This window comes from Canis lupus, chromosome 10 (genome assembly GCF_003254725.2).
Source record: "Canis lupus dingo isolate Sandy chromosome 10, ASM325472v2, whole genome shotgun sequence".
Taxonomy (NCBI): domain Eukaryota; kingdom Metazoa; phylum Chordata; class Mammalia; order Carnivora; family Canidae; genus Canis; species Canis lupus.
This window is the reverse complement of record NC_064252.1, coordinates 20,976,478-21,205,535: the sequence shown is the minus strand read 5'-3', so window position 1 is coordinate 21,205,535 and position 229,058 is coordinate 20,976,478. Positions and strand designations below refer to the sequence as shown.

The 229,058-nt window shown below is 44.3% G+C and overlaps 2 protein-coding genes and 1 long non-coding RNA gene across 7 annotated transcripts; all 3 read left to right on the top strand.

Moving 5' to 3' along the window:
- The first annotated feature begins 38,481 nt into the window (after positions 1-38,481).
- LOC112674783 (basic proline-rich protein-like) lies at positions 38,482-56,623 on the top strand. Its single transcript, XM_049115062.1, has 3 exons — positions 38,482-38,688; positions 54,579-56,342; positions 56,444-56,623. The coding sequence occupies exons 1-3, from the start codon at positions 38,482-38,484 to the stop codon at positions 56,621-56,623; spliced, it is 2,151 nt and encodes a 716-aa protein (XP_048971019.1).
- A 47-nt stretch (positions 56,624-56,670) lies between these two features.
- ATXN10 (ataxin 10) lies at positions 56,671-219,929 on the top strand. Of its 5 annotated transcripts, none has more exons than XR_004803215.2 (12): positions 56,671-56,844; positions 77,661-77,852; positions 83,851-83,933; positions 96,819-96,915; positions 98,498-98,656; positions 112,872-112,952; positions 121,554-121,719; positions 130,856-130,964; positions 133,027-133,196; positions 166,314-166,401; positions 168,442-168,582; positions 169,223-172,822. XR_004803215.2 is itself a non-coding variant. In XM_025456515.3 (12 exons), exons 1-12 carry the CDS (start codon positions 56,729-56,731, stop codon positions 219,608-219,610), a joined length of 1,428 nt encoding a protein of 475 aa, XP_025312300.1. In that variant the 5' UTR covers positions 56,679-56,728; the 3' UTR covers positions 219,611-219,929. The 5 variants fall into 5 exon arrangements, 3 of the variants coding, with proteins under 3 accessions (XP_035552155.1, XP_025312314.1, XP_025312300.1); XM_025456515.3 differs by lacking the exons at positions 166,314-166,401; positions 168,442-168,582; positions 169,223-172,822 and adding exons at positions 193,707-193,770; positions 218,972-219,159; positions 219,608-219,929 and having other exon boundaries at positions 56,679-56,844; XR_007413417.1 differs by having other exon boundaries at positions 166,314-168,582.
- LOC118350069 (uncharacterized) lies at positions 193,779-211,365 on the top strand. Its single transcript, XR_004803216.2, has 2 exons — positions 193,779-209,115; positions 209,406-211,365. It is a non-coding gene; the product is annotated as an uncharacterized LOC118350069 (long non-coding RNA).
- Positions 219,930-229,058: the final 9,129 nt, after the last annotated feature.

The following is a 229,058-nucleotide window of genomic DNA, read 5'->3' as shown; positions in this document are numbered from 1 at the left end:
TTAGGGACAAGGGAGTCAAATTCAGTTTATCTGACGTCAAACTCCGTTCCTCTGTGAAACCCTGCGTCAGAAGAGACACGGACAGGCTGGGTTTGTAGGGTGTCCCGACACCCTCAGCATTGGTGGTGGAGCCAGGAGCTCCCTGTGCTCGGAAACACACTGGCATCCACGAGGATTCAGCCCCAGGGCCCCTCACTTCCTTCCACACATGCCTCTCCTCCGGATCCTCCCAGGGTTTATCCCATCTTCTTAGGCATGAGCCCCACTTGTGGCTCAGAGCCCGTCTCCTCCCATGCTCCAGCTCATCTCCACTGCCTGGACCCTGGCAACAGCTGAGATCTCAGCCCCACACGGGATTTCACCCTTATTGGGATGTCAACATGGCTGGTGTTTGGATCATTCAAATGAGCACTACTCCAACTCTGCGGGATGTGGACTCTGGCCACCTACGGGAGCTCCCTGCGTGTCTGAGGTCACTCATTTGGGACACTGGTCTGTCAAAGCCACCCCTGGGCCAGCCAGGCACAAGACCTACTGGGGCCTGGGCACCTTGAAGTGGTGGGAAGGGGGAGAACAGGTATGGATGGGACTGGACAACCCAGGGAGCCATCTGAGCAGTTCTGGATGCCAGTGAATGGGGTTCTTGGTGGGGAAGAGGAGACCTGGGGTCTCATCACAGGGATGGAAGCCTCAGGATGATGGGCAGGAAGTGAGAAGGCTACTTGGGGTTCTGGTTTCCTGCTTGCAATTTGGGGACATGTGTGCGGGAGCCAGGCCATTGCGGGGCCCTGGCAGAGGGAGGTGTCTGGGCTCCCCAAGGCCTGCCTGGGGCAGGGCGGGAGGACAAAGCAAGGACCCCTGGAAGAGGCCTTCTCACTCTCTTTATGGGTGGAGGGCAAGCGCAGAGGGCAGGGAGCTGCTGGGTGGGGACGGAGGGGGAGAGAGCGAGCTGGGCCCTGCCCTGCCTGACTTGGGAAGCCAGAGAGGCTGGGGGCGGGGGGGGAATGTCACCTAGGCCGCAGCGCGGGTCCCTGCTGTCGCCCAGCCTCGCTTTCTGCACCTGCCAGGTGGAGGCCACGATCTCAGCCCACCTGCTGGGCCCTTGAGGGCAGTGCTGGAGGCCGGAGCACGTGAGGGTGCGGCACCTGTCAGGTGCCAGGTACCTGCGCACGACCGTAATTCACTCACTGTTCAAAGGCATGATGATGATGATGATGATGATGATGGCGATGATGGTGGTGGTGGTGGTGGTGGTAGCGATGCCGCTGTCAACCAGGCCATACAGGTGCTCTTGACCATGCATGAAAGATTCGGGAGACAGTTGTGTAGATTACACACCAGCCCAGTTTTCCAAATTCAATGTCACGCTCCGGCTTGGGCACCTGATGGACCCATAAGTATCCAACCCATTATTCCTGCAAAGTAATTACTGCCAGGGCCCAGCTTCCCCCGCATTAAGGGACCAGCTAATGGGGACCGGCAGTGCCTCTGGGCCCCAGGCTGCAACAATCCCTTTTTAATTGCGGCCTCAGAACAAAATAATTGAGGGGAATCACTAAAAGAAAAGCAAATTTATAAGCAGGGTGAGAAGGCAAACGCTCACAGACACCAGACCAAATCATTTTTGCTGATTTGGTAGTAGAAGAAAGTTGGAGGGAAGATTCCAGAAGGTCTGTGCTGTGACTCTTCTACCGAGAAGCTGTGTCTGTTTTGAATGAAGGATACCTACACCCATGTTCAGAAGAGCACTGCAGCCTTGTGGCAGGACTGCCTGGGTCACTGGGCATCCCGGAGGGACCAGGGTTAGGAATGGCCGGGCCCAAGGAAGTAAGCCAGCTTTCCTAGGTCCTAGCAAGGTTCTCCAGTTTGTTCAGGTGTGAAAAACGCGTGCATGCACACACATTTCATCCTCAGTCCCTCTGCCAGGCCAGCTCAGGGCCATCTTCTCCCAAGAAGACACCGGTCTCATCCCCTGGGATGATCCTCCACTCACCTCACATCACTCCGGAATTCACAGTGTGACTGCCTGTCCTGAGCTCGATATACCAGCCTGTAGCCACAACGCCAGTAGCCCCAACATACTGGATCTGTGACTTGACTTTCTAAAAATTTGCTATTGTAGAATTTTTAAAAATGCATTAAAGTACAGCGAAGAGGGAATCCCTGGGTGGCTCAGCGGTTTAGCACCTGCCTTCGGCCCAGGGTGTGATCCTAGAGTCCTGGGATTGAGTCCTGCATTGGGCCCCCTGCATGGAGCCTGCTTCTCCCTCTGCCTGGGTCTCTGCCTCTCTCTCTCTCTCTCTCCCTCATTAATAAATAAATAAAATCTTTAGAAGAAAAAGAAGTATAGCGAAGAGTCTACAAAACCTCTCGTACCCATCACCCCGCTTCAGCAATTACCAACTTTGCGCCTCTTTCATTTCTCCCCTCTTTTGCCTCCTTTTGTTTAACAGGAGTAATTTTTTTCAACAAAATTTATTTTTTAAAAGTTTTAGATTCATAGAAAAGTTGTGAAGATAGTACAGAGTTCGCATATAGCTCGGCCCCCAGTTTCTCCAATGTGTAGTCTACGTTAGTCTGGTGCACTTGTCATAATTAATGAACCCATACTGACACATCGTTGTTGACTAAAACATATACTTTGTCCTGGTTCCCTTGGTTTGTGCCCAACGTCCTCTTGTTGTTCCAGGACCCCATCTGGGATCCCACATTGTATTCAGTCATCATGTCTCCTTAGCTCGTCTGGGCTGTGGCAATTGCTCAGACTTTCCCTGTTTTTTGATGACCTTGGCGGTTTTGAGGAGTACTGGGCAGATATTTTGTAGGTTGTTCCTGACCTGGGATTTGTCTGATGGTTTTCTCACGGTTAGACTGGGTTATGGGTTTGGGATGACCACAGAGGGGAGGTGCCCTTCCCAGCCCAACCTATCCAGTCCTGTGCCATCAACATGCCCAATCATTGTCAATGTTGACCTTCATCATCAGGGGAGGTGTGTTTGTCAGACTTCTTCACTGTAAAGTCACTTTGTCCCCGTCTATGCTGTCCTCTCTGGGACGAAGTCGCTATGCGCAGCCCACCCTTGAGGGATGAGGGATTATTCTCCAACACCTTGAGGGCAAAGTGCAGCAGTATTTTAAAGCAAGTCCCAGACATCGCGTCACTTCACATTTAAATACTTTCTTACTATACTCTTCCAATGATAAGGGCTTTTAAAAATATGACTACCATACCTGTTACACCAAACCATCATAACGATGATTCCTTAATTATTTTTAATAAGTGGCTTATGGTATTTTTAATTCAACTCAACAAGCACTTAGCAAGATGTACAGAATAACCCTGCTGGGGCTGGGGAGCGAGGCAGAAGTGGAGAGGATACAAAGATAAAAAAGACCTGATCCCTGTGATGGGAAGATGGGGAGCAAAATAACAGGCAACTGTTTTCCGTAACAAAAGGAACTTTTCATTTACCAAAGATTCACCTTGGGCCTATTCTACAAAACCAGCCTCCCCCTTGTATTTCACAAAAAAATGGGCTTGCCCCAATTTATTCTCCAAACCTCAGCCCAGACATGTCTCCAGGACCTGAGGCTCCTCCTGGGTCCCCACCACCCGGAGCACAGACTTCCCTTCACACAACATGTGTTTCATGTATCCCCAAGAGCCCCAGGACTGCCTCACCTGGAGTCCCAGACGTCGTCGTCACAAGCTTCCAGGCAGGGCTCTGGCCACTGAGAGTTCAGTGACAGAAAAAACAAGCATCCAGAGTGACAGCAAGTGGCGCAGAAGATGAAGCAGGGCTGCATTCCATTTGGGGCACTCAGCTATGGTTCACGGTGCCACTATAAGTTCCATTTAATTATTAAACATCATGGGGCACTTGCAGGTTTTGGCAAATGACAACAAGTGGTCCATTTTAAACACAGCCGGTTTGGGATCCCTGGGTGGCGCAGCAGTTTAGCGCCTGCCTTTGGCCCGGGGCGCGATCCTGGAGACCCGGGATCGAATCCCACATCAGGCTCCTGGTGCATGGAGCCTGCTTCTCCCTCTGCCTGTGTCTCTGCCTCTCTCCATGTGTCTCTCGCAAATAAATAAATACAATCTTTAAAGAAAGTAAAATAAAATGAAGTGTGGGAAAGTGTCAACAGTAGAAGTCAAAGTGAAGTCATTATTTTGGATCATTAAAACCTCCTGCTATTGGTCTCCCTGCAGATAAATGTCACCTTGGCTTGTTCCCGTTGATTTTCTGCAGGGACTTGGGGTCCAGTGCTACTGCTCTCTGAGCAGTCTTCCGGATGGTGTATTTGTCACTCCATGCAATAAGTGCAGGTCTCTTGCTCGCTGGAACCAGTCGGTGAGCCATCCCCGACACTCGTACTCCGAATGCCTGACCTCCAGGTCCTTCTGCTCCCTGCTAACTTGCTCCTTTAGAGCAGAGCACACTGGATCCCAGGGCCTCTGCTTTGTTTGCAAGAGCCTGAGCTGCCTGGCCCCTTTCCTTCATCTATTCTGTTTAGTTCATTCATTCATTCTTTCTTTCATTCATTCATTCATTCGGTGAATCACCTCACTTCCCCCCCTCCCATTGGTGAGTCATTTCACTTGAGTCTCCCAGGGCCTCCCCACAGCTGTCGGGCTATTCTTCCAAAACCCAGATCGAATGGAGCTCCTTCAGGGGCTCCCACACCGACCCCATGGTGGGGCTACGGGACCCTCCACACTGGCCTCCTCTTACTCCCCACGGTTCCCCTCACCTACTCTATGCCGGGCCCAGACACAGAGCTTGTTCACATACAGATCCCTCCACTGAAATAATATCCTTTCCACCTTCCCTGCCTGGTGAACTTCTCCTGACCTTTACAAGACTCAGCATAAAGTGCCAACCATTTTAGGTCTATATCCAGAAGGACTGAACGCAGAGACTGGAGCAGATATTTGTACATACATGTTCGAAGCAGCATTGTTCACAACAACCAAAGATGGAGACAGCCCAAGAGTCTATCAACAGATGAGCGCATAAACAAAACGTGGTCTATCCATACAATGGAATATGATTCATCCATAAAAAAGAAGGAAATAAGCCAGACACAGAAGGACAACTACTGCATGGTTCTGCGTCTATGAGGTAGGTATCTAGAGAAGGCAAATTACATAAACACAAAAAGTCAAACAGAGGTTTCCAGGGGCTGAAGGGATGTTTTAAGGAGTCAGTCTTCAATGGGGAGGTGAAAAACTTTGAGGTGTAGAAGGTATAGTGATGCCATTGTGAATGTGTTGGGTATGTATTGAATGACGAAGATGATAACTGCTGCGCTATGTGTATGTTACCATACATTTTTTAAAGATTTTATATTTATTTGAGAAAGAGAGAGAGAGAGCACAGAGGGAGAAGGAGAAGCAGACTCCCCATTGAGCATTGAGCCCAATGCAGGGCTTGATCCCAGGACCCCGAGATCATGACCTGAGCTGAAGGCATATGCTTAACCAACTGAGCCACTCAGGTGCCCCTTACCATAATTTTCAAAAGATTTTTTAAAGCAATCTCTATATTCAAAGTGGGGCTCGAACTCAACCCCAAGAGCAAGAGTTGGATGCTCTTCCAACTGAGTCAGCTTGGTGCCCCTAATTTTTTTAAAACTCTAAAAAAGAAATGCCAGTTACTCTGAGACCCCTCCCTTCATTTCCCAGATGTGATCGGTTCTTTCCTTCTCTGTGCTTTTGGAATCTTCCCGTAGGATTTGCTCCCTGACCTGTTCTTTAAATGTCCATTCCTGGGCCAGGCCCTGGCTGGAGAACGAGCACTCGGAGTGAGGAGCTCATCTTTGTGCTGGGTTTCCCCTGGCACAGTGTCGGGCACAGAATGGGCTCTCAGTACAGGTTTGTTGGATGGGAAATTTAAAACCATGCGCTGTGGATTGAATTGGTCCTACCCACCCCCCAAATTCTTATGTTAAACCTTAACCTCCAGGGTGACTCTTTGAAGATTGGGCCTTGATGGGAGTGATTTGGGGTAATCAGGGTGAGGCCCTGCCCTGATAGGGTCACCGTCCTCATAGGAAGAAGAAGAGACACCAGAGATCTCATATGGACATCACGTGCTTGTTTGCAAGCCAGAAGCGAGCCTCCCCAGGAACCGAGTTTCTCAGCACCTTGCGAGGTCTTGAACTTCCAGCCTCCAGAACTGCGAGGAATGAACGAATGTTAAAGCCTCTGTCTGCAGTATTTGTTATGGCAGCCACACCATGACACGCCCCAAACACGCAAGAACGGCGGTGATGCTCACACACACAGGCCCCTCAAGGCGTCTGATGACCCGTGACAGCGCCACGGCGTGGGAGTTATAGAAGGGGCCATCTCTGGGGGGCTTCCTGGTGTCTCAAGAATCGAGATGTTCTAGAGTCTCACGGCTAGAGTTCTTTCTGATATCCAACCTAAATCAGCCCCTTCTCACCCTCCTCTTTGCCCCCATACCGTAACCTCAGCCTTGCCAGAAAAGAGTCCATTCGTTGGAAAGGCCAACACCCACGAGTGCAAGAACCAGCCTCCTCCCATCTGCCCCACACCAGGCCTGAGGCACTGGTCTTGCCACCAGCATCCTTTGAGCACTCTATCGATGGTCCTCCCTGTAGTGAAGCCTGTGTCGGCAGGTGGGGGTCGGCGAAGGCCAGGTCTCAAGGCAGCTTCCTCCACCTGCCCCGCCCCCCAGCCTCCTACCTCCAGCCTCGACGAGGACCGCCTTGTCCCTGTCCAATTCCACATTTGCCAGATAGTGTCAACACTGCCAACTTTGGCGGGGAAAGTAGTGATAATGATTTTTTTTAAAGCACTAGGTACCTCTGTAACTACAGTTTAGGTTTTTAAAATGATAAATACATGGCTAGCCGGGGCTGACCCCAAAGTAGTCGATGTTACTTTAACTGCGGCCGGCCATATGGGATTTAGAAATTAGAAAGGAATGTTTTCCACTCTGCAGAGTGGAAACACTCTCATCCCACGGCCTATCTTGACAACTTGATGGTAGCTCTTCTCGACCCAGCCTAGATAATTGCATAATTAATTGTGTGCAGGTAACTCACCCAGAGAAGGTGGTTATTAGGAGCAAGGAGCCCGACACCCACTCCCCTGGAAAGTCGCCAGGCTCGCCTCTGCGCCAGATCCTCGGTGTGAAGGAGCCACCCGTCGGTGTGCAGGGTCTCCTGCCGCACGTTGATCACAGGACAGCTGGACCTGGAGCCCAGTGGCCCTCGCCGCTGCCTGTTGGTTCTGTTGGGTCAAGTCTGAGGCCGTGCTCTGGAATCAAGGCTCTGCTAGGGTAGTTGCAGTGAAGCTAAAAGGAGTCAAAAGCTTCCCTTGGGGCTTTGGCCATTCTCCCGTTAGGTTCCTGAGATACTTCTGGAAAGCCAGCCTCTACTCCTCCCACCACCACCCCCATCGCCCACATAGATCAGGGTCTGATGCACCTGCACCTGGGCTGGTTCCCTGAGTCCTGGCCATAGTCGTGATGCTGGGGAAGGGCTGCAGCCCTACCCCTGGGGTCCCCTGGCCTTCAGGGAGCCAGGCCACGGTTCAGGGGGCTGTCACAGGAGCAGGTGTGCCCCGACGGGGGCCCTGGCACCGCTGGATCAAATGTTTTGGCTCCTGGAGGCAAAGAACTGGCCCCTAAACCAGCCTCGGTTCTTTAAGTGAACCCCATCGCCACCACCGCCGCCACCGTTCCTGGCCTCTGGTGCCTCATCTGCCAGGCACACATTTCCAAGGGCCTCTCCCCACTTTCCTGTTCCACCGACAGAGCAGATGCAGCCGCTGGTGCTGGAGCCCCGGGAGTGGCGGGGGAAGGGGGCGGCCCAGGGCTGGCGTCCAGGCGGTGGTGGAATAATTCTGTTGTGCCGTCACCCTGCAGACCTCCACCTGCCTCCCTTCACAGGGAACTCAGGACTAAGTACGTGGTGTCCGTATACGGTCAGCTGGACCACTTGCCTGTGAGCCTGGGATAAGCTTAGCATAGATGACAGGAGCACGCTGTGGGGAAGCCCGAAGCCCCCCTCCATGCCTCTCTCTCCCCCACACGGCTTCAGGGACCTAGAACCTGCCCAGGAGCCCTGGCTTTGGACAAGGCTGTTAGGAAGGACAGGGGTGGGAGGGGAGGAGAGACAGGAGACAGGCACGCAGAGCTCTGGGCGTTGAATTAGGGCCAAGGAAGAGGGGGTCACCTGGAGGGTGGGACCCAGAAACTATGGAAATGTCACAGGGCAAAAGTGGCCGTCTAACGGCCTGCGAACAGACCTCTCGGGAGGTCCAAGGGCCAAGGTCCTAAATGGGACATTGAAGCAGTTATCAGAGCTTAACTCTAATGGTGACATCGGCCAACAACTTTGACCCTGACATTGTTTTATTGCATGAAATCCTCTGTCTCGGCGCTGAGTCCCACCCCTGGCCACCCTGCCCCAGGTCACCAGTATCAGGGATCATTCCCAAGAGGTGAAAGCCTACCGTGCCTTACCTGTGGGCAAAGGCAGATAGATTCCAGAAGACACTCTCCTGAACATGCTTTCCTCTCTGACTAGTACACTGCTGTGCACACAGCAGGTGCTTCATTCTTGCCCTAGAGAGCAGAGCCTGCTTGCCCCCCGCGAGAAGAGTTTGCATTTATACAAAAAAAAAAATGATTTCCAGGTACCTGGTGGCTCAGTGGCTGAGCGTCTGCCTTCAGCTCAGGGCACGATCCCGGGGTTGGGGATCGAGTCCTGCATCGGGCTCCCCACAGGGAGCCTGCTTCTCCCTCTGCCTGTGTCTCTGCCTCTCTCTGTGTCTCTCAGGAATAAATAAATAAAATCTTAAAAAAAAAAAAAAGAAGAAGAAGAAGACAGATGCAGCTGGAGGTGAGGCCTGGCGAGGTAGTTCATGCGCCCCGGGGCCCGGCTCCCTGGGGTGGTCAGGGGGAGGCAGGGTGCTGGTGGCAGGAGACCCCCATGCAGAGCTCTGGGATGGAAGCCACCTGGTGTTCACAGAGTCTGTTTCCAACAGATCCTGGAAAATAAAAGGCACTTCCGAGTGGACCAGGATGGCTTTCTTTAGAGAAATACCACCAGCTTGGCACCTGCCACCTCCAGGCAGCACCAGTATTACCACCTGGTAATGGAGGGCCTAGCTGAGCCTGAGAAGTTCAGTCCCCCCCACCCCCCAGATCATAGCACTTCCTTCCCAGGGGCCCTCCTCTGCTCCTGCCACTGCGGACAGACACCCAGGGGACACCACCTTCCATCTCAGCTCTGATGAACTTTGTGACGACGATCTTCCCTCCTTACCAACTACATTCAGTTCCGTTGAATAAAAATCCATTGAGTGTTTACTGTGTTCCAATTCCCTAAGATAAAAACAATAGCACAATAACGACCGAGCCAAAGGCATGGACACAGGCCCCAGGACAGGCTCCTTCCCGCAGGGGCGGCTCCTGTGCTAAATGGGCTGGAAGAGGGTCCTTTCCTCTCTTGTCCCTGGGGGGCCACGCCCGGCGTCTAGCACTCTTCTCCAGCTCAGGTCAAGAGCCTCCTCCTTTCTTCATGTGCGTCAACGTTTTCATCTGAATGGCGGGTCCCATCATTGCTGCTTTGCGAGGCTTGGGGGAGAAGGAAGCAACACGGTCAGTGCAAACCACGGCGCCCGGCGCCCAGCCAGGCAGAGGAGCTCAGAGAAGACCTGTTGGTTCTTCTCTGTCCCTGAACACTCATTTTTATGGGCTCTCGGTAAATGTCACTTCTGCACCATAATTTTTTTTAATGTTAAGCAGATCTTTTTTTTTTTCTAATTTTTTTTTTATTTATTTATGATAGCCACACACACAGAGAGAGAGAGAGAGAGGCAGAGACACAGGCAGAGGGAGAAGCAGGCTCCATGCACCGGGAGCCCGATGTGGGATTCGATCCCGGGTCTCCAGGATCGCGCCCTGGGCCAAAGGCAGGCGCCAAACCACTGCGCCACCCAGGGATCCCTGTTAAGCAGATCTTGACGGCATGTCTTCACTAATACAGATGCGGAGCCAAGCCCAGCGGCAGAGGGAACTAGTGACAGTGGCCCACAGGAGATGGTGTGGGGGTCTTTTGGACTCAGAAGAAGCCAGTTTCTGTAATTGTCCGTTGCAACTTACTGGACTAAGTTTCATTTTCATCACTTTTATTGTGTCAGTTTCCTTCTATGTGCCAGGGTGTTTCAGAAGAAACTCATTTCAATTTTACAAATATTTAGAGAAATAAATTCTCAAAGAAATCGCCAATGAATCGGACATAATTTAACTCCACTGACTTTACTAATAAAAGCACTGTTTGCTTTCAGAATCCTGAGAATCAATACATTCCTTTCTGCTTTGGCCAAAGCAGCTCAAAGGGAAGCTCAAGTCTAAATTCAATATCCAATTGAATAATATCTTCTCTGACATTTATTTTATTTTTATTTTTTTAAGATTTTATTTATTTATTCTTGAGAGACAGAGAGAGAGAGGAGCAGAGACACAGGCAGAGAGAGAAGCAGGCTCCATGCAGGGAGCCCGATGCAGGACTCGATCCCAGGACTCCAGGACCACGCCCTGGGCCAAAGGCAGGCACTAAACCGCCGAGCCATCCAGGGATCCCCTCTGACATTTAAAATTTAATTTAGGGGATTCCTGGATGGCTCTGCGGTTTGGCGCCTGCCTTTTTTGCCCAGGGTGCGATCCTGGGGTCCTGGGATCAAGTCCCACGTCGGGCTCCCGGCATGGAGCCTGCTTCTCCCTCTGCCTGTGTCTCTGCCTCTCTCTTTCTCTCTCTATATCTATCATGAATAAATAAATAAATAAATAAATCTTTAAAAAAATAAAATAAAATTTAATTTAACCTCTTGCCTTGTTTCTGATTTCCATTATCTTACTCTATACTGTTCTAAAGCATGTTTTTTTAAAGGAAATAATCTCATATCCTTTTTCATTTATTTTAGAGGCGGGGAGTGAGCAGGGGGCAAGGCAGAGGCAGAGGGAGACGGAGAACCTCAAGCAGACTCCCCACTGAGCACGGAGCCCGACTCAGGGCTCAACTCCAGGACCCTGAGACCATACCCTGAGCCATAACCAAGAGCCAAACACTTAACCAACTGAGCCACCCAGGCACTTCTCATATCCATTTTTAAGAAGAGGCACAAATTATTATTTTGTAAAAGGTGAAGAGAATATTAGGATAGAAATCACCTGATACCAGAGCCAAACGATAGAAGCAACCTGCATGTCCATCAGTGGCTGAACAGATAAAAACCATAGGGTCCATCCACACAATGGAATATCATTCGGCCTAAAAAAGAAGGCGATCCCGACTCCTGCTACAACGTGGCTGCACCTTGAAGACACTTGGCTCCGTGCAGCCAGCCAGCCACAAGAGGACACGGACTGTGTGATTCCCCTTACCCGGAGGACCTGGAGAAGCCATGTTCGTAGAAATAGGCAGTACAGTGGGGGGTCCCAGGGGATGAGGAAGGGCTTAATGGGAGCATTTTCCATTTGGAAGGAGGAAAAAGTTCTGGAGGTGGATGACGGTGATGGTTGTGCACAGTGTGAATGTCCTTAGCGCCCCCGAACCACGTGCACATAACAATGGCTCAAGTGGTAAATTTTATTTTATTTTATTTTTTATTTATTTTTTACTTTTTAAAAGATTTTATTTATTTATTCATGAGAGACAGAGAGAGAGAGAGAGGCAGAGACACGGGCAGAGGGAGAAGCAGGCTCCATGCAGGGAGCCCAACGCAGGACTCCATCTCGGGGCTCCAGGATCACGCCCTGGGCTGAAGGCAGGTGCTCAACCGCTCAACCGCTGAGCCACCCAGGCTGCCCTCAAGTGGTAAATTTTAAATTATGTAGATGTTCCGACTATTAAAAAAAAAAAGTTAGCAACAACACAAAAGAAATAACCTGAAAATGAACACTGTAAAATTTTTGTCTTCTAGAAAACGCCCTTGGCCAATCTCTGTCGTTTTATTCTCAGCAGAGGGATGATGTAGTAGCCTCTTCCCTTTGATGCACATGCCCTCACACCAGAGTTAATTGTGTTCTAGGGCTTCCCCACGGGTGTCAAGGTAGCACAGACACTGACGTGTGGCCACCATGGCACGGAAGACACCATCTCACTGGAGTGAGCTGAGCGAGATGAGATATACCAGGAGACCCTGTCCACCCCAACCTGGGTGACCAGGTACCTGCCCTGAGCAGACCCGCCTTGGCTGAGCAGTGGCACAGACGTGGTGGCCGGGCCCCAACGGTGGCACCACGGAGGTGGTGTCTCAGCCCCAGCACTCACTGCCAGCACGGTGTATCTTCCCTCCAGCCTCCAGGCGTGCACCCTGCTTCCCCATCATCCGTCCTATTGTATCATCAGCCAGGGTCGTGCTTGTCATCCCTCCGATTGGGGGAGGGAGGAGTCATCAGAATACGGGGCACCCAGAAGGAAGGGAGGAAGGGAGGAAGATGGGGTGGGGAGACCTAGTGCAGCTTTGCTGCTTTACCTGTGGCTGGGGACACACGGGGCCCAGAGAAACCCCTGGCCTACCTGGGACCCGCGGCACTGGCTGTCGACGTCGGGGCCCTCAAGCCAGTTGCTGAAGGTTGGCTGGTACCCTCGGGCCTGGTGGTGCCTCTGCCCGATTCGGTGGGTCTGATGGGCTGTCGCCTGAGCTGGAGGTGATGGTGGCCAATCTGAGAGAGGGACACAGTTTCCCTGGCAGGTGGCTCTAACCACAGCGATGAGAGCTCAGACGCCAACGGCAGATGGCCTGGGTCTGAGTCCTGGCTCCACGGTCGCCGCTGCCGAGCTGTGTGATGTGGGCGGGCGCGTTGCTAAACCTCTCTGAGGTTCACACAGGGACCACGACACAGGGCCTGCGACATGGGGCCCACGACTCCACCAGTGAAAGCTCCTAGCCTGGCACCTGACATGTAGCCTCCGCCCCAGCCCCTTCCCCACCCACAACCACTGAAAAGCACAGTCCTCTGTGGGTCCCAGGTCACACGCCTCCAGACCCCTCCTGCACCCTCCTCGTCTCCGAACTTCCCTCTGTCCATGAAGGGCAGCCTCTAAGGGACATTGATCACCGTCCCCTTCTCATAACTGCTTTGGGGGCGGCTCGCGGACCAGCAGGGCTGATTCCTTGGGGCTTGACTCAGGGCTTCTGGCCACCGCGTCTCTGCTGGACGGCAGGCCGCAGCCCAGGAAACAGGCAGAGATGATCACGAAGCCAACAAAGTATTAGGTAAACAGAGAGCGTCATTGGGTCCGAGACGGCTCAAGGCAAATCTGTAACTGAGCTACGCGCGCAGCACCCGGCGCGGCGTTGGGCACGCAGCTTGCAGAAATGCCAGCTCTCCTTCTAGCCCCTTCTTTCCTCCCAGAACACAAACGATCTGCTTTCCTTATGTAAGAATTGGCAACCCCGAGGCCAGGCGAGGCCAAGGCCCGACGGAAGCAGCAGGGAAGAACCACGAGCCTTATTGGATTTGCACAGTTTGTGACTTACGTCGACAGCGAGAGAAGACCAAGGGCCAGGTGACAACTCCAATGATAGGATGCCCTGGTGCGGGGAGCTGACTCTGCTCCAAGTGGTTTCCTAACCTGCAGCTGCATCCTGGGGCAGGGGAGTCTCCTTCCTCATCAGAGCTCGGGAGGGGCTGAGAAACTGGGTATCCCATTGCTTTACCAACGGTCTCATGACAGCCTCCCTGGTGGACAGGGAAGAGTGACAAAGGGCCCGGTGGCAGCTCCACCCCACAAGCCTTCCACACTCCTATGGTCCAGGAGGACCACAAGACCAAGACTCAGACCACCTCATTCATGTGCGTGCGTGTACTCTCTCTCAAAAAAAAAGAATAGGGGCACCTGGGTGCCTCAGTTAAGTGTCTGCCTTCAGCTCAGGTCATGATCCCAGGGTCCTGGGATTGAGCCCCACATCGGGCTCCCTGCTCAGTGGGGAGTCTGCTTCTCCTTTTGCCCCTGCCCCTCCCCACCATGCTCTCTCTTGCTCAAGCTCTCAAATAAATAAATAAAATATTTTTTTAAAAAAGAATGTTTATATTTGCATTCATACATCCATGCAATCACATCCCCCCCAAATATAGAACATTTCCAGTATCCAGAAAGCTCCCATGGCCCAGCACCGAGGTGACCACCGCCCTGACTCCTGCCGCAATTCAGCTGAGTCTTGGACTTCCATCTATATGGAATGATGTAAGATGTACTCTTCTGCATCCCAATTTTTTTTAATTCAATATATGCCTCGGACATTCATGTCGATCACAGTGTCGTATTCCACTATGTGAATAAACTATGATTTATTTATCACAGGGTTGCCATGTGCTTCCTCGTCCACGTCTATTAGTGGACACAGGCACCCATTTCTGATGGGTCTATGTTTAGGAGTGGAATTGCTGGTTCATAGTGTAGGCCAAGTTGGTGTACAAGTCACAGTACCGTATGAGAGGTTTGCTCATTCCACAGCCTCACCAACGCTAGAATCATCAGGCACCTTCATTTTAGCCGTTCTCAATGGCTGCATGCCTTCGAGTACTTTCTTAACCAATTCATATCTCTTTGTGGATTTAACTTGAATTTGTTTTTGTGATGGCTAATGAGGCTGAGCTTCTTTCATCGTGTTTCTGGTCACTTGAATATCCTCCTTAGTGAGAGACCTCCTTAAGTCTTCTCCCCAATTTTGATCAAGTTGCTGATCTGTTTTTTTAAGGATACCTAAAGGTTCCTTGTATATTCTAGATATGTCTTTTTCTGAACACATCTCCTAGCCTACAGCTTGTGTTCTCACTCACTTACTCTCAATGAACAGATGTTCTTCATTTTGATGAGGCCCAATCTATCATCAGCTGTTTTATGATTAATAGTTTTTATCTAAAAAAATAAAAAAAATAGTTTTTATCTCCCATTGAAGAAATCTGTGCTTATCTGAAAGCCAAGACGATATTCCCCTATGTTTTCTTCTGGAAGCTTTACTGTTTTATCTTTCTCATTAGGACTATAGTCCATCTTGAATTTATGTTTGTGCATGCGAGGAGGTAGGGGTCAAGATCTGCTTCTCAGCATCATTTATCGATAAGAATAACCTTTCCTCCATTGTGTTGCTTAAGTACCTTATTGGGACATATTTGTGTGAGTCTGTTTCTAAACTCTAAATCTGATCCCATGGGTCTATGTCTATTCTAATCACAATATCCTACTGTTTAATTACCATCACTTAATTCTGATTGCTTTATAGTAGATCTCGTTGTCTACGAGGGCACGTCTTCCACCTTTGTTCTTCCTCTTTAACATTGTCCCGCTTATTCAAGGTTTTTTTGCAATTCCATATAAATCAGTTTGTCAATATCCATTACAAAAACACTGATGGTGCTTTGATTGAGATTACACTGAATCTATAGGTCAATTTGGGAGACTGGACATCATAACGATACTGAACTTCCTGATCCATGAATGTGGTATATCTCACCATTTACTTAGGTCCTTCCTTAATCTCTCTTTAGAAATGTTTTGTAGTTTTCAGTGTGAACCTTGTGCATCCTTCAAAAGATTCATTCCTAAGTATTCTATATTTTCATGCTACTGTAAATTGCTTTTAGCTTCATTGTCTAGTCATTTGGTAGTATGCAGAAATAAACTAAATTTCCTATATTGACATTTTATTCAATGATCCTGCTAAATTCATTTATTGATTCTAACACTTTATAGATTCTTTTGGATTTTCCAGAACATAATTATGCCTTCTGGAAATAAAACCAGTTTTACTTTCTTCCTTTCTAATCCTGTATCTTTTTCCTTTTTTTTTTTTTTTTTTTTTTTGCCTTATTGGACTTCCATTACCATGTTGACCAGAAATGGTGATAGTGGGCAAGAGAAAAGTGCTTAGTAGTTTCATTTACATTAACCATAGAGATTTTTTTAAATGTTCTTTATCAGGTCAAGGAAATCTTTTTATTATTAATTGATGGATAGTTTATATCATGAATACATGTTGAATTTTATCAGACATTTTCCTGCATCAATGGGCATGATCATACTTTTTTGGTCCTTTATTCTATTACTATTACAAATTACACTGGTTGATTTTTCAAGTGTTAAACCAACCTTGCATTTCTAGAATAAACTCTACTTGGTCAAGAAGTATTTTCCTTTTAATGTATCTTTGGATTTGATTTTCTGAAGTTTTATGCATGATTTTTCATCTACATTCATGAGATATAAACCTATAAATTTCTTTTATTGTGATGTCCTTGTCAATTTTTTAAAAATTCAAAATTTTAAATTTAAATTCAATTAATTAACATATAGTGTATTATTGTTTCAGAGGTAGAGTTCAGTGATTCATCAGTTGCATATAATACCCAGTGCTCATTACATCATGTGCCCTCCTTAATGCCCATCACCCAGTTATCCCGCCCCCCACCCCCTGCCCTCCTGCAACCCTCAGTTTGTTTCCTAAAGTTAAGAGTCTCTTACAGTTTGTTCCCTCTCTGATTTTGTCTTATTTTTCCCTCTCTTCCCTTATGATCCTCTGTTTTTTTTCTTAAATTTCACATATGAGTGAGATCATAGGATAATTGTCTTTCTCTGACTGACTTATTTCACTCAGCCTAATACCCACGTCATTGCAAATGGTAAGATTTCATTTTTTTGATGGTCAAATAATATTCCATTGTACTTATATACCACATCTTCTTTATCTCTTCTCAACTTTTAATACTGGGGTTTTGCCGGTCTTAGAAAATGAGTTAGGAAATGTTCTTTTTCCTTGTTCTCTGCAAGAATTTGTGTAAGACTGTTATTATTTTTCCCTTATGTGTTTGGAAAATGACTAGGGGGGCCATCTGACTCAGGAGTTTCCTTTACGAGAAGGTTTTTCATTTTATTTGGTTATTTTAAACAATATAGGACTTTTCCATTTATTCTTGTATTACTTTTGCTAGGTTGTGGTTTTTAGAGACTATGTCCGTTTCTTCTAGGTTGTTCTTTGTATTGGCATAAAGTTGTTCATGATCTCCTGTTATCCCTTTTAAAATGTCGTTAGGTTCTGTAGTGATGGTCTTCTTTTATTTCCAATATTGAAGTGAAAAAATCTGGGGCTGTGCTTTCTGTTTTTTTTATGATGATTCTTGACAGGATTATCAATTTCATTCATCTCTTTGAACACATAGTTTGGTTTTGCTGTTTGTCCGTTGTACTTCTCTTCTTTAGTTTCCTGATGTCAACTCTTCTCTTGATTACTTTTGTCCTTCTATTTTCTTTCTTTTTTTCTGAAGATTTTATTTATTTATTCATGAGAGACACAGAGAGAGGCAGAGACACAGGCAAAGGGAGAAGCAGGGTCCCTGCAGGGAGCCTGATGTGGGACTCGATCCCTGGACCCCGGGATCACTCCCTGAGCCAAAGGCAGACACTCAACCACTGAGCCACCCAGGTGCCCCTATCGTTTCACTTTCTTTAGATTTAATTTACTGGATTTTCTTACTGTCATGAGGCAGAAGCTCAGATCATTGATTTTCAGCCTCCTTTTTTTTAGCTCACACACTTAAAACTAAAAATTCTCACCTAGGCACTTCTTCAGCGGCTTCTCACAAGTTTCAATATGTTTATTTTCATTGTCATTCAGTTCAAAGTATTTGCTAACTTCCATTGTGATGTTTCCTCTGGACTGTGAGTTATTCAGAAATGTGTTGCTTAATTTCCAAACACTTGGGGATTCTCCAATTATCTTTCTGTTATTAATTTCTTGTTTAATTGCTCTGTGGTCAGAGAATGCACAGAGAATGAAATGTGTGCTTTCAGCCCTTTGAAATCTGTTGAGACTTGCTCTAGGGCCCAGCATAGGGTCTATTTTGGTACATATTCTGAGACTCCATTTATCCCTTTCCTGGTGCCACAGATATCATGCATTTTAGCTCTTTATTGCTAAAGCTTATCATTGCTTTACGTAGTTAATATTACACTATATTTACCCTTTTCTTCATTGTTTCTTTCAGTCTGGTGCTTCCATCTGGGGTCAGCATGAAGGACTTCCTACGGGATTTCTTGTGTGTTGATTTCTTGGTAACTAATTCTCTCAGTTTTTGAAGACATTTTCCCATTAGCCTTCATTTCTGAAAAAATAACTTCTACAAAGGTTGGCAGCGTTTTTTATTCTTTCAACAATTTAAAGATGTTATTCTATTGTCTCCTGGATTACGAAAATGTGAAATGCTTCACAGATGTGCATGTCACCCTTGGGGGCTGTGCCACCTTCCATGTGTCATTCCAATGTTAGCATAGGCACTGCCAAAACAAGCACATAACATGTTTTTTTTTTTTCATAACATGGTTTTTAATACATTCATACTTGTCCTTAAAAACAACAACAAAACAACAAAAAAAACCCTTTCTTACCAGCTTCTCTGTTATTTCCCTCCAAAATGAGGAGCAGATAGTGTCTCCTACATCCTCTGGGTGTCTTTGATTTTGTTTTGGTTTTGGTGTGCATTTCTAAAAGGGCCCTAATAATGAATGCCCTCTTCCCTTACCTGGGTTCCGAGAAAGCTAAGAAGCAGTGTAGCAGTTGCAGCACGAAAGCCCTTTTATTTTGGACACAGAGGTCCCCTGTTGAGGATGAAGGCAGATTTTTGAAACAGGAACACTAGCTCCCAGTTGATGAGGATCCCCCCTCCCGTGTGCCGGACACCACACCAGGCACATCCCACACCTTTTTCCAACCAACTCAGAGCCCCATTCTCTGAAGCAAGTGGCATTAGCTCCACCTGACAGGGAGGGGAGCCAAGTTCTAAGAATTAAGCAAAAATTCCTACCCAGCTGAGAAGTAAGCAAGGCAGGATTCAAATCTAGGCCCGTCACAACTGCACAGGGTTTTAAAAGTGATACAATTCTAAGGGTACCTGGGGGGGCTCAGTGGTTGAGCATCTGCCTCCGGCTCAGGTCGTGATCCCGGGATCCTGGGATCAAGTCCCATCTCCCTGTAGGGAGCCTGCTTCTCCCTCTACCTATGTCTCTGCCCCACTCTCTGTGTCTCTCCTGAATAAATAAATAAAAACTTTTTTTTTTTAAAGTGATACAGTTCCCAACTGCGTTCACCACACGGCAGGTTCACTCACCAGAGGAGAATATATTATATGTTCACATCTAAGGACTCACAGCAGCAAGCCCTCATCTACGCTGTTCACAGCACCCCAGTTCCATCAGCCTCTATTCCATTCCTCAGATGGTCCAAACCCCTTCCCACCTCGGAGTCCTTCGTGCTGTTCCATCGGTTAGCATGCTTGTCCCGGCCTTCTCCATCCGGCACCCTCTGCTCTCAGGTCTCCCTTCCAACGTTCCTCTTCAAACTGTCCATTTTGACCCCTTTCCCAATTAAAAAAAAAATCACTTCCCCTTTATAACCTTTCCTCATCTCCTCTCATTTCCTTCTTTCTTTTCTTTCTAGAACATGCCATACTTTGCAATCACATAATGAGCCTTCTTGTTATTTATGTCACCCTGTGATGTATATATGTTGCTTCTTTTAGACCACAAGCTCCTCACAGGCGTGGGCACATCTATTTTGCTCCTGGCCACCTCCCGGCCCCCAGCCCAGGACTTGGCACCGTGAGTGGCAGGCTCTCCTCCTCTCCCTCTGTCCTCCCTTCACACGCTCCTCGATCTCCTCCCGGGTGGGGGAGTGGTGGTGTGTGAGCCAGCTGCTGATCCTCTTCTCTTCCACCTCCCGAGTCTAGTGCAGACAAGCCAGGGAATTTTCTGGGAGCTGCGCAGAGGTGGCTGCCCGGCGTGACTGTACTGGCTGGATCGTCGCAGGGCTGCTGGCAGCTCGACCTGACAACATGTTTACCTGAGTCATCTTTGGCAAAGCTCGCCGGGCTCCAGGATGGAACATGCGAGTGAGCAACAGCTCTTGTGTGGCACGCCCACCCCTCTTCAAAGTCAGTAGAAGGAGGCGGGTGTGGGCGCCGGGTGGGGAGAAGCCTGGAGAGCACCAGGTTGAGGAGCTCATGTGCTAAGCGGGAAAGACGCTTCTCTTCTAAACCCTGTTTGGGGTGGGGAGAATGCTTTTGCCACTATTTTGTCCTATTTTCCTTGTACGAAGCCACATCTTCACAACTGGTTCCGGCTCCTTCAGAGCACGAGGATTGTACCTCTTTCTTCCACATCCCACCAAACAGCCCCTCCCCCGCCAGTGCCAGGCCCGGATCCCGGCCTGAGCACCCCTTGGTGAGGACGGTCGCCTGCGGGGCAGCAGGTGCTCGGGCCTCTCGGACACCCGCGGACACCAGCTCCCCTCCTGGCCGCTTGGATCCTGGCCTGAGCACAGCCCGGGGCCCCTGCATCTAGCGTGGAGGGGTCAACAGGGGCAGGAGAAAAAGAATCCGCCGACAGCAATCGCTGCCGCTGTAGAAATGTACCAATTCAAGGCCGTGCCCCCCCCCCCGCCCCCCCGCAGACCCGCGGCCTTGCTGGCAGGACGGGGCCGGGCCGGGCTGTGTGTTGCCACCCGCGCCCCCTGGCACCGCCAGCGCCTCTGCACGCGCCCGGGCCACACGCATCTCGTGGGGAGGGAGAGAGGGGCCTCAGCGCCTCTGTGTATATGGGGAGGTCTCACCCCAGACTCTTTCCGGGGCCTGTTCGAAGTGGAACAAACCCTCAGACCTCTAACGAAACAGGATACCACGGATCGATGAAAACGCTGCAGTAAGGCACGTTCGCCTCCGTAAGAGGTTTCCAGAAACCCAGGCAGCGCCCGATCCGAGTGACCGCTGCACAGCCCCGCCGGGGATTACGGTCCACTTCCGTCTCCTGGCCACGGCCAACCCGAAAATCACCCCTTGAGAAAGATTGAAAGGTAAACTCACTTCAGCAAGACAGATTTGTGGCAATCGCATCACGGCTGCTGCGAGCTCGAGGCTCAGACTTTCTGGCAGGAGTCATACTTAGCGAGGGGAAAAATACAAATAAAAATAGCATGACTTGCGGCGGCCCTAACTGCCGTAGCAACAGTTTCTGGGCCCCCCTCCAGCAAACCCTGCACCCTTAAAAGATTCCTTTCTTCTCTCTCTCTCTCTCTCTCTTTTTATTTTGGGGATGCAGCATAGCTGCCAGAGCCGCATCCAGCAGAAGGCTCCGCGTCTCCTTAGGGAGATACAGCGTGTGGCATTTGAAGTGGCTGCAAGCAAGCAACCTGCCACCGAAGTATAGAGACCCACAGCCACTTACCTGACAGCTGTTGGGCCTGGATGCGTCCCCTCAACTCTCTGAGTGTATTTCCTGGGGGATAACATGGAAGTACTCACACACACCTTGCGCCGTGGCTGCTCTGTGAGCAGTACCCAGCCTGGAGCCCAGTCCTACCTGAGAGCTGGCCGTCTTCACGAGCAATCAAGCTGCTGTTATTTCTCATGCGCACTTCCCCTTCCAACAACATATGTGGGTCTCAGCCACCAATTTCTTTTTTTTTTTAAGATTTTATTTATTTATTCATGAGCTACAGAGAAAGAGAGAGGCAGAGACACAGGCAGAGGGAGAAGCAGGCTCCATGCCGGGAGCCCGACGTGGGACTTGATCCCAGGTCTCCAGGATCACTGCCCCAGGCTGCAGGCGGTGCTAAACTGCTGCACCACCAGGGCTGCCCTAGCCACCAATTTCTACTAAGAACCTGCTTGATGCTGGGCCAGAGGTGAAAATCATGACCTCAGAGGGTCTGTAAATGGCTCAGGCAAGGTCACAAAGCTGTGGTCAGATGCTGAGCTGAAATTAAAAGGCAGGATTTCTCTTGTTTTCTTTCTTTGTTGCTACACACACACACACACACACACACACACACACACACCAGCCCCCATAAAAGTATTAATGAGTTCAGCTTTTAGAAATGCGACCCTGGGATGCCTGGGTGGCTCAGGGGTTGAGTGTCTGCCTGCCTTTGGCTCAGGGCGAGATCCCGGGGTCCTGGGATCGAGTCTCGCACCGGTCTCCCTGCATGAAGCCTGCTTCTCCCGCTCCCAGTGTCTCTGCCTCTGTCTCTGGGTCTTTCATGAATAAATAAATAAATAAACCTAAAAAAAAAAAAAAAAAGAAATGCGACCCTTTATACTCAGTCTGTCCTGCAGAGAGTTACTGTCAGGCTTTCCTCCCCCGCCCAACCCTCCCCGGGCTCCATCAGAAGTGAGGACGGTCCAGGCCGCCACACGCTGTGGTCAAGCAGGCACCGCTAACCAGTCCAGCCGGCCAGGAGCCAGCTAGGGTTTATGCACTTGACCTCAAATTACGCCCTCACAGATGACCCCCACCTCCCCACCCTCCCACCTACCCACCCCCCCACCCCCACACCGGGTCCTCCTCCCTCCTTGAATCTCCCAGCGCAGCCACACCTCCTCCGGAGGGTCTGCAGGCACCTTAAGCCCGAGGGCCACTCAATAGCTATTGGGAAAAACGGGGAGCTCAGGAAGCTCCTGGCTCAAAGTGGCTGGAGGCTTATTCGTGGGCTGGGTAACCGCCCTGGTTCTTGCCCCTCATCCCAGATCAACCCGACTAAGCGTTGGAGTAGCCGAAGCATCCACATCCCTGAGGTCTATTGTAGGGGCGCCGACAGGGTGGGGGGCCTCACTCCTTCGTGGGCTGGCCCAGCCCAGCCGAGGAGGAGCCGAGGGCGGTAACTAAGCCGCAGTTCAGTTAGATTCACTGAAGTTCCCACCGAAACACTGTTTTAAGGGGAGGAAGCGGGTCCTCCCACCCACCCACCCCCCACAGATGCCGGGAGAAAGCAGATGGAGGGGCTGGGAGTGGAGGGGGCTCTGTAGGAGAGGGGGGCCGCAGGGCTCTTTGAGATCCCCGAGGGGCAGGGGGCCCCGGGTGGGGGGGCACAGAGGACAGGTAGCTGTCGTAAGGGGTCCTGGGGGTTCCATCTGCTCTGTGCTTCACGGGTGTCGTCTCATTGGGCTTCACGAGCCCCCCAGCCTCCCTGCAGGGGAACGGGGCTCCCCACGGGGGCAGAGGGGTGCACGCCCCGAGCTGGGGAGCCAGCCACGGAGTCTAGGCAGACGTACAGGTCACGGGGACCCCGGGGAGAGACGGAACAGGCAGGAGGCTACAGGGACTGCAGCTTCTCAGGGGGCCGAGGGCACAGCTGGAGCAGGACCACGGGGCCAGGGGCCTCCCAGACAGCAGCCAGCAGGCTGGGAAGCAGCAGCTCTCCGTTGCCCTGGCAACATGGCTGCTTAGATTCAGGGAATTAGCATGAAAAACCCTCATGCAAATGAGGTAAATTGCAATTAGGAGGAACCACACATGGTCTGTCCTTGAGGAAGTGCTGGGGGATTTGTGCAGCAGACAAAGGATGGAGGAAGGAAGACACAGCATTGTGTACAAGAGGCACCCGGGCCTGGATGCCCCTGTCCCTCCGTCCCTCGGTCCCACAGGCCTGGCAGGATGGCCCCCTTCACTCGGAGGTGGTCAGTTGAGCAGTGCACATCGTTGGCTGCGGAGCCTGTGTGAGGCAGTTGCTACACAGACCAGAGGCAGCAGGGTCAGCGGCTCAGTAACTGGAATCATCTCCTTACAAATCGGAAAATAGAGGTGTCAAAAGCTTTAGTGACTTGCCCAAGCTGGTGGAAGCAGATTTGAGCACGGATCTCCCCAAGATAAATTCAAGGCTGGTTTTTGGAATAGTCAGCCCCCAACTCGCTGAGAATCTCAGGTCCCCCCCCCCCCGCCCCGCCAAATTCTTCCCTAAAGACCAGCGTTCCATATTCTGACACCTGGGAGCCGCTGTCCACTGGTGGCTCCCACCTGAAACCCACCACGCAGCACTCCCCACCCTGTATAGAGCCCCATAGGTGCATCAGGACCAAAGCAAACAAACACAGAAGAATCCCTGAGTGACAGAGAATTAAGGGGATAAGCAGGAGCTAAAACAGCAGGAGCCCCCCGAAACTGCTAGTGAACACCCTTAGCAAGGTGGGTGGAGATACTGCATTTATAAAACAAGAACAGAATGTGCTGAAAAGAATGTTCCAGGAACAAGAGAGAGATCCTGCCTATGGAGATCAGCAGAGCGAGAAATAAAGGAATCCGTATGCTGCTAGAGAGTGGGAGGCAGAAGAGAAAGAGAAGGACACAGGTAGAGAGAAGGGAGTTCCAAGCAGGAGCCAGGCCTTGTGGGTGCTGCCTGTAGGGGCCTGTGCACCCCTGGCCTGGCATCCTCCAGCCAGCAGCCCAGACAGGGTCCTGCCGCAGCCGCTCACCATCCCACCCCTAACCCTCCACCAGAGAAGTGCCCAACCTGCCCTTTGCCCTATGGGTCAAGGGGCAAGTGGTCTAATTTTCCTCTGGGCTGACCCCATCTTGAAAGTGATTCTTTATCCCCCAGAGCAGGCAATGGACACAGAAAGGCATTGTGTTTAGGTTTGTGGCCTGCAATGCCTTCCACGGAGGCAGGGGCAGGCGGGTGGGCGGGGACACCAATGTCTGTCCTCCCAACCCACAGATAGTCGGGATGGTGACTCGACTCCCAGCACCCAAGTCAGAGTGTGCTACTATTGTTTTGTCTTGAGAAGCAGCCGTCGTGTGTAGTTCAGGGTCAACCTAGAAAATATGAGTCACGGAAATGAAGGCTCAGGGAGGCCCGGGGCCGATAGATGCCTCAGACCCGGCTAATCCCTGCTTCCTGGGAGCGGTGACTCTGACTCGCAGAAATGCTGACGGTGAGACCAGCTCGGCCCAACACGTGGACACCAGATCACTGGCACAAGGATGGGGAGAGCCGGGGAGAAGACCGGGACCCTACAACACAGATGGCTGGGGGGATACCGAGGCACGGGGCAGTCAGTAGCGCCGGCGCCAGCATTTGCCAGAGGGTGGACCGGCAGGGCCAGGCTCTCTGCCCCCCACCCTTGTGCTCTCCAGCCTCTCCCTACTCTCAAAACCGTATGTTCTCAGGTGGGGGTTAATCAAGACACTGTATTCTAAAACCACCTGCTTTGATTACAGTGGAGCTTTCTTTTTTTAAGTGTCCAGTTGAAGTTCACATAACTGGGTCTTCAAAAAAAAAGAGAGAAAGGGGTCCCAGGGAAAACCAGAGGTAAATGATTGGCTCTCCTGCTGGGTGGCGAGGTCTGGGCAGAGATCTATAAGCCAGATGCCCACCGTGCTCCCCAGGAAACCCTATGGCAGGGCTCCTAGAAGGCACTTGCCTGAGGACAGGGTGAACAAGCTGCAGATGGCCTCCACCTGCTGAGGAGGACCAGGGACCCCCTCATGTGTGCCTCACGATAGGTACAGAAATGTTTAAGATCCTCTCTTTGCGTGAATTTAACCCAACCACACAAACAGCAGTAAGACAAGGTATAGTCCATTCATGGAGTGATTTTAAGCAGCTGTTTTAGCCCATGTTTCATAAGCCCTTCAGAACACAATCAAGTGAACCCAGCCAGGCAGCCCCGGTGACCCAGCGGTTTAGCGCCGCCTTCTGCCCAGGGCCTGATCCCGGAGATCCGGAATCGAGTCCCACATTGGGCTCCCTGCATGGAGCCTGCTTCTCCCTCTGCCTGTGTCTCTGCCTCTCTCTCTCTCTCTCTCTCTCTCTCTCTGTCTGTCATGAATAAATAAATAAAATCTTAAAAAAAAAGTGAACCCAGCCATTTCTTTTTTATTGTTTAAGATTTTATTTATTGGGGGACCTGAGGAACTCAGTGGTTGAGCGTCTGCCTTCAGCTCAGGGCATGATCCTGGGGTCCTGGGATCGAGTCCGGCATCGGGCTCCCCATAGGGAGCCTGCTTCTCCCTCTGCCTCTCTCTCTGTATATCTCATGAATAAATAAATAAAATCTTCAAAACAAAAAAGATTTTATTTATTTATTTGAGGGAGAGTGAGCAAGAGAGAAAGAGAGCCCGACTCAGAGCTCAATCCCCATACTCCAGCATCATGACCTGAGTCACCGAGCCACCCCAACCCAGCCATTTCTTTTCATTTCCAAGATGGTACAGAGATGTGGCTCGGAAGCTTCTATAGCCTTCCAAGTCCTCATTTCTCTGCTTAGTGGCCAAAAGTCAGATGGGGAGAGGGAGGTAATGCTTGGTGAGGGTAGGTGGTGCTCTCCCAGCTGCCCCGCCCCCCATCACTAGCCAGCTCTGATTTCCCGCTCATTTGCCGGGCACCTTGCTGCACATAGGCTGCCCTGTGGCAGAAACAGTTTATAAAAAGTGCAGGTCATGGGATCCCTGGGTGTCTCAGAGGTTTGGTGCCTGCCTTTGGCCCAGGGCACAATCCTGGAATCCCAGGATTGAGTTCCACGTCGGGCTCCCGGCATGGAGCCTGCTTCTCCCTCCTCCTGTGTCCCTGCCTCTCTCTCTCTATGTCTATCATAAATAAATAAATAAATCTTAAAAAAAAATAATAAAAAGTGCAGGTCACATTTTTACTGGAAAACGTGAGCAGGTGGGAGGGAGGACAGGTTGGTCCCAGGTTCCCTTACAAACCTTCACGCAAGCTGGGCTCTCTCCCTCGAACCCTGGGTCAGACCATAGACAAGGAAGGGACAAGTTTGGTAAAATAATAATAATAATAATAAATAAAAACTCAGGGGAAAATTTTAGCGGTTTCTCATGGTTTGGGGCTCTGGGCCAACTCAATTACACTGAAGGAGTCTTAACATTTCCACCTTCCACTTCAGATCCCCCAACACCTTTCAGACAAACAGGACACCTGGGAGCAGCAAAATGGGCCATTTCAGTTAACCCTCTGCTCTCGCTGCATCGTCCAAACACACTGGCCCGAGAGCAGAGAGAGCTGGGGCCACTCAACCTGGGTTAACACCCCACACACCCTCAGGACTAGCTGACGGATATGTCTTTGAGACGCAAAATCCTCACGGGCTTTTATAATTACCAGGAGAAGAGCCGGGGGAGGGGGAGCAGGGGTGATGGAGCTGAGCAGTTAAGTCCACGGAGTTGTTTGCTGGGGGGGGGGGGGGTTGCCGATGTGGGAAGGGAGGGTTTTGACCCCTGATGTTTGCCATACAACAGTGTCTTCTCCCCTGCCTCGTACACCTGCCGAGCCCTTCCTCAACCTCTGTGTCCAGGCCACACTTTTCCAAACCCCTGCAGGCCAAGTGAGCCCCCACATTTTTGTGCTCCCCTGCCTGTCACAGCACCCGACGTGATTGCTGGCTGAGTATCTAACCATCAGACCGGGGGCCCTCCTAGGCCAGGGCTGCGTCTTGTCCCTGAGAATGTCTTCCTTTGGGTGCAGGCAGATGGCTCTTGCCTTGAGCCCTTCACCCTGGAAGGCTGGAAGGCGTTCCCTGATGTGCAGCAACAGCTCCGAGCGCCTGGGTTTCTGCTGGCTAGAAAACACTAACTACCCCCCACACCTCGTTTCTTTTAGTTTTTCATCGGCTAGCAGGTCCCCCTTCCCCTGTCTTCCCTGCCTTTTGTAGCCTGTCCCCCCAAAAGGAAAATGATCAAATCCTCCTCGCCACGAGAAAATCCTCAGCGGCAGTGGCGGATCAGAGAAAATGTTCCCCAGCTGGGCGTGAGCCTCAAGCTCTATTCATTCTATTCTTAGCCACCTCCACTCCTCGGTCCAACCAGATTCTTCGGTAAGCTTCCCTCCTTCGCGCCCAGGAAATTTGACTTGCTGCTGCTTGAGCTATTGTGGACGAATGGGCTTTCACTTGGCACTTCCAGAAACTTCCATCGTCATCGACCCACCTTCTGTGAGTGCTTACTCAGTCTATGGCCTGGTCCCGGATGAGGTGTCGGGAATGCCGACTTTTTTTTTTTTTAATTTTTATTTATTTATGATAGTCACACACAGAGAGAGAGAGAGGCAGAGACACAGGCAGAGGGAGAAGGAGGCTCCACACACCGGGAGCCTGACGTGGGATTCGATCCCGGTCTCCAGGATCGCGCCCTGGGCCAAAGGCAGGTGCTAAACCACTGCACCACCCAGGGTTCCCGCTGACTTTTTTTAAGAAATCAACATTTGTGTTTGGCGGCTGGACGTCGATGGCATATAAATGCGTGTGTGCGCGTGTGCGTGCACCTACACATCTATAAATGAGGGACACACATTGGTGAAAGCGATGTTATTTGGTGAAGAGTGAAGGCATTGTTGGAGAGGCAGGTGGTGGAATTAGATGTTGATACAGTAGGTGTTTCAAATGTCAGATCTCGGTGATAATGGGAAGGAAAGGAAAGACGAGAAATGCCTCCTTCAGAAAATACCCATTCATCATTTTCTCTTTCGCAAACACTGAAAAAAGCCAGAGAAGCCGTGTGCCTTTCCTTGAGAGATGCCCTCCAGTTCCCAGAGAGATGGAGTTTGGTCTGATGTCAAGGTTGCTAAGGAGACGCTGTATGCTTCGGAATGGCAAAGCAAATAGACATATAAAACTTGAGTAAATCATTAATTCATTATATTATTATTGATGGGATCTGGAGAGGCTTACATATTCCTTCTTCATTCCAAGTTCTCAAAAGTTTTCTTTCATCACAAAGCAAACACTCGGATGGCCACTTTATGGATAATTATTCCCTCTCTGCCTCACTCTAGAGACGAAGGAGGACTGGCTCTCAGATTTTAATGGATCAAAGAAAACAGTCAACCAGGCAAGAGACGTGTGTTTCGTGGGTTTTGTGTCGTGGGTTTTTGGGTTTTTTTTTTTCCCTAATTGGCGGCTGTGGTTTCTGTAGAGAATGGAAAATGCATTAAGGATAGTTTGACTTACACACAAAGCACCTTCGGGTTTGACAAACAGATTGGAGGAGAGGTAAAGCCACACTATTTGACCCAAGGTTATGCCCAGATTTCGTGGCACACGGACGGGGCTAGGAGGAGGCATGAGTCACCAATTGCAGGGTGCTGGCGGGTGCGGAGATGGGCAAGGTCTCCGCGTCCGTGCAGACCTGGGAGGGACGTGGGCCTGGCCTGGCCGGAGGCTGTGGTCGCGCCGCCTGGGAGTGTCTCAGCTTCCTATTATTCCAGGCGCCTGAGTGAGTCAGCCGTTTTCTCCTCCAGCGCCCACCAGGCCTGGGGGTCACCGCCAGGGTTAGCAAGAGGTGAACTGAGCAGCTGGGTTCTGCCTCTGGCCCTCCTTGTCGGTCCAGACCACCTTCATAGAAAGCCTCTCCGCCCCTGACTCCTGCTTCCCTCAGGACTGCAAGTGCTGGTCAGAGAGGTGTCCACAATCACTGCCACCCAGGGAGCGAGAGATGGGAGACAGGCCCTCTGCTGCACCACCAAGTCCGGGTACGGAGAGTACCCACCCCCCGGGCGCCCCTCCCACGCTGTGTGACCCGAGCACGTTGCCTAACCTCTCTGTGCCTCGGTTTCCTCCCCCACCAGCCAGGAGCAGTCACAGAACCTGCCTGGCAGGAGTGTGGAGAGCAACCCCTGGGGGGATCTGCACACATCACAGGCATTCAGGCTGCAGCTTGATGGGCAACACAGCCCCTGGGTGCCCTCTGGTCTAGGTGCTGGGCGCTCTCAGATCCTCCGCAGAACTGTCTCTGCGGAGGTGCTACAGGCCTCGTCCAGGCCCCCTTGTCTCTAGGCCCCAGAGGAGAAATCACCCGTGTCCCAGCAGATTTGGCGAGAAGTCCCCCAGGGCAGGTCCTCTGCTCCAGAGGCAGCGCTCGCATGGCCAAGGTGAGAACCAGGCCATGGTAGGCGGGCCAGGAGTGGGATGTCAAGACGTCTCTAAGTTAGGGGCGCCTGGGTGGCTCCATGGATGAGTGTCTGCCTTCGGCTCGGTCGTGACCCCGGGGTCCTGGGATGGAGTCCCCCATTGGGCTCCCCGCAGGGAGCCTGCTTCTCCCTCTGCCTGTGTCTCTGCCTCTCTCTCCTCTCTGTGTCTCTCATGAATAAATAAATAAAATCCTTTTTAAAAATGTCTCTAAGTTAAATAAACACAGTCCTCACAGGGACGTGCTGTGTGGAAGGAGACAGGGAAGGCACAGCCGGGTTCACGTGTGAGCAGAGAGGCTCGGGTAGTTTGCGCTTGAAGGGTGGGACCAGGGCAAGCTTCCTGGAGGAGATGGCTCTTGAGGTGGGTCTTGAAGAATGAGGAGAAGCAGAGGGAAAGCGGGAGTGCAGGGTGGTGGCTGTCCCTGGATGGTGGGACACGGAGGAGGTGGGGCAGCAGGAGAGAGAGAGAGAGTCTCTCTCTTCCCCTCCCCTTCCTCCCCAGCAATACTCCCGGTCCTTGGCGACTCCCTAGGGAAGCAAGGAGGAAGCTTCATTGTCGGGTCCTCAGGTGTCTGGGGGTAAAGCCGTCCTAAGCCTCCTAAGCCTGGGGAGGCAGCAGTGCCCTGCCTTCCAGGACGGTCAATAATGCAGACTCTCAGGGCTCCTGGTCCGCGGTCAGGCTGGGGAGCGGCCTGCCCCAAGCTGCCGGCCAGCATCACTGGGGCAGGGAGGGCTTGGAAGAGAGTCCCTGTGTCCCCAAGGAAGGTGTGGGTTGAAAGTAGTGCCTGACGGTCCCTCCTGGGCGTGCCGCTCCTGCTCCGCGACAGGTGCGTGGAACTGCCCCTTTGAGGGGACAGGGCTTGCAGCCTGGGGAGTTCCGGGATGGGGGACTGCAGGTGGCCCATGGGGTCAGCTGGGTGCTTTATACTCGTGGCAACTGGTGGCAGCCACACTCAGCTTTGGGGGCCCCCAGACGGTCAGGTCTGCCAAGACCTTGGGACCAAACCTAGAACATGGAATATTATCTAGGGGTTCCCAGTGCTCAAACTAGGAAGGGAGAAGCCCAGGACCATCCCTCCCCTGCCTGCGGCCCCGGGCACAGGAAGAGCACGTTCACCCCTGAGAAGAGGCAGAGACACCTCCCTTCCTTGCACTGCAGGTGCACAGCACTCAAGGTTCAGAGAGGTCAACCAAAACTCCCAGAGCAGCACAGCCAAGAAGAAGCTGGGTGGACCCCGAACCAAGCCCCACAAAGGCCCTGTGCTTCCCCCACACCTGCCAGCTTGGTCCGAACGGTCCTGCTGCGTTCCCCGGCCAGCAGCGGCCTGGTCTAGGCCCAAGGGGATTCTCACATCCTGGGGATGCGCCGGCTGAGACGGCAGGGTGAGATCCCAGGGCTGGTGGCCCCGAATCCAGACACCTACACCCGGGCTCGAGCCTCCGGCCCCCCACCCCGTGCAGCGGTGCGGCCGGGGTTGAAACAGGACAACGTGGGAAGGGCGCTCAGCACTCGGGGGACAGGGGACAGAGGGGACAGAGGGGACAGAGGGGACAGAGGGCGCTACGGGGAGGCCCCACGGGAACACACCAGCAGAGGGGCCCTTTCAGGTTCCACGTTTCCATGTCCTGTTCATAGCAGCTGCGGATCCCCCGTGTCCTGGTCGGTGGCGGAGCCCCACGACGGCCGCGCCTGATGTCCTGCCGCACAAAGCCCCGAGCCGGCTCTGCAGGTCCCGACCTAAGCGAGCGGCCACATTACCGACACCCGGGGATCCTGACCCAGAAGGCCTGCGGTGTGGCCCGAGAAAGCGCAATTTTCGCCGCCCTGCGGGTGCCAGGTCCCACAACAGGCAGTCATAAGGGGGTAACTGCACTGCCCTGCGGGGCTGGTGCTGTCCCTGGTGGTGGCCGGCCTGGAGGCGCTGCCAGCCCCAGGGAGACGGGGCTGGGCACCCCCTGGGTTTGGGTGTAGAGCCCACACGTCTGGGGCACTGAGTGAACAAAGTCTTTGGAGCTGTGGGCCTGGAGACCACATCCTCTTTGCTCCCCAGAGTGGTGCTGTTATTAAGAATAAAGCCCCTCGCACTGCTGCCTCTGGGCCCTGATGGACCCGTCCACAGCACACTCTCCAAACTACCAAACGACAGGCTTCTGAACCCACCCCATCCCAGATGGGGTGTCTAGTCTGGACCCAAGTGTGGACAGAAGCGCGTCCACCTTCACCCTCTCCTTTCAATGAAACACTTTTTTACTTTGGTCATTGTTTTTAGATGTGATACCGCCATCGCCCTGTTCATGAAAGTCACAGATTCCAAGCTGTGTCCTCACTTTGCAACACGGAAATTCCCCTGGATGTGAGTCCTGTGTTTCTAGAGGCCCGTCCGCCTGCCACTGTGAGACCCGGGGCGGGGCTGGGATGAGTGAGATGAGTGATTGAGGGCCCGGGTGGTAAACTGAGGAAACGCTGCAAAGCTTTCTGCAGAGGTCCAAACACTCCACCCTAAGTTACTAGCACTCTGCATTGTTGGCAGCTCCCAAACAGATTCTTTCCGCGGGGAATCAGCCCTCACACAACATGAATGGGCTCGTTTTATATCAGAAGGCTAAATTTTAACTGACAAATTGGACAGGTTCCCTAAGGCGAGGGTTACTAAGCTTTGTCATTCTCACTAAAAATGTGATTTATAATATATTCCTATTTGCTAGACACTCCTATTCCCAGGAATGAAGGCCTAGCACAGAAACAGGAGGTCTACTTCATATCTTGACCCCGTGTAAAAACACACCCCTCCGGAGTCTCCATGAGCATATAAACAGATGTGCATAAATCAAGATTCAACAGAGCCAAGCGAGTTTAATTTCATTAAGTTTTAATGATAGTTTAAGCAGTCAAACCCTTAAAATTCTGGGCAGGGCAAGAGTAACCCACAATTTACTTTAGAATTTTATATTCTTAAAGGAAAGACCTGAGGGTCCGGCAAAAGCGATTTTCTTTCCTCTGCTTCTAGGGTGTGAAGATGAAAATCCTATTTGTTGTTCCGTAAATACCCCTATATTCATGAACACAGACTAGGTCAGGTATCAGAGTCGATCCACACCTTCGGCCAAACTTCCTCAGAGATTCTTTGTAAAAACCGCACACAAAAGAGCAGAGTAAACCCCCTGCCTTCTTAAAAGTTCAAGTTAAAAGTTGCCAACTCATTTTGCCCAAGATAACCGGCCCGGCTCTCGGCTAAGTGGGCAAGAATGGATTTGATCTCTGAGATTGCTTAGCAGAAGTCAAGCAGCCAATTTTTCAACAATGTCTCCATATCATGAAACTTCCTAAAAATCTTCAAGGGGGTAACCCAAGCTTATGAAACATGATCCTGAATGTCAATGGGACAAAGCTTCCCTTCCAAGATGTAATTAAGGGAGCTTGGAGCACGCCTTTCACATTTTACTTGACAAGCATCTTTTTTTTTTTTTTTTTGTTCCGTCTGCTCCGGAGAGCTCCAGCAGAGCTTTGTCATTTCTTTGTCAAGGGGAATGGTTAAAAAAATAAATAAAATAAAATAAAATAAAACAAAAACACATAGTTATATAATAGTAATTATTTAAAATGGAATCCATCTGATAGGAATGTTCATTTCACCCTGTTTTTCCAGGGAGTATGTGTCTTGAATTTAGTCGTGTGCACGGTTGAGTTTATAAGGGCTTTGTTCAAAAATGTGAGGGACCTACCGACCGTCCAAGCAAATGATTGCCAAGGAGGCTGAGGTAGTCTTTCGGCTGCACTGAGATGTCCAGCGTGTAGATCCCAGGAGGCCCAGGCTGGCCAGAGCCGGCCTGGGGTTCTGTACTATGGGCTACATCGCGGTGGAAATATCCAGACAACAAATGGAACACGTCCATCTGAGGGAGTGAGGTGTTGAGAAGTCCCGGAGCTCCCAGTTAGGGTTCTGGAAGCTCAGCGCCAATGCATCTGGGGCTGGATCATTCTTTGTGTGCGCGGTGGGGGTGGGGCGGGCCGGGCACCAGGGGAGGTTTGGCAGCATCTAGGCCTCTGCCCACTAGATGTCAGTAGCAGCCTCCGTCTTCCAGCTGTGGCCACCAAAGGGTCTCCAGACAAATGCCCCCCCCCCCCGGGGGGGGGTGCACATCGTCCTTGGTGGAGAATCACTGGCCTAAAGAGTGAAGGAAGTTGGGCACACTTAGCCCCAAAGGACGACATTTACAGGGAAGCTGAAAGCTCTTTGCAGGTAGAGAATAAAATAAAGAAGTTATTCTGAATCGCTTCGGACAGCCGAACAAAGACAAATGGGGTAGAACTTAGAGAGGACAATTTTATCTAAAGAACACAGAGAATGTTCTAGAAAAACTGCTCAGCTCCCATCCCCAAGGCGCAAGAAGTCCTGGGCTAGAGTCCTGACTCGGGGTCCAGAGCTCTTTGCTCCAATCGATCTTTCTTGGAGCCTTTGATGCCAGCAAAGCTCTGTGCCCATAGCCTGGCACCTGCGATGGGATTTGCTCTTCTGTTGGGGGTAACATAGAATGTTTAGAGGTGGACCTCATGCCCTGGGGAGCCTGCCTTTCCTCCACACTCCCCCCAGTTCCCCGGGTGGGGGTGGTGTGCAGGGCAGCCAGGGTGGGGGCTGGCAGCAGGTGCGGATCCCAGGGCCCTTCCCTGGAGTCTCCCAGCTGGTGTCTGAGCCGAGCCTGGGGCCCAGAGTCCTCAGGGTGCTCTTCCAGGTGCCCTGCACGCGCGCAGTGAGGTGAGTGAGGTGACCCAGGTCTCGGTCCGGGTCCCCAGCTCTGATAAGGCACCTGCGTGAGCCGGCCAGTGCGGCAGGGCACGCTTCCCCAGGGGTCCACTAGGTGTCACTCCGTGGTCTGCAAGCGGGTTTGCTGCGGCCCCAGACAGAGGCGGCCTTTTCAGGCTCCCGCCGCGTCCTCCCCTCTCCGCCTCTGGCGCAAACATTCCCGAGTTCCCCAGGACAGATTTTTTTGCTTTTCTGCTAAATAGCCTCCCCTCTCTTCTCCCTGCCCCTGCTTCCAGGATGAATGCCCCCTGCCTTCGGTGGGGCGCTCCCCTGGCCAAAGTGCTCGGGAGCCAGAGTGCAGCCTGGTGTGCCCAGCCTCCCCGGGGTGCCTGCCCCGGAGTGGCGGTGGCCTGCCCTGCGTTGCCAGGGATGTTGTGTCCCCCCCCTCCAACATATCTCTCGCGGTTGCCTAGGGATGCTTGCCTCTGTCTCCTGTCTCACTTGCTCTCCTGCGAGCCTCGAAATCCCTCAGGGATCCATTCCCCGCCGTATCAAAGCGGAGGGTAGGACAGTAGGATGTGCCGTGTTCGGGGTGATGTCACCGAGGGAAGGAAACAGCGTAGGTACAGACACGGAGACAGGAAATGCGTTCAAAGCCAGTATCATGCTGATCATACAGGTGAGGCCCCCAGGGAGGTGTATCCACTAGGAGGATAATTAGGTCTGGCAAGGAGGTGGCTCAAGGGGCCTCGTGGGGGTGGCAGTGTCCACCTGTGTTATAAAGGGGGCCCTGGTGGGGCACCCAGCAGCTGGCGAGCACCCCAGGTGCAAGGAGAGCTCTGTGCTACGGCTTGGAGGCAGAAAGGAGAGACTCTGCACCTGCACCCACCGAGCAAAAGAGCCTTTTGGCGACAGAGGGGCAGCTGGGGCCTCCCGAGCAGCCTGAGAGCCACTCCAACCCCTCTCCCGCCTGGGCCTCGCTTCCTGTCCCACGTCTCACACAAAGGTCTCCTCTTCCAGAGGCCCAGGTGAAACATGGCCAAACTCGCAATTACTCAGCATTTTTTTTTTCTGGGCAGTTCGGCCTGTGGTGGTGGGGCTTCTACGTGGTATAAAAATAACAGCAAAGTTGGGACGCCGGGAGGAAGGGGTAGGGTCGGTGTGGACGGGGTCCACCCCCAGGGCATCCAGCCCGGGACATCTAAGAGCAGCTGGAGATCTCCATGCCCTTGGGGGGGGGTGTGTGGACCATCTTTAGGTAGTGGGCTGAACTCCTGGAAGGTCTTGTTATAATGATACTAGCTAACATTTTTTATAAAATTGTATTTATTTATTCATGAGAGACACACAGAGAGAGGCAGAGACACAGGCACAGGGAGAAGGAGACTCCTCGCGGGGAGCCCGATGCAGGATTTGATCCAAGGACCCCGGGGTCATGCCCTGAGCCGCAGGCAGGTGCCCAACCACTGAGCCCCCCACCTAGGGATCCCGACAATAGCTAACAGTCACTGAGCACTTGCTGCGTGTGCCGTGCTCTGTTCTAAGAGCCCCCGCGTCCTCTCACTAAAGGCTCATGGTTACCCCATGAGATGATCCCATCCAAGCTGTCCATCTCCACCCTTCCCCTGCGGAAACCGAGTCAAGGTTGCATGTCCTGGGCACTCAGCTGCTGGCGCGAAAGACAGGGGTTTGGGCACAAGCAGCTCCGTCCCAGAACACCTGCCGCCACCACCGTCTACACTGACATGCCTCCACTAAGAAGGGTCTGGATGATACCGGACGACACGGAACAAAATAGCTTTTAAGGCAGAGCGCTCTCCTGGGACGCAGACCGAAGGAGGGCACGTTGGCTGCAGGTACCCGTTAGGAAGCCTGGACGATCGTCCGGGCAGTTGCTTGAGTCTCAAGCGTCACCATCTGCAAAGCACCTTCACGTACATAACCATGCGGGCTGCTCCCGACAGCCTCGTGCTGGGGACAAAGCAGATACTAGTGACCCGGTTTTACAGAGGAGGACAGGGAGACCCAGAAGCCAGGTGGATGGCTGGTCAGGCCTGCAGCAGGACTTAACACTGGCCCAGAGCTTATCACACCGAGCGCTGTACCTCGGCCGAGGCTAGAGCTGGAAGGGAGTGGCCCACGTGTCAGGCATGTTAAGAGCCAACTTCAACTAATATTTACAACATCCACTGAGGCTGAGTGAAGGGATTTGTCTGCAGTGCCCCCCCTGAACCCCGAGGCTGGCCCAGCCAGGCCGAGGACCCACATCTGCCTGACAACACAGCTGTGCTATTTGTACCCCATCCCAGGGCTTCTCTCCCCCCACCCCGCCCCCCATGGCTTCAGCCCATTTCTCAGCCCGCACTTCTTACATCTGTGCTGCCCATTCGTGGGTAGGATTTTAGCTCTGAAAGTCCAAAGAAGGGGCTTCGCTTAGAACAGTTATGGACAAAATAATTCACGAGGCTCCATCACAGGGGACGGCGGGAGCGAAACCAGCAAAGGAGGAGAGAAAATGAGTGACATAAAAATTGGGGGGTTAGGAAGACAATGATAGGGTGGTTTAGGAAGGGAAGGATTGGGGAGAGAGAAAACAGTGTTTGAGAAATGTTCGGTCATCAGGGACGGCGAAAGCTCGCTCACATGCTAGGTGGAGGGCCAAGCAGAGCAGCCGGGCTGGGGGTGAGAGGTGAGGGCCGGAGACGCACATCTGTGAATCATCTGGTGGTTGGACGGAACCCCAGAAACCAGGCAGCGGGGCCCCGGAGAGGAAGGGAAGTAAGGGAGCAGGAGAGACGGGCGGGGGCTGCCGCCGGTGCATCCCTTCCCACACCTCCTCCTCGCCCTCCCGGTCGCCTGGTGACCTTCACCTCCGCTCCCCTCCGGCCACCCACACCCCGGGGCCTTGTCATCACCCCGACGGCTCCAAGTGCGCTCCGGGATCCCACTCCCTGACCGCAGCTTCCGAAGCTGCCAGTCCTCGCCCGCCTCCGTCCCACCACACCCCCCTCCGCTGACCTCACCCCGAGCTCCACTCCCTGGACTTTCCCACATGGACCAGCGCCTCCTGGCTCCCCAGCTCCAGACTGCCAGGCCACACAGGACATCGTCTCCGTCCTCTGGCCGGTACCCTCAGCTGCTTTGCCCCTTTGTCCTTCCGTCCCGCTCATCCGGCCAAACTCAAGCAAGGGATTTGCAAGGCACCTGCCTTCTCCGCCCCAGCCCAGCTTCTGCACTCCAGTGGAGGAAATCCCACGCCGGGGATGTTTGGTGCTCAGAGTCAGCTGCCCCCGCCACGGCCCCTCCTCCTCCTCCTCTGGGCATCTGTTGCCGACCTCCAGCATGTTCCCCAGCAGATGGCTCTGCCTCTGGTTCTGTGCTGCTCTGCCTGCCCAGCCAGCTTTCTACCTGTGTCCCATGCTCAGTGCTTTTTCCCGTGTCACCCCATTATCCTTGTAATGCCCCCTCCTTGTTCTCATTTTGCAGACAAGTAGCCAGAGGCTCATCGTCCAATGGCTCTACGGTCCCCTAGCCTGCAGGCGGTCAAAGGAGGCCCCGTGGCTTCAAATGTGCACTCTTGATCCACAGGGCCAGGTGCCGTGTGAGACGCTAAGGATGTGACAATAGACAAGAGAGAGGGGATCCCTGGGTGGCTCAGCGGTTTAGCGCCTGCCTTCAGCCCAGGGCGTGATCCTGGAGTCCTGGGATCGAGTCCTGCATCGGCCTCCCTGCATGGAGCCTGCTTCTCCCTCTGCCTGTGTCTGCTTCTCTCTCTCTCTGTAGCTCTCATGAATAAATAACTAAAATCTTAAAAAAAAATAGACGAGAGATAAGGTCCTACCCTCATGAAGCTTATGTTTTAGAAGGACAGACAGCATGTAAGTAAAGAAACAACTACATTAAAGAATTGTTTAGACGGCGCTGAGTGCCAGCAAAGGAAGACGCAGATGGTGTGGCTGGAGGTGCTTGGATAGGGTGGTCAGCGGAGACCCCTGGAAGGAAGGTGTGAGAATGACCTCCTGTCCTTCCTCACTACCCGCTCGTCCTGTTCAGTGGTGGTGCCTGACCCGTGCTCTGGATACGGTTATTGGCAGCACAGTGTCCCCCATGCTGGGAGCAGGTGTCTCCTGCATAGATGATGAGCTTAGCTGGGCCGAGTTACTGAGGCCCCAAGGTGGGAAGGTAGTGGGCATATTTCTGGGGTCCGTCAGTCACCCGGTAAAGAAATGCATCCTTGGAGACTTGGATCCTTGGTCTTGGGCAGGTGCCACAGTTGCATTCATCCTGGGAGGATAGAGAGATGACACGGATCACAATGCAGGCAGGTGAGTTCACTTTCACCCAACAAACAGTTGCTGAGCATCTTGTCCCGGATGGGGTCTCCTAGGAAGCCGGTGCAGAGGTCTGGGCATGGTTTATTGGGAGGTGATGTCAGGACCAACACCTGTGGGGAGTCAAGGAAGCAGGACTGGAAACAGGGAAGATTGGATGCTGGTGCTGGCGGAGGCAGTAGGTAGATCAGCCTCAGGGCAGGGTCTCCACCACGCGGCTGCTCCCGCACCTAGCCACCATCCCTGCCACTAGGGCTCATCAGCTCGTGACAATATTATGTCAGTTCCAGGGAGGCTGATGACAAAGGATGGTGGCCAAAGTCATTCTGTCTGCTTGGCTGTTTAGTGCCGCTTTTTTTTCTTTCTTTTTATTTTTTTTAAAGGTTTTATTTATTTATTCATGAGAGACACAGAAAGAGGCAGAGACATAGGCAGAGGAAGAAGCAGGCTCCCTGCAAGGACCCCGATGCAGAACTCGATCCCAGGAGCCCTGGGATCACGACCACTAAGCCACCCAGGTGCCCCTAGAGCCGCTTTTCTGTTGGATATCTTCTGGCGGGCATTCAGATGCGACACAAACATCTTTTTTCTCTTAGGTTCCATTGCGTCTTCCTTAGATCTTGTTCCCAGTTTTCTTCTTTCAGACCCCTGACCAAGCTGCCACGCCATTTGCTCCGGCTCATCAGTCTATATATAGTCTAACTTTGGGCCATTTCTCTTTCCACATGGAATGGATATCAGGCCCGCCACCCTGAGCTCTGTCCCTCCAGATTGCCACTCACTGCCATCTTTCAAAGCACCTCCCCGGATCCGCTGCGCTACAGCCGCATCCCACTGTTGGCTTACACCCACATACCAAAGGCAGTAAGCAGAATAATGGCCCTACAAGGATGGCCCTATCCTAACCCCTGGAATCTGCAAATGTGTTAAATTGCATATTTTAATTGGCAAAGAGGCAGCTACGGTTGCAGATGGTGTGAGGGTTGCTGGCCAGTTGATCTTGAGATGGGGGGATTGTCCTCAATGACCTGAGTGGGCCTCGCAAGGATTCTTACGAGTCAGAGTCTGTGTGAGCATCAGGAAAGGAGATGGGACGAAGGTAGCAGAGAACCAGAGGGATGGCAGCGTGGGGAGGCCTCAGCCCTCCAGCCCTGTGCTGCTGCTCCGAAGGAGGAAGCAGCCACACTCTTTGGCACACGGGTGGCCCTTCAAACTGGAAAAGGCAAGGAGACAAATTCTCACCCTTAGAGTCTCTAGAAGGAACACAGGCCTGTCCCCATCGACACCTCCATGTTACCCCAGGGAGACCCATTTCTGTCTTCCCAGCTCCAGACCTGTAAGATACTAACTTTGTGTTGTTTCAAGGCACTAAACTTGTGATGATTTGTGACAGCGCCCACCAGAAACGAATATGACACCAAGCAATCCCACCTGTGAACCAAGCTGGCTGTGGCCTTTCTCCATCTGATCATCAGGGCCTCCCATCCATGTGGCCAGAGAGGGCGAGAGCTTAGGGACAGGTGCCAGAGAGCCAGTGGTAGGGGACATGAGTGTGGGCAACTTGCTGGTGCTCCCTTTGCCCTCTGGCCTGGCTAGTACTCGAGCCCAGAAACACCACTTCCATCCTATGGGGAATTGCGGTCACTGCCTTGGAGGGTCTGATAGGCTTCAGCTAGCCACGGGCAGTGCTGGCCATATAGACACTTGCCGTCATGGGCAAGTGCTCCATGTCTGCCAAGCGCCCAGTAGTGGGCCAGGAGCTTTTCTCCTTGAACAGTTTGAGGAGTTAGACTTGTTGGCTTGTGTAATCATCACAATATTTTTCCAGTTTCAGAATGTGTCCATTATTCCCCCAAATTTCCCTCGTGTCCATTTTGCAGTCTCTCCCTGTCCCTCCCCTCCTTGCTCCCCCCACCCTCCCGGCCCAACCCTGGACAAATACAGATCTACTCTCTGTCTCTATGGTTTTTGTCTTTTCTAGAAATCTCATACAAATGTAATCACATGCTTTGAAGTCTTTGCTGGGTCTGACTTCTTTCGCTAATGATAACATTGTTTCCTCAGTGGCACGTATCTCTCCCATCTGGCGGAGCTCAAACATCTCCGCCCCGCTGCGTGGGCTCTGGGGAGGATGGTTAAGGGCACAGCTCTTTGATGGCTGTTCTTTGTCTTGCTTCGTGGACTCCCGCCTTGTGCATGCACGACTTCCTATTTAGTCGGAGACTCGGGCGGATTCCTATCTGGTTTCTGGAGTGTGTTCTCTGCAGAGTTCCCACCTCCGCAAATTCCAGCCGCTTGGGTTTGCAATCTGCCGTCTCCCTCCTTGGCCGCTGAGGTTGTCTTGCTGCCTGGGCCCCTGCTTCTTGCGTTATGATGGGAAAGTTAGTCCAGGCAGAGAGGCCAGGAGATCACGCATTTTTGTTCTCTCCGGGACCTCAGCGCTATTTGTTGTTAAAGGTCTTAAAATGTAGGGTTTTGAGGGGCGCCTGGGTGGCTCAGTCACAGAAGCGTCTGATTCTTGATTTCAGCTCAAGTCATGATCTCAGGGCTGTAAGATCAAGCCCTGAGTTGGGCTCCGTACTCTGCAGGAAATCTCCTTGAGATTCTCTCTCTCCCTCTGCCTCCTCCTCCCCTAGCCCCCCACCAACCGGCTAGCACACTCTCTCTATAACAAATCTTTTTTTTTTTTAATGTGAAATCCCCCCCGCCTCATATATTTTGTCCAGTTTCTAGTTATTTATAGCAAGATAGTAAGTCTGCCACTATGGACATCCATGCATTTCTTGCAAAAGTTTTTCACTAGCTATTATTATCCTCAATCAAATTCCCCTTTTCAGTGTGTGGTTTAAACAATTTTGGTAGTTGTATACAGTGGGTGACTATCGACACAGTCATGATGAGAAACAACTGCCTTCCCTAAAACTTCTCTTCGTGCCCCCTCACACTCCATTCTTTTGTATTTCAGGTGTTTCATTCAGCATGATGCATTGGAGATTGCCCACATTATTATGTGTGTTAACGTTTTGTTCCTTTTTATTGCTGACTAGTACACCACTGGGTGGAGAGACCACAATTTCTCTATCCACTCACCAGTTGTTGGGCATTTGGGTTGCTTCCAGTTTGGGGCTATTTTTTTTTAATATTTTATTTGTTTATTCATGGAAACACAGAGAGAGGCAGAGACACAGGCAGAGGGATAAGCAGGATCCATTCAGGGAGCCCGATGCGGGACTTGATCCCAGGACCCCAGGATCACACCGTGAGCCAAAGGCAGACACTCAACGGCTGAGCCACCCAGGCATCCCATTTTTTAGGTCTATTATGGATAATGTTACTATGCTATGTCTTTGTATGGAAAGACATACACATAATATTTGTGTACATGTTGTAAGTGTATGTTTAACTTTTAAAGATATCACCCTACTGTTTTCCACAGAGCCATCCCATTTTGTCCTCTCACCAGCAACGGATAAGAGTTCTAGTTGCTCTACATCATCAAGGACAACAAGACACTTACCTGTCTTGTTTTCTTTTCTGAAGATTTTATTTTTAAGTAATCTCTACATCCAATGTGGGGCTTGAACTCAGAACCCTGAGATCAAGGGTGCCATGTTCTTTCGACTCTGTCCACCAGGCACTCCTGTTACCTGTATTTTTAAACTTTAGTCTTTTTAACAGTTGCACAATGGTATCTCATTGATTTCCCCCTTTGAATTACTTTGGTGCTTTTGCCAAAAATTAATAGACCATATGAATGTGGGTTTAATTTCTGGACTTTATTCCATTGATTATGTGCCAATTGCACATTGTCTTGATTGCTATAGCTTTATAGTAAAACTTAAAGTCAGATAGTTTAAGTCCATCAACTTTGTTCTTGTTTTTCAAAATTGTTTTGGATATTCTATGTCCTTTGTCTTTTTATACACGTTTTTAAATCAGCTTGTTAATGTCTTTTTGCAAAGTTTGTTAAAATTTTAATGGGAATTGCATTGAATCTATAGATCAATTCGAGGAGGACAGATATGTTAGCAATATTAAAGCTTCCAATCTATGAACATGGTATATCTTTTCCTGTATTTAGGTCTTTTTTCAATCTCCTAATGTAACATTTTGTAGTTTTCATTGTACAGGTTTTGTACATCTTTTATTAAATTTATTCCTAAGTATTCTTTTTCCTAAGTATTCTAAGTTATCCTAAGTGAGGTTGTTTATTAAATGAATGCGTAATTATTCATTGCTAGTATATACAAATACAACTGACTTTCATATATTAACTTTCTATCTTGCAACTTTGCTACATTCACTTATTAATTCTAGTAGTGTTTTTATAGCTTAATTAGGGCTTCCTATATACATGATTAAGTACTCTGCAAAAAAAGACACTTTCATTTCTTTCCTAATTTGTATGTCTTTCATTTCTTTTTCAAGCCTTAGGCTTGAAAGTAAAGGGCTTGAAAGTTAGGACTTTCAGTAAAATGTTTAATAGACACAGTAAGAGCAGACACCCTTGGTATATCCCTTTTTAATATAGAAAGCATTAAGTCTTTCACTACTGAGTATGATATTAGGTATGTGTTTGTTGTTATTGTTTGTAGATATCCCTAATCAGGTTTTAAAAGTTCCCTTCTATTTTTCTTTTCCTAGAAGTTTTTTGCCAAGAAAGCATAGTGAATTTTATCCAGTTTTTTTACTTGCATCTTTTGAAACGATCTTTTCTCTTTTATTCTATTATTATAGTGAATCATATTGATTGAGCTTTGGATGTGAAACCTATTTTACATTCTCAGGATATGCTCCACTTGATACTGATGTATTATTATTTTTATATATGGTTTGATTTGCTCATGTTCTGTTAATAATTTTTGTGTCTGACTCTGAGATTGCTTTATGGGAAATTTTTTTATTTACAAATTCAATTTATTTAATTGCTATCAGGCTGATCAAGTTTTCTATTTTTTCCTTGGATGAACTCTGATAATTCATGTCTTTCAAGGAAATTGTCCATTTCAACTGAGTTGTCATGTTTATTGTGATAAAGTTGTTCAAAACATATCCTTAGTCTTTTCAGTGTCTATTGAATCTGTAGTAATTTCTTCTTTATTGTTGCTGATATTAGAAATTTGTGTCTTCCCTTTTGTTAGTCCAACTGGGAGTTTATCAATTTTTTTAATCTGAAACTTTTATTTTATTTATTTTATTTTTTAAAGATTTTATTTATTCATAAGAGACACAGTGATAGAGGCAGAGACATAGGCAGAGGGAGAAGCAGGCTCTCTGTGGGGAGCCTGATGTCGGAGTCGATCCCAGGACCCTGGGATCACGACCTGAGCTGAAGGCAGATGCTCAACCGCTGAGCCATCCAGGCATTCCAAGCTTATCAATTTTATTACTATTTTCAAAGAAGTAGCTTTTTCTTTCTTTGGTATTCCATATATTTTTCTATTAGTTTATTGATCTTTTTCTTTTATCTTTATTATTTTCTTCATTATACCTGTCTTGTGTTTAATTTACTTTTCTTTTTATAGGATCTTAAGGTGAAAGCATAGATAATGTATCTGAGATATTTCTTCTTTTCCAATCCAGGCATTTAAAACTACATTTCCCTCTAACACTGCTGTAATTTTTTCCCACAAACCTATCTTAAAAGTTTTTTTCTAACTGAAGTATAGTTGACACACAATGTCACATTAGTTTCAGGTGTACAACACAGTGATTCAACAAAACTATAGATTATGCTATACTCACCACAAATGTAGCAACCAAATCCTACAATTTCTTTTTTTTTAAATTTTTTATTTATTTATGATAGTCACACACACACAGAGAGAGAGAGAGAGAGGCAGAGACATAGGCAGAGGGAGAAGCAGGCTCCATGCACCGGGAGTCCGACGTGGGATTCGATCCCAGGTCTCCAGGATTGCGCCCTGGGCCAAAGGCAGGCACCAAACCACTGCGCCACCCAGGGATCCCCCAACTTCTTTTTTCTTGCAAGAGAAGCCAGAAGTTTGGATGTTTATTAAAATTTTTTTCAAAAAAAATTTTTTTTCAATGTTGAAGTATCAGCAATTTTTTATTTTTAAAATTATTTTCTTTCAAATTTTTGTTTAAATTCTAGTCAGTTAACATACAGTGTAATATTAGTTTCACCAGTAGCATTTAGTGATTCATTACTTACATATAACACCGGGTGCTCATCACAAGTGCTCTCTTTAATACCCATCACCCATCTATCCCATCCCCCACCCACCTCCCTCAATTAACCTTCAGTTCGTTCTCTCTTGTTGAGTCTCTTATGGCTTGTTTCCCTGTCTCCTTTTTTTCTCTTCCCCCTTCCCATATGTTCATCTGTTTCTTTCTTAAATTCCACATGAGTGAAATCATAGGGTATTTATATTTCTCTGATCAACTTAATTTGCTTAGCATAATACACTCTAGCTCTATCGACATTGCAGCAAATGGCAAGATTTCATTATTTTTGATGGCTGAGTAATATTCCAGTGTGTATATATGTATGTGTGTGTGTGTGTGTGTGTGTGTGTGTGTGTGTGTGCCATCTCTTTTTTAACCATTCATCAGTCAATGGACACTTGGGCTTTTTCTATAGTTTGGCTATTGTTGACATAAATATCGAGGTACTTGTACCCCTTTGAATCTATATTTTTGTATACTTTGGGTAAATACCTAGTAGTGTAATTACTTGAAAAGAATATGTGTTCTATCATTTTGAGCGTTGTACAATATTAAAAGAGGTTGAAAATATTGTTCAAAAATTTTATATGATTGTTAATTTTTTTTCTAGTTGTTCTAGCCATTGTAAAGATGAGTGTTAAAATTTCCAGCTATGATTGTTGAATTGTGTGCTTCCCTTTAAATTTGTCAATTTTTGCTTCATGTATTTGAAAACTTTTTGTTAAAAAATTTTATTTATTTATTTATTTATTTATTTGAGACAAAAAGAGAGAGGCAGAGACACAGGCAGTAGGAGAAGCAGGCTTCATGCAGGGACCCCGATGTGGGACTCGATTCCGGAACCCCAGGATCATACCCTGAGCTGAAGTCAGACACTCAACTGCTGAGCCACCCAGGTGTCCTAATGTGCCTGCAAACTTATTGGGCAAATATACACTTATGATGATTGTGTCTTCATGATGAATTTGTTCTTTCACCATTATGAAGTGCTCCTCTTCTTTTTTCTTTTTCTTTCTTTCTTTCTTTCTTTCTTTCTTTCTTTCTTTCTTTCTTTTATTTTATTTTTATTTTTATTTTATTTTTTTATTTTTTTGAGAGAAAGTGCATGTGAGCCTGTGAGCAAGTGGGGAGGGGTAGAGGCAGAGAGAGAATCTTAAGCAGGTTCCATGCTCAGCGCAGAGCCTGATGCAGGGCTTGATCTCACCACCTTGAGATCATGAACCTGAGCCAAAATCAAGAGTCGGACGCTTAACTGACTGAGCCATCCAAGCACCCCATGAAGTGTTGTTCTTCTTTATTGCTGGTGAAACATTCCATTTTGAAATCTATTTTATCCAATATTAATATTCCCCTCTGACATTTTTGTGCTTATCATGCACATGGTTTATCTATTTCTCATTCATTTACTTTCCACCTATGTCTTTATATAGATGGCTTCAAAAAAATTCATTCTGACGATCTCTAACCTTTAATTAGAGTGTTTCTTTCATTACTGTTTACCGTAATTATTGATGTGGTTGGGTTGGGTCTATCATTTTATTCTTGTTTTGTTGGTCTTCCATTTTTTTCTCCTTTGTTGTTCCTATTATTTTTTTAGAATGATTTTTAGGATTCTGTTTTAATTTTCTTGTTGGTATCTTAGCTATATTTCTTTGCTATTTTTTGGGGGGGGCGGGTGCCCCAGCAGATACAGTACACAATGAACCTTTGGGTCAATATCTCGTCCGTCTTTTCTGTTGTTGTTTTTCTTACATTTAATACATCTACTTGTTATATAGATCACAAGAAAATGTTGTAATCTTTGCTATAAACCATTATGGGGTTTATAAAACAATTAGAAGGGAAAAGGGAAATAGAAAAAAAAAAAGGTCATTTGATTTTACCCAGATATTTACCATTTCTAATACTCCTCCATTTTTTCTGAGGATTTGAGTTTCTATCTGACACCATTTTCTTCAGCCCAAAGAAACTGCTTTAGTATTACTCGTGCTGCAGTTCTGTTGGTGAGGAATCCTCTTAGTTATACTATGTATTAAAATGCCTGTATTGTGTTTTCATTCTTGAATGATGTTTTTTCTGGATATAGAATTCCCAATTGACAGATTTTTCCTTCAGCAATTTAAAAATGTTGTTCTGCTCTCTCCTGGCCTCTATGGTTTCTAATAAGTCAGTTACTATTTAGATAGTTGTTTTTCTGTATGTCATATGTCTTTTCTCTCCTGATGCTATCAATGTTTGCTCTTTTTCTTTGGCTTTCAATGGTGTGATGTGTCTTGGCATAGGCGTCATTGTGTTTATTTTGTTTGGTGTTAGTTTGACATTTACATCTGCAAATTTCTATCTTTCATCAGATTTGGAAAATTTTGGCCATTATTTTTCAAATGCTTTTCTTTTTTTAAAAAGATTTTATTTATTTGAAAACAAGAGAGAGAGAGCATGGGGGAGGGGTTGCAGAGAGAGAGAGAGAGAGAGACTCCCCACTGAGCAGGGAGTCTGCCATGGGACTTAATCCCAGGACCCTGAGATCATGACCTGAGCAGAAAGCAGAGGCTCAACTGATGGAACCACCCAGGTGCCCCTCAAATGCTTTTCTGTGTGTGTTGTGTTCTCTTTCTCTTATCCTTCTGGTATTACAATTAGACTAGTATTTGAACACCTAACATCTCTAACAGGTTCCTGAGATTCTATTCATTGTTTTTTTTTTTTTCAATGTTTTCTCTTTCTGTTCCTATTCTTGGATGTGTTATCTATCATCTATCTATCTATCTATCTATCTATCTATCTATCTATCCATCTCTCTCTATATATCTTCTATCTATCATCCATTTGTCTCTTTTAAAAAAGATTTTATTTATTCATGAGAGACACAAAGAGAGGCAGAGACACAGGCAGGGGGAGAAGTAGGCTCCCTGCGGGAAACCTGATGTGAGACTCAATCCCAGGACTCCGGGATCATGACCTAAGCCAAAGGCAGATGCTCAACCACTTAGTCACCTAGGCATCCCTCATCTTTTTGTCTCTTGCTTCAATTTTACTTATTCTTTCTCTGTCATGTCTCTTTCATGTCTACAATTTCCATTTGGTCTTTTTTTATTGCTTTTTTTCTGCTGATATTTATTATTTCTCTCTTGAGGTTTTTATTCATTGAAGTCATGTTTTTGTTTTAATTCATTGAGCTTAGTTATGATATTTGTTTTAAAATCTGTTTCTGTCCATTCTAACATCTACTCATCATATGGATGGATTTACTTAATTTGCTTTCCTCCTGAGAATGTGCTCCATATTCTTGTTTCTAAAGTTAGGTTACTAACTTTTCAAACTGTATGAAAATCATTCCTCCCTACTATGCAACTATTATTAGTAACATCAGAATTATTGGTTTGAATACCAGTAACCTATTGTGAATAACTTACTGTCAATCACTTACTGGAGTCTACCTACAATTTCCTGATTACTTTCTGTGTTTCTAACAAGCCCAACTACCAAACAGCTTTCTACCTCATTGCCCCCTTTATACCTCTTGTTTACTCAATTTTATTCTATATTTAGTTCAGTTATTGAGCTAAACATTTAGCTCATTTGAGTTATTTAGCTCAACATTTATTGAGCTAACCTAGGATTGACCTAGACTATCTCATCAAATCCTCTCAACCACACAATTCAGTAGGTATTATTACTATACCATTATTACTATACCATTTCATTTTGATGAAAAAAAAATAGACTTAAAGAGATGGTTATTGGGGGATCCCTGGGTGGCTCAGTGGTTCAGCGCCTGCCTTTGGCCCCGGGCATGAGCCTGGGTTCCCGGGATCGAGTCCCACGTTGGGTTCCCGGCATGGAGCCTGCTTCTCCCTCTGCTTGTGTCTCTGCCTCTCTCTCTCTCTCTCTCTCTCTCTACGTCTATCATGAATAAATAATAAATAAAATCTTAAAAAAAGAGATGGTTATTTGTTCAAAGTCAGGTGCTAACCCATGAAAGCAGGATTGACATCATTCAGGTTTGTCTGATTCTAGATCTCATGATCTTTATCAGAGATTGGCAAACCTTTTTCATAAAGTACCAAATGGTTACCATTTTAGGCTTTGTAGGACATATAGTCTCTGTCACAACTACTCACTCTGCCATTGTAGCATCAAAGAAGCCATAGACAATATGTAAATGAATGTCACAGTTTCCAATAAAATTTACAAAAACAGTGGGAAAGATTTGGCTCACTGACTGTAGTTTGCTGATCCCTGCTCTCAACAATTACATTATTCTGTTATTTTTTCTTTTAATCCCCAAAGTTCCCAGTTCAACAAATATTTATAGCATTGTTTATAAGCACAAGGCACTGAGCTTGGTCCTGGAAGGGATGAAGAAGACAAAGGCCCTGCCTTGAGGGACCTTAGATGTGAAAAAGGGTACACAAACACAGCTATAGCACAAAGCTAACTACTGAATGCCAAAAGAGGGGTAGAGACTGACTGGAGCTTTTCCTGATGGACACATGGTGTTTTGGTATAGTAGGTGGCAATGGCATAGCTTTCTAGTGAGAGAATCACAGGCGGAGATGGCAAGGAGAGAGTTGCAGACAAGGAGCCAGCACAAACAAGAATTTTTCTTTCTGTTTGTCACTCATCTTTTCTTCCCTATACCACTGTTCACTCACTTCCTCTCTCTTTTCCTTGCCATAAACATATGCATTTTGGTCCAAATCTTTTTGTCTTGCACCTCGCCTATTTTCTCTCTTGCTTTCCTTTTCTCCCTGTTCCTTCTTTTTAAAAATTATTTTTACTTCTTTTATTTTTAAAGATTTTATTTATTTATTCATGAAGACACACACACACAGAGGCAGAGACACAGGCAGAGGGAGAAGCAGGCTCCATGCAGGGAGCCCAATGTGGGACTCGATTCTGGGACTGTGGGATCACACCCCAAGCTGAAGGCAGACGCTCAATCGCCGAGCCACGAGGCGCCCCTTACTTCTTTTTTTAAAAAAGATTTTATTTATTTGTTCATGAGATACATAGAGAGAGGCAGAGACACAGGTAGAGGGAGAAGCAGGCTCCCTGTGGGGAGCCCGATATGGGACTCGATCCCAGGACTACAGGATCATGTCCTGAATCGAAGGCAGATGCTCAACCACTGAGCCACTCAGGTGCCCCTTATTTTTACTTCTTGATTACTGATCTTGTTGTGCACTTGGCTTAAGAGCACACATTTATACTGCAAACTTTAATTGAAGTTTGATTCATGTACATCAACATACTTGACACATTATCTGAGGCAAACAACATTTATGTAAAATTTTAAAAATGCCATTTAGATTTAATGCAATCCCTATCAAAGTACCAACAGCATTTTCCACAGAACTACAACAAACACTTCTAAAATTTGTATGGAAACACAAAAGACCCCAAATAGCCAAAGCCACTTTGAAAAAGCAAAATAAAGCTGGAGGCACAATTCCAGATTTTAAAGCTATATTACAAAGCAGTAGTAATCAAAACAGTAATGGTACTGGCACAAAAAAATAGACACAAAGATACATGGAATAGGATAGAAAACTCAGAGACAAATCCATAATTACAGATCAATTAATATATGACAAAGAGGTCAAGAACATGCAACGGGAAAAAGACTGTCTCTTCAAGAGACAGTGTTGTACGGCTACATTCAAAAGAATGGAACTGGACCACTTTCTTACACCATACACAAAAATAAACTCAAAATGGATTAAAGACCTAAATGTGAGACCTGAAACCATAAAAAAAAGTCCTGGAAGAGATGACAGGCAGTAATGTCTCCGACATCGGCCATAGCAACATTTTTCTAGATATGTCTCCTGAAGCAAGGGAAATAAAAGCAAAAATAAGCTATTGAGACTACTGCAAAATCAAAAGCTTCTGCACTTGGGTAGCCCGGTGGCTCAGTGGTTTGGCGCCGCCTTCAGCCCAGGGCATGATCCTGGAGACCCTGGATTGAGTCCCTTGTCGGGCTCCCTGTATGGAGCCTGCTTCTCCCTCTACCTGTGTCTCTGCCCCTCTCTCTCTGTGTCTCTCATGAATAAATAAAATCTTAAAAAAAAAAAAAAGCTTCTGCACAGCAAAGGAAACAACCAGCAAAACTAAAAGACAACCTGTCGAGTGGAAGAATGTATTTTCAGAAGATCTATCCAATAAAGGATTAGTATCCAAAATATATGAAGAATGTGTATAACTCAACATCCCCAAAATAAATAACCCAATTAAAAAATGTGTAGAAGATATGAATAAACATTTCTCTGAAGAAGACATCCAGATGGCCAAAGAGACATGAAAAGATGCCCCACATCCCTTATTAACAGGGAAATGCAAAGCAAAACTATAATGAGATATCACCTCACACCTGCTACAAGGGCTAAAATAAAAAACTAAGAAGCAACAGGTGTTGGCAAGGATGTTAAGAAAATGAACACTTGTGCACTGTCGGTGGGAATGCAAGCTGGTGTAGCCACTCTGGAAAGAGTATGTTCCTCAAAAAATTAAAAATAGAACTACCCTACAATTCAGGAATTGCACTACTGGATATTTCTCCCCCTTCCCCCCAACACAAAAACACTAATTCAAGGGGGATACATGCACTTTGATGTTTATTGCATGTATTATAATAGCTAAATCATGGAAAAAGCCTAAGTACTCATTGATAGATGAATGGATAAAGAAGATGTGATATATAGAATGGAATATTATTTGGCCATAAAAAGAGTGAAATCTTGCCATTTGCAACAATATGGATGGAGCTAGAGAAATAGGTGATAGGGATTAAAGAGTATATTTATCATGATGAGTCCTCAGCAATGTATGGAATTGTCAAATCACTATATTGTATGCCTGAAACTAATGTTACACTGTATGTTATCTATACTGGAATTAAAATAAAAGCACTTAATGAAAGAAAAAAAAAGAGAAAAGGAAAAAAGCATACTTGGATTGAAGCTGAAAAAAAAAAAAAGACAAAAATGCCATTTCACCCAAATGAAATATTAACTTATACTGTCAATCCAGGCAAGGTTGTCAACCCATAGTTGATCCTAGGCAATCAATAACACCCACTGTTTGGCCAATCTCCTTCTGTTAATCTCCTTCTGTTCTCATCCTTGCCCATACTACTAGACTGGCCTGTTAAAGTATCTCTCTCTTTTAATCTTATAATTTTTTTCTTCCTCTCCTCCATCTTTCCTCTTTCCTGTACTTTTTGGATTGGTATTACCCCCCCCTTTTTTTTTTTTGCTGGAGTCATGCTATATTTATTTTCTCCTTTCTGAAAACAACTCTAAAAATTCATTGTTCATTAATTCAACTGATATTTATTGAGAAATTACCATGTGGCAGGTCCTTTCCTAGGTGCTGGAATACATTATGGCAGTAAACAAAATAGATTAGTAAACTATGATATAGAAGGTGTTAAGTGCTATGGAGAACAATTCCTTTTTTTTTTTAAAGATTGTATTTATTTATTCATAAGAGACACAGAGAGGTAGAGGGAGAAGGGAGAAGGAGGGAGAAGCAGGCTCCCTGTGGGGAGCCCGATGGGGGACTCAATCCCGGATCCTGGGATCACGCCCCAAGCCGAAGGCAGGCGCTCAACTGCTGAGCCACCCAGGCGGCCGTGAGATTTTATTTTTAAGTAATCCCTACACCCAACACAGCTGGAACTCACAACCCTGAGATCCAGAGTCCCAGGACTCCAGGATCACGTCCTGAGCTAACGGTAGACACTCAACTGCTGAGCCACCCAGGCGTCCCAAGAACAATTCCTTAGAATCAGGAATTTTGGTGGTGTGTTACAATTTCAAAAATCAATAAGGGAAAGCTCATTAAGAGATCACTTCAGTAGATAGTTGGAGGAAGCAAACCATGCCGGTAACTGCTGGGAGGGTGTGGAAAGCATTCCACGCAAAAGAAATAGCATGTGTGGAGTCCTGAGGCAGGAGCATCCTTCCCTGGGCGGAGGACGACAAGGAGGCCAGTGTGGGTGGAGCACTGTGCAGGAGGAAGAGACTAGAAGTGATCAGGGGCAGGCAGGAGGAGGGACACAGACCCCTCAGGGACTTCTGCATTGGAAGAATTTTGGCTTTTACTTTGGGTGAAATGGAAATCCTTTAGAGGGTTTTGAGCAGAGTGAAATGTTGACTTATACTTTTAAAAGATTTAGAAAATAGGAAGGCAAGAGAAGTAGCCAAGGAACCAACCAGGATATCTCAACATTCCAGGCAATACATTTGAGTATTATGGGGAACTTTTTCTGTAAGAATTAGTTACTTTTGTTTTACAACTGAGGATAGAAAACTAAGGTGCGAGACCTTGATGCAGGACAATACATCTTACTATCCCCTGCTCCTCAAGGAAATATTGGGTGATTTTGCTCTGCTAGTTATTTACCATTTTGAATTGTCTTTTGCACTGCTAGGTGATCTAAAGCCTGGCACATAATCGGCACACAGAAATATTTCTGAAATGAATGTGCAGTCAGCTGAATGGGTAAGGATGAATTACGTTATCACATAAATTGCCTGCGCACGATTCAATTCCCTTGCACACTCTGGTGGTGTTTATTGTGTCTTTAAATTTTACTTGGCAAAGAAAACCAAAAGTGGCACATTATAAACACACTCCTACTCTTCAAATCAAAATATCCTATGGAAATTTGTACCGTCTTCTGTCGTAGCAGTTACCATTTGCCTCTTTTGTCTTGAGTTCCTTTCAGGGTTGGGGTCCCTTCACCTAGCACAGGGCTTCGTGACAATGTTGAAAGTACACGTGGTAGGATAAAGGGTAGTGGAAAGACAATACATGAATCACCAACAACCAGCCACAGAACCTTGTCTGAGTCTTGGAAAATACATTCGTTTCCCTTAGAAAAAAACCAATTCTTACCCTCCTGCTATAGAACTCAGCTACTTCTATTTAAGCCCTGGATGAGCTGGAGCAGAGTATTCTCAGCCTACCTAAGGTGCCTCGTAAACCATCTGGTATCACCAGTAAATGATCAGGGAGTACTGGGAACTGAGCTCGCGCGGCCTGAGACCTGCACTCTGCGGACAGGCTGCTCCACTTTCCAGGAGTGGGGGCACCAATCAACTCATTTCAACAGCACCTTCTCCTTAAAAAGAGCCCCTCTCTCACAGGCCCCTCTGCCCTCACCTGTCCCTGTACTCCTTCCCGGACAGGAGCCCCCCCCCCACCAGCATCTCCCTCAGGGTGCACCTGTCTCTGTATCCCATCAGCCCCCACACATCCACATCTCAGGGTGCACCTGTCCGCCTCCCACTAGCCACCCCCACACCCGTGTCTCCTCGGGGTGCACCTGTCCCTGTACCCCTTCCCGGGCAAGAGGCCCCCCCACCTCCATCTCCCTCAGGGTGCACCTATCCCTGTATCCCTTCCTGGACAGGAGCCCCCCCCCCCCCACCTGCATCTCCCTCAGGGTGCACCTGTCCCTGTACCCCTTCCCGGAAGGAGCCACCCCTGCATCTCCCTCAGGGTGCACCCGTCCCCGTCCCATCAGCCCCCGCACCCCCGCATCTCAGGGTGCACCTGTCCCCGTCCCCTTCCCATCAGCCCCCGCACCTCAGGGTGCACCTGTCCCCGTCCCCGTCCCATCAGCCCCCGCACCTCAGGGTGCACCTGTCCCCGTCCCCTTCCCATCAGCCCCCGCACCCCCGCATCTCAGGGCGCACCCGTCCCCTTCCCATCAGCCCCCGCACCCCCGCATCTCTGGGTGCACCCGTCCCCGTCCCCTTCCCATCAGCCCCCGCACCTCAGGGTGCACCTGTGCCCGTCCCCTTCCCATCAGCCCCCGCACCTCAGGGTGCACCTGTGCCCGTCCCCTTCCCATCAGCCCCCGCACCCCCGCATCTCAGGGCGCACCCGTCCCCGTCCCATCAGCCCCCGCACCCCCGCATCTCAGGGCGCACCCGTCTCCGTCCCCGTCCTATCAGCCCCCGCACCCCCGCATCTCTGGGTGCACCCGTCCCCGTCCCATCAGCCCCCGCACCCCCGCATCTCTGGGAGCATCCTTCCCCGTCCCCGTCCCATCAGCCCCCGCACCCCCGCATCTCAGGGCGCACCCGTCCCCGTCCCATCAGCCCTCGCACCCCCACATCTCTGGGTGCACCCGTCCCCGTCCCATCAGCCCCCGCACCCCTGCATCTCTGGGAGCATCCTTCCCCGTCCCCGTCCCATCAGCCCCCGCACCCCCGCATCTCAGGGCGCACCCGTCCCCGTCCCATCAGCCCTCGCACCCCCACATCTCTGGGTGCACCCGTCCCCGTCCCATCAGCCCCCGCACCCCCGCATCTCTGGGAGCATCCTTCCCCGTCTCCGTCCCATCAGCCCCCGCACCCCCGCATCTCAGGGCGCACCCGTCCCCGTCCCATCAGCCCCCGCACCCCCGCATCTCAGGGAGCATCCTTCCCCGTCCCCTTCCCATCAGCCCCCGCACCCCCGCATCTCAGGGCGCACCCGTCCCCGTCCTATCAGCCCCCGCACCCCCGCATCTCAGGGTGCACCCGTCCCCGTCCCATCAGCCCTCGCACCCCCACATCTCTGGGTGCACCCGTCCCCGTCCCCGTCCCATCAGCCCCCGCACCCCCGCATCTCAGGGTGCACCCGTCCCCGTCCCATCAGCCCTCGCACCCCCACATCTCTGGGTGCACCCGTCCCCGTCCCATCAGCCCCCGCACCCCCGCATCTCTGGGAGCATCCTTCCCCGTCCCCGTCCCATCAGCCCCCGCACCCCCGCATCTCAGGGCGCACCCGTCCCCGTCCCATCAGCCCTCGCACCCCCACATCTCTGGGTGCACCCGTCCCCGTCCCATCAGCCCCCGCACCCCCGCATCTCAGGGCGCACCCGTCTCCGTCCCCGTCCTATCAGCCCCCGCACCCCCGCATCTCAGGGTGCACCAGTCCCCGTCCCATCAGCCCCCGCACCCCCGCATCTCAGGGTGCACCAGTCCCCGTCCCATCAGCCCCCGCACCCCCGCATCTCTGGGAGCATCCTTCCCCGTCCCCGTCCCATCAGCCCCCGCACCCCCGCATCTCAGGGCGCACCCGTCCCCGTCCCATCAGCCCTCGCACCCCCACATCTCTGGGTGCACCCGTCCCCGTCCCATCAGCCCCCGCACCCCCGCATCTCTGGGAGCATCCTTCCCCGTCTCCGTCCCATCAGCCCCCGCACCCCCGCATCTCAGGGCGCACCCGTCCCCGTCCCATCAGCCCCCACACCCCCGCATCTCAGGGAGCATCCTTCCCCGTCCCCTTCCCATCAGCCCCCGCACCACCGCATCTCAGGGCGCACCCGTCCCTGGACCCCCTCCCGACCAGGTCCCCCCTCCCCGACCCGCCTCTCTCCGTCTGGGGGAGCCCGGGCCCCCGGCTAGTCCTCTCAGACCCGCCGCCTCCTGGCGCCCCTCCCCTCTCCGCAGAACTTCCGCCCGCGCCCCCTCCTCTCAGGCGGGACTTCCGCCCGCGCCCCCTCCCTGCGCCGCGTCGTCCGGGTCGGCGCCCGGCGGGAGGCTGGGCGCGAGTCCGCGCGCTCTCCCCCCGGCCTGAGCTGCAGCGGCGCGGCGGCGGCGGCGGCGGCGGCGGCGGCGGCGGCGGCGTAGACCTGCGGCTGCGGGGCGCGCTCCTCCCCCGCCCGCGCTCCCGCCGGCCCTCCGCCTCCTCCTGCTCCTCGGCGTCGCCCGGCCCTGCGAGCTGCGAGCGGCAAGATGGCGGCGCCCAGGCCGCCGCCCGCCCGGCTGTCCGGAGTCATGGTGCCCGCGCCCATCCAGGACCTGGAGGCCCTCCGCGCGCTCACGGCGCTCTTCAAGGAGCAGCGGAACCGGTAACGGCGGGCGGCGCGGGCAGGCGGGGAGCGGGCGCCCCTGCTCGGCGGTGGGTCCCGCCGCTGCCCCCGCCCCCGCAGGTGTGGGCCGGGCGCAGGACGGGACGTTCCACCTGCCGCCGGGTTTGCTGGCCCCGCGTGCGCCGGGGGCCCGGCCGGGAGCGCTGGCCAGACCCGCGGTCGCGTAGCTGCGTCCTGGTGGGGTCGGGTCGGGCCGGGGGCGGGGCGGGGGCGCGGGGCACTGCTCGTGGCGGGCAGCATAGCCCAGTGCAGCGGCGCCCCGACTCTGCGCGACCTGCGTGGTTCCTGGCCTTCCAGGCTGTGCGCTCCGGGACGACTGCTCCAAGCCTTAACCTTTTTTGGGGGTCTAAAATGTGAATATAATGCATATTTTCGTTGCTGGATTGTACAGAGGGATAAATGACGTAAATAAAGCATGTGGAAATACAAAGTATACGATGCTCTGAGCCAGTGCTTGTTTGATTGTGTTCTGGTCTCTGGGCCTCCGTGACGTCCTCTGTTCAGGTGGGAATAATGTCGCACGGCACTTCCCTGCGAGGATTGCTGTAAGGATTAAATGAGATAATGCATATTAAATTCTTAGTATGTAGTACTTCACTGAATGTTAGCTGGCATTCTTATTCTTACCACAGTTAGTGATGGTTCCCCACGTGCCAGGTTTTGTGCTACGTGAAGTTGGAAAATGAAGTTCTTTACTGGGAAGTCCTGCTCTGGGGAGCCGGGGAATAGTTTTCTCGTGGGGGGGGGGGGGTGTGTACACAGAGTAGTGAGAGCCCTGCAAGAACGCACAGCTAGACGCAGATTGGTCCAGATGGTCAATCTCTAGAGGCCCTTTGTAAGGATTTATTTATTTATTCAGAGAGACACAGAGAGAGGTAGAGACAGGCAGAGGGAGAAGCAGGCTCCATGCAGGGAGCCCGACGTGGGACTCGATTCCGGGTCTCCAGGGTCACACCCGGCCGGAAGGCAGGCGCCTAAACCGCTGAGCCACCCAGGCTGTCCCCACCCCCCACCCTTGATCTTTAAATGGGCCGCCTTGGTCTGAGCACTTCTGCTCCCTTAGATCACAGTAGAAGCAGTGAGCTGTTGAAGGAGCGGTCAAAGCCCAGGGTAGCTTCTGTGGGTTTTTTTGGAGATACGTTAATTGATAATGATACTCCTGGTTGGATTGTGAGTTAATACGTCAGCACATCTGTACCACAGTGGACCTTCCTTTTAGTCGATTATCATCTTTCAGCCATTTACTGAGCACCTACTCTGAAATAGGTTCTTTGCTGGGGCTGAGGTGAATGGGACATAATCCTTTTTTTTCAAGCACAACAGGGAAATTGCTGTGTGAAATTGTAAAGGGCTCTAGACAAGAAGGTGGTGATACAGAGGGAATTTGGATCTGTTGAATAGATAGTGGGCAAGGAAAGACTTTAGATTCATGGCTTACAGATGAGAGGGCTTATTAGAGCAGTATATATGCAAAGGGATTATATGCAGATTTTATAGGGTTCCAAGAAGATTAAATGAAATAATATAGGTGAGGTGTCTGGTATAGAGGAGGCATTCAAACACCAGGTCAGATGGAGATCAGAGGAGACATTCAAACCATTTTTATAATCAGTGGGATAAAATCCAAGACCTTGAGCCAGTTTACAAGGCCCTTCTTGACTGTTGTGAGGAGAGTCGATGGGGAGCCATTGAAGGTTCTTTCAAGGGAGTGGCAAGTTAAGTTGTGGGTATTAGAAAGAACTCTCTGCCATATGGGGGGATAAATTAGAGTGAGGCTAGAGGCAGGAGACTTTGAAGAAACTGATGCATAAGCCCAAGGGAAAGAGAAAATTGCCTGCATTAGGACATTGTTCATGGGGATGGATAGAATAAATACTGAAAAATATTTACAGGGTTGAAGGGACAGGCATCAGGGTCCAGTTGGATTGTTGGAGGAGAACGAGCAAATGAAGAAGCTTACCTCATTTGGCTTAAGGTTTTCTGGGTCGATGTCTTTGTTCCAGGCAGAGTTTGGGGACCAGGGACAGGTGAAGTGCTGTGCAGGTCTTGGGATGGGGAGGCAGAATTATGGTGCAGACAGCCCTCCGTGAGGGTTTGTAAGGTTAGGCTGTTGTTTTTGGTTCCAGCAAGTTACTAGTTTCTCTGCCACTGCAGGTGGACCCAGAGGGAGGATGGGACACAAAGTGAAGCAAAATGAGACCTCAGAGCAGCATGTAGAAAACACCAGACAAAACAAAAAACAGGCTGAGGAAAGAAAGTAATTGATGGAACAAAAGAAGAAAATCTTAGCTGAAGTAATGTATTTTGTGATACTTGCTGTATGTTTGATGTTACAGACACTAGCCTCTGTGGTAGCTGGAGCCAAGAGAAGCATCCTATAGCAGAAGAACAAAAACTTGGAACCCAGGTAGACCTGAACAAGATTGAGGCTTACATTTCTGGATTTACTTCTCATCTTGAAAATGGTTGGATAAAACTGCTCACTTTGCAGAATTTATCTTGAGGATCCATAACATTATATGTATAGCGTGGTGTTCCGTGCCATTTATTTAACAGAACCTGTTAAAAAGTGGTTGGATTGTAAGTGACCAAGAACCCAATAGTGTTTCATCTCTTGCTTTTTAGAAAACAGTCAAAGCTATATTAGAAGGGATATAATTTATTGTTGGGTTTCCAGGGAAAGGGACCTGAGGATCTCATTACAATTTCTAGCAACCTGCAAGTGAATGGAAATACTCATGTTCTATTGTAGTCATTTTAGATGTATCCATAAATTATTTGATACTCCATCCTTCAAGAGGAGGAGGTTAATTCCTCTTTCCTTGAGTGTGGGCTGAATTTAGTGACTTGCTTTTGTTATACTAGATTATGGCAGAAGTGACAGTGCGTGAGACTAGGTCCTAAACGACAGTGCAATTCCCTCTTTGCTCTCTTGAATCACTGACACAGTCAGCTGCCATGTCATGAGGACACTCAAGCATCTGTGCAGAGAACTGACACAGTCAGCTGCCATGTCATGAGGACCCTCAAGCATCTGTGCAGAGAGATCAGTGTGGCGAGGAATGTGATGAGCCATCTTGGAAGTGGATAAGCTTAGTCTAGGGGAAACCCTCAGCCCTCTGTGACCCTTATGAGACCCTAAGCCAGAACCACCCCACTCAGCCACTCCCAGATTCCTGACCCTCAGACCTGCGTGAGACCATAAGTGTTATTGTTTTTAACTGCTAAGTTTTGGGATAATTTATTATGTAGCAATAGATCATTAATATACCAATTTAAATTCTGCATGCTCTGGATTCTATAACCCACTTCTTGGATAGTATTCTAAACACAAAAGTCCATTGAAAATTGCTTAGAGTCGTAAAATACCAGTATTAAGATAGTACTCAGTGGGGCACCTGGGTGGTGTAGGCGGTTCGTCATTGGACTCTTGGTTTTTGCTCTAGTCGTGATCTCATTGTCATGAGATCCAGCCCTGCATTGGGCTCTGTGATCAATGTGGGGTCTGCTTGGGATTCTTTCTCTCTCTTCCTCTGCCCCTTCTGCTGGTTCATGCATACTCTTTTCTGTCTCTGCAATAAATAAATCTTTTTTTTTTTTTTTTAAAAGGTACTACTCAGCTCTTTCTCCTCTGTGGAAGGTAATTTTGTTTCTTACCCATTAAATTTGTTTTATAATGTTTTGTTTAATGTACATATCTGCATTTTAAACTATATTTGACAAGTGATTTTTCTTGCTGTAATTTCTGAAAAAAGTAAGATATAAATACATTAAAGCTTCTATTTTTGGGTTTTTGCTGGAGGTTTTCCAACCCTTTAGTTACTTTCATGGCGTATCTCTACATCATCTCTCTTAATGATGTAGCCAGATCCCCATGTTAACATGTAGAGCCAAATGAAATTTGTTGTCATATTCTATACTTCTACTGTCCATTAAGTAGCCACTAGCTGCGTGTGGTGATTTAAAATAATTAGAAATAAGTGAAATGAATAATTGTGTTCCTTACTTGCACTAGCCACATTTTAAGTACTCAGTAACCACATGTGGTTAGTGGCTGCCCTATTGGTCACTGCAGATGTGGAATGTTTTCATCATTGTAGAAAGGTCTGTTGGATAGTGCTGCTCTATATTTTTTTCTATAGGGAAGATTATGTTCTGGTTCCTGAGTATTTCTGAAGTAATGAAACATTTGGATACTACTTTCTATAAATTATTCTCTTATGTAAACTAATACTTCCTTGTTCTTCCATATGATAAGCTTCTTGCATGAAGTGAGCATATCACATTCACTGTATCTCTAGCATCTAGCATGGAGTTGATAATCACAGGTGCTTAACAAATTTTTGTGGAACTGCTGGTATGTGTATAGCTTATTACTCATTGTGCATACTTGGTCTTTTCTTCCAGTCTCATGTAGAGAATGTATGTATGTATGTATGCTTATATATGTATGTATATGTATATTTTTTTAGTTTCCCTCAGGATGGCTTATTTTTCCTTTTTAATCTGTTTAGTGAAAATTGTTTTTCTGTTTACTTTCTTCCAGGTTTTGTACATCCTGTTTAAAAGTGCAACTGTTTCCCTCCATCCTTCTGAACTCCATTGCTATATAAACTCTATTTTTTTAAGAGAGCACTTATTATATTTTAACATACTGTGTATTATTTGTAGTGTTTTTTTTTTTTAATTTTTTTTTTTTTTATTTGGTTCTCTGCCTCTTTCTATAATAGAAGGCCCAGGAGGGTAGAGATGTTTGGCTTTTGTTTAGATTATTCTGTTTGGATAATGCTTCTTGAATTTGATGTTTTTTATCAATACATCAGCTGGTATGTCTTCAGAAGTTTCTTCCCCATTCTTGCCGTTCCTTCTAGGACTCCACACACATGTTAAACCTTTCACTATATGTTATATATATTTTAAAGATTTATTCATTTTAGAGAGCGCGTGCATGTGCATATGCACACACGGGGAGAGAATCTTCAAGTGGATTCCCCGCTGAGTGCAGGGGTGGTTTTGGGGCTCAATCTCACGACCTTGAGATTACGACGTGAGCTAAAACCAAGAGTCAGATGCTTAAATGACTGAGCCCCCCCTTGGGCCCCTCACTGTATTTTATATGTATCATAGACTTCTTTCTCTATTGTCCCTTCTCAGAGCTTCCGTTTGAAAATTTGCTACTAATCTGCTTTCTAGTTTTCTGATCCTCTCTTCTGTTGTGTCTAGTCCCCTGTTGTCTGCTGTATTCTTAGTTTCAGATACTGCATTTTTGAATTATCATATTACAGAATGTCTCTGATTCTTTTTTAATAAAGATTCATTACTACTTGAACATATTAATTATAGTTATTTGAAAGAATGTGCCGTTGGGGCACCTGGGTGGCACAGCTGGTTAGGCATCTGACTCTTGGTTTCAGCTCAGGTCTTGATCTCAGGGTTTCAAGTTCAAGACCCACATTGGGCTCTCCACACTCGGTGTGGAGCCTACTTAAAAGCAGCACAAAAATGTGCTTGATGACTTTCTATTGTCCGTTTTTCTTGTGTTCAGTAATATGGTCCTGTCTTTTTTATTGAATGCTGAATGCTGTGTAAGGAGAATTGAGGTCATTTCCAGATGTCTTCCCTTTGAAGAATATTTGCAAACTCAAAACCATAACCTAAAAACTCTTTTAAGAATGATGGTAGAACAACTTGATATCTAATTGGAAAAAATGAACTTTGGCCCGCACATTGCACCATCCACAAAAAATACCTCAACATAAAAGCTGAAACTATAACGTTTTGGGAAGAAAACATGGGAGAATATCTTTGTGACTTGGAGTGTAGGTAAATATTTCTTACCCAGCACACAGGTAACACCAACCATCAAGAAAAAATTGACTTTATCAAATTAGACTTTATCAGAATTAAGAACTTTTACTCATCACAAGACACTATTAAGAAAATGAAAAGGCAAGCCATAAACTGAGAAAATACTTGGAATTCATGTATCTGACAAAAGACTTGTTTTAGAATATACAAAGCACTCTTAAAACACGATTATAAAAAGACAAACTCAATTAAAAAAATTGATAAAATCCTGTGCTTCACAAAAGAAGATAACAGTCTATAGGTGGCCAACAACACTAATGACAAGTACTCATTGTCATTAGTCATTAAGGAAATGCAAATTAAAATGAGATGCCACTTTACATTCTTTAGGATAGCTGTAACAAGAAAAAAAAGGAAAATAAGTGTTGGTGAGGATGTGGAGAAATTGGAACACTTGGACACGTTTAGTGGGAATGTCAAATGGTATAACTAGAATGGAAAAGATTTTGGTGGCTCCTCAGAAAGTGAATACGACTTAGCAGTCCCACTCGTAGGTGTGTATCATAGAACTGAAAGCAGAGGCTCCAACACATACTTATGTGCCAACGAGCAGTGTAGCATTACTCACAATGGCCAAAAGATGGAAACAACCCAAGTGCCTATCAGCAGATGAATGGATACACAAAATATGGACTATCCATATTAGCAGTGAGAAGGAATGAGGTGCTGATCCATGCTATGATATGGATGAACCTTGAAAACATGCTCAGTGGAGGAAGCCAGACATGAAAGGACAAATGTTATATAATTCCTCTTAAAAGAAGTACCTAGAATTAGACAAATTGGAGACAGCATATTAGAGGTTACCAGCAATTGGGAGTGGGGAGGAGTTAATTCTTACTGGTTATAGAGCTGTTTGGGGTATTCAAAAAGTTTTGGAATGATCATGGTGATGGTTGCACAACAATATGAACATAATTCAAGCCACTGGGTTTTATACTTAAAAATGGTCAAAATGGCAAAATTTATGTTAAATAGACAGTAGTTCCCTGCCTTGGGGACACATTCCAAGACCCTCAGTGGATACCTGAAACTGTAGATAGTATACTATGTTTTTTTGCTATCCATACTATCTTTGATGACATTTAACTTAAAAGTTAGGCATTGTAAGAGAGTAACAGCACTAACTAATAGTAAAATGATGCTTGGGTGGCTCAGTGGTTGAGTATCTGTCTTGGGCTCAGGGCGTGATGCCAGTCTGGGAATCGAGTCTCGCATTGGGCTCCTTAGGGGGAGCCTGCTTCTCCCTCTTCCTGTGTTTCTGTCTCTGTCTCTCTCTGTCTCTCATGAATAAATAAATAAGATCTTTAAAAAAAAAAGTTAAATAGAACAGTAATAGCATACTGTAATAAAAGTTATATGAATGTTGTCTTTCAGAATATCTTATTGTGCTGTATTCACCCTTGTGATGATGTGAGAAGGTTCAATGTCTACATGATGGGATGAAGTGTGATGAATGACGTAGGCATCTGCTTCTGGACTGTGGTTGACTGCGGTAACTTAAACTGTAGAAAGCGAAATTGTGGATGTAGGGGACTACTGTGTTACATTTTACCATGATAAAAAAATTAATAATATACAGAAATCCATAAAATTATATACTTGAAATGAGTACATTATATGCTATGTAAATTATATTTCAATAAAGCTTTTATTTTGAAAATTTTTAAATTAATTTTTGAGAGAGTAGGAAAGAGAGACAGAGAGAATCCTAAGGCTCCATATCCAGTATGGAACCCAATGCAGGGCTCGATCCAGAACCTTAAGATCATGATGTGAGCTGAAATTAAGAGTGGGATGCTTAACTGACTGGCAGTCAGGCGCCCCTCAGTAGAGCTTTTATAAACAAAACCGTAATGAGATAGCTCTGCATACCCATCAGAATAGCTAAAATTAAAATGACTGACAAGCATCAGATTTTGGCGAGGATGTGGAGCAACTGGAACTCTCCTGCTTTGCTGGTGGGAGTGTAAATGGTACACCTGCCTCGGGAAACATTTTGGCAGTTCTTTGTAAAGTTTAACATATACCTGCCTATGACTAGGTATTTACCTAAGAGAAGCAACATATGTCCACAGAAGACTTACTATTTTTTTAATATATTTCATTTATTTATATGAGAGCACATGGAGGGAGGGGGAGAAGCAGACTCCCGGCTGAGCAGGGAGCCCTACACGGGGCTTGATCATAGGACCCTGGGATCATGACCTGAGTCAAAGGCAGATGCTTCACTGACTGAGCCACCTAGGTGCCCCCACAAAAGACATATAAAAAGATCCTTGTGGTAGCTTTATTGATAATAGCCTTAGAAGCACCTCCAATGACCACCAGTGGGAAATGGGTAAAAGTGTTTGGTAATTTAAATGAATGAACCATCGATACACACAATAGTGTGGGTGGATCTCAGTGGCATACTGAGTGAAAGAAGCCGGACACCCAAGTATGTAGTGTGTGATTTTGTGTTTATGACATTCTGCAATTGGTAAAGCTAATCAGTGGTGATACAGATCTGAACAGTGGTTGTTGAAAGAGGTTGGGGATTGATTGGAAAGGAACATGAGGGCATTTTCTGGAGCAAAAGAAACATGCTGTATCTAGGTAGGGGTATTGGTTGCTTGGGGCATGATTTTGTCCCAACTCCCCCCCCCCCCCCCCTTTTTAAAGATTTTATTTATTTATTTATTTATTTATTTATTTATTCATTCATTCATTCATTCATTCATTCATTCGAGACAGAGAGAGAGAGGCAGAGACACAGGCAGAGGGAGAAGCAGGCTCCATCCAGGGAGCCCAATGTGGGACTCGATCCCGGGTTTCCAGGATCATGCCCTGGGCTGAAGGCAGGCGCTAAACCGCTGAGCCACCCAGGGATCCCCCTTGTCCCAACTCTTAAACTGACATTTATGATTTGTGTATTTTGCCGTATGTAAAATTGTATCTAATTTTCTGCCCTTAAGGTTCTACCCTTCTCACCACTCCACAAAAGAAAATGGGTATTAGAATGCATGCCTGGTAGGGTTGATGTAGGTATTAGAGTGTGCTTTATGTAGAGAGTCCAGAACAGTTTCTGGTATATGGCCAGTGGGACGTTGCAGGCTCTAGCCAGAGTCCAGAGTGAAAAGAAATGTGCGGTAACTCTTGACAATTTTGTGTATTTTTGTTTTTATTTTTATTTTTTTTCATTTTTAAAGATTTTATTTATTTATTCATGAGAGACACACAGAGGAAGAGACACAGGCAGAGGGAGAACCAGGCTCCATGCAGGGAGCCCGATGTGGGACCTGATCCTGGGACTCCAGGATCACGCCCTGGGCCGAAGGCAGGCGCCAAATGCCGAGCCATCCAGGGATCCCCAGAATTTTGTGTATTTTAAAGTCGTGCTTGCAAAGTCTTCAATTTCATCTCATTTCCACAATCAGGTTCTTGTTTTAAAAGGCTTATGGAACTGCCTCTGAAACTTTGGAATGAGAAGTAGGTATAAAAACAAACTCAGGGGAAGGAAAAAAAATGGTTTTTCAGATTTAAGATTTGGGCAGTGATTTCATGCCACAATTTTAATTCCTCGGTACAAAGGTGTTTAGCAATATTACATAATTTTAAGAAGCTGTAAGAATTTCTGGTAAAAAAAAAAAAAGCAAATGCTTGAAAGCAACAGTGTTGTGACTTAGGCAGAGGATGGTAGATGTGTTTGCATAGAATGACTGCTTTAGGAGCTGACATTGATAACATCCTTAGTGTGCACTCTTTGGAAAAGGAAATTGAAGCTTTTCATTAGTTTTCATCCTAGTGTTTTTGTTGGTTTGTTTGCTTATTTTTAAACTCATGACAAATCAAAACCACAAATACGTAATAACCTCAGTGCCTTTATGGAAGATGATAGAACACATGATCCAACCCAGTACCCATGCATTTCACTTGCAAAATCAACAAACATGAAAGTTTCCTCTTGTACTCTCAAAGTTCAAAACACTACTGATACGGTTAATGCCCTCTGGATGGGAGCACATTAACCTACAAGGTAGCAGCTTGAAACCACAAACATTTGTTATTTCACACAGTTTGTGAAGGTCAGGAGTTGCTTGGCTGGGTGGATCTGGCTTAGTGTCTTTTCTGTGGTCACAGTCAGGCTGTCCACTCGGTCAACCTGCCTCTGAAGGCCTGACTGGCTGGAGGCCCGATCCCAAGGCTTTGGGCGGGAAGCTTCAGTTCCTTGCCGCATGGACCCTCCCCTAGGGCTGCTCACGCCCTGGCAGCTGGCTCATTCCATGGCAGCGATGCAAGAGAGTGTCCTCAAGGTGGACGCTGGAGCTTCTCTACAATCTTGGAAGGGACCTGCCCTTTCTCCTGTGTGTTGTCATGGTCATGGTCACGGTCATGGGAGGGATCACACACCAGGGCTGAACACTGGAGGTGGGGATGGTGGTGGGAAGGCTCTTTGTTTCACTGTCCAATCCCATTCTTCCCTCTTGACTTCATAAATGATACACCGAATACTCTACAGTGTGCAAGTGGTATTTACGTTATGTTTGTGAGCTGCCAGTTACATCATTACCTCCAGCTGTTGTAAAGCATACCAGCAGGGGAAGTCATAATTTACCTACCCTTTCTCTTGCTGATGGGTATTTGGATTGCCTTGGATTTTTGGTAATTCCTACCATACTCTTTCGTCTCTCAATTCAGGGGAGGCCCATCCTGGTGCTTACTGGCTCGTGTTGGCCATAATGGCCACGTGGTGGCGGGCACTTCTGCCCGTCCTGAGTGTGCTTCGCCCTTCGGTCGTAGACCTGATTGTAGCTGAGCATTTATATTCAGTTTTTGAGTATGGACATATGTGTTGTTTTAAAGCAGGGCTGCATATTTATGTATTTTAAAAATAACCACAAGGGACGCCTGGGTGGCTCAGGGGTTAAGCACCTGCCTTCAGTTCAGGTCGTGATCCTGGGATCGAGTCCCGCATTGGGCTCCTTGCAGGGAGCCTGCTTCTCCCTCTGCCTGTGTCTCTTATGAATAAATCTTAAAATAAAAAAAAAAAATAACCACTATTACATCATTTGGAATGGAGGGGGGAGATGGGTCAGGTGTGACAGGCATCTCTGATGCAGCTCCTGGTCCGTTTTGAGTGCTCTTTACGTGTTGAACTGCATAGTGTGATGCGCAGGCAGTGGCTGTACTGAGAACATCCCTTCTAAGCGCTGTCCTGGAGCCAGTCAGTAATGATTGTCCTGGTTACTCCAGAGCTTTTAGTTTGGTTTACTTTGATGCCTTCACACATGCCCATGTTTAGCAACAGTAGTTGATATAGTGTAAAGAGCTATAGTCAGCACTTAACAGGGCAACAGCTCAAATGCCAGAATACTGAATGTCTTATGCCTTCATTCCTTTGTGCATACACACACCTGATTTTCCCTCAAGATTTAATGACTGTTTCACTTTCTACTGAAAGCCTATTTTGATCTTCGAGGTGCTTCCTGCCCTGTGTTCCCTGTGGCGCTCTGTGCTTCCCTCTCTGAAAGAACTTCCTATGGTGCTGTAATCACAGAGTCACCTGCTGGTCCCACTAGAATCAGGTCAGCCTGAGGGCAGGCTTCTCCTTAGTTCCCTCCGTATTCTCAGTACCTGCTTAAAGACCTAGCACAGAATGAGCACTTGATGGTGTTCTTACTATTTCTTGAATATTTAATTTTCTTGAGTCCTTAGATATAAAGAGGGAGTGTAGCAGAAAGATTCTAGCAAGAATAGAAAAAATAGAATAGAAAAAAAAATATGACAGGGGACTATAATTTCAAGAGGTAAAAAAGTGCCTTGGTATTTCTAATTGCTTGTATAACTATGTTGATGAACTTTCACAAAGGGAATAGGATGAGCACTTGATGGTGTTCTTACTATTTCTTGAATATTTAATTTTCTTGAGTCCTTAGATATAAAGAGGGAGTGTAGCAGAAAGATTCTAGCAAGAATAGAAAAATAGAATAGAATAGAAAAAAATACCAAATATGACAGGGGACTATAATTTCAAGAGGTAAAAAAGTGCCTTGGTATTTCTAATTGCTTGTATAACTATGTTGATGAACTTTCACAAAGGGAATAGGATGAGCACTTTAGAGGTCAGCGTACTACCGAACTCAAAAATAAACCTGTCTGTGTACACACATACTCACATACTCCTAGGTTTTCCTCAAACGTTACTGAGCCTCCAGCCAGCAAGAATCTTTGCACCAAAAACAAAAAATGAAACAAAACGAAAAACCCAAAAAATCCCGCACGCGTCGTCAGCTTAGCTAAGGTCACCATATGGCATCTTGACTCAACCATGATTCAGATCAGTTTTGTTGAGAGAGAACATCAATTAAGTCACACTATAAAAAGCACTTTTCAGGGTAGGATGACAGTTCCTTTTATTTTTACCTAGGCCATGAGCTGGAAGAGCACATGGAACTAATTGGTAAGGTGTTCTGACTCAGCTTCAAAATACAGATGTGGTCAGGGTGAGCCACCCCTCACATTCAATTATCTCAAATGGACAAAACAGACAGGAAAAAGTCGGAGCCAGCAAGTCAAAATAAATAAGGTCGGGGCTGTGACCACCAGTGCCCTCAGAGCAGAATTTCTCAGCTCTCCATGCTTCTAGTCTTTTGTAGTGGTCCCCGGACTGTGGGCAAGGGAACTCACTCAGAGGCGCAGGAGCCCTGGGCTTGGCTACGCTGAGTCAAGCTCTCTGCTGGCTGCGGGCCTGGCCCTGTCGTGTCAGAGCTCAGGAGACCATGTGCAAGCCAGCGAGGCTCTTGCTGCAGCCTCGGAGCAGAGTGTGTGTGTGTGTGTGTGTGTGTGTGTGTGTCTTGGGCTCACTGAAGTGCCTGGCACGGAATACGCAGGATTTAAGGGTTAGTAGCTGTTCCCGTCATTGAGAATTTTGCACAGCTTTATCAAAGGACATTAAAGAAGACAAATGGTAAGACAGACCATTATTCCATGATGGAAAACCTCAGTAGCGTAAAGACATGGATTCTCCCCGAAGTGACTTGTGGTTTCAGCGCCCCTGAAAATAAAATCTCGGCAGGGGTTTTGGTAGCAGTTCACAAGCTGATTTTCTCATTTATATGGTGAACTAGGTTCTCTGTTCTCCCCAATTCCCTTAAGGCTTTCTATGAACCTTTTCTGATGACTGGGCTCTTAAGACCCTTCTTCGCGTGTGCCCTCTGCAGAATTCTCCACTTCCTCATTTTCTTTTCTGAACATTGATCTTCGTGATCTAAGTGAAACATGGCTTGCCTCTGAGGGCTGCGTTTCTGGGAGGTCTTCCAAGGCTGTTCTCTCTCTCCAGTGTGCCCTGGGCTTGAAGGCATGCTGGACGTTCTCGGCCTTTTCCTCTGGAACCCTCTAGCCTCCATTTCATGCCGTCAGTGTGAACGTGTGTGGTGGTGTTTAGCTGTTTGAGGGCTGCGTGGGTCACTTCACTGTGTTCCTTGAATGAACTTCAGGTCACTGTTAACGGTACACTGCCCGTCTTTTAAATCTTGGTCGTTTCAGTATTCACATAGATCTCTCCGGCCTTCTCTCCGTCCGTGATATTGACCTCCACCCCACGTAACCATACTGCCAGCACCATCTTGGCCTTGTCATTAACTGTAGCTGCCTTCCTGCCACAGTCTCAGCTTCAGGAGTCCCACTCCTTCTAGGTCACCTCCCCCAGGGGTCTCCAGCCCCACCAGGACCTACAGTCTGTTGATCTTACTATTTCTTTTTGTTTATTTCTATTTAAATTTTAAATAGGCTCCATGGTCACTCCATGGTCAGTGTGGGGCTCAAACTCACAACCCTGAGGTTAGGAGTCACATGCTTTACTGACTGAGCCAGCCAGGCGCCTATCTTACAACCTCCGTTTCCTGTCCCTTTTGTTACTCAGGTTTACGTTTTCCTCATCTGCTTTTGATTGATGGGTCCGTAATAAAAGCATTTGCTTTTGTATCCACCTTCAGTTCCCTTTCTCCTTTCTTAGCTTTGCCTCAGGCTTCCCTGGGACAATTCCAGCTCTGATTAAAGCCACCTTGCTGTGTCCTCTGTGCCCAGGTAGCTGAGCAAGGCCGGAGAAAAGTTACGCCATTCTCGCTGGTCTCACAGTAAGTTGACAAACCCTCCATGACAGTGCTAATGGGTCTGTCTTTACCTTGATCACTAGCCTGCCTTAGTTGCCCGGCAGTCATGTCTCTCCCTGGTCTATTTGGCCTCTTGCTTTCCTGGTCAACTATGTCAACTTGATTTCCTTAACTTTCCGTTGTCTCTCCCTCGTTCTCATTCCAGGCTTCCTATTTTACTGAGAAAAGAGAAGCAACCAGAAGGTAATTTCCAGGACTCCCCCTCACCCTGTCTCCCAGCTCCCTGTGTCTGTGCCCATCACCTGCCTTCCCTTCTGTGACTGTGGATGAAAGGTCCTGCTCTGATGCCCCTCCCCGCCAAGACCTGTACTCAGTTTACTCCCTTTTGCATTCAGTGCTCCAATAATCACCCCCCCCCAAAAAAAAATCATCATGAGGTTTTTACCCTTTCTGTTGGATTATTTTCATAAATTTAAACATCTGCTATAATGTTTCCCTTTGTGGGAAAACTCTCTTCTATTTCCCTGAGCTGTGATCTCATTTTTCTGCTCCCTTTTGTAATGGAAGTTTTCTGAAGAGTGATTTATATTCACCTACTTTCTCTAGAACCCATTCCATGGTACTCACCAGCAGTCCTCCTTTTCATCTCTTCGCTCCCCTGACCTGCCAGCTGCATCTGATGGAGTGGCTCACATCTTTCTTCTTGAAACACTCCCCCCCCCCCCCCTTTGCACGCCACCACCCTCTTCTGAATAAGCCTCCCTCTTTGGCTGTTCCTTCCTGGCTCCCAGGACTCAGTCCTCAGACCTCTCTCCTCCCTCTGCCTACTTCGCTCCCCAGTGACCTTGTTCAGTCTCATGCTTGACCATGTTTACTCTTCATGTGCTGGTGGCTGTAACATTTTGCCCTGGCTGCACTTCCCTTCTGAACTCCAGGCCTGTGGATTCCTCTGCCTTCTGCATAATTCATCATTTCTAGTAAGCACCTCCAGCATCACCGGTCCCAGCCTGCAGAGCCCCTCAGCCCCCGGATACCTCCAGGCAGCCTTCTCCCCTTCAGTGCACAGCACAGACCTTTTTCCCAGTGTTGCTCAGGCTACAGTTCTGGAGTCCTCCTTGAATCCGTTTTCTCAGAGATAGCCGTCATGACAGATTTGTCATCAGATCCCATCAGCTCTTCAAGAATATATCCAGAGTCTGACCTCTGCTTACTCGCTCTGCTGCTGCCAGTCTTTTCCAAGAACAGTGTCCTCACTGGTGTCCTGGTGCCTTCTTTTCCCCCACTATGGCCGAACCATTACAGAGTAGTCAGAGGGGTCCCTCAGGATGCAGGGCACTAGAGCCCTCCGCAGGTTCCTGGCATGATATAAGCCAAAGTCCTCTGGGCTGTGTGGTGCGGTTCCGTCTTGCCTCTGACTCAGGTTACCTTTCCATTCCCTCATCTGGCTGCCTCCCCCTCCCCATGAGCCCTTCGCCTTCCATCCATGCTCGTCTCCCAGGGAAGTACCAGTGCCTCCTTAACTGTCTCCCGTTCTGTGCTCAAATAACCACTTTTTTGGATAAAGGTTTTATTTTATTTTTTCTAAGATTTAAGATTTTGTTTATTCATGAAGACACAGACAGAGAGGCAGAGAGAGAAGCAGGCTCCCCATAGGGAGCCCAATGTGGACTGATCCTAGTACTTTGGGATCATCACGCCCTGAGCCGAAGGCAGATGCTCAACCACTGAGCCACTTAGGCGTCCCTTGAGTAGGGTTTTAATAAGGTTCTTAAAGAGGCCTTATATACAAAACCTTTCTCTGCTTGAGAACATAAAGACATTCTCTGCATATTTTCTTCCAAAGCTTTATGGTTTTGGCTAACGTATATTCCTAGATGCATCCGGAGTTACTTTCTTTGTCTGGGTATACAGGAGAGGATCCAGTTCCATTTTTTCCATATGGGAAGTGGTTGCAGCAGCACCACAGAGTGGCCCAGCCCTGCAGATTCAGTGGCTGTGCTGTCACCTGTCAGGTTTCTTTGAATACAGTGCTGTTCCTGGACACTCTGTCCAGTGGTTTATTTTTCCACCTGTGTGCCAGTTTCACCCTTCCTTGGCTTCTTTGAGTTGGCATCGTGCATTTATGATTCAGTTCTGATGAGAGGTGAATTTTGACTGTATTGGGCACAGTGGGAACGGGGGAAGCATGTCATTTTGAGGGAGGGTGGGGAGAGGATGGATATGTGTGGACTCTTTAAAGCAGGGTTGCCACTTCTGGCCCTCCACCTTTTATGAATGTCCATATCTTTTTTTTCCCCCTTAAATGGCCTGTGAGTGGTTTTTACATTTTTAAATAGTTAGGAAAAATAAACTTTGTGGCACCTGAAAATTGCATGAACTTTAAATGTCAGTGTCCGTTAAGTAGAGCTTTATCAGTACACCAGCTGTGTTCCTTCACAGAAGTTTTGTCTGTGGCTGCTTTTTTCCCCAATGGCAGAGTTGTGGAGCAGTGACCAGAGATTGTCAGGCCCTCTGGTTCCAGAGTGTTTACTAGCTGGCCTTTTCTAGATAAATGGATTGGTCTGGGCTGTCAGGGACAGTGTGAGTTCCACATGGAACAGAAGAGAGAAAGAGTATAAAAAAAGAGTTTGAGGTCTGCAAAGATGAATCTCAAAATTCTGCCCCAGGCTGTTTCTGGCAGGAGAAGTGAATCTTTTTATTTTCTGTTTTATTTTGTTCAATCTAGCCCGGTCAGAGATCAGTAAGCAGAGTTCCGTGGTTTTAAATAATAACCAGGGATTCTTATTTTAATCTGGGAGCTTGGGCGCATCCTAATAGATTTTCTCAGTGTCAGTGGTTGCGCTGCTCTAACCCACCCATGCTGGTTTTTCACTGAACGGGAGGTATTAGAATCTATCTTTTCTGAAGCAGAGAAGTCTCAGCAGGGCAGTGCAGTGATGAGCCTTTGGTTTCCTCTTCAGGAGAAGGTCCCGCCTGATGAATTAACTGTAAAATGTGTGTGCACACAGTACGGCAGACCTGTCTAATTTCTGACATACGGTCATAGGGAGTTTTCTTTAATTTTACTCAGACGGGACTTGCCAAGATTAAACCTACAGATCTGTTCAAACTTGAAGGAAATGAAATTCTATCTTTTGTAGAATTCAAACCCTCCCTCCCTTTTTTTTGTTCTGTAATGTAACATTTCATTTGTGTATTGTCTTCAGGGTATGCATTCCTATGTAATAGGAATGTCTAACAGTTGAATTTTAATTGTCCTCTAAGTACTTTCTGCCTTCTGTGAATAAAGTAGCTAAGCTTTTTAAAGTCTGTGAATATTTTGTGTTAGTTTGGTTAAAGCAGAAATGACAGCAATTACTGTTATTAATAGTAACATTTGTAACACGGGAACGATTGATCTTTACTGTTTTACTGTCGTTAATCATTTCATATATTTAGCTGCGTTGTCTTGACAGTGAACTTAGAACTTGAAGACAGGGTACATTAGGGTTGCTTTGGATCTGTTATACCAAATAGCTTTCTTTCGAGGCTGCCAAGGAGCCAAGAAGTATATACAAGACTGTTAGATGCTTTCATAGAGTTCTTACTGGCGGTGAGTGAAAGCTCTTTCTGTCCACATCTGATGAAAGTTGTTCGTGTATTGTATGCAAAGATGGTGAATGAAGTCTATAACCATTTATTATGTGGCTCTAGAGGAAATGGTATTTTCCTTCTGCCCTTTATAGGGGAGCCAGACATCTAACAAATAGTCTCTGTTCTCAGGAAATTTAAAATACAGTCCATTGGGCCACATTCCCCCCTTTAAGCTCATCCATTGTATCCTGTGTGGAGGAGAAATTAGATGTTTAAGTATCGGTCAAGAGGTCTCTACATCTCACTGAAAACATGACCTTTTTTTGAGGATAAAGGAGATACGGAGTCAAGACTATATGAATTTCTTAACAGGAATGGAAGAGTCAGGATTCCTGGGTGGCTCAGTGGTTGAGCATCTGCCTTTGGCCCAGGGCATGATCCTGGAGTCCCGGGATCAAGTCCCACGTCAGGCTCCCTGCATGGAGCCTGCTTCTCCCTCTGTCTGTCTCTGCCTCTCTCTCTGTGTCTCTCATGAATAAATAAATAAAATCTTAAAAAAAAAGAATTAAAAAAAAAAAAAGGAATGGAAGAGTCAAACAGATGTCTTGATAGTTCCCTTTCTCTGGTTGCTGTTGCCCCATGTGCTAATTTTACCCTGCTCACCTTGGCCTGGCGACTGGCTCAGGGTGCACGCTCAGTTATGCACCTGTGAGGCAGGCAGATGCTACCGAGTGTGCAAATGGACATCAGTGTTGTAAACTTGAATAAATACAATTAGTGAATGTCCTTCCTGGGCCCTAGAGATACAGAGAAAAATAGGACAGGCTCTGTTTTCCCAAGATTTATGGGCTAGCAGCATAGTTGGGTTGGAGAGGCAAGTATAATCTAATGTGGATAAGTATTAGTCCAGTCTTACGGAGGGAGTTCCAGTGGGATGTAGAGGTGGGAACTGTTCTGCCTGGAGTAGCAGAGGAGTTTCACCAGGGCTTGGAGTTTTCAAAAGGCCTCCATAAGGAGACACAGGATTTTCCAGGCAGAGAGTTGGGTGGGGGTTGTGTGGAGCATGTATTCTGGGGAGGGTACATGTTTGAGCAGACAAAGAGGGTTGCTAGTGCTTGGTGTTCCCAGGAATTCATGTGTGTGCAGCCTGGGGAGAGCAGATGACAGTGATCACAGTCCCAAATTATTTTCTCTTCCCATCTCAAACGTGAAGTGCCCTGTGCTGCCTTGATACTTTTCTAACAACTATTAATAGTTATTTTGACTTCAGGAATATTATGATTGGCCTTAGCTCAGTTAAACATTTTTGTTTTGATTAAAAGTGTAACAAAGGAGAAAGGCCTGGTACCTATGTGTCAAATTATCGTGTAGCATTGGGAATTATTCATAGGATGGTTCATGAACTTACTAATTGTTCAGTGCTTGGAATATCAGTTCTCCAATTTTCCCAAGAACAATCCTTTTTTTCCATCTTGCCTTTGCATCTACCATAGTTTGAGTCCAGAGCTTTTGATGCGCTTGATATCAGTGTTGAGTAAAAGAGATGTTAGGGTTTCAAAGAGCGGCTTCAGGGAAGACCATTCACGGTAGGAACGTGGTACTGTGGGAGGGTAGCTCACAAAGGACCAGGGGGGATAGGTCATGTTGGCTCTTATCACAGGTGAGATGACACCATCTTTGTGCAGTGGGGGCAGATAACGAGATTTTTTCTTTGTTGTAGAAATCCTGATCATGCTTGGCATCCTTTGAAATGTTTAAAACTCTTGGGTATTAGCATGTTAACATCTGCACTGTATTTAGTACTCCTTAAAGATGTCTCGAGAGTGTTCGTGAATTTTCTTTATGGCAAATTGTCATTGAAAATGGCTTATGTGTGTAATTGTTTCTTACAGTTACTGAGACAGGGTAAGTAAGTACCGTACCATTGGGCTCTCACGGTTTTATTTGGTCACTTGGTCACTGATAAATAATGTAATGTACATCCTCTGTCCGTGAGGTAAAAATGTGCCAGTTGCAGTACAAGGACTTGGGCCTGAAGTGCAAGGAGGGGCGTGTCTCTGGGCTTTGGGCAGGGAGAGATGTGTAGACGGGCTCTGCTGGCACCCAAGCTGGCAGTGACCCAGGGGGTTTGGTGTCAGCGGTTCCATATGAACTCTCGGTTCCCTGATAACCTGGCGCAGTGTGAGGAAGAGGTGGAGAGTGCTGGGGTTCCATGACAGGGCCAGAGGAGAACAGTCATATGGTCAGTGGGAATCTTCGAGAATCTCTTCAGTTGTCCAGCAGAGCAGTTTTTCTTCTGACCATAAAACAGAGGGCTGTTTCTTTAGGAGATTCATGGAATGAGGAAGTTGGCTTGCATTTTGGTGCCATGTTGCACAAAAAATTCTTATCTTCATAGCTCTGTAATGATAGCCGGTGCAATCCGTGCTTCTGGCATGAGAGGCATGTGGGAACTGAGATGCCCAGAGGGACCGGCCACAGATTCATTTTTCTCCCCTGGGCATGTACTCTAGGCGGAAGGGTGCCCTCACTTGCTTGATCCCTGCCTGCTCCCCCTCTCCCCCTTTGCCTCTGTTTCTTTCTCCCCCCAGCTCTCTCTCCCTCTCACCCCCATCTCTATCCCTGTGTCTCTGTTCCTTTTTATCTCCCTCCTTCCTCCCCTCTCTCCCTCCTCCTCTCTTTCCCTCATCTGTGCAGTTGAATATATACAAGCTCAGCACAAGTGTTGCTAGCTTCTCTGTATCTAGAGATTGGATAGCAGGCTGGCCTCCCAGACAGTTTAATGAATAGTGTTTCTCATAATGGTACTTGAGTACCTATTGGGTCGCACTGGGAAATGGTTATTTTCTCTTTCTAGAGCGTAGAATATAGATCTTCTGTTTTGATTAAGGATAGATCCATAAACGCAGACCCTCACCTGAAACTGGTATTTGGGTTGTCACAGGGAGTGACAAGTCAGACTGCTTCTATAGGAAACCTGGCTCTCCTCATTATTAGCCCAGTAATATGGGCAAATTACTTAAATTCCTCTCTATTTCCATGGTCTTTAATTAAATAATACATGGAAGGGTTGGTAAGAATGGTGCCTGTCTAAGCACTCTGTGTGTGTAGCTCTTTATTTTGTATTGTAAGTTTAAGGAGCTAGAGCAGACAGGTCTGGCCCACTTCCCTGCAGAAATAAGTATAAGCAGTCTTCTGAATAGGATATTTGGAAATTAGATTTTTTCCCCTCTGGTTTGTAACATTTTTATCCCTTTTCAGAGAAACTGCACCCAGGACTATCTTCCAAAGAGTCCTGGACATCTTGAAGAAATCTTCCCATGCTGTCGAGCTGGCCTGCAGAGACCCATCCCAGGTGGAACATCTGGCTTCTAGCCTGCAGCTCATAACGGAGTGCTTCAGGTGTCTGCGAAATGCTTGTATCGAGTGTTCTGTGAACCAGAATTCCATCAGGTAGTGTTCTTTGTAGTAACAAATGTACCTTTGATTGTATTTTCTTGTGTGTATATATGTGTGTGTATATATATATGTACTGGTCTGGTGAGAAATCGTTTTGGTATCAGGTATTATTACCCAGCGTTAACCATAGGCTAGGATTAGTCTCCAGGGGACAGGCTCTCTGCAGTCTTGCCACAGTTGTAGACGAGCATATACATGGAATGACATATAATAGAGTGTTTCTAACCTTAGGGGTTATTTTGATATTGCTGATGCGTTTTGAGGTATTTGGTTGTAGAGATATAGCACAGTGATTTTAATAACTCCCATCTTGATTCTCTGATCCCAGATCCTGCCTTTCTAAAGGCATACGTAGTTCTAGACCTCACTTTATTTAGTTGTAAATATTTTAATTAGTTTTAGTGTTTTAATTAATTACCCTTTTGTTTACTTTGAACAAGGAGCGTGGTTTGTAGATTTCTCAGATGACCTAATTTAAAATTTCTGAAGACCGTGTGGAGTTGCAAGGTCTCCTTCCACCTGTTTTATAACATGCATATTTTTGAAAGAAGTTAAGATGAACGAGAGAATCTCCAGGTGCCGTTCTTGTTTTGCTTGTTGCTCTCCCCTCCCGGAATGGAGCACCTTTCCTCTTTGATTTAATGGAATCTGCTTTTTATTACACATTTTCGCTTGAGATGAAGTCAGAAGCCACAGAGAGCACGCTTGCTTTTCTTTCTTGGACTTGAACGTAGACAGAGCCTCCAGGCCTCTCTGTCACTGCTGTGGTGGGTGAAGCTGGGCTGGTCCAGAAGTCACTCGAGGGACCTGCTTTGCTCCCTAGACAGTCTTATACCTGAGGCTTTGATGTGATGAATGAGATTTTTAAGATCAAAGGAGAGGGGGGAAGAATGCCAGGGTTGTTTAATACTCAATGGACCCTGCTGTCCATTGGCAGGTAAATGCATAGGAACAGTAACAATGTTGCTAATAATAGTTAACGTTTTAAAACATAACTAGTCATGTGCTAGAAGGTGGGCAGAGGCTGTTTTGTTTTGTCCCTTTCCTGTGATGGGGGAGGGAAAGGCAAGCCTCAGAAATGCTGGCTTGGGCCTTGCCAGCCTCGTGGGGAAGAAGGCAGGCATTTGGTGGGCTTGCCCTACACCCTGGGCTTTGTCTCCAAGGCTTAACTGCAGTGTCTTGTTTTATTTGTAGAACAAATCCCAGAAATAGCATACTGCTATTTTTCCACTTTTACAAAAGAAGAGACTGTGACTCGGGTTAAGGAACTTGTCTGATAGTCTCTCATTTGGGGAACATTCTCTCTGACTCAAGAGCTCAGGTTAGGAGTGGTGCTGTGACTGCCCCAAGACACCCGCCAACCCTGTTGCGTGTGCTGTCCCTTGAGCAGCCATGGGACCCTGAATGAGGGCCTCAATCCTTCTGAGAACCAGTCTTCTCCTCTGTACGTCAGCGCAAGCAGTGTCTCCCACCCAGGGCTGTCGGGCGTTTGAAATGAGATTACTTACATGATTGCCTACTGTGCTGTGCACCTGGTCTGCCCCGGAACTGTGTTTCTGCTCCTCAGGAACTATAGCGCAATAAAAGTATGGTGATGATATAACTGTCTTAGAAATTAATTTCTTTTTCTGAGTGTAAAAATAATATGTACACTATAAAAATTCAAACTTTGCAAGAATAAATACTGTGGTGAATGAAAAAGCAGCTGTCTTGTAGCAGGGCCATCAAAGCAGGCACTCTATGTGGCCATGGTATATGTGTCATGTGCAGCCATGGTTGGGGAGAAACGAAAACGAACATATGAAGACGTTAGTTTTTCTGCCTCTTTCCTTCTAGGACTAGATTGTTACTCGCAGTTGATTTTTATTTTTATTTTATTTATTTATTTTTTTTATTTTTATTTTTTCCGCAGTTGATTTTTAGCAGGAAATTCCAACCAGGTAGGACATCAGCTCCTGGAAAAATCATTTTTCCAGTTAGAAACACAAAACATTCTAGGCTGACTTTAACAACAGTCACTTATCTTTGAGCCTGTCAGGATTCAGATTGCAGCCATTATGGAGTTTTCTGGTGCTTTATTTTAAGTTAATAAGGAGTTAATCAAAAGGTGTGATGCTAAGGGATCACAGGCCTAGATCCCTTTACATCTTCTGAGTGCTGCCCATGTGTGGACTTGGAGTTATATTTTGTAGATGGACTGGGGTATAACAGCAAAGCAAATATTCTGAGTCCTGTGAAGTTTCAGGAAGTACTCAAAACTGTCCAAAGCTGTTAGCTCCTCACATCAGTATGACCCCTATTGTAGGGGTCACTGTGGTTTTACTGTCAGGAACCAGGTGAATGGTTTAGGCTTTGAGAACTCTGTCCCTAAGAACTTAGAACACTAAGTTCTGTCCTAGTGTGAAGGCAGCCACAGAGAATATGTGAATGCATGCCCATGTCTGTGATCCAGGGCAGCTTTGTTTGTGAACATTGAAGTTTGAATTTCATAAAATCTTCATGTCGTGAAATTATATTTTTCTTTTTTCTTTTCTTTGGTCGGTCTCTCTCTTTTAAAGTATGTGGCCATATAGAAATAGCCAGTGGGTGCATTGGCCTGGTAGCCATTTGTATACAGGTGTAGAGGCAAGAGCAGGAGAGGTGGTACAGCTTCTTTTCTGGGAGGCAGGCACTGAGCTACTTTTCCTACCAGCCTGATAAGTAAAGAACAAGGGAGCAGTGGCTCTCTGACCCCCTGGCCTTAGGGAAGGGAGAGAGGATCCTGCTGTGGACACACCAACCCTGACCGTCTAACAAGAAGATGTTCTTTAAGGAGTGAACATCTTGGCTTAATTTTGATTCGTGTTGAGAAGTGAAGGTAGGGACCTATATTAGTTTCCTTTGCTGCTATAACAAATAGCTTCAAACTTAGTAGCTAAGTGCTTTCTTAGCAACAGAAATTTATTATTTTGTAGTTTTGGAGTCAGAAGTTGAAAATTAGTCTCAGTGACCTCAAGTGAGCCTACCAGTAGGGCCAGTTCCTTCTGGGGTCTCTAAGAGAATCCATTCTTCTGTTTTTCTGTCTTCTAGATGCTGCCTATGTTCTTGGTTCACAGCTCCATCCTCCCATGCTCAAAGCAACATCATAGCATCTTCCAGTAACTGTGACTGACCATCCCGCTGATAAGGACTCAGAATAACCTGATGCCTACTCAGATAAGCTAGGATCATGTCCCCATCTCAAAACCATTAATTTAATCATATCTAAAAGGTCTCTTATGATATTTTCTGACCAATTTTGATATTCAGCAGCAGCTGGATGTCCAGCAATTCAGTTCTGTTCTGACAACCACCCACCTGGAGTCAGAGACATCAGATTCCATAACTTAAAAAGCTCAGTCCCATAAGACAGCACCACTTCAAATGCAAACGAGGTGCCCAAGCTACATTCCTGCCTAGCTGGCTGTAAATTTGGGGATTCCCATGACACCCCTCAGGTTTGATCACCCAATATAATGGCTCACAGAACTCAGGGAAGCAGTTTACATACTGTTACCAGTTTACCATAAAGGGTACAACTTAGGGATAGCCAAGGAGAAGAGGCACACAGGACAAGTGGATAGCCAGCCACAGAGCATCCATGCCCCCCTGGGCATGCCACCATCCTCCTAGCACTGATGTGTTCACCAACTCACACAGAAATTTTCCATACTTGTCATTTAGTAGGGGTTTTTATGGAGGTTCCATCACCCAGGCTTCATTGGTAAAATCATTGTCTGTGGGTGATTGAACTCAATCTCCAGATCCTTCTCCTCCCCAGAGGTCTGGAGGTTTGGGTTGAATGTTACAGCTCCGTAATCATTTGGTTGGTTCCTCTGGCAGCCACACTCCAATGTGAAGCTGCCTTAGAGGCCCAGTGAGAACCACATATCAGCATAAATATAAATGTTGAAAGGGGCTTGTTGTGAAAAACAAAAGATGCCTTGTCACACCAGAAATTCCAAGGGTTTTAGGAGCTCTGTGACAGGAATGGAGGACAAAGATCAAAATATATTTCTTAGCATACCACATCTCTTTCGCCACGTTAGATAGCGTATTAACAGGTTCCAGAGTGTAGTGTGTGGGTGTGGACATTTTTGGAAGGCTGTTGTTCCTCACCGTGGTTCACCTGTAGCCTGTTCAAAGGTCATTCAAAGATGAATTCATTGCTTCTTGAGGCCCCACATTTCTGACCCCGACAGCATCAGCTCAAGTCCAGAATCTCATCTAAGTCTCATCAGCCGAGAAGTCCCAAATCTCATTATCCAGTTGTTTAAATTACTTAAGGGTCAGACTCTGGATGTGCTTCCATCTGGGACACAATTCCTCTTTGTCTGTGTGCCTGTGGAACTGGACAAGTTCTCTGCTCCCCAAATGCAGTTTGGGGGCAGACCTAGGATAGCCATTTTAGACATTATCCTTCGAAAGAGGAGAAAATTGAAGGGAAGAGGAATCACTGATCCCAAGCAATTTCCGAATCACGTTGGGCAAATCTCCGGTTTTAAGGCCTGGGAAGAATTGTCTGTGGCTTGCGGCTATGCCCTTGGTCCTGGCCTCAGAGCCACCCTTCTTTTTTCCTGAAGGGAGCACATGTGTTCACCTGAGTACTTCGAACCATCAGCCTACTTCCTGCCTGGAAGTCTGGCTTTGGGAGTCTGACACTTTTTTTTTTTTTTTTTTTAATTTTAAAATTTTCATCCTTTCTCTGTGCATTTGTCTAAGCTGGCAGAGTTTCTACCAGTAAAACATTTTCAGCAACCTTGTGGATCTCACATGTATGTCATGGGAATTCCCACCGTTAGACTAGAAGGTCCTCCACAGAGCTTTGCTCCATAACCCCTTCTTACTCCTGGGTTCTGCCGAGGTGACAGAGGGCAGTGAGTCACACCTTAATCTTTTCAAAGAGCCGCTCCTGCCATGGGACTAAACACTATCACCTTTTGATTCTTCCAGGGCACCAGGAAAAGGTTATCCAGCCAGCCCCTTGGCTTTCTCTGCGGAGCACACTTTCTTGCCAGTGACTGTCTCAGTTTTAGCACCTTTTGCCGTCTGGCTAGACTGAGAATTCCCCGAAGCAGGACCTGGTTCCCTGTTCATCTCTGTTACCTCTGCCCCTGGCATTTTATTAGATGATCACACCGTCAGCGTGTGGTTTGGAAATGTGCTCAGTGGAATATCCCAAGTTCATGATTTTGCTGAGCTTCTGCCCCTGGGGGGAAAGGATCCCCTTTCCCCGTTTCCTAGTGCTAGGTTCCTCGCTTCATCCTGAGCCCTCACAGACCGTGCCTCCGGCAGCCAGAAAAGGCATCAGAGTGTTTCAGGTGCTGCTCACTATTCTTCCAGCCCCTGCCCACCACCAGGTTCCTGCCAGCTTCCCCAGCCACTCCCACACGGTCAGATGTTTATTTACAGCAGCACCGCTGCTTCCTCTGCCCAAATCTGGATTACTTTCTTCCTGCTGCTGTGATGAATTACCAAACACTTAGTGGCATGAAACAACACAGATTTGTTATCTTTCAGTTCGGGAATTCAGAAGGCTGGAATGGGTCAACATGGCTGAGTTCCCTGTGGAGGCTCTAGGGGAAAATCCATTTCCTGGCCTTTTCTAGAAGCTTCTAGAAGCTGCCTACGTTCCTGGGCTCACAGCCCCTTCCCTGATTCTGACATCCTCCCCTCTCATTTTCTTCTTTTAAGAATGCTTGGCACTGTTGTGGGCCCACCTGGCTAGTCCAGGGTCATTTTCCCATCTCAAGATCCTGAATCTACCGATGACCTAAGGTCCCCTTTGCTGTGGGATGTGACACATTCACAGGCTTTCGGATTATGATGTGGACAGCTCAAGGGGCCACGATTCTGTTTACCACACACACCATGACCCAGAAGTCACAGCTTCATTCCCTGGATCATCATTTGAAATGCAGGTTTAAGAAAATTAATGGGTTTGACTTTGTCTTTTTTTAAAAACGTTTTACAGGAACTTGGATACAATTGGCGTTGCTGTTGATTTGATTCTTCTTTTTCGTGAACTGCGGGTGGAACAGGAATCCCTGTTGACAGGTAATTTGCAGTATGATTCATGGCTTATTTGTACTTTTGAAAAGGATTTAAAAACCACAACTTTGAGTTAAAGCAAATGATTTGTATTTCATGATACAGAGACACTTATTCAGTGATGTTAGCGAATTACCATAAAAGAAAGTTGCAACAACTTCCTTTCCTTGCTCTCCTGTGGGCTGAATTGCACCCCCTGACTCTCCTCAACCTATGGTAGAGTCCCAACCCCTAGCACTTCAGAATGTGACTGTATTTGGCCACCAAGCCATTAAAGAGATAAATAAGGTGAAGTGGAGTCACATGGGTTTGCCCTAAGGTTATGCCTGCTGTCCTTGTAAGAAGAGGAGGTCAGGACACAGACACATACAGAGGGATGATGACATGAGGACATGGGGACAGGACCACCGTCTGCAAGCCCAGGAGAGGGGCCTTAAGAGGAGTGAGCCTTGCCCACACTGTGATCTTGGACTTCTAGCCTTTACATTTGAGAAAGTAAATTCCCACTGTGTAAGCCACCCAGTCTGTGGTGCCATGTTAGGGCAGCCCGAGCAGAGTCGTTCAGTGTCTCTCGGTACGTGTGAATGTGGCGTGCCTGTTCTCAGTGCTGGGTGTGATCCGAACGGTCACCAGAGCAGACAGAAAAATCTTTGCCTCTGCGTGTTTACGGTGCAGTGACAGTACGTTACGTAAGTTAAATATATGGTGTGACCAAGGGGGAAGGAAGTTCTCATTGTTAATAGCTGTTGATAAGGGATTAACAGGAAAATGAAGCCTCTCAATTAGAAGACCAGGAAGCTTTTCTAGACTTTTTGGGACGTTTTTGGTTCTTAAACTATTGACATCCATACTTGTCCTTCAGACAGGTTATTATTGTAATATGACAGAAAACAGAATTTTAACTTGCAATTTCTTTTTCCAGTGATTTGAGATACTTATGGGCAAACCTCAGTCATTTAATAGTAAACTCTTATTGTAAATGTCCAGTTTATAAGAAGATGTACTAGATTGTGGGTTAGAGGAATTCTTTTTAATAATAATCCAACAAATGCTTCCTCTAAAGGAGAAGCCTCCAGCTGTTTGTAAAATATGATCTGATTTACAGATTGATTTCCATATCTGTCAGTGCCGAAACAGGCTGAACAGTGAGGCCTACTGCCCTTCATGTTGCTATACCTGCTGCTGTTGGAAGCAGGTAGAGAACTCGAGGTGGCAGTCTCTTCACAGGTGGAGAAGCAGAGGCTCTGAGTACTGTGGGCTGCCTCAGGTGTCAGAGGTGCTGCCCGGTTTGGTTTAATTTTCCTTCTGTTCTGTGGGTTCTTACCATTCTCATGTAAAGCTCCTTTATTCAAATTCCTGTGTCTTTCTACTTGTTTTAGAGTTCTTCCTTTGGGAAATTTTAACTATCTTTTGAATTAATTAAATGGTCTAAGAATTTCCACACTAAGTGTTTGCTCTACTTTTTTTTTTTTTTTTGGACAGCACTAATTTCTCAGGTATTGTTAAGAAACCAACAGGGTGTAGGGCTTAGTTGGAAAGTATTTTTGATATCTGTTTAAGGGTCTTTTTTGTAGCTCCATTTTATGATACAGCGGAAGCCTCAGTGATCAAATGGGGGAAGAAAAACCAGCAAAAATCCAGATTTCACTCTGTCCCATGGAAAAGCAGCTTTTTTGAAGACTGTGTGTGGTATGGTAATTCAGAAAGAGAGAGTTCAGAACGTACTGCATTTTATAATTACTGAAAAATACTGATGTGGTGGATAGTGTGTCGCTGGCAGCACCGATGCACTGTGGTGGGCAGGAGTGGGTTTCCCTGGTAATGATGTATTCCTAAATAAGACACCCAGGAGGAAGCACTACACGAACGCTGTGATTAAAGAGCCATCAGAGCAAGCCAGCCCTCCCCTGGCGCATTGAGCCCCATCCCCGTGCGCCCACTGAGCGCTCCTTCTCCTGAAATTACCCTTTCCCTCTGCTCCCCGTCCTTCTGTCAGCACATAATGTGCCCTCCTGTCTTCCCTGGACTCCATGGGCCGCTCTGCTCCATCCCAGATCAGCCACGAAAGACATGTTGGTTGTGTGGTGTTTATCTGATAAATACTGTTTCACGGGATTGATTTTTCTCTTTACTGAAGCAAGTCCATGACCTCACAGAATACTGAAAGGAGCTGATTTCTGAAAGTTTTTATGACCCAGTTTGTCATTGACGGATAAATGGATTGTGTGGTTGGTCTGGCCTCTCACTGATCCGCGCCGACCAGCGGGCAAGTCTTCATGCACCTGTGTTGTGTTGGTGTGTTAAGAACAGTTTACAGTTTTGGCAGATGCGGTTGTGTTAAGTTTAATTAAGTAATCTATTTTTTACTGACATGAGATTCATACAGCATAGAAGTAACCACTTTAAAGTGAACAGCGGAGTGGTATTGAGAGTGTTGGCAGTGTCGTGCAGCCACCACGTCTAATTGCAGATATTGTCACGGCTCCAAAAGGAAACCCTCTACCCACTGAGCAGCTGCTTTCTGTTCTTCCCCTCCCTTGCATTCTCTGCCTGTGGATTTACCAATTCTGGATTTCTCATATTAAGTGGAATCAGAATTACGGGACCTTCCTTGTCTGGCTTCTCACACAAAGCAGAGTGTTTCAGAGTATACACATGTTGTCACACGTATCAGTGCTTCATTTTTCTAGATGACTGAATACTACTCCATTGTGTGCACAGACCATATTTTGTTTATTCGTTCCATCAGTGGTGGACATTTGCGTTGCTTCCACCATTTGGCCCTGGCACCACTGTTCAGCTGTTTACAACAGCGCTGCTCTGCACATGCCTATATACATATTTATTGGAGTATCAGCTTTCTGTTCTTTGGGGTATATACCTAGCAGTAGAATGGCTGTGGGTCAGTTTTCTTTTTAAGTTGATAAGGAACTGCCCAGCTTTCCTCAGCAGCTGAACTCTAACATTTTTACCAACAACGTACAGCATTCCAGTATCTCCACATCCTTGCCAGTGTTTGTATTCCTTTTTGGGGGGTTATAGTCACCTGATGGTTGTGAAGTGGTATCTCATTGTGGTTTTGATTTGTGTTTTCCTCATGATTAATGATGCTGAACATCTTAGGTACTTGTTTTTGGCTGTTTGTAAATTGTCTTTGGGGAAATGCCTTTTCAAGTTCTTTGCCCAGTTTTTAGTAGGGCTGTTTATCTTTTTCTGGTTGAGGTTTGTTTTTTAAGATTTATTTATTTATTTGAGAGAGAGAGAGTGTGTGTGAGCATGGGGAGAGGCAGAGAGAGAGAGAGAGAGAAAGGGAGAAGCAGACTCCCCACTGAATGTGGAGCCTGATCCAGGACTTGATCCCAGGACCATGATCTCTCAGGAGATCATGACCTGAGCTGACGGCAGATGCTTCACTGACTGAGCCACCCAGGTGCCCCTGCTATTAAGTTTTAAGATTTATTTCTATATTGTGCATACTAGCAATTTGGTGGAATCTGTAGATCCATTGGGGAGACTGCCATCTTACTGATAATGTAGTCTTCCAGTCCATGAGAATGGGCCACCTCTCCCCTGATTTAGGTCTGTACTTTCCAGTTGTGTCAGCTTTACATAGATGAGGTGTGTTTGTAGGCAGAGTTGGAAGGATATTACTGAGGTGAGGAGGGGAAGGGAAGTTAAATCTTACTTCTCATTTTTGTCTTGAAAAGGGCAGTTCACAGTGTTCCTGAGTTTGGAATTCCATAGTGAAATTTGGATTCAACAATGAAACTTAGAAAAAATTTATAGTATGTTAGTTCAAGCCTAATACAAGCCTTTTAAAAAAGTATTCTGGTTCTTAATAAAGCACCCATATTGTGTTGTGACTGTTTCTCTGTGAGAACCTTATTCTTGGTGGATTTTTAGCAATGTATCTGTGCCAGCGTTTTGTTACCACTCTTGAGGTAAAAACTGTAATTACGTTGTCAAAATAATATTTAGAGTATTATTTTCAGAGAATAATTGCAGTGGTGTGACGAATATATTATGCTCATCAAATTTTATGTAAACACAAGCATGAGTTATTTTAATTGAATTATTGGTGTTGTTTTTGGCCTTTATTCGTTTCTAATCTGTAAAAATAATGTTGGGATTTTTGAGGGGCTTTGTAACATTTGCAGTATTTACACAGATCACTTGATAAGCTGTTTGGTAAAAGTAAACTGTCATTAGTACTTGTCTGGAGTTTTCTTTTCTTGCTGCTGGGACATCTTTAAACCTTTTCCTTCCTGGAATTGTGTTCTGATTCAGAGTGCTAATTTTTAGTTGCCTGAATGATTGTTAGGTCAGTTAGCTTTCAAGCCAACTTATATTGTTGGCTTTTGTGTGTGCATGTGTTAAATTAAAATCTACAAGGGTTTGAGTGTTAATATTCTAAACTAGTAAAAAAAATAGTCATTTTAAATTGTGACTTCAGATTAAAAATGAAGGTATAAAGTTTCATTATAAGCATTTTCTATAATTTCATTATACTTTTTAAAAACTCAGAAAAGTGGAGAGAAAAATAATTTCCATGTATATGCAGGCTGCTTTAGAAGAACACTTGATTTTTTTGTCTTTTTTCAGGATTTGTCTGTATGGGAATGAACATGTACTTGCAGTTCTGTATTTTGCTTCTTGTAGGTTGTAATGTTAACTTAAGTCTGTGCTGGAGTCCTTGTTCATCATTTTCTTGTCTTTGTATTTTTTTGTGTTCTTAGTAATTTCCGTAGTTGACCACAGTTCCACAGCTCCCTGAGCCAGTGATTGCTGGGTTACTGTGAACACCTGAAGATCACAGGCACATCACTCACCTTATCTTTCCTAATCTTCACAGTTCCTCTGCCTCAGAAGTATTGGGGGAGCAGCCCATTCTCTGGTTAGGCTGGTGTGAAGGGAAGGCCACATCCCAGGAGAGTCTTGAGGCTGGGGGGCCTAGAGCTCTGGGGCTGGACCAGCAGGCCCACCAGACCCGCCCCTCTTCCAGAAAAGCAGAGGTCTAGAAAATGGAAAGATGTCGGGAGTGCCCTGCTCTTAAAATTGCTTTGTGGTTGCTGCCTGGTGGGAATCCTTTCGTGGAGCAGAATTTTTCATTTCAGCTTCTCCTGTGACCTTTTATCTTCCCTGATCAGCTTGGATTCCTGGTGGGGAGAAGAGCCATCTCTTGTTTTTGCCAGTCCTGCTGCTTTGGCCCCGGGGCAAGCTTTGTGATCTTAGAGCTTTGGTTTGGTCTGTGTCAAAGGGCTGGAATATTAAAGCCAACGCATAAGGTTGTTGTGGGGATTAGAGGAGATTGCACAGTTAGAACACAGTGTCTAACCCCTGGTAAATACCCAACAAATGTTAGCCACCCCTTTTATTACTACTGCCTGTTGACCTCATCCCTCGGTTCTTAATGCTGTTCTCATGTGGGTATTTGGTTCCCCAGAAGTGTCTCAGTCCCTTTCCACTCACGATCTCATCACATGCCATTCCGCCTGCATGGGCTGCCCTGGCCCCGATGTGAACCACTTCAAAACCAGTGAGCAAACAGTAGGGTGCGGGTGTTGACACCTCAGCATGCATGCCAGGCATAGTTGGGGCATGGCCCTGGGAGGCTGAAGCTCGGTCAGGCAGTGGCCTTTTAGGTATGGGGTGTGTCCTGAGGAAGCGGCTGGGACAGGGGTGGGCCTGCAGGGATTCATGGTCGTGTCTGGTTACTGCAAAGCACAGAAGTATTTTAAATATTTCACCGATGAGCATCACTCTGCCCATGTGAATTGTGTGAATGTGAGCTCACTTGAGGGCATACAGCCTGCTCCAAGCTTTGGCTGGGCCACCCTAGCTGTCGACCTTGGGGGATTTATTTAATTACTCTGTACCTCCATTTCTTTTTTTTTTTTTTTTTTTTTTGTACCTCCATTTCTTCATCTGTGAAATGTAGATAATGCTGTCTGCCTTACTGTGAAGCTAGAATAAGAATCCACGTAAATCACATGTGCATATCACGTTAGTGGTTGCCTAATCCTAGATACTGTTTTGGTTCTTAGGCTGTCTCAATTCAGTTCAAGCTCACCCCTCGGTCTCTGTTTTTCTATTGTGTTGCCAGGGCCAGGAGTCCACAAACCCACCTGTCCTTTGCTTTCTGTGAGATTCAGCTAATAAAGGATGCTGGTGGGAGGCTGGTGGGCAGGAGAAGGGAATTAGGGACTGGGACCCCCATTCCTGTCTCTTTTGGAAAACAGCAGCTACTCCCCGCTTCCAGCCTCCCTGTGTGATCCCGGAGTACTGTTACCAGTTGGCCAGGGCCCTTCCCGAATCCCATTTGGAAGTATCCTCCGTGCTTCCGAGACCCCTGCAGGAGCTGGGCAGCCCCCTCCCGCTGAGGCATGGGTTTTTGCCCCACACAGCCCTTGCTCCCACTTCTCAGAACCTGACCTTCCCATTTGTGCCTTCACTTCCAAGGTTGGTGGCTGTTTCCTGCAGCCATAATCTCCGTGTCACCTCAGTGTTGCCTGTGTAGTTTAATTCTTTATATTGTGTTTTCTTTGGTGAAATACGTAGTCTTGTCCACCTGACTTGATCCTGACTTGTTTAGCTAATCATTGTGTTCTAAGGTCTATGCCTGATGCCCTCTTCTCTTGCTTCTACTCTGCCCTCTCTTACTCCCTCCCCCCTTCTGCCAGCGAGGGCATGTCCAGGAGATGACAACCACAAAATAACTTGAACAGAGAAAATGTAAAGAATTGCTGATATAACAAGGGTTTGAGAAACTTAGGGATTGACTATTAAGTGCAGAGAATGCCAGAGAACACAGGATTGCTGATATGTGGAGCAGCCAGGACCCCTAGGGCTGAAATGAGTGTCCAAGGGAGAGACTCCCCTCCCTGCAGGTCTGAGATCCAGCCCTCCTTGGAGAGGGCATTGTCTCAGCCCACTGGCTGGTAGAGAGGTCTCTGACAGATGGTGTTGGAGGAACTTGCTGGAAATCTACCCTCTGGTGTGCAGGGGAAGTCCTTCACGGGGAGTTTCTTTGAAGTGTCCTGGGGAAGTTTTTGGCTGCTGGATACTTCTGGTTGTGTCACACTCTGCAAGGGCTGATCAGTCACATGCTAATCGGCATGCTGCCGAAGCCTGGCCAGATGAGCCACCCGGAACCAGGTGCCTCCCTTCCTCCAGCACCCCTCCCTCAGAGGCCTCTGCAGACAGAGGATGCTGAACTTAGGGGGCACAAAGGAGAACCAGTGGAAGGGCCCACCTTCACTTTGGCAGCAGGCAATGGAGGTTTTACAAGGAGCTCTTCCAATACCTGGTGTTCACTCAGAAACCTTGTAAACCCAGCTGGCCCTCAGAACTCCCGGAATCTCTGGGATGCACAGAACTGGAGAGACCCCCTTGTTGTTTGTTCTCCTCATTCTCACAAATGCTTGGTTACTTTCTGTTTTTTGCCAGTCCAGTGGTGTGTAGTAGAATCTTGTGGTTTTCCCATGGCGTTGAGCACTTTCTATATTTTGCCTTTTGGATATCTTTATTAAGTGTTGTTTCAAACTTTTCCCCCATTTTTCTGTTGGATTTGTCTGTCTTTTTGACTGATTTATAAAAAGGCTCTCTTAATCTGTATATAAATCCTGTGGCAGTTATGTATTTCTCTTACGTGTTCGTTATCTTTTCTATTCTGAGGCTAGTGTTTTTTAAACTCTCTTTATGATGTCTTTTGAGAAAAAAAAATGTTCTTAGTTTTAATGTACTCTAGTCAATGTTTTACTCTGGTATAATTTTCTGTATCTTGTTTAAAATATCTTTCTTATTCTGCGGGGTTGTTTTCTATTTTTACATTTTTACATTTAAGTTAGTACTTGGAATTGAATTTTCTGTGCTGTGTGAGGAAGGAATCCCAATTTCCATTTTTCCATACTGGTACCCAGTGGTCCCAGTGTTATTTTTCGAAAAGACCATCTTTTGTACTCAATAATCTGTTGTTGTATCTCTGTTGTTAATCATGCCAATTTAGATTTTCATCTGTTTCTTGTTCTTTTCTCTTTTGTTGGTCTATTTATCTCTTCCTGCCCCAGTACCGCACTGTTACCTACAATTGCTTACTGTTCTGTGAAAACACATCCTCTTACCTAGTGATTTTCAACAGTGACAAATTTTAGAATCATCTTGTCAAATTACACAGACACCCACAGAAACATATACACATCCTCTGATGTGTAAAATTATACACATGCACACACACATACACACCCTGTTGGGATTGAGATGCAGATTGCATTTAATCTCTAGAGAAAAATGAATTTCTTTAATCTGTGAACATGGTGTAATTCTTCACTCAATCAAATTTTAGAATTTCTTTTTTCTTAGTGGCATTGTACATCACTTTTAGCTACATTTTCATGCTTTTATACATGGTCTCTCTTCTTGATTTTTTGGGGGAGGGGCTTGTTCCCTATATCTATGGAAATATTATTGACGTTTTAATTTTTTTTAAGATTTTATTTATTTGAGAGAGAGCAAGCATGCACACGTGGGGGAGGGGCAGGGGGAAGAGGGAAAAGCAGGCTTCCTGCTGAGCAGGGAGCCCAACATGGGGCTCTGAGATCCCAGGACCCTGAGATCATGATCTGAGCCAAAGTGATATGCTTAACTGAATGAACCATCCAGGTGCCCCATTTTTTAATACTGACTTTGCATCCAGCAACTTTTGTGACTCTTATTAATTCAAACAAAAAACTTACCCACTTAAAAATATTTTCCACGTACATTAGAAATGACATCAACTATGGAAGAAAAATAGATAGTGCCTTCTTTCCCGGTGTTTGGCCTTCCTTCGTCTTGCTTGCCTGGATTTTCAGTAGAATGTTGACTAGAAATGGCGACAGCAGGTACCTCTGTCTCCTTCCCTTTCAGAAGGAACTCTCTCCAGTTGACTATTAATTATAATGTGTGCCTGTGGATTTTTTTGTTGGATACCCATTTTTAGGTTAAAGAAGCCCCCTTGTAGTCTTTGGTGGCTGGGAGTTGTTTTGTTTGTTGTTTGAAATAATGAATAGGGTGTTGAATTTTATCACATATGTTCCCTGCTGTATTTGAGATGATCATATGGTTCTGTCCTTTGTAGGTTCATGTGGTAAGTTATAAATTTTGACTTTGTGACATTAAACGAACTTGCAGTACAGGTCTAAGTTCAGCTTTATCATGCTGTGTATGACTGGATTCATTTTGAAATATATTCTTAGTATTTTTTACATTCTGTTATCTTCTGTTTTCCTGCTGTGCTTATTCTGACTCGGATATCACTGTTACGCGAGCCTCCCCACCTTGGTTTGAGGGTCTTCTCTCCTGTTCTTTGCAAGAGTTGTGTAAAATTGGAATTATTTCTTCCTGGAATGTGAATGGGCAGTAAAGCCGCTTGGGTCTAGGATTATTTTTTTGGTGGGAAATTTTCTGACTGTCAGTTTGATGATCTTAATGGTATAAGACTCTGCAGGCATTCCCTGAATATTTTACAGAGGTGGTTTTTGTTAGCTGTATTCTAGAGTTTTGTTTATTTAATTTAAATTTTCAAACAGTGCGGCATAATGTTATTTGTAATATTTTCTGACTATCTTTTTTGGTGTCTGTAAGATCCATGGCAGTGTCTCTTTGTCATTTCTGAAAATTTAATATCTTTGTTCTTTGTGCTTTCTCTCCTTTTTGATCAGTTTTCCCAAAGATTAGTCAGTTTTGAGCTTTTTGAAGAGTCACATAGTGGATTTCTTGATATTTTCTTTTATTGACTGCATTCACTTTTAATAATTTCTTGCTCTTAATTTTTATTTTCCTCCTTCACTATTTTGGGGTTATTATTCTTTTTGTAGTTTCTTGAAGTAAATGCTTAGCTCATTTATTTTCTTCATTCTTCTTTTCCAAAGTATGCATTTTAAAGCTAAAAATATTCCTTTGTGTACCATAGTAGCTCCATCTAGAAGCTTTGGTTCCTGGAATTTGCATTAATGTTTGGTGTGAAATACCATATTTCCATTGAGATTTCTTTTCTGTCCCCATAGGTTATTTAGGGTCTGTCTTCTAATTTTAAATGGGATTTTTTTCTAATCATTTTTGGGGCTTATTTTCCCCAAGTAATTGTATGTAAACATAATTGTGATGTAGTAAATGAGCATTGTATGTATATCAGTTTTTAAAAATGTGTTGAGTTGTCTTTTGCTCCATTATATGGTGAAATATTGTTTTACTCTATGCCTTATGTCCTCGAAAAGACTACATATTTTGCAGTTGAAAAATTTTTTTTTTGTTTTTACCAATCAACTTCATGTATAACCAAGGGGATGGGATATTCTGGTAAGCATGAGATTACCACGTTGGATTAATATAATCACAGGACTAAATCCAAAATTGTGATACTTTATAATTGTGTGACTTTGGTCAGGTTCCCTATAACCTCTGTGGGTCTTGGTCTCCTGTGCTCTCTAATGAGGATGAGAATACCTATCTCAATAGTAGGATTCTCAATGAGGATTTACACAGTAAGCACTCAGGTTGTCTATTTAGAATCTCTGACCACAGGAACAAATGTGTTTTCATGTAACATTTGGAAATTGGACTTTTTAAACCAGCATTTATCAGTCCCTGTTGTGTATGGTGGCCAGGTGTTGTGTTCCCTCCTGGACGCTCAACACTGTTGGTGGGTTCCCATGTCATCCTTACCATAGTACTAACAAAACAGGCACTGTCCACGTATTATGGTGAAGAGCTTGGATTTCACAAAGGTCAGATACTCGCACGGGCTCACACTAAGGTGGGGATTGCATGTAGGTCTGTTATCTGGTCACTAAACAGTTCTGTTGTATGTTACTCTTCTTTTCTTTAAATAGACGATTATTCAGAGCAGTTTTAGGTTCCCAGCAACAATGAGAACGTATGGAGATTTCTCATGTGTATCCTGCCCCCACACCTGCACAGCTTTCCCCTGCTGTCAATGTCTGGCTCCAGAGGGAGAGCTGACCCTGTGCAGTACGTTTGAACTACTCAGCTCCGCGTATATACTGATGTGTTAGAGAGCAGCACTGTAAATGTATTTTCTCTTTCTTACGATTTTCTCTAGCTTTATTAGAATACAGTATACACTACATATAATGGACAAACCGTGTGTTAATCAACTGTTTAGGTTATCAGCAAATCTTCTGGTAGGTTATCCGTAGTTAAGTTTTTGGGGAGTCAGAAATCATATGTGGATTTTTGACTGTGTGACCATGTCCATACCCCAACCCCCATGTGTTCAGGGACTGCCTTTTATTACATTTGTTACATTGTTATTACCCAGAGTCCATAGCTTACATTATAGTTGCTTCATTATTCATGGGGTTTTACATTTTATGAGTTTGGACAAAACTACATGCAGTGACCTGTATTCACCATCATGATACCGCACAGAGTAGTTTTCCTGGCTTACACGTTCTGTGTTCTCTGCCTTTCGCCGTCTCTGCCCTTACCCTGGCAACTGTGGATCTTTGTAGTGTCACCATAGTTGTGCCTTCTCCAGAAAATCATAGTTGGAATAGTACAGTATGTGGCTTTTTCGATGACCTTTTTCATTTGGCAATGTGTGTGGTAATGTGTAAGTTTCCTCCGTATCTGTTCATGGTTTGATGACTCGTTTCTTTTTAGTGCTGAATAATATTTCATTGTCTGCAGGGACCATAGTTTATCTATTCACCTACAGAAAGGACATCTTGGTTGCTTTCATTTGGCAACTACGAATAAAGCTGCTGTAAACAATGTGCAGAGTTTTGTGTGGATATACATTTTCAGTTACTTTGGGTGAATACCGAGGATTGTGATTGTTGGATTGTACATTAAGAGTATGTTTAGTTTGGTAAGAAACCATTGAACTAAACTGTCCTCTGGAGTGGGCTGCACCCTTCTGTGTTCCCACTGGCCATGAATGAGCGTTCTTATTGCTCTACATCCATGCCAGCACTGGGTGTTGTCAGCATTCTGGATTTTGTCCAATATTCTGCAGTTTTATTTGGTGAAATATTCTAAATATGTCAACTAGGTTATTATTAAATGCTATTAAGATCCTTTAAATATACTGATTTTTTGTCTTCATGTTTTATAAGTTACCCAGAAAGATGTATAACTACTGCCAAATTTAATTGTGGATTTTTCTCCTCCTCTACCTTTGTCAGTTTTTCTTTTATTTGTGTATATATATATTTGAGGTCATATTATTAGGTGATCGCAATTTAAAATTGTTACATCTTTCAGGTGAATTAAGTCATTCTGAAATGACTTTTTTTTTTTAAGTTTATTTTCTTTTGTAATCTCTACACCTAACTTGGGGCTCAAACTCACAACCTTGAGATCAAGAGTTGCATGTTCCACTGACTGAGCAGGGGAAGGAGGGGGTGCTGAAATGACTATGAATAACAATCTCCAGTAATGCTTTTTGCCTTAATGTCTATTATGTCTAATTTTAAGTGGTATATGACTTCCTTTATAGGCTGGTATTTGCTTAATGTATCTTTTTACTATTCTTTAACTTTCAGTATTTCTATATTCTTACATTTTAGATGTTTATTTTAAATAGCATTAAGTTAGATTTTAAAAAATCCAGTCTAAGAGTACCTGTCTTAATTGGAACATGTAATCCAGTGATATTTATTATAAATTAAAGGTATATTTGTGTTTATATTTACAGTCTTTCTAAGAAGTTAATTAATTTTATCTAGAGTACATTGCATTGTGCCCAGAATTTCATTGAGGTGAGAGACTTGTTAGAAGTTAACAGAAACTTCTTGTTTAATAATGTGGATTTTTTTTATTAAGATACGTTTATTCAATGTGTCAAAAAAATTTTAAATTATATCTTTTTTACTTTTTATAAATCCTTAGCTTTCCGCTGTGGCCTGCAGTTTCTAGGCAACATTGCCTCGCGGAATGAAGATTCCCAGTCTATTGTTTGGGTGCATGCTTTCCCAGAACTCTTTTTGTGAGTATATTGATAAGAGGTTTTCTGACTTCTAAAAAGACCATGGTTCTATCATTTCATATACATGAAATTCAAAAACTAACCTTTGACAAGAGAACTCAGAGTGGTTTTGTTGGTGGGTCTAGTTGTAGAGGTGCCCTGGGCTCTGTGTAAGGGCTGATGTCAGGATCAGATAAACTTGATATAAGCAGATACAGCTCACTGAGTCTATAACCGGCTCGCAAATTCCTACAAATAATTAGAGTTGAAGGCACCAAATCTTTATGATTAATGATAATTAAGCTTGGGTGGAAGGAAAGCATTATGGAATTCAAGCTCCAGAAATAGAAATTACTCATTTTTGAGAATTCATGCTTCTAAAACATGTTAGACACCTAATATCTGTGAGGTTCTGAGCTGGTAAGTGGAATATGGGTAATTTAGATATGTTTATTACTCCCCAGAAACCCATGCTTTGTTGGGGGAAATAAAAGAATAGGCGAGCACACCATAGCGTAAGAACAGACACAGTGAGGGTCAATCTAGACGTCACAGAAACATAGAGGAGAGGCTGTTCAACAGGGCAGTCAGAGAAGTTACGATAATTTACACGGCAGTTTTTTTTTTTTTTTTTTAAAGATTGTATTTATTCATGAGAGATACACAGAGAGAGGCATAGGGAGAAGCAGGCTCCCTGCAGGGAGCCGGATGCAGGACTCAATCTCAGGACCCCGGGATCACGACCTGAGCTGAAGGCAAATGCTCAGCCAGTAAGCCACCCAGGTGCCCGTGAGTGGTGGATTTACTGATGGCATCAAATCCAATCCTCACTGAAGCCCCTGAGATAGGGCACGGAGGTCATTGTCTTCCATTTTTATATCAGAAAACACATGGAAGGAGGTTATTTGACTTCACATGTATCTGTGAGACAAATATAACCAAATTTGAATTCCTGCTTTGGGAGGCACTGGCTTTGTGCCCTTAGGCAAGTAAAGTCAACACAGTCGTTGTAATATAAGGATAATGTTTCCTCCAGAAGAGTATTATGAAGTTTAACTGAAAAAGCAAATCCTGCCACGACCCATAATATTATTGATAGTCGATAAATCATTGACCTTCCTGAGATCACACAGCTGATAGGGTAGGGGGTGAAGCAGGACTCCCACTGGGTCTCTTGGCTCCACATTCTCTTTTGCCAGTATACTGTCTTTCCCCCTACACGTTCTGCCCCTTGTAACTAGTGAAGAAATGCCTGTAGTTAAAGGCGTAGTGTGTTTTGCCTTTGATCTTTTTTTTCTAACAAGAGTGAAGGTCTTAGTGCTTTATAAATGTAATCCTTTTATCTTTTTCTTTAATCGGATGGTATTTGCTTTTTACTTTTGAGTCTTAAGTTAGCTGCATTTTTAATATTGGATGCTTTGTGCTGTGACTCATTTTATATTGCTATTCTTACAGTAAATGGTGTACTTGTTTCAAAGTGTTGATCCTTAAAAACATAAGTAGGCACTCAATTTGTTAATGGGAGGATTATTATGTATGTATCATAATCATATTTTATCATATTGCTGAGTAGGGCTCACACCCTCATTTCTTTATTTGGAAGGTCTTGCTTAAATCATCCCGACAAAAAAATAGTTGCCTACTCATCAATGATTTTGTTCACATCCCTGAATTCTGAAAGAATGAAAGAACTGGAAGAAAATTTGAACATTGCCATCGATGTCATTGAAGCTCACCAAAAGCAGCCTGAATCTGAATGGCCGTAAGTATCTTGTTAGAAATTTGATTGCTTAAGAACATCCCAACAGATCACTTTCCTTGCAGAGTAAGAGTTTGAATTATAATAATTGAACAATAAGTTAAAACTTAACACATGCTGACAAAGTAAGAAAAGTTTCTCAGCAGCACCTGGAGGCTGGGCAGAGGTGAAGTGAGGTTGTGAGGACTGGGACACACAGCCTGAGAACACACAGCCCTTCTGGGGCGTCCAGGTCAGGCTGCTGTGGCTGTACCAGGTGGTTCATTAAGGATCGGATGTTGATATGAGTCTTGTGTGCTTCTGTTCAGATGAGATAATCACTGTCATCCAGATTGTTGTGTCTGTCCATCCTCCATCTCTGTACATAATGCTTCATTTCTCTCTCCTTTGCTTTTAAGATTTTTCTTTGTCTTTTCTGAAGTTTAATTATGATGTCTTGGTATGGATTTCTTTGGGTATACCTTTTTGGATTCTCTTGACTTTTTGAATCTTTAAGTTTCTATTGCCAAATTTGGGGGAGTTTGCAGCCATTATCTGTTCGAATACATTTGCAGCCTTGTGTTCTTTCCCCTGTTCTGGGGGCCTTGTGTCAGGCCACAGAAGGCCAAGGCTGAGGCTGACTGTGACTGGTAAAGATACCACAGGCTATTGTTAGATTTAGACAGTTTGTTACTTCTGTGGACAGTGAGAAGGAGAAGCCTTGATCCTCGTCCCACGTGCTGACAAGGGGCCAGAAGACCAGGGTGACCATTTGGAGATGCCCCGTTGCTTGGAGCACTTTCACATTCTGAGGGGGTGGGCAGATAGGACACCTTATCTGACTGTCCCTGGCAGCCTCCCATGGGGCAGGAAGGACACCGCCTCAGACTTCCCATCCTTGAGTTCTGGGAGGATCTCAGGGTATTGGGCTTTTGTCCATGTGGCCTGTGTGCACATGTGGGAGGCCACCATGGCCCTCGGAGCGGTCCCTGTACGCCAGTGACACAAACTTTAGTCTTTTCTTGTTGCCCTACAGCTCCCTGAGGATCTGTTCAGGGTCTTTGATTTTTTTGTGTGTCTTGACTTTGGGTTTTTTTTGCGTTCTGTTTTCTCTTTTATATCAGTACCTCACTGTCATTACTGTAGCTTTGTGTAAGTCTTAAATCAGAAACTCTTTTTAAGTCTTCCAACTTTGTTCTGCGTTTTCAAGATTTTCTTTGGCTGTTCTGGGTCCCTTGTGTTCTGTATTAATTTTAGATCAGCTTTTTAGTTTGTTCAGAGAAGCAGCTAGAGTTTTGATAGAGATTACGTGGATCTGTAGATCAGTTTGAGGAATATTACCATTTAACTAGATAGAGTTTTCCAATCCATGTGTTAGGGGTATCTTTCCATTTATTTGGGCCTTATTCATTTCAGTTCCGTCGTGTGTTAGTGTATAAGCCTTTACATATCTTTAGTTCAGTTAATTCAAAGTATTTTATTTTTGGTACTATTTAAGGGGAATTGTTTTCTTAATTTTCGTCCATGGATTGTTAATGGCAAGTGTATAGAAATACGATTGATTTTGTTTGTTGATTTTATATCCTGCAACCATAGCTGAACTCATTTATGAGTTCTGATAATTTTTTGTGATTTTTTTTTTTTTTTTTAGGACTTTATGTAGGATCATGTCATCTGCAAAGAGATAGTTTTCCTTTTTTCTTTCCAGTCAGGTTCCCTTTCTTTCTTTTCCTTACCTAGTTGCTCTGACTAGTCCCATGCTGAATAGATGTGAAGAACAGACCTCTGTGTCACACTCCTGATGTCAGGGGGAAGGCTTTTACCACCAAGTGTAAAGAATGGCTCTCCGTAGTTACCCTTCCTCAGGATGAGGGACTTTCCTGTACTTACTCTTAGTTCTTTGAATGTTTTTATCCTGAAGGGCTGTTAGATTTTATCAAGTGCTCTGCATCTGTTGAGGTTGTTGTTCCTTTTCCTATTACTATAGTGTATTACAGTGATTAGTTCTGTTTTATTTTTATTTTTTTCTGAGAAAGATGGGGAGAGCGAGAGTGAGTGAGCAGGCAGAGGGAGAAGGAGAATGTATAAGGAGACTCTATGCTGAGAGCATGGAACCCGACATGGGGCCTGGTCTCATGACCATGAGATCATGACCTGAGCCGAAATCAAAAGCCAGACACAACAGACTGAGCCACTCAGGCAAATGACTACTTGTCATTTCTGGGATAAATCCTACCTGCTCATGGTATATAATCTTCATATGTTGCTGGCTTTGGCTTGCTCATGTTTTGTTAGGGACGTTTGTCTCTGTGTTGATAAGGCATATTGGGCTGTAGTTTTTTGGGGGGGTGCCTTTGTCTGGTTTGGTATCAGGCTAACACTTGCCTCACAGAATGAGGTAAGAGGTGTTCCTTTCTCTTATGCTTTTGTTTTTGTTATTGGGGAAAAGTTTGCAAAGGATTGGTGTTAATTTTTCTTTAACTGTTTGGTAGAATTAATCATTGAGGCCCTCTGGTCCTAGGCCTTTTTTTTTTTTTTTTTTAATTGTGGGAAGTTTTTTAATAACTCATCCAATTTCAGCTTCTTATAAGACTGTGTAGATATTTTACTTCTTCCTGGGTCAGTTTGACTAGTTTGTCTCTTTCCCAAAATTTGTCCACATGGCTGAGGCAGTCTGATATGTTGGCACATAGTTATTGATATTACTCCCTTAGAATCCCTTTTATTTATGTGAGGTTGGTAGGCTTGTTCCCTGATTTTAGTAATTTCAGTCTATGTTCTGGTTATTATAGCTTAATTTTTGTCAACGTTTTGCTTTTCTCAGAGAACCAACTTTTGGTTTCATTGATTTTCTTTTTCTTTTTCTTTTTCTTTTTCTTTTTCTTTTTCTTTTTCTTTCCTTTCCTTTCCTTTTTTTTTTTTTTTTTTTTTTTTTTTTTTTTTTTTTTTTTTTTTTTTTTTTTTGCTGTTGATTTCCTATTCTCTATTTCATTTATTTCTGCTGTGATCCTTATTTATCCTTCCTTCCTTGCTTTGGGTTTAGTTTGCTCTTTTTTCAGTTTCTGAAGAAATTAGAAGGTTTGGTTATTGATGAGATTTTTTTTATGTAGGTATTTACATTTATAAATTCCTTCCAAAGAGCTGCTTTAGCTGTATCTCACATATTTTCATCTTAATCCATCTCAAATTATACCTAATTTCCCTGTGACTTTTTTCTTTGACCTATTGGTTATATAGGACTTGTTCAATTTCCCATGTTTGTGTATTTCCTGAATTTCCTTTTGCTATTGAGTTTTAGTTTCATTCCATTGTGGTTAGACAACACACTTTTTAAAATTCTGTTTTTAATTTTTAAATATAGTGTGTTTTATGGCCGAGCACCTGGTGTGTCTTGGAGACTGTCCCACACGTGTTTGAGAGTATTGCAGATTTGGGTTTTGGTGAGGTGCTGTGTAGATGCCTGTTGGGCCTTCTGTTTCTTGGTCTTCTGTACAGTACACCTGTTCTGCTTATTCCTGGAAGCAGACTGTCTTCTGTTGCTCCAGTCAGATCTGTTGGCTTTTGTATGTATACTCTTATTTCCAGGTTTCATTGTTAGGTACACGTATATATTTGTAACTGTTAGGTCTTAAGGAGTTGACCCCTTCATCGTTGTAAAAATCACCAAAAATGATTTTTTGTCATGTTCCTTTCTTTCCCTTAGGATCTATTTTTATGCATGTTTTCACGTAGTGGTCACCGTGTTCAGGGCATAAGTTGTGTATCCTGGTGGGGAGCCTTGAGCTGCCAGCAGTGCATTTGCATTCCAAAAGCGAGGTATCAGCTTTCTTAGTTTGGGTCTCTTTAAGTGTAAACTTTGTTATTCTATTGAAATTATACCTGATTTTTAAATTATTTATATTTCTGAACGTTTATTTGTATTTGAATTACGATTTGCACGCAAACACAAGTTGGTGCATGAAAACATCCTGATACTGCGCTTGACTTAGATTACCTGCCTCTGGATGCTGATGTTTTGTAAGCAGGGTGGATGAATCATTAGCGTCTGCTTACTTAGAAAAAATTTTTATAGCCGAATTCTGTTGCTTTCGTTAAGTATCTTAGATCTGCGTGTTAGCCACCAGTAATCTAGCAGCATGGAGTAAAGGGCATAAGATGAAATCCAATTCAGAATAGCTCAAGTTAGAGTTCTCAGAGGTCAGGAGGTGAAGTAGCCAGGAAAAGGAATGGGAAGTCCTGGGAGTAGCTGATGTCTTCCACCACACATCACTGACACCAGTTTGTGTGAGAGGAACTCTGCATTTGCTAAGCAAAATCACATCATGAAATACAGGTGTACAGAGATATTTATTGCAGGTTTGGTTCCAGATGCTGGAGCAAAGTGAGTCAAATGAAATTTTCGGTTTCCTAGTGCATGTAAAAGCTACATTTACACTATAGTGCGATTTAGTAAGTGTGCAATAGCATTATCTCTTATAAAAACAGTGTACATACCTTAATTTATAAACACTTTATTGCTAAAAAATGCTAACCATCATCTGAGCTTTCATTGAATGATAATCACTGATCACAGATCATAAAAAATTATAATAATAAAATTTGAAATATTGTGAGAATTACCAGAGTGTGACCAGAGACATGAAGTGAGCAAATGTTAGACAACTGGTGCTGAGAGACTTGCAGATACAGGCTTGCCGCAATCCTTCATTTTGTAAAGGACACATTACCTGCTTAGCACAGTAAAGCACGATAAAATGAGTTGTGCCAGCATCCAGAGGCTTCTGACAAAATTGTTGCTTTTTACTGTTAAATATGAACCCATCTCTGAAAATTAGAGAGCACCCACTCTTTGCCCTCCCACCTGCTAACATTATGGGATAGATGAAAAAAAGTACAAAACTGCATGGTGTTAGAATTCATGGGTTTGGTGTCTTTTCTTGGAAAAGGACAAATGTAAGGTTTCAATAACCAGGCCTTTTTGTTTAGGTACACCAGAAACACAGGAAAAGTGTGGGCGCATTTGAATTATTGGGATAATGTCCTTCTAAAAATGTTTGCTCCTTTTGTTTGTAGGTGTGAAAGATGTTTTCATGCTCTTAGATAACCCGAGATGAATCCAAGGGTTGGGTTTGGGCGTTTGAATTCATCTAAATCCCACAGCCCAGAGAAGGTGCCTTGGAGATCCTGGCTGGCTGTAATGTCTTTTTCAGAGATTATAACTCATTTGTTTTCTAGTAGAATTTTCTGCCTTACGTTACTCACATTCAAGCCCCAGAAGCTGTTATTTACCTGTCAGATAGGAGATAGTTACTTTTTAGTTGCTCTGTGCGCTTTGTCTAGATTGCCGTAGGAAGCAGCTGTGGGTTGGATTTCCCAGAAATCGGAACAAATAGGAGAGCATTCATTATCTGGAGCATGTCTAAATCAGATTCTTCATTTCATTAGTGAGGTGTAAAAAACATTTTTTAGGTTTTCACAGTTACCGAAATCTATTTCATTCGTAAGTGTAGCATTGATATTGTATGCTTATATGGAAATGGAAATAATAAATGGCTCTCATTTGAAAAAGTTTTCCCTAAAACCTTGACTTTAGGAATACCTCTGTTTACCAACGGCATACTGATCTTTTATTTTTTTTTAACGTATGTTCCTTGAAACTTAGAGATCGCTTTTGGCACTTTCTACATGGCATAGAAACCCTGCGCTGCAGATAATAATTAATCTGTCTGTAACTGTTCACATGCTTTAATACCAGTGATAAATGAGGAAGTTTGAGAGAAAGGAGGAGATGGAAAGAAAGACCTTCATGCATTTTGGGTTTTAGCCAGTATGGAAAATGATGTAAAAATGTGGTCAGTGCTTTGGCATCAACAGCTTGATTTGTGAATGTTAGCTTTTCTGTAATCACATTTAAATGATGAATTTTAAGATTAGACTCAGGAGTTTTGCCTCTGACGGCCTGCATGAGTCAGTTTTGGCACCAGAAACAGAAAGTAGTAGCTGAAGCAAGCCTGTGACCCTTGTGCACACAGAGGGACAGAATTCAACATGTGTGTGTGCGTGAGTGTGCGTGTGAGAGAAATTCAGGACTTAGCAAAAGTATCACATTTCTAGGTTTTCTTTTTGTAAAATAAATCTGTTTCTCTGTTGCCCCTTCTACTCCACTTTCTGCCTTTGCTAGAATATATTTGTGACACTCCCCCAAGACCATTTGTTCTATTTTCCATAAAGTTTGGAGTGTTATTTGAATCTTACGGTCTCTGGATGTCCTTGTGGCATTTTAGGTTTCAGATTAGTGGGACCCCACCTCCCTCACACAGTACTGCCACAGAATTTCTGAATTTACAGACATAGTTGTTCTGCAAAAGAATTTAATCACAAATTTAAAGTCTGTAACTTAGAAAACATTGAATGTGATTGGGTCTCATCTTCGTCTTTGGTTTCCCTTGAGCAGATGTTTGGTGAGAAAGTAAATGCAGTGAATTCTGAGTGAAAGTTGAGAATTTTACTTGTAACTTTATGCAGTATGCTGGGATAGAGAATATATTATTTTTAAAAAGGCAATTTCAGCAACTAACACAACCTTACCCATAATTGACAGTCATGCACTTACCACTTTCCAGTTGCAAAAAAAAATCTCTCCCTCCCGCTGGCATCTCATACTCATTGCTTTGTGTGTGTATTTGCCATATTCTACACTAATTGTTATGCCATAAGGTGATGTAGCAAAAAATTCCATTTGTTTGTATGGATGTTCATACAGAATGCTTTCTTCTGCCTCTTGCTTAAATTGAATGTGACAGTTACTCTTGTCTTCCAAACAGTTACAGTAAAAGTGCCCCTGTCTTCACTCACTAGTGGAATTTCCTCTTATTGAGTGAAGAAAAGAATGGAAAGGGCACCTGGCTGGCTCAGTTGGTGGAGTGTGCAACTTGATCTCGGGGTTGTAGGTTTGAGCCTCATGTTGGGTGTGGAGGTTACCTAAAGATAAAATCTTTTTTTTTTTTTTTTTTTTGATAAAATCTTTAACAAGAAAAAAACATGGAGGAATTTATTTTATCCTTGACCATTTTGAACTAAAGTCACAAGAAGAACCAGACCCTGAGTTCTCCTGAAATTTTTTTTCCAGAAGGACTACTTGAGCAAAGGGCAGCATTTTCAGGGAACAGTCTATAAAGGGGAACATTTTTCAGGGAAACCATTGAAGTCAGAGATGGAGGATTCATCTTGACTTTTGGATAGCTGACCGGCCTTCCCAGGACACTCAACCTTTGTGGGCCTCTTGCCATATGTTCTTTTTTCTCCATTGAAGGGAGTGGTTTTAGATTAGATGTTTTCAGGCTTTTGACCTTCATGTTCATGTGTTTAAAGGCATTTTGGAAACTCACTGGAGTTGTTGGTTTGGCATGAGGAGTGTTGGCTAACAACACTGTCTATCTTGCTGTCGCTCTGAGCCATACAATGGTGGTACTTCTTCCACCCTCTTGTATTTAGCATCATGGGAAGATGTCATTCTTGCCCTTGACTCTGATGGCTTTCTGTTTTAATAGTTTTTGGTTAAAGCCAGTGAGCCAGTATTCAGCTTTGGTGACTTTTAAAGCATATAGTTTTATATTTGACTGGTAGCCCAGTGAGTATGTGCTTGATGTCATTGCCACCCAGTACTTACCTGAGTAACCCAAGAACTCAAAGAAAATCTGAGAAATGAACAGTCCATCTGTGCCTCTGTAGGAACCCATCAAAGTTTTTCTTAGGTTGACCTGCTGAACTGAGTTCCCATGTGTGTCTCGCTGGTTTGGGTGGGGCCTGGCTTATGGGAGCAGTACTGAAGCAGCTTTGCTCTGACTTATTTCAAATCTGCCACAAGGATGCTGTGGCAAGGGGGCCCCCGTGGCACAGGATGAGGGACTTTGGGCTCCATGCAAGGAATAATTGCCCTTTTCCTGAGGATCTGATATGCTTTTCTCTTGGAGAACTTGGGAGTTTAACACCCCTCCTACTCTGTGCAGGCTTGTTGGAAACTCAAAAAACTTACCGATGCTCACTTTAAACATTATCTATTTAATTAAGTCACTGGTCATTGATTGAGTGGCACATTTGAAATGTGCCAAATACTGTTCACAGCACGGGAGATTCAAAATTAAGACATTATGTTTTAGGGAGAGACAGATAATGAACAGCCCTTGCAAATAAACATGTAACATGCCAGATGAATGCTTCGAAGAAAAATACACACTGTGTTTTGTATACGGAGTTATTCCTTAGAGCAATGCTTGGCTCACAGTAAATGGGATATAGTATTTGCTATTTTATTAGTAGTAATTTAAATATGATTGGAGGGGGGATAGACCCTGTGAAGAAAACCAAGAAGATCATTTGGTCTTGATGGAGTACTCCAGTGGAGTAAGGGGGCCTAGAGGGGCTGGGTGCTACTTTGGAATTGGAAGATCAAGGAGACCTTTGCTGAGGTTGTGGCCTTTGAGCTGAGAAGACACTCGCCAGCCTGTGGGTAAAGGCAGAGACAGGTTGGGAAGAACATGGAGCAGCGAACACCCAGAGTGCAAAGAACCCCCAGCAGAGGCCTCTGTTGCAGGACAGGGGGACCAGGGTGGTTTCAGCATAATGGATGGGACATGCAGTCTGGTCGGGGGGTGGGGGGGTGGGGGTGGTACTAGAGGCCAGTTACATTGGGCTTTGTAAACCAGGAAGAGGTGGTTGGTCTTCTTCTCTGTGCCATGGGTGCCATGGAGGTAATTGGAGAGTTCTGAGCAGTGTGTGTACAGACATGGTTTGCTTGCATTTATCTATTTGGATTTATTCTTTTTTTTTTTTTTTTTTGAGTGAGAGAGAGAGAGAGAGAGAATGCATGCCTGTGTGTGCATGAGTGTGGGAATGGCGGAGGGAGAGGGAGAGAGAGAAACTCAAGCAGACTCCCTGCCGAGTGCAGAGCCTGACATGGGACTCCATCCCATGACCCCGAGATCATGACCTGAGCCAAAACCAAGAGGCCTAACTGACTGAGCCCCCCAGGCGCCCTCTGGTTTTCATTTTAAAAGATCCCTCTGGCCACTAGGTGGAGACCGAGCTGTAGGGGAGGGAGAGGGCCGAATGGAGGCAGCTGTAGTCCAGGTAAGAGGCATGGGCAGCTTGGATGCTGGGGCAGCGATGGAGGTGAAGAGACACATGCAGAATGATTGTTCTCTGCTGGGAGAGCCAGTGAGGCTTCATGCAGGATGGGGTGTGTGGGGTGAGATTGGGAGAGGAAAGGCAGGGGCACAGGCTGGGTTCTGGGCTTGTTGGCTGGTGGGTGGTTGAGTGGCAGTGGGGAGATCAAGAGTTCTGTTCCGGCCGTGTTGAATTTAAGATGCCCACTCTGCATCTAACCGGAGACATCGTGGAGTGCAGCCAGCATGGAAGTTCCAGAAGATGGGGCATAGGGTGCTGTGAAATCCTGTAGCTGGGAGTTTGCGTGGTGTGGGGCTGTGGGGTTGGGGTGGGGGGGACCCTTCAGAGAAAGGGAGGCTGAAACTCTGGGTTAAGGGTGGCTTGTATCAGGAGCAGGCATGGCATTGACCCGGTTGTGGGGGAGGGGTGTCCTGGCAGCGTGTGTAGTCTGTGACCTCATCTGTGTGCATGGTCTCTGCAGGAAGTGGTTAAGGACTGCATTTTAGGGATCAGACTTTAGGTGACTTGAATTACTGTGTTACTGCATTGCAGTGACAGGGACATGAAGTGACTTCATCTTCTCTTTGTGTTTTTCTTTATCTGAGAAGAGACTCAGATTTATTATTAAGCTGTTTTAGAGAAACAGAAATAACTTCTGGTAAGATAGAGCATACCTGAGTTCTCCACTGTCTCTGCCTTTCTTCCTGGGAAGTCAAGCTGCCAAGGACACCAGATGAAGTCCCACTAAGAGATGGCCATGCTTTCACTCCTTAGCACGGTGTCTGTGAGGCAGAAATAAATTTGAGATGAATTTTCTAGCATATACTTAAATACATGTTTAATTCCTTGATAGTACTTTCATATAGTTCAAGTATCAGAAAGTGTAGTTTCCCTTCCAGCCACCCCCTTAGTTCCTCCAGCCCTAGCCCCTAGACAGGTGACCTGCTTGCTCTTGTCAACACTCTGTTGAGCCTTCTGGTTTTTTAAATTTGTATATATATATAATATATATATATAATATAATATATATATATTATAAAATATTATTTATAGAGATTGTGTGAGCAGGGAAAGGGGTAGGAGAGAGAGAGAGAGAGAGAGAGAGAGAGAGAGAATGAATCTCAAGCAGACTCAATGCTGAGTGTAGAGTCCAATATGGGGCTCAATCCCAGGACCCCAAGATTATGACCTGAGCCTAAATACAAGAGTCAGGTGCTTAACTAACTGAGCCACCCAGGCATTCCTGAGCCTCTTGCTTTTTTAACCAAATATTTTCAGGATCTTTTCCATATAAATATATAAAGAACTTTATCTTTTATGTTTCACTATATGAATATATTGCGATTTATTTAAACAATCCCTTCTTGGTGAAATTTAGGTTCCCAGTGTTCCATAACTATGGAATGGGGCAGGGAACAGCCTTGTTCATATGTGTCATACTGCACATGAGCAGGTATTACTGTCCAATAAAACAGCCTTGTTCATATGTGTCATACTGCACATGAGCAGGTATTACTGTCCAATAACTCGTAAGGTCAATCGCTAGGTCAAAGGGAACATGCTTTTTTATGGTTTAGCAAACACTGCCAAGTAGTCCTTCATAGCTGTTGGACTATTATATACTCCTCTTGGTGATTTACAAGGACCTGGTTTCCTCCATCACTGCTAACGGAGTACCATCCGAGTGTTGGAGTTGCCAGTCCTGCCACCATTTAAAATGGTATCATTATAGACTTTTATTTTCTATTTTTCTTGTTAAGGGGTTGAGGATCATTTTATATGTTGAAGAGCCTGTTTTTCTTATATGTATGTTTCATTTTCTTTACCCATTTTTCCATTTGGATGTCAGTCTTATCCTTCTTTATAGGTAGGCTTATTTTCTAAATTGGGGCCAGTGGTCCTTTGTGTAAAATAAAATGCAAATATTTTCTCTTACTTCTTTGTCTTTTGCCTTTTCATGTGGCTTTTTTTATAGATATAAATTTTTGATGTTTTAGTAACTGAAGTTGTCAGTCTTCCTTATGTGCTGTAGATTTCTGGTAATAGCTATAAAGGTCTTTGGTCTACTAAGGCTTTCATCCAGTATTGTATCATTTCCGTTTTGAGATCTCAGAACATCTTCATGGAGTGATGTCGTAGAGTGTTATCTCAACACTTGTAAAATCCACTTTCCAGCTGCATGTGTAATGTTCACCAAGAGCGACCGCAGTCTGTGCTATAAAAAAGTCTCAGTAAATATATGAAAAGGATCAAAAATATAGAGTATGTGGTCTCTGACCGCACTGTACATTAGAAAACCATAATCAGATGATACCAAGAAAACATTCCAAGTTTTTAGAAATTAGCTCATTTAAATAATTAGTTTGTCAAAGAAGAAATCACAGGGCAAATTAGCCTTTTGAACTGAAGGATAATGAAGATACAGAATTTGTAGGATAAAGCAATGCTTGGAGGGAAATTTATAGCTTTAAAAGTTTCTAGAAGAAAAGAAGAAAGGTCTGAAAGCAGTGACCTTTGTGAAAGTTCTACTTAGTAAAGACTGACAAGAGCACAGAACCACCTGAGTCGGCAGGAAGAAGGAAATGATACGGAATCAGGGCTGTGAACAGTGACCCAGGAAACAAATCGATAGAAAAAATTAACCAAGGCAAGATGGGCTCTTTAACATCAGCAAAATTGATCAGAAAGAGAGGACACTGACTGGTGTCATGGAGGAGGGTGTGGTCATCATGGAGCCTTGGCTCAGGGACACGAGAGCCCACCGTGGGGGCCCAGTATCATTGCAAGATGGAAGCTTTCCATCCTGAATCTCTCTAAACCTCATCATATTTTCCTGGTATAGCTCCCTGAGTTCATGGCTGTCCTGTTTTCCAAATCCTTATCACCTGTAATTTGAAGGTTTTTTTTTTTTTTTTAGTATTTTATTTTTGAGAGACACAGAGTATGAGTAGGGGGAGGGGCAGAGGGAGAGAGAGAAGCAGACGCCTTGTGAAACAAGGAGCCCGATGCAGGACTCAGTCCTAAGACCCTGGGATTGTACCCGGAGCCCAAGGCGGATGCTTCACCGACCTAGCCACCCAGGTGCCCCTGTCACCTGTAATTTGAATGCTGTCCCCTCCCCCTTCAGTGAGGGACTCACAAAACCCTTCTCCAGCTTCCTGAGCCTCCTGCCATGGCCCTCTGGTTAGATCAGCTTTGTTATTTCTCTGATTCACAAAGTATGTGTATTGCCCCTAAGACATTTTTGTCTAATTCTTTATTTGTGTGCAGGCCTTTCTCCACTGTTAGCATTTTGGAATATAGATAGTGACCTAGGTCCCAGCACAGTTTTGGAATATTGTACTTTTTAAAATCCTTTTTATTTATTATTATTTATTTGTGTTATGGGAGAAAGTGAGTGAGTGCTGGGGGCAGGCAGGAGAAGGAGAGAGAGAGAGAGAGAATCTTAAGCAGGCTCCATGCCCATGTGGAGTCTGTTACAGGGCTCGATCCTACAACCCTGAGATCATGACCTGTGTTGAAATCAAGAGTCCGATGTTCAACCGACTGAGCCACCAAGGTGTCCTGGAACATTGCATTTTTGAATGGATGTGTGTCTGGGAAAATGTTTTGAGCTCCAGAAAGCTGAATCATGAATGAGCTTTAGGATCACTTTTGTGTACCTGGCTTAAAATGCATGAATTTCTGTTGTTGCAGTTTGATGACCTTCCTAAACTGGTATGAAAATGGAGAATTTTGATTATATCCATTATTACTAGAAATATTTTATTTTTATTTTAAAAATTTTATCTATTTGAGAGAGAGAGAGCTCTAGCGCCTCGGGGAGGGGTAGAGGCAGAGGGAGAAGCAGACTCCCTAGTGAGCAGGGAACCCTATGTGGGACTCGATCCCAGGACCCCAAGATTATGACCTGTCCTAAAAGGCAGACGCTTCACTGACTGAGCCACCCAAGGGCCCCACTAGAAATATTTTATTAAATTTTTAAAAAAGATTTTTATTTATTCATGTGAGACCCAGAGAGAGGCAGAGACACAGGCAGAGGGAGAAGCAGGCTCCATGCAGGGAGCCTGATGCGGGACCAGATCCCAGGACCCCAGGATTATACCCCAGGCCGAAGGCAGGTGCTAAATCACTGAGCCACCCAGAGATCCCCCCTAGAAATATTTTATATCAAAGTGCTAATCAGTTATTTTGAGGGTTGTGAAAGAAATAGGACACATTTAGATTTTGTTTTTATATGAGTGACAATGTGTTGTGGTAGTTAATATGCTTCATTTGGTTATCATACTGAAATACATACTTTCATTATATTTTTTGTTAAGTGGTTAAATAAACTGTGTCCATAAATACATTTAATGCTTTACAGTCTTACTGCTATAACCTTGGTTATAAACAGTATATTCTTTAGTTCTTAAGATTGCAGATGCCCTCTGGCCAATATGATTCAGAATTAATTAATAATACTATTCAATCTTTTTAGTTGTCACAGTGGTACTTTGAAGAAGTAGGCTTATAATCTTTGCCTCAGGGTTTCCATAAGTTGATCTCTGAGTTGAGATGAGTGCATTGCTTGACAATGAGGATGTTTTCTTGGTAACTCGAGAGCTCTTACAGACAAGGCAATCAAGCCAGTGTGCATTACCAGTTTGTTGGCATGTGTTTAAATAAAACGTGGGACATGTCCATTTCTCCAGTTAATTTTAGCACTTAACCTTCTGAGTAAACTGTGTAATATGGTTTCTGTTTATACCTGAACTTGTAGCTAAATTTCATTTTATAGTTAAAATGGAACTTAGACCTATAGTAAGCCCTTCCCTCCAGTTGACAAGTTTGAATCATTTCAATAAATTTTTCCAAAGTAAAATTGGAGAAACCTATTTTGAGGGTTTCTATTTTCTTTTAGCCGCTAATGGAAAAGTGGTATGTGAACCTCTTAAAACATTTTAAGATTACAACATATCAAAAGTTCGATAAAAAGAAGTACTTTTATGTGTAAAATGCCCATAAAGTAGATAAGGCCATGTCCATTTTACTGTGTTTCTAGTAACCACACTTTCTCCTCCTTTTTTCTTAGGTTCTTGATTATTACAGACCATTTTCTGAAAAGCCCGGAATTGGTGAAAGCCATGTATGCCAAAATGAGCAATCAAGAAAGGTAACCCCAAAAACCAGTGTGGTTTTGAGTATTTAGCATTCCATACAGAGTATCCTGTACACATGACTGAAAAACTATGTGGTTTCTTAGTTGGCACAGAATCTCTAAATACATGTTTCTGTGTCAGTAATGGTTTTAAATTGGTTGGTTAACATTACAGCTTAGCCACAACAGGCGATGATTTACGTGGGGCTGCACGATCCAGGTTGGCGCCATTATTCAGTAAAGGCAAACTCAGAAACGTTAAGAACAAAATGTTATACTTGTTCTTTGATTACTGTGTGTTATATTTGTGTATTTGAAATGTGCTCCTGTGTTCACATCACTGGTGTAATGATTTGGGACATAATCCACTCACGTTTCTAGATTTCCCATAGGTATTTCATACAAAGAATGGACTGGTCCATGATCTCCCTGCTACTATAGTGGGAAAAGCAGTGCCCTTGGAGCACGGAGACCGTGGCTCCCTGCCTCCTCATGGTGGTAATTCTTTATGTGACCATAGCCAGGCTTTTTACCTTGTTCGGATTCAGTTTCTCGGCCTGTAAAATTAGAGGATGGAAGGAGATGATTCACCGTACTCTGGATGACTCCAATAGCACATGTGTTCTAGCCTTATTGGAAATGTTGCCTCAGGAAAAATAAAACTTACTTAGAAATCACAGATCTAATGATCAAAAACTTTAAAAAATGTTAATCTTTTGATTGTAGTCACAATTTTTATAATTGCTGTGGTTTTGAAATTCCTATGTATTTGGCTTCCAACAATTAAGCTTTTACACTCCTTTGTAGTCTCGTTAAGTGGTATTTCTTCTTTAATATCTTTAACGAAAAGGAAGGTTCCTGCTTTTAAAGTCAGTTTAAAGGCCATGTTTATGAATCCAGTGCCCCTCCCACCCCATGCATACTTCAGTTGCAGAAAAAGAAGTATTTGTAGTTTTTTTTTTTTACCTAAAATGAGTGACACGAAGGAGGGTGTTGTCAATTAGGAAATTACTTTGCAGTAAGGAATACCTGAACGCAAGGAGAATGATACATGGTTGAATTGTATTTTTAATATTCAGTTTTATAATTTCCATATTCCTGTTGAAGGATCAGTTTTTAAACTCCATTATGTAACCAAATGAGGCTGCCAGACTAAACAGTTTCCCTTTTTATTTAGTAAAAAGTTGTAGCCACTGCCCCCCTTCATGGAGCAGCTGCTCATGTGCCACTGCCGGTCTTCTTTTCCTTCCACAGGAGAAGTGCTTTCATTTCCTTGCATCATTTGCTGTACCCCGTAGTATGTCACACATCAGCATGCAGATGTGTGTGCCATGGAGCTGGCGACCTCATGAGGGCACGGACTTCTCTTTTTCTTCTGGGGTGGCCACGTTTCCCAGACAGTGTTTGGCACGTCACAGGGGCCAGTAAAAGTTGTTTAGATGAAAACACACAGGAAATGAATAAATTTTCTTACCAGTTAGTATGCTGACTCCTGTAATGGCATCTGCTGAGGGGGGAAGCTCAGAGTCCTCAAGTCCCTTTCTGCTTGTCACCCCCCAGGTCCACGACCTTGCTGTGGGCACCAGCTTGAGTCCCCTGAGCTCACCCTCTTCACAGCTTTGCTTTTACCCTCACATCATCCTTTTTTTTTTTTTTTTTTTTTTTTTTTTTATTGGTGTTCAATTTACTAACATACAGAATAATACCCAGTGCCCGTCACCCATTCACTCCCACCCCCCGCCCTCCTCCCCTTCTACCACCCCTAGTTCGTTTCCCAGAGTTAGCAGTCTTTACGTTCTGTCTCCCTTTCTGATATTTCCCACACATTTCTTCTCCCTTCCCTTATTTTCCCTTTCACTATTATTTATATTCCCCAAATGAATGAGAACATATAATGTTTGTCCTTCTCCGACTGACTTACTTCACTCAGCATAATACCCTCCAGTTCCATCCACGTTGAAGCAAATGGTGGGTATTTGTCATTTCTAATAGCTGAGTAATATTCCATTGTATACATAAACCACATCTTCTTTATCCATTCATCTTTCGTTGGACACCGAGGCTCCTTCCACAGTTTGGCTATAGTGGCCATTGCTGCTAGAAACATCGGGGTGCAGGTGTCCCGGCGTTTCATTGCATTTGTATCTTTGGGGTAAATCCCCAACAGTGCAATTGCTGGGTCGTAGGGCAGGTATATTTTTAACTGTTTGAGGAACCTCCACACAGTTTTCCAGAGTGGCTGCACCAGTTCACATTCCCACCAACAGTGTAAGAGGGTTCCCTTTTCTCCGCATCCTCTCCAACATTTGTGGTTTCCTGCCTTGTTAATTTTCCCCATTCTCACTGGTGTGAGGTGGTATCTCATTGTAGTTTTGATTTGTATTTCCCTGATGGCAAGTGATGCAGAGCATTTTCTCATATGCATGTTGGCCATGTCTATGTCTTCCTCTGTGAGATTTCTGTTCATGTCTTTTGCCCATTTCATGATTGGATTGTTTGTTTCTTTGGTGTTGAGTTTAATAAGTTCTTTATAGATCTTGGAAACTAGCCCTTTATCTGATATGTCATTTGCAAATATCTTCTCCCATTCTGTAGGTTGTCTTTGAGTTTTGTTGACTGTATCCTTTGCTGTACAAAAGCTTCTTATCTTGATGAAGTCCCAATAGTTCATTTTTGCTTTTGTTTCTTTTGCCTTTCCCTCACATCATCCTTGACTAGACTTTGGCTGTGCCCATCTTTCAGCGTCGTGGATAATGTATCTGTAACACACAAAATGCACCATTTTCATCATGTTGAAGTGTGCATGTTGAAGTGTACACTGACACTGTTGTGCGGCCAGCCTGCAGAACTTCATCAAAACTGAAACTGTCGGGATCCCTGGGTGGCGCAGCAGTTTAGCACCTGCCTTTGGCCCAGGCCGCGATCCTGGAGACCTGGGATCGAGTCCCACGTCGGGCTCCCAGTGCATGGAGCCTGCTTCTCCCTCTGCCCATGTCTCTGCCTCTCTCTCTCTCTTTCTCTCTCTGTGTGACTATCATAAATAAATAAAAATTAAAAAAAAAAAAAGAAACTGAAACTGTCCTCACTTAAGCAGCTCCCTGATCCCCTACCCCCTGCCTCGGCAGCCACTGCCCCCTCTATGATTTCAGTGGCTCTGAGCACCTCATGGAAGTGGGATTGTGCAGTCTTTGTCCTTTTGTGACTGGCTTGCTTCCCTGAACATAGTGTCCTCAAGGTTCATCCACGTCGTAGCATGTGTCAGAACATCCTTACTTTTTAAGGCTGAATCCTATTCAATTGTGTGCATGGGCCACATTTAGTTTATCCGCTTACCTGTTGAGAGACACTTGAGTTGCTTCCCCCTTTCAGCTCTTGTGAGTCAGGCTGCCACGAACATGAATGGGCAGTAGCCAAAGTCTCATTCAGATATCTGTGTTTCCCTTTTCTGTTAGCTGCTCTATTGCCAGCACGGATTGCACCCTGCCATTTTAGTGGCCTGTTACAGGACGCGGTGAAATCCTGGGGTGTGGTGGGTAAGGCCTTTTATAATGTAGCTTCATCTCCAACCCCTTCCCTCTTCTCCCTGTCACCACATTATGGTGACACGGAACTTCTTACATTTCTTCCTTTCCCTGTAATCTCATGGTTTTGCATGTGTCCTTTTCTCTGCCTGGAGCGCCCCGGCCACCACCTTGCCCTCTGGTGAATGTGCACCTGACCCTTGAGCAACACAGGTGTGAACTGTGCAGGTACACTTATATGCTGATTTTTAAAATAAGTATAGTCCTGTAAATGTATTTCCTCTTCCTTATAATTTTCTTTTTTTTTTTCAAAGATTTTATGTATTTTAGAGAGAGGCTATGCATGCATGCATATACTAACGCATGCACGTGGGAGCAGGGGTAGGGGCAGAGGGAAAGAGGGAACCTCAAGCAGACTTTGTGCTGAGCACAGAGCCTGATATGGGACTAGATCTCCTATTCCCAGGATCATGACCTGAGCTGAAACCAAGAGTTAGACGTTTAACTGATTAAGCCATCTGGGACCTCTGTTCTTATGATTTTCTTAACATTCTCCTCTCTTTAGCTTACTTTATTGTAAGAGCACACTATATAATACATATGACATCCAAAATACATGTTAATCAATTTATATTAATGGTAAGACTTTTGGTCAACAGGTAGGCTATTAGTAGTTAAGTTTTCAGGGACTCAGAAAGGATAACATGGAGTTTTGACTGCGTGGTGGGGATGAGTGCCCCAGCCTCTGTGGTGTTCAAGGGTCAGTGAATACTCATGCTTTTAGGCCCTGATCAGAGCTTGTTTGAGCTTTGTGTGGTGACTGGAGGGCCTGCGGGCTCACTGCTGATGGTGTCTGTGCTGGTGTGTGTGTGGGGGGGGGGGGCGGGGGGGTGCTCAACAAGAGCACTCAGTCTCCAGTCCAGCAGCACTCTTGGGTTCCCTGTTGACTCCTTTTCAGGAAATAATGGGTAATTCTGTGTTCAAAGTTGTATGTTCTTCACAGATTAATGGGATCAGAAAGATTAGAGTTTTTCTCAGCAGGGACATGCAATGAATTAACTTCTTTCCTATGCATCTGGAATGGTGCTGTGTGCCTTGTTTGTGAGAACTGAAAACATATTCTGTGTTTTGTGGTTCAGATGAGGAACTTCAGTAGAGAACCCTGTGGAGACACTGCAGTGCTTCCATTTGGAATGCCCGGGCTGTGGCCCCAACTGCTGACTTAGAATGTCCACTTGGATTAGAGGCTGCCAGATTTAAAAACGCTTGAGGGTCAGTCAGTGAAGCAGGGCGTGTGTTCATTAAGTGTCTGTTGGCAGCCCCTGGAGCATCATGGTGACAGTATGGGTGGCTCTGGAGGGAAAGTGCTGGGAAGTATCACCGTTCATTGACTCCATACTACTTGGTGAGAAGTTTTGGAAATGAATCAAAATCAGTCCACATGGTTGGTGCAGCAGAAATGAGAGTCTGCATCTCTACAATTTTCTGGTCTTCCTTTCCATTGAATTGTGGTATTAGTAGATGAAACTAGCTGCTCTTGGGAAACACCTGGATAGTTTTCAGGCGTATAATCTGTATAGCAGAGTAATGAACAGCAGAGGTAGTTGTGTCGCTCACTGCTTTGGGTACGTTACCTGTACCTGTGGAACTCTGCTTCATGTGTAGAGTAAGGATAACTACAGTAGCCACCCCGGGAAACTGCCGTAACTGATTGAAAGAGATGATGAAGCGCACCGTGCCCAGCGTGTGATTCTCATTCGGTAAATGAGTTGCTGCTTCTGCTTCTGCTACTGGTTACTGCCACCCGCCACCCCACTCCTGCCCCCATTACCACCACTGCTCTTACTCCTGCTGCTCTGCATGGCTTACCTTGGCTTTTCCCCCAGGTATCATCTTCCAGCCACTTCCATTTCATCTTCCCGTGGTGCTCCTGCTGTCTGCCACGCTGGGGTCAGAGGTTCTGTAGGTTAGGTGTCTGCCTGGGTTACAGAGGTAGCTGGGGTTGTATTTGAACTCTGTCTGTCTGATGCCAAAGTCAGTGATCCTCCCCACAACACAAGAATTCATCTCTAATTTATTAAAGGACTAGTGAGATGAATTCAGCCACGGCTTTGAGCCTGTGTCTTGGTTAAGCTTGTCCAGGTTAATGATAATTTTGGCCTTTGTGGGCACACCATTCAACAAATTGTGTATGTGGAAGAGTTCAAATGTAAACTCCTGGTTTGTTGGAGCCGTCAGTCCTTAATTTGAATTACATTTTATCTCTAGAGTTAGAGAATAATATTTCATGCCTTGCTTACAAAACTTGCCCACTCACGCGCGTCCCCTGTCTTCTTTGCCCCTCCAGTCCTCCTGTAACAAACTTAACCCATTTCAGGATGGTGCAGGTGTGGCTAAATTATAATTGAAATTGTAGCCTACATTCATTTAAGTATAACTTTCAAATATAAATTTTGCTATAGAATTTTTTCCTCAAAGTCTTTCACGTGTGTGTATATATATATAAATATGTATTGCTATTTTATGAAATATATATATATACACACACAGCAATATATATATGTAGCTTTTTTTTTTTTAATGAAACAAGAATCCTCATTTTGAGGACAGACTGTGTAACTGACTAATCAGAAATGAATCAGAAAGATTGCTAATGACAACTGGTGGTTGAGAGAGAGTCACAGAAGCTTGAGTCTGAGTTCAGGGGTGTGTCTGGTGAGCCTGAGGCCACCCCGAGTAAGGATTCTGGGATTTAAGGATGCAAGACTTTTCATACTGATGTGACTGTAGACAGCTAGTCCTTGACCTCTATAACTAGGTTTTTGCTTTTCCATCATTCACTTCTGAGTAAATAAATAAAGCAGTGAGTGAGTAGCACTTGTATTCTGTTAACATTTTCAAGGAAGGATTTAGTGTGTTTCCCCCACAATTGGAAGACGTAAAATATTCCACATCATGTCCCATTTTCCTGGATTATGCATTACATTTCAACAGACATATGGTTTCTGGCTTAGAATTGGAGGTGACAAATGTAGTGTACCATTAAAATAAATGATTTTGAAAAAAATTTCCTATTTCAATTGTGTGTCCCACATGTGATTCCTGTATTTGATGAGAAGGATAGTTTTTGAAGGTAGTTAGAAGGAGATGGAGTTAGAGAGTTTGATGGGGAATTCTGGTTGGGACAGCCCCAGATTTTTGGACCCACTCACTAATGGGAGCCACTAAAAGTTTTTATTGATAGATAATACAATAGAAGTAGGATCATTTAAGGAAGTGTAATTTATTGTCAGATAATACTTAAACTTGATTTTGTATTTTTATGTTTTGAACATTCATTCTTTATTTTTCCTTAAAATCACTTACTACTCACCTGCTTAGCTGTCCTGTGGTTAGAATTACATAGTAGAGCGGAGAGGTGTGTCTCCTGAGCAGAGAGAAGTCTGAGGGGTGGATGGCCTCTGATGAGCTTGTAAAGAAGGCCGGGTCTGTGCATACCGTTTCTATCAGCTCCAGCTTCCAGGTGTCCCTCAGAGTGTTCTCTGGGACTCCAGGGCCTTCTGGACAAGCTTGGGTACCACACTGGGCCTACCCTTTCTGTCTCAGACTTCATGCAAGTCCATCACAATCTCTTCCTCTTTTCTCTTTGCCCTGTTTTGAGTAATAGTCCACAAGGTACTAAATGCCCTAAAACCAGAGCTCATGACTTCTCCTACCTAGCAATCATTGCCACACTATCCCAATTTAAAAGGAGTATTTTTAGAGCAGACATTCGGGTTCCTTTTGAATCACACTGAATAGGTGGCCTCCTCCCTGGCGTTCCCGGAACGTTGTCTTGCCTGGGGAAAGCGGAAAGGCTGCTTTATGGACTAAGAGGACCCAGTTCATTTTTAAAATTTCTATGTGCATAAGGAAAAATAAAAATATCCAAAAAATTTTCCTTTACAAGGGGGTGGAGGCATTGATACATCCTCTGCACCTGAGAACAACTGTTTGTTCTTTTGTGCTTAATTGAGGGGATTGTTTGTTTTATTTTGGATTAATAATTGCTGTAAGAAATCTGAGAATTTTAGGAGTCTTGAAAACCATTAAGGTCTGTGTATGATATTGCCAGACTGACGATCATTCCCATCTTTTGGCAAAAATACAGAAGGAGTTTGGTATAGTTTTCTTTCTTTCTTGATGCTTACAGCACTGAACAAATTCTTTGTTTCGTAAGAAATGCTCTGTGCCTACTCTAAGTGTATTTTCCCCATTTGCTGAGCATCTGTGTCCTTTCTGGTTTAGAAGTGAGAGTTGAGACATAAAATCCCAAGTCACAATGTGATTTTGGGAGACATCTTGCTTGGTTCATGCTGGATAGATTGTCCTGTATATGATTCATTTTTTTTCTCAGAGAAGGAAAGAGTTTGTTGAATAGAAATACTTAGGGGATCATTTAAGTGTTGATGCAAAATGGCATGGGTTTGGTCGTCAGATTTATGTTTTTATAAACTAAAATAATGAAACAGTGAGCCTTTACAAGGACAGTGAAGTGAGTGGCCAAGGCCCATGGCCCAGGAGTGAGAGATGGCAGCCTGTGCTTGGATCCCAACATGGCAGCTGGGCGAGCCAGGCGTGTGATCCTGGGCGAGCAAATCAGCCTTACGGAGTCATTTTCACCATGCTTTAGCACAGGCCAGTGACAGTAGCTGCTTTTCAGAGATAATGTGTGCAAAACACTTGTTAGCCCAGTAGTGAACTATGAATAAATGTTAGCTCACCGAACTTCACTATTGTTGTTATAAGTGGATGCGTTATAAAACCTAATGTGACAGCATTTGTGAAATGTTGAATCAAGGGCTCCCAGTAATGGATATGTAAGAGGTACTTGTTTCTGTAGTCAAGTCACATCAAAGAAATCAAGATTTTAAAGATAGATAATTGATGAAGATTAATTTTATTCACAAAAAATGTCTTCCCTAGCTAGACATTATAAACAAAGCAAGAAATTTAAAAATAAAAATATTCTCTTAAAATGTTCTCTATAAATACTTTTAGCATTGTACAGTTTCAGTATTACATATTCATGTAAAACTCTTTTACGTTTTACCAGAGTTACACTGTTGGACCTCATAATAGCGAAGTTAGTCGGGGATGAGCCCCTGACCAAGGATGACATACCTGTGTTTTTGAGCCATGCTGAGTTGATCGCAGGCACTTTTGTGGATCAGTGCAAGATGGTGCTAAAATTGACCTCTGAGCAGCATACTGATGATGAGGTAAGAGGACAGCTCTTGGGTGGGAGAGAGCAGGGAGGTTTTCTAACGCAGCTAGGTCCTCTATGAGAATTCTTTTGTAAAAGCTTTAAAAAATGTTGCATAAGTCACCTGTGGACTGCTGTGGACTGAATGTTTGTGCCCCTCACCTCCAAATCCATATGTTGAGAATCTGATGACGCTAGGAGGCTGGGTCTGTGGGAGGTAAGTAGGTCCTGGAGGTGGAGCCCCCTGAATGGGATTACTGCCCTTACAAAGGAAACCCTGCAAGGATCCCTGGGTCTGTCCACTGCATGAGGACACAAGGAGCAGTCAGCCATCTGCAGCCTGGAGGAGGGCCTTCATCAAACCCAACCATGCCAGCATTCTGATGGGACTTCCAGCCTCCACAACTGTGAGAAATCAGTGTCTATTGTTTCTAAGCCACCCAGTCTGTGGTATTCTGTTACAGTGGCGAGGATGGTATCCTTGTTGTAGAACAGATAAGAAAATACCGATAAGGGAAAACGGTTCCCTTGTTTCTACCCCCCAGAGTTAAGGACTTGAAAACAAACTCTAGTTAACATATTTTTCTAGGCAGATAACATTGAGGGGCACCTGGGTGGCTCAGTGGTTGAACATCTGCCTTCAACTCAGGTCATGATGCCAGGTCCCGGGATCAAGTTCCGCATTGGGCTCCCTGCAGGGAGCCTGCTTCTCCCTCTGCCTGTGTTTTTGCCTCTCTCTCTGTCTCTCTAATAAAAAAATAAATAAAATCTTAAAAAAAATATCGGATATATGCGTGCATACATGGATACACATGTAAACATATATGTATAAAAATGAAATCAGGCCATGCTTTGGTAAGTTTCTCTTTACTTCTGAATGTAAGTTTTATGAGGGTAGAAGTTTTGACTGTTATGTTCATAGTACTGTGCACACAGTAGGCACTTAGTATTTGCCAAATGAATAAGTAATATGTTGTCAACATCTTTTGAAAAGTCTGTGTAGGGCAGCCCAGGTTGCTCAGCGGTTTAGCGCCGCCTTCGGCCCAGGGTGTGATCCTGGAGACCTGGGATCGAGTTGCGCGTCAGGCTCCCTGCATGGAGCCTGCTTTTCCCTCTGCCTGTGTCTCTGCCTCTCTCTCTCTCTGTCTCTCATGAATAAATAAATAAAAACAAGCTTTAAAAAAGAAAAAGTCTGTGTAGCATTGGAAGTGCAGAATTTGCCATAATTTATTTGTGCAACTGTTTAGTTGGATACTCAGGTTATTTCTCTTTTCTGTAGTTAGAACTATAGATTATGTCTTTGCAGCTAACGTCTTTATACCTTTCCCTAGTGTTAACCCAGGAGTGAAATTGCTGGGTCTATCTAGGTTTGTTTTTGTTTTTGTTTTGTTTTTTATTTATTTTAGATAGAGAGCATAAGCATGCCTGAGAGGGGAAGGGGCAAACAGGGAGAGAGAAACTCAAGCAGAGTCCTCCCTGAACATGGAGGCCAACATGGGGCTAGATCTCAGGACCATGAGGTCATGACCTGAGCCGAAATCTAGAGTCAGACCTTAACTGACTGAGCCAGTCAGTTAGCTAGTCAGGGCACCCAGGTGCCCTGGGGTATATCCAATTGTTTTGGTATGCATTTCTAAATTGCCTTCTCGGAACATTTGTTTCTTACGTTATAGGAGATTCCCGGTCATACACCATCCTGGCTAGCTTTTTTAAGTATTGTTTTGTTTTATTTTTCTCGAGGCCACCCTGGGTCGTTCAGGTCGTTACTAAGAGAGTAGAAGCATTGATACACCCTTAGCACCTGAGAAATTCTGTTTATTTTTACCCATCGCATCTTCCTTACCCATGTCTTAGTGTTAAGAAGGGTTCTTCCTCTGGAGTACTACTCAGCAGTAGAAAGGGATAGGTTTGTGATACAATAGCAGAGATGCATCCCGAACATACCACAGGAAAGCAGCGAGAGTAGAAAATGTATCTCACGATTCCATCTCTGAAATTCTGCAGAAGGTAAAATTTGCTGATGGTAACAAAGCAGATCAGATGTCCCCTGGGGCTGGAGGTGAAGGGGTAGAATTGATTGTGGAGGATATGAGGGTGCGTTCTGGGTCAGAGAACCATGTACAGAATCTCTACTGCATGTCTTTGCTGATGGGAGTGATGGATGGAGAGCGACCCCCTGGGCAGAGGCGTGGGAAGAGCTGGGCAGGGCTGGTCTTCCATAATCCATGAACGTGTCCTGGATCCTATGTGTGATGCCACAAAGCTGTTAACTCCCTTTGTAAATGCAGGCTGTAATTATGACTCCTGCCATGAAAATCGATTTCCCTCTTTGTAAATATACCTTTTTTCAAGGTTACTTTGCTATGGATTTTCCATGCCATGTCCTACATAGCACGTTAGGTCTCATTGACAAAGTTAGTGTTTCAGTTCTCATTTCTGTGGTAGAGGGCAAGTCTTGACTTCCTGGTGCCTTTCCTTGCTGGAGATGGATTTACCTCTGTTTCCAGCAGGAGGAGCAGTGAGCTGTGCTTCAAAAAACTTTTAAAAATTAATTCTCTAGGAGACAGAAAAGGAAGTAAAACTTAGTACTTGTTAAACCACAGTTTTAAACTTTTTCAGGGCACTTGCATTTACAGTATAGACGATTTTGATGTACATGTGTTCTTCTTTAAGTTAGATGTTTTTTAAAAAGCCACGGTAGTTTTGAAGAAGACCTCTAACCTCAGTATTTAAATACATACCACAGACCCAGTGGTGTACTGGAGCTGGCTGTACTGACTTGGGAGAGTCAGCTGTTAAACATTCAGAAATCTGTGAGCTGACTGTTCAACTCTTGGTAGCTTGAAAGCCGCCGTGGTGGGAGTTTTTCTATTATGGAAATCAGCAAAGGCTGTGGATCAGCGCTCTGGGCTCCTGCCTCCTCCTCCTCCCCATGGCCAGCAGACCAGCGAACCTCTGCATATACCCAGTTGTGACGTTCTTAGGACAAGATATCCAGTAAGGTCTTCATAGGGCTGTGACCAAAAAATCGGGGTGAAAACAGTCATTTTTGGGTCATCTGTTTATGTAACTGTTTGGCTTTTAAATCCTGAGGTTTTTTTCATGTCTTCCTTGATGGAAAGTCTTAGATTCTCATGCTCACATACATGTTTCCGACTTTGGTATTTTTTGTGTACTTGTTTCCTGTTTCTGAGACCATTTTTGTTGGTGCTAGCATGCTGTCATCCTGTAGGACTTTGGGTGCCATTCAGCTCCGTTTTGAGCCTTGGCCTTGTTGCTTTTAGTGAGCCTGGCTTTCTTCTGGAAGTTAGATATTATATACATTTTTCTTAGTTTTCTATTTTCTTGTATTCATTTATTAAGAGAGTTATTTTCTTTTCTTTTTTTTTTTTTTAAGATTTATTTATTTATTTATTTATGATAGACATAGAGAGAGAGAGAGAGAGAGGCAGAGACACAGGAGCGGGGAGAAGCAGGCTCCACGCCGGGAGCCCGATGCGGGACTTGATCCCGGGACTCCAGGATCGCGCCCTGGGCCAAAGGCAGGCGCCAAACCGCTGAGCCACCCAGGGATTCCCCCTAAGAGAGTTATTTTCAGGTGGTGAATTTTTCATTCTGTTTTATTCCTTGCATTCTCCACATTACATTGCAATATCTGTTCATATAGTAGGTATTTAATAAACATCTGTGGAATAAGAAAGGGTAATCTTTCATTCCACAGATTGATAAGGGATTAAATATTTGTGTTGTACAAATAATACTTGCTTATTAAATTAAAAAAAACTACACTGAAGTCCATGAAACAAAAAGCTCTAAAAAAAGTCCTCATTCCCACCCACCCGTCTTGTTTTCTACAGACATATCAGCATATACTTTTTTTCCTTCTCTGAGTTTTTTGTATGTATACACCCACCTGTTTTTTGTTCCCTCCCTCCCTTTCTCTCTCTCTCTCTCTTTCTTTCTTTCTCTCTTTCTCTCTTTCTTTCCCTTTCTTCCTTTCTTCCTTCCTTCCTTCCTTCCTTCCTTCCTTCCTTCCTTCCTTCCTTCCTTCCTTCCTTCCTTCCTCCTTCCTTCTTCTTTCTTTCTTTCTTTCTTTCTTTCTTTCTTTCTTTCTTTCTTTCTTTCTTTCTTTCTTTCTTTCTTCCCTCCCTCCCTCCCTCCCTCCCTTCCCTTTCCAGTATTACCTTTTTTAATTCTTCAACTCCTTTTCTCACCTAGACTCTGAAGTATCTCCTTCATCTTTCCATTTTAACACATATGTGCATTTACCTGCTTATTGCTCACAGTTGAGTAGAATTCCACTAGACAGAGGAGACGAGTTTTCTCGTTTGTTCTCCGTCGATGTACACTTGAGTTGTTTCCAGGATTTTCCTAAAACTTTTATAGATAATGCTGTAGCGTGGATATCTTTGCTGTTTTGGACAGGTAAATCTGGAATCATACATACCTGGAAGTTGAATTGCTGTGTCAGTCTGTTTAAAATGTTTAGAAATACTTCTAAATGCCACACTGAAAGAGCATGAGAGTATGTGGGTTTACAGCTTCTCACTAATCTGATTTAATTACCATTTCTCTTTAGCTGTTTTCAGTGTCCAGCATGTTAATTTGCTTTTCATTATTAGGTGACCTTTTAAAACACATTTATTAATGAGCATTTTCAGATAATTAACATTTTTGTCTTATATGCAAAAACTGTTTTCCCCGCATAAGTAATTTTTTGTTTGAATTTATTTATCGTATGCTTAGCCTATTTTTGTTCTTAAGGTAGTCAGGCTTATCAGTTTTATCCTTAGCTTTCTGAAGGTTTGTTTCTTGTTTTTGTTTTTTTACATATTTAGTACATCCATCTCTACTTAGATTGTGGAAATATGCTCTTGTATATTGTGGTTCTTTTGGTACTTGGTCTACATTTTAACTGAATTTATTTTTTAGCAAGGAGTGAAGTAGAGATTCAGATGAATTATTTATGTCTTTCAGTGATCCAGGATTCTATAATTTTTGGTAAAGGACAACTTGGGCATGAACCCTAATTTTCATGTATTGCTAGCGTGTAAGCTTGGAAAAAGTTACTTACCCTCTCTGCTCCTGTTTCTCTGCTTGTCAGATGAATGGTATTTTGATGTAAGCATTTACTATGCTGATTGTTACATATTAGCACTTACTAAATTTTAGCTATTAATTGTTGTGTCAATACCATTTAGTGAATGATCTCATCCTTTCCACTAATTGCAGTGCTGCTTTTGTCATATACTGCATTCCTGTATATTTCCTTTTCTGTGTTTCTGAGATTTTACTGAGTGAACCAGTGAGATACTAAGAGCTATCAAAGAATTCAGAGGGCAGCTCTGAATTGGCTCAGCGGTTTAGCACCGCCTTCAGGCCAGGGTGTGACCCTGGAGACCCAGGATCAAGTCCCACATGGGGCTCCCTGCATGGAGCCTGCTTCTGCCTCTGTCTGTGTCTCTGCCTCTCTCTCTCTCTATCTCTCATGAATAAATAAATAAAATATTAAAAAAAAAAAACAAGAATTCAGAAAGCTGTGTGTTTATACGCAATGAAGGAATGCTGGAGTGATCATACCCACAGATGCAAACACTGGTCTGTGCACAAGGCAGTAATTAATTGCATTCCAACCAGGCACAAGTAATCTACATTTCTGTGAACAAGAGTCACTTGCACTATTATCAGTTTTCTACAACTTACAATATTGTGACATAGTTCAAAGACACAAAAGGATAAAGTTAACCCAGACAGATGATCTAGACAGGAGATTAATCTTTTTTTATTTCCCCTCTTCTGCCCACTGCAGAGGCTCATTCCTTTGATGTGCCTGTGTCTGTTTTCCCCAGTGCCTGATTTAATGACTATAGTTGTGTAAGACTTACAAATATTAGAAGAACGTCTCAAGTATTCCTCTTATTTTTTAAGAGAATCATTTTTCTGGCTATTTTTTTATTATTATTTTTCAGATGCTCATTAGAAACATTAAGAAAATGGGATCCCTGGGTGGCGCAGCGGTTTGGCGCCTGCCTTTGGCCCAGGGCCGGATCCGGGAGACCCTGGATCGATTCCCACGTCGGGCTCCCGGTGCATGGAGCCTGCTTCTCTCTGCCTGTGTCTCTGCCTCTCTTTCTCTCTCTGTGACTATCATAAATAAATAAAAATTTAAAAAAAAAATTAAAAAAAAAAAAAAAAAGAAACATTAAGAAAATGATCCTAATGTTTAAAATTGGGAATGTGTTAGGTAGAGATAGATTACATTTCTTTGGGTTTATTTCAGTTAATATAGAATTTAGGACCTGAAAGAAAAGGTATAGATGATCTCTTCCAAGCTTCCAATTTTATTCTTACCTTCTTATCATGGAATATTTCAAACAGACTAAGAAAAAAAAGTGTACTGAAACCCCATCACCCATATCACCAGCTCTCAGTTTGTCCATGATCCCAACCCAATCTTGCGGCAGCTGCCCTGGATGGAAGCAAAATTCCAACATCTCTCATCAGGGTATTATTTTATACATATCTTTAAAAGGTGAGGAGTCATACACAAGTCAACTACAGTCAGCACACCTAAAAAATTACCAATAAAATTATAACATCAAGTGCATAATACTCAGATTTTTCCCATTATCTAATAATTTTGTTCAAGTTTCTTTGAATCAGGATACAAATAAAGGCTATCTACGTTGCCATTGGTTGTTGTATCTCACATACCCTGTAATGTATATGTTCCCTTTTCTTGCCCCTCTTCTTTTCTTTTTCTTTTTTTCTTTTGCTAGTTCTTTATTGAAGAAACTGGGTTGTTTTACCTGTTGAGTTTTCTAGAATTTGGATTTTGATTTTATCTCCATGGTGGTGTTTAACACATTCCTCTTTTCCTTTTGCATTCCTGTGACATAATTAATTCAAGAGACCTATTCAGATTTGGGTTAGGTTTTTGACTTTTTTTCCAGTAATGTTTTCTTGTTGGTGATCCATGCTTTCATCAAGAGGCATATAATGTCTGGTTGTCTCTTTTGTGATGTTAGCAGTTGTAAATGATTGTTACTTAGATCCCTTCATTCTTTGGGGGTTGCAAAGTGGTGATATTTTTACTTTTATCATTTAGAAACTTCTGATCAATTGCTAGGTTATACAAGGTACATTTTCATTACAAATTTTCAAAATAAGGAGTTGGTTTTGTGGCATCATCCAGAGAGGATGAGTGAATGTTTTGATTTCATCACCATTGTGATGTCATGGTTTTAAAATCACCTGGTTTCTGTTCTGTTCTTTTTTAAAAGATTTATTTATTTATTTTAGAGAAAGAGCAAGAGAGGATGTAGACTCCCTGCTGAGTGTAGAGCCTGATGCAGGGCTCGATCCCAGGACCCTGAGGTCATGACCTGAACTGAAACCAAGGGTAGGACGCTTAACCAACTGAGCCACTCAGGCACCCCTAAAACCACTTGATTTATTTTCAGTCCATTTTAGCTGTAATTCTTCCTAGTGTTCTAATGTGCCATTGCTGGCCAGTGGAATCCTCTTCAGGTTGCTTCTGATTCCTTTTGACATGATCTTGATAATCTCTGATAGCGTCTTTGCTATCTGGTATGACAAGGTATCCAGGATCATCTGACACATATTCTGCTCCAGATCTACAACCAATCAGCCACTTCTTGAAGGGGGAATGGCATTCTGGGCAACTGCCTATTAACAAGAGAGAGTGCTGATGCTGCACAATGTCCACGGGTTTGCTCTAGTCTTTTGAATGTGGCTCAGATATTTCCCCTAATTTGTTAAGGAGCAAGTGAAAGCTAGAGTAAATTTAAAGGTACAAGGCATTAAAAATGTGTGTTGTGAGGCGCCTGGGTGGCACAGTTGGTTGAGCATCTGACTCTTGATTTTTGGCTCAGGTCATGACCTCAGGTTCGTGAGATCGAGCCCTATGCCGGGTTCCATGCTCAGTGCAGAGTCGGCTTGGGATTCTCTCCCTCTCCCTCTGCCCCCACCCCAATAAATAAATAACCAGTTCTTTAAAAAAAAAAAAAAAAATTTATGTTGTTTCTTGTTTCTTTTTTCTTTTATTATTTATTTATTTATGGTGCAAAATGTTGGTTTTATTAAAGCTCGGGGACAGGACCCGTGGGCAGGAAGAGTTGCTGCCCTGGGCTTATGAGGGGTGGCTGGTGATATACCTGCAGACTTGGGGGAGGTAAGGAAAAGGAAGATCACAAAAGGATTTTCATACACTAAAGAGGACCTACAAGATACTGGAGGCCTATTTCTTGTGGTTTCTTTCGAGATTTCAGAATGGTGGATTAGAATATTACCTTTAAATCTTCTAATGAGAGAACTATATATACACACATTTAGAATTAACAAAAGGAAGCAGTTTATTTTTCTCTTGAAGAATGTTATCTTTTATGACCTGAATTTATAGCATCTACCACATTTTGCCAAATAACATGCACTTTAAAAATTAGGGTCAAAATCCATACAAAATTGGATTTTACCATTTTATTCAGATTACCTAATACCATATAGTTGGTAGTTGGTAGTTTCTTGTTCATGTGGTCCATTTGATAACCAATTATTGAGTAGTTATGTGAACTAACACGTTCAAATGTTATCTTTTCCAACCTTGGTACATACTGCATATAGGTTTATATTTACTCAGAAATAATAATGCACATTCTTGAAGCCAGAGTCTTTCAACCACAGCATTTTACAGGATTCCTGTGGACAAGAAATTAATGTATTTCATGGGATAGTTGTATCTTTAAAGTAGAACTTGCTTGCTGGGAATGCTTTAAAAAGAAAGTATTTGCATAAATGTTATGTACATAGCTAGTAATTTTGAACATTTATTCCACTGTTGGAAGGTATTTTTGCTTGAATAAGAACTTTTCTGACTCTTTGCTCCAAGAAGACATATAATGACACGTAATCTGGCGTTCTTGATGGCAGATGCTGCTGTTGGTGAAAATAATTGTTCACGTACATATTTAATACTTCTGTTTCATTCTTGGTCATTTGTTTTCTCTCTTCAGATGCTGTCTTTACCAGCATCAACTCTTTAATATTTATCATAATATGTCATTCTCTTACCATTATTTATAACAGTTGCAAATCATTTAGCTTGAGTTAAAAGTCATGTTTTCTTTTTTTAGGAGGCATTGGCCACAATTCGGCTTCTTGATGTCTTATGTGAAATGACTGCCAATACTGATCTGCTCAGCTATCTGCAGGTTTTTCCTGGCTTGCTGGAAAGAGTGATTGGTGAGTGAAGTATCACACATGCTGTTATTTGTAATTAAGGAATCTTTGGCTTGTCACACTGAAATGTAAGTCCAAACACCTAGCCTTAGTTTTCATTGTATTGGTATATTTTTGAGATATATTTTGAATATTTTTTTTTCATTAGAAGAATCACTATGTTTTGGTAACAGCTCTGGCTTCTGACCTGCTGTTTCCTCAGGATGTTTGACCAGTAGATGAGAGTACGAATGCCTCCTATGTAGGGCACACACTGGATGTTTGATCACTAGTGTTGTGATGGAGTGGTTGCAGGGTTTGTGATGATGGGGGGGCTTGGTTATGGGGGTAGTTTCAGTGGTGATGATGGTGATTTTATATTCGTTTTCCAAATTTGTGTGTTTTTCCCAGTTATTTTTATGGGGCACAAAGAATAAAGCCTTACACATAATAATTATGTATCCGATTCTTATCCATTGTTTGGAATACCATCTTTGCTAAAAAGCTGTTTGCAAAATAATTCAAGTAGAACCTGTTCCTTGTGGTTAGCCAAGCTTGTGGTGTTGTTATTCACTGTTTGCTATTTTTTCCTTTAAAAGAGGATTATACTTATTGTGGAGATGCATATGCTAAGAAAGATGAATTTGTATGAGGTGAGTAGATGAGTCAGCAGTGAGCTGTAGAAGAGGTTTAGAGTCTCATGTGAGTGTTTTATTTTGAATGCAGTGTTTTTAGTGATAATTAAAATAAAACATCACAAACGTGGGAAACAGAATCATTGTAGAAAAACATGTGTTTGAAGGCAGGGCAGACATGGGTTGTCATCCCAACTCCACCAAAATACTGACTTCTCAGAGCTTGATTTCTTCATTATAAAATAGAGAAAGTGATATTTGCCTTTTAGAGGTTTTTTTTTTTTTAATTTTTATTTATTTATGATAGTCACAGAGAGAGAGAGAGAGAGAGAGAGAGAGGCAGAGACACAGGCAGAGGGAGAAACAGGCTCCATGCACTGGGAGCCCGACATGGGATTCGATCCCGGGTCTCCAGGATCACGCCCTGGGCCAAAGGCAGGTGCCAAACTGCTGTGCCACCCAGGGATCCCAGCCTTTAATAGGTTTGTTGAGAGTGTTCAATGAGATACTGTGGAAACACTTAAATTCAGCTTCTGGAAGATGATCTGTTTTCATATACAGTCTAGAGGCATTTCATAGAGCATAACAATGTTCCTTCTTTGAACTTGGCCAGAATAGATTGATGGAGAGTACATGCTGCCTTCTGATTATCTGGACAATGTGAAAAAAAATTAACCTACTTCTTGTTTCTGTCCTACTGCTCATTACAGAATAGGTATTGTATTTTAGACTTAGATGAATGTAGTTGTCACGTGAGTTCCTTCATAAAGAATTTAGGATTGGAAACCTCTTTATAAGAAAGGTTACAGAAGGTGCCTGGGTGGCTCATTTGGTTAGGTGTCCAGCACTTGGTTTCCACTCGGTTCTTTTTTTTTTTTTTTAAGATTTTATTTATTTATTCATGAGAGAGAGAGAGAGAGAGAGAGAGGCGGAGACACAGGCAGAGGGAGAAGCAGGCTCCATGCAGGGAGCCCGATGTGGGACTCGATCCCAGGACTCCAGGATCACACCCTGGGCCAAAGGCAGATGCTAAACTGCTGAGCCACCCAGGGATCCCCTCCACTCAGTTCTTAATCTCCCTGTTGGGGGGATCTGGTTCCCTGGCTCATCAGGGAGTCTGCTTCCCCTCTGTCCCTTCCCTTGCTCACGTATGTGCACGCACACATACACTTTCTCTCTCTCAAATCTTTAAAAAAAAAAAAGATTGCAGAAAATTTTTAGCTAACTTTTCTTTGTGGATAAAATAGAAAGTCCAAGTTGTGATATTCATTATGGCTTATCTCCCCCAAACCAGTCATGAAAAAATTCGAGCAGAAGAAGAGTTTTCTAATCATTAAAGGCACTCTACGTTTATTTTAGTCCATTAACATAAGATAGATTTGTATATGGAAAATTAATACAAGACACTAAAAATTTTCTTAAGGAAAATAAAATTTATTGTTTTGTTACAGATCTTTTGCGACTGATTCATGTAGCTGGCAACGACACCGCAAACATCTTCAGTAGCAGTGGCTGCATAAAAGCAGAGGGTGACATCTCAAATATGGCTGAGGGGTTTAAGTCTCATCTCATTCGTCTCATTGGAAATCTGTGTTACAAGAATAAAGACAACCAAGACAAGGTAAGGTTATTTCTTGGTATATTTCCTATATATATGTCTTCATTTAGAATATGATATTTAGAATTTAGAATATATACACTTTTTTGGGATGAAAGTTTGAGTGCTCAGAAGGTAGCTTGAAATAATATGTAAGTGCGCATATTCCCACAGATACACATGCTAGGTCATGTTTGTTTATGTCAGGGTTTGTATTTTTGTAATTTTGTATTATATTTGTCCTTGGTTGTGTTTGAGCCAGTCTCCTTTCTTAAAAATTGTCAGTGCTTGTCTGAAAGCAGTGCATTTAAACATAGTATTATATCTTATAGAGAACAGTCAATAAAAACAGGTATTTAAAGTGCTTTGAAATTGTCAAACCCCTGGTAGACATTTAGTAAATAGTAGTTATTATGGACCATTACCCTAACAAAAAACAAACAAAACTTAAATCTGATGTACATTTATGGAGGATAGCATCATAAACATTTCTTCTATTTTGAAGTTGATATAATATTTAAGTATTAAATCTTTGGGAACTCAGTAGACTGCCATTGGAAACTTCTCTTGTGCTGAATAGCTTAGAGGTAACTATATTGATAACATGAGAAGGTGATAAAAAAAGAGGGCAGGAGAATTGAACCACATGCTTAACATTGAACTAGCCTGCCTGTATTTTCCTAGATTTTTTCTTTGGATGGCATTTGTTTTGCTTCATCAAATATCGAATATATGTGTGGCAGATTATATTTCTCCAAGATGGCTGGAAAAACATTCCTGCAATGTGATTTTGCCATTCTTATATCAGAGATTTAGCATTTGTTTTTCCATTTTCTTCAGTCTGGATGACTAAAGCTCTGACTGCTTTGAATAATTAAGTGTGGGAGAGTGATCTTGTATCATTTTTTTATACACCCCTTGACTGATCTGCCAGATTCCATCTCTAGCCTCTTCAAAGCTGGTTAACCATGTCAGATGTGCAGATTCCCTGAGATCACTATGGCATGATCTGCCACGTGTGCATGGAGAAGCCCTGGAGGGTGAGATGTAATGAGAGAGAAAGAGACGAGTTCACAGCACACCAGGGCAGCAGACCTGTGAGCGAGAGGTCATATTTTGGAAGATTTTCAGGTAGTTGCTTAGTTCCCCAGTTCCAAGCTCAGTTCCCTACTTGCACAGCTGATGCCACATGAATCAGGGACAGCCTGCCTGACAGAGCCCTTTCTGAATTTGTGACCCACAAGATTGTGAGGAATAATACAAAAATGGGAAAGCTTCTGTTAATAGTCCTGTGAGCTGCTGCTGGACTGATCCTCTTGCAAATAATAATTATAAGCTCTGGACTAAGACAGCCATGTGAAGATAATAAAATTTGACACAAACAGGCAGATTTTGGAATTGAATTGCCACTTGGAAGAAGGGAGTGGCACAGTGTGTGCCGTGCAGGATACTTAAACTCTAAAAGAAAATCTGCACCCCTTTCATCTTAAAGAAGGAATGGACAACTTGGAGTAAGCACAGCCATTGGAATGTGAAGGAGGGACTCCTGGGCAGGAGAAAGCAAGCCTCAAATTTTGTTTACCGGCTGTCTAAATCCATGTGGATGCTTGAATCACACATGTAGGGCAGGCTCCAAGCAGCTAACCTAATGATAAAATAATTGTATTGAGTTTTGAGCTGCTGCGCCAGAGTTGACAGTTTAACTCCAACTGAGATAATTGCCTGCTAAAGTAAAAATATCAACATTCTTTAGAGGAATATAATAGAATCCAGTGTTTCCACAGCATAGTATTTTCAGTGTCCAGAATACAACTCAAACTTACTTTAAGCACAAGGAAATATGACCTATTCTCCAAGAGCAAAAAGATAATCAACAGAGACTACAGTGACACAGATGTTGGGTTTAGCAGACAAAGATTTTAAAGCAGTTGTAACTGTGCTCAAGGATGTAAAGGAAAATATGCTTCTAATGAATGAGAAGATTGTATCAGTCAGCAGAGAAATAGACACTAAAAAAAGAACTAAATAGAAAATCTAGAACTGAAAAATACAGTATCCAAAATAAAACTTAAAAATTTTACTGAATGAGCTTGACAACTTTAATACAGATGACGGAGTAAAGAGTCGATGTGCTTGGAGTTAGGACAATAGAAACCATTTGGAAGAATAGAGAAAAGATTGAAAATAAAACAGTCATCTTTAAGATGCTGAGTTTTGGAGGAGTAGTATGTTGTGCAACATTTGATAGTTGGAATACTTTTTACAGGACATGGCCCAGAACCAAAAGCCAGATAACCTGCTCTTATATTATATATGTGTTCCATTTCGACTCCTCCTCATTTTCAAACAGATATGAGTGAAAGGCTACTAATCCCCTTCCCACCCTGGAAAATTACTGCACCAATTTTTGTAAGAGAAAGTTGATAGAGAATAAAACACTTTACCTTTTTAATGACCAAGACTGCCTTTCTCGTGGAGCACAAAAGAGGTGGTTTTTCTTGTGTTTAACTATTCTTTTGTTGCTAATTTGGATTGGCCTCTTATAGGAACAAAATGTAGTAACCCTTAAAAGGCTTATGAAATAACTCTCCGAAGTCAGGATCAGATTGCACCATAAGTAAATACGGAGTGTGCCCAAGTGCTGCTGTGGAGAGGTCATTGGGGCTCACAGGAAGTCGGTGGTGTGTTCCTTCACGTGTGCCATTGCTAATAGCATTGCTGATTTCTGAGCAAACATTCTCCAAGGTATGGAGAAGTTCATTCTTTGAGTATAAGAATGCCTCTGTTTCTCCTACTTTCTTACTTATATCAACAAAATGCCTTACCTAAAAGCATTACTTCTAGGATTTGTTTCTCCTTCCAAAGAATCTGCCACAACATCACCATCTTATTCAGTGTGTCCTAAAAGTTTCTTTATTCTTGTCACCAAATCCTGGGTCACCACACCAGCTGGATGTGACAGACATTGACTTTGCTCATTGTTGCCTCAAAGGATAGAGGTCACGTGCCCTGAAGATGACTTTAGTTACGATTTTAGAGAAATGGATGATAATGTAGAAAGTCTTTCTCACCAGACTATTAATTCTCATTGTGTTGTCCAGATGACTGTTCCACTTCTGCCCAGATTTGGGCCCAAATGGAAATTTGGCTGTCTCTGCTCTAAGACTAAAGATTTGAGTTAGGGGGATTTTATATCATCTAACCTGATTTAGTTCATTCTTCACCCAAAAGGAGGATCTGATGACCTGTTTGTGTTTACTACGTCCCAGCATTGTGCATAGTGAATTACATATATTATCAACTTTGATCTTTGTATCAGCCCTGTGAATCAGGTTCTGCTAATCACTTTTTAGGAGAGGCCATCAAGTTCAAGAGTTGCATTGTCCAGAACAAAATTTAGATTCGTCTGACTCTGAGTTCCTGTGCCTGCGCTCTCTCCCCTGTACCATGGTGCCTCTCGTTGAGGAACTTTCCAGGGCTTTGAAAGAAGAGGTTTACAGTAGACTTCCTAATGGACTTCAGACCGAAGATGCTAGAGTCTGGTGTGTCTACAAGGCTAGCCAGGCCCCTTTTGCCCGCCCTTGGTTCAAGTCTGACACTCTTGGGTATACATATCTCTGTCTCTGAGTCATCCATTCATCATATGTGAATGTTCCAGCTGTGAGGATCTTTGGATGGATAAGACAGACAAGTATCTCTTCTGTGAAGCTTCTATTCTAGGAGTATCTAGAGACTGTCCTGCCTCTTTGAACTAGAATCCCAAAATGATTTTCCTAGATCTTTGTGCACTACCAGTTGCTCTGAGACTTGGTCATAATCCAGCCCAGCTGGGTTTGAGTGCTTGTCTGTGTACTTTCATTCATTGCATTGAATGTGATGCCTTGGATGGCACCCCTTACAGTAGGGTGGCCCTTTCCCTGTCACAAAGGTCTTTTCATCTGCATTAGTTTGTTGGAGCCTTAGGGACACCTCTATGGAAAAGGCTGTAAAGATACCATTTTCTTAAATGAGGAAACCAAGGTTTGGAGAGACTGTGATTTAGTTCCCTTAGCATTTATTGAATGGGAACCATTCTGCTCTGGAGGACACAGAGTCACCGTAGCAGGGGAGAGCCACAGGCAGTAGTAGCTCTAAGCAAAGCCCACGTGAGGGGCCCCTCAGAGAGGAGCAGGTGAGTGGGGTGGTCTTCCCGGCAGGCTGTGCCGGCAGCAGCCTCCCTTCTAAGCAAGGACAGGAGTAGGACTTCACCATCATGATAAGAGGGGTGATAACCCCCTTTTGCATTTGTGTCTTTGGGCTGTATTTAAGGGTGTCAGATGTGTCTGCCTCAGATGCAGAATCTGCTCAGAATTTTATTTCTCCAGTCCTCCCATGGGTCTTGAACTCTTAAGTCTGTGCACGTGATGAATCGTAGTGTTTCCTGAATTGTAAAGGAGTTTCTGGACTTCCCTTTACCAGATCATGGTAGGGAGCTGTTCCCAAACACTTGGTGACTTCTATTCTTACCTTGTTTTTGTGCTTGACAAAACATAGTATTTCCTTGCTACATCTGTAGTGATTAGTTTACTTTTAAACCTTTGTGGATCTGAAATGGAGATTCTGTTTTGGTTTCTATTGTAAGAAGCACATGGGTATTAATGCTGTAAACACGAAGAAAGCATTCTTTGGCTTCCTCTTTGTTAGCGTAAGGAATGCATGGTTTACTTTTTTTCTTCTCTGTTCTTCTTTTCTTCGCTATTGTCAGAAATGCTCTAAGTGAATTCTTCGTGAGAAGAAAAACCAAACATCGTTGCTGTTTTTTTTCCATGAAAGCTGATTGCATTTTTTCATAATGGATAGGCAAATGAACTAGTTTGTCTACCTTCATTCCCCTGAAGGAAGCCATATTGACTGAGCTGGGCCATCCACAGTTTGGATTACTTGATCCATTCTGCCGAAAGCTTTGTAGAAATGCTGCTCAGTTTCTTCTTTTCCTCCTCCTCCTCTCTGAGAGAAAAGATTCCCAGCAATCACACATACGTTTGATCCCATGTGTTCAAACATATGCACACAGAAAGCTTTCATTACAGCCATGACTTCATTTTAAAAATAAGTCTGCAGTGTACAGAAAAGTTGAGATGGTAACTTGGCCAGTTCTGAGTTCCAGGTCAGAATTATTATCTATTACAAAGGTAGGTTTCATTTATAAACATGAAAAACTCTGTGATATATTTTTCATTAAAATATTTTACCCATTGTGTTATCCCAGGATCTAAATTGTGCCTCATGCATAGTAAGCCTTTGGTAAATTTTTATTGCGTGAGAATTTATTTTTAAAATATTTGTCAAGTGTTCACTATGTACTGAGCACAGTCTTAGGTTCTGAAAATATAAAGCAAGTAAGACATGACCGTTCTCTTCAAGGAGCATACATTTTACTATAAAAATTTCCTTACTGGGCAGCCCAGGTGGCTCAGCGGTTTAGTGCCACCTTCAGCCCAGGGCATGATCCTGGAGACCGGGGATTGAGTCCCACATCGGGCTCCCTGCATGGAGCCTGCTTCTCCCTCTACCTGTGTCTCTGCCTCTCTCTCTCTCTCTCTCTTTCTCATGAATAAATAAATAAATAAATAAAATCTTAAAGATTAAAAAAAATACTATTTGCAGAGACATGTAGTAAAAATAAAATAACTTTTTCAAGTGAAAATCAATGTTCCTCTAAATTTTGAGTTCTGTAACTCTTTTTGAAAGTCTTTTATGGTTATAATATATTTGAATATATTCTAATTTACTGTAATTTACCTTTTTTTAAAAAAAAGATTTTATTTATTTATTTGAGAGAGAACACAGCAGAGGGAGGGCAGAGAGGAAGAAGCAGGCTCCCCACTGAGCAGGGAGCCTGACAAGGGGCTTGATCCCAGCACCCCAAGATCATGACCTGAACCAAAGGCAGACACTTAACTGACTGAGTCAACCAGGCTCCCCATAATTTATCTTATTTTTATGTGACATATCCATATCTGTATTTTAGACTATAAGAACATCTACATAGAATAATATTTGCAAGGAGTTTAACAGTAATTTTTAATCCAAAATGGAGGCTTTGTAGATCTGAGGACTTTTTTCATTAATCTTTTTTTTTTTTTTTTTTTTAAGATTTTATTCATGAGGGAGACAGAGAGAGAGAGAGAGGCAGAGACACAGGCAGAGGGAGAAGCAGGCTCCATGCAGGGAGCCCGACATGGGACTCGATCCGAGGTCTCCAGGATCACGCCCTGGGCTGAAGGCGGCATTAAACCACTGACCCACCCGGGCTGCCCATTCATTAATCTTAAGTAAAGTTTTAGGCTAAATTTACAATTATTAAGTATTCATAACATGATCGTTTTTTAGCTCTTTTGTTTTAGGAGGGGGATCAGTACCCTCAGATTTTCACATCTGGATGTGAGTGGCCAAGAGCAGGCCAACTCTTAAACCCTTTTTTTCATTTCTATTTGATGTGTTCTCAAGCAGCATATCTGCCTATTAACTCATGAAGCTTAAACAGTCGATCGCTCTTTCCTGCTCAATTTATTTAGGTTTCTGATCTTAGGGTTAGTACTTGCATACTGTACCCATACTGGCTGCCTCGCCAGTTCCCCGGGTGATTGATGGTTGTGCAGACAAATGGCTGTGGGATTTCCTTTGCGCTGCTGTAAGATGGGCCCTAGGCACTCTGTCCTTATAAAAGACCAGCAGCTGCACTCTTGGCTCATGCTAGCTAGCGCTCTGTGGACTTCCCAGCCCGTGGTCTTTACCCAAGGGACCTTAGCTTGGCCTTTAATATGCAAGGTCAAAAGCTGCCTTTTCTATAAAACCTTTCAGATCACTGCAGAAAGGCTTCCACTCATACTCCCCTCTGTAGCCTGTAACCACTACTCTGTACTGCCCTGCTTTATCCTTGACCTGGACCTCTAGTTTCTGTAGGTAAATGGATTACTGGTTGTGCATTCTGGCAGTTTCCATATGTGTGTGTGTTGTTACTTACGGCTCCAATGTAATAGGTATGTATAAAGTGACCCCCCACAAACCATGCTCAGCTCAGTTCTGAGTCCTTCCCCTTCCCCCTCCCCCTCTTTTCCCCTTCCCCTCCTCCCTTCCCACCAGGGATTCCTTGCTTCTCCCTTGATGATTAGTCTTTCATGAACCTGCTCTTCTAGGTCTTCCTGGTCGATAATGGTGTAATCTGTACTCTTTGCAGGTACATATTTTCCCCCTTTTATAGGAGTCTTCCATAGCATTCCTCAGTGCCTGACTACTTGGGGAATTCTAGGTCGGTCCCCGACTACTTGGGGATGTTGAAAACATCCCAGCAATGGGCTCTCTGGTCAGTGGCCCCTCTATCCTTGTTGTTTGTCACATTTGGATCCATAAATACATATGATGTACATACAGAAAACTTCAAGTAGTATGAAGAACCCAGCCAGGACCTCGTAATTAAATACCCCAAATCTGCCTTGTGGTTTTACCATTCTGGCTATATAAGCTTGGACAGATGATATAACCCCTCTGAGTCTCAGCTCCTTCATATATAATAAAATGGGGACTCTGACACCTGCCCGTGGGGCTGGAAGGAGGAAGTGTGGTCATGTGTGTGAAGCATCTGACAGCGTATGTGTGGTCTCTCCCCCTCTGTTCTGAGCAGCCCTGGTTCATGCCAGTGTCCCCCTTTATGTGTTTGTATGTATGTATTTATTTTAAAAGATTTTATTTATTCATGAGAGACACTACAGAGAGAGGCAGAGACACCGTTAGAGGAAGAAGCAGGCTTCATGCAGGGAGCCTGATGTGGGACTTGATCCCAGGACCCCAGGATCACACCCTGAGCCGAAGGCAGATGCTCAACCACTGAGTCACCCAGGTGCCCCTCCCCATTATATGTATTTAAATAAAAGTTTGTAGATAGCATTTCACGGTGTTTACAAAGTTTCAGGTAATCCTCACATTCTGTATTCTGTGTTCATCACTTTTCTTAATAGACGGGACTTTTTGGAGGAAGTCAAGTGAAGCAAATATGAGAACTTTCTTCAGGACAAGAAATCCTTCTTTTCCTTGTCAGTTTGACCACTCATGTGTTCTGTGTTGAATTTCTCTTTTGTTACTGTCTTCTAAAGAGCTGATCCCCGAATCTGTTCTAGCTCACTTCTGGGAGCTTGTTAAGGAACTTCCAAACGACAGGTCTATGGCCTGTCTCGGTCAGCCCGTGTGTTTTCCCTCTGTCAGAAACAAGTTGCACAGAATCCCAGTTTATTGATTTGAAGATTGAATGTATAGGCAAGATCTGGCTTGCTTAAAATTCCTCTTCTTTGTAATGTAATCCCAGTTCAAGAAATATGTCAAAATTCATAAATCAAGCTGTCACCATTAGTTTCCTGAACTTACAGTTCCTGTTACAGTAGGTGAAATTAACATTCCTATCTAGAGGACACATATCATAGCTTAGCTTGGTGCAGCTGTAAATTTTTTCTTTTTAAAGACCCAAAACCCCTTTTTGTGTCTTGTCATAGAGTTATCAGCTTGTTCTTTTGCAGAAAAGGGGTGAATTATTAAAAGGAAGAACTATACTAAATATATAAATAAAATATAACAATCCGCTGTTGTCTGTTCTTTTACTCTTGCACACGAACTAGGCCCCAGGCCCGTGCTTCCTCGCACAATGCCACTACCACCCTCTTCCTCACTAGGCTGTAAGCTCTTTGAAGGCAGCACGCATCCAGTCTTCTGTAACCTCTGCCACAACTCCTGCTATGTGTGCAATATCAGGAATTCATGATGCATGGGTGAGTGCCCCATTTTACTGGTTAATCAAAGCTTAGAGGAGTTAAGTTACTTGCTTGGAGTGATAGCAGCCTGAATCCTGACCAAACTCTTAAGACTGGGACTCCACTGTTTCCACACTCACTGGAAGAGGACCCCTCTTGAGGCTTGTCATTTGAGATCTTTGACGGACTTTGTATGAATCCTGAGAGTCGGCACCTCTTGTAGAGCAGTGCACGGGGGTGCTGATGGTAGAGTACTTCTGGACAGTGGTCTCATTCCTTGGTTCCTGCCGAACCTTGGTGCTTGTATTTTTTGTCGTCTCAAGTGCTCCAGGAGTACATGACTTCCTGGAGGCTAATGTACAGAGCTACATTTCTGGGACATGCATATTCTGAGAAGCCCAATTTACCCATATCCTGAATACCGAAAGGAAGATATTGGGCAAGTATTTGTGCATGGTGACTCAGCAGTTTGTAAAAGCCTGGAATCGAGTTTTCTTAACTGCCACTCAGTTTTCTTTATTGTGCCCTATGGTCAGTTTCTAGACAACAGGGATTTTAAACGGATTTGTGTTTAACAGTAAAAACAATGATTTCACAGTATCCATAACAAGAAGTATCTGAGACTTTAGGTGAAGGAAAACCAACCACATAAACTGAGAGAGGTATTTTGTTCCTTGATGAAAATGTGGGATATTAGAAAGCTATTGTTTTTAAACTCATTTATCTGTTTATTGCTAATTCCTCACCGAAGGGAAAAAACCCAGAATCTAAACAAAAAACATGAAGATAATTGTCTTAGCAATTTTAAAATATACTTTACAGCTAAAATAATCAACAGTATACAGAGTGTATACATTAGTGAAGAGGGTATGTACTTTGGAAGCAGACCCCTGAGAAATGAGAAGTTGGCATGTGACAAGGGTAGCCCACCAACTAGAGAGGAGAAGAGAGCTCTTGTTTTACAAGAGAGCCAGAGTAATTGGTTAACTGTGAAAGGAGCTAAGCTCACACCAAAATAAAGCTGTGTTGATGAAGTTGTGTTACAGCTTAAATCATGGGAATCGGGAATACTAATTAATTGATTTTTCAGAATAACCAAGGATCTTTTATGGAGAAGGAATAATGAAGAATATCAGAGACTTGACTATACATAAGTGGTTCAAGGTTCCTTGAACCAGCTTGTAGCTAGGTTCTGCTAGATAGTGGGAGGCTGACTTTGAGCTAATTATTTGTCCTTGGTTTAGTCAACCAAAAATGGAGGCATCGTAGTATTCATGGCAAAAGGTGATTGTGAGGGGTAAAGTAGATAATCCACTGGAGACACATAAGCTTTTAGTCACGGTCGGCTTATTTTAGCATTATTATGTTATATTAGGAATAACCTACTTTTCCTTCAATGGAAATGTTTAAGTTATGGTAATAAGACACACATTCAATAAAAATCATGTTTTCCGAGAGCATTTACTCTTTCCATATAGTCTGTGCTCAGGACAATATAGTCAGTGGGAATTCAGAACAGGGCACACAGTACTCTATGTAATGAGCTACTACTTTCACCTTTGTCTACAATGTGTGTGTATTTAAGGAGCACAAATACATACACACATAACAAAATGACCCCAAACAGATACACTACAACAGTAGTAGCAGCTGTCTCTGGTTGGTAAGATTAAGGATGAGTTTCTTCTTCCTGTAAATTTTTTGCAGTCTTTACAGTGAATGTGAACTACTTTAATAGCAAGAAAGTGCTATTAAAAAAGGATTAAGGGTGGTGGGACCTGGGTGGCTCAGTGGTTGAGCATCTGCCTTGGATTCAGGGCGTGATCCCGGGGTCCTGGGATTGAGTCCCACATCAGGTTCCCCGCAGGGAGCCTGCTTCTCCTTCTGCCTGTGTCTCTGCCTCTCTCTCTGTGTGTCTCATGCATAAATAAAATCTTTTTTTAAAAAAGTGGGGGGTAAGGGGTCTGCATCTAGAGTTCTGATAAGGTGAGAATACATGTAGTTCATTAGTGACTGAAGTTATTCTTTCTCCTATGTGCGTGCATGGCCGGACAATATTTCAGGCCCTCCTCTGCCAAGGTCCGGGGGCTTTAACAGTTAGAGTTTCAATTATATTTTTAATGGAAATATTTCAAGAAGTAAAATGTTGGCATAGTATCTAGATAATTTTGCTAACAAATAATTAATAGCTGGGATGGAGGTGGTAGATGGTGTGTGAATGTGTGAGAGAGAATGTGTGAGAGAGAGGGAGGGAGAGAAGAAAACATAAAGGTTATTCTTCCAATGTGCTGAACATTCCCCCCCCCCCCGCCCCCCAATCAAAGGAACGGGAGTTTTAATTTACCCTATGTTGTCAGGTATTCAGGTTCAGCTCTGTGAGCTTCTGCTGAATGTGTGTCTGTGCTTTCTGTTATATATCCCAACCTGAGGAATCTCTGAGTGGTCTTGACATTATGAAATTTCTTTATATCTCCCCAGGCTTCCTTGCTTTGGTTAAATGAGGAAAGTGCTCTTATTTCAAATAGTGGAGAGTTCTCTCATTCTTTAAAAGAATGAAGTGGAGCTGTCTGTCACACATCTGAAACAGTTTTGATCTTAAGCATATTTAGTTCTTTTTTTTTTTTTTTTCCTCTGGCAGCAACAAAATTAAGAGGATCAAAGCCATGTCCCTATAATGGACTTGTTTTCATCAGGACTTGAAGGCCTCCCTCAGTCTCTTAAAAGCCTATTTGCTTATCTTGTTCTAATAGAATTTAATTTCATACCTATCACATTCTAATGGACCAAGAATGATATTTAGTCTCAAGCTGTGGATTTTAGTTTGAATTTAAATCTGCTGCTGTGTTGCACTTAAGAGTAAAGTCAGGAATAATTTTGAGTCCAAGTATGAACGAACATGCTATTTGGCATAGTGGCAAGAGCTTTTAGTTCAGCTCAACAAATATGTATCTGCCATATGCTGTGTATCAGCCAGGACTCTAGACACGGGGAATGCAGAAATGGATTTGGCCTCGTGCTTACTCCTCAGGAATGCACAGTATAAAGGGGAAGACAGGTGTAAAAATGGATCCTTCCAATAGAGTGGTGTGTGTAAAGTATTCAGAGTGGCGGTAGAAGTGTTGTAAATGCTTGGTATAAGTGGCTCACCTTGGAGCTTCCAGAAGAGCCTCCAGGATTTAGGCCTTCAGAGAAGAATGAGCAGGGCAGCAGGTGGAGGAAAAGGGTGGCCTTGTGTGCAGGCCCCCCTGCTGCGGGCTGGCTTTCCCTGAGACCTGAGGGTGGGACGTAGGGGTGCAGAGGTGGCCAGGCAGCGGGCCGTAGGGCTTTATGTCCTTGGCCGATGGGCTCTGAACCCCACTGGAGCAGTTGTGTGTCCTAGTAAATTCATTAAAGTATCTTTCGTCTCTGAAGATTGATCTTGGCACTCTTTCACAGAAACATATTCCTTCATTGTGCTCTCTACGTATGTTTAGTCTTTTGCCATACTTCTATGCTGTTGTGGATTGTTTTATTATTTCTGGCCCTTAGGGTATGATTTTCTCATTGGTCACCATCCCACCGCAATGCTTCTTTCCTCTTTCTCCCTCCATCTATCCCTCTCTTCCTCCCTATGTCCCTCCCTTTCTGTATTTTGCCCCCAGGGGTTTTCCTGGTCCTTGGGTTGTGGACTTTTTTTAAAGAGCAGTTTATCTTTGCTTCCATCTCTTCGAATTCTAGAGGGCCTATAGATCTCACCCGTTTACCAGTTTCTGTATTAATGTTATGTCTTGAATAGGGGTTCTAGTAGCACACTGGCAGTGTGAGTGCGGACCCAGCACCCACATGTTTTAATGGCCTGCTGTCCCCCTCCCCCAGATCTCTGGGCAAATCACAAGCCTCATTAAACTAGTGAACAGAGTTTTCATGAAGTGGCAGCCTCCAGTGGGGCCTCATTCTACCCTGGGGTTTTTCCCTCCTTGTCACTGCCCTTTTTAGGCTGAAGGCCTCTTGCCTGCACCCCCACTGTGGTCCTGAAAACCCAGCCTCTAGGGACTTTGTCCAGTTGGCTCCTGAACGCCTTCACCTCTTTCTGCCTCTCTGGCTTTTTGTTTCCGGCATCTTGGATGATATAGAGTCTGCCCAGTGACAGGGTGACATGACACCCAGGACCCCTGGGCCATGGAGGGTTAGGCACAAATGTGAGTGCTGTCAGCCAAGCAGAGCTTCTGGGTCCCCACTACTGTGTGAGCCTTCCCCTGACTGCCTGCTTCTAGCATCTGCACACTCTTACCCAAGTGTGGGAACATTTTGATTTTGGGGAAAAGAAAGTTTAAATTTGTATTTTTTTTTTACTTAACTATCAAGGCAGCCTTGTACAGGCCACTTATTTCTCAGAGTCTCAGTTTCTTTGTCATAAAATATTAACCTGCCTCATACTCTCGTTGTGAGGATTGAATAATTATTGATGGTGATAACATTAACTGCCTTTTATGCGTGCTTCCTTTGTGTCCTCGAGGGGGCGTTCTAAAGATCTGTTTGATTTTATCCCGTCCAGCTCCACAGCCTGCATTCCACTGTGTCATTCATTCTGCCTCTCAGTGTGGAGGGAAGGCCCAGCTCAGAGCACAGCAGTCTATCTCCCTGTAGATGCTCTTCCCAGAGCGCCCGGAGCGGGCCTCAGCCTCTCTGAGACAGGCTCTTTAGCAAGCAGCACCCACAAATGGGAGCCAAGCAAGGGAGAAGGCTAGGCTCTTTTTCCGCTAGTTCCTATACCCTCCATGAGCTGCTTGCAGATGGTCACTGCCCTCCTTCTGCACAAGGACTGGCTGGTTCTCTCTTGCCAAGCAGCAGCCTCGAGCTCAAGAATGCTGAGTACAGGGCCCTAGGGAGGAGAATCCTACATGGTCCTGTGCTAGGCAGGTTCGCCCTCAGAGAGAGAGAAAACAGCCTCCTAGGTCAGCTTCAGGAAGTCTCGGGCCTGCATTGTGCTGGAAATGTCTTGTAGAGCTGCCCTTCCCCTGGGCAAAGACAGGTCTTTCTTGTGTGAGTCCATCATGCTAAACCTTTTGTTTCTTTTAGTTTAGATCTACGAAAAATGTAAATGCACCTTGAAGGGGAAATACCTTTTTTTTTTTCTTTTTTTAAGCAGGCTCCATGCCTATCATGGGGCTTGAACTCACGATCCTGAGATCAAGACCTGAGCTGAGATTAAGAGTCCGACCCTTAACCAATTGAGCCACCCAGGTGCCGGAGGGGAAACACTTGAAAGCCTTATCAGTCTTGTGCATATTTGTGTGATGTGTTAACATCTTTTCCTGAGTGCAAACTCACTAAGATGGTTGGGAGAGGCCAACCACGCTTAACTTTTGTGGTCTATCAGTGTGGCCTGTTCTTTGCTCACACTCCTCACAACACGAAGAGTAGTAACTTGGACACCTTCTTTTGGAGAAAAGGCATTAGTTACCTTGGCCACTTATTTCGATTGGAAAGATAAAATTTTAAGTCTTATTCAAGCCCCTGGAAAAGTTAATTACTTCTAAAATGAATAATAGCAATAGTCATGATACTGGAAGCAGCATAGGGTAGTCACACTGTGTGGCAGACATCCTCTCAGCCCCTTATGGTCTATCAGTGCATTTATGCTCATGACATTTCCTAGAGTAGGTCATATTATTATCACTGTCTTATAAATTTATATGGAGAGGTAGGCCCATCAGATTTCATACACTGCGCAAGGTCATGCACAGTCAGCGGTGCACCTGTTCCAGACCCAATCCACCTGTTCCAGACCCAGGCTCCAGACCAGGCCACACCGCCTCCTAGCTGCCTGCTTTCCTCTCCACGTTTGGCCGAGAGTCCGTGTTGGTCACATCTCCGATAGTTGTCTACTGGGAACATGGTTAGCCAATGATATTCTTCCGGTTTTCTCTGTCTGTCACAGATTGGATTTCTATTAATGCCTATAGAACACCCAGTCTCAATCTTTCAGGTGTAAGAGTAAGGTTTTTGTAAATTAAATTTAAAATAGGATTGTCTTTGCTTATCTAGACAATTCTTAAGCTTTTTAAAAACTGACATTTCAAAACTTTCTTTTAATACTAATATTTGATTTTTCTTTAAACGATTAAGCAACATTTATTCTCTTTGCTTACATATGAGTGTCTATGTGTGTATTATATGTTAACAGATAACATTTTATTTCTTTTTTTTTTTTTTTAAAGATTTTATTTATTTATTCATGAGAGACACAGAGAGAAAGAGGCAGAGACACAGGCAGGGGAGAGAGATAGGCTCCCTGTGGGAGCTCAATGCCAGACTCCATCCTGGGACTCCAGGATCACGTCCGGAGCCAAAGGCAGACGCTCAACTGCTGAGCCACCCAGGTGTCCGGATAACATTTTCTTTAATAAAGACAACAGTTAAATAGCCATGACGAACTTTTTAAAGAGTCCTTCCAGGTTTTGTGTGACGTTTTCTGAGGAGGCCCTCAGGCAGACAGTGGTTCTCCTGAGAAGTGAGGGAGACCTTCCTCCCTTCACAAGCCCAGGGGCCAATCCGAAGCTTCCTTGTGTGTATGGTGGGGAGATGATTGTCCTTTTCAGGTTGAACCGTTTGTATTATTTGTATTATTGTACATCTTATGTTACAAATCCTTCCCAAGCTGCAGTTAGCTCATGTTCCTCTTGGACATTTGAATAATTGCTTTAGTGTGAGACTAATTTCTGGGTATGATTTCGTGACATTGTTGAATTTACCCACTGGAAAAATCCACCAGGGACCTTTAAGAGCAATCTCTGTCCATGGTCAGCATTGGGGGCATGAGGGCTGTCAGAGTTCACATTTTCAATCTATTGAATCCCGTGGGATCGATGCATGACCATAGAGGACGCAGGGACCAGCATGAGGAGCACAACTAGGAGGAGAGATACAGTTTCAGATGTTTTCTGAAGCAGATCACGCCCTCTTTTCTATGGCAAGGAGTGACTTTGGGTCTGCACCTGCAGCTCCAGAACGGACAGCCTGGGGGCTGGGGGTGTGGAGGAGGAGGGCCCGGGAAGTCTGAGCAGGGAGGTGGGTGGCGGGGGTGTTGACAGGAAAAATCCGACTGGCAGGCCTCTGGAGCGGGAGGGGAGGGCGTGTCTCCTGCCTGCTGGAATTTCAGCCCTGGCAACTTTCTCAGCTACATCTTCCTCCCTCCCCCAACCCCAAACACAACACAACAAAACAAAAAAATATCTCGGTGCTTCAGTGCAGAGAGGGGTAGTACTAGCTGCTCTGTAAAACATGCACCCTCCACTCACCTGGCTGAGGAACTGCCCTTGGTCTGGGCACCAGGCCCCAGCAGGAGCCTCGGAAGGGCCAAGAAGGCTCTGGGTTCTGACAGGCGCCCCCCCCCCCCCCGCCCCAAGTGTCATCAGCCCCCCGGGGTCCCTGTCAAGTGTGGTCCAAAGGAGGAGTGGATGTTTCATTCAGCACTTTGAAGGGAGAAAGAAATTGGTCCTTTCTGTGTTCTCTGTAAGACAGAGTTGTTTCTCATCTTGAGAAGTTATTTCTAGCAGTTTCAGAAGAAGCCTTAGTGCCGTGTCAGTAAATACAGAGAGGGTCCAGATGATTTTTTCCCCACGTTGTGCATAGGATTCAAGGAGTTTGGAGTATACTAACCTCGAAAGTCCAATTGTTTTGGAACTTTAGGTGTTAATTAAAAGTATGAGGAAAATGCTCAAGTTAACATATTTTTCTCTCTTAAGTGTTACTGTCCTTTTATAAACAGTTCAGCTTGGCATTATTAGAAAATTAAGCCCGGATGTACTTTTTCCCCAAGCAGCCTTACTCTTTGAGGCTACATTTATTAAATTGGCATCTCTCAGACTGCTGTGTACACTGTTCATTGAACTTACTTAAATCTGTGAAAGAGAAAACACAAAGTTCAGCTTTTGTGGGGAGATGTACACATTCAGATTAGAGATGACACTTGGGAGTTTGTACGGCAGTGAGTGACGTTGCCCTTTGTCTTGGAACAGAGGCGTCAGGAAGCCCCCATAGTCTATGTCAGCCCGTCACCCTGCACTTCCAGGGCTCCTGCCTGACCATTGGCTCTGAACTGTCCACCCTGCTCACTGCCCTCCCCGGCGAAGGCAGTGGGTGACCTCGCTGCTGGTGTGCTTGGAGAGTCCCCTGAAGCCCATGTGTGGGAGCATCACTGTCTCCCTCCGTGTGGCACAGCAGACTTTCTGGCCACTTTGGATCCATGTAAAAGACTCAGAAAATGAAACTGCATATTTGCAGCTCGAGATAGACCTACTTTAGTCTCAGACGTCGTTATTTCTGGTTCAAAACTTTAGACTCAAACGACTGGCTTTGAAAGCCTGAGCTTGTCTGTGGACTCTCACACCTGATTTCAGGATGGCTTCTGAGGTGTGCCAGTCCACGGCTTGGGGAATTCTTCATTGGCGCACCGTTTCATGTGCTGACAATTATCTGAAGATGTTGTTTTAGGTTGCCAGGTGTTAATTTAAACACACGCTGGCCTGTGTGCTTGCGCATGCACGCATGCCTACACACTCACAGCAGAATGCCAGGAGCTGTAATTTAAAGTGGAATTGATAGAGCAGTATGTAATGTTTTATACTTAGGCAAGCTCCTGATGAACAGCTTCATGTGACATCTCGTTTTTTTAAAAGCCTCAGGCATCAGTAATCTTTATAGCAAGAATTCTAGTGCTGTGTTATGCATTCCAGGCTTACTGTCTATTCTGCCCAGTAAATATATGGCTTTTATGGACTTATAAATCATGACAGTAGGCTTCATACATATCCAAAAACGAGGGGATTAAACCTTTACAGAGTTACCAAGATTTAATGTAATTTAGACATTATTCTTTCTTAGAAGTAACATTCTTATCTAAAGTCAGTATATCTCATATCTTTGAAGGGAACTTTAAAAACATAGCACCAGAGAAACACATATTTGTGAAGGGCATACTGTGTGCCAAGCATGATGCTGAGTGCTGGGGAGAAGGATGTGAGAGAGGTGGTCTGAGCCCGTAAGTAACTCAGCACCTCAAGGAAAATGCTAGAAGGGAAAAGGATTACCGTGCTATCTGGAGAGTTGTATTTTTACGATAGAGGTTAGAAGGCAGTGCTGTGTGGTGGGGCCCAGAGTGGGGCAGGGTAGAGAATCCCCCATCATTCACGTGGCTCTGAAGCTTGAAGGAAGGAAGGAAGGCTGCCCAAGGGTGTTGATGGCGGCACAAACTTTCAGGATAAGTAGTATTTAATAATGTCGTCGGCAGGGGCCAGGTTTGCCTAACTGCTCATAAATTTTTCCCTCCCTCCCTCTTCTTTCCTTCACGGGGGCTAAGGAAACCAGAATGGTGGGTAGAGCAGTCCGTGGTGACTGGCTTCTCTCTAATTTACAGACAACAAAATGCACAGATATTTAGTGAATCGTTTGATAAGTGTCGACAAATGCATACACCTGTGTAACCATCACCCCAATCAAGAGATACAGAGCATTTTCATCACCTAAGAACATCCTACCATGTCGAGGCTGGCTTTTATCTGCCAGTGCAGCATTGTGCCGAGGAATAATGGCCTACATAAGGAATGAGGAACAGGGCGGAATCTTGGATTGCATTCTTTTCCTATGGTGGAGACAGACTTGTGCTAATCCATCCACATTCCTTTGCTGAGACTTCCCTGGGAGCAGTGGCCCACGTCCTGGGGGTCCTGGCACATGCCGTGGCCTGGTTCAGGGCCCCTGAAGCAATCTTTCCCACCCCCAAATGATACTCCTGACCCTCAGCAAGTGCTTCCACGCTGATTTCTTGCAGGCCAGGTGCCTCTGAGAGTGTGTCTTTGTTGATCATCCTCTGCGTATATACCCATCTTGGGTGGGGTTTGTCCAGGCATCAAGGATTATTATTCCACATTAGTCCCCTTTGCTCAGCAAGCATTTGCAGAGTGTCTACCTTGTGCCAAGACTGCTAAGCTCTGGGATCCAAAAAGTGAGTCGGATGCAGTCTTTAATCTCGAGAAACTTATGGTCCAGCTGGGACACAGACGGTTAAATGGAGAGGTAACCTATTGAAGGGGGAGTAAGCACTAAGGCTTATCATCATCACTTAGGGTATCAGCAGAAGCTTCCTCAGAGTAACAGCAGTTAGCACTTACTTACCGAGTGCTTAGTAAGTGCTAGAGTGCTAGGTACTAAGCTCTAAGTACTTAGCTCTAAACTTCTTTACTTCTCTTGATATTATTTTTCCCATTTCACAGATGAAGACACTGAGGACCGGGGAAGTTAAGTAATGTACTCAAGACCACACAGCTGAGTGACGTGAACATGAAATAAACTTTGTTATTTTAGGCTGCTTGGATTTCCGGAGCTGTTTGTCACTGCAGCATAAGCTAGCCTGTCCCAACTGGTAAGAGTGTCAGTATGGAAGGATTGGAGAGGATCCCAGATAGGGGAAGCAGTTGGAAGTTGGCCACAGGCCTCTGCGGTGAAGGGTGTGGAGATAAGATGGGAAATGAAGGGGAGACTCGAGAGGAAGAAGCTAGGAAAGGCAGGGCCGCAGGAGATATGGCTGTCCGTGGGCCAGCTACGGGGAGAAGTAAGCTTCTCACGGTGCCTTCTACAAGGACCAGCTCGGGAGCTTGAGCCGAGGTTAAGATACCGTCTAGAATATGGTGCTGTAAAACCCATGCTTTCCTGCTCGTGACTCTCCTGAGCGCCTGCATGGAGCCTTGCCCAGCAGGAGTGCTCCAGGGGGAGTGCTCCGTACTTTCTCAATTACAATTACTCTTCTGCCAGGCAGAAGGGGTGGCCATTTCTTCTCTCTGCAATGACACATGACAGGTGAAATAGATTATTTCCACCAGATGCAGGATCCTTTGGACCATTCTATCTTTTTTGCTTAATATTGCTGATTAAACACACACATACACAGTGACATCTTTGCATGTGTCTCTGTACTGTGTTGTACTTTAATACCGTTCAGCTTCTCCAGGCTCTGGTTTAATGCGACATTTGGACCTTTTCCAGTTCCCTCTAATCTCTATAGGAAGAGTAGGAGCAAAAATAATAATTGATAAAATCGTAGAATATTAGGTACTCCTTTTAAAAGAGAAAATTAGGGGCACCGGGGTGGCTCAGTGGTTGAGCGTCGGAGAACTCTCTGCCCCTTCGGCTCAGGACATGACCCCAGGGTCCTGGGATCGAGTCCCACATCGGGCCTCCCCTCAGGGAGCCTGCTTCTCCCTCTGCCTGTGTCTCTGCCTCTCTCTCTCATGAATATTCTCATGAATCTCATGTTGTTCTCATGAATAAATAGATAAAATCTTAAAAACAATTTTTTTTAAATAAAAGAAAATTAAATGTCATGTAGCATTAAAATACAGTTTGTGGCTACTGTCTATTTTCCTTTTTTTTTTTTTTAATTTCCAAATCCAGTGAATAGGACATTTTATACAAGCCTTTGCTCTTTATTCTTTTATCATGTACTTCTTCCCTGCTTTTGCCTAGTCATTATTAGTAATTACACAAAAATCTGTTTTAAGCTATACCTCCGGGAATGGCAGAAGTTGGTTGCTTGTCTAAACGGTCTCTAATTAAAGTTGAAAAAAAATTAGGTCGTCGTGGAGATGTTTTTCAAATGTTGGCTTAAACAGAAGAGGCTGGTTTGAGAGCAATGGGGTTGCAACTGTTTGTACTTAACTGGATTGAAGTATAATTTTTTTAAAAAACCATATCTGTCTGGGGTGTTGTAGGTGTGGTCCTGATTTTCAGCAGATGGATGGACCAGGTAAGCCTTTACCTTTTGACTCCCAGGTTTTTCAGATTTTCAGAGATTTTCCATTTAAACCTGTGTTTTTACTTCACTTTATGGTATACATAACCTGAACATCAAAAATTAAAAGTGATTAGTGCAAAATGATATTAGACTTCTAGCAATTAGAGAAATAGTGAGAGGATAGAAGTTATGGGGGGAAAGTTAATTCCCTCTGTCTGTGCTGGCCTTAGCCATGGCATTTCTAAAACCCCCAGTAACTCTTTCCCTGGTATGAGTCTCCGTTGACTGGCTGTTTTTCTTTCTAGAGGGCAGTTACCTTAGCTAGGGTGTGTGTGTGTGTCCAGCCTAGAGTAGGTATTCATGCATTGCTTTCCTGCTGCCAGGCAGAAGGGGTGGCCATTTCTTCTATGATGACACATGACAGGTGAAATAGATTATTTCCACCAGATGCAGGATCCCTTCGACCATTCTCTTTTTTGCTTAATATTGCTGACTAAAAACACATACACAGTGACATCTTTGCATGTGTCTCTGTACTGTGTTGTACTTTAATAAAATAGTTTTCTCACCCTAATTGGCTCAACTGTAATTAGATGTGTGCCCTTAAACTTGTTGGGCTTTCCTGGGTAACCTCTCCTCCCCTCTGACTTGGTCTGGTCAGGGCTCTTCCTTCTAGCTGCTCTCAGGCTGGCTCAAGAAAAGCTGAGCCTAAGAGTCTATATTAAGGATACAGTGAGGATGTGGAGTAGAGCTCAGGGAATCTGAAGCGCTTAGAAGCCAGAGGCCACCGAGCTCTGTGTTCTGGCCGACTGTTCATGCATCCTTACCTCACTGCTCAGGGCCTCCGGCTGCCACATAGAGTCCCTCTGTGTCTTGGTTCCAGGTCCTAAGTGAGAATAATTGCATGGCTTCTCTTGGGTCAGTTTCCATCCAGGTTGTGGGTCCCTGACTACTCAGAGTGTGGACCCTGGACCAAACACAGACGCATCCCCTGGGGCTTTGTCTGAAATGCAGAATCTCCACCTCACACCTACTGAATCAGGGCCTGCACTAGAACAGGATGCCCAGGTGGTTGGAAGGTTCAATTTCAGAAGCACTTGTGTAGACCATGGCCACTCCTGCGTGGAGAACACCAAGGGACTCTTTCCTGGAGTAGAGCTTGTGACTGTAGGCATCTAGTATAGAAGGAGGTATAGAAGTATAGAAGGAGGTATAGAAAATGACCTTGCCTGTGACCATCCCTCCCTGTTCTCCCTGCTCTAGTGACAAATGCTCAGTGCTCAGCGGGGGAAGCGTGACCATGGGCAGAGTATCCTGGGGAGGGCAGGAGAGCCTCTGCAAGCTGGAGAGAGTTTTGGAGCACAGGAGTAGGGTGGAAGGATGGCCGATGTGTTCCCAGGAGAACAAGAGGTAACTGTCTAGAAAGGAGATTTTCTTTTGGAAGGCTCCTAAGGAGATAAGGTGGTGAATAAAAGTTTGGTCAAGATTCTGGAAGGCCTTTGAGTATCAAGCTGAGGAATTTGGAATTTACCCCTCTTGCCCACTTTGCTCTGACGCAGCGGCAGTCCTCCTGCCCTGTGCCCCTACCTGGAGCCTTGTGTACTGTTCTCTCTGCCAGATTCTCACTTCCTCAATTTTTTCAGGTTTTTGCTCATCTTAATCAGAGGCCTTCCTATGCCCCTCCTCCCTTAAAATCATTACCCGCCTCTTCCCCCCCACCCCCACACACACTCCCACGTCTCCTATTCCTTTGGCACTCACTTCCCTTTCCTCTGGCACATTTCCTGCCATCTGTCATTCTGTGCATTTACAGGATATGTTTTGTATTTGCTTCATACCCACACTCCTATTCCTAGATTGTAAGTGCAGGGAGGGCAGGCAGAGCAAGCAGAGACCCTGGGTCCTAGGATGAAGGTGTGAGAAAGGTGGGCAAGGACCCTGAGTCCCAAGATGGGGGTGTGGGCAGGGCAAGCAGGGACCCTGGGTCCTGGGATGGAGGTGTAGGGCAGGTGGGCAGGGACCCTGAGTCCCAGAATAGAGGTGTGGGGAGGGTGGGCAGAGACACTGGGTCCTGGGACGGAGGTGTGGGCAGGTGGGCAGGTGGCCTGGGTCTTGGGGTGGAGGTGCAGGGAGGGCAGACAGGGACCAGGTGTCTCATCTTCACTGTCCCAGTGCCCAGAACAGCACCAGTTGTAAGTAGGCTCTCCGTGCAGACTGAGTAAATGGGGAAACTATTTGTAAGGAGCCTCCCAGAGTGTGCGAAGTCTGCTATGTTAGGTCTTTCACCACTTTCCTCCAGCAGTGTTTTCAGTCTCCCCTTGCTTCTTTTCTCAGGCTGCTCAGTGTCACTGAGACCATTGTAATACCTTTGTAATTACTTGGCTCCAGAATGTGACCAACCAGGCTTCCCTGGGCCTTTCCAACAGCCTCTCCATTTACCTTTCATCCTGGGCGCTTGGAACCGTGTCTTGCAGACCTCAGGTGACCCAGAGCACTCTCATGTTGTGCATGAACCTAACTTCCGAAGCTGGCTGTGTTTCTAGGTCTAACTTGTGTGCGGTGAGTTGTCTTTCCGTTTCCCTTCTGTGTCAGGAGGGCTGAGTCGGTACACCCACCCCATCCCCGCCAGCACCCTCATGACAGCTAGGTTTCCGATCGACCCTCCTGCGCCAGTCTGCACAAGGTCAGGGTGTGTGCTGGGAGTTGACGGAGGACTTCTCCTGTGGGCAGTGCTCACGGCCACCCTCCCCTCCTTTGTGTGCCCTTCACCTTCCAGTCTGGACTCCCAGAAGGCCTCAGCTTGGCGTCTGGCTAAGCTGGGTTTGTCATGCCTGTCTGTCCAGACTTCGGTGTCTGACTCACTGTTTGTTACCCTTTGTCTTCCACCGATGACAGTTTTGTTGACTTTTCCCCCATCGTCCTTTGTGGCTAGATTCAAGCTAAGATAGGGTTTTCTCTTTTTTGGTATCCAATCCTTGTATGCTTTGGTGAAGAGGTGCTAAATAGGCTCTTAAGCAACCGAGGAATTTATCCAAAACTGTGTGAAAATGAGACTCCTAGGATGGAACAAACGAAAATTGCAACACCACACATACGTGTGGTAGGCTGTGTAGTTAGTGAAACAGGTATTTCTGCGGCTCACATGTTCTGTCTCAAAGTCAAACAACTAGAATGTCCACCCCTTCTTGCGGGGTACCAGCAACTATGGCAATGCTTGTCCATATTACATGTTATTGGGCTTTGATGGCGAAGAGCCTCACATCCTTAGTTTCTGCTGTTCATTTATTAGTCAGATAATTTCAACAACCATTCCCAGTAATCCTGTTTTATACAATGTAAATGATCACATGATAAATTTTCTATTTTGTAAATGATAAAAAACTCTTAGGAATTTTAAAGAGTCATGCTGATAGGGAAGCAGTTTGAAGTCAGGCTGATAGGTGGGGTGTTGCTGGGGGGTGGGAGGGGCAGTCAGAGGAGATTACCTCCCAACCCTGAGTTGGTCCTGGAACACTGCTCCTTAGAGCAGCAGTAAAAGAAATATTTGGTTTAGTGCAAGAATGATACAAAGCAGCAGGTTGCAGCCGAGCGTCAGAGGAATATGTGGAGAGGAGTGAGATAGGTCCAGGAGCCAAGGGGAGGGACATACGACAGGCTTTTGGGAAAGCCACATTTTGTTAGTAGTTACGGAGAGAGGATAATTCAACCGTGCAGGAGCTGATCTTCAAGGATTTGGGGAGTATTTTAACTCCTCTAAACCCAGTTTCTCATTGCAAAGTTGCTTTAGAGGCAGCTACTGGGATTAATGATTTGAAAGTTGCTGGCCTGTCCCCTTGCATATGTTGCCCAGCACTGCCAAGTTCGCCCCTCTTGAGTTACTCATATCTTCAGTGCAGATGTTTTAAAACCTTCGTGTCATAAGTCACTCCTCTGACATAAATTATTTCCTCACAAATTCCTTAATCTATTTTTTTTTAAGATTTTATTTATTTGAGAGAGAGCACGAGTGAAGAGGGAGGAGTAGAGGGAGAAGCAGACTCTCCACTGAGCAGGGAGCCTGATGTGGGACTCGATCCCAGGACCCTGGGATCATGACCTGAGCTGAAGGCAGATGCCCAACCAACTGAGCCACCCAGGTGCCCCGTAAATTCCTTAATCTTGCTGTTCAAAATATTGGTCATTCTCATAAAGGCAGGATTAGAAGGGAAGCATCTTGCCTGAAAATGGCCCCTGTTGACACCATGTGCTTGGGGCAGGAAGACCCAATTTCATGCAGGTGGCATTTCTCCTTATGTTAACTTATAAATTTAATCTGATCTAATAATACCCTCAGGTTTTTTCATAGAGCTAGATAAATTGGTTATAACATTTATGTAGATGAATAAATGAACAGTAATAGCCAGGAAAGTCTCTGAAAAATGATAGATAACTCTACCAGATATTAAAATGTAAAACTTCCACAACTAAAAATGGTACGGCCTTAGCTCATGAAGAAACCGGCTAATAGAACAGGATAGAAAAATCCAGAAATAGAGACAAGTGCTTTTGGGAATTACATATATGATAAAGATGATGCCTCAAGGCATTGGAGGAAAAGAAGGACAGTTTTATAAATGGTGGTAGGGAGAACTGGGTATCCAGTATCTTTTGATAAAATTGGATCCATCCCATAGACTGTGCACTGGTTTGGCTGGGTTCCAAAATGACAGAAATCTACATGTTAAAACACCTGAACCTGCAAGTGTTGGAAGAAAACATGACTGAATTCCTTCATGAAGTAAGAGCTGAGAAGACTTTTATATAGCTCAGTCTGGAAGCAGTACGAGAAAAATCTTGGTAAACTTAAGTGTACCTAAAAAGAAAACAAAACTCTTTACATGGCACAAAAGGATAGGCAGGGTCAAACGATAAATGACAAAATGGGAAATACTTTAAATCACGAACAGAAAGCTGACATCCACAATACACAGTTTCTGAAAATGAGGAAAAAGACCAGTGGCCTTATAGAAAAATGGATGTAAGACATGAATGGACAATCCACATGAAAATAAATGCAGAGGGCCCTCAAATCCACAAAACAGTGCTCTGCCCTGCCCACAGAGAGATAAGTATATGTGAAACCACATGCTGAGACACCGGATCTCACCTGTGGGCCTGCAGCAGCCCCCGGGCTAGGGACTCGATCATGACCAACAAAGCTAATACATGTTCTTCTTGGACTCTTCAGTCTGTCCCAGTGACGAGCTCAGGACCATTAACTGTACATTATTTATAATTCTAGGAAGTCAGAAACAACCCAGATGTCCCTCAGGAAGGAGTCTTGTATCCATACAGTGAAATACAGCACACTACAAAAATAACTGAAGTCCTCCTCAATCAGTATATTCTGCGGAGCAGTCTGTTGTTGTATGTAAACAACAGCCACAGAGGACAGTTGCACTCCACTATCTTTTGTGTAACATAGGGAGAAATGTGAATGACTGTCTACACACATTGTGTGCACACTCACACTTCCCATGTATGTTCAAAGAGAAACTGCAAGAAAATAGACTAATTTTTAAAATTTAAGAGGATAGAATATTCTCTTAAATATAGATAGAATAGGGATAGAGAGAGATAGAAATGAGAATTCTCTGCATGTCCCTGTTTTACTTCAAAATCCTGTGTGTTTTACTTAATTTCACAAATTTTTAAAAATACAGCTGCATACCCTCAAATGAAAATGAGAAGGTGGGCAAGAAAAGAAGGAATCTAGCTCTTACACAGAAAGAGTTATTAAAAGGGACCCTAAAACGTTTTAACCGTATTGCCTTAGTGGGCTACATCCTGAGGACAGAAGCGCCACAGAGAAATCATAGAGCACATTGTGTTGTGAGGACCAGTATTGGGACCGTTCTGAAATACATACTTACACATGCTTACATACTTATGTATATGTGCATGTCACATACTCTGCGTTTAGGATAAACAGTCGTGTTTATACTGCTAGGAAGCAAGATTTGCAGCTTAAAACAGACACAGATATAGAAGCGAAGAAGTTTAAAAACTCTTGTTTTGAATTTAAGTCAGGACAAGCAGTATGCATTCATGGTTGATAATTTTCCTTCCAGAAAGTATTTATTTCCCAGCTTTTTTCACTGAAAAATATTATGAACCTTGAGCCCCTGTAGCATCCACTTTGTGTTTTCTTGATATCCTTGTTCTTTAAAATGAACCCAGGCTCCTTGAAGGAATGACTGGCTCTAGGTGGAGCCGGAGACAGGGAAGATGTCCCTTGGACACCCAGATGTGCAGGGAAGTTGTTAAAGACTATATACAGTGTCAATGCGATACAGGGGTTGTTCACTGGCTAGGGGATGAAAAGGAAAATCAAGTAGTGGATTAAAACATCAAATACATAAAAATCCATATGCTCATAATGCATAATGCTAAAGATGCAGGAATTCTCTTTCATCACTCTTGAAGATGACTTAAGACACCAATTCATCAGTTAGTTGTGTGGCAGCAAAGAGAATATTCAGCAAGAATGAATTATACCAGCAAAGGTGCAGAGGAAGAAAAGAGTGTGTCCCAGGTTGGCTGAAGCCAGGGAGAATCTTTAGTGGACTTGGTCAAGGAAAGTGGACCAAGGTATAATTCCACCTTGGAGCCCATGGAGCCGTTTTGGAGTACTGCTGGCCAGGAGCCAGGCCTCCTGTATTTTGTCTCCCTGAGTAGCCTGGTACAGCGCCTGCTAGATACTCAGAAAATATTTGCTGAATGAGGAATTCTATAATGGAGCCAGATCTGAATAAAAACTTGAAAGAATGTCAGGAAGTTTAAAAAATACAATTTTCTAATGGAAAGCAAGTTATAGATACATTGGTTGAATAAAAAGTAAACTTTACCACAAGTGTTTTGCCACTCTATAAATAGACTTCTAAATAAGGATACCGGATGCAGTTCCTTGGAGCAGGCTGTGTCCCAGATGGTAAGGCTGAGAAGCCCCCGAGGCAGATTTTGGTGTTTGTGGTCTAACAATGCTGCAACTTCCTGAGAGCTTGCTGAGCGCCAGGCCCTGTGCTTTATGCTAGCCTGTACCTACAAGAGGTGTTACCTGTGCCGTTCAGACGAGGAACCAAAGTCCTAGGAGGAATTTGCCCAAACCAGTTATGGCAAAGTAAGATTGAAACCTAGATCTATGTGATTCCATTTTAAGTAGATTTTTTTTTTTTAATTGTAGATTGTAGATTGCATGGGGCACCTGGGCGGCTCAGTGGTTGAGCATCTGCCTTCGGCTCAGGTCATGATCCTGGGGTCCTGGGATCAAGTGCCATATCAGACTCCCCACAGGGAGCCTGCTTCTCCCTCTCTCTATGTCTCTGTTTCTGTGTCTCTCATGAATAAATTTTTAAAAATCTTTTTAAAAAAATGTAGATTGCAACCCATTAATGGGCTATTAAACCAATTTCATTTGTCACAGCCAGAAGTTTTGTAAAATGAGATAAGTTAGAGTAGAAAATGTTTCACTTTTCACATGAATGATTTAGCAAGAATGACACATGTTGTAATAAATGCTGGAGCCAGGTGGGACAAATGATGTGAGAAAGATAATAGATGGTATGTGGTGAATACACGAGTGACTGGATGTCCCCACCCCTATGTTTCTGTAGGAGTTTGATCTTGTGCACATATATTCAAGTTGAATATAAGATGTATTTCTTATATTTTATATGGAGCAAGCTCAAAAAATCTGTAAATACCGTTGCTGAGGGCTGTGTGAATGAGCTGGAGGGTACCCAGACTGGGCTCTGAAGTGCCCTTAAACGGGCCAAGTAGAGGGCTGTCCACAGAGCAGGTGTCCAAGCATGGGAGAGAGGGACCTGATGAAGCAAGGCCCGTCATGGGGTGGCAGATGCAGGCATACCAGCACTCACTGCTGCCAGTCCAGTCCAGGACCAGCGAGGGCTCATGACAAGAGCAGAGCTAAGGGCCAGCATCCAGCAACCTCACACTTTCCAGCCCTTGCCTTGACTCGTTAGCCAGTGAGCTGTCTGCTTTGATCACATGGCCTGGGAATGACCCCGGCTTCCCTCATTGCTCCCTGTGTGGCCTTTTAGAAACTGTTCACTTGGAAAAAGAAGACAGCAGCCTTCCCATACAGAAGGAACTTCAGCCAGCCTGGGAGAATGCTAGGTCAGCTGTTTGGCTGCCCCTGGGCTGCCTATTTCCCATTCAGTTGTTGGCGCAGAGTCTGACCACCTTTGGGGGACTATAGTCTCTTTGGCCCTGTTCTCCTCAGGGCACTCATGGCTGCATCCCATCAGGAATGTCACCAGTTCCTGCTAGGATTGTGAATCCCCACAGGGCTCTGTGAGCCATTCCAGCCACTCTAGCAGCTCTCCCAAGAAGGGCGTCTGAGGCGAGTGGACCACAGACATCTCTGTCTTTTCCAAAGTCTTCCCTTGGATGTCTTTTTCCTTCTCTTCACACCAGAATTAAAGAAGGTTCTAGGTATGTTGCATGGTCAGCCTTTTCTGCATGATTGACATGAGGGCCCTTCTTAGCAGGAGAGCACAGAGGCTCTGCTGGAAGAAGAGCACTCTCTTGGGGAAGTTTCCCGAAGACCTGGTGGCAGTGTCCCTGCAGATGGAGTTCTCCAGTCTGATGGCCCTAAAGTGTGGTACACCTCCTGGAACTGGCGCACTGAGGAAAGTGTAAAAGCCACCTTCCTTCATCCGCTGAGAATTCTATCTTTTGAGCCTTTTTTCTGGTTTTAATCATCATACAGTAAAATTGACTTTTTTGGGGGAATATACAGCTCTTTGAATTTGTTGTATATGTATATAGATTGATGCAACCACCACAATCAAGATACAGAACAGTTCCACCATCCCAGAAACCCCCCTCGTGTCATGTCCTTTCCCCGACTATAACCCCTGCAACCAGGGATCTCTTCTCTGCCACTGGTGTTATATTTTTGAAAGTTTCATATAAATGGAATCATATAATATATGTAACATTTGGGACCAGCTTCTCACACACATCATACTGTCTTGGCGTATCATCCAAGTGATCAAAAGTTAATTCCTCGTTACTGCCGAATAGTATGGCATCGTGCGGGTGTACTGACATTCCCTCATCTGTTCACCTGTTGAGGAACAGTTGGGTGGCTTCTACCTGATAGCCATCACAAATCAAGCTGCTATGAGCATTTGGATTTAGGCTTGAGTTTTCATTTCTCTAGAGTAAATAGCCAGGAATAGGACTGCTGGATCGTATATGTTTAGTTTTATAAGAGCCACCAAACCCTTTTCCAGAGTAGCTGTACTATTTTCCATTTCCACCAGCAGTATAGTAGAATTCCAGTTGCTCCACATCCTTGTTAGCACTTGGCATCATCACTAGTTTTTATTTTAACTGTTTGTTGTTTTTTTTAAAGATTTTATTTGTTATTCAAGAAAGCACAAGCAGGGGGAGGGGCAGAGGGCAAAGGGAGAACCATCCTGGGATCTTGGAATCGGGACCTGAGCCAAAGACAGACGCTTCACCGACTAAGCCCCCAGGCACTCCTATTTTAATCATTCCAATAGGTGTGTAGTGGGATCTCATTTTTTTTGTTTGTGTTTCCCTAATGGCCAACAATGGTGAACATTTTCTCATGGGCTTTATTTGCCATCTGTGTATTTTCTTTGGTGGTGAAGTTTCTTTGCCCATTTTTTAATTGAGATTTTTATTGTTGAGTTTTGAGAGTTCTTTATATATTCTGGGTACAACTTCTTTGTTGGATATGCGATCCATGGTATTTTCTCTCGGTCTGTAGTTTGTCTTCTCAGTTCTGTGGCTGTTTTTGACAGAGCAAGAGCTTTATAATCTTGATGAAGTTTTTGTGTGTCAGTTTTTTCTTCTTAAGGGTCTTGCCTTTAGTGCCATTCTAAGAACTCTGCCTCATCCAAGATTACAAAGGCTTTCTCATATGTTTTCTCCTAAAAGCTTTATGGCTTTATGTTTTGTGTTTAGATCTATGTTCCATTTGAGTTAGTCTTTGTAGAAGATGTGAAGTTTAGGTCAAGTTGCCATTTTTTGCATGTGGATGACCAATTATTTCAGCATCATTTGTCAGAAAGACTATCCTTTGTCTGTTGAATTGCTTTTGCACCTTTGTCAGAAATCAGATGGCTCTATTTGTGTGGGCCTGTCTCCAGACACTTAATTCTGTACCACTGGTCTTCATATCTCTTTACCAGTACCACCCTGGCGTGAGTAGTATAGGTTTGTATCAGGCCTTAAAATTGGGTAGTAGATTCTTTCAGCTTCACGTTAGCTCTTCTACTTTTTTGCCCGTCCACGTAAGTTCTAGAGTAGCTTGTCTGTAACTGTATAGAACCCTGCTCTGACTGATTGGAACTGAGTTAAATCTACAGCTTGCTTTGGGGGAGAATTGATACTTTTATTGCTGCTGAGTCTTCCAACCCATGAGCAAGGAATGTTTTTCTGGTTATGTAGTTGCTCCTTTGATTTCTTTCATCAATGGTTTGTAGTTTCCAGCATTCAGATCCTGCATATGCTTTATTAGATTTATATCTAAGTATTTCCCTTTTTGAAGAACTATTATAAATGGTATTTTAAAAAAAGATTCAGTTTCTGTTTGTTCATCGCTTATACATGAAATATGATTGATTTTTGTGTGTTGGCCTTACTAAACTCACTCTAGAGGTTTTAAAAAATAGATTCTCTGGCATTTTGTACATAGACAGTCATATCCTCTGAATGAGGGTGAAGTTTTTTCCTCCTTTTCAATCTGTATGCCTTTGATTGCTGTTTCTTGTCATCTTGCACTGCTAAGCCTTTTCTGATTATGCTACAATGTCTGTCTCTTCTTCCCTCTTCTCTAAAGATGCTGAACGGGAACAGAAATCACATTTTACTGAATGGGGAATTATTAAAGCTGAAGCAAAAACTAGAAAAGAATCATAAGGAAAAGAAAGTGGGAAGAAGGAAAAAATGGCATGATGTCTAAAAAAACAGGCCCAACTGTTGGAAGAATAAGAGAAAAGTAGTTATGTTTATATGCAGGCCTAGTTGTATGTAACGATTTCCTATTCTGGAATTAACTGCAGAGAGTTCTTACTTACTCCAGTCTTTTCTGGGCACAGAGAATGGCCCGTAGAACTGAATTATAAAGAAGTGCAAAACCATGGCAACCGAGCATCTTCTGGGCTTTGGACAGAAAGGGGCATTCTGTAGCATGTGCTCCAGCTCCCCCGGCCCCCCCCTTCCAGTGTGTGTGTCTGTGCATGTGTCTGGGCATGCTCACACACCCTCTGGGAAGCCTGTGTGACCGCCTCCTGCTGCACGGTGTGGACCTACAGCTTGGTGCACCACCACCCAGGGGAGTCTGGCCACACACCGTTTGCCTGAGTGGAGAGAGAGCAGGTGCAGTGGCCCCATCCCTCTTCCAGGGTGTCAGCAGTTTTAGAGTTCAGACAGTTTAGCGAGAGTGTGAGGGCAGGCAGCTCAGTGGGAGAACTCTTGAGAGTCTCCAGGCCCTTCCTTGTGACAACCAGAGCTGCCTTGGGGGGAGAGAACAGCTGCTTTGTTGAAAAAAGACCCGGACTAAGATTCCAAGTGCTGTCCTGACGTGTGTCACTGCCTCCCAGGTCCTGACCAGTGTTGTGCAGCAGAGAGTCTCAATCAGGAAATCATCAAGATCAGGTTCTTAAAGAGGAAAAATGAGCTTTAAGTGGTTTTTACACAGTGGAAATGGAGGCTCGGAGGTGGGAAACATTATACTAACGTAGTTTCTTGCCTTTTTTCTCCCTCCCCTAAACACCACCCCCCACCCCGTGCCCCTTAATTCTAAAACACCAGTGTGCAGTCACCAGAAGCACTTGCTGACCAAGCAGATTGCCCCCCCCCCCCCCGCCCCATTTCCAGAGGTTGTGTTCTGGCCTGGGGCCATCTCTCAGAAACACTGCCCCTCAGTCCTTAGCCATCCTTAGAAAAGGAGGGGCAGAGTGGGTAGGGGAAAGAAGATGGATGTGTGCCCACAAAAGAGTGTCGGCATCTGTGACACATCAAGATGCCTCTTTGTGTGTATTTGGCAGCAAGACCAGTAGCTCAGTGGTTCAGAGATGGGGCTCTGTGTCCTATCCCTCCACTCACATCCAGGACCTCAGCATAAGGACCATTAACTTAAGCACTCCTTGGCGGCTTCGTTAAGATTTTATAAGAAATTAAGACTGAAGTTGGAAAATACAAGACCTGTGAGGGTTTGTAGAAGGGGTGCAGCACTTGCTGGATGTTCATGTTGAGTCCATACATAGCTGTGTTTATTGTGTTCAGACATTTACTAACTTGCCTGTTGAATGAGGTTCAGAAATGATTACTCTGTAGTGTTTCAAGTTTACTAAAATGAAATGAATATTGAAAAATGTAGTGAGAGCAAGGCTTTGGGCTGTTTCAGCGTCTGCCCTGACACCTTACCTCCCTAGTGCAACTGCATGTGAGGCAGGTGCAGCCTGATGTCCTGCGGTGGAAGGAGGCTGTGTGAACCAGTGTCTGCAGTCTCCATGCTGAAGGATCCCTTCTGTTCCTCTGTCTGTGCCTTAGGTTGTGAAGCAGGTCTTCACACTCTCACATAGTGACACCGACCATAGAAGCTTTCATCACATCATTCAGGCCCTCGTATGAGACTGAGGTGAGACAAGCCCCATTTTGTTGTTGAATAGAAACCTAGAGCTCAGGAGAGGAAGGGGAGCTGCTGTGTGGCCCCTCCTCAGCACACTGGCTCCATCCCAGCCTGTGCACCCCCATCCATCTGTCTGTCCATCCATCTGTCCCTCAGCTTGAGCTCGAGATCGGCTGTCCACAGAGCCTGTGGCTATACATCCTCGCCCTCGAGCATGTCACATGACCTCTGAACTCTGGTTTTCACATCATTTCGTGTCCCTAAGATCAGGATGGCAATACACTGTGTAACCCTGGGGTTGAGCAGGAAAACCCACCGGCTTAGGGGTTACACTGATGGTGGGCCACGCTTCCCCTCAGCCTCAAGTCCCCCACTGATTCGTAAATAATGACTAATCTTTTTATCACACTTTGGGCTTTACCAGGCAGTTTGACATGCACATCCCCAAAGAAGGTTTGCCAAAGCATTATCTTTGCTTCAAACACTCTCTCAAGAGTCACAGGGTTTGTGGTAAGAAATCAGCAGCTGGTGGTATTATCAGAGCAGTTCTCAGGAGCCTAGCTGCTCCAGATAAACTCCTAGAGCATTGTAGAATGAATCTTCCTATTTCTAGAAAAGCAAAAATGGTCCCCAGTGAGCCAAACATTTTGCAGTGGTGTTGTCTTGAGCCTTGTAACTTGTGCGTGGGTTGCGTGGGTTTCTTAAGGGGAAGGAATGACAGATCCTTCCATTCTGGTGGAAGAGTTGAGTGCGCGCCTGGGTTTTATCAGGGCACTTCCATTCTTACGGTCAGAGAGGAACGGTAAATCACTCTCTGTTCAGAAGTATATCAACAGCTGGGAGCAATAGGTCTTGAAAGGGCTCTATAGGACAGTGACTGGACTTGTTAGGTATGATACATGAGATGTGTCTTGCATCTCACCATCCTTCATTTTTTTTCTGTTTTAAAAGTTAGCCCTTTCAGGAAAGCTTACACACCCTAGCCCTATACCTTTTGTATGCTTTGCAGGGGCCATGGACTCCCTGAGACCTGTTTTTGGACCTCTGAGCTAGAACTCTGGGGATTTGAGGGAATTAAAGTGTGGTGCAAAAGGAGCTTTAGGACTTGAAGGTGGCAGGTGCTCGCTAGCTGTGTGATTTGAGGCAAGAATACCTGGGGACACGTGGGTGGCTCAGGGGTTGAGCGTCTGCCTTCAGCTTAGGTCATGATCCTGGAGTCCAGGATCGAGTCCCAAAGCAGGCTCCCTACGCCTGTCTCTCATGGATAAATAAAATATTTAAAAACAAAACACCTGAAGCCCAGTTTTCTCCACAGAGAAAAATAATGCCTGCGTTATATCTTGCAGGATTGCATTTAGGTAAAGTCTATCAAGTGATTCTTTTAGTATATGACGTCACCCCAAAATACTAACTGCTGCTATGACTGTTTTTGTTTTTGTTTTTTTAAGCATTTATATTCTAATTCATTTTTGTGCTGGTGAGTCTGAGATAAACATGTGTTTGTAAAATTCTCGATGGGAGAACTATGCCTTTCTTAGCTTTTTATTTTCACATATCAGTTTGCATGTAATTTCTCAGTAAATCAGTGTATTGAGTTGAACTGCCAGCGCCAAGTAATATTTATGTCAGTCAGATAGTGGATAGCACTGGACTTGAATGATTTTATAAATCTATAAGCTGTAATCTTAATCCAAAAGCTATTTTTAACTTCTTTTTAACTTTGAAAATAATTGATTAGTTTTCTATTTAAATTTTACTGTTCCTCCTAAGTGATACCTTAGTTCCTGAGATTGACCAGCATGAAGAAGTATGTCATACTTTGCTACGTACTGAATAGTCTATAATTATCAAGATTATCCAGTTAGCATAAAGTGTGCAGTGATATTAGCGTAAAGTTTTGTTATGTAGTGTTACCATAGCTGGAGTTGGGTGAGTGTTTAAACCTTTGTGAACTCAAAATTCTTTTATGATGATGGAACATTTTATGTTTTAGTACTCTTCATACAGAGTATGTGTTCAAATATTTTACCAGGCATGTGTTTTTTACAGGTTCATATAATATATAAAATGTATTTCTGTTCCAAGAAAAATACAAGTGGTAAACAGTTGGGAGAGAGCTTGCATATTTTCCTTTATTATCCTGTCTGATGATTAATGCATTCAGCTATGTTCAGCCTCACGTTTAACCAGGTTAGTGTTTAGTTTTGGTTAGGCTGTTTTCCTTATGAGAACAGAAATGGCCAATCCTCTGCCCTGCCTGTCTTCCAGATGGAGTCTTTGCATTGTTTCCAGATCACGGTACTTAATGTAAGGTCAGATTTTCTTGTGAAAACAGATTTTGGATTAACTATACCTGTGCACTTGCCCACGCCCCTCCACACCTGCCTGTGCACTTAAGCTCCAGCAACATGCTGAGGTCATGGTTCTCATTTCAAGATGGAAAAGAGAGTTGAGGTTCTGGTTTATAGCATAAAAGTGCAAAAAGCAAATTGTGAGTGCCTGGTAGATCTGCAGGTCTCCCTTTCGTAGAGACCATGAGGAAAGGGTACGAACTCTGAGATCCATGGTATGACCTGGGACAGAGCCCTTTAATAGCTGACTCTCTGGTTCCCATTCATCTGCTTTGATTGTTGTGAGAATTTGGTGCAGAGGTTGGTAAACTATAGCCTATTGACCTCTTGTAAATAAAGTTTTATTGAGACACAGCCATGTCTGTGCCTTTACTATTTTCTGTGGCTGCTAACACATTACACCAGCATGGTTGGGTAGGTGTGACAGACTACCAAATGGTTTGCAAATCCTAAACTATTTATTTTCTGGCTCTTCACAGAAAAAGTATGCTGACCCCTGATAGAACGTGATCAGAAAACAGTGATTTGAGTCTCACCTGTGCTACTCAGTAACTTTGTGACCTCGATCATGTTCTGTGACCTCTTCGTACCTTAATTCTTCTTCTGTAAATGTCATTTGTCCCTTCATTCAGTGAATGTTATGTGCTTGCTATGTGCCAAGCGCTGTTCTAGACTGAGGAAGTACAGCACTGAAGAGAAGACACCATGCCTGCTCTCATGGGGCTTACATTCCAGTGAAATGTTCAGTGAGGATAATAATAGGGCATACTGCACAGGGAGGGTTTAATGAATTAGTACTCGTAAAAGTACATTTAGAACATTCCTTGGCATAGCAATCATAAGGAGAATACATACCCTATGATGTTAGCTCTTATTATTATGCTAACTATAGGGTTGTTAATGTGTAAAACAAAGTACAAACTCAGTTCATGGTTGGAACCCATATAATTCCATGTTTACTGTCCCTAAAGTTTTTACCGAAAGAATGAATAACTAGAAGTAATAAGGTGCAATTAGCTTCATAAAGAAAGGAAATGGCTCATAGGAAACTGTGTGAGTAAAATAGTGTCACTGTGTATAGTCCCAGCTCAGAGAAGTGTGAATTCACAGATTGCTTTCGGTACAGTGGACTGCTCAGTCACAGAAGAAGAGAGCAGAAAAAGTACAAAATCTGATACTGCTGACCCCTTCCGTATTTGCCTATGGACCTTGCAGCTAACCCTAACATTTTATGCTCATTCCATATTTTAAAATTCTCATTACACATCAGATTCCTTGACCTTCTGAGGTTCTTCGAATCCAAGTAGGAAAAGGGAGAAAGAGTACTGAGGAATGTAAGGATGAGCCAAAAAGCTAATATTTGTTGAGGTGGTGATTATGTTTTAAGACTGAAGATTAATATTTGAAAATATAAAATCAATACTAGTTTATATACTTTAAATAGTAATAATCTGTGTAAGTTGGTGTTTGTGCACAAGGTCCTATAAGACCTGAGAATTTATATGTTGGTACTTGGACAGGTATAGTGAATAAAGTTAATTGGTGAGTGGAATGAATACACAGTTTCATAGGACCTAGAAATCCCTTATCGTATGACTTAGGGAAAATAATTTCATTTTGCTAATTTTTTCATTTCTAAATTAAGGAGGTTGGACCATGTTTTTCCAGGTCCTTTTTGGCTCTAATTATGTAATTTGTGAATTTTCTCTGTGACCAGATTCCCCAAAATAGAAAGCTCTGTATTGTCTCTCCTGCTAGATCTATCACTTTTCCTTCATGTAATGATATGATACCTTTAGTTCTTCATGGCTCTAAGTAAAGAATGCATGGTATTAGAGTGACAGGGCCCTACCTTCCTGAGATGTTACCAGTATCCTCATCTTCTTAATCAGGATAATTCCTCTCGTGGCCCTCATCTGTAGGTGGGGGTGTCGTTGTGATGGACCACATAATTACCGGAGACACTTTCCAGTTCTGACATTCTGAGATTCAAGAATACAATTCACAAGATGGGAAGGATGAGGGCTGTGTTGTGTTGTTTTGTCTGTTAAAGGTGGAAAGGAGGAAAATTTGCATGGTTGGGAGCTTTCAAAGACTAGACCTGCCGTTGCAATGAGTGGCTGTGACCTCTGGCAGTGATTTCAGGTTCTCAGTGGCTAACTCTGTCATTTTTCTGTGTATACAGTATTCTTTTTCCTATAATGTTCTCTGCTTGGCAGATAACTCTGTAGGAAATGTTTACACGTTAAAGCATATATGATGTGAAATAACGAATTTGGGATTACTTTGTATAATTACAGATGTGAAAATTAAATCTACAGTTCATGGGTTGTGATCTGGCAGAGATTAAATAAAATTCATATATGCTTTTTGAAAATACAAAGAAAAAACTATTTGTACTTTATTTGAAAATGTTACTCTTCTGGAACTTTCATTTTTAGGATATTTAGTAATTAGTAATATGTTATAAAAAATTACAGGTCAATAAAGAAGTGAATTGGAAAAATATACTCAAATGATGTTACTGGGAGTCATTGCCCTTAAAAATATAAGGTTAATATTATCTATGATTTAATTTCTACCATATTCCAAAATCATGAAGTTCCAAAGAAATATAAAATCAGTGTGATAGATCACATCAATAAGAGAAAGGATAAAAACCATATGATCATTTCAGTAGACACAGAAGTACAACATCCATTCATGATAAAAACCCTCAACAAAGTAGGTGTAGAGGGAACATATCTTGATATAATAAAGGCCATATAGAAAAAACCCAGGGCTAAACTCATATCCCTAAAATCAGGGAAGGGAAGGGAAGAAGGGAAGGGAAGGGAAAAAGAGAAAGCCAGTCCTGAAGACTCCACCAAAAAAAAAAACACTAGAACTATTAAATGAATTTGATAAGGTCACAGAACACAAAACCAATATACAGAAATCCATTGGATTTCTATACGCTAGTAAGGAAGCAGCAGAGTAAATTGAACACCAATAAAAAATAAATTAAAAAAAAAAAGGAAGCAGCAGAAAGAAATTAAGAAACCAATCCAATTTACATTTGCACCAGAAATAATAAAATACCTAGGATTAAACCTAACCAAAGAAGTGAAAGGCCTGTACTCTGAAAACTATAAAACACTGATGAAAGAAATTGAAGATAACAAAGAAATGGAAAGACATTCCATGCTAATGGATTAGAAGAATAGTTAAAATGTCTATACTATACAAAGCAGCATACAGACTTAATGCAATCCCTATCAAAATACCAGTGGCATTTTTCACAGAATTAGGACAAACAATCCTAAAATTTGTATGGAACCACAAAAGAACCCTAATAGCCAAAGCAATCTTAAAAAAGAAAGTACAGCTGAAGACTTGGTAATTCCAGACTTCGAGTTATATCACAAAGCTGTAATAATCAAAACAGTATGGTAGTGGTACAAAAATGGACACATAGATCAATGGAACAGAATAGAAAACCCAGAAATAAACCTACAATTATATGGTCAATTAGTGTTTGACAAAAGAGGCAAGAATATACAACGGGAAAAAGACAGTCTTTTCAACAAATAGTATTGGGAAAACTGGACAGCAACATGCAAAAGAATGAAACTGGACTACTTCCTTACACCATACACAAAAATAAACTAAAAATGGATTAGAGACGTAAATGTGAGACCTGAAACCATAAAAATCCTTGAATAGAGAATAGGCAGTAATGTCTCTGACGTCAGCCATAGCAACAATTTTCTAGATACATCCCCTGAAGTAAGGAAAATAAAAGCAAAAACAAACTACTGGAACTATTTCAAATAAAAAGCTCCTGCACAGCAAAGGAGACAACCAACAAAAGTAAAAGGCAGCTTATAAAATGGGAGCAGATATTTGCAAATGACCTACCTAATAAAGGGTTAGTATCTTAAATATGTAAAGAACTTCTAGAGCTCAATATTCAAAAAAATCTAATTTTAAAATGTGCAGAAGACATGAACAGACATTTCTCCAAAGACATACAGATGGCCAAAGGCACATGAAAAGATGGTTCACAAAAAAAAAAAAAAAGAAAAAAAAAAAGAAAAGATGGTTCACATCACTAATCAGCAGGGAAATACAAATTACAGTGAGATATGACCTCACACCTGTCAAAATTACTAAAATCAAAACCACAAGAAACAACAAGTGCTGGTGAGGATGTGGAGAAAAAGGAACCCTCATGCACCATGAGTGGGAATGCAAACTGGTGCAGCCACTCTGGAGAACAGTGCAGAGGTTCCTCAAAAGGTTAAAAATAGAATTACCCTATGATCCAGTAATCGTACAACTAGGTATTTACCTAAAGAATACAGAAACAGGGAATCCCTGGGTGGCTCAGCGGTTTAGCGCCTTCTTTCAGCCCAGGGTGTGATCCTGGAGTCCTGGGATCAAGTCCCACATCAGGCTCCCTGCGTGGAGCCTGCTTCTGTCTCTGCCTGTGTGTCTGCCTCTCTCTCTCTGTCTCTCCTGAATGAATAAATAAAATCTTAAAAAAAAAAAAATACAGAAACACTAAATCAAAGGGATACATGTACCCTGAAATTTATTGCATTACTTACAATAGCAAATTATGGAAGCAGCCCACGTGTCTGCTGATAGGTGAATGGATAAAAATGATGTGGTATGTATATACAATGGAATATTATTCAGCCATAAAAAGAATGAAATCTTGCCATTCACAACAATATAGATCGAGCTAGAGAGTATAATGCTAAGCAAAATAAGTCATTGAGAAAAAGATAGATACCATATGATTTCACTCATATGGGGAATTTAAGAAACAAAGCAAATGAGCAAAATAAAAAAAAGACACAAACCAAGAAACAGATTCTTAAGTATAGAGAACAAACTGATGGCGACCAGAGGGGAGGTGGCCAGAGGGATGGGAGAAACAGGTGATGGGGATTAAAGATGACTTACCACAATGAGTCCTGAGTAATGTAGAGAATTGTTGGATGACTATATTGTTCACCTGAAACTAATACTATACTGTTAACTTTACTGAAATAAACTTAATGAAGAAAAAAAAAAAACTTCATAGGATTGTTAGGAGGGTTAATCAGATCACAGCTGTGAGCTCTAAATTGTACAGCATTATCAAAGTTTGGGCTGTTGACATTTTTTTAAAAGAGGAATTAGAAAGATGAAAAGGGAAACATGTATAATTTTAAGCTGCTGGTTATTGGCTGTGTTTGCAGTGCATGGTTTGAAGACAGCACAGTGTGAAGTGCCTCCTTGCTGCCCATTCTGGAATGTGGTTCATGGTGAAAGGCTTTACACAGTATGGTGGTCAAGAGCTCTGGTTCTAGAGTTGCATAGTTCGAGGTCCAATCCCTAGCCCTGCTGTGGACTGGGAGTGACCCTGTGTGAGCCTCCTTCCTCCTCAGGAAATGGGACAGCAGTAAGTCCTGCCTCCGAGGCTTCTTGGGAGGAACAGGACGTACCATGTAACCCGAGGAGTGCTGGGCAGAGGCTTAGTGAATTCCAGCCCTACTTATTTCTGCATGCACACGTGCATCCCAATCTTCTCAAATCCAGATCTGGATTGGACTTCCCTTTTTATCCCTTAGTGGAAGTCCTTTGCACCTTGAAAACGCAGTGTATTGGTAATTGGACCTCTGGTTCTGGACCAAGGTGGCATAGACACCCTTGTCTGTGCTCCTCCCACTAAGCACAGCTGGAATCCCTGGACATCATATGTGAACAAAAAAAGGACCCTTTTGAAAGGTGGAGAGAAGAAGGCAGCCTGCCTGGGGACCTCAGGACTTCAGGAAAAGCCCAATGTTATATTCCCTGGGTTTTCATTTTGCCTCTGTTGTCTCAGACTGGGTGTTAGAGAAGCTGTCTGTCCAGAAACACCAATGGGTGCAGACAACCCCTCTACCACCCCCACCCCCCAAGAGAAGCTTGCTCTTTCTTGCCAAAGGTCCAAGAAAGGGGCACTTTAGCAAGGCAGACTTTTAGACTATTTAACTGCCCTACTTCAGACAAACACCATGGAAAAACGTAGCCCCACCCTCATCAACAAAGGCCAGGTGAGGAGCCGAGACTTCCTCCTTCACCTGGACATGATGAGGTGCCCCTCACCCCACTGATGGAGTCCGAGACAACTGGAGAGGGAGAGCCAGGGCTTTCATCCCTGCTCAGCAGTAACAGACATCCTCCCTCCCCTGGCCAGCTCTGCTGTTGGTAGAGGCCGTGTGGGGCACCAGAACGGCCTCCTGTTCAGGAACCGTAGGTATAAAGGAGGCAAGCCGCCAACGCCCTGCCACAGCCTCACTGTCTGGAAAGACCCGAGTGGAAGCCTGGACTTTGACCCCTACATGGTAATAGCAGACGCTGCCCCTCACCCCACCCCCTTGTTGTCATGGCATTCAGGGAGGCCGCTGAAACAGGACATCTGCTCCAGATTCACAGTCTCATAACATCACACCCAGAATGTTTGCAGTACAAGTAAAAATCACGCGTAATGCCAAGAACCAGGCAAATCTCAACCTGAATGAGAAGAGGCAATCAAGAGATGCCACACCTAGATGACACAGATGTTGGAATTCTCTGACAAGGATTTTAAAGCAGCATTTATAAAAGTGCTTCTGTGAGCAGTTAGACACTTGATGCAAAGGAAGAAACCGAACTTTTCCACAGAGAAACAGGAGATGTAAAGAAAAGCTAAGTGGAAATATTAGGAATGAAAAATACAGTAACCCAAAATAAAATGTAAAAACCCAATGAGTGGGCTTGGTAATAACACAATGGAGAGGACAGAGGAGAGAAACCGTGAACTTGAGGATAAAATAAAAAATTATCCAGTTTGAACAATAGAAAATAGACGGGGATGGGGGGGGGAGAGAAAATAGACGAGAAACAAAACCGTTGGAGCCTCAGGGCCATGTAGGGTTCTAGTAAATGTTCTAAGATTCTGTCATCAGGGTCCCAGAAGGAGAGAAGAAAGAGGGTGAGGCTGAAAATGGGTTCAAAGGAACCATTACTCAAATTTGACAAAAAGCCTACAGATACAGAAGGGTCAAGACTGGGTCGTGTTTCCTTTGATGAGCTTGTGGATGGTAAGTGACCCACCTTTCTGGAGATGTTTATGATCTCATCAACCCATCTATCCTGTTAAAACAAGAAAGGATCTTGTTTTCAGTCTTTTATTATTATTTTTTTAAGATTTTATGTATTTATTTGACAGCACAAGTGGGGGGAAATGCAGGTGACGGGAGAAAGAGAAGCAGACTCCCCACAGAGCAGGGAGCCCAATGCAGGGCTCCATCCCAGGCCCTTGAGGTCATGACCTGAGCTGAAGACACACGCTTCACCAACTGAGCCACTCCAGGTGCCCCCAGTCTTTTATTCTTAATGACCAAGACTGGCTTGTTTTATCTAGGTTGTATCAAGGAGCATTTTCAACAAAAGCATAACAAAAGAGTCTTGTTAAATAATTTGTTTTCCTAAACCAGCAATTACCTGGGAATATGCCCAGTAGAAATGAGTGCTTATGTCTACGAGGAATCATGTGCATGAATGTTCATAGCCTTGCTTGGGAGAGCCCCACACTGGAGAAAACCCAAATGTCCATCACTGATAGAATGAATAAAAGTACAGCATGGTATGTTCTTACAGTGAAATCATACACAGCAAAGAGAAAGATCCTGTGATTTGTAGCGATATGTTTAGCAAGAAAACCCACACAAGGGAGTGCATACTATATGGCTCCATTTGTCCAAAATTCCAGAACAGAAGTAATCTAAGATGATAAGAGTCCTAGTTTCTATGTGGGGTTATCAACTGGTCGGGTACACAGGGAGCCTCTGGGTGCCGGAATGTTCTTTGTCTTGATCTGAGTAGCAGTTGCACATGCATGTGGATATGTAAAACTTCTACAGGCTATACACTTAAGATTTGTACACTTTACTGTAGGAAATTAAATCTTACAATAGAATAAATATGTGTTCTGAAACACAGGTCTCTACATAAAGTCTTTTCTGTTGCCTTCAGGGTAAAAGTGAAACTTAAGAGCTTGGCCATCAAGGCCTCGCCCGATTGGCCCCACCCGGACTCCTCTTCTGTGTCCCCATGGCGCATTGTGTTCTTTCCAGTTCTGGGTATGAATGACATGTTCTCTCATACCTGGGCCTTTCTCAGTCTCCCCACCCCACCCTGACTGTGGTAAGAGCAGTAAATGTGCCTGACTCACCCATTGGCCCCCACTGTAGGGTCTGTCACAAAGCAGCTTTATTTTCAGTTTTTGTCAATTGAGTAAATAGTTGCAGGGTGTCCACAAACAGAGAATCCATCCTAGGGGAAGGACCTGAGGATGGTGCTCTAATGTTCCTATCACTCTGGTGAGGTTCCCAAGAGCGCTGCACACCGGCCACTTCTTTCCTGCTTGGGGGGCTGCTGCATTTGTCACCAGAGGCCCTTCCTGGTCTGGGGGGCCAGCCATGCTCTGTCACCATGGTTGTGGCCACCCCCAGGGCCATGACTCTGCCTCGCTGGGCCTTCCCCTCTCCCCTTCTCCACCCCCAGCACCCTCGGCTCTGCACTCTGACATTTCCCAGGATGTTTACTGTTGTTTCAGGCATTTTCTCTTCTCTGAAGACTAGAAGCTCCCTCCTACAGTTTGTATGGTGCAGTCAAATAAAAGCTTGAAGTTTTAGCAGAGCCGGGCTATGCCATTCACTCCACTCCATGACCGGGAACAAGTTGGTTACCCCTACAGATCTCATTTTCTTTATCTGTCAGAAAAGAACATGGATTCCTACCTTGCAGAGCTGTTAGGAGCACCAACTTTTTTCACATAGAAGATATCTGGTTCATCTTTCCTCCCTCTTTTCCATGTCCTGTTCTCTGGTGGGGGCTAACAGCCTGTCTCCCAAGGGATGTGCTTCTGAAATGTGTCATCTCTATTCAGACATATTCCCCTCATTGTCACCTGCAGGTGACCCAGCACCCTTCAGAGGCCACCACAGGCTGCCGGTGTGTCAGTCAGGATTTGTAGAAGGCCAGCAGGGGAGAGAAGGATAGTGTGTCGTTTTCCTCAGGCTCCCCTGCTGGCTTCATTCCTCCATGTGCCTGCAGGACATAGAGCTCACCATAGGGTCCAGATCGAGGAATTCCTCCCAAGGGCCAACCTGTGCCATGATTCCCGGTGCTGGCTAGGGACATGAGCTCCAAGCAGGTCCGTCTTTCTTAATTTATTTATTTTTTTAAACACCAAGAGCAAGTTGATAAATCGTTTCCAAGTCTGTATTTATTAGTGGCAAGGACCTCATCATATTACAGCGAGCAGTTGAGATTCTGTCCACGGGTTAAAAATTAAAGACTGAATGTGTTTGGGACAGATTTCTGTTTGTTCTGGCACTGAAGTGTGACACTGTCGATGATGTGGTCTGGGTGGGAATCACACCCCAAGAAGCAGAGGTGGAATGCATCTTTTTAAAAACTTGCTATATGGGTTATTTTTGTTCTAAACATAGCTGTGCGTGATAGCGCAGATGTGCCAGAGCAACTTTCCTGGGCTGCTTTGTTTTCTCTGCCACTGACACGGTTTACCGATCCCTTTCTGGTCTTGCTGCTTTCTCAAGTCATATCTTGTGGTACTTTAAGGAGGCTGCTCAGTGGAGTGGAGCTTTAAGTCCTGTGCACTCAAGTACATTAGAGATCAGTTCACGTCCTTTTTTTTTTTTTTTTTTTTTAAAGATTTATTTATTTTTATTTATTTATGATAGACATAGAGAGAGAGAGAGAGAGAGAGGCAGAGACACAGGCAGAGGGAGAAGCAGGCTCCATGCTGGGAGCCCGACGTGGGATTCGATCCCGGGTCTCCAGGATCGCACCCTGGGCCAAAGGCAGGCGCCAAACCGCCGAGCCCCCCAGGGATCCCCTCAGTTCACGTCCTGATTCATACTTTCCCCTCTTCCTGCTTGAAAACAGAGGCCTTTCATCGGGCTCTCCAGATACTTCGCTGGTCAGCTTTTGACGTTTTGTTGATTAAACTGTCTTCAAGAAATGGCTATAGTGGCAAAGTAACCCTGTGCCTATACTTCTTTCCTTATACTTCTGCTAGTTTAAAGTTCTTTGCAAGGAATGCAACAAAAAAATGCCATAAGTAGAAGGACAAATAAAGAGGATTATATTACTATCGCCCATCTTAGGGAGCACTCTGGAAGCCAGGTTATTGCGCAAGACATTCCCTTCCCGCCCCCCTCCCCTCCAGGTAAGTGACACCCTCTGCTCTGCAGTATAGCTTTTGGCCTGGGTTTCAGATGAGACCAAGGTGACTCAGCTGAGTTCCTGCGGCTCACCCCTTGTTACGTAGAGGTCTGAAGAAGTAGAGGACCTGGCGTCAGTATCAGGGCTGTGGAAAGGGCCTGCACCCTCCTTTGAAGGGGTATGCTTGGCAGCCTCTGGACCCCGTTCTCCTGGACCAAACACTTGAAGATGTTTTGCATTCTAAAACAGTCAAAAACACCTTTCTGACATCGCGCCCTGAGGTTTCTGGTAGTTCTGTAATTGGCCAGCCCAGAAGCACATACATCTTGTGGCCACGCAGTTACTTCACCTTCATTACCAGATGCTCGTTGAGTTTCTACCATGTGTAATCTCGTTCCCTTCTCACTTAAAAACAACTACTATTTTTTCAGGCTTGTAAGCAGAATACAATAAGCTGTTTTAAAACCAGCTCATTTCACTCATCATTTATAAACAAAGATTTTGTCTGCTGGGTCAAGAATTCCTGAGAAAATCGCAATAAATTCAGATGCAGATGTTTGCTAAAGAAAAGTTAGTTGTTAATCTTCCTGGAATTTGGTGGTTGAACATAAAAAATATTTTTATTAATCACATTGTCCTTTGTACTTGGGAAAGAGTCTCAGTGTTGCTCTTCTAGAAACACTCCTTTGTTTCTCTGTGAGCTCTGTCAGAACCTTGCTGTGTCACCCTGTTGAGTTTTGCTGTGGAATTGGAGTACCCATCTTCTCTCTGGCTTCTTTTCTTTCTGAGTGGTCCTGGCCACATAGCCGGTCCCTGGCTTACTTTCCACATGTCCTTCTTTCCCATCGTACCCAGCCTTGCAGTATCTTGGCCAGGCTCACCTATGGGGTGTGGTCTCTGAATGAGTCTCTGTCACCTTGGCACCCCTGCCATGGCTCTGCGGTGGCCCAGTCCTCTGTGGGACGCTGGGCCAAGACTTGTCTCATGGTGACTGACCTTGCATGCATATGTGGTCACCCATTGCAAGACCTGGGGGATCTTCCCAACTCAGGTTGCAGAACCTACCCTGAGTGTAACTTTCTGGTGTCTTTTAGTTGGCCTGCAGAATTTTACTATTATAGGCCTTGGCCTCCTAAAACCTTCACTTTGCAAAACCTTCATAAAGCTTAGATGGAAAAATGCTCAGCCTTTCTAATCATCATAAGAGTGAAGGTAGAAAGTAAAATTTTTTGTCTATTTAAGAAAAGCAACTTTGGAAAAAATTGCCCACTGTCAGTAAGGATAAAGTGGACAGTTTAAAGGGTGATAAGAAGTAGGAAGACCCTTTGGGGCTCAGTTTGGCAACGTGTATCAAAGAGATTTAAAGGTGATTATATTTTTCATCCAGTAGTTTTTCCTTTGGGAATTTCTCCAAAGGCAATTTATCAGTGATGTAGTAAAAATACTGATATATGGATGTTCATTATGTTGTTGTAAAAACTTAGAAATTGTACAAGTGTCCTAGACAGGGGAAGTTAAATAAATTATGGTAGATTGTAGTAATGGAATATACACCATTTTAAAAATTACATTTTTAGAGGATTTTTATTATGTGGAAAGTATAGAATAGTGTGTATATAAAGATGGTCTTTGTTTTTGAACGTACATGTGTATAATATATGTAAGTTGAACAAATAAAACTGCTGATACATAAAACATGTTCATGGATGGGATCTGTCCCCACCTCAGAGCTGGGGCCTGACCCATAAGGGAAGGGATCAAATCCTCAAATGTCAACCTGGGTTGGGGTGAGATTTCGGGGTGGTGATTGCGAGCTGAAACTGACCTTTTTCCTTCTCCCCTCCTGCTTGAGACCTTTGTGCTCAAGCAGAGAGGGGCAGAGGGTCTCAGGAATGGGGAGCCCCCTGGTTCTTTCGTGCCCACCTTCCAGCCTCCACCTCCAAGAACTGGCCCGTCTATCTATCTATCTATCTATCTATCTATCTATCTATCTATCTATCTATCTATCATCTATCTATTTAAAAAAAAACCTTGGGCATGTGGTAGGCTTACTGAATGGGAATCAGCCATCTTAAAGTTGAATATCCTGTCAAGTTTGTTTCTGTTCTTCTTGAGGCCTGGGCTGAAACAGCATGAATTGGTTGAAATGAAAGTATTTTTTTATTCAATTTAGTGAGGTGTGTATGTGCATATGTGTTATTCCTATAATCCTAACAAGGGAAGAAATTGGCAGCTCCACATAATTTGGTTTAGAAATCAGCTTCTAAAAAGTCATCCTGAAAAATGATCATTGGACAAATAATCTCATGGTCACTGTGACTTTTAAAGAAAATCTTGTCACTGTCTATTTTCAGTTATTGATTCCTTCCAGAAAAAAAAAATCATATTTCTTACAAATTACTCCATGAGAAAGTGTTTACATTTGCCTATAGTATCTAGTGTTGGATTATTCAAATCCTCTGATGACGCAGAATTTGGTGATGATGCCAAGGCTATAGAAGAAGCACAAAGATTTCTCTTCCAAGACCCCTAACATGTTTGAATGCTTTAGGACTTGGTCCTGAGCCCTTCGCTGTCTGCAGCCATCTCCTCAGGGAGGGCACTAGTCCCGGGCTTTAAAGATCATCTATCTGTGTGTGATGACTGTGTGTACCTCTCAAACCCAGACCTGTCCCCCGGGCTCCACAATGAGATACATGGCAGCTCACACTCCCTATAAAGGAAATATAGAAGCTGTGATTGCTGGTGGTCACTTGGATGTCTCCAAGCTCAGTAAAGGATACCGGCTGACCAGGAACTTAGAATCTTTGAGTCCTTTCTCTTCTCTACCCACCACTCTAGAAAATAATGCCTGTCAGATCTCCCATCAGCTGCTGTTTTAATCTCTAGTGCACCACAGCAGCCCTGCCTCAGTCAATTTTCCACTCACCTGCTGCAGTGAGCACTTTCTGACAGGCTGTCCCAGAGTGCTCTTGCTCTTCCTTCCCCACATTGTTATATGGCAGCCAGGGGTCATCTTTTCAAAAATCTGCATCAGAGTATTTCATTCACCTATATAAAATCTTCAGTAGGTCCTTTTACACTGAGGAAAAAAAGATCTGAATTATTTTCCTAATCTTCAAGATTATATTCTAGGAAGCTGAATCATCTAGAGGGGTTTTTAAACACATATGTGCGTATATGTATATGTGCCTGGACCGTCACCCCCAAGATTCAGTTTAAGTTGATGTGTGGTAGGATCGAGGTGTCACTTTTAAAAGCTTCCCCACGTGATTCAGATTCACAAGAACGATTGAGAACCACTGCCCTGTACCAGTGATTTTTAAAATTCGGCATGCATCATAATTATCTGAAAGGTCTTTCAGCAGCTCTCTGCTGAACCCTAGAGTTTAAGATTCAATAGGTTTGGGGTTGGCTCGGGATTTGCATTTTTAAAGAACAAGTGATGCTTATGCTCCTGCTCTAGGGGCTCAGTTTTGAGAACCACTATTCAATAGGCTCTGGCTCTTTTCTTTACAGCCTCATCTCCTACCATTTTATCCATGCTCCCTGCAAAGAGCCACACAGATTTTCTTTGCATAATTCAGATATGTTCAGTTCTTTCCACCAGTAAGTCTGATTTGGGTTCCCTCTGGATCTTTGAGTGCTTGCCTCATTTTTATGACTCGGGTCTTAGTTCAAATGTCACCATTTTATAGGAAAGTATTACCTGGCTGCCCTGTCTAAAATAGAGCCTCCCCTGTCACTCTCTAGTTGATCATCCTATTTATTTCCTTTGTAGGAGTGATCCTCATCTGTAATGTTTTTATTTGTTTACTTATTTCTTGCTCATGCATCTCCTGTATGCGTCCTGCACTCCCCCTATGCTGTAAGTTTCACAAGTATCAGGACTTGTTTACCTGTATACTTGTGGGTGTATGCATGGGTCAGTTATTGGAGCTGTTTTACCTCCTTCACATACATGTATTTTTTCAACAACTAGTCCCTGGCATCTAACTTGAGGGCAAGGCACGGGTGTAAGGAGTGAATGTGTAGCTGGAAACCCCAGAGTCTAATGAAAGAGTCAAACAAATAAATATGTATACCATGGGCTTCATAGAACCAGACTCACTAGTCTGATCGTCACTGCCCTGGGAAGGAGCTAGTGAAGGACCCAGAGAGGCCATCAGATGTTAGATTAGTACAGCTCTCTCTATAGCATAAAGAGAGCAGATGTCTGCCTCTCCCAGGATTCTTTCTGGGTTTTGTTGTTCTGCTAATGTATTGGGCCAAGGATGTGTCCCTTCTTCGGAGAGAAGCTCACTTGTTAGGACCATTCTGCTCCCACCTTTATTATGAGGCCACTCTTGCTTATACCAACCATGTTCCTTTCTTTTTCCTGGTCCACTGGTGGAGAGTGGAGATTTTGCCCCCAGCAGACTCTTAAGTGGGTCATATCAATCCATGAGTTAAATTAACTCCAAAGTCACTTTGACCTCAAGGCAGAGAATTCATTGCATATTAAGAGACTAAATTCAATGGTAATAATAAAATGCCCACAAGAGATACTCTAAATTTGAATATTAATTCTATCTCATTATCAAATTCCCAGGGAGACATTCAAATCCAAAGATTACATTCCATTTTAAATTAAAGTCCGAGATATTAAAGTCAGATTCTCTGCCGTATGAGTTAAAATTCAAAGAGATTGAAGTTTAAAATGTATCCTCTCTGATTTCTTACTCTGTGTAGTCCCACCTGGAGGGGCTCCTTATGCCTGCCTGTGTTCAGGACTGCTTTACCTGCTGTAACCTGGGTTAGGGTCTTGCAGGTTCACAAACCCCAGTACTGAATCTCTGACATGCCTCACTTCTGAAATTTGAGAAGAGTTAACAGGGCACAGGCTTATCAGAGCACTGCCCCCACACACACCAAAGTTAGACAAGCCAGTTCTCAGTCTGCTAATGGTTCTCCCCAAGCAAAAGTGTGTCCGCAGTAACCAGCATTTAATAGTATTTGCTGTCAAACGGCAGAAAGTCTGTGTTGTCTGAGGGAGTTTGAGGGAGTGTGATGCAGAAAGGCTTCATTTCTGCTTCTCTAGGCCTTCATCTAGTCTGTGACAGTTGGTGGCCTGTGACATTCAGGGGTTCTCTCCTCACTCTTTTTTTGGATCCTGCTTCTTTGAGCAATTCCAGTGAGCCAAGCCCATGTTTCTTCCCATCCTAGGCTTTGTGGGGCCCAGTCACAGTTCCTGTTCCAGAAACAACTCAAACATCTACCCCATCTCTGAGAGCAGTTAGGACTGGGTGCATTTTCATTTCCCTTTAGATCTTCTTATCCTGACCTTCTAGATAATTATTTTCCATTTTATATCTGGGTAATCTATCCTCTAAGATTTCAGCTTCTACTCCTTAAAAAATAAATAAATAAATAAATCACTCTTCCTTCACCTGAAGCAGCCTGATTGCTTTCTTCTGTTTTTGTTCTTCCACTGTTTCTGCTCTGACAGTGAGACTGTGCACTGTTCATGCCATTCTGGCTCCCTCTTTGATTTCCAGAGTCAGAATGCTCCAAAGACCTTTTGAAATCGCAGTATTTAGCGGAGTTTATTTCTTGTACATCAGAATAAGAAGACTGTCTCTTTGTGTTTTTTTCTGGTCTTGGGATCTACCTAAATATTCTCTTACCATGTATGACACTACAGTTTTCTGGCACCTAGCCTTTTCAAGTTAAAAAGGTTCTCCAGTTTTCTGAGAATTAAAATATAAATAGTTGCTAACCATTATCAGATGTTTTTTTCTGTAATATTGAGGTAATTCTTAGTACATTAATGAGGACGATTACACTGTAGATTTTCTAGTCGATGTTAGGATCGTGGTGCGTTTTTATAGCATGTTTAATTTGGTTCATCTAATACTATTGGTAGGATTTTTTTGTGAGGGTTGGGTGGAAGGGGGTATATATTCATAGTTAAATTGGCCCGTAATTTCCTATCGTGGTCTAGCTAATGCTGGTTTTGAACCAAGTCGGAGTAGACTTTTAAAATGAGTTGGGAAGCTTTCTCTCTTGTTCTGTTGTTTTGGAACAACTTACACACATAGTAGATTATGTGGTCCTGAAAAACTTTGTGGCACTCACTTGGAGAGCCTTTGGGTCTTTCTTTGTTTTTGTCACTGAGTCTTGGGTCATTTTCATATCTTTAAATAATTTAAGTATTTAAATTATTCTAGATTTTTATTTATTGTGTCAGCACTGGTGTTTTCCATTTTCCTCAGAGATAGCCATTACACCTAGATTTCTTGCTTTTTTTCATAAAATTCATAATATTTTATTCTATGTTTTCTGTAGCTGTTTATCTCTTTTCATTCTGTTTATTTAAATAGATGATTCTCTTTTCTTCCTTCATTAGCCTTCCTGGGATTTTTAGCATTTTATTAATGTTCGTGAAGAACCCCCTTTGGCTCTGGTTCACCTTTCTGCAATGCTGGAACTTTCTGCTGTGCTGACCCAAGACTTTATTTATTTATCCATGAGAGACACAGAGAGAGACAGGCAGAGGGGGAAGCAGGCTCCCTGCAGGGAGCCTGATGTGGGATTCGATCCCAGGACCCCAGGATCACTACCTGACCTAAAGGCAGATGCTCACCCACTGACCCACCCAGGTGCTCCTAGCAGGCTTCTCTTGCACAGTGATACACACATGAGTCCGTGGAGTAACATCTCTAAAATGCAAAAGTGCTCAGTCTGGAATTCCATATCCAGCTAACATATCCTTCACAAATGAAAGTAGAATAAAGACATTACCAGACAAATGAGAATTTGATGTTAACAGAGCTGCGCCCTGAAGGGTATTGAGGGAAGTTGTATCAAATGGAGGACAATGCTGCCAGATGGAGACTGACTGTACGAAGAAATGAAGGTACTGGAATATGGAATAGTTAAATACGTGACTAAAAACAAAATACCTTTATCCTCACTTTCAGATTTATTTAAAGGGCACCAGCCCTTGAATCAATCATAACAGCAGTGTATTTGGGGGTGTATAGCAGATGTAGAAGTAAATGTATGCAAGCAGTTGCCCCAGTGTCAAGTGGAGCATCCAGTTGTGAGACTCTTACACTGTATGGAAAACAGTGTAATATTGTTTGTTGATAGACCACAGCGAGTTAAAGATGCATCCTCTAAACCCTAGAGCAACTGATTTTAAAAAAGGAGAGACGGTTAGTAAGTGGCACAAGGAAGCTCCGGCTGACGGAGGCTGGGAGTGAGCAGCAAAGGTGGCAGACGTTCTGACCCTGGTTTGTCTGTGGTTGTGCAATGGCAGCTGCAGTCTGCTGCAGGTTAGTCATAGCTCCACAAAGTTTGCTTTAGTAATTGGAAAAAGAAAGTACCAGAGGGGTAAACGTGAAGGGCTGTGTGCTCCACTGTAGGGGCTCCTTTCAGGGTTTCCACTGGGTCCCAGGCGTTGGCTCACTGGGTGCTCTTGGACTCGGCACCGGTGAGAAATTCTCAGCTCAGATGCATGTTGGAATCGCTGGAGGACTTTGTCCAACTCTCCACGATTGGGACTTTCTTTGGGGCTGGGACCACAGGACTAGTACAGTGTGAAACCTCCCAAGTGATGCCAGTGTGGAGCCAAAGTTGTGAACCCCTGGCCTAGCCTTGGGCTTTGCATTCTAGATTAAAGATTGTCTGCAGAATGCAGAATTTATAAACATCCTGGAGCTTCCTGAGTAATAGCACCATTACTTTTTCCTCTGGTAGCAGCAGCAGCTTGGTCGTGAAGTGCCCAGTGTGAAGTTGCACAAAACACCATGGAAATGAGCACAACATGGAGATGAATGATACTGTGTGTTTGTGGGACTCAGCTCATGAGACAGCCAGGAAAAACATGGGCCTAACCTAGAGTCACCATATCTACAAATTTCCTGGTTTTAGAAATGTAAATCTTAAGGGCATCTGGGTGGTTCAGTTGGTGAAGCATCTGCCTTCAGCTCAGGTCATGATCCTAGGGTCCTGGGTCTGAGCCCCATGTTGGGGCTCCCTCCTCTGCCTCCCCCGCCCCCATTCATACTTTCTCTCAAATAAAAATCTTTATCAGTGTAAATCTTTATATATTGGAGCTTTGCCAAGGCACAGCTTGTGTTTGGTAAAGGAGTGCCATGTCCAGCCCTTTGCAAGTATGGTGGTGAAGGAAACCTTCAGAATCTCTGAACCAGGTGACAGCAATACTACAAATGCTGCTGATTACGATTATGTCCAGATTATGTATGGGGTGCTGTGCTGGATGCTTTCTCACGGATCTTCCCTGTAATCCTCTGAGGTGGGTGTGACCCCCTTGTCACATGAAGTCTAGACTTGAAGTTCAGAAACCTCCACAAGGTTCCATGGCTGAAAGGATGAGCTGGAATTTTCGGATAGGTCTGTGCATCCAAAGTATCCTCTGTCCCTCCAGGTGGTCGGGGTGATAATGGAGTCTTGACCCATGGGCAGGTGCACCCACATCTCCGACTGGATGGATGGTCCTTTTCATCCAGCACCACCTTTGGGCTCCAGGCCCTGTGCATGGCTGTTAGCATGCCTGAGGACGGCTTCATCCCCACGGAGATCTTGTTGGAGCATTGTGGCACCCCTGCTGGTCATTGATCCACTTCTGAATGAGGATTCTAATCATCTTCCTACTTGTGTCTGTATCTGTTTTGAGGAGTTGTGTTGTGAACACAGTTTTGCCAAATGTCAGTTAAGCTCGATTCACTATATACTTAATGGAGATTATGTCCTTTGTTGGTATCGCGCTCTTGCCTTTCTTCGGGTTCTTGGATTTTTGCATTTACCGTTTGATGTGAGAGCAGCTAAAATAGTTGAGGCTCTGTTTTCTGTCCATATAATACATTTTCCCAGAGGAGCTGAGATAGTATAGGTGGGTCTACTTGGCAGAGTACATTCTCTGGGATGATTGGCCAAGGTGGGAGGGAAGAGTTAGCAAATCAGTTAGTTGTCCTTCTGTTTACTCTTTATTTCCAGGGGCTAAATGTTCGTTTATTTAAGCCAGATTTTCTGTCTTGTTGAGATGTGTTACCTTGTGAAAGCGTTGACTGAGCTTGGCTCCTTGATATGAACTACAGCTTGTGACTCATTTATTATAGGTCTAGAATCAGTTCCCAACATGTTAGGTAAGAAAACAAACAGCTTCCTTGTTTTATGAAGTGTGAACAGAAGAAAACTTGTTAACTTCCTAATTGTTCTCCCCTGCCCCAGACAGGAGCTCCATACGCGTAGCTGAAGCGGTAAACTTGAGCTTGGTCCTAACACAGTCGTATTATCAGCCACTCCTCCTGAAGGGCTGGCATCTGTGTGTTCTTATCCCAGGGACGTAACCTGAGTTCATTCCTAAATACGTAATTGTGTATTTGTCATAATGCCACTGTCATCCTTGTCTAGAGATCATTTATGTTAAAAATGTTTAATGAATCTCTGTAAAAATTTATCTTGTCTCATTTCATAATGGAGCAGCATGAACAAGAAATTCTTATCTGGGAAAGCATGCCCTCAGTTCAGCCACGACTCTAGTGTACCCATGATCTTCAAGAGCTCTTTAATTCACCTTTACTGCATGTCTGAATCTCAAACTTTTGCACGTTATTTCATTTCCTTCAAAGGAAATCTTAACATTTAGCATACCTGAGAATTCTACCATGTCCCCCTCCCCAAGAAAATGAGATTTTTTTTTTTGCATCAAATAATGGATCCTGGATGGTTTTATTTCTCATACACAAAAAAGGTTTTTGAAATAAAATTACTGAAATAATTTGAAATAATAATTTGAATAATTTGAAATAAATTTACTGTTTTTCCTAATACAAAGTAGGATTGTGAACTCTCAGCTACATGTAAGTTCTCCTCCTGCTTACTCCTCCTTTCAAGAGCTCCACTCTTGCTCCAGCTCCTGAACCCCATGTTAAAGGTATCATGAGCTCCTGCCATCACGGAGCACCGGCCATGCGCTACTGTGTAGCAATCTATTTCCTTCTCACAACCACCCTTGGAAGTGAGCCCCATCCTCCCATTTTATGGGCAAGAAAACACAATCTCCAAGGTTAAATAACATAACCAAAGTCACGCAGCTCAGCAATGCTGCAGAACCAGGCTTTGACCCCAGCACACTGGCTCCACGGTCCTTGCTCTTCATCTCAGTGCTGTGCTGCCTGGCCAGTCCCTGGAATGTTCTATATTCCTTCTGAGCTCCCAGCTTTTGCACATGCTCTTCTCCCTGCAAAACATTCTCCACAGCCCCCTTGATTTGTCCATTTAGCCACTTTGAGCTAAATGTTACTTCTTCAGGGAGGCCTTCCCTGTGTCAGACACCAAGCTCTTCTTGGCACCTTCCAGAAGGATTTAGATCACAGATTTGCTAAGGCCTGGAGGGCCAGTTGGTATTCCTTCATCACTATGCCAGTGACCAGGCGGTTGCTCCTTTTCTGGATCCCTCCTCTTCACCCCAGGGCAGAGGCATTGGAGATGTCATTGTTAGCACCCCAGTCCTGCTAGTTGATGCGTGGCAGGTATTGGAGATGTGCGGTGTAAGAATTGCTTTGGGAAGCTTTGAATATAATCTCAGGTGGGGCCACTACCAGTTTGGCCATAAAATTTCCACGTGCCATTAAAGTTTCCCCACCAGTGCTCCCCAGATTGTCTGTGCTGAAGAACCACTCATCTTTTCCCCAAACCATCCTGGACCAATATGCTTATATAATACAAATTACAGAAAAATAAAAATCTTAAAAAAGACATGGAAGATTCAAACCTAAATGTTATTATAAGATTCAGGGGACATAGCATAATGCTATTAAATTTTTAGCATGGTTTCGGACCTTTTCCTCTCCTGGTCGTTTTCGCAGACTGCCGATGGTCTCCAGACCACTTTGAATAGCACCCATTAGTTAAGTGATCCTGGGGAGGGTACTTGACTCATGAGCCCCCCCTTTCCTTTCTCAGTAAAAATAGAGCCAGTGATGTTTACCTTGGCATCATCAGAATGAAAGGAAACGTGAAAGTGTTTGTTGTTGCCTTGTGTGCTAAACGCTTATTAAATTCATCTCTCACCCTATCTCTAGTGCCTAGAAAAAAGTATAGAAATTAGATGTATTGCCTCTCTACCTTTGTGAAACTGAGGACGGTCAGTGATCCTTTAGTGGGTGTGTGCATCGCATGTAGTTAGAGGTCTGCTTGCTGTCTTCCACCAGGACATGTATTTACAGACAGTCCCCAACTTATGATGGCTCAACTTAGGAATTTTTAACCTGACGATGGTGTAAAAGCAATAACTCATTCAATAGAAACTGCACTTAGAATTTTGAGTGTGGATCTTCTCTGGGGCTGGTGATAGGCTAATATGCTCTGCTCTTGTGACACAGGGCAGCGGCCACAGGTTCCGGTCAGCCACACAATCACAAGGGTCAACAGCAACTGATTCACCAACAGCCATGCTGTACTCTTCAGCCTTTCTGTCCCACTTTCTGTACAGCAAATTGCATGAGATATTTAACACTTTGTTATCACATAGGCTTTGTGGCAGATGATTTTGTTGTACTGTAGTTATTGTGAGCATTCTGAGCACGCTTAAGGTCAGCCAGGCTAAGCCGTGATGCTCAGTAGGTTGAGTTTAATAATGATGGGTTCATTGGGACATAATCCCATTTTAGGTTGAGAAAGATCTGTAGTTCATCTGATCCTGGTAATGCTCACTGCTACTTGCTGTTGCTTCTGGGCAGTTTGGAAATCAGTGTTTTTTAGAAATTGAAAAATACACCATGAAATCTTGGTAGTATTTCTAATTTATATGTGTAAAATTGTCATCTGGATTTGATACCTCTTTTTTATGCTGAAAATCTTAGTTCCTAGTAACATTAATTACCCCTTTGCTTTAAACTAAATATATAAATAACAGTTCAGAATAAATTAAGCTGAATGCTGTTTGAAGATTTCTGTGCAGTTCTCTGAACTTAGGATACATCTCACCAGGGATGTAAAGTCAAATACTCTTTTAGTTCTGTAAAATAGTGTTCTTTGTTTTACATGTCATCAGATTAATCTACTTCTCTTTTCTCTTTTTATAAGTTTGTGAGTTTAACTTTTTTATTGAGGCATCATCGACATATATTACGTTCAGGTATACAACATAATGACAATATTTGTATATATTGTGAAATAACACTGTAAGACTAGTTAACATCCATTTTAAATTTAATTGTCAGAAATTATATAAAATATATTCAGGATCCCAAAGTCAGAATTGTATAAGCAGGTACATTCACAGAAGCCTCGCCTCCATTTCTGTTTCTCATGCCTCATTCCCTCCTCATCCCTTGTGGATAATAACCATTATTAGCTTTTTATTTAACCCTTCATTGTGTCTTTTGGGAAATAAAAGAAAATTTGTGTATTTCTCCTCCTTTGTGACCTAAAATGTTCACATTTTGCACTTTGCTTTTTTTCACTTAATGCTAAATCTGGCAATCCCTCCATAGTGGTGCACTGGGTCTTCCCCACTCACTTTCACAGTTGCATCTCCTGCATCGGGCCATAATTCATTTGGCCAGCCTGTGTGAGTGAACATTTGAGCTGGTTCCAGGATCTTTGTTGTTATACATTGTGCTGTACGCAACATCATTAGTTATCAGAGAAATACAGATCAAAACACCGATAACACAGCACTTCACACCCACCAGGATGGTTAAACAAGTGTCAAGAAGGATGTGGAGCAATTGGAATGCTTATGGGTTGCTGGTGAAATAGAAAATAGTATAGCACTTTGAAAAACACTCTGGCAGTTCCTCAAATTGTTAAGTGAAGAATTACCAAGACTAAGCAGTTTTCCCTCTAGGTATATAGCCGGGAGAATTGAATGTAAACATCGACTCAGAAACATGTACACAGATGATCCCAGCAGCGTTGTCATAATGGCCAGAATATTGAAACACCTCCATTGTCTCTCCGCAGATGCATGGATGAGTAAGATCTGTCCAAACACTGGAATATTATTTAGCCATAAAAAGGAATGAGGTGCCAATACATCCTTCAGCGTGGGTAGACCTGAAAGCATTGTGCTAGCTGAAAGAAGAGGCCACATGTCAAATGATCCCATCTATCCAAAACGTCCACAAGAGGCAAATCCATAGACAGAAAGATCAGTGGTTGCCAAAGGGTGGATGGAGGAAGAAATGAGGGGATTTCTGGAGATAATAAAAATGTTCTAAAATTAGGAAGCAGTGATGGTCGTACAACTATGTGAATAAACTAAAATCCCCTTTAATGTATACTTTTAAAAGGTTGAGTGTTATCATGTGTGAATTGAATCTCAGTAAAACATAAAAATATAAAGTGTGCTGCAGTAAATAACCTGTGAAGCATAACTTCGTATGACAATGCTGTTTGAGGTGATGTCCTAGGACTGGGACAACTGGGTCAGAGAGTGATAACATGTGCGCATCTGCTTCATTCACCATGTGTAGCCCCTCCGCGGGCGCTGTGCCACCCAACACACACTTCAGTGCGTGAGGATGCCTAGTTCCCCATCACCCACCACTTTGCCATCCCAGTGCATGAGAAGTGGTATCAGCGTGCTGACCGTTTGCAAGGTTGAACTATGCACTTAGTAATACTACTAAACTATAATAAACTCAAATCCATTTGGAGTTTATCTTGGTGGATGGTATTGGGAAGAGATCCACATTATCCTATTTTATATGACTTTCCAGTTGCCCCAACATTTTTGAGGAAGAATGGGGAAAAAAAATAAAATATCTGCTTTGTTTATATGTCTATTTTAAAATATTTCTGGGGCAACCTGGGTGGCTCAGTGGTTTAGCACCTGCCTTCAGCCCAGGGTGTGATCCTAGAGACCCGGGATCTAGTCCCACATCGGGCTCCCTGCATGGAGCCTGCTCCTCCCTCTACCTGTGTCTCTGCTTCTTTCTCTCTGTGTCTCTCAAGAATAAATAAATAAAATCTTTAAAAAAAAAAAAAAAAAGAACTGTAACATTCTTTAAAAAAATAAAATAAAATATTTCTGGGTTGGTGTAGGCATTTCAGAAAGAAGTTTCGCCTGATATCCAAAAGTAGAGCGTCCCTCTGAAGACTCCTAAGCCAAAAGGGCAGGAAGGAAAAAAAAATTACCCTTAATTAACATGGAGAAATGTTTTGAATGTTTTCATTCCCAAAAAATAACCTACCAAATCACAGGTAAAACCAATATAACACTGACAGATCATAAAAGCAGGAATGATACGATAAACACACGCAGCCTGTGTAAAGTAGAAGTAACGTATGTACGTAGTGTAACTTAGCAGAATCAGGAAGACTGAGCACACTGGAAGGCTGAGAAGTGGTGAACACGGGTATCAGGCTGAGTTGTCGGGGGTTGAGGGGGTGAGAGGTGCAGGAGATTGGACTGGAGCAGGGGGAGGAGAGAGGTCATCCGTTAATTGACCTCTTATCATCTGACTCCATTAGGGCAGGTCAGTCACTGATGCCTACGCTCTGTGTCTGCCTGCCTCAAGGTTGAAGGTCACGTTTGGAACTCTGCTGCAGCTGATGGGGTGGCTTGAAATACAACAGTGTGCTGCTGTATCATAGTGATGATACGGAATAAAAAAGAAAAACAAATCCTCTATAATCTCTGACTATGATCCAAGCTTTTTTTTCAGTGTATAAATTTGCCTTTTCCTTTCTCTGCAGGTAAACGAGCTGGATGGCATTCCCTTGATCCTAGACAGCTGCAGCATCGATGACAGCAATCCCTGTATCCTTCGGGAGTTTTGACCATCCATTCACAGTCAGGGGGCTCGCTGGGGCTCATGGAGGATACGGCCAGCTGGCTTTCTTGTGTGCTTGTCCCTCAGAACTAAGCCACTCTCTCAAAGTTAGGGTGCTCTTGTGGTCTTCAGTATAGTGAGCTAGAGTGTTCACAACGAGTGGGACATTCTAAAATAACCTTCTCCTCAAAAGTGCCTTTAAACTCTGGGGATAGAGCACCCATCCATGGTTCCAGTGTGTGCGGCTGGGCGCCAACGTCGCCTTAGCAAACTGTGTGTGTCCCTTGGAGGAAATGTGAAGAATTTCAGGGTTTGTTTTGTTTTTTGTTTTGCTCTAGAGAGTCTTTTAAGTATCCAGTCCTTTGGGAAAAACCATTTTAGCAATGTTTTAGTGACAAGAGAAGCATGAGCGACACTGAGTCCCCAGGGATGGGGAGAAACATTTCCATGGCACCAAGTACCCATATTGGACGGATTCTGTCCTCTGACCCTCCGTTACTGAAGCTGGGGGCTCCGGTTCTTGCCCTTGCCTGGGTGACCACCCTTGCTGGAAGGTGTACAGGGAACCTGCTTTTTCTCTGCCACTGACCTCAGTGGCACTGTAGGAGACTTATCGAGAACAATGATGAATCAGAAACCAGGGTCAGCCTGTTTTGGTTTGAGAGATATTCTGTATATGTTTAAGACTTCCCCAGAGAGAGTCAGACTCAGCCCCCTCCCTCACTGTGGCCACCATATGCCTTGGGCCACTTGTCCATATTTGGGGTGGGGGAGGTGAATAAGAACCCCTTGAGGGACAGAGAATATAACCCCCTGCAAGACAGTTGAGCAGCCCAGCTTAGCACTGAGAAGACGGGAGGTAGGGGGGCATTTACAGAACACCCCCACTATGGCTTCTGTCGAGAAGAGAAAAGAGGCTGATGAAAATCATGTATTTAAAGTACGTAGATGGAGACGTGCTCATTATTCTGCTAAAGATACTGTCATTTGTCTGATTAGCAATAGAAGAAAATCTCTGATTTTAAAGAGCAAACCGTTTATAAGCTCAGTCAGGAAAAGACAGCCTCAGAAGACTCGTCTTTGAGGAAAAACGGAGTTGGTTCACTGCACTGCATTATAATCAGGCACCACAGGCTCTGTTCCTTACAGAGTTCTGAAATTTGTTTTAGCCCCCCCAAAAAGAAAGCAGTACAAGAATGCTCAAGTGCAGTTGCAGTTGGTGTGCTTCCTGAAGAAAAAGATGATTTATTATGAAAAAAAGAAATTCACACACAGTTTCATGTTCCCTGAATCGACCTCCTAGTGAACAAAGGTTTTTATCACTAGTCTGAATGATCAGAAGTGAAGAAGCACTAGAGCCCAGGCAGTCTTTAGATGTGAGCCATAAGTTAGAACCCAGCCTTGCTAGTAGCCAGAGCGAAAAGGACAAAATAAAACTGCACCAGGGTGCCTTCCATGGCGTTCCTCTGTTCTTGCTCACAGGCAAGTTTGCCATAGAATTCTCTCATTACCCTGACTTTGCCTCCTCACCTCCCATTCACTCTCCCCCACCCATTCTTAAGTTTTTTTTTCCTTTCTTATATTTTCTGTTAAGCAAAATAATACTTTTTTTTTTTAATGCCAAGAGGTATTGAATGAGAGAATAATAAGGTCTCTGGCTCCCCTCTCCACCCTTTCAGTTCACTCCTAGTTCGTTCTTCTAGCAGTTGCTTTTGTACATCTCAAGAATGTGCTTTGCTGCTTTGCTGTTTCTTGATATGTATATCAGATTCTGATAAATCTATTATGACATGAGGATTTACTCTTGTATACCACCTGCATTATCCCCTCATGCCACTATAGATAAGACTATAGATCATGTTTATTGTTGCCTTCATGACTAAAAAGGCTGGGCATCTTCTAACATGTTTCTTTGCTATTTGGATTGTGTGTGTGTGTGTGTGTGTGTGTGTGTGTATACATAAAATGTGCTTGATCAAACCTTTTGCCCACTTTTTCATTGTTTTTTTTCTCCATAATTTATTTGTAATAGATCTTTGTATATTCTAAGTAGAAGTTCTTAATTCAACTACATGTTTGCTAATGTTTTCTTTCTCCTGTGGCTTATCTTGTCATTCTCTTTATAGTGTATTTTATTTTATTCCCCCCCCCCCCCAGTGTATTTTAAATAACAGAAGTTCTTAACTTTTAGTGAAATTTATCACTCTTCCTTTATGGTTAGTTCTTTGGGTGTGTATCTTGTTAAAGAAGTATTTTCCAACCATGAGATCATGATGATAATCTATATTATATTCTGAACACTTGATAGTTTTACCTTCTGTATTGAGGTCTGTAATTCACTTAGAGTTGGTTTTTGTGTATGATGTGAATTAGGGGTCTATTTTAGTATTTTTCTATATGGACATACAATTGTCCCAGCCTAGTTATTGAAAAGAACATGCATTGTTAGCTGTAGTGTGCTGTCTTTATCATAAATATCCAAATATATGTGGGTCTGTATTTGGACTCTGTTTTCTTTTCCATTGACCTCTTTGTCTATCCTTACACCAATATCATATTCTTTAAGTACTGCCTCTTTCTGACATGCCTTGATATTAGTTGAGTCAATCCTTCCAACTTGTCTCTTCTTTCTTAAAGAGCATTATAGCTATTTTTGGTCATTTGTATTTTCACATAAAAGTTTTAGAATCAGCTTGTCAAATTCTACACATTCATGCTTATGTATTTATGGGCACATCCATGTATATACACACATGAAATCAACAAAAACCAATTTGACCAATAAAAACGATTTAAATCCACACATATTAAGTTATTCACTGAAACTGCATTGACTGAAATCAATTTGGTGAGAATTGACATCTAAACAGTACTGTCTTCCAAACCATGAATGTGGTATATCTGTTCATTTATTTAAGGCACTTAATTTTAAACTTTTATCCTTTTCTATGTATTTTTATAGCTCCATTGCATAGATTTGGGTATGTGTTACTTTTGTTACCATACGTTTAAAGCGTTTTCTAATTTCTGTTACAGTTTCTTTTTAGACCCCTGGATTATGTAGAAATGCATTTCTTAATTTCTAAACAAATAGAAATTTTTTAGTTCTCTTTTGGAGATTGATTCCTAGCATAAATGTTAGTTATGATCAAAGAGTGCATACTTTTTTGTCCCATGAAATTTATTGAGACTTGCTTTATGACCCAGTGTATGGTCCTTTTTTGCAACTATTCTATGTTGCAAAAGTAGTGCAATGTTCCCCAGTAGTGGGGAGCAGCATTTTATCCACATACGTCAAATTAGTGAAATTTTTGTATTGTTACTGATTTTTTTTCTACTTTGGTTTATCAGTTACAGAGAGTTTTAAAATATCAGTCTGTGATTATAGATTTGTCATGTCCCTATTAGTTACATACATTTTTCCTTTGTATCTTTTGAGGCAATCTTGTTAGGCAAAAGTGTATCTTTATAGGTTGTTGTTTTTTTTTTTTTTTTTTAACATAATTGCTTCTTTCTTGGCTGTCAGGCCCTGAGAAATGTTCCTGTTGTTATAAATTGAATCTCATTATCTCTAAAAATACTTGTTACCTGATAGTAATATAGCTCCTCTAACTTGCTTTTGATTGATATATACCAAATGGTATAACATTTTCAACCCTTTTGTTTTCAGATTCTCTGTATCAGAGTTGTTTCCTGTAAACAGCATGTACTTGGGTTTTTTCTTTAATCTGGTTTGACAATCTCTGCCTTTTAGCTGTTGTATTTAGCCCATTTATATTTAATATAATTGTTGATATATTTATATTGAAGCCTCTCCTTATTTTTTTTCTTGCTTTCTTTTATTTTGCGTAATTCAATTTTTATTTTTTTTCTAGTTCAAATGTTTTTATTCTTTTTTCTATTCTGTTAATAGTTACCTGGGAAAATTACAACATGCATCATTAACTAAGGAAAGTCTGATATTTCTCAAACCTTTACCACCGCCCCAGGACTATTTAGTGGCCCACAACTTACATGCTGTTGTTGTTACCCACTTTAATTCTATTTTCAAACCCGATAATGTCAGTGTTCATTTAAATCTGCTTTCCCTGCCCTTTACTTCTTATATCTCTGTCTTAGTTTATCCAGCTGGGATCATCTGCCTTCTGCCTTAAGTCTTTTCAGAATGTCCTTTAACGTGGGGCGATTGGTAAGGAGCTGGTTGAGTTTGAAAATATATGCCTGATTCCACCCTTTTATTGGAAAGCTTCAGGATCTCTACATTTTAATGTGTATACTTTCACTTCACTTCATTCCACTGTTTCTAGCATGGTATCTGGTATCCTCCATGCAAGAGTATCTCTGTTTTATCCTTATCATTGAATTAATCTTCCAGTCTTCTCTTGAGGTAGAGAAAGGGGATCCATGGGTACACCTACGTTTTAAACTTGCAATCAGGCCTTCTGTTTTCATTTTCACTTTTACTTTCCATTAAAGAGGTACTTGTGGGCATCAACATCTGAGCTTTGGGAGATTATGCAGGGCAGATTGTTGGTTTCTGTCATTGTCAGCTTAGGGTCAACTTTCTTGGGTTTGCTGCTAGACCACCTTACACAACCACAAGCCATGGCCCTGTCTGTTACCTCTTTTCTGCTTGCCTTTTAGCGTCTGAAACTTTTTTTGTGCTTGAGGGTTTATGTCTGTTTTAAAAACCCAGTGGATCCTCGAAAAGGCATGTAGATAAGTGAATGGGCTCATAAGCTTCATTTGCGCACTATCACCAGTCATCACCATGTTGCCAGAGTCAGTGTACTTTGTTCTCATCGTGTTGAAACTCCGTTCAAAAGAATTAATCACTTCCTCCTTAAAATACTGCTGTTTTCTTGACTTTCATGATAGTACCTTCTGTAGGTTTTCTTCATGTCTCTCTAGATCCTTCTTAGATTCCTTTGTTGCTTCCTGTCCTACATTCCTGTCCTACACAGCGTTTAAATGTTGGAGCACTTATGGACATTGGCAGACAGAGCTCAGGAGTGCTCATCTCACTCTGCATCTTGTCCTAAGGAATCCCACCCATGGGAGTCCTAAAGGGGGCAATTGAAATCATACAGGCCAGATATGGCAGTAGCTTAGGCCAGTCTGGTTACTGTGGTTGGTGACATGGAGTTGTATTCTGGGTATTGGCATGGCTTTAAAGACTTCTTCACCTGTGTCGCCCCAAACTCAGTCTCTAAACAAAGCTGTTTGCTGAGTCTCAGACATATTTCTAATACCCTGCATAACATTTGCTTGTATGTTTACCGATATTCCAAACCTAGCATGTCCAAAGCTGAACTGTTAATGTCCCCATAAAACCATCCCCTCTCTTTTTCAGTGATTGGGGAATATCTCCATCCATCCAGTTTCTCAGGTCAGAAATCTGGAAGCCACTTGTGATGCTCTTTCTTTTTATTCTCCTGCCTTGAAAGTTAGTCACCGTCTTACTGATTCTCTCTCTGGACCACCTCCCAGGTCCATCCACTTCCCTCCATCTCCTTCCCACCACTCCAAGCACGGTCTAGTCACCCTGGCCTGGGCCAGTGGAAAGTGGCTTCCCAACTCCATTTCCCTCCTTTTCATGGGGTGTTCGGGAGAAAAGGATTTCCCCATCCATTCAGTCCATTCAGTGCGATTTCTTTTTTCCTTTTTTTTTAAAGATGTATTCATTCATTCATTCATTCATTCATTCATTCATTTATGATAGAGAGAGAGAGGCAGAGACACAGGAGGAGGGAGAAGCAGGCTCCATGCCAGGAGCCCGACGTGGGACTCCATCCCGGGACTCCAGGATCGCTCCCTGGGCCAAAGGCAGGTGCCAAACCACTGAGCAACCCAGGGATCCCCCATTCAGTGCGATTTCTTAAAACCAAAACAGGACCCTTCCTCTCTGCCTCTTGACTCTCCCTGACCCCACATCATTTCTCACAAACGTGCCCCATTTACAGAACCTCCAGGACTGCACATTGTGCTTCAAGTAACCCAGACTCTCCAGCACATCCTGAAGGGCCCTGTATGATCCTGCCTCTGCCTGCCTCTCATTTTTATCCAGAGCTGTTCTTCCCTTCTGTAGCATCCCCTAGACACGCTTTCCTTTTTTGCTTTTCAGATGTACCTAATTGTCACTTTAGGTAGTCACCTGCACTGACCTCTCACCTGACCTGCCCTCCCCTCATCAGTCCTCCTCGTGCCACGTGCCCAGCTCCCTTTGTGCCTTCTTCAGCCAAGAGTTCTGGGTCCCAGCGTGGTCAGGGCACCCCTCCTAGAATCTTCTCTGTCAGCTTATCACAGTCTGTCATTACATATTTGTCCATTTACTTCTCAGTTACCCTCTGGGCCAAGTTCTATGAAGTCAGGGACCATTTTTTTTCTGTTTTTCACCTCAGTATAATATGCCACTGTCTGGCTCATAGTGAACGTCCAGTAAATACTCCTTGGATGGGTAGATGAATGAGTAAAACAGTGAACAGATAGCAGCATGGTTTATTGATGAGAATAGGGATAGTTTGAAGCACAAGAGAAATACTAGAATTCTTTTGTGAATTAAGTAAGCTGGATTCAGCAGTGGTATCATTTCAGACTTGTTTGATTTCACCCCTTCTTCTAATTAACACCAGCCAAGTTTTTATTGAACTTTGATTTCAGTATTTTATATCAAAAAGTACTACATCTTTTGGGTGTGCTTAGACAAGGAATCAACGCTGATGTGAACTGAAATATCAGTTAATAAAAATCCTTCCGTGCTCTGATCAGTCTGGGTCAGCTGGTCATGCCCACGTACTTAACCACCCTCCATGGGATGTGGATGAGGGCGTGGTGACACCCATGGGACACAGGCCTCATTCCCCATGGGAGATCCGTGCTTAGGACCTGTGAGAGAGACTTCCACTTTCTTGGCCACCTTGCAGATTAGGAACTTCAAGCTGGCTGTCCTCCTATCAGAGCAAACTAGGGGTAAACCCCACTCTGCAGGCTGGGTACCTAGGAATAAGGCTCCAGTTCTTGGAGATAGATTCTGGAGGCCAGGGGGGATATCCAGGTTCAGGGAAAAGATATGTCAAAGGGGTGCTTAACCAGGAAGGACTGCCCTCCGCTCACCGCTGCTGCTCCTGGGGCACAAGTCCAGCCAGGGCCCAGCTGTTCACTCACTTGTGGGTCACCCACAGTAATGACACGGTAGCAGATGCCGTCGGAAAATCCCAGTTCTGCTGCCACAGAGTCAATATCTTATTTGTCAGTTCATTGCGGCAAGTGGGATTTTGTGGTGTTGTTTCCAAATAGAAACCGCTGAGCTTTATTTGAAATGTTTTCCTTTCTTTCTTTTTTGATCTGTATTTTCATCAGTTGTTCTTGATGTGGGTTTTTGTTTTGTTTTGTTTTGTTTTGTTTTGTTTTTATTGGAGGGGGAGGGGACAAGCACAGAATGAGAGTCCAAACAGGATTTTTTTTTCTGATCTTTTATTTCACTTTCTTCCCCTCCTTTCTCACTTTTCCTTTTTTTAATTTTTTTTTATTTTTTAGCATTGAAACACCTCAATTCTAAGTTTTATTTGTGTACAGAAATGTAGCAGTTTACAGGAATAATAAGCAGACAGTGTTTTCCCCATTGACCCGTGTTAAAGAAGTGTGGCATGGTGGCAGGAGCAGCTGCCCTGGGGCTGGACACAGGTTCTTCTTCTTGTTCCCTTGTAAGCACTTCATTTACCCTGTGCAGGTTTTAGCTTCTTTACTTATAAAATGGGCCCCACCCTCACAGGGTCGTGATGTTCATAAAGTGCCCAGCATCTAGTTTTTCAACAAATAAATGTTCTCGTACAAATGCCCTATTCTAGCTGTTAATTCCTCTGAGAGATGTGAATTTTCATCCATGATTGCAATGTGAATCAGTGGTTGGACTTAAATAATTGTGATAATAAAAAAACATATCACAGAATAGAGTAGGGAATCCAAAAACTGATTCCCACCTGCAGCTCATCAAGAACAGGATGGTCTTTTCCATAAACAGAACTAGACTGATTCAGTATCCGTGATAGGGAAAAAGTAACCAACTATTCACTTTACGCTGTTCACAAACATTAACTCAAGATGAATCACAGACCTCAGTGTGAAAGGTAAAACAGGAGTTCCAGAGGGCAGAAGGCATTGTAGGTGAGTGTGGTTATTAGATTGAGGTAGGCAAAGATTTCTTAAACAAGACATAACAGGGACGCCTGGGTGGCTCAGTCAGTTAAGCATCTGCCTTCAGCTAGATCATGAACCCAGGCTCTTAGGAACGTCAAGCCCCACATTTCTTGCTCAGCGGGGAGCCTGCTTCTCCATCTGCCCCTGCTGACACTCATGCTCTCTCTTGTGCACTCTCAAGTAAACAAAAAATTTTTAGAAAGGTATCTGTGCATTTCCACACTGAAGAAGTGCTTATGCTATAGTCACAGGATGATGCTTTTCTGCTGTAATACTTCACGCTGCCCACCCTAATGTCCAAAGCAGTGAACTGCTAGGGAATCTTATCCTCCCTCTGGAGGCTATGTTCTATTTATTTCTGAGTCCCCAGTATTAAATAACTGATAAACATTCAGTGATTATTTGTTCAGTTGTTGAACTAACAAACACTAGAAAAACTCTTAATGCTGCTTTAGTGTAAAAAGGTAAACTTTTGGTTTCACTTCCTAGTGATTTAATTTTATTTTTTAAAGCCTCCCATTGATTCTCTTACCCTTCACATAATGCATTTGAAGATGTGCAAACCAAATATTTCTCCCAACCAAAGCAAACAAGCGCACACACAGGCCTGCAGGTTAAAGGAGGCCTCCCTGGGGCCCTAGGAGCGAGCTGAGCACGGGAGAGGATTGGACAATGCGCTGGTGCCGCTCCCAGGCTGCTAAGAGTGGACCTCACTGCCACCCAGTACCCCCCTCCCCCCCCCATCACACACACACATACACAGATGCATCTAAATGGAGCCATTCAAAGTGAAAGAGGGAAGAAGTCCTGTTTATGTGGCTTTTATAGTATCCTAGCAACCGGTTCCCGGGGCCTGGAGCTGATGGCTGGAGGAGTCCCTGTACTATTATGAATGAGGCTTTCACAAAAGTGGGCCCATTTCGTCATTCAGGTGTTTTGGCAAATAGACTTTTAAAATGAGACTCAAACACTTCAAGTTGTACTCCTTCAGATCACATCTACTTAGCCTTCAGAGCTTTTCGTTATGTGCTTTCTGAAATCAGAGGCTAGCAATGGCAAGTATCGTCGCACACAGATTCTGCATTGTGCAGGCGGAGGCACAGCACAGTGGTTCCCCCTAAGTGCACTCAGAGGTGAAGACACGCCAATGGGCACACCTCCCAACCACACACATACCTGTCCTCGGGTTCTGTCTCGCTGAGCCTGGTTTGCTCAGCTATTTGCCTGTCTCGGAGGCCAGAATACATCAGGGGCCGCTTTGTCTTATTGACTTGTACTGAGGGCAACATTGCTTGGGGTTTATTGTCACTTAAATTAGGAACTGGGATTCCATCCTTCCCGGTGATGAGGTGCCAGTGTGGACCATGCTTCCTGCAGTGTGCATGTCCTTGCACACACTTTACCCTGAGCAGGGACCAGGCCAGGGTTGCCACCATCACACCAAAAGTGGTATGAAAGTGGCCCTGGCAGCGGCTTCCCTAGACTATCACCTCAGCCACCTGGCTTTGAGAGTTTTAAGTGTCAACACATAAAATTCATTTGAAATCAGAAACCAAACTTCATCCAAATATATTGCCATTATTTTTTTTTTTAAGATTTTATTCATGAGAGGCAGAGGGAAAAGCAGGTTCCATGCAGGGAGCCCAATGCAGGACTCGATCCAGGGACCCCAGGATCATGCCCTGAGCCAAAAGGAGATGCTCAACCGCTGAGCCACCCAGGTGTCCCTGGCCATTAATTCTTAATCTGAAGGATCCTGTACCTTGTAGCTGATTAATTTAACAGTGCCATCCAACAAGTGTAACTTTAGGGAAAGAATGTCTCTGGGAATCCATATTTAGTCATTCTCACTTAATTTCTCCTTACTAGTCTTCCATCGTCGTTGTAAGTTTGCTAGCCTAAGAAAGCATTTTTAATTTTGAAACTACATGAAATAATTTATTTTTATGTCATTCTTTTGTTCCTGATTTTTTTTAAAGATAACATTTTCTTAGAGCACTTTTAAGGTTTCAACAAAATTAAGAGGATGGAAAAGAGATTTCCTCTATGTTCTTGGCCCCCACACTTGCACAGCCGCCTCTGTCATCAGCATTTCCCCAGCAGGGTGGGACATTTACTGCAGTTGGTGACTGTCTACTGACACATCACTGTCACCCAGAGCCCAGAGTTTACTGCAGTAAACTCCAGGGCTGGCTCCTGGAGTCATGCATTCTGTGAGTTTGAACAAATGCGTCATGATGTATATCCACCATTGTGATACACAGTGTTCTTGCTGCCTGGGAAACCCTCTGGGCTCCACCTGTACGTCCCTCCCCACAAACACTGATGTTTTTATTGTCATCAGCTCTTTCAGAATGTCCTGTAGAAGTCAGAATTATATGCAATGTGGCCTTTCAGATGGGCTGCTTTCCCTCAGTGCTCCACATTTCACATTCTTCCGGGACTTCTGGTGGCTTGACAGTTTGTTTCTTTTTCAGTGCTGAATAATATTCCATTATCTGGATAGACAAGAGATTTGTTTTTCAAAATCACTTTCTCTAACACTGTTTGCACTGTGGTCGTTCTGCACACGTCCCCAGTGTCTCTACAGGATGTAATAGAGCTTTTATAATTCCTGACTCTATTTCAGAATGTTTGTATCTACCGTCTAGATTAGATTAGACCACAGGGAAATGTCTGAAACTCAGCCTCTTGTGAGGCTCCATTCTGATTCCAGAGAGCCTGTCTGCTCAGAACAGTTGGCACATTTTCAAAAGGGTACTCAGCAAAGTTTACCAGTTACCACAAGGTCCATTGATAGATTGATTATAATCTCTGTGCCCAGTGTAGGACTAAGATTTTTGACCCAGGATTAAGAGTCTCACGCTCTATCCACTGAGCCAGCAAGGTGCTCCCCCGTGGAGATCCTTTTGTGCTTGGTAATCTCCCTCCTCTCTGTCCCCAAATGGCATTACCAAGAGGTGTCACTGGCAGATGGCACGTGACATCGAGCCCTGGGGCAATTGGTAGGTGCAGCGGTCCCTGAGGATGAGGTTCCGCCTTCGGAAGAGCTGCTGAATTTAGAACCCACTGACCACTGGCACATAAGGGGGCTTGAAGGGTTCTTGGCACATGGTCTGTACTTAAGAAACAGTAGTAACAGTAGTAGTAGTAGTAGTGTTAAGCTGTATATGTTTTCTTACAAAGTTAATTATTTGCCAGTTTTTCTTTCTTCATTCCCTTCCTTTATTAAAAAGAGCAATGACTTTTGGGTGTGTTTAGGATGTTAATGAATGATTTTTTTTTTAGTTACTGTACTTAAATACCATTGCTACACAGACTGTGTATTTTGTAAAACACTTGAGAGATTGGGTTGCCGAAGTTTAGCACAGAGAAACCAGGTGACCCGACTAATGTCAGTATTATTGTGTAAAATGACCTCGGTCAGATTTAGCAGTGACAGAGAAGTGTCTGGTCAAAACAGTGGTGCACCACTGCCAATTTAGCACCTTTAAACACTAACCCCCTGTCTCTTGTTTTGAGAGCATCATTCTTTGCAGCAAGTGTCGTGTTTTCAGTGCCACTTATTTTTCTAGAACCATCAGATTTAGAAAACAAAAGCCAAACAAACCCTGGTGGGTGAGTCTCTGAGTCTCTGAAGGAACGATCTCAGTGAGTGGCCAGTCTGTAAGTCCTCTCGACCCCATGAGGGAAACCATGTGCTGAGCCCCTGCTCAGAGGCTGGACGGGAAAAGTCTGCGCAGATGCCCTTTGCAAGGCAGCTCCAGTAGGTAGGATGGAGGACAGCTGCACCCAGGATCGTGCGTCCTGAGCTTGCTTGCATCTTCCTGCAAACCACCTGCCTTCTGAGGCACCTGGGGGAGCCCCAGGGCCTGCTTCCTGCCTGGAGTCACCTGCCTTACAGGAGTGAGACATGCTAGTGACGGGAAGGGAAGCCTCCAGCTCTCTGGCTCTCTTACTCCTTGGTTTTGTGGACTACATCACCCCTTCACTTGGGTACTGGCAGAGCCGGAAAATATAAAAATAAAGCTGACTCTCAGATATCGCCTTCCCCTTCTTACTGTCCACCTGCGTGCACATCCTCTCTGGGGCAGAGGCACACTGCTTTGGGCCCCAGCACAGCAGGCGTTGGCGCAGTGAGTTGTGAGCCTTGGCCACCCCAAGAGATCCACCTGCTTCCAGCCCAGCAGGGGCAGGTGGTGTCTGCGAGCTGCCAGGAGAGGCTGTTTGAGGAGTGGACAAGCCTTTTCTTCAGGATTAGCTCAGTACCACTGCAAACAGACCCCGTGCTGGGAAAGCGCCTCATGGGGGACAGAAACCAGGCAAAAGTGAAAATAGGAGGTGGGTTGCAGTGTGACAGCAAGGACCCAGCCCTGCTCTGGAGATTTTTCACATGACCGTGAATGTGCCTTGCTCAGACAAGAGGTTCTTGTCTTCATGTTTGGCTCGTGGCCTTTTTACGTTCTTAAAGAAGCTCAGAGAATGATGACTTTGTCAAACACAGATAAAGATTGACACTTTCTGGTTAAGGATGGGAACAGCCTATAAAAAGTCAACACATTTTCCCCGTTTTTGAAAGAAACCAGATTATGTTGAAATCAAAACTACTTCTCTTTCTTTCCTAAAGCACTTTTAGAAACTAGCACCGATCGTATTCAGGCATTTCTTCTGCGTGTAATTAGGAAGCACCAGGAAATCCTAACAGATTTCAAGAAGAAAATGGTGGCAAAGGTGCCCAACCTCGTCCTTCTGCCTGGCTGCTGACACACAGCGGCTGGGAGCCTACTGCACACACCACACAACAGCTGTCAATCGCTAAGACGGCGGGTCCCCCAGAATTCGGAAGTTTAGGGTGTCAGGCAGTGTTTCTTAGCACAGGCTAACTGGCGGAGCACATGAACTGCTTTTGGGGGACACATTAGTCGCAGTTCAGCTGTCATCCTAAGTTCTTGAGACTGTTCCTATCTAGAAATAGAATGCGCACACTGGAAAGTAGGAGGGGATGTATGTACTGCTTATAAAACATTGTAGAGCAGTCGTACAAGTAACCAACACCCAGGGGCACCCGGCTCCACTGAGCCCACAGCACGTCCCGTCCCGCCCTTCTCCGGAGGCTCCCGCACCTGCCTTCCTGCAGTGTGCTTTGCTTGGCTATGTCTGAATCTGTGTAAATGGAATCATGGCTTGCATGGTTTTATCATCTGTCATTCAAAAATTGTCCTCCAAATCATTGCATGTAGTTGGTAGTGTCCCATCGCAGGAACACCCAGCATTTATACTTCTTTGTTGGACTGTTGGTGAACGTTTAGGTATTTCCACTTTGAGGCTGGGCTGTTACAGTTAATAGTTAACAGCGCTGTGAACGTTTCTGTACAGAGCAGGTATCCTGGCGCATGAGCATTGAGCTCTTTCCTAGGTGTGGAATTTCTGTCTTGTGGCTTGTGTGTCTTCAACGATGTTCTCCATGACACCGAACTTCCCAGAATCGGCCGTACCAGTTTATACCCCTGTCCTACATTCACCCTGGCACTTGATACCGACCTTAAAACATTTGCTGTTCTGATGAATATAACATGTTGCCGTGATGCCATTTGAATCTAATTAGTCAGAAGCACATTGTTATGCTTACTGACCATTGGGACTTCCTGTGTCACAAAAATGCTGTCAAATTTTTTTTTTTTTGGTCTACATTTACATTTTCTTTCTTTTTCTAAAATTGACTCCTGGAAATGTTTCCTGTATTCAGGGTGTGAATTGTTTGTTCATTTATGTGCATTGAAATAGTCCCTCCAATCCATCCATGGCTTATTTTCTTTTTTTTTTTTCTTATGGTATATTTATTATTGAGATGTTAGTGTACATGTAGTAAAACGTACAACGTGTGAGGGCATATCAGCATATGTTCCCACCCTTGCAGCCGAGTCCCTGGGGGGTCCTGTGGGCTCCCTCTCACCTAGCACCAGTTTCTAGAGCTGACTTCTGGGGGGCTTGGGGAGGGAGTTTCTCCCCTCTGTGGTTAGTGGTTTTTGTGTCTTACTGAGATCCCGAGGCTGGAAGAGCATTCTTCTGGGTGTTCACTGGCAGCTCTCAGGTTTTGCCTTTCTGACAGATGTGAAGTCCACTGGAAGCTAATTCTTCTAGGGTGTACAGTAGGGGTTCGGGTTTTTCACAGTTGCCCCACTACTGAGAAGCCCTTGCTTCTACCCCTGGCTTTGCAGGGACACGTTGGCACAAGCCCCTGTCCCGTGGGCATGCTTCTCTTTCTGGCTCTCTGTTCTGCGTTCCTAGTTTGGTCTCCACTGTCCCTGCCTGATACCGTCTTAATTACTAGGATGTTACCATCTTGAGTGAGTAGAGCCAATTTCAAATGTCACATAGCCTTTCGTACTTCATCCTTTTCCCATGTTCTTGGACCTAGGTCACTGGTGTCTTTGTCCTCACCTCCATCCGTGCATTCTGCATGTGTTTCCTGCTCTCTGCTGGGGTACACGGTGCAGGTGGTTCCTGCCCCTGGGGATACAGTGCTGGCCAGGGAGCAGACGCCCTCCGTGCCCTCGGGAGCCTGCGGTCTGCTGGGGGTGCCTTGAGGACAGGCACTCGGCTTCCCAGGAAAGAGCCCTGGCCTAGCTTGTCCTCTCTAACCCCAGGGACTTGCAGCACGCCCTTGCTGGCTTTGCCTCCTGTGCTTGATTTTGAGCTCCCTACAGGCAAGTAGCATCTGAGTTACCTCTTTTACAGTCATCCCTGGCCACTCCTCATGCCCTCTGCTTCCCGCACTTCCCTCTCTCCAAATCACGCTCCACACAGCTACCCAAGAGAGTTGTCTTGATTTTTCTTTTTTCTTTTTCTTTTTTTTTTTTTTTTATTTATGATAGTCATACAGAGAGAGAGAGAGAGAGAGGCAGAGACATAGGCAGAGACATAGGCAGAGGGAGAAGCAGGCTTCATGCACTGGGAGCCTGATGTGGGATTCGATCCTGGGTCTCCAGGATCGCGCCCTGGGCCAAAGGCAGGCGCCAAACCGCTGCGCCACCCAGGGATCCCCTGTCTTGATTTTTCTGCTTCACTCCTGCTACAGCTTCTAATTGCACTGGCGTAAAATACAAACTCCTTACCGTCTCCTGAATCCCTAGAAGGTAAGCATACACCTACCCCTGCCTCATTTCACTCTGCTCTCCCGCACACCCCACTCCAGCCACAGAGGTGCCCGCTTGACTTGACTTGCACATTCTGAGTTCTGCTGAAGGATGTCTTCACTTTGGAATGGATACAGCAGTTCCTCCCCGTCCCCCCCACCCCCCCACCCCACCCCACCCCGTAACAAGGATAAGCGAGCGTTCAGGTCTGCTCACCAGTTACTGTGATAGAAATGGAAACCGACAGCTCAGAATGGGAACCTCCACACCCACCTGTACTTGCTTTGCAGCAGGATGACCCAGCATCTGCGGGCCCACCCACTCTTGATGGCTGACTTTCTGGGACTTGGCAAGGAGCAGAGGGAGAGATGGAGAGGCAAGCCAGCACGGCTCTGGGTGACCCATGGGGCAGACCGTCCCCAGGTGACTAGTGACATCTGGTCCAGGGACAGTGACAGCTGATGCTCAGCACCCAGCGTACGTAGGAGAAACCTCGTTGACCCTTTGGTACCTGCCGTGTCTCATCTGAAGTCTGCCAGAATGCCCACAGTTTGTTCTTCATTTGAGCCTTGGTAGCTTAGAAGTATCTCTGACCCTGAGCTGTGCCTCGGTAACGTAGGACATCATTAGTGCTAGGCCAGTGCTAGTCTTCTGCCAATTAGACGAGACTGCTTACTTTTTCTACTCCAGATATGAATTTCACTTTGACCTCTCGGCTACTTCCAGAAGTATTTTTGCAGAGGTAGTCATTCTAGTATCTACAGGCTTATCATATCCTTCGGGATTTCTTTGAAGAGACAGAGACCTTATTTCAAGTGTCCTAGAACCTAGTGTTCCTTTAACTGATGGTGTGGGCAAAGCTTAGAGGCCAGCAATCAGACTGGACAGGAGGAAGATCCACCTGCTCCTCCCGCCAAGGTCTCTCCTCACCCTCCGCGCCCACAGCTGGATGCCTGGCAGCATGTGGCACCGTCGTTCCGAGGGTGGATGCTGGAGCCTGCATCCAACCCTGCCTCTGCCGCTTCCGATTCACGACCTTGGCCCAGCCTGAGCCTCCCAGGTCTTGTGTTCTTATCAGTAAAATAGGGATGATAGTCCACACCTACTGGATAGCATGTTTGTGTGGATCAAATACTTTCTGAGTGCCTAGAACAGTCCCTGACGTGTCCTGGGAGTGGGTGGCTGCTGCCATTAGCTTATTATTATCACTATTACTATTTTATGCAGATAAACTGACACTCTTGCTTTATGTGAGAGATGTGGAGAGATTCATTCCTCTGGCAAAGCCTTATTTAGGTTGAAGGCAGCCTCTGCGGTCACATAGTCCCTGAAGAGAAGTTCATGTGAGGTGGCCTGTTACCCGACGAGTCCTTTATCAGAACAGAGTGCTTTACAAACATCCTCCTGACCTGGCAGATGGGACCTTGAGCGTCCAGGGTGCCTGCCGTGCTCCCACTGGCTTGGTCCTCAGGGCCCAGCAATCTCAGGGCACCACACCCTCTCCTGCCGTGGTCTCCTAAGAGAGGCCCAGCCAGCTCAGTGCCAGCCATTGGCCCCGGGTGTGAATTGCGGCCCCAGGGTGGTATTGTTTATTTAGAAGTAACCAGAATGCCTCCGCCTGGCGAACTCACCCCTGTAGCACGAAGCCTGACTTTTTGCATAGTGCTGGGCACCTGCTTGCATGTACTCAGTCCCCTCTCATGTGCAGTCCAAGTGCCGTCCAAGGAGAGCATGCAGGCACCAAGGCGCATTCATCCAGCAAATACCCAAAACCCATCTACTTCCGTGTGTGCCGGGAGCTACGGTGACTAAGGCAGCAGTCTCAGCACGCAGGTGCACACGGCCTGTAGAAGGAGCCAGATTGACCCCGTGACGGCAGCCTGAGAAGGGGCACTGAAAGGGAGGACCCCAGAGGAGAGGGACACCCAGCATGACGGGCTCTGGAGGAGTTATTCCTGCACCATTGGTTGAGTGACTGGTACATGCCAGCCATGCACCGGCGCTGCCGAGCCCAGGACACATAGGGGCTCGTCTGGCGTCTCAGAAGTGACATTGGAGTGCTGCCCCATATACAAATGGAACTACTTCATGGCTCCAGAACCCTTTCATGTGGTTTGAGTTAGAAGTGGTATTGGTTGTTTCTGATCCCGAAACCTGTTGTGTGACACGGATGCCAGACTCTGACTCTTTGTACCACACTGTGCTTTCAAGTGGCTAGTAAAATGATTCCAGAATATGTAATGTACAAAATTAGTTTCAGTGCCGTAGGATCCTTTACCACCAAAACCCTGTGGATGTGAGGTACCTGCCGCGCGGCCCTCGCTTGGCCACAGAAGCTTTTGGAGTGGGGAGTGCATGTGGTGACCTAGGGCAGGGTATCATCTTCCCACCACTCCCCTGCCAGATGGACGGGCTGGCTGGCTGTGGTGACAGTGACATGCTCTACTTTGCTCATCTTGGATGCTTGGGCTTTATACATCTGGGATTTGTAAAAGCCCAAGAGCCCCTAACCCAGCCAGGGCCCAGGCCGTGGATGCATGTGTGCCAGTGCTAAGGACACAGGGCCGTGGGAGGTGGAGACACATTCCGGGCATGGGCAAGGGGAGGAGGCCCATGAGGTGGTCAGCATCAGATCTCCCCCATGAGAGCTCCACTTAAGAAAGTAAATCGTAAAAAAAAAAAAAAAAGAAGAAAGAAAGTAAATCGTGCGTACCAAGGACAAATAATGTGCCCTTTATTTCAGAATCGCTAAGAGAACGCCAGTTTGGGTTATGCTCAAGATGAAATGTCTTTGGTTGACATTTGCATGGATGCAGTTCTGTCAGAATTGGGTAGGTTGTTTTACTGGGCCTTGTGGTACTTCCTTTGATACATTAATTCCCTAGGAATTATGGAGGCCAGTGGACAGCCTCTGCTGTCAGAGGTGGTGTTTCTGGGATGACTTTACCCTCCGTGAAGACAAACTGCTGCTCCTTGGGGCACATACTAAACCCAAGTATTATTTCATGTTCTTTAGATTGTGGCCTATAATCTACACCCCCACCCTCTTCTGTTAGCATTGGTGTTTTGACCACTTTCAGGATTCACAATTAGCCAGTGATTGGCAAATAAGAGAGGACGCATACATCTATGAGTAAGTGCTTTTAAGACCTAACACATTGCACAACCTAGAGCAGCACATACCGGCACAACGTTGAGACCCTCGAACCACAGGTGTTCCTTCATAGTAAAATACAAAAGTGTGGAGGGAAATAGAAACCAGATAGACCAATAATTTGGAGAAGAAAGAGGAAGCCAGTTGGGTGGTTTCTGGTGGTTATTGGGCACTCTGGTTTCCAGCATCAGGCAGGGAGACCCCAGATAGGATCCGCACGAGGACTTCTGCTTTGATTTTCTGATGGAGAAGCATATGGGGTTAGCTGAGTGACATAATGAGAGGTAAGAGCAAAAGATAATGATGGTGCTGAAGGTGGAAGTGAGGTGAAATATCTCGGCATTTGGAGGTGGCGTTGGCCTGTGTCGGAGAAGCACGTGCTGCCCGGGCAGGAACGGTGGCTGTGTTCTCCAAGACTGTCCCTCCACAAGGACCTCTTGCCCGACCGCCTCCCTGCCCGTTGTCACAGCCAAGCTGCCATCCCTCTTCCATCCGCAGTTCGGCACCTCCTTACCCTCCCAGTGCTTCTCCTTCACCACCTCTACTCAGAAGTCCTCTGTGGTTGGCACAGGTTCCTCGTCCAGCAGCGGAAGGTGTAGGGGCCCCCTGGGCGCCCCTGAGCAACAGTTTGGAAAGTGCCATGTTTTCCTTCAGAAAGTGAATACTTGGGAGAGTAGGGCTGAGGTTGGTTAGGACTCACAGAATACCCGCCCCCCCACCCCGGGGAACACGCCACCCCAACATGGGGGCAGCTCTTTGACTTGAGTGGCTAGAAGAAAGGCGGAAGTAGGTCATTGCAGCAGGAAGAGAAGTCACCCTTTCAGTGCCATGTCCCGCTTTTGTTCTTTTGCCGACAGACTTGGCATATTTAGAAGTATTTTGGGTTTTAGCAATGTAAAGTATTTCCCGAACTGTTTTAAACTGAACTCCTTTCCTGCGCTCTGAAAAATCCTGCAATTTTACCAATTCTGTGAAGATAGTAGTTTAGATATGGAAGTTATTTAAAACCATCCTCATCATTAGCAAAACCTTATAACATGGTTTTTGTGAAAGTCTGCTGAAGTAGGCTTGCCTCACTGAACATCTTAGACCAACCTCGTCAAAGGTGCCCTATTAAATGGTATATTTTATTGGGCAGTACATAAATCCCTTGCCATAAATGGGTTTGTTGGCTGCAAATAATTTTAAATAATTTTTAATAATTTTAAATTATTTAATTAAAATAATAAAATTTAAATTATTTAATTTAAATAATTTTAAAATCTATATCCTGGAAGCAAAAATTAAATGTAGATACTAAAATGTATCTATTTGTTATATACATACTATAGATTATATTAAATATAGATGTATACATTATACATGTATAGATATATAAAGCATTATATATAGATACTGCATATATAGTGTGTATACACATATATGAAATCTTTTAATATACTTAAATTGCTTTAATTTAAATAATGTAAGCTTTTCAATGCCAGTACTTTTAAAAGCTTGTTTATAAAATTCAGCAAATATTTATTGATACCTTCCGTGTTCTAGGCCAGAGGTTGGCCAGCCTTTTCTGTAAAGGTTTAAATTTCGTAAATATTTTTGGCTTTGCTAGCTGTGCTGTCTCTACTGAAGTTTCACAGCTCAGTCGTTGGAGCAAGAAAGCAGCCATAGTCGGTACGTAAATGAATGGGCATGGTTGCCTGCCAATAAAACTTTATTTATTACAGATGCTGAAGTTTGAGTTTCAGTTAATTTTCATGTGTCACAAATTAGTAGTGGTCTTTTAATTTTTTCCCCCCAAGTGTTTAAAGATACAGAAACTATTCTTAACTTGCTTCCACACAAAAAAAACAGGTCCTAATTTGCCAACCCCTATTTTCAGCAGTCTTTCAGCTAGAGTGCTAGAGCAGTGACCGGAACAGAGTCCCTGCCCTCCTGGCCCTGCGTTCCCGTACAGCACAGGACATTTAAGTGCCATGGGTCCCGGGAACGGAAAGATGTTGCCTTTCTTAGATGGAGTCTTCCTCGTTGGACAGTTCCAACTTTAGAGTTTTCACTCACCTGACTTTAAAAGGAATTTGAGGGGCGCCTGGGTGCCTCAGTCAGTGAAGCATCTGCCTTCGGCCCAGGTGATGATCTCAGGATCCTGGGATCGAGCCCTTCATCGGGCTCCTTGCTCAGCAGGGACTCTGCTTCTCCCTCTCCTTCTCTCTCTGTCTACTCTTTCAAATAAGTAAATAAATGATCTTTAAAGTGAATCTGGCACATAAATCTGCTGGCTACTGATATCTTTGCCAAGAGTTATTTTTCTCTAAATCTTTATCTGCCGGCCCACATTTCTGTGCCCCACTAACACCTCATCGCCTCACTTGTGCGAGGCCACAGGTTCAGTGCTGGGCCTGCGTCTTCCTGTGGCTCTGGACCCAGGAGTGGCCTCCACCCTCTCAAGCGCAGCAGTATTGAGGTGCTTGTTACTACTGTCATCTTTGTGCCTGTTTCCAGACACCAGAGTGCTCTGTTGAGGAGCTGGCCAGCCCTGTGGCGTCCTCACTTGAGAGCTGATTGCAGGGCTCTTTCAAGGTAGTTTTGTAGTGCACAGGCTCACGCCTTGTATTTGTAGTAGCTATGGAAACTTTAGAAGCTGTCTCTCTAAAGCTAAGCGCACAATAAAGCACTTCACGTGTTGGTAGGATTAGACTTTAGAAGATGTTTAATTTTCTCCCCCACTCTTTCTTTCCGTCTGTCTCTTTGGAGAGGGAACAAGAGGGCAATGTGAATATTAACTGGGCCTCGCTTTAATCTCCCTAGTGACACTTGGGGCTGTCTAGGGCTGCGCGGGCTGCCCGGGGCCCTGGGCTTTCACAGCCGCTAACAAGGACAGCCATGCATATTCATGAGCTGAGCTCGCGCGTGAGACCCCATTTGTAAGGGCTGTGTTTCAGTGTTTCTCTTTTCAACTCAAATTTTATGAAAGAAACAACCACTGAATTTGGTTTTTTAATGATTATTAAGTCAGAAACCCCAGACAGTAGTGCTAAAATGTTCTCACTGGAAACAGGGACAAAGTAGAGCACGTCTGTGTGGCACTTAATTTATAGACAGACAACACAGCCCCCAAGTGCGGGTGCTCACTGGGGGTGGAAATGCAGAGCAAGCCTTTCAGATTTGCCCAGGAAAAGTGTGGAGCAGAACGCAGCATTCTGACTTCACGAAATCCTCCTCTAAAAGAGGAAATGCGATTCCACTTATGTAAGAATGTGAAACATTTAAGTGAAAAGTGTGGGGTTTTGCTGCTTGGCTATTTCCTATTCTCAAGGTGTGCCAAGAAGCTGGCTCCACGCACATCTTCCTGCCCTTTAAACACCAGTTTTGAACACACAAAAAAATGCCTTTCCTGCTTTGGGTTTTACTGCCTCTTTTGTTAGGTTGTCCATTTGGTGGCTGTGCCAGGGATCTGTCCCTGGAGAAGTTCACAACTACCGGGCCGGCCCTACTAGGAGCAGCACCCTTGCCCGTTCTGACTGTCGGGAATCTTCACCACTCTTGTTCTCTCCTCTGCGCTCCTCTCTCCCTAGGTACAAAATGGGGGCGTGTAGGGTAGGCGCGTTTTAGTTTTCCAACACTGTAAACGGTGAAGTGCTACAAAGCTACCATGGCAGGGCTTTTACAAAGTGTGTCGGTTGCCTCCCCACAATGGACGTGATTGAGATCTCCCCTCTCGTCCGCACTCACGAGAATCCTCCTGGGGTCTGTTGTCATGGACCCTTTATTGACACTGTGCATGCAGATTTCTTGCCTGGGTTGCATTTATATTGGTTTACTTTCATCTAATCCTTCTACCCTGCAAAGCCCTGAGTCAGGAAAACACCCCGAGAACAAGAAGGACCCAGTGCAGGTCAGTGCAGTGTCACCACGGCCCCACCCACGTGGTGAGTGGGAAATAGCATTCACTGGATCAGACGTCCAGCAAACTTTGCCTAGCACCATGCTTGGAACCAGTCGGTGACCCAAGACCTCACACTTGCTCAGGAGGAGTTCACGGGGTGTTTGGGTGGACAGATACAAACAGTCACAGCTCACGTGGTGTCCACAGCCCACGCTGTGTCAGGAGCCAGACTGGGTGCTAGGGCTACAGAGATGAATTCGGTGTGGCTCCCGCCCTCACGGTGCTCACAGACAGGTGAGTGCAGTCCAGTGGGCTGGGCCGAGGGCTGGCGGAAGATGCTCTGCAAACACGCAGTGGGCACCCCTGACTTAAACCACTCAGAGGCAGTGCCCGGCGTGGCAATGTTGCCAGAGCCCAGATGGGAAGGCCCCCGGCAGAGAGGTGCACTGTGACCATTGGGCGGGGGTCTCATTTGCCCTGCAATAGAGTTTGATCACTGAAGCCCTGGATGCTGGTGCATTCTCCAGAGACCCTCTGCCTTTCATCTGGTGGCCTCAAGGCTGGCATCGGAGTCATCCGTTACAGAGCCAGCACCCCCTCCGTTTCCAGGCGCGCTCAGGGTGGATATGGAATTTTGGATTTCCTGTTGTCAGTACATTTCAGTGAATCACCAAGAAGCTTTAGAAGGAAGTGCTTTGCCCTCTCATTAGCATTCGGGAAATTGTACACATGAGCTAAAATTCCTCAGTCGTATGGATTTTCTTGCCTCAATTTCCCCTTCAGTTGTTTGCTCCTTCAGCAGGTCTCCTGACACTGCCTCCCCCTTTTCGTACAAAAAGTGAGGAAATGAATTTGTAGAATGACGTCATTCTGGATGAGAAATTACTTGCAGCAAACGATTCATAGTTCAGAAATTCACTTAACACGTTAGAAGTCTTTCTCATCCAGGATCCTCATTTTTATTCTCTATGCTGGTGTATTATTGTAGGGGTCCCGTGATTGTGGAAAAGGGGGAGACAGTCACATGTAGGCTTTGTGCATTTGAGTATTTATACGGTTCTAGCTCCAGAAAGAAAAACAGCTCTTATAAAGGTACTGGAGGTTTTATCATCTAAGGATGATGGATAAATGGCAGAAGGACGTTCTCCCACCAAAGCGGGACAGCTAATTATAGAATCAGCATCAGCTGGGCATCAGCAGTTCCTATTCTGTGCCATCTGGAACAGGTTAGTCACTTTATACTCACAAGTGGTTTGGATGACAAACCTCCAGAGACCAGCGGGTCACTCACTCAGCAAACATCTGCTCATCCTTTTCTCAGTGCCGCCCGCAGCCCCGCCAGGAGGAGCCCGGAGAGGCAGGGCCTGCTTAGACCGTCTGTGATCAGAGGAGCACAGAGGTCCTGTCAGAGTTGTGAACCGGTGCGGGTGATGGAAGGACCGGGAGGGAGCAAACTTTTAAAACCCCAGAAGATACGTCCTGACCAGAAAACTGCCGTGTTTTCTACATCTCACTTGTCTGACTTTAGTGGACAGGCTCATTTTTTTATTGTTTTGCTTTGAGGTTACTGAACTAGGGAAACAGTTTGATTTCACATCCTTTCTCAGACACTCCGAGAAAGAGCCATAGGCGTAATGCACACTGAAGCCTTTCTCTGTGGCTTCCTGCGTCCAGCTGAGAGACTGAGAAATGTCTCGGCCCCTGGCCTCATGGCTGTGCTGGAAGCTAGAACAGGGCCAGAAGCAAGGACCCTTCAGGCTCATGAGCCTGATACATTCTGGAAGCACAGGTTCCCCCCATCCTGACATCAGAAATGCCTGCATGGGAAACATCTGGCAATCAGGGGAAAAGGCTTGTTTTTCTTGCCAACTTCCATCCGACTGTGGGCAGAGAGGCCCTTCTTCATTGGAGAACGTGTTCACTGTCCCCTGAGTGTTTTGTTGTTCTCTCCGGATCAACAGAGGGAGGCAGGCCCACTGTTCTTGGCATCTCTGACGCCTCCCTGGTTCCAATGCTGGAGACTGGTTGGTACCTCTGGCAGTTTCTATACAATCTTACAGAACGACATAACGCAGCAGCTTAATGCCTCCCTGAGATTTACACAGTTCTTGGTAACCAAATAAAAGACTTCTCAGTAAATAATACTGCGATTCTGCCTTCGTGGGCTGTCTTCTGTCTGCTGTGAGGGATGCTGTGCAGAATATGCAAAATTAGGGCGGGGGCACAGCAAGGCCAGAATGACAAGACGCTTGCTTGAGAGCACAAGTATTCAAACTAAGTACAGCAAATCCTTCAGAGGTTTTCTAGCTTCATCTTTAAAATGCAGTGGAATGAGGGAAATTCCATGATGACTCCTAGGAAACAGTCCTTATTTATAACTGAGCTTGCTTTAAACAAGATGAGTCTCTTGTCTACTTCTAACTTGGCATCTTTCTGACTAATGCTGTCGTGCTCTTATTCTTATCCTGGTAGCTCAATAACATGGTTAACATATGTACGCACACACCCACGTGTGATCATACACTTCAGATGTGGCTGCTCCAAGCCTTTGCTTCCTTGCTCATTCATTGAACAAATCCTGCTTAAGTACATCTGTGTGCTGGACATCACACACACATGCACACACACACACACGCATGGGACATACATGTACAATGTGTGTGCTACATCCTTTTAATTACTTATTTGGTTACATATTCTGAGCACATCCCCAGAAAGAATTTGCTGTTACCGTGTTCCTCCCCTCCCTTCCCAATAACGCTCATGTAAACTTCTGAAACAGGAAAGTATGTTGGCAGATTCCTTTACTCCGCCTCCAGTTCTGACCCAGTGGGTGGTGTACGCCATCCGAAACCTTACTGAAGATAACAGTCAAAACCAAGATCTGATCGCAAAGATGGAGGAGCAGGGGCTGGCGGATGCATCCCTACTTAAAAAGATGGGTTTTGAAGTTGAGAAGAGGGGTGACAAGCTGATTCTGAAACCTACCAGTGACCCACCTCCACTGGTGAGTGCCACAGCGAGCCACAGCGAGCCACCGCTCCCTCCCGGTCCCATCTCCCTGTTAACCTCAGCCCGTTTCTTCCTGTGAGAACACAGATGGGAGCACTTTGCCTTCTAAAATGGCCAAGAAAGCCCTAAAGTTAATTGCAGATAATTTTGTTCAAGCTTTATGCTGCCATGGTCTTAAAAGTTCAAACTCATTTTAGGGGAGAAATATAAAAATCATATCAAAATTTTTACAGAGTCAGAATTTCTGATGGGAATTAGATTTTCCTGGAGAGATAGCTAATGTTGGCTACTATGAAAAGAAGAAGCTCCCTATATAATACTAAATGAGTTGTTTCAAGGTTTCTCTCTCAGCTTTTGACCAAAATTTGCTGGGTTTTTTTTTCCTCCCATGACTCTTATAAATAGATGTTATATTTGCAATTTTGTTTCTTTTTCCTACTTAGTGAATGAACTCTCCATCAAAATACCTGAATTTTTGAAATCTGTTTCATGGATTTTTCGTCTTCTGCAGTATGTGAAATTGCAAGTGTTTGAAGATTTATTACGTGCAAATTCAGGAACACATGAGTCCTTTAGATAATAGAGTTTAATGTGGATAAGCTTGAAAGTGAACGTACATGAGTATTCCATTGTTTCTTTGCTTAGAAACTGTCTGGTTTGCCTTTGTCCCCCTGGATACAGTGTGCATTTAAGTAATATATTGTACTTACTGTGGCAGCAGATAATAAATTCTTCTCTTGGAGGGTGCATCCCTTATTTGGCAAAGACTGGGGCATTTGCTTGGATTCCATTTGTTCCTTCAGATGGCGAATCAGCCTGATTCCTTTTCTTCTCTGCTCGTTGGGTTTTCTGAACTCTGGCAGGCAGTTGAAGTAGTTTCTCACTGTGATTAATTCTAGCAATCTCTTTTCACCCTTTCTGCCTTTCCAAAACATTGACAAGACTCATTTCCAGCTAATTAATTCGAGAGATGCTGAAGAATAGAGAAGCTTGCTCTTCATTTTAGGGACTGGGCTATGCTGTCACTGAGCCCGTTCCCTTTAGAAGGTTGCAGGGAGTGAGTGGGGAGAGCGTGTGGGCCATTAACTCTTCTCTTTCCAAATCACCCGGGAAGAGATCTCCGGGACCCATTGTGTCCCCAGAGGGATGCCCGCATTTTACCCACTTTCGTGTGTCTGAAAGGGGTCTCTGTGCGCAGGCCCACAGGATTAAAGAACATCCATGTCTTGTTCTGTTTCAAAGGCACAGTCTCCTAGAGTATACCACTCCAGCTTCGGCCACGGCTCCCACTTTCTGGAGTTGAAAAAGTAGCTTTGGGGATCAGGAGCAAATTTGACCTATATCTTTCTATTTCTGTCTGTCTGTCTCTTTCTATATATGTGTGTGTATGTATATGTATATGAGTGTGTGTGTGTGTGTGTATACACACACACATTAGAGCTGGAGCTGGATTAAATGAGTATTGAAATCTTAGCTCATTGATAAAGCCGACAAAAGCTCTAGAAGGGGGGTCACGTATGAACATTCTTGAACAACCAGTTACTATAAACTCTCTAGAGATTTTGCACAGTTCCTGTTGAACCTTCCAAAATAAAAACAACAAAGACACAGCCAGGAGTTCTACAGAAATACTGATTGTTCCAGAGTAAAGTGCGTCTAAGTTTTTTTGTAGCCATACTTAACTTGCTTTGTAAAAACGGCTGAAGCATGTTCACAGTGAAATAAAAGTTGTCCCAAGTGCTAATGTATTCTCTATTTCTGAAGAAACATCAACTTCTAGAATTATGGTTATCTATAAATAACAGTTTCTTCTCTCATTTATGGCATTCCATTGGTAGAGAAACCTTTGCAAAATTTAAAATGCACAAAAAAGTCATTCTTTTCTGGGACACAAAGAGTTAACATCCTGTTCTCTAAGTAGAGGCCCGCCAAAGGGAAAAAAAACAGTGGGAGTCCCTTTTTCCTTTTAACAAGTTTGCAATAGACACTTCTTTTTCTTCTTCTCTCAATGGATGTATGCACACCAGTGGAATCAAACAAACATGTCGGTATAAGCCATATAATAACAAACACTAATAAACAAAAGGGAACCTTGTGTGGGAACACAGAAAGGGGTAATGGCTGTGTGTTTTCTAACTAGGAAATGTGGGGATTGCATAGTGAAAACATGCTGACGGCGGCATTGTGGCTGCTTGGATGCCCTGGATGGTTAATCCTCCAGCACAGCCAACAGCTTCCCTGTCCTCTACCCAGGACTTGGCGATTCTGAGGGCCTCCTTTTCCATCCTTGCTGCGGAGGATTAAATCACCATCTCAATCAGTCATTTAGAAGAAGAAGAAAGGAAGGCAGGCCAGCTTTACAGCATTTGTAAAGGGACAGAATGGTCACAGCAAGTTTTGTGACCATATTATTGCTTCCAAGAGCAAACTAACAAAGCTGTTCAATTTTTTAGCCTGTTTGATTACAAAAGAAAGCAGGGGAAAGCTTTTCTGCCTGATACTGAATCCCAAGTATTTGCAGAATGATTTTGATTAATGCATTCATTAGCAATGGAGATTAACATTTCAAAAATACTTTCACAGTTTTAGTAATATGCTATTATTATAATTTGTCCATATTTTATATATGTGTATATGTCCATATTAATACACCTCGTAGGGTTGTTTGTGAGTTTTTTTTTAGAAGCTGATACTGCTTACATTTCTGTTCAGTAACTTGTGAATCTGGCCACAGAGCTTGGAAACTACTAAAAGATGTCCATTTTGCAAAATGGGAGATAGAGAAATGACCAAATGTGGTCATTGGGACTACAATTAGTAATTTTTAAATCAAAAATTAACATTATATATATATATATATATATATATATATATATATATATCTTATGCCCTTTATCTACTACTACATGAATACCCTGTTCTTTTACCAACACTTGGGATTTAAATGTTATTTAACTGTCACCACTATCCTTTCATTTCCATCCTTGAATGAATAAACAAAGACATTGTAATAGAAATGTCAGTCTCTGCAGGAGGAAGACTTTAAAATACATGTTCCATCATCAGTAAGTTCTCCACATAAAGGAACCGATTTCTACGTGAGAGTCAGTAAAATTAAGATAGAATTGCAAAATGCAGAGAAGTTGAGGAAGAACCCTAACACTGAAAATCTACAAATCCAGCCCTTTGGAAGGTGGGTGGAGGAAAGGGCACTTTGGGCGCTGTCCACGGTCCTGATAATTTCAGCCACAGTGGCCTGTATATGAAAAATCAATTAAAAACCTTGTTTTCAAAATTCATATTTTTTCCCTTGTGTTTGTATGATATAATATCTGTTTTCCTCTTCCCTATAAATTTTATATACTTTTAAGTCAAATTGTGTTTAGGTGATACTTTATGAGTTTGATTTACCATCTATAATATATATGAATTTTAAAGGTAAGTTTTTTCTGTAAATAGTAGTTATAGTATTACCTCATTCATCAGACATTGCTCATCACAACCAGTTATGTCAGTGGAAATGACTTTTTGAAGTTTTTGATAATCCTTTAATGTTTCTTTAATTAAAGCCTTCGATTAGAAACATTAGGTTAAATGTTTCTTTTTGCTCAAACAACATCATATATGTTCTTCATTTATGCACAGTTGTGTCATGCTCATTGTACATTGAGAACTTAGGTGAAGTTTTATAGCACCAGTGTAATTGTGGCCCCTGCTGTGTAAAGCACAGTGGTCAAAAGGCATAAACGGAAGTGAGTAAGCGGGTCACTGGTCCCCATTTTTCCCCCATGTAACTCAGAGCAGACTCCATAAGCTCTGTGCCTCCATTTCCTCACCACTAAAATGGGGTTTATGGTACCACCAACCCATAGGAATGTCTGAGTTACCCTTTTAATGAAAGCACTGACAGTACCTGTTGTGTGGTGAGCATTCATTGCTGCCAAGTACTCTTGCTTTGAGTGGCCTTTCACACATTCACCGTGAGTATATCTGTTGGAAGCACATGGAAACTGCACCTTCCGTCCTGCTGTCCCCATCTCCATCAGTGCTGGAGCACAGGAGGTGCTCACCAAATGTATTTTATTTCTTTAAAAGATACTTATGTAATGCCTTCTGTGTACCAGGCAGTATTCTCAACACTTTGAAAATATTAATCATGTAATATTCAGAGCAATGATACAGTATGTTCTAGTATAATCCCATTTCATGGATGAGGAAGTTGAGTTGCAAGGGTTAATACCGAGGGCCACACAGCAATAAATGCTTAATGATTAATTGTTGTAGTTAATTAGAAGGGAATGAGTGAGGAGGAAAATACGGTTTCTTTCCCAGAAGCATGGGAAGTACATATAGCAGAAATGCCTGGACTGTGGCTCAGGACGTAAGGCAAGGAGAGCTCCCTGGGAAGAATGTGGGCTTTAAAAACAACAACAACAACAACAAAAACACCTGGGTTTAAATCTCAACTCCACATATTGTCAGCTGTGTGGTCTTGAGCAAGATGCTTCACTTCTCAGAGCCTGTCTCCTCAAGCAGAGTACCAGGCAGGCCCTGCAAGTACAGCAGTAAAGAAGGCAGACACAGTCTGGGCTCTTGTGAAGTTTATGTTCTGATGAGAATGACAAAATTAACAAGTAAACGGTTCTCAACCTGCAATTAGAAGCAACTTCCAAAACTCACCCTTCCTGGACCACACCACAGCTAATCCCATCCTTATTTGGGACAGAACCCCAAGCATTGAGCATCATGTTCTAAAAGCTCCACAGGTGAGCCAGGTGTACCCAAAAGATGCAAAGATAGGAAGAAACAGCCATGTTTCTTACAAGAATGAGGGCATCTGTGAAGAAAACAAAGTGATGATACAGGTGGTAAGCATTCTTTCTGAGATGGCCACGTCTGACCTGTGCAGAGAGCTGGCGCAGAGCATTCACAATGAGACCGTGCCAAGCACAAAAGCCAAGGTGGCAAGCTTCACGTGGTCAGCGGCCAGGAGGGTGGTCAGGGGGGCCAATGCCTGGTGAACCAGGGAAAGGTTACATGAGGGAGACTTGGTCAGAGAGGTAAGCAGGAGTTCGATCATGCAGCATCTTCAGAGCCAAGGGGGAAACTTGAATCTTACTTGAAGTGTGTTGGGAAGTTACCAAGTGTCATTCAACATAGGAATGAGAAGACCCACTTCATGTTCTTCAGTGGTCACTGAAGAACAGTGCTTGCTGTTCTTGCTGCTGTGTGGAAAATGAATTGCAGAGGAAAAAGGGGCAGAATTTATGGGGCTACTGATGATGGTGATTTAGACACGCATGGGTCAGTGGCTGTGGAGAGACAGGTTTATATTTGATGTTTGTGTTGGAATTCATAGGGCTTGCTGATGGATTGTAGAGGATGGGCTAACTGAAGTAAAGAAGAATAACCCTTAAAATTTTGTTCAGCAACTAGGTAGATGATGTTCACCGAAGGGAGAAAGTTTGATTTGAAGGGGCGAAGAGAATCGAGATTCTCTTTGGGGCAAATTAAGTTTGAGATGCCTTTGAGACCTCCCAACGGAAATAACTTTAAGAAGTAATTGGGTTTACAAGACTATAGCTCAGAAGACAGATCAGTGCTGGAAATAGATGGCTGGAGACATGTAGATGGTATTTGAAGCCATGGAGATAAATGAGATTGTCTAATGCAGGAGTGTGTATAGAGAAGGGGGCCTACTACAACATGTAGCCCACATTTTAAGCCTACATATAATCCTACACCTAACATAGCTTAAGATATATGCTAAAAAAAAAATCTCAAAGAGTTTCAGTGGCTGCATCATCACAATGTTCCATAATGGACTTAACCATTCTCTGATTATTAGACATTTTTTATTCTGTTTCAGAGCATTATAAATGCTATTGTGAAAATCTTGGTGCATGGAGCTTTATTTGCGTTTTTGGGTACATGCTATGGGAGGTCGGGGAAGGACGATAAGGTTAGGGGGCTAAAGAAGATTTTCTTGGAGAATTATGTATATTAGAAAAGGGAGGGCACTTCCAAATCCATGATGGTTCTGACCAACCTCCTTGTAAAAAGCAGGCTAAAATATTTTTAAACTACTCTTTGAAGGTACCAGGTTGCTAACAAGACACAGTGAAAATTACAAGGCCAGGACCCTGGAATAGACAGAGGCTAGGAGATAAGCCTGGGGTTTGGGCTGCTTTTTCCTCTAGAGGTATTTGACATTTCGGAGAGAGAAGCAAAGAGACTAAGTGGCTGAGTGGTGTTAATCACAGGCTCCAGGAGCAAAGGTGATGGGAAATATTGTGTGGTAAACCTGTTTCTTTATATTGGTACCCCAAAGGGCTATATCAGAAGAATTCTAGAGAATCAGAAATAACTCAGGGACTACACTCAAATATTTTCAGCCCCAGAAATTGAATTTCAGTAACCTGGTGTGCTGTGCCATCAGGCATCCTGGATTACTGCTGTCCCAGGTACCTGGCAACAAAAATCTTCTCTGGGAAAAGATAATCACCTTAGGTCTCAAGTTATTGGTATAACTTTCCATATGTATTTTCTGGCACTCAATCAAAAATAATATGAGGTGACAAGACAACATGATATGAAAATTAAGAGAAAGCATAACTAATAGAAATAAACACAGAAGGGCTCCAGATAAGAGAGTTACCAAATTTAAAACAACCTTGTTCAATATGTTTAAAGAGACAGAAGATTGAAGATTGACATTGAACATGTCAGCAAAGAAGGACACAATATGAAAGGGAATCATGAAAATTCATGAACCGGAGAAAATATAACCAAAATTAAGAAATGGGTAGTTGATTTTAGCCACAAAGGAGAGAAATAATAAATGGAAGACTGACCTGTTGAAAATATCCAAAATGAACCACTAAGAGACAAAATGATGGAAAATTCAGAAGATGGGATAAGAGACATGAGATACAGTGACAAGGTCTAATGTCCATATTTACAGTCTAAGAAGGAGGATGGGTGTTTTGCTTTTTGGTAATAACACTTGAATGTCAAAACTAAGTCTTAGGCTTGAAATATCACCAAGGGGACAGTAGGAAGAGAAAGTTCATGTGAACACCACTTAGATGGCTGATTCTTCCTTCAGTCTCCTAAGTGGTGATTGCATCTGTCTCTCTCCCTCCCTCCCGGCGCCTCCCTCCTCCCCCCTTTCCTTTACAGCAGCCATCAGCTGCTCCCAGCCACTGTTTAGTGATGGCCACTTGTGGATGTTCTTGCCCAGTCTGCATGCACAAGGGGTTGGAGTCGTCATATGGTTAGCATACCGTGGTCTGCCCTCACTTTTTTTTTAAATATTTTATTTATTTATGCATGAGAGACAGAGACAGGCAGAGACACAGGCAGAGGGAGAAGCAGGCTCCACACAGGGAGCCTGATGTGGGACTCGATCCCGATCCCGGGTCTCCAGGATCACGCCCCGGGCCAAAAGTGGTGCTAAACCACTGCGCCACTGGGGCTGCCCTGGTCTGCCCTCTCTTAATGATAAAATAAGCAGGCCAAAAGAATCCATAAGAATATTAAGTTTTTTAAAAAAAGAATATTAAGTTTAGATCAATGCAATTAGTGGGGTTGACCCTATCTGCTATCTGTAGAACGTTGCACCCAACAACTGCAGAGAACACATACTTTCAAAGTATATGTGGAACCACTTAGCAAATCTGTCATTTCGCTGTGCCATAAGACAAATACCAACAAATGTCAAAGGGTTAAAATCATACATAGCATGTTCTGACCCTAGGACAGTTAAGCTACCTATTAAAAAAACTAGAAAATTCCCACAATGTTACAAACTAAACAGTATATTTCGGAAATACCTAAGGGTCAAAGCCAAAAAATGAAAATTAGAAAATAGATTTAAGTGAACATTAATGAAAATGCTAACATACGGGGTGCCTGGGTGGCTTAGTTAAGCGTCCGAGTCTTGGTCTCAGGTCATGATCTTGGTTGGAGTTGTGGGATCAAGCCCCGCCCTGGGCTCTGCCCTCAATGTGAAGTCTGTTTGAGATTTTCCCTCTCTCTCTAAAGTAAGTCTTTAAAAAAAATACTATATACAAAGTTTGTGAACCGTAGCTAAAGCTACTCTTGGTTGGAGATTTATTACCTTAAATGCACATGTGAGAAAAGAAGACAGAAAATCAATCACCTAAATGCCCTTAAGTAGTATGAACATAAATGCACAATTAAAGGGGAAAAAATAAGTAATAGATAGAAGAGCTGAACATAAATAGGAAACTACTACAATTTTAAAAATTAGGAAAAAATCATACAGGAAAGATAAAGCCAAGAATTGGTTCTTTTTTTTAAAAAAAAGCATTAAATTGATAAACGAATAATGGGCACCCGGGAGGTCATTATCAGTTTATGATATCAGTTTATGATACATTATCAGTTTCAATGTCCATTTAAAGTTTGTAGAAGAATATTATGAATACTTTATGCTAATAAATTTGAACTTACATATGACATGAACAAATTCCTTTTTTAAAACAATGAAAAATGTCTTACAATATTTTAAATATTTAATCTTTAAAACTTCTACAGAAAAAACTCCAGGCTCACATGGCTTTAGTAACAAATTCAACCAACATTTTAGGAAGAAACCCTGCCAGTCACACACAGACTTTTCTAGAAAAAGAGGGAACGCTTCACAATTCACTTTGTGAGGGCAGCATAACCTTGATATCAACACCCGAAAAGTTTATTAGAAGAAAGGAAAAGTCCAATCTTATGCATGAACACGGATGGATCCAGGGAGCCTCAACACATATTAACAAACTGTGTATATTAGGGGTGCAAGATTGGTGTACATTTTTTTAGATGTCAATAAACATCACTATTATATAAACAGATTAAAATCATGATATTAATAAAAACAGTAAACCAGGATATTGTGATAAAGAGTATCTACAAAAACTCCTATAGCAAATACACTTTATGAAGAAATGTTGAAATTTTTCAACAAGAATAGCCAAGGCACTCTGAAAAGAACGGTTATCAAAAGTATGAAAGGCAAGATTTGGTACCACAGGATTGTACTGGCACACGATAGATAAATAGAGGAGCAGAATAGAGTCCGAAAACACATTCACATCTATGGACACTTGATATATATAATCTTTTCTTTTTTCTTAAATGGCACTGCAGAGCATGGGGAGAGGGTGATCTCAACAAATCATGCACGTCCCAGTGAATATCTGTGGAGAGTTACGAAAGCTTGACCCCTTCCTTGTGCCATATAAAAATAACAATCCTAGATGGATTGCAAGTCTGAATGTGAAAAGCAAAATGCCAAAACTTCTTGAAAATAGAGTCTCACAACAAATAGGGTAAGATTTCCTAACTATGTTGCACAAGCTGCTAAAATGGACTTTGTTAAAAATTAAGTGACAGTTGGTAAAAAGGCAAGGGAGAGGATACTTGAAGCATATAATTGGCAAAGGGTTCATATCCCAAATAGATTAAGAGCTACGTACCAATTAAAATGTCGTCAAAATGGGCCCACGATGGGACGTCTGGGTGGCTCAGTGGTTGAGTGTCTGCCTTCAGCTCAGAGCATGATCCCAGGGTCCTGGGATCGAGTCCCGCAATCGAGTCCCGCATTGGGCTCTGTGCATGGAGCCTGCTTCTCCCTCTGCCTGTGTCTCTGCCTCTCTCTCTCTCTCTATCATAAATAATAAAAAATTAAAAATAAAAGAATAGAAACCACAGTGAAATACCACCACTACCCACCAGAAGAGCTAAAAATAGAAAGACTAACAATACCGTGTGTGTGTGTGTGTGTGTGTGTGTCGGTGAGGATGTGAAGCAGACAGGACTTTCACACTGCTGGTGGAAGGGCGAGTTGGCACGACCCTGCAACCACTTGGGGAAACA

Excerpts from the sequence above, each read along its gene's own strand:
- LOC112674783 (XM_049115062.1), top strand. The coding sequence starts at position 38,482 with ATGACCTCCTGTCCTTCCTCACTACCCGCTCGTCCTGTTCAGTGGTGG. Across the intron at positions 38,689-54,578 it reads TGGGGTCCGTCAGTCACCCG|CCCCCGCACCTCAGGGTGCA; the intron begins GTAAAGAAATGC and ends CCTTCCCATCAG. Across the intron at positions 56,343-56,443 it reads CTGGACCCCCTCCCGACCAG|AACTTCCGCCCGCGCCCCCT; the intron begins GTCCCCCCTCCC and ends CCCTCTCCGCAG.
- ATXN10 (XM_025456515.3), top strand. The coding sequence starts at position 56,729 with ATGGCGGCGCCCAGGCCGCCGCCCGCCCGGCTGTCCGGAGTCATGGTG. Across the intron at positions 133,197-193,706 it reads ATAAAGACAACCAAGACAAG|GTAAACGAGCTGGATGGCAT; the intron begins GTAAGGTTATTT and ends CTTTCTCTGCAG. Across the intron at positions 193,771-218,971 it reads CATCGATGACAGCAATCCCT|TTCTGACCCAGTGGGTGGTG; the intron begins GTATCCTTCGGG and ends CTCCGCCTCCAG.